Raw genomic sequence first — 259,741 nt, forward strand, 5'->3', positions numbered from 1 at the left:
TTGCTCTTCGTCTATGAGGGCGCCGGTTATCGAGCATCCGAAACGTTTCAAGACTTCTACGTTTGCAGGCTGGGTAGCACTGACTTGTTCTAAATTCATCAATCAAGTACACCCTTTTACTAGCTTTTTAAAGCAACCGACGGAATCCAAAGCCTCGGACCGGCTCATGAAATCTTGTATTAGGAGCAGACCAGTTACCCATGACATAAACAGCTTCGATACCTAACTGTTCATCTAGATGTGCTCATATTACTCCCAGATGTACCTGGCGTTACTAAACAAGGATCTATCAGAACCCTTGTTGGTGAAAAAGGGCAGTTATTCCAAGTAAGAAGTTTGCTATAATAACATGTTAGATAAATGGCACTCAATTTTTGATTTGTTGTTACAATATTTACCTCTTATGTATAAAGTCTTATGAATTTGACGAGTACATGTAAAAGTTATCACTGATCAAATTCCCATTTTATCTTGAGAGCTTGACGCGGAGTTTGACAAGCTCTTTACTCCTGTTATCCCACTTTTTTTTTCTCTTGCTTTCTTTACTTAAACCAACTTTCGCAACTGTATTATTGTATGTACAGCATTATTGAGAAGTAGTACCAATTCCAACGTACACTAAGTACTGTAGCCGCCATACAGCGCCTACTATAAGTGCCATACAGTACCCACTGTAGCTGCCATACAATACTTACCACAGCCGCCGTACAGTAGAGCTTTAAAGACGGGTGCTTGCATTATTAAACGAAAAATCAATCGCAAGATCTCGTGACTATATCACTTGATTCAAGTCAAATGATTGCCAGTAGCATATTTTTTAAAAAAAAACATAAACCATTCAAAAGCTTTTAAATCAAAGGCAGAGGCTACCCGTTTAAAAAGCGAGTCATTGTGTATATTTTTACTCAACTTTTTTGATTACCGAAGCTACTCCAGGAGGCTCATCTGTTAGTTCTTCATGTGAATGTCTATGAATTTCCTTATAAATCCAAATCTAGAAGTTTCCAGACACTTATCTATCCACTGTATGGTGATGAGTATCTCTGCTTTCAAAAGGTGTGTATATTAGTCTATGCCCTAACGCAATCTTAATTTTAACTCATCTTTTGGTCTATAGAGAAAAAGAGTCAATGATGACCCCATTAACCATCATACCTGGACCGAAAATGCCAAAATATTTAATAAGTTTTACACTGAGACCAATGAACTCTTTGAGCGGCAGAAGATTTATGGTGAAGAAAAATAGTCAAACCATTCATCAAAGCAAAATCTTTTTGCTTGGTATGACTGGTGATATTCCTGGAGTGATTGCTCTTATAAATTACAGTGGACTTATGAGTGAATATGGTTGACTACAATTAGTATGTACTAAGACGGTATCAAATTGATTTACAACATCGGCGGCAGATTTTTTATTAGTACAGTCAATTATTATAAAGTTTATAACGAAAATCAAAACAGCAAGTAAAAGTGGACAAGTTTAGTATATTTATTATGTTATATTCACTCAATTGTTCGCCTTAATAGATTTAAGAAAAAGAGAGTATGATAAAATTAGCCACCACACTGAAGAGCAAGAAGAAGACGAGTGTCAGAGTAATGAGGAAGGGGTGGAGGAGGACCAAAAAGAGGTAAGATCTGTACCCATCTACCATTACATCCATAGATAGGTGCTTAAATTCTATTATATCTAGTCTGTTCTCGACTATATTGCTGGAGGTGAAGGCAAAGTCCACATTAAAAATGGCATCAAAAACGTAACCCACTCAATTCTTTAAAAATAATTTGCACGCCCTAAAAAACTTTTTTTTTGGGTAGTATAATGTCAACGCGATATACCATCTATCAGACATCCCTTCCCAGGTGATTAACTGATGTAATACAGCAGGTGGTAACTAAGGTAAATTATGATATAAATCATAGGTGGCATTTGCATATTTTATATTTTAATGTAATCTAACTCAAAACATTTGATTTACTCTTGTCTAGATTTGTATCTTCAAAAAACCATAAGCTCATTTATCGCTTGCTCACCGTCAGTTTTTGATACAGGAAGTCAAAGAAGACCGACATATCATCACGTACGTAGCTTTAAATATGTTGAGAATATATATTGCATCTGACGCGTAAGAAAGAAAATGATTTCAAAAAAAAACGAAAGGATTCAGAACGTAAGATATTGTACAAAAGTATCATATGTAAAAAGTGAAATACCGAACAAAATAAAGCCACTATATCGCTGAAGCGTAAAGGTGGGGGATCTCTATTCCATGACGTCTTTAAAGACGTTTCGGCTAAAAAAGCCAGCCAATCAGAGAAGAAAAAGTCAGAAAACTACACAGTCTTTTGCCATTAATTTCAACTAAATGGTTGGACTCTCATGTGTTCCTTGATTTTTTAAAGCATATTGTCTGTTCCTTTTTCTTCCCTGGGATTAGTACACATCACAAAGCTTATCAATTGAATTCTCTGTCTCGCGGTGTTTCATTGTTTCGCGGTACACAAACCCCGGCGAGGAAAATTTGTCCATATTGAATTTTTTAATTCAATTTTTTTTTTCTCCTTTTCCTTACAAACATATCCCAAAATGACTACTGTTGCCAATGGAGAGAATTTTGTCAAAGTTGTATCATTTGATACGATGACCAATAAGGACTTGCCAAACTATTCATTTACTTTGAGAGGAAAATCACCTGGATTTAAGCGAACAAGACGCTCTCGAACATTTATGGTCGCCACAGATTTAGCAAATTATAGTGAATATGCACTTACTTGGGCTACTGATGTAAAGTTGCATGATACTCTTTGATTATATTATTCTGAATATTAAGATATAATGTAGGAAATAATGGACGAAGGAGATGAACTGATCGTGTTGAGAGTAGTAACTGTGGATATGAATGGTAAACCAAAACTGAAAAAAAAAAAAACTTGTCGGCTAGATTAAATCAAAAGAAATCTAGATAAAAAAGGAAATATGGCAAACCTTTTAGATTTCGAAGCAAAGCAGTCCAGAGAAAAGGCAAGCCAAGTAATGGCAAAGATTATGAAAAACACTGCAGAAGAAAAAAAAGTAAGCATTTAAACTATCCTGCAATTTTACTTTTAGATATTTAAACATTTAATTCCAGATAAGCGTTGTCATCGAATTTGTCATCGGCAAAGTACAGGAAACCATTCAGAATATGATTACCATGTATCAACCATCACTTTTAATTGTTGGCACAAGAGGATTATCCGAATTTAAAGGCATGCTGCTCGGTAGTGTGTCCAAATACTGTCTTCAACATTCACCTGTGCCAGTAGCAGTAGTTAGACCAGAAGACAAGAAAGTGAAGAAATCATCAAAGCAGAGATTAAGCGGTCTAATGAGACTAGGAAGTGGCAATATTCCCACTATGAGCTCATTTAGCAACGTTTCTGAAGATAGTGACGGTCCTAAAGATAGTAGTATGTTTAATAAGCTATCTTTGAAGCAAAGTAAATATCGCTCGAGATCAACATCTCCAGCTCCTCGCTAACACTTTTTAATGCTGCATATCCTCCAAGTTACACACATAAAATAAACATAAACCATTGGTTTAAATTTTGACGTCCTTTCTTCCTCGAGAACCTTTATTTAAAATGATCAAATCAGCCATCCTGTTGTTCACAACTCTGTTCATTGCCTCTGCCGCTGCCAAAAAGACAGAATTTGAACGCCGTATTGTTGCTTTGGGTGATCTCCATGGTGATTTACCCAACACACTTGCGATCCTCAAGTTCTCAAAGCTTATTGATCAGGACCACCATTGGATTGGTGGTGATGCTATCTTTGTCCAAACAGTAAGTTGAATTTTAATACATTGTGTGCTCTACTAACTTGTTTACTACTTCTTTAATCAGGGTGATGTGGTTGATCGCGGAACAGACACCATTGCCTTATATGAGTTAATTCAACAGATGCGTAAAGAAGCGCCATTACAAGGTGGACTGGTCATTCCTTTGCTAGGAAATCATGAAATTATGAATTTAGTTGGTGATTGGCGCTATGTTTATCCTGGAGAGCCAGAGACTTTTGGAGGCGTTGAAGCTCGTAAAAAGGCATTCGAAGCCGACGGGTTTATTGGCGAATATCTAACTCTATTAAATATGACTACGAAAGTGGGTTCCACAGTATTCTGCCATGGTGGAATTACTCCCCATTTTAGCAAATTTGGTATTGATTGGATTAACGACCAAACTCACGATAGCATTATTCCTTACATGAAATCACATGGTCGTAGAGGCGATAAGCATGGCATTTTCGGTAATGAAGGGCCCACATGGTATAGAGGTTATGCGTTAGATGATGAGGATGAAATATGTAGCGTCTTGGATAAAGCTCTAGATATGATGGAGGCTAATCGAATGGTTGTGGGTCATACTGTCCAGCATGATGGAGCTATACATACCCGTTGCGGAGGCAAACTCATTTTAATCGATATTGGTATTTCGAAAGCTTATGGCGGTAGAAAGGGTGCTATAGAAATTCGTGGAAATAAGGTGACTGCATTGTACTCCACTTATAACGAGCTCTTGGACACTCCCCCTGCTTATATTCCCTTACATCAACGTAAAAATAATGGTGGTCAAAAGGTGATACACCAAGAATTATAGACCGCGCCTTTTGATAGAGCTATCCAGGTGCGATTGTAAATTAATAAACATTTGTGATGGATATTTTTTTTTTTGTTAAGTACATCAGAGGTTAATTTATGATTACTCTAGCGCTATACCGCTAGTAGGTGTTTAGATTATTCAAGAGGGTCAATTATCATTCTTTAGCAATTGTGAACATAAGCCTGAAGGTGTTTGAAGATGTATCTATTATCTATAAGTTAGGGCTGAAACATTGTGTGATTAAATAAACAATTAATCATCCTGACATAAACCAGCTCTTGTCTACCCGTCTATATTTCGTTCTTCTTTTTTCCTTTCGAGTTTTTTTTTTTTTTTTTTTTTTTTTTTTTCAACCTGGAGTAGTCATGCCCGTTCAGGGATTTAAATTGCGCTCATTCCAATTGCAAGAACATAATGGCCCTGCATTGCTACAGTCATCGGACTACCGCCAAATTATCCTTACGAGGATTGGCCTTATTGAGCTTTACAATATGAAATCAATCCTCTGCACTACTTTTCATTCGCTGAAGAATTTAAGGGTACTGAATCAGACGCGAATCTTCATTACAGCATCCCTTTTGAATCGTTTGGGAAGCAAAAACCAAAGTAAAAAACCGCACAATGTAGTGTTGACAGCCAGTTCCACCTTCAAAATAGATATCAGTGTTTCATGTGCAATTGTTTGACCCAGCTATTTTTTTTTTTTTTTTTTTTAGAAACGTAACAAAGACAGAATCATGGCAGGACTTTTGAGAGTATTGGAACCGCAGAAGAAAAGATGATTCTGCATTATTTTTTTGGGATGACCCTCATATGTATACTCAAATGGACACTAATTGAATAAAAACTTGACGTTGTACCACAGTGCTCCCTATAGCATTTGCCATATTATAAATACTACTACACAGAGAAAAAAAAGGAAAGTCGTCATAAACATAAATAAATTATCTCTATAAAAAGACAAAAAGTGAGGAATGTGCACGATTTAAGCATTGTGGACAAAATGGCCGTAACAATTTTAAATAAAGCTGCATTAAACCTTGATTAAATAAATGGGGTTTATTTTGCAAAGAAACAATAAACATCATGCACTTCAGTAACCGTATTTGTGTCTTCTGTATTAAGAAAAGGGCAGACAGAATTTCTGGCGAAGGCCATCCTTTGAGCTTTCGGATAAATGATTTTTTTTTTTACTATAGCATTCATACGATATCATCGAAAGTGTTGTGCTTTTTCAGGCATATGTCTGTACCGAATATTACTCAGTCAAAAAGATTTGCACAAAAATAATCAATCAATAGCACAACCGTTTTTCAGTTAATAACCCATCGTCACAGTCAATTAATACTATTCTGAATTGAATACATCTTTATGACAGGAATTGGGTCTTATCAGGGAGCATCTTACGGATTCTAAGCAGCTCAATGCAAATCATGAACAATGAGGGCCTGTCCTTTTGTGGCACAGCCAAGGCTATTTATAGTTTTAACTCCCACTGCAACGTAACACGAGCATTGTTCCTCCATCAAAATCCCAAATGAGGAATAGCTGCTTTACTGCTAACATTTTTACCTTTTTTTTTTTTTTTTTTGTATGGGCTAAAAATACGTTGTTTGTTAGCCTATTTAAGCACTTTTTTATGGGAGGAGAGTTCAATTGATGTGTACATGCTGCCTCGTCAAGGGATCTCTCCCCAAGCGGGTTATTGCAAATCTAAAATGACACCATAAATCGGTGTTTCAATGAGCACATGGCAGTAAGCTTTTGTTTGATTCAGACACGTTTGGTGTATGAGCGAATGGATGAAATTGTTAGGATACCATGTGGGAAAGCAGATCCATAGTTCAATGAAAATATAAACGGGTCTGGTGATAATTAAGGACCATTTTTACAGATCTTTTATTTTAAATATCCGCGCACAGGTGTGGAAAAAACGTGTATTTTTCCCGCACCCCCTAATGTATTTTTAAAACCCTTTCCAGTGACCCAACTTTTTTTTTTCTAATGAGCTCATCCAAGGCTTCTTCTAGTCAAGAAGGCCGAGATTCAAGTCATTATACAACATCCACCGCCAGTAGTCGTTCACGAACAGTACCTCCGATTGACACACAAGTCACGTCGTATGTCGATATCTTAACCACGCCTTCTGGTAAGGACTGGTTAGAAGCCTACGAGTTCCCTACACTCCAACGAGACGAAAAGCAGCACAGACGTACCCTATCTCAAACCAGTCCGAAACAACCCGTCTCTGTACGCAAAACAAAGTCCTTAAAAGATTCTAATCGAACCAAATTACGCTCTCCCCCTCCCCCACCACCACCACCACAAGAGGAATTTTCAACATTGCAACCACTCATGAATAAAATTAAGCGAAAAGTTAGCTTGAATAGTAAGGACACAAGCACAATAAATCCTAGAAGAACAGTTTCTTCTAGTTTATCACCCAAGGAAGTAGAGTATTCGAATACATTGGCAGAATATCAGGGCTATTCTCGTCAGAGTCGACATCGCTCCTTTACGTATTCGCCTCCTCCACCCCTTCCTCGTTCCAGCAGCCTAAAACCAGCCGTGCCCAATAATATCCCACCTGTTCCTCCTGTACCCAGACATCATGTCTCTACCACATTAAAGCAGAGAACCTCGTCCATCAAGAAAAAGAAGAGCGATTCAAGCTATACCAGTAGTCGCTCAAACAGTGCTCACGAAAAACGGCCCGTGTCACCAGAGTATAAATTAAACCTTTCGCAAGACCTCGCACAAATCGAACAGGATATTAAAGCACTGGAAATTCAACGACAGTCATTTATTCTTTCTCAGAGCGAGCCTAAAGCCGTTGGACGCAAAAGAGGAAAGGTGAGTTTCTCTTTTGAAGCAACCGAAAAAAAAAAATAGTATCACTTAACTATAAAATTTGTACATTTATAGACTCTACCGGGTAGTTTGGCTACACCTCCGCCTATACCTATTTTACCTTTACCCCCGATGAAGCTTAACCCATTGTTAATGACTATTCCCAAAAAGAAGACAACAACGCAACCTATTTTGCAGAAATCTATGTCGACAACACAACCCAGTTTACGAAAATCCATGTCAACAACGCCCATGACACACAAGTTAGAAGAAAAACGTATGCCCATTACAAAACGAAAGAGTCATGTTCCTACCCCCACAGTAAAACCTGCCAATGTAAGGCGTACAGCCAGTTATAAGCCTAATTTAGAGGAAGGCAGATCACCCAAGAGCGTGAATACAGCTTTAAAATACTATGGACAGTATCTGTCGGAATATGAACGACAAATAGAGATTCATGATTATACGAGTATTTATTTTGTAGGACCCCATGCGCCTAACAAACATGGCAATTTAATGGATCCTGTTAATTTTGGATTTGATGACGAAAGAGGGGATTACAAGATCATGATGCAGGATCATTTGGCATACAGATACGAGATGGTTGATTTGCTGGGCAGAGGATCGTTTGGGCAGGTTGTAAAATGCTTTGATCATAAGACGGCTACTATGGTAGCGATTAAATTGATCCGTAATAAGAAACGTTTTCATGCGCAAGCCATTACAGAAGTCAGTATTCTCAAGAAACTAGTTGAATGGGATCCTCATGATAAATACAATACTATTCAAATGTCAGATCATTTCTACTTTCGAAATCACCTGTGTATCGCTTTTGAATGCCTATCTATGAACCTGTATGAGTTTATCAAAAGTAACCATTTTCAAGGTTTCAGTCTAAGCTTGATCAAGAAGATGACAATGCAAATATTAGAGTCATTATCTATGTTGGCCGACCATAATGTCATTCATTGTGATTTGAAACCCGAGGTAAACAAACACAATTTTAATCTTTTTTTTTTTTTTTTTTTTTTACTAATTTATCGTCTAGAACATCATGTTGCGTCATCCAGCGAAAAGTTCGATTAAAGTCATTGATTTCGGTAGCAGTTGCTTTGAATCCGAACGAGTGTACACATATATCCAAAGTCGGTTCTATCGTTCACCTGAAGTGATATTGGGATTATCATACCATAAAGCCATTGATATGTGGAGTGTAGGGTGTATTGCTGCTGAGTTATATACGGGACTTCCTTTATTCCCGGGTGAGAATGAGCAGGAACAATTAGCGTGTATTATGGAAACAATGGGATTACCCGATCGACACCTCGTGGAGCGATGCAGCCGACGTAAATTGTTTTTTGGCAAGTGTTAAATAAATAAACTAAAAAATGATGAGTGCTAACTATTTAATATATAGATTCTGGTGGATACCCTCGGCTTGTTGTCAACTCGAAAGGAAAGAAAAGATTGCCTAGCACAAGACCGTTATACCAAGCGTTGAAATGTCATGATATTGTGTTTGTGGACTTTATCCACCGATGTTTACAGTGGGACCCAGCCAAAAGATTGACACCCAAAGAGGCCCTGCACCATGAATTTATTACGGACATGACCAGACAAAGTCCACCCAGCGTAGGCTTTTCAAAATCAATGCAAAGAAACAGTTCAATGCGATAAAACAAGGTTTTGTATCACCGTCGGAATAGCCGGAATTTTTGGGAAGTAATAAAAAAGAAACCTGTGATGCGGTGGTGCGCACAAACAAAAAAAGGGAGGAAAAGATGTATGGATGGGGGAGGAAAACACTTTTTTTTTTTAAATTTTTATTATTCTTGAATATGTATTTAAAAGGACCTATTTTCTTGCCTTTTCCATAGAAACATCCGGAAATAATAATAAAAAAAAAAAAAAACTGTGTATTTATACATCGTAAGTACGTACGTACGTACGTTAACGGATGTGTGTATGCATAATAAAACAAAAAGTTTGGGCTCGTGCCCCCTTCCCTCACTATTATTTTTTTTTTTTTTTTTTTTTTTTTTGACAAGCTTGGGGACCATGGAAATAAGAAAACATGTAACATAACAAATAAGCCATTTTGTCATTAGACGCTTTTGCTAGAGTGTGGGGATCGAAATCACATTATCTCTTTGTACCTCACAGCCCCGGGTCCGGAGAGAGAACCGACCGAAAAAAAAAAAAAAAAAAAAAAAAAAAAGGGGGGAGGGGCGGAAAAAGGGGAAAAAAAAAAAAAGTATTTTCGTTTTCTCTCTCTCTCTCTCTTTCTCTTTCTTTTTCTTCTTTTTCTTTTAATACACAAACCATTATGCCTTTGAATTCACCACCTTCCAGTGATAAACAACACCAACAAAGAATGATGATAGAAAGATGTTCTACTTTAAAAAAGGCGTGTGAACAGTGCAGAAGACGTCGACGTGTCTGTAACTCACAACGTCCTTGTGCTCATTGCACAGAAGAGAATGTGGATTGTGTTTACAGTGTTGTACCTGACCATTCTCGTAGTGTGTTTTCAACTCAAGCGGCAAGAAGACTTTCTTCAGGCTCAGCATGTGAGACTTGCCGCAGAAGAAAAACTAAATGTGATGGTGGCAATCCTTGTAATTTCTGTGCCACCAACAATATTGAATGTGTAAACCATTCGGAAAAGAGACAACAAAAGTCTAACCAAAATACAAAGCAGCCTGTAGAGGCCATGGATAGAATAGAAGATAGACTAAGAAGGATTGAGAGACTCATGACTGCATTCACACCCAGTCCTCTTTCTACTCATCATGAGAGTCATAAGGTCAGACCACACCGTCACTCCGTACAAGGCATCAATGTCTCCAAAGAACAAGTCGACATTAAGCGGCGGGGTAAGTTGACTTTATAAAAAAATCATTGCTGTTACTTATTTTTATGTAGGCTCGCCGTATTCCTCATCTAGCAGATATGGTTCACTGTCTCCACCACCTCCTCCACCACCAACAGCAGCAACAGCAGCAGCCTCAACGCCTGTATCTATCATGCGACCTTCAAATTCTCACACCAGTATAGCCCATTCCATGTTAAACCTATCGATTTCCCCATCCTCATCCTCGTCTTCCTGTACAAACCAAATTCCATTCACATCCACCTCCACACCTTCCCCCACAGGTGTGTGGCCCATCTCACCTCCCCATTCTTCTGGAGCTTCACATCATCTACCTAGTCCACCCAACTCGGCACGCAGCAATAATGAATGGAAAACATCGGGAACAATACCAAGTTTGATGGGTAAGTTTAGTATCTATATACATCACATCATGACTAAAATATCTCTAAATAGATCAACTTTCAAAACGGACATTCGCTACTTCTGCAGTAGATTATACACTGACACATTATCCCATCTATCCATTAACTCCACCTCCAAGTCAATCGCGACAAACATCACCACCTAATACATAAATTATCCTTTTTTTTCTAAAAAAAAAAAAAAAAAAAAAACCTCCTCCCGGACGTCATCTTTTATAATGTTTTAAGAAACAGTCACGTTTTATGCCCTTTTTTTTTCCCTCTCTTTTTTTTTTTTAATAGTGTGAGGCCCCCCCTTTAATTTCTACTTTTTTTTTTAAACATGTCAACCACCTTAAAGACAGTTGCTACAGAGACAGTCAAGAAGAGTTTCACACCCAGCAGAACTTTCTTTCGACTTTCAGAAACAATTCCCAGTATTCAACATGCTCGTGCTGTGTTCAAGACCTTGGGTAGTTATGGTGAAATGGTTGAATATAAAGTCATGAGAGTAAGTTACAAGTAAACGAAAAAAAAAGGGGGGCAGCATAACTGATGATAAAAAGTAGTGCCCAGAGACACTGAAATACTTGCGTTATGGATTTGTGGTGTACAAGAATAAAGACGATGCCAACAAAGCCGTTGCCGATCAGTTTGTCAAGGTTCAATCCGAGTTATTTGATAAACCTGTCGATATCAAGATTGAGAAAGCTGTCAGCAGCAGCACTTTTAAGAATACTAGAAAGAATGATAATTACAACAAGAAACAACGTCAATAAATAAAAAGGAAAAAAAAAATCCCACTCAAAAAAAAAAAAAAAAAAAAATGTCTGTGTGTGTGTGTGTGTGTGTGTGTGTGTGTATATGTATTTGATCGACAGAATTGGGGGGTTTTTAATACACAACATTCATTTCAATCATGAACAAGAGAAAATTAATATCTTCGTCATATGGTACATGAGTTTTATTTAGAAGGAGACCATAGACCCCCTTAGATTGGCTCAAGACGGATTAGGAAAAGATGAAATTTAACATACATGCATGTTTGTACGCTGCATATAAAAGATATTTCCTAACCATGATGATGATGTCTTTTTTTTTTTTTTTTTTTTTTTTTTTTTTTGCAGTATGTAAGTGTCTATAAAAAGAAAGATGATTCACAGTTACAATCACAAAGAAGAAAAAAAAAGAGAATAGAGTGAGAGTGAGATTGAGAGATAAAATACACATTGATAAATGAACTGGGATGAGAACAGAAAAAGGACAGATTTATTACTATAATGGATCATTCCAATCCTAAAAAAGTCGATACACAATAAATAAATGGTTTCATCTCTATTTTTTTTAGCAGGCAAAAGATATGAATGACAGCCAATGATTCCATAAAAAAAACTCACAGACATAAATAATGCAATTCGTTGTAAATATAAATAACTTTCTTCTTTTTGATTAAAAAACTTTTTTTTTTCTTGCTTGTTCCTAAAAAAAATATAAAAATGTTGGCTTGTCCTCAAGATTTATTTTTTAAGCAGGAATCCAATACTGATTTTAATGATAAAAGATCACGACAACACAAAATGAACCAACTACAGCAACAAATGGATCACGTCTCCAATAAGGAAAAAGAAGAGGTTCGTTGCATTTCTCTTTCTCTCTCTTTTCTTTCGTGTTTCTTATTCTTTTTTTTTCATAAATAGCAGCAGGTATGGCCACCAGATGTAGAAGCTGCCTTTATAAAAGCCCTGGAAACCATCCCAAAATTAGGCAGAAGAAAAATACTCGTCAATGGAAAACCGTGTGGTAAAAAAATAAATAAAAATTACAATTATGCCTAATCCATTTTATTAAATTAAATTTTATTTTAGGTCGAAATGAACTAATCTCTGATTTTATTTTCCGTAAAACAACAAAGATACGTACACGAAAGCAAGTCTCTTCTCATATCCAAGTCTTGAAAAATACTCGCAAAGGAGACCCTCACTGTGAGTCACCGCATAATCTTACAAGTAAAAAAATACTAATGCCTTAAAAATCTTAGTCATGCGATTGTTGACAGACTCTGTAGAAGCCGATGAAGGCTACGTATCTACACAGCAGCAGCAACAACAACAACAGCAACAACAACCCATACAGCAGCAACAGATGAGAAAATCAAGCAAACAAAACTTACAGCGTAGACAGCCACAAGCACAAAAGATGAACTCTACGCATTCCTCTGAATCCCTATCATCCGATGAGTCTAGCATGTCTTCTTCTCCTTCACCCGCAGATTATGTATTTGACATGATGTATAGCGAGGGCCAACCTTCGCTCTCTATGCTTGATATCAAAGATCCCTTTTATGAGCCATTCTTTGGCGCCATAAATGATACTGCCATGGGTGGAATGACAACAGGCTCCTTTTCTCTCTCCAATATTGCCAACGCCACCACCACAGACGTGTTACAGCAATTATTTCCCAATGGGCAAGACTCTGTCGAATTGGTAGATCAGCCCACGAGTGAGTATCTCAGCAACAAGGAAAAAAAGCTAAAAAAGACCTATAAGAAATACAACAAGAAAAAGAACAATATTAAAAATTCAAGTTCGTCCATCAATTCTATCTTACAGAACAATTTAATGTCTACAACCCCTAATAATGCTTGGATTGATCCATCCATCTATCCATTATGGCCAAACTATATCTGTCTATACTTAGAATATTCTCTTCCCTATGATCCATCTGTGAGTACATTTGTTTTATATCATTTCAGAGTCTGATCTTTTCTAACACTCTATTTCAGATCACTATACCTCATACATTGGCTAATTTACCCGAGTGCATTCCCAACAGCCTTCCCTCTGTAGATCCTACTGCTGTAGCCAAAGGAAAATGTCCTCTATTACATGAGATTACCAGCACCTTTGCAAGCACTACGCTCTCTGCTAACGTGAAACTCAACCTTAATCTAAATATGACTGATTTCTTCTTTAATAACACGTCCTTTTTTGAGACCCGAGATCGACGTACGATTGAATGTACCACCACCATTTATTCGTTTGGTAATGTTGTCTTGGAATCAAAAGAAGTTCAGCAGGCACTTTGGTTAAATGAAGGCAAATACATGTATAGTTTTGTCTATGTAAATCAATTCTTTGATGCCTTTATGAAGGGCATACGTTCACTTCAGTCGTGGGAAGAAGTCGATATTGCCATTAATAATCTATGCGTGGTTCAGGTAAAATACTAGCGTATAACATTATCAAATAATAAATTAACCCTCCTCTCCCTTAATCCTTCTCCCCCCCCCCCTTTGAATGCAGGTGTTTGAAGATATTGAGTCAAAATTCACAACTACCGAAAACTTGTTACTACAGGATGCTCCACCTTTACTTGTTATGATTTACGAATTCGAAAGAGGTGAAGGTACAATGGAAATGAGTACAGTTGACACTTATTTCCTTCCATCTGATATTTAAGCAAAAAAAAAATTAACTATATATATTAAACTAAGCATCCCTCCCCCTTTATCTTTCTCCACCCATGAATCATTCCCTCCCCTTCTTCCCATTTTTTTTTTTTTTTTTTTTATGTATATGCTCAATAACTAAATACACCCTTACATACAATAAAAAAAAGTTATGACTGTAATCCCAGACTTGGGTAAAGGAAATGTAGGGGTCTTTTTCTTTTTTTATAAAAAAGAGTGGGTGGTACAACTTGTAAACAAATGTGTCATGAGTGTGCACTGTTAGCCGACTACATGCACTCTTTTGAATAGTTACATACACTACATTACGTCGTTTTTCTTGATTTCCTTATTTTTATTTTATTTTTACTCCCTAAATCTCCTCTCTTCTTTATACTTTTTTAATGAGTCAACGTAATTCACTTAAACCAAGCTGCGACTGTGCTATTGACAGAGCACTACACCACGATGAAAACTATATCTTTATCACGGGGGCTCAAAAACAATCAGACTCTCCTTCTGGTAAAAGTTATATTGCCTATCATATCCGTATTGGTGTAAAAAAAAATAAACTTTTTTGTTGTTGTTTATATGTTTTGGAATGCACAAGTCTAACGCTGAATATGTAGGACATTGAAACAAAACGAAGATATAGCGAATTCGAGTCCTTTCGAAAAGCATTGACTTTACTCCATCCTGCCCTCATTGTACCGCCCATACCCGAAAAGCATTCCTTGGGTAATTCTTGTGTAGACATTTCCTTTTTATCAAACTAACATTTCCAGTAAAGTGGACTATGCTGCATTGCAAACAAGAGTCAAGGATGACTTACCCATGGTTGAAAAAAGAAAACGCATGCTTCAAACATTTTTAAATCGAGTTGCCAAGCATCCCGAATTAGGCAAAGATCATGTCTTTCACCGATTCTTGGAAAGTGGCGGCTCTTGGGTAAAAAAAAAAAAAAAAAAAAAAAAAAGATAATTCATAATGAAACGCTCTAAATACTAACAGTCTTACATAGTCGGATGTGCTCCATTCTCCCCCTTTGTCTACCTTACCAAAGAACCCGTTACAGATGGTGCTCAGTAAACAACCCGACCTACAAGCCCACACATTTAACCCGGTTTTATCGAGCAATTTAATTCCTACTCCATCAGCTGCATATCAATTAAAAAATCCGGATCCAAGATTTGAAGAATCTGAGAAATTCACCTTTCGCATTGCTAATTACATGAGTAACAATCTCGATAAAAGTCAGCGCAAAGTCATACGCCGCTTAGGAGGTATTTAATCACTTTCTATTTTATAGTTTGAGAAAATAGGTCCCTGACTTTCATAATGTAGAACTGGCAAACGATTATGCAGAATTAGGCGCCGTCTATAACGGCTTTAGTTTAAACGAGACGGGAAATGTTGCAAATGCCATTGAGAAAGTCGGTCAGGCTGTGGATGCTTCTTACACAGAAACAGGTCACATGGTGACTTCCCTCGAGGGCGAATTTGCTGAGCCAATTCAAGAGCATGCCCAATTTGCTCAAATCATCAAGCAAGTATTGAAATTTCGCCACATGAAGCATGCTCAAGTTGAGCTCATTGAAAACTCTCTCAACCACAAAAAGGATACCTTGGATAACCTTCTCAGAATGGAAAACGAAGCAAAGCGTCTGGAGGAAGCCATGACTAGAGAAAGAACCATTGGAGCAAACGCTGTCAATGTGGATGAGATCAATGGAGAAGAGGAGGAAGAGAATCCATACCGTACTTCCAGTAACAGTAGCAGTAGTACAGTTCGTATCGATCGTCCTGCTAATTGGAGTGGGGGTCCCATGAAGGTCATTAGTGCTGTAGGTCATACCTTGCAGAATATCATTGACGTCAATCCAGAAGCAACCCGTCGTAATCAAATTGGCATGTCTAAGGATGCTATGGGTGTCCTCCAAGAGGCTCTAGATATCACAAAGACCGATTTAACAACCATCTCTACAGAACTCCAATCTGACCTCGACCGTTTCCAGACTGAAAAGATACAAGATATGCGTGATATGCTAATTGCCTATGCCAAAATTCATATTCGTTATTGTCAAAAGGTAATTTGTGTGTGTGTAATAAAAGTATATGTGTGCTCATCTCTTTCTTATAGAATCTTGAATCATGGCAAGAAGCTCGTGCTGAAGTAGAAAAGATACCAATCTAGTTTTTTTTTTTTTTTTGTTCTGTCTAAAAAAAATCATAGCTTTCTCCCTCCCCATCATTCCCATATTCCACCTTCTATAAATAATTTTTCTTTTTTATCTTGCTTTATTTTAAACAGAGTTCCATAATTCTTGGAGATGCTTTTCCAGCGCAAATTCCTTTTCGATCTTATCCACACGTTCAGAACCATAATGAGCAACTAAATCATCCAGGGCATCGTGAACCACGGCTTCGTCTTTTGTCAATAAGATTAAATTATTCAAATTACCCACCTTGTGCTTGTTCCATCGTGTCAGTACTAACATACGATCTTGAGCACAAGAGATCGCACTTTTCCCTCCCCACATTTCATCAAACACATATCCAATCTCTGCCACGTTCAAGGTATCGGTTCTAAATGGAATTGTACGTCGCATCAGTAATAAAATTCCACCCAACAACAAATTTAGTAATCAAACTTACGTGTTACCATAAACAAACTCTTCTTTGGATGCCACATCCTTTTGTAATCGAGCATAGACGCTGTCACGCATCTTGTTGGTGGGCAATTTGTATGCTGAGAATTCCGCTAATTGTGTAACAATGTAAGTAACAAGAGCCATTCCATACATGCTTGCAACAGGACTGAGCACCGGCAATGCTCGCGTTCTAAAATCAGGCACTATACATAATAAGGTTAGGGTTTTAGGTTTTTCTTTTGTCAACCAGTCATTTTACCGTGTTCGCCTACTTGTAATGACTTTTCAGTAGAATAGACAATGGGAATACCACGATCAATACCAAACTTTCTTAATTGTCTACGATACATGCGAGCCAAAGGCTCTGAAAAGGACTCACTGATGTCAGTCATCTGCATCAAAGTAGGATCTGCTTTGGCACCTGCACTCATGGCACTGACAATCTTGATATTATTTTCTTTACAATACTTTGCTAACAAAATCTTGTCCTTGACATTAGACAAGGTATCCACCACATAATCTGGGTTGCCTGCAAGCAAAGTTTGCATATTTTCCATAGTGATACGTGTCTCGATGGGCTCGACTGTGGCGTTGGGTGCTACTTGCGCAATGTAAGTCTTCATGACTGTAGCCTTGGATTTGCCAATATCATTGATTTTAGCCACCGCATGTCTGGATAAGGTCTCTAAACGAATACGTCCAGAATCAACAATACGTACATGCTCAACACCCGATCGAACCAGCATGAGGCATGTCCAAGACCCTATAGCACCAGCACCTAAAATCACAACACGGGCTTGACGAATCTTGTTGACACCATCGATACCGAAAAATGCAATGTTACGTGCCAAAAGTTCAAGCACAAGAGATTCATCCATTTTCTCGGGTACAGGTTCATTTGCTTCTTCATCAATAATGGAAATTAACGTTGGAAGATCAACTGACGTCTTTCTCGAGCTCACCATTCGGGGTCGGGTCAGGCGTTGGTATCCAAGTAAAGCACTGGCAGTTAAGGCTGAGGCTGCAATAGCTGTCAACGTTAATCGTGAAGCTTTAGGGTTTTTCGAGAGGAATTCGGTAACGTTGTGAAGAGCTGACATGTATGCAACGAAAAATAAAAGAAAAACAAAATAAAAAATAAAAAAACCTTTTTGTATTTGGCAGCGGGAGTGACGTGATGTTTAAAACGCCGCGATTTACCTATAAGGATGACAATAAGAAAAAAAAAGCGAAAGCTCATCTTGTCCATTTACACAATGAGTTACAGCAAACGTGACGAAGAAGCCGGTAAAAGCCCATAAGATCTACTTTCTATATTAGTTTATTTCTAAGCTGTGAAAAATAACAAAAAAACAATACAAAAAAAAAAAAAGGCAATGTAGGGTTATTTCGACATGTGGATAAGACTACCGTTTTACAAGAAGCTCGCGTCTTTAATAGCTCACCCATTAATGTTCGAAAATGCAGACTCTTATTAACAAAAATTGTCTACTTGCTTCATACCAGCGAACCTTTTACAGTAAAAGAAGCAACGGACCTCTTTTTCAATGTCATTAAACTTTTTCAATCGAAGGATGTAGGTTTTATCTTTAATCCGTTATTCTTGCTCTAACCAGAAAGTAACACTAGACTTCACTACGTCAAATGATGTACTTGGTGATTAAAGAATTATCAGGCATTGCAGAAGATGTCATCATGGTAACTCAATCACTTATCAAGGACATTCAGTCAAAGCAAGAAACGATTTACAGAGCCAACGCCATCCGTGCCTTATGCTTAATCACTGATGTAACAATACAAACAGGATAAAGGACCCAACACACATGCTAAAAGCAATTCTTTTTTCAAATAGCATTCAATGATTCAAGGTATCGAACGTATTTTAAAAGCAGCCATTGTCGATAAAACACCGTCAGTTTCTTCCGCTGCACTCGTTTCATCCTATCATCTGTGTGATGTCGCCAAAGACATTGTAAAGCGTTGGGCCAACGAAGTTCAAGAAGCGATCCAAACAAAACCAGCCTCCAGTTTTTCAGCTTCGAATTACTTTACAGCGGGACAAAATAGTAATAACCAACAAGTCGTCATTTCTACCAGTAGTATCAATCAATACCACGCCATTAGTTTACTCTATTTGATTAGACAGCATGATCGTATGGCTATTACTAAATTAGTAGCGAATTTCTCGGCTAAATCCGGCGGCGGATTCTTGGGCGGTGGATCTAACACACTTAAGAATCCTTCGGCCATATGTATGTTGATCCGCTTTGCATGTAAAGTCATGCAAGACGACCCTGGGTAAAGTGAAAGAAAGTTTTATTATATATCTGTAATGTTTTAACCTTTTTATTAAAAAAAAATGTAAATAGATCTTCACGTAGAATTTATGAATTATTAGAAGGATTTTTACGACACAAAAGCGACATGGTCAATTTAGAAGCAGCTCGTGCTATTTGTGATATACCCAACATGACACTTAAAGAATTATATCCTGCCGTATCCGTGCTACAACTCTTCCTTTCCTCGCCCAAACCCACTTTACGTTTTGCTGCCATTCGCACCCTCAACCAATTATCGTGTGAAACACCTGCCGCCGTCTCACCTTGCAACCTTGACATTGAAAACTTGATTACTGACCCCAATCGTAGTGTTGCCACATTCGCCATCACCACTTTATTGAAAACCGGTAACGAAGCCTCTGTAGATCGTCTAATGAAACAAATTTCGGGTTTCATGAATGATATCTCGGACGAGTTCAAGGTGATTGTGGTAGACGCTATTCGAGCATTGTGTCTCAAGTTTCCCAACAAACAAGTAGTGATGTTAGCCTTCTTGAGTAACGTGTTGAGAGATGAAGGAGGTTATCCATTCAAGCGGGCAGTAGTTGAGGCCATATTTGATATGGTGCAACACATTCCCGAATGCAAAGAGACAGCCCTCTCCCACCTGTGTGAGTTTATTGAGGATTGTGAGTTCACAAAACTGTCTGTGCGTGTCCTGTACCTCTTGGGTCTGGAGGGACCCAAGACTGCTACACCTACCAAATATATTCGTTATATATATAACCGTGTAATTCTGGAGAATTCCGTCATTCGCGCTGCTGCCGTCAGTGCACTTGCAAAATTTGGTGTATATGGTCATGATGCTGCTGTGAAAAAGTCGGTGCATGTTTTATTAACTCGTTGTCTGGATGATGTGGATGATGAAGTGCGTGATCGTGCTACGCTTTATTTAGCCATGATGAATAACGAGAACCTTGCCAAGAAATACATTGCAGACGGTATTGAAAGATGGGTTATTTTTATCATTCTATCTCTCCCTTCTAACCAATTTCGTTCTTTTTAAATTTGTGTAGATGCTACTTTTGCTCTTTCTACACTGGAGCGTCAATTAGTAGAATATATTCATCAACCCGCTGACAAGGAATTTAATTTAAACTCTGTACCTGTGATTAGTAAATCACAGGAACAGGAAGAACGACGTCGTAAGTATAAGAAGAAATCAGCACATATTTCTAATACTGATAAAAAAAGAATGGCTAAATATAGGCACTCGTGCAAATGATCCATCTACACCATTATTGTCAGTTCCTTCACACACTCCTGCATCAGGACATCCTCATATCTCCAAGATGGATCAGCAGGAAGTGTATGCAGAAAAGCTGTCATCTCATTTCTCTTCATTTGGCCCCCTTTTCAAGAGCTCTAGCCCTATTGCACTGACAGAGAGTGAAACAGAGTATGTGGTGACATGTATTAAACACACCTTTTCCAAGCATCTGGTTTTCCAATTTAATTGTACCAATACGTTAAATGACCAGTTATTAGAAGATGTCCATATGGTTATGCAACCAGAAGAGGACGGTTTTATTCAAGTGGCAGAAGTTGCAGCAGAGAAATTAGAATACGATGTACCGAATATCATTTACGTCGCATTTGAGCAAGAAGATCCTGAAGAGCTTGCCAATGGTAACGTGTATAAAAATGTCACATGTGTACATACATATATATATTCATTTATTTATTTATTGTACTCATAATACTCTCTAGTTACATTCACAAATACCCTCAGATTCTCTGTCAAGGATTGCGATCCCACCACTGGAGAAGCAGATCCTGAAGGATACCAAGATGAATACCAGATTGAGGATATTGAAGTGACTACTAGTGATTACATTCGACCTTGTTACACGTCTCATTTTGAACAGGAATTTGAAGCGATGGTAGAAAATGAGATAGTGGATACCTTTGCTTTAGATAAAGACAAGGCACCAAGTTTAAAAGGTAAAAAGACATCATACAAAAGGTGATGTACATGAATTAATTTGTTTTTTAGCTGCTTGTACATCGATTATTGAATTATTGGGCATGCAAGCTCTGGAAGGTTCAGAGTCTGTTAAAAACAATAATGTCCACACCTTATTATTGTCGGGTACCTTTTTGGATGGTAGTCCAGTTTTAGCTAAATGTAGAATGACATTTAATACCAGTACAGGTGTAGCATTTGAATTAGCTGTTCGAAGTCAGGATGAAAATGTATCGCAAATTGTGCTTTTAGCTATTTCATAAATAAAATTATGACGTTTCTCCCTCTTTTTTCCCAAACACACACAAGGGGTTTTTATACACAAAAATCATTTGATTTTCCCTGATAATCATAAAAAAGGTTTTCCGCTCTTTTTTTTTTTTTTATCTTTTTTCTCTTTTCTTTTTCTCTTTTATAATAATGTCTGTCGCCGCTTTACATACCCCTCATACAAACTCCTTCACTATTGGTGCTTCACATTCGTATTGCTTCTACCAAGAACTGTCAATAAACACTTCGTCATTACGACCTACGAAACAAATTATTCCCTCTATTCCCCGTCAACACTTGTAAGCGTGACTTTTATTATTTGTACATGAATGCATGACCTAACAATAAATTTCTATGTAGCAAAGCGCCAAAGAATTCATCACTGTCACCTATTCGCAAACAGAAAGTAATGCCTAAAAAGGTGGAAGAACCACTTGTGCGTCCTCTCCTCTTTACCACATTTTCTTCACCAGCGGCCTTCAGTTTGAAAAAGAGATCACGCAAAGTAAGCTTTGATGAAAAAGTCGTGGTGGTATGTACCGTATTTGATGAAAGTGATGACGATGATAATGACGATGAAGAGGTAGAAGTACCTGTGATTCGAAGACATTCAACCGGTGAAACTAACCCCAAATCAATACTGATATGGGATGCTAAAACTCAACCTATTTTATCCCAAAAGATCACCAAAACCTTGAAACAGTTTAAGAACAGGCTATTATTTGTCAATTAAGAATAATAGTGTTCACTCTTTAGAATGTAATAAAAAAAAAATTTATTTAAAAATGTCTTCAAAATTTGTGGTCTTCTTAGTTGCAGATTGACCAAAAATATCATCAAATCCATTGGTGTTGCTGGGCAATGGAGCCTTGGAAGTAGAGGGACTGCTAAACAAGGAACTTAATTCGTCCTTCATAGATGCTGTATCAGTATTATTTGTATTATTGGTGGATTCAAACGCGGACAAATCAAAACCATATTTAGAGACGGATTTGGAAGGCTGCGGCGAGGTCTGGGTCGTCTTTTTAGGACTCTTCTTTTCTTCTACCTGAGCTGATGCTGGTGCTGGTGATGCTGATGCTGCAGCTGCAGGGGCAAAGTTTTGTTCCATCGTGTTTAGGTCTGGATACTTGGATTCAATATCACTGATATCCATATGAGAAGAATTGGGTGTTGCCTTCTGTTCGGTTTCCGCTTTAAGTGTATTTATAGTGGGAGAAGGTGCACTTGTGCTGCTCTTATTAAAGCCAGCAAAGGGATCAAATGCTTTTTGTCCAGTGCTGTGACTTGACACTGGTGAATCATTAACCTTGGCAAATAAAGAGGGGCTTTCATTGACCTTGGCAAACAATGATGGACTCTGCCCGTTAACTTTAGCAAACAATCCACCCCCAACAGCAGGTGAAGGGGCGTTGGATAATGAAAATACATTATCCTTTTCCTTCTCCTTTTTCAATTCTTCAATTTCAGTCTTGACCTTAATCGTTTCCTCCTTGGCATTCTCTGCTCGAGTAGAGAAATGTTTAGTCTCTTGTCGATACATTTGTAATTCCTGCACAAGTTCTTCTTTTCGTTTCTTTTCCGCTGCTAATAGTTTTTCGGCTTCTTCTGCTTGTGTCTTCATTTTATTTAGCGTTTCTTTCTGTGTTTCAATCTGTTTTAATAGTTCCTGTACCGCTTGTGATTCTTGGTTGAATTGTTGATGTGCAGTTTGTGCACGGTTGGTTTCAGTAGAAACAGAGGATTGTAACATGGTGGATTGTGATCTTGCTAGGTCTACCTTGTTCTGCCCATATTGTTGTTGTTGTTGCTGCTGAGGAGGAGGAGGTGCAGGGCCAGAAAAGTCGGATAAACCCAACAAGTCTACATTATGCTGTTGTTGGGGAGCATATTGCTGCTGCTGTTGCTGCTGTTGCGAGGGACCAGTAGAAAATGGGTGTTGCTGTGGTGGTTGAATGTTGAATGTAGGCAAGGTATTAGGGAGATCACCACCTTTCACACGTCCGTTGATCATATGCATGGCAATCGCAAATTCCTGTTCTGATAACATACCAGAGGAATCTGTATCAGCCAAATCCCAAATTTTGGCGAGATCAGACTCTGGTAATTTCGAATGTCTGAAGAATACCACTGCATCGGCACCCGATACATAACCCGATTGGTCGGTATCTAATTGCTTGAAAAAAGTTTGGTATTTTTGATACTCGTCAGGCGAGATGGTGACGACTGGAAGAGGTCTGTTTTGAAATACAGGAGATCGTTTGGGGATAGGAGGTGGGCTATTGACATGTAAAGTAGTGTTTCGAACCAATGGTGAGGCACTTGGTCTACCTGTTGCAGATGCATATATATTGGCTGGTAAAGTAGGAGGAAATTGGTTCAATCCCTTCATTGCACGTTCTATATAAAACATGGCAATGATAAATTCTGTTTGATTCAATGACCCTGATTTACGAGTATCCGCTAAATTCCAAATCGTCTGTAATGTTTGAGGAGGCAAATTGGACTGCACAAACGCTGCTCTTGCTCTATCACCTATGATTGTTTATCTCTTTAAAATTACATCTTTCCTTTTACATCATCTATTCACTTTACCACTTAGAATATTATTCTCTGGTCCAAATGAGTTAAATAACCCAATATATTTCTGTCTGTCCTCTGGGCTTATAACATCCATCGATTGTTGTTGCTGTTGCTGTTGCCGTTGTTGATGTGGTGGGGGTGGCATCGGTCTATTGTTGTTGACTGCACCTGTCCCATTGAACTCGGGCAAAGGCACTACCCATCGCACAAATTTTAATACCGAAAGCATGTACATCTTACATCATTCTTCTTTTTTACCTTTGGTTGCTAGGATAGGGTCACCTGTCATCACACCATGCTGAGCACAGGCAATGAGTTTTAATATGGTACAAAATTCTTGTTCGGTCAAAAACCCTTTATTCTCATTATCAGAAGCATTCCAAAACTATTTAAAAAGTATATAAGAAATAGGGAAAAGTAAGACATAACTAGGGTTCTTTACCTGAGTGAGAATGTTTTGTGGAATGTCTGACTTCTTTAAAAAGTCCATGGCTTCGTCATGTAAAACAATGCCTTTATTATCTGCATCTACTTTCTTGAAGAGATCTAAAAACGTATTCTTTTCAATCACACTTAATTGTGATTCCCAATTGGCTACAGTAGTCTTCATTAGCTAGTATTTTTTTATATATACGTTTGAGCTTTCACTCACCATTCGACATGTTGTTAGTAGAAAAAAGATGAAAAAGAAATAAAATAAAAAACTAAAAAATGCAATAAAACACGTTTATGTGAAAAATTACATCACGACTGAGAAACAAATTATGTAAAAATAATGCTGGGTTTTTACTGCTCTTTCGCGATAAACAGTGCGTATTTTCATTTTATTTATTTTTTAGGCGTAATCAATCACCTTCTTTACATAGTAGGTACCAGCAGCAAGAGAAATGACAGATAATGCAATAGGCACAGGCTTTCTGGTCTTGATGGCACGAGGAATCATGGCACCACCCAACAAGGTGGTAGCAGCGATGGCTGTCTCATGACCATAATCCTTGTTTTGTTGAATTAAATAACCGGCAGCTCCGTAAAGGGCTCCAACACCAAGTCCAGCTACTAAAGAAGGAAGCGAACGTGTCTTTGCAAAACCAACAACACCGCTATTATATTATAAGTCTCTTGTTTTTCATTCAGGCTGATATTTTTTCTTTTACCCAACGGCACATAAGCCAGCTAAAGTATAGGTAGGATGATGGGACATTTTTTTCAAGAATAAAAAGAAAGAGAAAATAAAGGTTTTTACCATCCCCCCCTTCAGTTTATAAAGCAGCCCCTCCTCGTAGATTAAAATCGGCCAACCAAAATATTCCATTTTCATTATAAATCGCGGAAAAATATTGCCCGTGTGTCTAAAGTTTAATATGCATTCGCGACCCTTATTAATTCAAAAGTATAAACCTATTAGATTGAATGTAACCAGTAGTTTATTAGCTGCAATTTTTCTTTTCTCATCCAAAAATATAATTAAGTATTTCGGTTTTCGGTTTAGCAGGAGCTGCATTTTTACCCCTTCGTTCTCAAGTTTGGTGGAAAAGAATGAACCTGAAGATCCCAATCACCGCATCGTGTAAATTTTCAAATTTTGGCGGGGATAGATTTCTACATTGATAATTCCCAGGCTTTACTTTCTTGATAATGAAACTTGATGCAGTCCTTAAGTAATGTAGCACTTTTCAATCTCTTTTGGACATCTGGTTCAACAGCTATGGGTTCTCCGTGATGGTCGCGGTATACAAATGGTAAACGTAAAACATAAACGCCATTTGGGCCAAATGACAAGCTTTCTGTGATGCCTAAATCCAGTATGGATGGCTCTTCAGATCCAGGAACATTTATCTAGATAATTTGATTTAATTTTGCCTCGCTATTAAACCAACTTTTATAATTTACCTTAATCTTAGGTTCAATCGATATGGTCAAAGCTTCTTCCGGGGTAACAATGTATAATCGCTGTAACTGTGCTGTTACCTCTACGCTGTTTGTGCTACTAGTGTTATTGGCATATGTACAAGGACACACCACAAAAATTGGCAAATCTTGGTGTACAAAGTAATTACCATGCTCCTTGGGATGGCCTACATGGCCCAACTTGCAAACTCTACCTTCACCACAACTCAAGAATCGATGTCCATGAGGGCATTCATATTCGGCTCCTACATACCCTCGAATGAGACCTTGGATGCGGTCACGCACACGATGATTACGTCTACGGCGTGTATCAAATAATTGTCTGTTGTTGACATTATTCGTGGTGGGCGTTGTAACAACATTGGACACTTTAGTAGAAGGTATAGAAACAGTAGGTAGTTGTGGAGTAGATCCAAGAGCTGGGAACGCTTCCAGTGAAGCCACGACAACAGTAGGCGTATTGTTGCCGTTGGGTTTTGATACAGTCGTATTCTTTCCTAAAACAGGCCATTCAGATGTATCATGATTGACTCTATTGACAGAAGATGAACGTAAAAACGTGTTTTTAATGGCACCTTCGTTCGATGCTTTTGTGTTCATACTCGCACTGTTGTCAATAGAGACAGCATTGTTAATCACTTCCTGCTGACGTAGCTTCAACTCGGTTACTGTTGTGATTGACCAAGGTATAAGGAAATTTGTATTGTTCATAAAACCCTCAACTTTATCCAAACCGACATTGTTTTTGTAAATACTGGAAGGTCCCAAATAAATCAAGGCGGAATCGTTCGGTGGAATTTCATCATATCTTAAAACCAGATGCTGAGATCCGCCAAAAGTTGATTTTTGAATATCCAATGCGGCTCTGTCAGTACCTAAACAGCAATTAAACTTGTTGTAAAATTTGATGTTGGCCTCTTCAATGTCGAATGGATCATCACGGATTTTTTGGGTTCGACCACAGTCGCATGCATGAAAGAAATTAAATCCGCTATTGTGCTTTGTATTGTCAACAGCAATCGATCTGTCGTCCCTTGATGTTTTTTGTGGGGGTGATTCCTTCTCATGTCCAATCTGCATAATTAAATTAAATACAATGAAGATCTATCGTTTTTACATGTTACCTTCAAACGACATGCTTTTCCTGTTAAGCTAACTTGCTCACAACTCTGTCTACCTTGTTTCCAAATTAAATCACATTCACGTTCCAGTCGTACAGCATATTCTTCCATACAAGGCCCTCGAGCAAGCGACCGATACATTCTCATAACATTGTTACGCTTCCAAGTGTGATACTGTTCTGTATAAAAGGGGGGAGAATCTTGAAGATATGCCTCTTTACATTTATCCATCAGATTCATTGAATGACTCTTCGAAAAAACCTTTTCGATTTCAATATTATCCTTGATCTTTTTCCTTAAAATCACTTCAATTTGTTGAATCATTCCTCTTGTACTGGGATGGCTTGTCGTAATTACTTTTTTAAAATCTATACCACCTTCTGTAATTGGCTGGTTAAATATAAAAGAGAGTAATGGAACAACTGCCGAGATAAATTGTATCGCATTGGGTAATGGTGACGGTTTAGGAGGTTCGTTTCCCTTCCGATTATTAAAGTTGTTATTATGCAAGGGATGTCGAGTCAAAGCTGTCTTTGTCCAGATCGTCACAAAATTTCTCAACAATTTATCACTATATTCATTGTACAATGATGTCGATGGATTCTCTGTTGCACTTAGACTACTGAGGTAAGATGAAATGGATGGAGGTGGGTCAAACGAAAACGGTGATTTTGTCTTTTCTTCAATGAATTCCTTAGGTGGAGCTGGTACAATATGGATTATAGGTTGTGAACTGGATGGCAGTAAAAATAACCATTTAACTTCCACGGGCAAGTTGGGTGTATTTCCCTCGGGTTTAACGGGTATCAGGTGTAAAGCACGAAAGATATTCTTGGTTTTCACTTGTAATACGTCTTGCATCCTTTTTATCGCTGCTGGAATAATTGTCGGAAAGTGTATCTAAGATAAACAGTAAGAAGTCTGTTCAGTTCTATATGTTTAGATCGCAAATTACATTAGCCGCTACGAAAACTAGCATAGGAACACCTTTAGCGGGACCCCACCAGCCCAATAAACTTGGATTCATGCGTTCCAGTTCCTTTTTTTCGAAAAGTGCATTTGGTACGGCAATATCCCAATGCTTCCAACAAGATGATTGATATTGAGCTAAATGACTGTACATATTGGCTTTGATTTGATTGAGAGCAACTAATGTCGAGATAAAATCGGATGGTAAGATAGATGGTGGCAATATAGGCTGCATTTTTTTTTCGAATAGTTAGATATGCTTATGGTTTCGCTTCATTGAACACCTAATACTTTACAATAACGAGATGTGAAATGGTCAACATGAATAATAGACCACGCATACATGAAGATTGATGCTTCATCATACTGGCTGAAAGGGACTAGATAATACAGGGATTAATCGTAAGCTTCGTAGGGTTATCGTGTAATCGTTATATACCTGTTCTTCCTTAAGGCTAGCAATGTCAATTTTTGAGTTCATAAAAAGATACACAGTTAAAGCACTATGATCTACATATAACTGGAGTCCTTCTGCAAGCTAATGTTATAGGAAATCAACATAAAGAAAAACGCGTAACTCTATGTATTAAGCCATTACATACCTCCAGAGTATTTTTGAGCAACGTCTAATAATAATGATCAAGATTGGAATAAGAAATTACTTGTCCTCTCGCACATAATGTTTTCAAAAGCTTACCTCATTTCTTGGGGTGAAAGCTTTAGTTCCAACGATGCGATTGGCGAGAATCACGGCTGTATTTGATGAAACCAGAGTTCTTTTCTCTTCGGATACACCATAAAGAGAAACAATCGTTAAGCCTGAATCCTTCAATGGTAAAAGACCTGATTCATCCAATAGTTTTTTGATCTCATCCATTCAAACACTCAGCTATTAGATATTAGGGAAGGAAAAAGTCAATAAAACGGTGTTTTAAAAAATGGGAATTTTAAAGCGTTCTTCCCTTCTGATACCAGATATTTCATTTGGGATAGGTTCAGTAACCATGGAGACCATTTTAATCATGTTCGCTACCTTGTATTGTCATCAGGGTCTAATATATAGCGCTACTTTTTTCGCTTAGTTTCTCGTTTTCTTGCCGACTGAACATATATGAAACCTTATGACAGGAGTTAAGAGGCCTTTACAATGAGATCTGATGTAATCTGTAAGTTTGAACTTTCACTGTGTTTTCAATCTCCCACGTAACACTGGATAATATCTTGCTCTTGATAATACGCACCATGGCTGCATAGAGCAACTTTTTTTTTTACAAAGGAGCAATTGGCATTCATATAAAGCTTATACAAGATAACGAACATTACGTTCTTATTAGAAATATCTGTCAAGTCTTTGAAAACAAATCAACTACCACGTGTAGTAAGTAAGTACTGAAAATTAGCCAAAAGGTTTTCAAAATGCAGCATCTGGATTCTCCTACATAAGTTCTGTGTGGTTATTCCCTAACCCAATAAAGCCTTTTTACTGCGAAAAATACGGTATTTAGATATGGGTAAAAGATAGATTACATGTGCAAGTAAAAAACCTGACGGATCAGATAGGTCATTGGGATCAGATTAATGTGTGTAAACCAAACAAACTGTTAGAGAAACACTAATAACAACTTGTTTACAAGGAAAGGAGAAGCTATATAGCGGATTTAAAAAGTGTTACAAATAATGAAAACTAGGTTGATCTAAAATCAAAGCCTCGAAAAAAAGCTGTATAATGTAACAATATTTACTTATTAAACTGGTACCATCAACTTACAAACCCCTTGAATGGAATGCTCAAATTTTTTACATGCAGGTACGGAAAAATACAACATCGCGAAATTGACCAAAAGAATCCTACGTTTGTCATAAAATACATAATCTAGATGCTTAGAAAAGACGTCATATGATGTCACTAAAACCCATAACCCCAAACAAATATATTTACTAGTACACTATATCTTCAGACTTATAAAGCCTTTCTTTTTTACGGGACACCTGTTCTGAATTCACAATAAAGATCCTGTGTGGGTTTTTGATTGCTGAATTGCATGAAAAATTAAAAGTCCAGAAAAAACTAATCACCGCTTTGAGTCCTTTCGACAACCGCCCTGCTTTTTATAAACCACTTTTTCATTTTATTTCTCCTTTTTCCTTTCTTCTCATACATAATGGAGACAAGTTTAAACAAGAATGCTCATGAGATACTCATTTCAGTGTTGGGAAATGTTGTAGACACGGAACCCAGACAATGTATACCACCTGACGACAAAACAACCATGTTCATTAGTATATTCTTGTGTTTCGGTTTAGTTATTTCCTACTTGCCACAGGTACAGTACAAATAAGATATTAATAAAAAAACACATGTAAATTTATATATGTTTTGTTAGCATTATAGAATTATTGCCAATAAAACAAGCGAAGGATTTAGTGCCTGGTTTTTGTTGCTCGGAGTTGTTTCGGGTACGTCTAGTTTTTTAAACATTATACTATTACAATGGGATGCTGTCATGTGTTGCAAATCGCTTGTAAGTGCTTATAAAAATACAAAGAGAAGAATACCAAAGTCTTATGGAACTTTTGTTATAGACAACAGGTGCTTGTATCGAGGGATTGATGGGTATCGTTCAAATCGGACTTCAATGGGCCTGCTTTTGTTTAGTGTAAAGAACAAACTTTAAATATATTATGCATAATATTAACACATATACACAGTTTCACTCTATTTTTACTTTACTTTCCTGAAAGCAAAAAGCGTGAAATTCATTCACCTACTTTGGTGGTAGACTTACCAAGCAAGTTAGAAACCCCTATTACCAACGAATGGCGAGTTTCTTTGATTGTTGCTGCTACGTGCATAGGTCATCTTGCTATTTCATTCTTTATCTCCGTGATACTTTTAGTGTTTGTGGGAGGACCTGAGCACTGGCAAACAAACTATTGGGCTGCCTTTTTAGGAGTTTTGAGTATGGTCCTTGCTTCACTCCAATATTTGCCTCAAATTTACAAGACATGGAAAAGCAAGGTAAAATAATAAACCAAAAAAAAAAATGGTATGGGGAAGAGCACGAGCTGACAAAATAAAATACGAAACAGACTGTAGGAGCTTTAAGTATACCTATGATGATGTTACAAACTCCCGGTACGGTACTATTCGTGTACTCTTTGGTTGTACGCCCCGGAACCAACTGGACCGCATGGCTCACTTATATGGTTACCGGCATCTTACAAGGCACCCTCTTAACTTTGTGTATCACTTGGCACTTTAGAAATAAGCGACTTGGTATCCGAGATCTTGACACTCCTGCCACAGATGTAGATGCTACGGAAACAACTCGTCTTTTACAATAAAAAACCATTTTTATTTTACTGTATGTTTATATGACTTGGGGGTATCTTTTTCTTCTTTTTTTTTTAAAACACTATCTTCAAAGGCTAATATCCAACGACTTTAGCTTGACGTTATTGACTTTTTTTTTTTTAGCCCATTAAACGTTTAAGGTCAGTTAGTCTTTGACGTAACCCTTCTCTTTCGTTTTCACTTTCAGCGTACTTGATTTTTATCTCGATAATCATGTTTTCCATATAAGCCAGCTGATCTTCAAGAGCAGAATTTCTTTCAACGAGTGCAGCATTTTTAGTGTATAAAATTTCCATTTCTTCCTTTACTCTAGTTTCAACCTCTCCGGGTAAGGTCTCTAAAGCCTTTTTCAAGTCGTTGGATTGTTGATGCAGAGCTTCGTTTTCATCATGTATACGTGCAATATCCATTTTGGCTGTGATCAGCTCTGTAGCTACTTGTGTATGCTCCTTGTTAAGTTCACTATAGTTAGAATCCATTTGTTTTATAGAATCAGCCAGTGCCTTGTTTTGTCGTTTCAGTGCCTCAATAGCTTCTGCTTCATTATTAGCACGTGCTGATTCGACAAGGAAGTCCTTGGCTAATCGATCCAACCGCTTGGATACGATATGTATTTGAAAAGCATCTTTGACAAGTTGATTAGAGTTACTCTGCGAAAAAAAGAAAGGGAAACAATTATGCGTGTTTAGTCTAAATGTAGCCTAAATGTAGCCCAAATAAAAGGGAGAACGTACCTTGTAAACATCGAGTAAATCGTTTTTAAGATAGCTAACCAAATCGTCGAATTCAAGACTAAGGATAGTTGCCTGATTTCGATCTAATAGAGCCAAGGAAAAACGAAGCAATGTTTCGATTCCTTCAGCAAATATCATGTCATAAATGCGAAAGACGGTATCTAGGGGGAATCGATAAGCAAATAAGGTACTGAACCATTGGTATGCATACATGTTGGATCGAACACCATGTGCTTCAAAATGTCTTTGAATATGAGGTAAATTATCCGCCACCAAACCTTCCAATTGGTATAAGCGCTGAGAAATTAAGTCTGATTGAGGTAAAAAGTGTCCTCTGAGATTGTACTTGTTCATTAATTGTACAAGCACACAAAATGCTTCTTCTTCAGGCATCTGTTTGTTTTTTGTTTTTTAGTAAGCGAAATGTAAATAAAATAACAAAGGGGGAACTTACGTTCAAAAGTAAAGGACCTGTGATATGCAACAAACTTTGACTATAGCCTACTTCAGTATCGTACAGCGAATAAGCTTTTACGACGTTAAACAAGGCTTCTTGACCATCCTGAAGCTGAAAATATTCATGGGAAATGAAGGAAGCTCTTGGTAAATCGCGTGCAATTGCCTTTTCATAGACGGATTCTTCTTTTAGTAATTGCATGTATTGTTCTTCGAGTTTCACATTTTTGCTCTTTCCAAATAATTGCCAAATCATACCACGAAGTGAAGGTGGGATTCCTCTTTGAATATGGTACGACAATATTTTAGGTTCTGACTTTGCGACCCCATTAAAGTCCGAAATTACTTTTGACCAAAATTCTAAGAATGAAAAAGGGTTAAAATAAATTAGATTTTTTAAAAAAAAAGCATTTCTTTTACCCCAATCAATGTCCTCTTCTTCTCCTTTACACACTGCTTCGTTATAAACCCTTTCAAACGAAGTTCTAATTTCTTGTGGTGGTCCTGTATCTTCCTTTGGAGTGACAGAGGCATCTTTAGAACCTAATCGAGCTAGTAATAAATCATAGTTGGAAGCACTTGAAACAAATGAATGAATGGAGGACATGGTAGAACGATGACTTTCATGTCTTTTATGCTTTCTCACACTAGTATCATCATCCTCATAATGAGACTGATCTGAGTCTGAATCCTCTTGATCACCTATCAACGAAGTAGATTGTTGTAACTCTTGAATATGATCTCCAATGTCTGCTGTCGCACTGTCTAAATTTACTCGAGGGTTTTGTGTTACAGTTAAAGCACGACGTCGTCTCCCTTGACTGATACCAGTCTCGATCACATCCTTTTCGATTTCATTAGTAGCAATCGTGTCGATGGAATCATGACTACTTTCTGCATCGTCAGAATAATTATCTGCAAGCGAAGAAGAACTCTGTGAACGCACTGTGATAGCTGATCCATGTGTTATAACTGTATCCTTATCCATAATAAAACTATCGCTATTCTTGCTCTCACTCTTTACTACTACTGCTTCTGGTGTATCAATAATGACACTATTATTATCTTCGGTCATCATTCTTTCTAAAATAAAGGAGAGAAGAAAGAGAGAAAATAAAAAAAAGGAAAAAGAAAAAGAAAAAAAAAAGGGAGAGCTGGGTTTTTTTTAACGCACCTCCAAACTTTGGATTAATCCTTAAAGAAATGTTCAAACTTGTGTAACTGCTTTTTTATTCTGCTTTTTTTACTTTAAATTTCTCCATTATTTTAAACCTGTCCAAGAGTCACTAAAAGCTGTGACAGGACAATCAACATCTTGGTGATCCTTTGTATGCAAAACAAAAACAAAAAAAAAAGTGGTTAAAACCTTTTTCGTACCCATCTGCGTACAGGGCCAGGCCGCTCCCACACAGTTTCAATCAATTGCGGGTTCCTAATTTTAATTTGCGCACTCTGACTTTTATTACTTCGCCATTGTTATTTAGAGTCAAGTACCTCCACTACACACAATTGTGTACAATGTAACTTTTGGAAAAGACGACATTTCAAATAGACTCTAATCACAAGCAATCTTTGGTTTCTTAAGTTGTTAAGAGTAAAAAGACCTAGTTCACAAGTGTTTGTGGTTATTAAGTTGGCCATGAAACCATTACCAGCCTATTCATAAACCGTTAAGCAGTATATTCCATACACCAGGCTAAGCCGAATGATTTCCTTGTGCAAAGGTATCTCTCTTAATACTACTACTGACTGTATTCATATGTATCTGGCTACACAACAAAAACGTCAACATACAAGAGGCTTAATTTTGATTATTGTATTTCATCACCTGTTTGGCAGTATTTTTATCGTTTTGCATGTTCTATCATTAAGCACCATCATAACTACCGTCTCCCATGTACCAATCTTGGATAAAGAATTGATACTTAATCTTCAGTCTTGATATTCGTGTATTCTTTTGGAAATCCTGCTAAAAAAAATTTGTCTTACAAAAGACATTTGCTTTTGAAACTAAATGACGAGGTCTCTTGTTATGGCTTCTACTATTCAGACGATTTAACAAGTTTCTATAAAAATGATTTGTATCCGAATCGGTCTAATTTGAAAAAGATGAATAATTCAAAATATCCCTTTCGTGATACAAAGCTTGGTATAGCCACTTCTTGTAATATAACATTGCCAAATCAAAAAAGAATACAAGTCAGTAATCTGTTCTATGAACATTTTAACACGTGCAAGTTAGTTCAAATGAGGTCATTGTAGGGCTTATTTTTGTGTTTCCTCAAAACAATAGTTAATGTTACAGGTAAACACCTACGCTTTCGACAAAGCAGTAGGATCAAAAATTATGATACCCTTTGCATTTTATACAGCTCACTTGCTATCCATACAGCTTATACGCTGTATCGTATTGTGAGATACGATCGGTACTGCAGGAAGAGACGTATTTTTAACTGAATGAGCCTAATTTACGCTTAACAAGCGACTGGGGGCATGTGCTGATAAGGGAATCTAATTACCTCTCTTAATTTAAAATATTAAAAAATGATTACCCCAAGTCCAATCAAGTGGTCTTTTATAGGATTCATGTTGCGTGCTGCTTGAAAACCGTGCAAATAGGATTCTTGATCATATAAGTTTTTTGTAACAATATTCTTCTTTCCACTGTTGCTGTATGTTGGGAATATCCAAGTTACAAAATTTTGACCTCTTCTCAGATCCAACTACTGTTTTCGATCGTTTGCACATCATTATGTAGCCAACTTCCTCTTGGGTAAACTTACTTTCTTTGAAACTCAATTCGAAGCTATCGGGCTAAAAATCAGGTAGCTGATAATGATAATCTTTGATATTGACTCTCCAAAAGCATAACAACTATATTTCAAGTACTGCTGTGTTCGTTTAGAGGGTATTTTTACCAAAAATATAAGCGTTTGAAGCATTATTTAGCTCCATTTGTTTAAAAGCAGCAATTTAAATGATTCATAACTTAGTTTGAAGACTTGGAGTGCAATACACCAGTGAGTCCTCCGCATTATAAAATTTCTGATTTATTCTTAAATTACTTTCAACAGGAAGTGCAAGCACTGGTTTAAATATTAGTCAACTCAAACTTTCAGCGCCGGTGTTTTACACACAATAATATATCATTCTCGTTGTTAAATCAGAGATTTCGGCTTACCCGATTACTTGTACAACTGATGGTGCTGCTACTTTGAGGATCACAGATTTCCTATTGTCCCAGCACGGAACTATCGTGGTCGAGATGTTTTAACAGATCTCTCATGAGCATTTTGATTGTACTACATTTGTATATCTTAATTAGTAGGAGATCAAGCTATCATATCCCATTGATTGATCTCCAGTCTATTATTGTATTAGACGTGTTTGTGTTCTTTATTATACAATTTTGCTCCAACCATTTTGATTTTCAAGTAAAGGTTAAGACACTTCTACAATTATAGAAATTTTAACATTTACACAGACCCTTTTTTAGTTTAATTTGAGAACATTGGCCTGGGTAGACATACTGATTGAGGTCGATGCCTTCCGATGGACTGCTTTGTCAGCCCTACAATGCATGCTCCCGTTATACAGGTAAATCGTCCGTTTATCTAAATACTTTTATAATGATGATAAATATGGAATTTCTTTTGAAAACAGGTTGGACAGTCATAGGGTGTTCATAGTTTTATTTTTATAGTGTACAGCCGGTGTTTATTGAAAAATAAATCAATACGCATCATAGTGGTTATTGCTTTGATTAAACAAACAACACTTTCAAGAATGTATACAAGTACAATTCGAGCATGCGTCAAATGTAAAAGAAAATACCTTACAATATGTGTCAGTGTATAAGTGCTTTTTATAAACATAACTTAACAATAAATGGGACACCATTGAACATCTTTATTTATTCAATCTATTATTATATGTAGTTAGGGCACTACTGCCTTTGGTTGATAGATAAGAATTTGTTGTATACGCGATAGCGTCAGAAGAAAGACGGCTGGAGGTAGTTTGTAAGTAGTATAATTCATGCGGATGAATAAACTGTTTACCACGATTAGGAGTGTATCTAAATTTTTCCAACAAGGATATTTCTGGTAAGATAGGTGCTGGTGGGGATGTAGCAATTGCAGGTCCCTTTTCTTGTGGGCTTTGAGAATCTTTAGACTCGTCGTCGTGAAAATAATCAGCGCCATCGTCGTCATCCTCCTCCGTGTATGAATAATTGGTCGTTGTCGGTGATTCGGAGGCTGTACTGTTGACCGCCAAAGGTGGTATATTGAATAAGGGTGCTGGTAAAGGAAGTGATGTCTTGGAAGCAGTCTTATTTAATGATAATACACAAACAACGTATAATTGTTGTAGACTGCTTGTGTCAAACAAATCGGCCCCAAGTCCACCACCAAGGTATAACTTACAATTCATTTCTTCGTGCGTCTTTTCTTGACCACCTGTCCGAAAATTTAACTTTGTTTTTAATGTTAAAGATCCGTTCGCTATATTTAGTAAGGTCGATAAAGGAGAAGAAAAGAATGCTTCATAAGACGAACGAACTGTCTCTGGTGGTTGTTTCTTCTGTTGGTGCTGAACAGCATTGTCCAATAAACAGCGATGCAATTTTGACATGCTTTGGCAACTCTCTCCTGGGATTAAGAAATCGTAGATGGAGCGATGAGAAAATTCCTGCGGATAGAGCTGAAGGTATTCCAGAGATTCATCAGTCACTCTGGCACAACATAAATCCATGGATAAAAGAACCTAATTTTGATGTCAGCTTTGTTGTTTTGTAAAAATAGTCTTCATCTTACAGTCATTGTATCATTTGAAACTGCGGTAACTTCAGAAGGGAATGTCATGACATGATAGTTTGTCGGTAGTGTTGTTGGTCGAACTTTGTTATTATTACTATCTCGCATCATTTTTGGTCGTCCTCGCTTTTTATGCTGGACATCGTGACAGGTATCTGTCTTATCGGCAGAGACACATCGTTGGCAAGGTCTTGATACTATCAGATTTTATTTAATAAATGGATCCTTATTCAATCAAAGTTGTGCTTACCATCACAAGCTAAATGTGCTTTTTTGCAGTTCACCTTTTAATGGTTATTAGTATGACAGATTACGGCGTGTTTTTTCGTTTTTTCTGTGGTACTTTACGCATGCTGCAGATACATGAACTTTATTATGTCTTTTTCTTTGTTGTTGATCGTTATTAAACAGCGGTAATGTAGGGGGAGTATAATCCATTAAATAATTCTTTAAAAGGACAAAAGAGGAGGAAAAGGGAAAAGGGAAAAACAGGGTTTTGATTTACGTTTACCATTTTTTTTTTTGTGTGAGGGAAAAAAGTTAGGAGATTAAAAAATCTCCTAAACTTCCGGGTCCTCAAGCTCATTTAGGATTAGGGGAAAAAACAATCATGTCAGAATTTAAGAGAGCTTATGACTTTAACCCATCACTTACAGCAGCGTTATATTCTCAATTGTTCAGAACGTCCAGCTGTGTGTGTTACCTGAGCGATTAAGTTGATAAATTATATAAACTCACGCAATTAGCGCACACTTCATTTGTATGCAAGCAAACAGAGGGTCGATAATTGAGTACTTTACAGCATATGTTGTAGTTGTAGAGTATACAATTCCTACCATTCGTATGTAATTCGCTATTTTAAAACGAAATACAACAGTACCTATTTTATTTTTGAGGACACGTCTAATATTACCAAGATAACATACCATTGACCGTACATTTATAATATATGTAGCAATGTCAAATCGCCCAAAACAGCAACAAAATCTCCATAGTTATGTTATGAAAGGATTTACCGATTTGCTCCTAAAACATATGTGACACAACAATGGTGTAACAATTTCACATGATATCATGGGAGCTTTATGAGACTTCGATTAGCTTGAAATTTTTCTGCAAATAATTCAAAACAAGCGATTCGAATTTATTCAAAGAATCTTGCGCTTTTTATTCCAATATTGTTTTTTTAATTTTACACTCTTATGTGTCCAAAAGCCTCTACGAGCAGTTTATGTGTTTGTTAAAAACTAGAGTAAATTTGAGCTTATTTTGTAAAAACCGAACTTAGCATACAATATGAGGAAGCTTGAATTCATAAATGAACATTCGTTAGCGCAATAAAAGCATTTTACATTTAAAAATATAAAAGTGTTAACTCCAAAAATAGCTGTAAGCGACATAAGAGCATTGAAAAAGGCTTATGGTTTAAATCTGCCATATCTATCTAAAAAAGGAAGCATGATTTGTTAAATAAAAAAGTCCTGTGCAATAATGAAGAGAATTCATTTATTTCCATCATAAAAATATTGGCCTATTTGCCAAAAGCTAGGTCTTGTTATTTATAAAGTAAGCTATATATATATAATTATCCTTCTAATAAGATCTCCATATTATCGCATACCTTTTTCTTTTTTTGCTTATTACATAGATAGGGAAATCAATACCGTTGAGGTACAGCGCTTGTGATCGGTTGCAAAATATAGATGAAATTATTATTTTTTTGTCTTGTCAAAAAGGTAGTCTTGTGGATGCACGGCAGATTAATATCATCTGCTTGTGAAACCATTTAGCCACATCCTACAACGACTTCTACATGGAAAGCTACGAAGCACGCATTGGAATTACTTTATTTACAGACTTAAAATACTGAAAGACACTATATTACAGTAAGTAATAGACTTAAACATAGTCTACATATCAATTTAAAATTAGTTTTAAAGTTGTAGTGTTGAGAACTTTAACACGTCGCTCATAAAAAGACCGGTGTATAGTTACGCTTTAAATATAGTTATATTAAATCATACGGTATATCCTAATATTTCACAACACAAATTGAGCTTCATGGTGCAAGCAGTTTTGACCGATATAATTTAGTTAATGAGGAGAAAAATGTCCCCGCCTTCGCTTTCGAGAGAAGTTGTTCTGTATGATAACAAAATTGAAAAAAGACAAGCGATACAGTTGTCACTTTTTTAAAATTTGGTTGTATGAGAAAAACAACCGATATTTAAACTAAGGTTCAGTTGGCTTTGTAAGAACATGGAACGAATGGGTGATTGTATGGCGTAACAATCTCTTGATCTCTATTTAATGTAAGCTCCCGTGAAGTTATTCCTTCATTACAAGTTATACCATATGGATATTAGTTAGAGTAATCAATTACGCCAAGTGATAAGTGAGTATAATTGATTAATACGCTATAATTGTGGACTACAAAACTGTATTACTTTATAAGAAATTCAAGTAATAATGCTTACCGCTAGGTAGTTCAGTTTTTGGGAGGCTTTTGATAATTCTTAAACAAAAAACCGGGACAATGCGTGATTTATGAATGAATTTATTGGCCTATCTGTCCCAGCATGATGTGACAACATTTTTATTAATAATTTGTGAAATTCTCAACATAAATACATAGCTACCACAAATTTGTTTAATGCTCTACCTGGGATGGCTCAAAGTAATTACCAATACAGCCATTTGGTTGACAGTTAACCTAGAAAATAGTGAGCTGGTATCTCTAGAAGAACATACATACATGACAGCCCTAACCGTTTCGCTTTTCTCTTCCCAAGCCGAGATTAAAGTGGCACTGTATAATGATGGAGTTTGTCTGCACCGTCTCCAGATATGCAGCTCCAAAAAACAAATTTTGAGTTTGCCGCACGTTGTTTCTTTGATTCGTTTAAATTTATCTAGTTGAACAGTATATGGTAATTTTTAAATCCTTAATAAAAAACCGCCAATCAACCAAGAACATTTTGAATAAAGTTTTATAACAATGGTCCGACATAATGGCGTAAAATCGACTTTACATGCAACTATAAACGTCGCTATCCACACTACAAATACTAACATATTTAGCCGAAACGTGAGTGAGTTACACCAGTGCCTGGATATGCAATTAAATTGTGTAACAAGCTAATGATAGCAGATTAAATTACCTCGGTAGCGTTTCAATCTTTAGAGAAATGATTGTGAATCTAAAGGAATTAGGAAACATAAACAAAATAAAGACTGATGGCGCCATAAAACTAAAAGGTACCTCGAGATGAGGCATCCGTTGTACAAAAAAAGGGTTACGGTTGATCATTATGTCCAATTCATTAGCGATATATTGGATGTACTTTCTACATTAAAGGTTTTTATTTTTCTGTAAGTAGTATCTTCTTTCATAGTCCTAACCCTGCTTATCTGGTGAGTATACAAAGGGCTTAATGTAGCTGAATACAAAACCCATCATATATAATTGATCTTAAAGACCATTGAAGGAAGCGAAGATGTTCTTATTGACCATTCACAACATCTTATTCAGTATTCTAAATGGATGCCTTCTTAGTGCTTAAAGTAAACTTTTTTTTGTGGTTGCTTCGAATAACAGCATGTTTTTAAAAGGATGCATAATTTAGTTTTAAACATTTAACCAAACCTGCCTTCTTCTTTAGGGTAATTTAACCTCGCACAAATATCTAAAAGTATTCAAAGAAGCGGGTAGTGTTTTAAATCATTCAGTAAACTGAGACTGGAGACACTGTTCGCTTAATTATGCATGTTGCATATATACAAATCAGATACATAAATTACTTAAACGACAGAGTGCTTAAGTTTGAAAAAAAAAATCTCCTTAACCTTTTAATCTCCAACGGTTGTTGATTGGACATTTGGTAAGTAGCTTATAGCCAACCAAACATCATCCGACTGTGTTGTATGCTATTGGTTACCAGAATCAGAAGACAAACGTGCTTCTTGTAACAATGACGTCGGCTGCAATGCGTGAATCAATTTTGACATTGTTGTCGGCTGTTAATAAGTTGGATTTCTCCTTTTTTTCAAAAAGTGTATATCCTTCTTGTCCTTAAATTATTTAGTCGATTTTAAAGTAGATGGGAAAAGAGGGTGGAAGTAGGATTTACGACATCTTTATTGGCAACATCTAGAATTTATTGAGCAATAGTGCATGAAAGTGAGTCAGCAGTCTCATTAATAAGGTGATATTGAGCAAAAGTGAACCAAATATGTGGTATCTTTATTATGTCTAATTTATAATCCTAATGGCTATTGTTTGTTCATAAAAACTTTTAACAGGGATAAGGTGGCGTTTCAGGTAGAGAATCAATAGTTTAGATGTAGCAAGCTCTGACAAAAAGAATAAAGATACATTAAGATTTTATTTGGTTGAAACACGCAGGTTTTATATCTTTTATTTTCTGTAATTAATCGAAGTAGAAAAAGGAGCTACATGATTTGAGACGAATTGGGGAATTTAAAAAGAATGTGGGTGCATTTGCTTGCGGCTAACAAAGCAGAACTTCGGTTCAAGTCCAATCATGACGTATATTTTGTTGCCCCCGTTCCTCCTCCTCCTCCCCCCAAATAAATGAGACTATACCAATTAGGAATATCGCAGTTTCTGTTTATAAAACAGAAAAGTTTTTTAGTTTTATTCCCTCTTTTCTTTTGTAAAAAACTTTCGTAAAAACCTTTTTTTTTTTAAAAAAAATACATAACTTGAAAATGACAGACTGTACATCACTCATCATCCATAATTTGGACAAGAACATCACAGAAGAAATTCTGAGCAATGTATTTGCTTTGATCTCTCCTATAGCGAGTGTCAAGATAACAAGTGATAACAGAAATGTAAGTTACAGAGTCGGGGTTTTTTTACCCAAAAAAAAAGTTATGGTTATAGATTTTACGGTTCAATCAAAATCTTGGTAGATCACAAGATTAGATTGCAGCAAAAATCTAATCATCATGGCACTAGTTGAAATTATCATGCATGCTAATTTTTTTACTCGATGCTTTCTAGAATGGTTTAAATTGTGCCGTTATAGAATTCCATGAATATCAAGCTGCTGAACAAGCATTACATGCTATGGATAAGCGTGTAATATATAATCAGGTAATGATTAAATAAACACAATGAAAAATTCACACACTCACACACTCCTTTTTCCGATCAGGAAATTGCTGTAAACTGGAATAATGAACATAAAGACGATGATATCATTCAGGAAGCTCCATCACAGGTTATTGTTTCTGATTTGGACCCCAAAGTAGATGACGAAATTTTGAGGAATACTTTCAAACAATTCCACATTGCGTATGTGTATAAAACTAATGTAGACAGACTGCATAAACTAATTCTATTAATAGTGACGCACGTGTGATAAATGGCCAAGGAATCGTAACTTTTGATCAAAAATCGCACGCTGAAGAAGCTATTCGTCAAATGGACTCTCAGCCCATCTTATCATCAAATGTACATTGTTATATGGCACCTGACAACAGTGATGCTGTATCTACCAATAGTTCAAGACGCTCATCGTCCGACAGTGATCATGGTATATATTTTTATGTTTAATGTTTTCCACAAGGCCCAATTGCAGTAAAACTAACCTTTATTCATTAAAAAAAAAAGTTGTCCTCTCTAATATGTCCTATGAGGAGATTTTTGCACAAACACCACTTTACAATACATCTGTATATATTTCAAACTTACCAAAACAAGTTATCAAGCAAGATATAATACCACATTTACAGCAATATGGGTTTGTATCGGACATTTATGTTAAAGGATCTAAAGCAACTGTCAAACTGGATACGCACGCAAATGCAGCTACTGCTATATTCGCTTTACAAGGGGTCAATATTGCTGGAAATAATGTTCGTCTAGGTTGGGTCAAGGATAGAGCTCCCCAACGTGTTGATAGCCAAGATAATATGCAAAGATCATATAACGTTTTCTCACCTGGCTACATTACTCCCAGTAAATACGTAAATCTCATTACAAACACATATGACAATCACACAACAATGAGACCTCCTGCACCTACTTCAGATCCTATGGGTGGTGAGCCTGGAGGTGGACTTCATGGCTGGAACCAATACTATCAGCAATATTATAGTGCTGGTCATTTAACCATTTAATTTCCCATTGCATTTGTAATAAAAGTAAATAAACAAAAACTATACCCAACGGAACTTATAGACGATTCTTTGACTTCCATCAGTAACACGAACCGTGAGAAAACTATCAGAAAATATGCAATGGGACTTGACAAAAACTTTTGTTTTGAACGCACCCCCCAATTTGCATACAGCCGCGGACATATATATATATAAATATATATTTTGTAACTGAGTTCAGTTTCTTAGGCTAAAATATGTAATGGGCACATCGGTTCAAGCATCCGGGGTTGTCTTATTGACTTGACAAATATGTAACCAGTAGTTGTTATTTTAGGGCTTCTTTCTTAATGACGCAAGGTGGCAATATATGTAGCCTATCATACCCTCTTTCTCGAGTCACACGGTCACTGAAGTGTGTTGACAAATCGGCAAAAGCCATAATGAATGTCTGCAGAGCTTCTCGTGGAATTACCAGTTAACGGCTCTGTCAAACTATAGTACAAACATGAAATAATTGGTAAAATACACAAACAACTAAAAGTGTTTTGTTTTTAATTGTAAACATTAAATCTTGATTTGGTCAGGATTGGTAAGCATTATGTGACCATTGTTCTAGACTAAATACACTGGCATAACGTGAAACTCCCCATTGTTTAGAACATATTCCATGAATGCAAAGTACAAAGTGTAATTTATTATATAAGGTTTGAGTATATTCAAGAGATTCTAGTTTTCCAAGACAAATCTGAAGCGAGGTAAATTTTTGTTAAAATCTTCAAGTGCTTTGGGTGCTTCCTTCATAGGGTATTTTTGAATCCAGGGCAATACGTTATGTTCAGCAGCAAATTTCAACATGTCTTCAATCTCGGCTGGTGATCCAATAGCAGAACCACAAATGTTTACTTGACTCATTGAAAGCATCATGGGAGGAACTTCAGGGAAATTCCAAGAAGGAAGACTGACATTGATAAAGGTACCGTTAGGCTTGAATAAGGGGATGAATGTCTTCCAAGCAAAATCGTCACTAGCACCAGTACAAAGAATATGTGTCAATTGACCCTTGATACTTTTTAAATCCTCTTCGCTTGATGTGATAACGTAATCATCTGCTCCCAACTCTTTAGCAACATCCTTCTTCTTGTCGTTATGAGACAAGGCAATGACACGTGCTCCCATTGCTTTGGCCCATAAAATACCATAATGACCAAGACCACCAATACCCATAATCTACAAAATACACATGTTAATACTGAGTGTCATGACAACTAGACAACTAATGGTATACATACACCAACAACAGAATCCTTATTGACATTGTGTCTCTTTAAAGGACCATAACTGGTAACACCCGCGCAGAAAAAGGTACATGCGATTTCATTTGTCATGTTATCAGGAATCTTGAAAACAAATCTTGAATCACCTCTCCATCTATCAGCATAACCACCAAAGGATTTATCGCCATTGGGCCAGAAACTGTTATAAGTACCAGTACGAGTTGTACCTTTACATAAATTCTCCCAGCCAGATTTACAGGGACCACACTCATGGCACGATCCAGATTGTGCACCAACACCGATACGATCACCCACTTTGACATTTGTCACTTTCTTGCCAACACGAGTTGCGACACCGGCAATTTCGTGGCCTACGACACTAGGGTAATTTGCTGGTCCCCAGTTGGATTCAAGTGTGTGAACATCAGAACCACAAATACCACAATGGGTGACATCCATATCTACACTATAATCATCTTCTGCGCGAAGTGGCATCTCCTTCCATTCCAAAGACTCGCCTTATGTGATATGTCAATATTGCATTATAATAATTCAATAAGGTGATTCATGTTACCTTTTCCTTCGCAAACCCAGCCGTTGAATGTTTTTGGTCCAGACATTATTTCTATTTTTTCTATGTATTTAAAAGTGATTTCTTTTTTTTTTTTTTTTATGGATAAATCCTTTGTATTTATACTTCAAAAAAAAAAAAAGTAGACTATAAATTCCGGATCAGGTACTTTGATACACAGCCATCTTTTTAATAGATTATTCAGCTTTTTATCCGTCACCCTGCCTGTAACTTGAAGATAACGGCTACGGTATTACGTATACCACCTTCCAAATCAGGCTTTATTTTTCCATATGCTAAATAATTTACCCTTGCCTACTTTTACCCATTTTGTTTGAGCTGACTATGGCATGACAAATATGCTACGTCAGTCGGAGCTTGTGGTTACAATAAAAGTGGAAATAACAAACAACGAAAAAAGTATAGGTTTTTATTTTAATAGAAAAAAAAAATTCAAGTAATTGTGGAAAGGGGTCCAACAAAATCCAGAGGGAAAAAGGTGTAAAAAAAAAAAAAAAAAAAAAAAAAAAGAAAAAAAAGTTCAAAAAACCAATTTTTTTTTTTTTTCTTTCTATATACAAAATGTGTTAGTATTCTTAATTATTCTTTTTACTCAACCGGTGTTGCGGTAGTGGTAGGAGTAGTGATGGTGGTGGGAATTGGAGTAACTACAGTAGGAATTGGAGTTACTGCAGTAGGAGGAGGAGGAGGAGGAGGAGTAGATGCAATCTCCTGTGATTGAGAAGTAACAGATGTGGTATTACTGGGACGGTGTTTCTTGCTAGGTTGTGATGATGGATTGTTCTTGCGCTAGATATACATAATTAGCATATATGTCACAACAATAAACTGTCACTTACATCATCTTGAGGTCTCTTTGGTTTTCTTTCATCTCCAGTTAATTCAAAAGGCAACATAGATCTAGAAAAGAAAAAGGTTGAAAAGGTGTTAGTTCCAATGCACTTGGATATTGCAAAAATTATTGATTTGTATAAAAAAAGACAAATTGTTTATTATGCAGCACCCTTTAAGACTCTGAACGGATATCTTCATCTCATTTTCATCGTATTTATCCCAGGCCTTGACCAATCTAAGAAAATCTTGTAACGGGTGCACGATATTCAGCTTTCTGGTTTCATTGGATCCAGCTACATGTGAAAATAATTATTAGCATATTAATAGTTCGTTAAAGATCATCCTCTTCTTACCAATCTTGGGCAACGTTTCGAGCCCAATATAAAATGTAGTAGAGAATACTCTTACAACATCCTTCTCATTCTCTTCAGTCACTAAACCTTTTTCCTTTAACAGATCCATATGGTTTGTTTCCAAACTACCTTCCTCTACAGTAAATGAGCGCTCTTGTGAATATACACCCTTGGATGCATTGATAACTTCCTCGCTTGTTAAACAGTAGTGAATTTTGTCAATGCCCTTAATGTATGGATGCGCGAGTTTGATCAGTTCAAGTAATTCCAGTTTCAATACGAGTTGACGCAACTTGGCTTCGACCAGACCAGACCAGGTCAATTGGGATTCTGAAGACATGGAAGAAGAAGTGATTTCAAGATAGTTTTTGTAAGAATGGAAAAAATCACTCTTTACAAACAAATCAGCCCATTTTCCCTCACCATCCATCACCTTTTCCACAACATCAATTCCATGCTTAAATTCATTAATCATAATAGCACGGGTTGAATCAGTAACGTTATGGGTTGCGCACATGGATGGATAAGCAGGCGTAATGATGGGCATACGATGACTTCTATCGGCTGGGTACAATTTGGGGTTCCAAACACGTACTTGAAGAGGACCATCCTCTAAAGGGCGAAGTAAGACAGGTTGTGGCCATTTCCATCTATACATGATTGTAAAGAATCTGGCAACAATGGCTGAGGCACAAGCATTGGGATATAACTGACAAATACGTGCGATTAACATGGCCCAAGCAACACCACCTAAAAATCCCATCACGTTGGAATAGATGGATCTACATTTTGCCCATAATTTAATTGTTCTCAATGCAATTCGAAATGTTGCCACGTCAGGAACAAGGCGTAAAATATCGTCAGTGACTCTGGAACCGTTTAAACTACGAACACACCGTTCATCCAAATTCTTTAACACATTATTATCAGCAAGTTCAAGATCGTCGGGTACTCGTGCAATTGATAACCTTGCGCAAATAAAATCGATCTGTAATTCATCTTAGTATCTATCACTGCTTTCAATTAATATACCACACTTACGGGAATACCAGAAAAATGCATCTTGATAACAGGTACATAAGCGTCAGAAACAGCCTATAGAATTATGTTAGTAACAGGTGTAAATCTACTTTATAGAAATACTTTACAGATAACTCGGTAACTTCAGGTCTTGCTTTCAACATATCGTACATGATTGTAAAAAAATGCTCTCTTTCAACATGCTTAGGAAACACACATAGTGTATCAATATCGGCACCTGTCATCAAATAGACACTGTTAATATATACATACATATATAATAATTTATTTGTTATACCTGTGCCATGAACACCAAGTCTGTAACTACCATAGGTAAAGATCTTTCCACCAGCTTCTTTGGCAAGAGTGTCAGGGAAACCTTTAGATTTGCTAACGGTATAAACAAAATCTTTTACCATCTTGTCTAATTTTCCCAAAACAACAACTCTGTATAACGATTAGTTTTCGAATTCCAAATCGCTTTTTCGCATCTGGGAATTTTACCTCTTTTGGGCTTCTTGTTCACTTTCAAACAGACCGAAATCCTTAAGTGTCTGTACGAGGCTTTCTGTTAATTTTAATTCTTTTTCTGTTGGAGGAGCTGAGGAAATGGGTGGTGTGACACCGAATTGACGTGGAGCTTCTTGACTCATTACAATACACGTAGTATATAAAAAGGGGATAAAGAAAATATAAAAAAAAAAAAAAAAAAGAAAAAATCAAGTAATAGGGTGACTGTTTCCAAACACGTTTAAAAATAACTTTTTTTTTTTTTTTGGGCGTAGATATGTGCTAATTTAAGGCTACAGTAAATCACTCACTCAAACTCTTGGTGAAAAATTATATCTCGCTGTCTTTTAAATGAAGGACTTACTGTCTTTTCATAAAGAAGATCTTCTTGCCAGTTTATGTGACTCACTTGCCGAACATTTTCTTCATCTCTTAAGGCTCCACTCCGAACTTCCAAAACATGAGTTATCCCAGAAATTGAAAATTACTTTATATGGCCCTAATGTGATACGAAGCGGTTAACTTTCATTGGTTATCCGAAGCGATTTAGCATAATTTTTTACCAAAGCACGTTTATTTTTTGGAAAAAGCTCTAAATGTCGGATCATAATTTGGACTATTTAACTTACTTAAATCATTTGATTATACTACTTGCATTCATTATAACAGCCAAAGCTGTAGCTATGATATAGAAATTTTAGACTCGTCGTCGAAATCGTACTTCAGAGCTTTTCCACAAGCTCACCCCAAAGACTTCTTATGTGTTACCTTTATGAATAAAGAGAAACTCTTTCGTATGCTTTCTTTGTCAATAGTTCATCATTCAAATTTTTGTAAAGAAAGTCCGAGTAAAAATCCTGGTTAGAACTGTCTAACTAACCCCAAATTAAATGCAAAGATGTCCTTTATTTTATGAAATTTCCTTAATGACCAAGTAGTATTACAACTTAGACACCCTTAAAGTTATATGATTGAACAAGTAGCCAAGTTTCTGTAATTATATATATGGATACGCCTACATTACACTAAGCAGTAGCATAGAGATACAACTTATCTCCAAATTGTTATAAGTAACCTCTTTATTTTATCACTTTTACCTCTGGTCTCTATACTCCAGTGCAAGTTTACTGAGCTTTTCGTAAAAGCTTTGGTTCCACTTGTCTTCTCTTTTAGCCACTTGGTGATATTTGTGTCAATGCACATTCCCAAGTTTTCTTTTGTGCTTCCTAACACACAGACATTGTATACGTCGACAGTCACACGGCATATTAAACTTTTTTTTTTCTTACAAAATCACAATCACCAAATTTATTTCCTTGCGTATTTAAAATGTCAAGATTGCAAGAAACATTACAAGCATTTGAGTCTGCTTCTGATAGTACAATTACCAGAGAATGGAATGCAGACACCTCAGAAATAGTAGACAAGATTTTAGGTAAACGACGACGTGTTAGAGACGCCAGCGAGATTGAGGAGACGCTAGCTTTCATTTCCACAGGCGAACCCATCTTAAGGTACCAGACGCAAGAATGTTTTCTTCCTCAACGTTGAAAGGAAAACTTATTTATATACAGATTAGCCGATATTTCATCCAATGCTGGAACAATAGAAGAGGAAATTTTAAATATTCTAAATGTAGTGACTAAGTTGAATGAGATTTGGTAAAGATCTTCTTAGAGATACAAAATATTTATGAACCTAAAAGAATTATCATGATACAGCAAAAACCCCGAGACAGAATCAAAAGTTCAGGATTTACTGGCTATTATTGATGAGAGTTATACCCGTAGCAGACACCTTTCAAAATATCATGATCAGGTAAATGCATGTATTGCATACTGTCGATATGGTTACTTATTGTCATAGAAATGTCGAGAAATTGAAACATTAACAACCCAATTCACCGAAATAAATACAGCAGCAAATATTCAAAGCATGAGACAGTACGAAGCAGTTAGAGAGGCAGAAGAGGAAGAGGAACAAGAGGTTGCGAAATTACAGGCAGAATTAGATAAACTTAAATCATACAACGGATTGCTTGTAAAACGTGAAAATGATTATAGACGTATCGGACAGGATATCAAGGAAAAAGCATTACAAGGGTCTTTAAATCCAGAATTACCAGACGAAAATGGGCGGGAGAAAATGGAGGAATTAGAACGGGAGAAAGAAGAATTGGTTCGACTCATTGCAAATGATGATGCATTACTAGAAGAGGAGTCAATAATTCCACCCAAATTATCATCTAGTAAAGAGTTGTATAATGAGATCTGTGCTGAAATAGAGGATTTAATAAAGAGTCCTGCTGAGGATGGTTCACGATTAAGCATTCAGGGTCTTACTGATAAACTAGGATCAGTCATGGCCGGAATGAATGAAAGACTGGATAGACTGGTAGCTATAGATGTGAACGAGAAAGAGATGTAAGTATTATGAATTCACATGAAATGTGTGTAAAGCGTATCTTTAAAAATTGATTATTACAGGTCCGTATATAATCAGCTGTTAACATTCTTTCACAACCGAGCCCTGAACCCCGACGATCGCGAAATTGATGTGGATTCTGAAAAGCTTAGTGAAGCATTTCCCCACATCACCAATACTACCGTACCACAATTAATGTTATCAGATACGTCACTCAGGATTACTGCAGTTCTTTTGAAATTATACAACGAAGGTCCTATGACACTGCAGAACCTTGTTACGTATGTCGACGACTTTTCAAGAAACCATGTTGTCTCAAGCGAAACAACACAAACAATTATTTACAGTTTGGTTGCTGCTGATTTGGTTGTAATTGATCGTCGACATAAAGATAGTCTAGTCAAATTAAAATTGTAATCGGCACTTGTAATCCCTTACGTCAGTCCTTTCATTGTAAAGCGATCTGTGTACTATTCATGTTGATTGGTTGATAAAATACGTCACTTTTCTTTTTTGTAACTGAACAAAAGAAAATTTTCCCTTTATTTTTCCTTTTCTTTCCTTCTTTCTTTTCTCTTTATTTTTATGCAAATTGCATAAGTCTTTTTTTATACATCCTTTAACGAATGAATCTCGAAAATTCGCTTTCAGCAATGTCTATTAATGAAACTGAAGATAAAAAGCCTTCACCACGACCAATGCCTCCTCGACCAATGCCACAAAGAATGTCAGGTCGCTCTGTTTTACCACCCATGAGTAGACCCGGTGGTTCACCTTTACCGCCCATGGCAGGCGGAAGTCCTGGTGGTTTAAGTGGAAGTCCTGGAGGTTTGAGAGGAAGACCTGGTATGGGTAGAATGGGAAAACCTGCCTTGAACTTATCTCAGCTTGGTCTCTCACCAAAGCAAGAACAAACCCCATTCGCAAATTTTTCAAAATATGTGTAAGTGTAACCCTTCTTTTTTTGAAAGCCTCATTTTAGTAATCCATTACTCTATAGTGACCCTTCTGGAAAATTAAATTTCGCCGGCAAAGCCATTATTCACGCAGATGGTGTTGATTTCAGTAATGGAAATAGTTTTGCAATTAAAATGGATGACCTGATATTGCAAGAGGAACTTGGAAAGGGGCAGTATGGTACCGTCCAAAAGGTCAAGCATCGTGTTACTAATGTTACAATGGCCATGAAGGAAATTCGTTTGGAATTAGATGAAACTAAGCTGCATCAAATCTTGATGGAGTTGGATATTTTACACAAAAGTTCTGGTGAATTTATTGTTGAATTCTATGGTGCCTTCTTTATCGAGTCGTGTGTTTACTATTGTATGGAATATATGGATGCTGGCTCACTCGATAAATTGTATGGTTCAGGTGTGCCTGAAGAAGTCTTGGCAAAAATAGCCATTTCGGTATTGTTTATGCTTTTTTTATTATTATCAGAAATTATAAATGTTTACCCTTTTCTTATAATTATCAGATGGTGAAAGGTTTAAAGTTTCTCAAGGATGAGCTTTCGATTATTCATAGAGGTATTACGGGCAGACATATATAAACATGAGCATTGTATTAAATATTGTGATTTTAGATGTTAAACCCACAAATGTTCTCGCAAATATCAAGGGACAAGTTAAACTTTGTGATTTTGGCGTGTCAGGCCAGTTAGAGAAATCCTTGGCAAAAACAAATATTGGCTGTCAAAGTTACATGGCAGTAAGTTGTATTAAAAAAATTACATTTGTAATGAAGAATTACTAATACAATCCTATTTTTTTTCAAAGCCTGAACGTATCAGAGCAGCGAATACCTACTCCGTATCATCTGATGTTTGGTCCTTGGGTATATCGCTTGTCGAAATTGGTGTTGGTCGTTATCCTTACAAATATGATAACATGTTTGCACAATTAAAAGCCATTATTGACGACGAACCACCATCATTACCTTCCGATATATTTTCCCCTGAAGCTGTTGATTTTGTAAATTCATGTCTTCAAAAGGAACCACTTAAAAGACCAGCCTATGCCGATTTATTAGAACATCCATTTATTAAAAAGTATGAAAATGTCGATGTTGATATGGCGAAATGGGCTACTGAGGCATTTGAAGCCAGAAAAAACTAACCTGCTGTTTTACATTTAAAAAAAAAATTGAATAATAATAATAAAAAAAAAAAGGAAAAATAAAGGTCTTTGGACCGATTATCAATTAGTACCAGATAAATAGCTACACTCACTTTTGTAAACAAAGAAGTAATTTTAACCTGTATTTTAAAGTAGGTTCCACCATTTTTATTGATGTTTGTATTCATGATGAGGTCAGGTTTAATTTTTGTGATCATTTTTGATAAAATATGAGCACTGATGTCATGTCAGAATTACTGCATATAGACTGTTTATGTCAGTTTGTCTATCAAGAGTTTGCAACAGCACTACATGATGTAGAGAAGTTAATTTTTGTTACGATAAATCAGGGTATGAATGTATCAAATCATCGAACAAGAAAGATTCGATAAAACCCACTCTTTCTCAATGGATGATATAGTGAAAATGGACATTGGGGTCCAATAAATGGACAGAAAAATGAAGTTTCTAAAATGGTGATAGACATCATATATGACAACATTCTCCATCATGAGAGCGATTTATACCCCTAGAAAAAGAGCAAAAGCAAGTTTGAAAGGAGGTACCCAACAACTGTTGTTACCGTTGTTGAATGCTGAATCAACAGAAATGTGGAATTATATTTGAACAAGGAAAAGTTTTCTTTTTGTGGGAGTATGCTAGGGTAAAGATCCAAGCTATTAACATTAAACTGAACATACCTCCTCCAGCAGAACGTACCTGTGTTAAACAGAACAGAGTAATGTAGCATGATCTGGAGAGGGATACAATCTGGCTATTGTTATACCTGATACAAGAGTACACCCTACAGTGCTATTCGTGATAGTATTCAACATTTAACAGTAGTTTCAAGTTTATATTAAAAACAGAAGGTAAAGGATCTCAAATGAATTAGATATTCCTATAACGATGGGCTTTTAAAAAGCTTTCAGACATGTAGAAACTTGAAACATTTAAAATAGCGTCAGCCAATCAAACATTCGAAACGTGTTTATCACGTGACTTTTTTGTTTATTATAGCCATATCAACTGTTTGCTAAACCAGTAAATCATCCAAATGCTTTCTTGGCTCAGTTGGTAGAGCGTTAGTCTCATAATCTGAAGGTCGGCGGTTCGAGCCCGCCAGAGAGCATTTTTTGCGCTTTTTCACAAAATGTAGTGTGCTTAGCGATTGTGTTTGACAGGATAACAAAGCACCATAAAATATGGCTCTTTTGCTTTGTTTTTTTTTTTTCAGAAAAAAAGGTAAAGTTGAGTAAGATTAAGAATTTGATACCAAAACAATCCTTCAAACAGGAGTAGCACACAATTGTCTAACTATTTTATAAATGTATCGACAATGTAATACGAGAATCTATAAATATTAGAGCAGTCAATACGTTAAATAAGATGATGTCTCAGTAAGTTTACGTAAAGAAAGGTTAGGCAATCTGTTAAACTGAATTTATTTATTTTTTTAAGATAATGTTTATCATTCAATCAACGGCTGGTTGAAAAATGTTAAAATATTATTACTGCGAATAGATAACCAATCCAGTAGGCTCATTGTGTAATTAGAAACCGAAGGTCCAAAAACAGCAGTTTGAAACGACACCCCTTGGAACATCTGTTCTGCATCATTTGAAAGTGACGAGTTAATATTTCCAATTGCGCCAGGCAAAATATCACTAGCTACACGTGGTAAGCTCTGATCCCACGCTACGTCTTGCTCAATCATGTTGTAAACTCCTCTAATAACATTTCCCAGTACTTTGTTGTTTACAAGTTCCGTAGTAATATTAATAAGCAAGTTCTCGAATTCTTGTTTAAAATGAGGCACAGCCATCAAAGCAGGTGGTACGGGACGCTTGTAAAACCCAGGGTAATCGGAATAGTTACCACTGAGCATTTTAGAAGCATTATAAAACATGGTACCCATGGTTAAGTCAAAATCCTGGCCACTAAAAACCAAGCGTTGGTGTACAAGGTCATTATAAAGTATATAGTTATTTCCCATTGTCAGATAGCCATCGGTATCAGACAAAATAATTTCAAGAGCCAGACCACGAAGAAAACTCACGACATCAATTTCTTTTTCCCAGAGTGAAACAGTAGAATCATTGTCGAGAGGTATAGTGGGCTGTTCTGAGATAAATTTGCTTACATCCATGATTCTAGTATAATTAGGGGAGCCAGACGAGGGATCTTCTTTTACATCATATTGACCTGCACTATAAAGACTAACATTGCTTCCTAGATAGGATAGTTCAGCGGGACTGTCTAAAGGTTGCATCTCCCCGTCAGGAGAACCTTTAGGTCTTCCATCGCCGTTCTCAAGGGCACCAAATAGTTCTTTTCCACCAAAGATATCTGCCGTGTAAAGTGCACCATGGTCAAAGTTGGCATCTCCATTAGCAAATTCGTTACGTATCCAGGGTGCCTTAAATGCCTCGGCAACACCGAAAAGCCCAATAGCTCGATCATTGATGTATAGACGTGCGTAACTATATTCACTAGAAGGTTGACCAATGGCCTTTGCAACGCCATAGCTCATATAGTCTCTCATGTAAGACGAATCCATAGACATGGATCGTAACTTGATCCGACGATAGCCATACAAATAATCATCAGTAGGCGTTTTAAAAGAATAGGACACCTTAGAAAGACCCCTCGTTGAGTGTCCAGACAGTGCTACTGTGACGTTGGGAAAGTGGACAACGTCGTCAGGACTAAAGGTAAGACATGTACATGATTAAGTCTATTTTTATGACCAAGAAAAAGGAATGAATCTATGAATTTTCTTTTACCTGATATAAGTCATGTTTAAATGTATATCAATGTCAGCTGTCTGGTTTTGATGGATCATATCTACCAGAGACTGATCACCATAAAAATGAATTGTAGGAATTTCATTGTGGATGTGAAGCTTGGATTGAATTCGGTGAATGATGGGGAGTGAAGGAAGAATATCCGGCATTTCTGGCAGATCAAAATAATTCCACGATCTTCCATAGTAATCATTTGGTGTACTTGTTGTCCCGTCGCTAATAGTACGAGTGAAATTTTCGCTTTCCACGATTTGGTTGTTCTCATTTTCAATAATGACATATTTGTAATCGCCATTATTTGGGGCAGGAGCTTCACCAAAATGAAGTAAGCTAGAGTTTGAGTTGGCATTTGTCAATGGGTAAATATGGTTGTTTACAATGACAGCAACTGTTTCGCCATTGGGGACCAACGATATGACTTTGTAAGTGATGTCTGTTGCATGAATTGCTGCAGTAAACACGACTAAGACAATACATACTGCTTTATTAGGTGTTAGTATAAATAATTTTAAGTGATTATCTATTTAGTCTACCAGCTGTCGATCTCATAATTGGTAACAAAGAATGAGTTAAGAATAAAAAAATAATCTCCTTTCTTTTTTCTTTTTTTTTGGAAGGCATCGCCTATTTATGCATAATTTTTTTTGGGACCTCGGGAACTGATATGATTCGCCACAAATGAATATCATATATATATTCTACCTCGGGGTTTCCTATGGAGATATGCAAGAGGTATTATTCTTACCAAACTGATCACAGTACATTCTTAGAGAAGCTAATAGAATGAGTCGCTTGGCTGCAGGTAGTCCTGGCAATTTAATTTTTAAGTTTTGTTTCGCTATTTCTGTCTAAACAAAAATTACCAAACAAGGATATCTGCATCAAATTTGTTCCAAGGTACAGAAAGTAGAAGTGAGGATAAGTCAATAGAAGATGAAATAAAACACTGATAAGATCCTATTGATCATTAAAACGGAGTTACAATCTCTATTAAATTCGTACTTACAAACAATCAAAAAGAAGAGATTGCACAGTTTATGCATATTTGAGGCATTTTTAAAATCTCATGGTAGGCAGCAAATCTTTAATTGTAACAAAGTTAGTATGACAGTATTTATGGTGTTGCTACACAGCGTAGTAAATAAACTCTAGTATAATTGGAGACATATAGCTGTTACGTTGTAATACCTGATCAATAGATCTGTACCGTCGTATCAACTTTAAATCTTTTGTTGTCTCAATGGCCAGTTACATCGGCAGCATATAATGTCTACATTTATTTATAATTTGTAAAGAAGCAATTTTTTATCTAAGTGTTGTATAAAAAAGGTAACTTTTTGTTCGTCTCGTTACATATATTGCCATTGTACGGGCACCGTCGGGTACATCTACAGAAAAGCGTCGAATATGTTATTTTTGAACTATAATCTGAGATCTTGTAGTGTAACAATGTGGAGATTGGATTTTGCACGGATTAAGAAAGTATTATGGGTAAGTTTCTTTTGTATTCATACCCTTTTTTTTAATAGCTTCATCATACCTTATGGTTAGTTTTGGTATGGTTCTGTTTTTGCTTAGACTTCCAGACTAATGTACTTAGATAGCATTACCCCCACAAAATATAAAGTGCCACGATGATAGGTACGTGTTTCACCAGCCGTGGTAACATTTATACTCGTGGCAACTATTCATACTTTATATTTTTCCCGTATTAAACTCCAATTTGTGATAATAACATACTAATTGCATAGATATTCCAAATACAAGCCAATCCTTTTTTTTTTTTTTTTTTTTTTTTTTTTTTTTTTTTTTTTGCCCTGTTCAGCCCGCACGTGCAATAAGTATGTAGCCCCTTCAGCATCATAATGCATTTATGTAACATCCATTAGTAGGCAGGGGTTGCTTCCTTTTAAAAGCCATAATAGAAAAGCTTAAACACATTGTTTATATTGTCATTTGACATTTCATGTGCACAGTCTGTGAGGTAACATTGTACTGCTTTTTTAAAATGTAACACTTGGAATTCGCCTACTGCGATAGTGTATGAATAAAAAAGCGTATAGTTACACCAATACTGTATTGACAGTAACTATCCCGAATTTGTAGAATAATCCATGCTTAGAAGGTAATTATGGGATGTAATACGGTCCACAAGTCAAACAATTCAATTATGCACAACAAAGAGATGCAACTATATGCGCATTATAGTTATCTCTGTGCATTCATAAAGACCATCTAATGGACGAGTGTCCATATTAGACTTGTCGTAAAAGAATCAGATTAAGCTGAGATACGCTCTGGTGAAACCTTTTGAAGCAATTGCAGTTGAATAGAAAGAAAAAAGAAGCGCGTCAAATTAACACAAAAAAAAAAAAACTTGTGGCAAGGACCTGGGGGGTGGGGGGCAGGTGTTTCACCTCACCTAAATCGGAGTTGATGCGTTTTCTTAGAGGGTATCAAAAAAACAATTGAATTTTTTTTTCTTTCTGTCTGATACACCTTCAAAAATTATATATTATTTCGTTAGTTTTTTACTTAATATGGGGCTATGTCATTCTTCGGAAGAAGACAACCATGAGCATCAACGTAGTAATGAAATTGATAAACTCATTGAAAAAGAGAAAAGCAACAGAGAAAAAGAATGCAAGATTTTGTTATTGGGTACATTCATATTAATATTCACATGTATGAGTCATTAAGAAACTGAAGTGTTTACATATAGGGTCTGGTGAATCTGGAAAGTCAACATTGTTAAAGCAGATGAAGATTATCAACCTCAATGGATATTCAGAAGACGAATTATTTACATGGCGAGCAACAGTATATCGTAATGTTGTCGAGTCAGCACAGACAATTATCCAAACCATAGCAGAAGCGGGCATGACCTATGAGAGGCCTGAATTAAACGTAAAAAAACATTTTCCTTATCCATACTGCCTTAACTTACCTGTCCCTTTTAGAACAATGTTGATCGAATATTAGCCTATAGAGTTTCAGGAAACCCAAAGAGTCAATTAAGCCCAGAAATCATTGCCTTAATAAAGCTATTATGGAAAGACCCCTCTGTGATTACATGCTTCACAAAACGAGAGAATGGATTATATCTGATGGACTCGGCACCATAGTAAATAGCAAACTAAATAGATCAAGAGAGAGAGAGAGAGAGAGAGAGAGAGAAAACTAACGAATACCTAGTTTTTTTGATTCACTTGATCGTGTAGGCCAAGCAAATTATTTACCAAATGAACAAGACGTCTTGCGGGCAAGATTAAAGACTACAGGAATTACAGAAATACAGTTTCAATTAGGAAGTTTATTAATACAGTAAGGCAAATCCATATACATCATATTTAACATGTGATTTTAATTCCTTTTTAAGTATGTTTGATGTTGGTGGACAACGCTCAGAACGGAAAAAATGGATCCACTGTTTTGACGCAGTGACATCCATTATTTTCTGTGTAGCATTAAGTGAATATGACCAAGTCCTATTGGAAGAATCAAATCAGGTATTTTTTAGAGTTATTTGCATCTACTACCTTATTAATCATATTTGCTTAGAATCGAATGCTTGAAAGTTTGGCCTTATTTGAGTCTATTGTGAACAGTCGATGGTTTATTCATTCATCTATCATGCTCTTTTTAAACAAGGTGGATATATTTAAAGCAAAGATTGCCGGTGCTCCACTTGAAAATTACTTTCCTGATTACGGAGGGGGAAACGATGCAAATAAAGCTGCTAAATATATCCTATGGCGATTTTTGCAGTGTAACAGAAACAAGCTAAACATCTATCCTCAGTAAGTCGCTCTTAATTTTTCTTTTCTTTCCAGTAATTCTTATTTTTTGATTTATAATTATAATAGTCTTACACAAGCTACTGACACTTCTAATGTAAGTTACTTTTATTCCATTTATGTACATTTAAAAGATATTAAACCCTTTTTCTTTTATAGATTCGATTTGTGTTTGCTGCTGTTAGAGAAACCTTATTACAAAATGCATTAAGGGATTCTGGCATGTTGTAATCATGGGTCCCCTTTTTTTTTTTTGTATATTCTCTATCATCTATCTTTTCTTAATATTTCCTCCCCCTCTTAATGCAAAAACTCCAAAGAAAAAAATGAGAAAAAAGAAAAAAGCATACATTTTAGTCTTTTCTTTTTCTTTTTCATTTTCTTTTCTTTTTACTTAATACAACAAACTGCGTATATATCATCTCAACTCCTTTTTTTTTCAAATTTATACCGTGTTTAATCTACTTCAAAATAATAAATTTAGATGTTTCAATATTTGGGACAGCTGAACTAAAACATCAAAGACAAATCAATCATTGGTAAGTAAAGACAAATACATCAATGACGACCAAAAGACCACAGTATAATGATACGCTTTTTCTTTTCAACCAATTTCTACTATGTACATGGGATCGTCTTTAGTTAAGTTCTAATGGTGACCAAAATTATATTCAAGTTTTCAATGAGCTGGTGTTATATCTGAAGAAAATTTCATTTCTCTTGTGTGGAACAGGAATTTGACCGTTGCTTTGGGTTACAACGTATTTTGCTTGGACTTTAAAAGGCCAGAACGATTATGTCGACCATGTACAACTCTGTTTATCAAGGCCAAATAGAAAAAATTCTAGTCAACTGGTAGTAATCAATCTTTGAAAGAAATAATAATATCTTGTTTGTAGCTACCACTACGTACATCCATCAACACAGAGGGTACGCTTTGAAAAATTACAAACAGATTCTAAAAATAACGCATTACTCGCACTTTAAATTCAGGCCAATGAACAGTCATTTTCGGACTACAGCAAAAAAAGAGGACACTCATAGATATCTGTGTATCATGTTCTAGCAATTTACAGGCTGAAGCAACTCAGACCGGAACTTCCGTTTAAAGAATTTAATTAATAAATGCTATCTCATTTTATAAACAATTATTTGTTACAAAGACGAGTAAACCTGAGTTATTTAATAGATTTGTTAACCAAAGTTCTATTGCTTAATACTCGCTCACAATAGTCGAATTTAGTCACTTTCAATAAGCAGATACTTCACCCACAAATTCATGTGAAAAATTTAAGTAGAAGACGGAGTGTCTATGGCTTTAGTATCCATCTATGCACCGCTGTAAACATGTTGAAGATCGTCTGACCAATTTGGGAAAGGAGTTTACGGCTTTTTTTTTTTATTGAAGCTACGATTGGATAGGTGCTACATACTGTATCTGTGACAAGTTAAATTTATCAAAAGGCTTGTTCGGGGACGGCTAAATAAAATATAACCCCCGAACCAAATAAAAAAAAGTATAAATATTGGTTGTAAAAGCTGCAAATTTTTTTTTTCCTTAACAACGCAAAAATCACCAATTGAAATAAAAAGCATTCGTGTGAGATGGTTACCTCGGTAATTATCGCTGATACATCGAAATCGTCAAACAATTGAAGAGTACCTTTTAACACATGAGATGGGTGCACAGAATGGTTAGGATTGGTCTTCGTATCAACTTATGGCATTATGTGCAATTTCGTGAGTTTCAGCTTTATAAAATCCTTAAAATAAAGAAAATGAAAAAAAAAATTACGGCTAAACGCAATAACCATCTGCGCTGTAATTGCACCTACATTGACTTGAGTGACGTATGGAACTTAAAGCTTTTTAATACTGGCGTACATGTTATAGAGTTGCTATTTCTTCCGACTAGCAAAAGAAGTGAGCATTACGCTATTAAGTATGCCAATAGATTAGAGCATCCCCAGCAGTACCCGATAAAAAACACTAAAGTTCAAGTTCTTTTTTAAATCCAGCAATCCCATGAAAATCTCCGATGCGTCAAGAGTGGCAAAAAGCTTTTCGATAGGCAGGCCTGGAAGTCTGACAGCATTAAAAGATCGATACGATTTATGATGTGTAATATGTGACTTTAATTATTCAAGCAAAAAAAAAAAAAAAAAAAAACCAACTAAAGTGTAATGTTCGTTAAAGTGGAGAAATAGAATAAAGAAAGAAAAGAAAAGAGAAAAGAAAGAAACAATATTTTTGACAGTATTTATAAAAGAGGGAAATGGTAGAATAACAAAGTAATGGCGAAGACTGAAGGCAACAAGAGCAAACCGTGACGCTTACATTTCATGTGGCTCGTTGGTCAAGGAAATAAACAACTTTTTCTTTGTTCAAAGCAATAAATCTTTAACCTGGAATAAAAACCATACTAGATATTTAACTTAGTCCCTGTTTTTCTTTTATTCTTTTTATTTTTCTGTGTAAACCAATACCGTTTGCCACATTCACGTTTAATTGGATGTATTTGCGGTCTTTGCCTGCCAACGACAATTTTTTCTGTGAAAAAAAAAAAACTAATTTCTTCTTACGACTAGACTCTTTCATAACTCTTTCCATGGCATTAGTTGGATTGTTCTGGCAAGTTTCATAAATCAAGGAAAGATCGTCCAACATCGTCTAAATATTTCATTATTAGTGCCTTCAATTCTAATTTTTCCCTTTGAAAGCTTTCGATAGCTACTTAATACTTACTTCCACCATACTCAATCCATCGATCAGCCTTTCTAAATCAGGTAATTGCTTGAGCTTGGAAGGGAAAGAAAAACTGAACTCTTCATCAATGACATAAACGCCACGGGAAGGAAGTCTTACAACATAGACATGAGCGTCCATGCCCATGATTTGCATGATTGGGAACCTCATGCTTCTGATTTCCTTTACAGTGGCAAAAGGAGCTGTCTCCAAAAAACTGTTGAGGTGACATTTGCTTGCCAGGGTCGACCTCAACTTATCACTATACAATTTATTCTTGATGGCCATTTTGCAATCTCTGCTGCCATACCATCGACTACTACTTTTTCATCATTCATGACGAGGACATATAAATCCAGCTTAAATCTGAGGCATTTGGATTTGCATGGAGTGGTGATTGTAACCCCCCTTTTAAATAGACAAAGTATTGGGTCAATAAGGAAATATAACAAGATAATATTAACTGGGTTAAACTTTCTTACCAACGTAATGTCATATTTTACTTATGAGCAAAAAAACCTCAATGATGTGGGCCCAGAATTTGAGCTTGTAATCTTCCTCACTGTAGTTAGAGCGAGCATTTAGTACAAGAGGAACCCTTCATTCAGATAATTGGTATTTGCGGCTGGTTGAAAGGCCAATGCCGCGAAGCTACCATCTGCTGGATAATGGCCGAAAGCCTCTAAGTCAGAATCCATACTGAAAACGATGCTACTGTGTTTTGAATTGTACCAGATGCGTACTAAAAATAAAGCCTCGTGCTTGAAAACCTTTACTTGTGAGATAGGCCTTGTAGCGGAAATGCTGCTTGGCTGTATTTGCGAATGATAATGCTTATACTTCAAAATGATAAATCGCATGCAGACGACATGAAATGGACGGGGTATTGTAAGTAAATCCAATGTCGTTCTGCGTGCATAGACAAACTACAATGGTTTTTGTTAGATTCTATCTCCGCATTTACAATTTACAAATACTGTACATGTAATCATAGATTATTTTGATATTTTTATCTTCTAGATTTCTGGTGCGGTATTTGTAGATGGTATGGATGGTGGCGTTCAGGCTCTTGACAACACAACCAACCACGTGTAGTACAATTGCTTCAGCCAACCTACTGGATACAATCGATGCATTTTTTTTTTAACGAGGGGAGTCTGTCAGTTTTGATCTTTAAACAAGAAAGTATTGCACATAAAACTCGTTAAATCATTCATCATGGTTCTCATTTGCAAAGCAAACGTATTTACCTTTTTGATCTGCTTGATAAGTGTAGGAATATTCATAGACTCTGAATCGAGTGCAAGGAGTGTGAACTTGGCCTTAATTAGTTTTTGAACAGGAGCGGTGAAGTGGCTCAGTTGCAAATTTGTTGGCTGATTTGTTAGGTCCAAGATACAATTTTTGGACAAACTATAATAGAGAAGAGTTATAACATCATAATATTTATGCTAGAGACTATATAAAAACTTACTAGTAAAAGTATCTAGATTTTGCATCCTCGACCTCCATTTCATCTGCAAGATTCAGCAGATTTTCTCCTAATGTACCATCTAAACCAGAAAAACGAACTGTGTCTTTTGATCCGATCTGATGCAGTATGATATTATATGTAAGTAGTCAGTCAATTAATCCAAAAAGTATATTATTCGCGCAATACAAAACATACTTTTTGAGTTTTTTTTGGCTTTGAAGAGCTTTCACCTTCATCAAATATCTGTTACAAATGTTGTTACAAAGAGAATAAAGAATTAGAAAGAGGAGAAACCTTGTTCATAGTAGTTGATCACATACAGTAGCCGCTCAATTTAAGGGTGACAGAAACTTCTGGAAATTACGCCCTTATATCGAAAGCCGCGACTACCTAGGTTAGACGCGACAGACGCAAACTTGTCTATCATTGCTGCGAAAAAAATGTTTGTTATTCGGACATTAAATAAAGTTGATCAAAAACGTGAATACTAACCTCCAAAGAAGGTATTACACCGCTTAAAATAAGGGTCAGAGATATGAAATCTCACCCTCAAATAAAATAGTGCCGAAGGTGTTTTTCATAAATAAACCCTTAAATAGAAAACACCCTTAAATCGAACACCCTTAAATCAAGCACCTCTTCTGATAACCGGATTCTTTGTGATTGCACTTTAGATGCCAGCATAAGATGTGTATCTGCACATTGAGAGAGAGAGCTTAGTTGTTCTTGTGACATTTGATAGCTTGATGAATACTACGAAAAAGATAAACGTAGTGAAGCGTGTCAGCGTTTCTTTAAAAAACGAAAATTATTATTGGCTAACCAACCTTTTTACAATACTTATTATTATCCTTCATACAAAAGATAGTACTATGCATAATTTTTTTTAAAAAAAAAAATGAAAAGAAGAAGAAAAGAACAAAGTGTGTGTGTGAACAGGTTTTATATGTTGACTGATAAACAAGGACTGGTTTACGTCAGGATGATTTAATTGTTTATTTAACTAAAAAAGTGTGTGAACGAATTTATTTATAATATGATAAACAAGAGCTTATGTCAGGACAATTTATATGTTTATTTAGATAATCATTTATAATGTTTCAGCCTTTATCTATGATGGAAACATCTGACAATACCCCCAAGCTTATGGAAAAAGAAATTCCGAACTTAGTAATTGTCTAGTAGCGTTTTAGTAATAGCATTTACCTATAGTTAAGTGTGATGTGGCACGTTAATGAACGTAAGACTTTGTGAAATCAAAAAAAAAAAAAAAACTTGATATTGTCCAACCCGGATTTTGGCCGGACAGGACCGGGGAGTATAAAGTACGTTTGAAAAAAAATACATTAAGTATCAGACAGTCTTTATTTTTTTGTCACAGTGAAACTGTATATATTTTTTTTTTTTTCATATGAGCGATTCAGAATACGAGGAAGAGGTAATTTCTCTCTCTCTTTTTTTTTCTGCTTTGTAACAAGGCCGATATTAAGTTCATGTTAAAGTAGACGACCTATGTCGTATTCGACTTGGGAAGCATAGCCCCTTCAGAATTTATAGACGAAGTTTCTATCAAAAATGGTGGCTGTAGAATCATTGTAAGTAAAACGCCTAAACTCACTTGTCAATCTTATAACTGACCAAAAGAAAATGACAGGGACTGGAAGAAGGAAAACCTTACTTACAATTAGGTGAACTTACATTAGAAGGCACTGTCGATGAAACCATTGGCACTCACCTAATGTTTGAAATGCAAGATAAAGATCCTTCCAAAATCCCGCCTTCTTTAGCCGCTGTCAACCCCAACAAATCTGAGCCAAAGGAGACAAAAAAGACATTGGTATACCAGTGCTCCACTGAGAATGTGGTTACGTTGGAAACTATTACCTTGACACCAAAAGTTGCACAACAACCTAAATCCACTCCAAGTGAAACCTCAATTATTGATGCTATCTGTTAAAGGAGAATGACACTACAATCTTAACAAAGCAATAAAAGATTTTTATAAGATGATGCTTTTCGATCCAGAAATTATAGCTGACATTGAGCATAATTGACCCACAGACTTAAGTGATCTGTGTGACCGATGAATGTAGCTGAAACGGTCAGTGGTATAAAGGGAGATAGAGTACTTTTAGGCGTTCGGGTTGAAGGTGTCAGGTCAATAGGATATGTATTTCGCACGGGTAGCACGGGGTCAATGGTGGCAAACCTTAAAAAATGTTGTGAGATGTCCTGCAGTCACTGATGATTTGTGTTTCCGCTCTGAAATGGCATGTGCTTCACACACTGTCCAGTATGTATATATAGGCTTTATTTTTGCCCCTTTATTTTCTCTTTCTTTTTCCTTTGTAATCTAAGTAAAAAAAAAAGGAAAGAAAAAAGAAAAGAAGGTGAGTCAATGAAATAAGACAAATGGCTCAAGGAAAAAACCGAATTTACTTTGCAATTGCGTCCGTGATTTCCTCGATTCCTGCTCTATTTGCAATTTATGCGTTACAAGACAATCTCATGTTCCTAAGCACCATTTTATTCGCTTTGTCCTTCATTAGCATGGGTCTTTCTACATTTCTGTTCTTGGGCTACAAGACAGTCAAGCACGGTTCCCCCATTGTTTTCACTATGCTGAACAATGTCAGTAAAACACTGGCTCCCATCGCTAATTATTTATCAGGCACCACATTTATAGGCCCACTCTTTTCTATTGTTATTCGCTTCTTCTTTTTCTTGGGATTTATTGTTTTACTCATGAGTGATCAGCTTGTACGAGCCTTGCTAAGATTTGTTGTAGGCAGACACCCGTCCAAACGAAACTACTGTAAGTTTATGATTACTGTTTTTAGATGGATACTAATGAATATATTGTCACGTAGCTATTACGAATGCTATGGATCCACGCATAGAAATGTTCGATGACAGTATCCCGAGAACCAAGCATTTAGAGGACCGAGAATTATTTAAAAAGAGAAAAGAATTACGCATGACAGAGGATGGTGGAGCTGAATCCCGAGAACTCACTTCCTTGTTAAAACGACCCAAGTACTCGGTACCGTTAGCATATACGCTTTCAGTTGCCAGCAGATTGGTATATGAAGATGTTGATGTGATCAAGTATGAGTTGAAGAAGGCTGGATTTGATGTGGATCACACATTTCGTCCTATTGCGTACAAGGTGGGGTAAACATTTTAAACATAAATGTGTGGGGGAAGGGAGGTTACACACGGTTTTATATTAAACTTTTTTATATTAGAACATTTGCGCATTTATTACGGAAAAGGATGATGACATTTTATTGGTGTTCAGAGGGTACAAACAAGATATATTTGTAAAAAAAATATGTAAAAGTAAATAACACCAATTGCATTTAGAACCAATCCTCTTAATATCCAAAACTACTTGACGAACATTACTGTCAGCATGACGGATGTGAAATCACAATGGGGGCCTATGGGAAGAGTGCACAAGGGCTTTTGGAATGCAATGGGAGAGCCCAATAAAAAAAGACCTCAAGCGACCGAAGAAGTCCGAAAAGACACTAACAAACCTGTGTCAAATAGTGCTATTTTAAGGATAGAATTGATTAATACGTCTGTGTACCGAACGATTGTTTCTGCTGTTCAAGGGCTGGGAAAGATTATTAAGTTTGTCACGTTTAATTTATTTCACCATGTCAAGGAGCCTGTTGATAGTAGTTGGATGGGGCCTGATACGGATATTCGATCCAATAGTATGTACGCCTTGGCCGAAGAGCACATCCTTCACTTGATCAAACGAGATCATGATGCGACTCAATCATCCAGAAGAAGATCGGGTTTATCACATGGGAGTACAACTGCACCATCAAATAAAAAAAGAGGCTGTTCATTACGGGTCATTCACTAGGCGGTGCCCTGAGCACAAGTAAGTGCTATATTTGATAATGGTACTTTCAACTAATAGCTATAAATAGTATTTTTGGCAAAGATGTTACAGTCTAAAAGCCCTTTGCTTGAACATTTCTCCGGCTTATACACTTATGGCCAACCCAAGATTGGTGACGCCGAGTTCTCCAAAGTATTTAGCCCTCGCATGACGAGTAAGATTTTCCACCATGTTTATAATAATGATATTGTCCCAAGAACACCCACCATGTGGAAATACTAGTAAGTGACCTCAATTACATTACGTATAACCTTGATTGACATATGATTTTTTCCTCTCTTCCCCAAAAAGTACACCACCTGGAACCCTTGTTTATATTGACTCGGCATTTAATATCACCATCTACCCTCCCAACCCATACACCAATGAACCTGTGCCAGTCAGACATATCTCCTTTTTACATCTTTCGGGTCTTTTAAACCGTTACGTGATCCGTAGGCTGGCTCGCGAGAATAAGATACGGATCCTATTTCGTATTATTTTTCCCTTCTTTTTGAATGATCATTTCCCAAGTGAGTACTCGGAGAGTTTAAGACACGGTACTGTACATTGGGTCATTATGGCTGCTGGGGGTCTAGAGGGTGGTCATGAAGAACAACAACAACCAAAGAAAGGCACACAAAGACGTTATAGTATGGTCGATGTTTCTTAATAAATTATACCCCCCAATATGTACATATCCCTATTGTAATTTATTCTAAAATAAAGTAAAAAAAAAAAAAAAAAAAATCTATTGTGAAAAGTAATGTCCAAGTACGTATTGTGAGATATTTAAACCAAACAAGGAAGCAATAAATAAAGCGATACAAAGTGCGATAGGATATAAGAGTAATTCCGTATGCACCAAGAAGGGTAAGGCTATTAAAAAAAAACAAATTTCTTAGTAAAAGTTTATCTGTGTATACCTATTCTTTCTTTACCATTGAAGCCTAGAAACGTGCCCACCATGTACCAGATTAATGCAATGCAATACATGAGGTTACCCATCAACATGGATATCCAACTATCTTTGAGCAAGAGTGGTAAAAAAAACCATTGTACGACATAGAGGATCATGTACACGGGTAAAAATGAATTACAATGAACGTCAAATGCATATGGCCATTCTACTTTTTGAGCCACTGCATAAGTGTTTATATTCTGCGTAAGAAATTTGTTTGTCATGTACCTGCGTTATTTAACAAGGAAAAAGGTTAACTATATTTTCCTCCTTATATTTTCGCAACTATACCATGTAGCGGTAGATATCAGAGATCCAATGAACAAAAACTCTAAAAAGATCATGGATAAAACGGTCTTGATGGCACCATAGATGCCCAGATCATATGTGACACTCCACACAATCGCACTGACTTTTTTTTTTTATAATAATAGGTTATTGACATAATTCTGACATTTGATTTAAATGTGTCTTACGGGTGATAAACAAGATCAATAACACAAGGAATGCTGGATCATCTCTTGACCATTGGTTCTTCGTTTCTAATAAATATCAAAGAATTAATGCTTCTTTTAGACACTTGTTTTTCAAAATAAGTTCATACGTTTATGATAATAAATATTTCGATATCTGCATGATAAAAATAAAAATAAAAATTAAAAAAGTTGCTTTCCTAAAAAAAAAAAAAAACCTACACTCTTCTCGGTGCTATTAACAAATAACACATTTGCCATATAGCAAACTGCCAGGTAAATAGTTAATGAAGCATTCGAATGTTACGCTTTTTTTTTTTTTTTTTTTTTTTTTTTTTTGATATACCTCAAAGTCCATTTGTGGAAACCGAAATAATCTTCGTAGCAAGGCTGGTCCTTGTTTACCGCGTCTACTTCCTCCATCATACATAGATGACGGGTTATAATTATTAGTAGTTGGTAATATCGACATTGTCAGTGTAAAAAGAAAAAAAAAAAAAAAAAAAAAAGAGAGAGAGGGGGAAAGAAAAACAATATTTTTAGTTTTTTTATTTAGATTTTTTTTTGTTTTGTAGGACTGCTTTCATTTAGATGTAGTAGTACTTGTTAAAGTTCTTTTGACCTTCTAATTGAAGCATACAGGACTCGATGCCAAAGTCCTTGTGATGAAAGTAGTATGGGATCATCGGCATAAATACTTGTGGGCGAGTCTTTCTCTTATTATTTGCTGCGGGTGGAGGGATAGTGGATGGAGGAGTCGTTTCTGCTGCGACATGTAGTTTGGCAGAAGAGATAGGATAATCATTGATCAATAAGCTAGAGAAAGGAGGCAGCCATGGTGTAGGAGTTTTGGGTCCAGAGGATTCTGTTCTGGAGCTCATGCTAGAGATATCCGAAGTAACTTCATTGATTAAACTATACGCGCGTTTTCCTAACACACTGCTAGGAGCTCGTTTGCTCATGGAAGAATCTGACATGCGTTTGTAAAGAACACGGAAGAAAAGGTCAGCAAATTAACACTCCTTATTTATGTAATCCATGCCAATGACAACATTAAGACTGCTTCTTTTTCATTTTTTTTTTTTTATAAATAAATAACAAAAAATGTAACTGAATAATTTCAAGAAAATCAAGGCAATTGTTGTTTTTGACCTTCTTTATAGAATTTCCACTTTTTACTCGATCTCGAGTCACGGATAGAGTTACATGCGTATCAAAAACAGCAGTAACTACAATAAAGTGCCCTTATGAGTAAAGTTTCAAAAGCCTTGCAAACTTGTCCGTTTCGTCTGGGTTAAATTCGGTTTATGTTCAACTTGTGGGTTGTATTTGGCTTTAAAAGACAAGAAATTCTACTAAAAAAAAAAAAAAGAAATGAAGTGCAAAATGCAAGAAAGTGATGATTGTTAATTGGAAAGAAGTTTTAATTGATAAGAAATTAAATTTTGTTTATTTCACACGTATAGTGATCTACAACAAAAAAAGATAAATTTCAGGATTTCAATTCCAGAAAGGCCAGCCATTCCATAAACAGTTGATGTCAATGGCATTTTGTATCGGCTACCATAAACTATGCGATCATCATCGCACTTTTTTATACAACAATCAGTAAAAACGTCATTTTTACAATTGTCTTATTGTTCACATTGATGGAATAAAAAAGGTCTCCGAAATAAATATAAAGTATAATTCTCCCTTTTTTATCTTTCTCTCCTTCTCTCTTTCCTTTCTTACTCTTTTTATTTTTTTTTATTTAGCCCGAATAGAATATTTAATGGGTGCAACCGATAGTAAATTAGCTTTCAGAAAAGGTGTTTTCCGTTTATTTGAAGAAAGAGTAAGTTTTCGCCTCTTTTTTTTGTTATTTTCAAGTAGAAGGTAGCTTTAACTCTTCAATTAGAATGTACCTATAACCGCAGATGACTATTGGACTTTGGTAAAATAATAAAAACTACTACTACAAAAAAAAAAACAGTCTTTGTTTAATGTTGATTAATTCTAGTTTTGGACATTACCTGAATCCGTTGACGATGTATATACTTTGGTCGGTTCTACCGACATTAGAAAAACCAGAGATGGCGCAAGAGAGAATCTCGAGACTTTAATTGATAAGGTAATGATAATGAGATGGAAAATTAAAAATTTAAAACTTACCCCGTTAAAAGGTGATGGACCAAATGGATGCACAATTACACTCTAGTTCAGCACTTCAGATTCCATATCTACTCAACTGTTGTCGCGTATTAACTCGAATTATGCCTTATGTATTTGAAAGTCCAGAGTGCGCAGAGTGGGAAGAAAAGTTCTTTTGGACACCAAGATTAATTGAAAAATCAGATTCATCACCCACTGAAACAGACGGAAAGAAGGCTACACAGTATATAACATTACCACCTAGAGCTGAGGTCCTGATAACCTGTGAGTTTTTCTTTGTGTATTCAGCATTTTGGGCCTTCACTAACTAGACTCCCTAGTAACTTTGCAGGCATTGTTTTTGGCAGGATTTACTTTACCACCCACAATGGGCACAGGAGAATCTCGAGTGAATTATGTGATCTGGGAAACAGGCGTAGGATCCTCTACACCTATCGGATCCTCCAGAGATAATGATATGAACCGAACCGAAGTACTCCGACTCTTAACCGTCTTGCTTTCTCGATCCATGTACACTCCTCCGCCCCAAATATTGGCCAAGGATGACAAATGGCTACAGTACATGGTAAGCAGAACAGAGCGAAAAGTTGTGCTTGCCTTCCTGTGTAGTATGATCAATACTGCATGCAAATTTAATCCTATGGGTTGGACAGCCGTTCCTTATAATCACATCATGTACACCGACCCAAGGGAACAATTGGTAGCTCTTTGTTTGCGTGTCTTGTTGATCGTTCTGGATTATAGATCACCTGATATCATTCATCTTAATGGCTCCAATGAATCAGATGCATTTGCCAAAGTACCATCACAACCTCAAGTGGACACTCGGGATCAGCCCGAAACAATGGAGAACGCCTTCCGATATTATTTGTCAAAGTTACACAGGGCTCAAGATTTTCAATTTTTAATAGATGGCATTTACAGAATATTAAGTAGTCCTATGCAGGTAACCCGAGAAAAAAAAAACTCGCAGTATGTTGCTGATCCTTTTACTAGACTTTGAACAGTTATTTGCCTGGTACTTCCAAAAGAGTCAGATATCATGTAGAAATGATGATGTTGTGTTGGAAGTTATTGGAGATGAATGGGGTAAGTACGGGAATATTCATGGTATAAGAGAGGGTTAATTTATCATGTATAAAGCGATTTAGAAGTTATCTGATGGAAACGGAAAGAGCATTGGACCTCATGATTGTTCTCCTCTTCTATGCCAGTGAAAACAAGCTCGATCCATGTAGGTTGCACATTTCATATACCATCACCTAGTTCTCATCTTCTCCTTTTTTTATAGCGCAAGTGGGACTTGTTCGTATGTGTTCATTTATCCTTCAAACACTCTCTTCAGATAGAACATTTAGTGACAAGCTAAACAAGCAATTTGAAGGTCATGCATCACTTCCAGTTAATATACGATTGCCTAATTTCCAAGGATCCTACGCCAATTATTTGATTTTGGTAAGACACAAATGGATATGAAAAACAACGAAATGCACTTGCTAATGCGATAGAAAATCAGACCATTTTTTCTTTGATCGCAACTTCTCGAGGAACATTATCCACATTGTATCCTGCATTCATCAAGATTATTACAAACATATCGCCCTATCTAAAGAATTTATCTGCATTGACATCAAACAAATTAGTCTCTCTATTCAGCTCCATGTCCGCCCCTGGATTTTTGTTGGCTGATGAATCCAATCACCATTTAATAGAGTATTTACTTGAAGCATTGAACAATACCATACAATTCCAATTTTCCAGTAACTATTTTTTTTGCAAACTTATTCAATACACTAAACGCTAACCTATAATATTAGATAATCCCAATTTAATCTATGCTATACTTCGCAACCACCAAAAATTTCAAAAATTGGCCGAGTTTAGTCTAGATAATGCATTGATCGAGATCGAAAGACTACGTCAGTCAAAAGAAGCAGCTACACACAGATTACCAAGACACTCCATCGACGAAGCAGCAGCGGGTGCTTCACCAGATTCTACAGCTAGTTTACCTTTATCCGAAAAGGCCAAAGGTAAACTACCAGAAGCATCTCTCTCGCGTGTCTCTAGTACATCTAGTATCCCTCCTGCTACCAATTCACCAATGAGACAATCCAGTGTCTCTTCTGTCCTATCTACTACAAGCCTCCTACCTGGTGCTAAGAATGGATTTATTCCCACAGATGACTGGGTAAGTTTGCTCATAACGTCTTTTTATAATGCATTTATAAAAACTAATGCACCCCCGAAAAAAACTATCAGATTTATCAATGGCATTCTCGTCTTCCGCTAGATACAATCTCATCCTTAATACAAGAGTTATTACCCAAGGTTGAATCTGAAAATATGAGTAATGAGCAAATCATTGATTTCTTACGAGGCGTATCTAGTTCGGATATCTTACCACCGGCTCATGCAGTATGTATTCGTAAATTCCTTTGGTGTGATGCACTAGTGATTTGGTTCCGTAGTATGTTATGGGGTCAAACTTATATTTCATCCGTATCTCACTATGGACCCTGGAATAACACATACATCAAGTTATTTCATATCAAGCAACAACAGCCCACTGAACCCATTGCCTCTCCTCGTAACTCCATCAACACACCATAAATCCTTTCCTATCTACTTCCTTTTTCATCTCTTGTAATATATTGTCGCTTCCCACTCTTTCTTTTTTTTTGTTTTTGTTTTTTTTGCTTAAATACATAATCTTTATTATTATTATTATTATTATTATTGCTTAGCCTGTTGTTGGTCGTAAATTTTACGTTCACATTGATCAATAGTAGCCAAATTAGAGCCCATCTTATTCATGGTCTCAATGTATTCATCATGTTCAACGGAATCATAGACAATACCGCCACCCGCTTGTAAGTAAGCCACACCATCTTTAAAAACCATAGTACGAATAGCAATACAAGTATCTAATCCACCCGAGTAATCAAAGTAACCCACTGAACCAGCATAGATACCTCTCTTTTCCTTTTCCAATTCACGAATCAATTTAACTGCTCTAATCTTGGGAGCTCCCGACACAGTACCAGCAGGGAAGATGGCACGGAACGCATCAAATGGAGTTTTATCATCACGTAATTCGCCCGACACATTAGAAACAATGTGCATGACATGAGAATATAACTCGATTTCCATCAATTTATCCACCTTGACTGATTCGGGTTTACAAATACGGTTGATGTCATTACGACCTAAATCAACCAGCATGACATGCTCGGCACGCTCCTTGGGATCGCTTAATAAATCTTTAGCTAAAGCCTTGTCTTCCTCAGGGGTCTTTCCTCGCTTTCGTGTACCGGCAATAGGATGTGTGAAAGCAATGCCATCTTGTACTTTAGTCAACATCTCGGGAGAAGCACCGACAATAGTAAATCCCTTCAAATTCATATAAAACATGTAAGGAGAGGGATTCAAGGACCGCAAGTGACGATACACGTTAAATGGATGAAGGTCGGTAGGACGAGCTAAACGTTGAGAAGGAACGGCTTGGAAGATATCACCTTCCTTGATATGATGCTTCAAGGTACTTACAAAACCCTTATAACCATCTTCACCCACATTAGATACGGCTTCTTTACCTAAAGTAACCGGTCCTTGAGGAACACGAGGGATACGTTCTTCATTTAAGAGTGAAAGTGTGGTTTCAATCTCTTCCGCTGCCTTAGTGTATTCCTTTTCTACTTCAATAGGGTCCGTAGCATCACTACGGAAATGAGACACGACATTGACAATTTGACGCACACGGTCAAAGATGACGAGAGTATCACACATCATGAAAATGGCATCAGGAATACCTAAAGGATCATCAAGGTCGCCTGTAATACTTGGCTCGAAATATTGATAACAGTCAAAACCAATGTAACCCACAGCACCACCTACACACACATTTTCCTTGCTTTGTTAGAAAGTTTATATACGGGAAACCCCTAAAAAGTATATATATAATCTTTTACCAGTAAAACTTGGGAGTCCGGGCACTTTGACATATTTAATATCAGCTAACTCCTTTTGAATGGGGACAAGAGGATCGCCATGAACAGCTTCATCTTTACCCACCTTGATCAACTTGTAAGGATCTATTCTTTTTCTATGTTAATAAACACTATTTTCTTTGGTTTATATACAGAAGCGTACCTGAGCCGATAAATGAGTAACGACTAATGTTTTCGCCTCCTTCCACAGACTCAAACAAGAATGAATAATCGCAACGATCCGCGACTTTCAAGTAGGCTGAAACAGGTGTCAAAAAATCAGCTTCTAATTCAGCATAAATAGGAATGGTGTTTCCTTTGCCAGCAGATACAATAGCTTGGACTTCTTCGAGTGTAGGTTTTAATTTCAAGGACATGATTTGGGATGTTTTAGGAAAGAAAAAGAGAGAGAATTGGGGTTTATCTCTCGTAAAAACTCAGTTCTCATATTTATGCTCCCCTCAACTTCCAACACCCTATCCTCCACAATGACTCATTCCACGTGATGTGCAAATCACCTCTCTATTTTTTTTTCTTGTGTAATCTATCAATTTGACTCTTTCTGACACTTTTGGCTTGAAATCTGTCAAAAAGATTACATTTATATCTTGGCTTTTTATCAGCATGATCGGTCAATTGGATTTAAGGCCGATGGACCACTGAGTTACTAAAACGGAGTGTGTAAAGGTATATGCGTTAAAAAAAAAAATCATTTTTATTCAATGGTGTATCTCCCCACTTCACCAATAAGCTGATATCCAATCTTGGTATACATATTGTTATGGGGATCTTGAGACCCTTTAATAAACAAAGTCGCATACTTGAATTCTTGCAAGAACAATTCTGTACACATGGCCACGCATGCGCCTCCGAATCCTTGGTGCCTATACTTGGGAGGCGTATATACATAAGCTACTGAGCATCCCTCATTCAATGATCTCCGTTTCCATGTCATTGACACTGGTATATTATCCGCAAATAGCAAGTATGCATTTCCACTCTCAATGGTACTACAACACATTTGGTCTATATCCACACCCATCACTCGAACCAAGTCGGGTGATGCGTCATGTAAAAAGCCTTGGGTATATTCCCGTAACACAGAAAAATCATCAGAGGTAGCTTGCTTTAATATCGCTGTCTTCTTGAGAGCTAAAGATCTTGGCGACCATTGTACTTGCTTAATTATGTGACTCCACATCTGGTCCACACATTTTGTGGTGCGATTGGCTTCCTTCATCACTTTTTTTATAACACCGAGCGAAGGTTCGTAAGCAAAGAAGGCTTGAAAGGAAAAGTCAGCGGCCAAAATATCGGAGACAAGCATCTGAACAGCGTCTACATCCTTGCTATAAGAAGTGTAAAGAAAAGAGTCTTGAATAGCGTACAAGGCAAATACCACAGTGTTGGTAGCATCCAAGACAGCGCTATAATAACATGCCCTGTCTTTTGGCAAAGAGCTTAGAAAAACAGAGTTATAAGCTTCCTTTTCCTGCAAGTGAGGTCCTGTCGCTTGTAAAAAATCTGCCCCAGTTTTGTAATGCTCTATAATATATTTAGCCATTTTTTGTTAAACTGAAAATAAGAGTTGTTAAATAAAAAGAAAAAATATTTGTGCTGTTTAAATAATTGTTGCCTTTTGTGAGTCATGACTTTAAATTCTTTTAAAAATCTGTGTCCATATGACTCACCATAAATACAACTCTGCTATCATTATTCTAATAAAAGGACAAAGTATAATCTATTTTTCAGTAAAAAGATAAAGGAAATGGCTGTGATTCAAGGCTTGCATTTATGAACTATAATTCATGCAAGACAGGTAAATGAAACATAATAACAGCCGGTATGATAAGCTATTGCAATTGATTGACAAATAACGCCGCATGGACTTGAAGACGGCCATACTATCATGTTCCAAATATTTTATACACATCACTATTCAGGTAGATATATGGGATGAGGTAGCTATTGACATGAGAGTTTTTCCCTCAAGTTTTGAAGTCCGGATAGAGGGCGGTTTCACCAGCAGTACACTTAAATTGCACGTATCTTTTGGCTGCCCCAAAGTAAAATTGGGCTGTCCCTAAGCTTTCAAATCTTATTGGCTTGACGATGCGCAGCAATATTGAGTCGCCGTTTAAACACATCTGTGACGTGTTATAAATTACATTTTTTTGAGACATTTTTTTTTTGTTTTTATTACTGTTTTTATTCACTATAGTTACAAGTATATTTCTTTTTCGCGTAATATTCAACCTGTCCTGTAACAACCAACTAGCACCCAAGAAAAAAACCACTTACGAAACACAACAGAAAGAATACTTTTTTAAACTCGTTTTTACACAACGACATGGGAATTAAAGGTTTAATCCCTTTATTAAAACCAATCCAAAAGGATATTCACATCAAGGAGTATGCTGGACAAACAGTAGCCGTGGACGGCCATTGCTGGTTGCACCGTGGTTCGTTTGGTTGCGCTTCTCTACTTGCACGAGGCGTGCCTACTAAGGCGTAAGTTCCATATATAAAAAATTATTATGGCGGGTTACTGAATTATCTTTTTGTAGCTACGTGACTTACTTTATGCACATGGTAAACATGTTGCTTTTTAATAGGGTGACTCCCATAATAGTCTTTGACGGTCAACGATTGCCTATCAAAAGCGTTACCAACGAGGCTCGTTCCAAGTAAGTATTCTTTTACAGTACACAGACAGGCTATAAAAATCGGAAATCTAATTTCTGTATGTATAATAATAGGCTCCGTAAAGAAAAACGCGAACTAGGCCTGTCATTGTTTGACAAAAAGCGCGTGGGTGAAGCGGAAAAATGCTTCCAGCAAGCTATCAGCATCACTCCGGCTATGGTAGCCAACGTGATCGAGGTTCGTCTATTACACATTAATCCATAAGAGTCCCTAAAACTAAATTGGTCATTTTTTTAATAGGAACTCGACAAGCTGAATGTTCAGCACATTGTTTCGCCTTACGAGGCTGATCCTCAACTTACCTTCTTGGTGAAGTCCGGGCTTGCAAGTGCTGTTATCACCGAGGACTCTGATTTGTTGGCGTTCGGTGCTTCGCGCGTAATTGTGAAGATGGACCGCTTTGGACAGGGCACACAAGTAGTCCATACCGATATGTTCAGCAATGCGTTGTGCATGCGACATTTCACTCCGGAGACTTTCCGATACGTATGTATTCTTTCCGGTTGCGACTACCTTTCTTCTTTGCCAGGAATCGGGTTAAAGAAGGCACAAGATATCGTAAGACGAGGCCAAAATACTCCACGTATTTTTTTGGCTTTGTTACGAACTCATGCGATGGATGAGGTGGAGGAGTACAAGGAAGAATACCTGAAGGCTGATGCGGCATTCTTATACCAGTTCGTGTTCGATCCTGCCTCCCGCACTTACAAGCGCTTGAATCCTCTTCCAAAGGATATTAAGGTCGATCATTTGGTTGGTTTGGGCGAGTCGCCTCAAAATCGTTCTGTCGATATCCTGAAATCGAACGGAGCCATTCATCTGGACACGGCAGATTATACCAAGGAGAACGATGATGTAAGTAGAACAGTTTAAAGATGACTGGTAGACCTTTTATACTTACCTCTTTTACATGTAGCCTTTTGAAGAGTTGGAGGATTCTGAGTTTAAAGAGCTTGAGTTTGATGAAGCGGTGTTAAAGGATGTTGAAGGTATTTTGGGTAAGGTAGATCCTATCGTGAAGAAGGAGACCAAGCCTGCTCGTCCCACCCGTCCCACTGACGAACAGATTGCGAAAGTCCTCCTTGAGTCAATCAACGGAGACTTTTTTAGCACGCCTCCTGACGAAAAGACAGTTGCAACCTTCCCACCAACTGCACCTCCACCAACAGCCGAAAAAAAGGTTTCTTTATCCAAAGATTCTTTACCACCAGCACCACCGGCTAAAAACAATATGATCAAGGAGACATCGCCACCACCTTCTGTTACTTCTTGTTTCCCTCTCTCTCGCCCTCATTGCCCATTACCACCACCATCACCACCCAGACCAAAGTTCCCTCTTTCTCGTCCGCCTTGTCCCATCCCACCACCATCACCACCGGCACTTAGAATACCAAAGCCCTTCTCTTCTCCTCTTCCCCCACAAGTACCGGTATCATCCTCGCCAACACCGACATCAACATCAACATCATCCTCAACAACAACAACAGCATCAGCACCAACACCAACAACGGCCATTCCTCCAAAAAAGCCGAACCCTTTTGACAAGCACAGGAGCAAATTCACTCCTTATCCCAACCCCCCACCTGCTCAAAAGGCAAGAAAACCCTTGGTCCGGGATGCTTTTAAAAACGGGTTTGTTAACCCATTCGCTGGAATAGAGCCACCGGTATGGGTCTCTAATTACAGAGACCCTTTTGCCAACATGCCGCTTCCTTTCGGACGTGAGGCAAAGCGAAAGCACGAGGACGAGGATAGGGAAAAGGACCCAAAGTCTCAACGTTTGTAAATACCGCTTTTCTTCCTTTTCCCTCTTTCCTCTCTTTTTTCGTTTCCTTTCTCTTTTTTCGTTTTCTTTCTCTTTTTTCTTTTCTTTTCTTTGTATATAGTTTATATTTCTTTAGTTTACGTTGCTTCTTTTTTTTTACATATAATAAAATTCACTTTATGAAGCAACCTTAAATTAGGTTTTGAATTAACTGGGATGGCGTAGACAAGATGGTAACACTTACCTAATTGATGTTGCACAGCATTATAGAATCGAGTATTGGTTACACTGCTTATTAAAATAGATGATGAGATAATATTTATACTGGGCTGAGGAGACTATTAGCTGATGTAAGAAATTTTTTTTTTTTTTTTTTTTGCATGTAAACCATGTGTACGAATTAAGATGTTGCAGTACCATGCTGTTGCCTTTCAAATAATTCGATTCGGGCTTTTTTACGATTGACAATCATGGAAAATGTGGAATATCCATACGTGTGCTATCCTTAGACACCTGGAGGACCAGATTACATTGTACGGCAAGTTCACATCCAATATCAACTGAAAGGAAAAGGGTGTATTCCATTTAGTTTAAAGTATCTCTTTATTAAACCGAGTCAAATTCAAGACAAACTTAAAGTAGGTTTACATATTCTTTGTTGTGTATGCATGTTTGTAAAGCCTTGTGGAAAGTCAGTGCTGTCGTGTAGCAACAAATCCAATTAAATGACGTGACTGTTATTTATTTGTTTTCATATAAATTTAGCTTTGCAAGTTTTTTTTTTTTTTTTTTTTTTTTTTTTTCACACCTACAATATTTCCAGCCAGTTTACCTTATTATTCAATTTTTATTAAACTTCGAAATCAACAGCAGCTGAAATACACCTATTAAGAAATTTTCACTTTACTGAAAAAAGATAACAACAAAATGAAGGGAATTCAACAATTGTCCCCATTGTTAGAAAAAGTTCAAAAACCAATTCACATCAAGGAATTCAGTGGAAAACGCGTGGCCATTGATGGTCATGGCTGGTTGCTCGCCGGAGCGCTCCCTCATGCCTCTGAACTTGCAAGAGGTGTTGAAACAAATGAGTTAGTATAAAAAAAACTTGGTTGACAAAAAAAAAAAAATACTCAATTCTCAAACTTCAATAGTTATGTTACGTTTTTTATTGGCCTTATCACTATGTTACGCCTCAATAATGTTACTCCTGTCGTTGTCTTTAAAGGTCAAACCTTACCCATGAAGCAGAACATGGAAAATGTCAAGACAAAGTAAGTCATATTCTTTTCTTGTTACAAATAACTTTTCTCTAACACCCTCCCTTTTTTTTTGCAAAAAGACAACGTAGGGCATTGATTGAAAGAGGAAACAAATTGTATGAAGAAGGCAAGCTCACCCACGCCAAAAACTGTTACGAAAAGGCGTTTGTTGTAACCCAAACAATGGTTGCAAAGATTATTAGGGTACAGCAACAATATTTTTTCCCTTCTAGATGTTTATATTAAACCAAAACTCTATTTATTTATAGGAGCTTGACCAATTAAAGGTTCAACATGTTGTGGCACCTTACGAAAGCGAGCCTCAACTTGCTTACATGCTGATGGAGAAGCAAGTCGATGTTGTAATCACTGACAAGGCGGATGTGTTGGCGTTTGGAGCCTCCAAAGTGATCTTCAACATGGATCGCCAAGGTCATGGTCAATTTGTTGATCAGTGTCGTCTTTTAAGAACCATGGGTTTAAATGCATACCAATTCAGATACCTATGTATCTTGTCTGGTTCAGACATCCTTTCTGCTTTGCCCGGTGTTAAATTTAAAACAGCCTTTGGTATGGTCAGAAGACATACTACCATTGATGAGGTAAACAAAACGATAGAAAAAAAGCCTCCTTTTTTTTGTTATTTATTTATTAACATGGACTAATACATTTATGGAAAACAGCTTTTAACCTTGGTACAAAAGAGATTTGAGAAACGAATTGCCGACAACTACACCAGACGTTTCAAGCAAGTTAATGATGCACACATGTATCAATTTGTTTACAATATGAACATGAATGTGTATAAGAGAATGAATAATGTGCCTAAGGACATCATTATTGAGGATCCTGGCAAGTCACCGGATTATCTCAACATCCCAATGCTTCGTACGAATAACGCCATTGTGATTGATCCTTTGGATATCATTCGAGATGAAAACAAGGAGAACCTCTGGGTAATTAATTAACCTTATCTTTAGCCCTTTTTCGTATTAACCAACCTTTTTCTTTTATATTTTTAGCCCTGGGATGCCGTTGTATATGCTGTATCCGGACAATACCGAAAGGTGTCCAAGGAACATGGATATACAACCATTCAAAAGATCGAGCCAAAATCCAGTGCAAGATCAATACCATTGGAATTCAAACAATATACCCCAGAATTAAAGAGAAAAAGCTCCTTTACCAACACCAGCAAGACAAAAAGTCGCCGCCTGTAAAGGCTGGTATAATTTTTTTAAGTAATAACTAGTAATAAATAAGCATTTGTAAATATAAAAAAAAGTATAATGATAAAAAAAGATGTTTAAATGTTGTTGTAATCTTAAGGCATTGTTGGAATACCAAAGGCAAAGTGATGTCCAAAAGCTTTTTAGTTGCAAGCTATCATTGATGAAAATGCATCATTTAAACATTGCTAAATTCTACATTATTAAGCGCAGAGGAATAGAGTGGAAATATGTCAAATTATGATATGTCAGCTGGGGGTCATTATGCTACGGCCTTTGACTACTTAACATATGTATGTCCAGTGACTAGACCAATCCTTAAAGTAAACATTTGATTGGACGGATTAAATGTATTAGAGATTCTCACAAGAAGGACTTTATTGCGTTCATCAAAAATAATGGTCAAACAGGACAATTCTGCTTTTGCGAAACTTAGAAGTAACTAACATTGTCTTTTTTATGAGGTTATAAGTCAAAGGACTTATCGAGCTGTCTTTAATACACGCATGCTTCCTTGCTTTGTCTTGTACAACATATAAGCAATCTGTTTACAGTCAAGCATGTGAAGAATTAATGGAATAGCCAGTCCAAAGCATTAGCACAATGATGCATAAATTCACCAAGCGTCCCAAAAGCAATCGTATGAGAAAAGGGCCATGTACCATAACTAGGCTCAAGGTTCATCAAGACGGGCCCTTAAGCCAAATCTCCAAACGACTGCCAACAATTGATCAATGATGATGTTTGATATCGTAACTATTTATGATAATAAAACCAGGTTTTGTCTATTTGAAATAACTGACCACATTCATTTACGCTTATTATTTTAGAAAAAAAGGAGTTGTTATCTATGTAGCTGCATATCATACAAACATACATTACAATAAACCTATCACAGGGAGAAATGACAAGCGGGTTGTTGGTTACGCATTTCACTTATAACTAATGCATTTCCATCGATGACTGTTCGGAAATAAAAAGTCTTAGACAACATTTTGCCTTTTGGTATTTCGACAAGCCATTAAGATTACGACAACATTCAAACATCCTTTTTTATCATGATACCTTTCTTTATATTTACAAAGGCCTTATTTATTATTTATTATTATTATTACTATTTGAAAGAAAAAGATGCCATCTTTTATAAGCGACGACTTTTTGTCTTATTGGTATTGATGAAGGAGCTTTTTCTCTTTGATTCCGGGGTATATGTTTTAAATTCCAATGGTATTGATCTTGCACTGGATTTTGGCTCGATCTTGTGGATGGTTGTATATCCAAGTCCCTTGGACACCTTTTGGTATTGTCCGGATACAGCATCCCAGGGCTAAAAATATAAAAGAAAAAGGTTGGTTAATACGAAAAAGGGCTAAAGATAAGGTTAATTAATTACCCAGAGGTTCTCCTTATTTTCATCTCTGATGACATCCAAGGGATCAATCACAATGGCGTTGTTTGTGCGAAGCATTGGGATATCAAGGTAATCCGGTGTCTTGCCAGGATCTTGGATAGTGATACCATTTGGTACAGCATACATTCGTCTGTAAACGTTCAAGTTCATATTGTATACGAATTGATACATGTGTGCATCGTTAATTTTCTTGAAACGTTTTGTATAGTTGTCTGCAATTCGTTTCTGGTATTTTTTTTGTACTGCGGCCAAAAGCTATTGTACAAGAATGTATTAGTCTATGTAAATAAATAAAAAAATTGTTTTATTTACCTCATCAATAGTACGGTGTCTTCGGACCATACCGAGAGCTGTTTTAAACGCAACACCAGGTAAAGCAGAAAAAGCATCTGAGCCAGACAAGATACAGAGGTGTATGAACTGATATGCATTTAAGCCCACCAATCTTAAAAGACGACATTGATCAACAAATTGGCCATGACCATTGCGATCCATGCCGCGGACCACCTTGGAAGCACCATATGCCAACACCTCGGTCTTGTCCGAAATTACAGCATCGACTTGCTTTTCCATCAGCATGTAAGCAAGTTGAGGCTCGCTTTCGTAAGGTGCCACAACATGTTGAACCTTTAATCGGTCAAGCTCCTATAAATGTATAGAATTTCGGTTAAGATAAACATCTAGAAGGGAACGATTTTTGTTGCTGTACCCTAATAATCTTTGCAACCATTGTTTGGGTTACAACAAACGCCCTTTCATAACATTTTTTGGCGTTGGTGACCTTGCCTTTTTCATACAGATTGTTTCCCCTTTCGATCAACGTCTTTCGTTGCCTTTTTGAAAAAAAGGAGGTGTTAAAGAAAAGCTAGTGTGTAGGTGAGAAAAGAATATGACTTACTTTGTCTTGACATTTTCCATGTGCTGCTTCATGGGTAATGTTTGGCCGTTGAAGACAACGATTGGAGTGACATTGTTGAGGCGTAGCATACTGATGAGACCAATAAAAAACGTAATGTAACTATCGAAGTTTGAGAATTGAGTATTTTTTTTTCGTCAACCAAGTTTTTTTTATACTAACTCATTTGTTTCAACACCTCTTGCAAGTTCAGAGGCATGAGGGAGAGCTCCAGCGAGTAACCAGCCATGACCATCCACAGCCACGCGTTTTCCACTGAGCTCCTTAATATGGATTGGCTTTTGAACCTTTTCCAACAATGGGGACAATGCATGAATTCCCTTCATGTGGTTGATGTTAATCTTTTTTTAGGGTAAATAAAACTTCGATAATAAGTCGTGATTTAGTTGCTATTGGTTTCGTTGTTGAATAAAAGTTTAATAATAAGGTATTCAGACTAAAAATATCGCAGGTGAGAAAAAAACAAAAACCTGCAAAACTTTATTTTTATGTGGAAACAAATAGATGACAGTCACATTATTTCAAGTGGTTTTGGTGCTACACAACAAGCACTGACTTTCCACTCAAGGTTCTACAAAGATGAGAAGTTCTTGTTATGCATATACAACAAAGAATTTTATTACTTGGTTTTTGTCTTACTTTAAATCCGACGTAAAAAGGTTGGTTTGCAATAATCAGTAAAGATCAAATCTTTCTCTGTGGGTGTGAAAGTTAAATAAACACGTAACATACGCATGTCCGAGTATTAGACGTATTTGAGAAACCAAGCATCCAGAGGTATTATACTCAATATTTAATGTCAGATTACCCACGGATGGTATATTTATGGCTGTTCCATATTTTATACGGACCGTCAACTGCAAGTGTCGGAAAAAAAGCAAGTTACCAGAATTATTTGGTTTAGATGCTGATCCATTTGTTCTGAATACTTTCTAGCATTGTTTACCTTAATGGAATGACTACTATTGAGTATATTTACTGTTACAGAGTGTTATGTCGGCTTCCCATAAGCCCATACTTGCTTTGTATGCTGTGCCACATTGTATACCGCCCATAGCTTTCTTAATTTCTAAATAGATAGTCTCATTATTCAGATTAAACGAAGATATTAATGTAAAATGTAGCTATTCTTATGCGTTGTCAGGCATTCGTTTTTTCAGAAAGACTATTTCTTGCAACCGTATTTCGTAGCTTCATCTAATATAACTGTATTTGCAACGTAATCAGCAAAAATTAAACTACTATCCTGGTTTTCTCGAACACCAATAATTAATTATTTTCCAATTGATTATCTTTCCACTGTATGCATACGTAATCTCTGTGTAGCATTTTTAGTAAGGTTCGTAAATACCAATTCTCTCTCCAACATTTGTTTTAATCAAGCCAGTAAATATATTATATTCAAAGCTTTGGTTATAATAATGTAACCTTTTACTTTAAGTGTCTGGAAAAGGAGAGAGAGAGAGAGAAGTAGACGATGTCTCCATTTTGTGTAATAACTTTTTCGAAGTGTTGATAAATTTTGCTATCAAAACGATGTTTGTATGTAATATGTCGCTCTTCCATTTTAAATAAAAAGACGCAACCGATGTAGTTAATTAACTCATATTGACGTAATATCAGTCCTTGCTTATCATTTTTATCAAGTAGTACTCCTTTTTCTTTCTTTCCCACTATTTTTATTTGAAGAGGATATACTGTGTACTATGAAATGGCTAATTTATCAAGAAAACTTTGTAATCTCGAATCCGATTTTATAATCCATTTGAATGGGCTTAAGAAACACTTGGAAAGCCACGAGTTATTAAAGACCTGTTCCACTAATCCTAACTCTGATATCAATTCTAAATAACGTTATCTACTAGTGACTGCTGTGGCATTATTTCCTTAATTCATTTCTAATCATTAAAACGGTATATATATGGCAAACCTTTGCGAGATTTCTCAAGGTCGCCTTAAAGGCCATCTATCAATGTTTAACGACAGGCCGCGTGTTTATCTCTGCATATTTGCGTTTTATAATAATCGCACTGGTATTTGTGCATATATTCAGAGGCAGCTTTATGTTGCATGGGTGTCCTTACGAAGGCTACTTTTTTAACGCCTTTGGGATGGTTAACAGGAGACTTGCAGAATGAACATTGTGCAAACGATGTCGACAGACTTTTTTATTTGTTTAAATAAAAGAACAAATTAGCTTTGGGCTCTTACCTCTTGTAGACAGCCATCAACTTGACATTGATTCTATTCAAGTGAGCAGGTGGTTGCTGGACCCAATAACATTAAAGCAATATCATAATATATTTAAAAGAGCAAATTAAAGCCGGCAGATGTAACTGATATACATACCCCACAAAATGAAGGCGCGCTAAAATGAAATTATTCTTACAAATGCTCAATAGTCGCGTAACGTTAAAGAAGAAAAATGCGTCTACCACATATGGAAAAGTGTAGAGTTTTTGATCGCGTCTCCTGTTTTTGAACGCGTCAATAACGCATAGTATTCGTTACGAGAGCTAAATTAAGTAGCTTGGTTAATTTAGCACGAAACCACCAATGAAACCTTTTGTAATTTTTCACCCTGTTTTCTTTTTAATAGAGATAACTAAGAAAAGGATTGTAGCAATATCCTGACTTTTTTTTTTTTTTTTTTTTTTTTTTTTTTTTTTTTTTAAAAAAAAAAAATCATTTTGTAATAACGCGACACTTTTTGGATGAATATGATAACCACTTATACGGGGTTCCTATTCGGATGATGTACGCCAAGAGAGACGATAAGATGAGGGCCGCTTTTCCGCAGTCAGTTCTGGATGAAAAAGAAGAAAAAAAAAAGCTATTTTGATTCCCAGAGTCTTCTGACATGGATGAGCCCATCCATTCTTTTTTTGTTGTTGTTGCCGTCCAGTCCGATCTGCATTTAGAATGACTAAAAAAGTCAGCCGGTCCTTTCAACTTATGATTATCTCGGGAGAGGGGGGGGGGTAACCACACCTATTCCAAAGGTAAATCCGGTACTTGGCACAGCGCAGTTTTGATCCAAGCGGAGACATGCACTATCTTAATCCTTGATTTCCATGCTGTGGCACTGCCCAAAAGCAAAAGGGAGCGGAGATTTCTTTAGGAAAAAGGGAAGATCTGTTTGTTTTTTTTAATATGAATTATTCGAGGCGTTACGAGATACATTGTCACACATGAATGATGGATTTTATTTCTTGTGAAAAGTGGCAAAAAAAAAAAAAAAAAAAAAAAAAAAAAAGCAACATTTTACTTCTTTTATTCCACACAGTTAATGGGGTTTCAAACCTTAAATAAGTTGGAACAGTGTCAATGGGAAGATGCTTCATAAAAAAAAAGACCCAAGTTACCGGGAAAAGAAAAAAAAAAAAAAGCGCGGTGTGGTACACATCGACATGGAAGAGAGAGATACAACGACACACAGCCACAAATGTATAAAACCTGTTTTTTATTTATTTACGAAATGGAGTGATTAGCGATTTAGCATGTTTGATGATTGGTGCGACATAAAAAAAATGATTTTCTGGAATCTCAACGGCAACAAAAAGTATGGAAAGAGGGGATAAGGGGAGGGGGGATAAAAGGGTATTTTTCGTTGGTTCCAATGAACCCGAGTAAAATATTACAAAAAAGGGTTATTCCGTCGTTCAAGGTGTGGCAAAACTGGGTGGACCCATTTATAGAAAAAGGGTTTTTGGGAAAGAGAGGACTTTATTCATATTTGACAGAAAAGTAGGATTTTTGAGTTTTGTACATAAGGTATGTGTTTGTTTGTGTGGGTCGGTGAGTGGGGTAAACTGTATGTATGTATGTAATAGTAGTAGTAGTAATAATAAAAGGTAGAAAGAAAGAGAGCGTAAAGATGGTATTTTTTTTTTCATAGTAGTGGTAATGGCAATAGAGCAGTGATTCATAACATGTTGAGCTGCTCAGTAATAGCCGCTTTGTCAAAGCCGGCATCCATCAAATTTTTTACAAGTTCGGCCTTGGCTTTGACTCTTTTCGTCAACTCTTTCTCAATGAGCAGTTGGTCTCGCTCCATTCGTTTCTCCCTTAGGAATTTCAACATGTCTTGAGATCGCTTCATTCGCCCGGCTTCTTTTTCACGTGTTACTTGAAGCAGAGACTCGGCCAGTATGTTGTCACGTCTGCTGGAGTCTGTCGCGATGGAATGTATTGATGTAGGTGAAGGTAGGACACGTGGTAATGGTCTAATAATAACGGGTGTTTGTTGTATGGTTTGTGTACAAGGTAATGATTGTGTCGAGTGTGTTGTACTAGCTGAATCGGATGTATTATCAATGATCTGTTGGTCACTGGAACGACGTCTTCGTTTGGATATTGGTGACATGCTCGATTCTTCTTCTTCAAAACCGTATTCTTCTTGTTTGATATAAAATAGCTCGTCTTCTTCACTATGCATAATACTGCTAATCGACATTGGCCAGGCTGAACTTCTACTACTGTTGAACACTTCATTTAATGCATCCCAGTAAGGAAATCTCTTAAGTAGTTCCTCTATTTTTTTTTGGTTGTCATGATGAGTGTTTCACATTAATATAATTTTTTTTTATGGTTACCATGGATGCCTTCTTCACTGGCGCCGGTATCTAAAAGTTTTTTCCCGTCAATTTCTTTCCATTCACGAGCCAGACGGTAATTGCTTTGTAAGGTGGATATTTTAGAAGCAACGTCTTTGGCGAGTCGATGGTAGATGCCGACTTCTCTCATTTGATCGATAATACTTTCGAGTAATGATTTTTTGGGTATTCTTTCACAATCATCACCTTTCCATTTTGCGTAATTTGCTTTTTTTGATAACCAGTTCACAAGTACATCCATGGAAGATGGTCCGCCGTTCACGCCGTCTTTCAACCAGCTTTTATAAGGTTTCTTTCCTTTAGATGTTGTCGAAGTATAGGGTGCCATCATGATCATTATTTTTTTTGTATATGTATATATTCTTTCGTAAAAAAAAAAAAAAAAAAAAAAAAATGAGAGAGAAAAAAAAAAGAAAAAGAGGGAGGAAAAAAAAATTAAATAAATACCTAAAAAAAAAAAAGGTAAAAAAAACAGCACACCAATCATCCGTCGATCTCTTTCAGAAAAAAAAAAAAAAAAAAAGCTATTTCTGCCCTTGATCGGCCTTTCTACTAGTTTTTTTATTGGTTCCTTTTTTTTTATGTGTATAATTTTTTTTACATGTTATTTATGTTCGGGACACGGTTGCAACTAATAATGTTCATCTCTTTAGTGTGTGTCTAATTGCCCTTGTTTAATATTAATTAGGTTTTTTAGGTGATGGCTATATTTAGAAGAACAAACGCTTTTTTACAAATGGCGGAGTCTCTATTTTTTCTGCTGAATTTTTTTTTGTGTCGATCTTTTTTCATAATTCATTTTTTTTTGTTTTATTTAAAAAGGTAAAATAGTCTAGAACAGCCCTTTTTAAAGTTATAGAACGAAAATTCGGCAATTTTTTTTCCTTTTTATATATATCTATACAAAAAAAAAAAAACTAAAAAAAACGAATGATGAATTACTGTATTCCTTTCTCACGCGCTAACCCAAATGAAGTTGCTTTAAAAGCGATTGTGTCTTGTTTACAATCAATGCCCTTTTTCTTATTTATTCCTTTGTGGGCGTAAATTAAAAAAAAAAAAAGTTTACTTTTATGGGATGTTCCTTCATTTATTCACACGTTAAAATTGAAATAGATACACGTTCTTTTTGAACAATGTCAGTTATTCACGCGAATTACTTTTTTCAGCCAATTGTTTGTCCCCCTTCTCTGATCTCAAGATCGACACACAATGACGTCACACACAATGTTAATTTAACATGTAGCAGTAGTTAAAATAAAGAGAGAGAGAGGGCGAGTTGTGAAAGAGAGATTACATGATTTCTTTTACCTTTCTTTCCAGAAACAATAAACAAATGACCCTACCTCAGAAACGACCTTTGGTGGCAGAACAGAAATCGGTAGCACCCGTCTATGAAGCTAACCCGAGTAGTATTAGTCTTGCCTATACCGACACTGCTAGTATCACTTGTCTAAATAGAAGAAGCCCGTTTGAATGCGTCATTTGTTTAGGCACTTTCAAGATTAACATTCCTCATGGCACCGACGGTTGCCACCACAAGCTTTGTAGGGCATGTATCAGACTCTATTTCATAGATGTCTTGAAGGATAAGCATTACGAGACGTTTGACCGTGTGAAATGTCCTACGCTTGGCTGCAAAGAGACTTTTATCACTGATAAAGTTTTGATTAATTTTTATACCAAGGCAGAAATCAAAAGATGGTGGAGCTCAGCTATTACCAATGCTTACATGGACAATAAGGTTTGCCCTAAAAATAGTAAGTAAAGGATAGCTAATCAAGCAACTATTATAGATTCAATGCCCTATGCCTGGCTGTGTTGCTATGTTTGACGTTCATGATTCATTGACAAGACAATGTACGCCTGTTGAATGTTACGAATGTCATCGGGGTTTTTGTGTAGCCTGTCAGAGTCCATGGCATCCTGGTATTTTATCTTTTTTTTTTTTTTCAAATTCCTCCATCTAAAATAGCTTATTTTTTAGGCGAGATAAAAGTGTTTGATGACGAAGCCGAAGTTATCAAAACCCTAAAGAAGGCCGAAAAGAACTTATGGTGTCGCTGTCCTAACTGTTCACGTATTGTTGAGAAAATGGTAACAAAAAGAACAAAAGAACAAAATGTGCATGTATTACGTAATCAACACACCTATTCTTTTTAGAGTGGTTGCTATACCATCAAATGTATTTGTGGCACCTTGTTGTAAGTTTATATTTTTTAACCTAATTTTTTTTTCCTTTTCTGTGTCATCTTATGCCTATTGTCTCCAGTTGCTATCGTTGCGGTGGAAAGTCAAATGATCACACGTGTCTCAATGCCTGTCAGAATCTATCTAACGAACGTTTATCTGCCCTCCGCAGCTCCATGTTTGCAAATCAAAAGAAACCTCGAGTTTAAATAAAAAAATTCTTCTTTGATTAAAACACCGAAAAAAATATAAGGTCTTTTTTCTAAAGAAAAAAAAAATTCTCTTTTCCCTTTTTTTTTTTTTTTTGTTGAATATTTATTCATAAAATGACCAATACAGCAAATAATAATAGTTTGACAACATCAGATCATAAAGTAGAAAAGTTACCCCCACCCTCTGCCTTGTTTGATCCAAATTACTTTTACAACGGTCAAAGTGCAGCCATGATGAATGAACCTGTCTCACCCAATTCAAGACAAGTCTATATCCTCCCTCCTCCCTCTTCATTACCTGGTTACCACTTGCCACCACCACCAACATCAACATCAACAGCAGCTGTGGCATCAACAACATCAGCGGCGACAGGCAGTCCTCCTTCCGCAGCACAAGTAGCTGCTACACCGGCACCCACAGGCTCAACAAATAATGCTTCAACGCCTCCTGCTGCCTACTACTATCACCAACCCACTGAATATCACCCCCAATACTACTATCCTAGTCCTGTAAACACACCCGGATTGAAAAGAGAGTCTTCCAATTCCATCATGAATACGAATACAACAACCAACACTAAAAAGAGATACAAAAAAGCAAACGATGATATTTCGGCTGCCGCTGCTACTTTAGCTTCCTTTGCCTCTTCCAACGACGATGATGATGATGACGAAGTAGTGAAGGATCAAGTCGTAGTCGTATCCAAAAAGAAGAGACCCTACAATAAGAAATTTAAAGATGATGCTAAACAACAAGAAAATCAAGTCTTAGAGGTAACATTTCTAAAAAAAATTTTTTATTAATAATAAACTGAAACTAAACCCAATCAATTTTTTTTATAGGCGGCTAGAATTTTAATGGACATTTCAAGATGCGTAGTGCAACAAGTGCGTGTCGCTCATTAGCAGCTCATGCGTCGCTTAACCTTAAATTCCACACGCACACACACACAAACTCGCACTCACACACACGCACACGCACACTCACACACAACAAAAATAAAAAAATGTAAATATCCTTGGCCCCCTTTTCCCTTAATTGACAAATACTATATTAAAAAATCGGTCCTAAATGGACGGTCATAAAAATAAAAAAATTACAGTAAAGATGGTTTTTTCAGCCAACCTTTTACGCCCATGTTGTTTAACATATCATCTATTATTCTACTTAATTTTGTAAAATAATATGAATACTTGCCTCGTAAATATCCTTTACTCAAAATCATCGGTTTTACAAAAAAAATCAATCGGTCCCAAAGGGCCGACTGTAATATAAAGTATGTCAAAAAAGGTTGTTTTAAAGTAACGTTCTTTAGAAGATATATTAAATACCTTCAAAACTATTTATATGTGTTTTTTTATTCAAAACTTCAGTAAAATGATAGATATAGCTATTAGAGCACATGGCCTTATCATTACACGCACAACGTTTGAATGCTTTTTCGGGATTAAATCGCCGCTTTTCACAAAACTCGCAAGTCTGTCTCTTGCGCTTTAACATGCTACCAAGAGCAACGTAGGCATGTGCTCCCTCAGCATAACTGCTTCAGGTATGCACTGGTTCTGCCTCAGTTGCTTGCACAGAACGTTCCGTATTCTTTACGGTAACAAGTAAAGAGTGTGCAAGTCTGCTTTCAAAGTCGGAATGGAAGAGTCCATCCCGGTTGCACCCCCCAGAACTTAAAGTAACTGAAGGCATTATCTTCCCTAATGCCAAATCCAAGCGACAGGAAACAAATCTCAAGCGGTAGGTTTCTATAATATTATGAAAAGATATTATGCTGTCTCTGCGATTGTTGTTCGCATCGACACTGCCTATAATAATAATAAAAAAGATGTGTTAATTAAGCTGTTCTTTGGATTATATGGCTGCATATTACTCTTATGGCTTTCATTATCATGAAAAGCTTGGGGACGGGTGATTGTAACAATTTATTCGTTGTTTACCTTGTACGCATGTGGTATATTGTATGGCACTGAAGAGCTACAAGATGATACCAAGATCTTGGCTTTCTCAACCTTAAAACATGCAAAGATGTTGTAACCGTTGTGATCCGACTTTTACATGGCGACAGAACTACCATGTTCAGTACTAAGACACTGTATGATATCATTGCGAGGCCTGCCTTGAGGCCAGTACATTTCCTTGGCTACCTGCATGCTTGAATGCAATCCATGGTCCAGCAAAACGCAAGCTATTTCTGGGGAGTCAAACCAGGAATCTCCAATAGTCGTTCTACCTGAAGAACCAAGGCTCGCATAAACGTTTCAGTGTGGCAATCAAGTTTCTATTAGCATCGTCATACTTCTTCTTTACAGGATCACTTATTGTATCAAGTTGGATAATGAATTAAGATGGGGTCGCAGATCTTCTTAGTTCTTGTGTATTTACAGAATTCAGCCGGACCAAGGTGTTTTCTATGGACTGAATGTTTATGTTAACTGGTAGAATGTTCATTCTTCTGGTGACTACTCTTACAAAATTGGCAATACCAGCATTTACGAGCAAGCTTGCCAAATAAGCATATTTTGTTTTTAGCGTATATTGGTAGTCCCGAAAAGGTCTCCTCCATTCAAGCTTCAACATTATTAGTATGGCTTAAGAGAATCGTGTTATTATTTGGGGTAGATACCAGGGCGTAGAAGGCTCACTCGATTAGGTTGGCTGCAAGTACAAAAGCCATTGAGAAAGGTCACTCTATACAAGACGTCAAAAATCATGTCAACTGGAGTCTCATAACAAATACGTTCGAGAAATTCTATTACAAGCCCACAGCACAGACTTCGTTAATTCAATTTTTCACTGGAAAAAAATATCACATTAGGAGACGTAGTGGAACCAACTGATATTGATTTAGGATCGACAAACAAACAATATGTTGGTGAACCGAAGTCGAATAGTCTTAGATACCTACCCAGGTTACCGTTGTTTATTTAGTCCTTGATATATCAAAAGGTCTGTAGTTAGTTTAATTTATTTCTCCCTAGTAAAAAAGACATAATATAAATATTATGCTTAGCGAGAAAGACATAGAGAAGGAAGGGAAATTCAGGGCCCTCGCAAGGACATCAAACTATTTTTTAAAGAACCCGATTAAGGTCTGTTTAAATATAGATTTTTTTTTTTCATGAAATGTTACATTTTTCTAAATGTAATCATTAAAATATAATCGTCCATATAAAGACGATTAAAAAGAGTTTCAATTTTTTGTCAGTGCGAATTGTTTTGTTAACTTTTGGTATCGTTTCTTGTCAACTGAGGCTTTAAGAAGGAGTTTTTTGTCACTCACTTCTTCAAGCGCTGCTATGATTTTGTGGTTTTTTCTTTTTCTTGGAGGCATGTTAAAAATACTATTAGGGGAAATGTTTAGACCTCCGTATTTTTTTTTAAATATACCACTTGATGCCAAGAACCAGCAAGCCAGTCTGATAAGGCTTATTTACAGTCCAATCCCAGCTATTTACAACCTGTCTATCCAGTGAGTTATTAAAAAAAAACCCCAAGAACTCAACTTGGGAGTGGTCACCATCGTATAGCAAAGACTAACTGTAGCTGCAAATATTGCAAGAGTTGTAATGTGTCTTTTTTTTTTCTAAAAAAAAAAAAGAACCAATAATTTAGTGTTTCTTGAAAAAAACCACAAAAGTAATTATATACTAACCTTTTAACTTTCATCCAAAAAAAAAGGGGGTATGTTAAAGTAAAAAAGTCTAAAAAGGTGATTTAATTATAAAAGTGTGTGAACGAGATTTTTGTCATTATGATAGTTGTCTATCAGCGTTTCAGCAGAAGCATGTACTGATAGTAAAGCATATTTTGGGAAAAACAAAAATCGACCATCCTATGAAGTTAAGAAAAAATCAAGATGTTTCGGTATGTCAATCGACGTAAATTTTTTTCTAAGACTTATGAGCAGACTATCATGCGATTTGTTTTATATAAATACGGAGGTCTAGACACTTTCGAAAGTATGTGAGTGAAAAAGCGCGTTAACACTTGTGGCGTCATATCCATACTCCGAATGTTTAAATCACCCCTTATTTTCTTATGACCTTATTATACACAAGACATTTTTAACAATAAAGGTTGAATAGACAATCAGAATAGTCATAGTGATTTTTGCTGTTGCTTAGATTGTTGAGACAAGCGAGAAGCTTGTGATATGACTCTTTGGGAACATTTTCTAGTGTCGTGTCCTGGCTGTCTGCAAGTTCCACAAAGCTCTGTTCTTCTTTCAGCATGCTCGAAAGCGGAGGGATTTCTTCTGTTCATTTCTTCTCGCAGTAACTGTTCTCTTTGCAGTGATTGATCACATAATTTACAAGAGTTTCGTTAGACGTAACTCAGGTTGGGAAGGGGTAGGAGTAGCCAAAACTTCTAAAGCTTCGTCTTCGAGATCTTCGTCGAGATCAGCGTTGAGATCAGCGTTAAGATCATCTACATCATTTTCGCTTTCAATATTTCTTCTAGTTCCAAAGGGGAGGGACCCCTGAAAATCGTCTTCAGAAGGGTAAGAGGTGTTTTAGGTGGATAAAGGCACTGAAACAATAGAAGTTCAGATAAAATTTAAGTGAAATCAAAATTCGCAGTTTCATGGGTGAGGGAGTGAAAATAACAATTCCCCAATTGAAATTTGAAAAGCGGCCGATTATTTCAGTAAAAAGTGACCAATTGACGGTATAAACCCTCCATCACCTATGGCTTTCTAACCGGATAATTATTTTTGACATTTTTGAAAGTCTCCTAAATAAATACCTGCCAACTCAACTATAAAAATGAGAGAGAGAAACGCCCTTCATTTTTCCATTTATCTCCATTCTCCCATTATCTAATCATGCAGCTCTCGTGGTTATCCTATGCCGTGGGTTTGGTGTCCTTGACCTTGGTCAATGCAGCTAATCCGTTGCCTGGAAGTCCATTGATGCATCCTTCCAAAGGTCCCTTAAAGGGCCCTTATGTCGCTCCTACCACACCCAAATATGATTATGCCGAAGTGCTTCACAAGAGTTATCTCTTTTATCATTCTCAAAAATCCGGCGTTTTGCCTTATCAACGTTTGGCTTGGAGATCAGATTCTTGTAAAGTATGTGTGGGTGACTTTGGTGAAGATCTTTCCCGTGGTTGGTATGAAGCCGCCAATACCATGAAGTGGGGTTTGCCCTTGGGTTGGACTGTCACCCAATTAGCCTTTAATATCATGATGTTTGAAGACTCGATGAATTCCGTGGATGAATTAGCCGAAGGTCTTGAACTATTAAAATGGGGTGCAGGTAAATCATTCTTGGTAATACGTATCTGTACCACCGACAACTAACGGAAATTTTTAATCGAAACCTAGATTATATTGTAAATGCCCATTACAATGATACCTATATCGTGGGTCAATTAGGAACTTCTGCCATCGGTCCTATCTCCAAACAAGTAGAATTGGATGTTGATTTCAATTATTGGGGTCCACCGGAAGAATATGAGGAATGGGTACCCACAGGTTTACCTCACAAGGCTTATTATCTCTCACCCGAAAATCCTTCTTCCGAAATCATTGGTGAATACAGTGCTGCTTTAGCTGCTATTTCCATCACTTGGCGTAAACACAATGAGACCTATGCAGATACCTTGATTGATCACGCAAAAAGACTCTATACCTTTGCCACAGATAACCCAGGTAGTTATGTCACTTCAAGACAAAATGCTTTCCAATGGGCTGCTTTCTGGTACCCTTCCACACGTTATGAAGATGAATTGGCTTGGTCTGCTGCCTGGATTTATGCTGCTACCAAGGATCCTTTCTATCTGGAAGAAGCCAAGAGATGGTACTTGTTATCCTCTGATTCATGGACTGAATACTCTTGGGATGAAAAGGGAGGAGGACTTCACGTCTTATTGTACGCCATTACTAAGGATAAAATGTTTTATAATAATGCCATGGACTACTTTAACCAGTTCTTACCGGGAAGCCCTAAACAAATCGTCAAATTCACACCGCGTGGTTTGGCCTATATCGAACATTGGGGTTCAGTCGGTTATTCCGGTAATGTTGCTTTCTTGATGATGGCCTTTGCCAAGTCTATTGGCTATGAAACCGATGAATCCAAAGCCATGACCACGTTTGCTGTGCAGCAAATCAATTACGCCTTGGGTGATTATGGGTACAGTTGGGTTGTGGGTTTCGGTGATAATTACCCTTCCAAACCTTATCACAAGTCATCGTATAACTCTTATATCGATTATCCCATGCGTGGTCAATTCCAAGACAAGGTGGAGGATGATTTCTCTCAGTCCAAGACCAACCAACGTTTCATTCTTTACGGTGCTGTGGAAGGTGGTCCTAATATTGACGATACTTGGTATGATGATCGTTCCAATTATGAATACTCAGAAGTTACCCAAGACTATAATTCTGCTTGGTCAGGTGCTATTGCTGGTTTGATTGACTTTTATGGGGCTGAAAAGTTCGAACCATTCACCGATTGTGATTTGGATTTGGGTTGGTCCCATCCAAACGCATCAGAGCCGCCCGCATGGCCTGAGGATGATTGTTATCATACCTGTAATAAGGGTTGTCCACGTGGTGAGATGAAATCTTCCTATGCTTGGAAATTATTATCGGATCCTCAAGACAAGATACATGAACATTTGGAGGTACTTTACCCAGGCCGTGGACTTGCTAAAGCAGCAGCACTGGATGGTAAAACTGTAGAAGATTTAAAATCCATGGGTGTTGTTGTAGATAATGTTCAACAAGACGGAGATATAAGTGGTGCTTCTGATACTAGTAAACAAACAACAAGTCAAGCCAAACGTACAACATCATCTACTTTAATACTTTCTTTCACTGTTGTCTCTTCTGCTGCTGCTGCTATTTTCGCTTGGGTCTCTTAGAAAAAAAAAACTATATATATCATTCCCCCCCCCCACAAACACACACCCATTGTTCATTATTATTACTATTATTATTAAAGAGGCAAAATGTCTAGTTATTTTCTACCTCGTCTCTTGCGTTGACTTTTATTAATTACAATATGATCCGCCCAGTCATTGGATTCATAGCTCATTTCTTCTTCACGCGAAACCACTTGTTTCGTACCCCAAACTGTACGCGGACCCGAAGGAGCGCTTTCTTCCGCTAGTGTGGGTGTGGATGCCATGGAAGCAGATTCACTAAGAGCCAATGATAGTTGGTCCTCGCTTTCCTGATGAGATAAAGCAGGACGATACATGGAAAAAAATGGATCATTTTCCATCATCTGTCGCTCCGTTTCATGTTCTTTTGCTACATGGAGCTTTTGTTTGGTTTCTGCTTGCTTTCGCTTTTGATCCTCGCGTCTCTCTTTATCCTTTCTCTTTTTTACACGCGATGACAATTCCTCTAATAATCCCAAGATCAGTTTCTTATTGTCCCGTTAACTCTTAATTTTTTTTTTCTTTTTTTTTTAGAAAAAAAAAAAAACTTACGTTGGAAAACTGCCATGGTTTGGGGAGAGACGATTTCTTTTACATTGATCTCCAAAAATGTGACATCACAAGCAAGCGGTAAGTGGCCTAAATATTTACATTTCTTTCTCAAATCCTCTGTCAAGGTGGATTCTTGTACACTGGTTGCCTGTACTTGTAATGTATGCGGGAATTGTTCGTACTCTCCAAACTCGTGTTTCAAAATTCGAATATCCAACGGATGCAAATACACATGCTGACCATCCACAGCCTGATAAAAGTAAAAATCTGTAGCAGGTGCATTCTGATGTGTACGTTGTTGTGTTAATTGAGTTTCTTCATGCGACTGTTCATATGCCTGGGGTGCTTCTTCCGTTCTTTGCATAATCGTAGAAGGTGCCTTTCCGTTCTTTTTCGAATACTTGATCACGGCTTCAAAAATCATGTCCCAGGTTTGAACAGCCAATTGTACCTCGTTTGTCGTAAGTTTCAATTGCTTGATCTTCTGACGCACCATTTGCTCGCTTTTCTCAATGTAGGCAATTTCCTCGGTCGAACCCCATCCTTTAGCATCATCCATCGCATCCTTCAATTCAATACAATCACGTCGGTATTCCGCTTCTAAATAGTCAGGACTGGCCAACATAAATCGGGCAAATTCCATAGCACCCGGTGTAAAATGCCATGGGATGATGGGTGTGTCTGGCTTAATATAGTTGTAGATAACATTAGGAGGTAAAGGCCATGTATCGGATAATGGAAATGCTAAAGTTGTACGGTTGGCACGTTGCATTAATGTCATATCGATACGATCCCCTTCTGTTACACCACAGGCCAAGGAAGCCATACCAACAGTTGCACTACGATGATCTGCTACGGCATAAGGTTTCATGATACGTACAGGCTTTAAATCCGCTTCGTAAATAGAGTCCCAGCAAATGGGACATTTACGCCATAATCGTTTTTGGTTTTCACGGAGTGCAAGGTAGTGTAGTATACAAGGTAGACAATAGATGTGTCCACATTTCGTAACACGCGCTGCATTCGGAGGAGACAAACAAATTGGGCATGATTGACTTTCAGAGGACGAAATGAGCTAAATAAGAACTGCATTAGAAAACTCATCCTTTAACAGCAATTTACAGTGTTTTACCACTTGTTCAATTGTATCCCAATCAAAATTTATATCAGGGTCTGATAACTGATACATGTAATTTCCTGATGCATTTAACATGAATCGAAAACTACGTAAAAAAAATAAGTTTCTATTTCTTTAAAAGAGTTGTGGGCTTACTTTGCATTGATAAATCTCTCCTTGTTAAACGGTTGATAGGAAGTCGCCTTTGATTTACGTAAAACGGGCATGGGCTCTTCTTGTCGTTCGGGAAATGAGAAACTTAACAAATGGTTTAATGAGACACGTCCTTTTTTATCAGTGGATCCATCCAAATTCAACTCATTAAAGCCACGAGCAACTTGATCTACATTCTTGTTTCGTTTTTTCTCTATACACTCATGATCAGTTTACTTTCTTGTTTGTTAATGTATGCTTCTATTGTCTTACGTTGTCGTTTTTTAGGAGGATTAGAATTGGTGCCGGGAGGTACAAAACTGGGCGCCTTGGCATTCATGTTGGTATAAGAATTAGATAAAAACAATTGTTTGGAAATGCATAAAGAAAATATGTGTACAAAAATAAATAAAAAACTATCTCGCTTTCGCTTAATGTTTGCTACTTTAAAGAAGAGCAAACAGGCTAAACAGTTTTTTTCCGCGCCAAAAAAATATTTATGAGAAAACGGAGTGTTAAAACGACTGGTTTAAAAAAAAACGTAACCAGTGATTTGCTTTTCAGTATGCAGAAGTACATCATACCTTTTCCGTATAATGTATCACACTAATTATGTCATTTAGCATCTCTCGTGAAAACCTCAAAATATCAATGATTTCTTTGAAATAAATCAGCTTCCTTTAATGTAATTAAGATTACTATTTCAAAGTACTTTTTAGATGTAATAAGGGTTAGAATTTCTATTCATAATCGCAATAACATCAATTACTAGCTCCAATGATGTTATCACCCCCCCCTAGTATAACTCTTCTCATACTTGGGCAAAAAAAGTGTATAAGATTGTCGTCAACTTTCGGGTCGGATCCAATTGCTGTTGAGCTGTGCGTTACTGATACTACTGTTAAAAGGAGTTGTCTTGCTACACAATCTTGTGGTCTTTTTTTATGCGGGAAGAAACTTTTTTTGTCCTTTAAAGTTCTATTTAAGCATAGTCTAGGATAGAATAAAATACAGTTGGACTTATGAAGGCAGAAGAAACCACTATTTCTATTTGTTTAAAAGATGTAATGTACGCAAAAAGAGCAGTTACATTTTGCTCAAATCGCTACGCAGTCAGTAAAAGCACGAAGAATAGTAATATAAGTATTATTCCTAGCGTATGAGGTTACAATTATGAAGAAAGGCTATTTCTCATGAAGATCCCCTTACTTTGATGTGACTTAATTCACTGAATCGATATAATGTTTCTTTAGAAGTTTCACTAAAATTACTATTTTTATTGTTATATTCGTATCCGAGAAGAGCTATTCTTTATCGATTATCTTCAATTGCCTTAATCCTTTAGCTCCTGTCACAAAAGTCGACTCAATTAAATTTACCCAATAAAATACCTTAGAAATCTTGGTGCACTATTTCAGAAATTCGCATTTCGTCACACTGCTTCAGAATTTCCTATTTTCTCTTCTTTTTTTTTTCCTCTCTTTACTTCAATGTCTAACAAGGTCGCTCATCAAGATAAAAGACATGACCTTAGTTTGACCTTAATATATCAATCGCTTCAAAAACCACACTCCTCAACAAGTGTTGCCTGTCGTCACGATCTACACACGGCTTCGGTCAAACAACTTGATTACACTCTACGAAAAATAAAAAGTTATACGAAGCAAGCGACTTGGCCACCTCGTCGGCTTGTACGTTGCCTTGATTATATTTTCACTCATGGGTTTAAATCGTCACCCGATTTACAAGATCTTGTTCAATTACCATCACTCAAGGCCTGTGTGCGCTGGGTTTTGACTGCAGTAGACGAGGAATCAGAGTTAGGCACCGTGAAATTCATTTGCAACTTGCTTGAAACGCTTGCTACAAAGCTACCTGATTCTCCTTACACAGTAGATATCTTAACCGAAATAAAGGCACGCCATGGTCCCAAACTACTTTTAGACGGGTCTAATCACGCTAACCATGCTGTCCGTACTTATAGTATTAGAGCCTTATCAGCCAAATTACAGTTTTTTGCCAAACATCTGATCACTTTAGACGCCTATGCAATATTATCTCAATCCCTGTTCGACATACCTAATTTATTGCACCTCTTAATGCTGAAGCCGCCTGTATCCGATGCTTCACAAAAGCGAGCAGAGTTAGAACAATGCATCATGACTTGTCGACTGTTAGAATCGATCTTTAAATATGAACAATTAGATCAAATTTCAGAACAACGAAAATCTTTTGCGGATTCCCAAGTCTTTTTCAAACTAGTATTTGTATGGCATCAGGTATGTCATCATGAATACGCTATCTTGATGAATGATCAGGCACCTCTCAAGATCAAAAATGAGCAATGGTTGATTTATTCACTTACGACCATTATCCAAAAATGCACATGTATATCACAAAAGGCTGCTAGTTGTGTAGCTACAGAGGGGCCTCGCTCTCAATGGCAGCCTTACATGACTTTACTTTTACAACGTTGGATTCGTGGCACTTGTTGTTCAATGAATACCGTTGTAATTACACAAGCTACTTTAAACACAGAAAAGAGCATACTGAAAAAGCTTTTGCAAATATCTTTAGATATGGCGCCAATTTTACACCACCACATGTTTTGGCAAGATTATGTAGATCAGACCGTTTGCGATTTAACAAATTTTTTTATGGCCTTCATTTCACAACCCATTTTACCAGAACAAGCCGCCACAATTGGCACCCAATCCACCTTATTGCATACCAACCTCTGTATCGACGTCGAAGAGCGTGGATTTACTGTCACGGGGGAAATGCTAAACACACACCAAGATCTCCTTGTTTTGCTATTCGAATCGTTTATTCAACATGTGCAATTAGCGTCTGTTGAATTCATAAAGTTGATATCAGGCCGCGTTGCTTGGTGCTTAAAATCCATCTTGAACGTACTCTTAAAAGCCAGTCAACTAGAAACCTCGGGACTTCGTACACGTATTTTGAAATTGATCGTGTTTTTTCTGCACTATTATGATGCTATCGATATCCTAGCCACTTCCACCACATCAATCTCTCCCTATGTATGGGGTCCCACCATTGAATTGGCCAAAAATGGATTACTGACAGCCATGTCACTCTCTCTTGACACCGATCTTACAACTCATCAAACCAATGTTATCTACAAAGCTAAACGAGCATTTGTATCTCTCGAAATGATTTCGACCCACCCAAGGGCATGCGAGAGATTGGTGGATTGCAACGTGCTACAGTTGGTTGATATCTCATTAATACCATCAGGAGATATCATGGAAAAGACATCCTCTCTATTGGCTGTGTATGCACTATTTGTTAGATTTATTGCTGCATTATCAAGAAGAACAGCGTTTGTTAGAACTCGGCTAAGAGATGAATGCAATTTGTTTCCAATGATCATGAAGCTGTTACAAGAAGCCATTGAGCATAAGGAGGCAAAAGGGGATGATACGACTATAAGACTAGGCTGGACTCATGTCATATCCAGCTGTTTATTAGTAGTAAGTTCGTTCCAATACGATGATGCTTCTATGAGAATGTGGCTTTCTTGGATTCAAGGGGATCAGAGTGATGACACAGAGATGGCCGACGTAGATTCAACAATGCTACCCGCTTCTAAACCAAGACATGCATCTATTCTGCCTTCCATATTAACCATATTATTTCCTTGGAGATCAAAAGAATTGGATATCAAGGAGGTTTTGAAATCAAGCGATCATTATCAGGTCATTATTTTGGCAGCTCAAGTACTGGACCAGTTATCAGGAATTCCACTATGTGGTCGACAAATGATCATGGATGATACTGCGCTCAGTAATTTATCAAGCCTAATGATTGCACTTACAACAGCAGCTGTGTGCAAGGAAAAGATGCAAATAGATCAAAGTACGATGGTAATGTGCAAAGACAAAATTGAAGGACAAGCGCTAGATGAGTTTACGGAGACGATGATGACGGAGGGAGATAAACCTGCAGTGACGGAAGAATCTCTAAACTATCAATGTGCTGGATACTTGCGTAAAAGCGCGATTCGTATGTTGACTTGTCATGATAATATCCAGTTTACGATCCTCAGCGATGCATTCACCACTTTCTTTTGTTCGATGCTTCAACACCCAGCTACAGGTACCTCCCATGAATATTGGCGTCGAGCGATTTGTGAGGATTTATATGAAAAGAAGTTTTCGGATTTTATGAGTTTGTATAAATTTACAGAGGTATCAGGTGATCATGCCATTAAATTGAATGAATTTACGGCTATTGCTGTAGGTTATTCTACTATTGGGGCGACTACGGCCGAAGAATGGAATTTGGCGCTTGGTGTGTCAATTTTAGAAGGAGGAATAGTAAATAGTAAACATATCTTTGGCATCTTCTGTCAAATGTTAGTGTACGAACTTGAAGAAGAAGAAGAAAAGGTGTCTGATTCATTACTGACGTTAATTACGCCGTTCCGAAGAAATGCAGCTGCACAAGTGATGGAGAGTCTGGCGTTTGAATTCGAGATTATATGGCAAACTGAAACAGACTCGATACGAGATACAGGGTTTTCAGCCAATTGTCTGCAGCTTCAAAACCCTGTTGAAACTGTTTATTTTCGTGCAGATGATTCAAGTGAAGTGATACCAGGTAATCGACAACTTTTGCGGGCTAGGTCACCTATTTTTGAGGCGCTGTTAAGCTCTGACTATGCGGAAGAAAGCCATTTGGCATCGTCACAAGCAATCCTTTTACATGATGTAACGTTTCACGGTTTAAAGTTATTTATATCCATCATTCATCAATTGAACGACGAGTCTTCTGATGTTCTCGATACATCGATTACCCATTGGCCGGATATTGTGGAGCTGCTTCAGATATCGGACAGGTTTGGATCCACACTTGTGAAACAGCGCTGTGAACATTGGGTGTTGGATAGAGTTAAACATTTGCATACAATCACTCCACAAGAAAGGCGTATTTATTTAGAAGGCTTATTATGCCTCTATCGTCAATGTCGGGATCCAATCGAATCAGATGGCGGTATTACATCAAATACGTGGCCGTTTGCTGTCTTGACAAGAGAATCATTAAAAGCCATCAGTCAATACATGACAGAATCATGTCAAACGGAAGAATTTATTAAAATGGTGAACGAGAAAGATTTTGAGGAGCTGGATTCATTTTGTGATGGTTTAGCTTCGTTAATTAAAAAATAAATTTTTTGTTGATTGTCATACAAAATTTTTAAAGTTGTTTTGATATGAAAAAAAAAAGTTATCGGATATAAGGCAAATGATTCTGAGAAGAAGAGTCTTAATAGAAAAAAGGGTTTTCAGGTTATTCGTCTGCAAAAATCACGCTTACTTAAGACATCTTGAGCTTTTTAAAATTGAACTAATTGGAGAACAAGCCTACCAGAATGACATTAAGTTTTATGCAGACATCTGATAATATTAAACACCAACTTTTACAGCAAATATTGGATAAAAATGAAAGAAGAGAAAGTGTCTGTTTTTGAAACAAAGGACAGGCAGGGACTGGTTTATATTAGAAGGAGACGATCAGTTGGATTTGTTTGCGCTTCATACACGTATAAAGCACATTGAAAGAATACTGGGAAAATTCAAATCAGTTTTTCAATGCACATACAAATAACGATGCATTCAGTAGTGATTCTGCAATATGTGTCAATAGTGAAACTCAATTCATTAAAAAAAAAAAGGGATCACGTGGTCCACCTTTTCTGTAAGAATTGAAAGTACATTTACAGAACTATATTCAATACGTGCGTATGGATTCATAGGATTAGATCATTATTCTAAAAAAAGTTTCATAGTGATTAAGCAATAACGCAAATATATTAGGCAAGGCTTACAAACCATAATCGCTGTAGATATTGTGAACAAACGGATGTGCGACCATGGACGAAGGATATAATTTAGCAATTTTGTGTAACTGTAATAGAAGGAGTATAGTTTTTAAGCAGTAAATATTTTATTGCTATCTTCGGTAAGTGGTGCTGCTGTATAAATCCAAAGAAGAGAAAAAGGGAACAGACAGCGCCTGATTCTTTATTGACATTGGTTACGCCATTCCCGAAGAAGCGCAGCTGCATAGGTTAGTGACAAGCTGAAACGAGATATGGGATTTTAAGCAGAATATAAAAATGTATGAATTTATACCGCTCACAATGCTACTTGAAACAGTTTATTTCCGTACAGATGATTATCAGATAGTGAGGGATTATTAAGAGTGTTCTGATTATGCTAAGACGAGCTCTTTTGGCAGCATTCCTAAGTAATTCTTTTATATGTAACGTTTCACGATATAAATTTATTTATATCCGTCATTCCAACAATTGAACAACGAAACGTCTGATGTTCTCGATACATTTGATTACCCATTGACCCGATAATGTGGGGATTTCCTTTCGGATATCATTTAACTTTAGACGTACGCCTATGAAAATAGTTTGGCGGACATTGGGAGCTGGAGAGTAGAATTAAACGATTACGTAAAATCACAAGTTAAACTTTTTGGTTTGGAAGGCTTATTGTCTATAATGGGATCCAAAGTGGTATTACGTCAGATCGAAACAAGAGAGGATTACTTCAAAGGCTCCCTCTGTACATAGAAGCTTGGCAAGCGGACAAGTACATTAAAATGGTGAAAAAAAAAACTGTTGAGGAGCTAGACTCATTTTATGATGTATTGGTCTTATTAATAAAATTTACATTTTGTTGATCGTCGTACATAATTAAGGTTTTTCTTACCATTTATGTAAAAAATATGTCATGAAAAAAAAATTCATCGGATATAAGGCAGAAATCCTAATAGGGGAAACTTCTTGATTCGCAGCAAAATTGTGTTTTCAGGTTTCGGAGTCCTTTTACCCATGAGCTAAACCCAATAGAGAAAAAATAGATTTTCATTGTATATAAGGTTTTTTTTTTATTTTTTTATATTTCTAAAAACTTTCTTTTTACTTTTTATTTTTATTTCAAATAAACATATGCCTGTATCACATTTAGGTTCTATACGAACTTTAATAATTGCCGCAACATCATTTACCACGAGTATCTATGGTCACCCATTAAAAGCATTTCAACAAGAAGTAACGGGAGAAGAGCCTCCTATTGACTACACTTCTGCTGACTTCATCGAAAAAATGACAGTAGTTATGTTGCTTGTTCTTTTAGGTGGTGCTTTTGCCGGTAATAATGAATAGGCTTTATACCGCACTAACAACTACTAACTAAAAAGAATGTCGGGATTTATAGGTCTTACCTTGGGCTTAATGGGAATGGACGAAACTAATCTCCATGTTCTTATTCAATCGGGTACAGAATCCGAAAGAAAGAATGCTACCAAGGTATTGAAATTGTTAGACCGTGGTAAGCATTGGGTTTTGGTTACTTTGCTTTTGTCCAACGTCATTGTGAATGAAACTTTACCAATCATTTTGGACGGTGTGCTTGGCGGTGGTTGGAAGGCCGTTGTCATCTCTACTGCTTTAATTGTTATTTTTGGCGAGTAAGTCATAAAAAAAATTTATAAGTTATGTAACATGTGAAACTAACATTTTTATGTAGAGTGATTCCTCAATCTATCTGTGTCCGTTATGGTTTAGCCATTGGTGCCAAGACCTCCGGTATGGTTCTTGCATTGATGTATATCATGTATCCTATTGCCTATCCTACTGCTTTACTCTTGGATTACTTTTTAGGTGAATCTCACGGTACTATTTATAAGAAAGCAGGTTAGTAAAAAATAAATTTATGTGACAGAATACAGAAAGAGATATAAACACAAAAACAAATCATTTATAGGTCTTAAAACACTTGTTTCGTTACATCAATCTGTCAACTCTTCAGATGTGGACGCACTTACCGAAGATGAAGTTACTATTATTGGGGCTGTTCTTGACTTGAGATCTAAGCCAGTTTCCCAGATTATGACCCCTATTGCTGATGTATTTACACTCTCTACTGAAGATCTCTTGGATGAGGCATTGGTAGATAAGATTTTGATTGCTGGTTATTCTCGTATTCCCGTTCACGCCCCAGGAGATAACCTCAACTTTGTTGGCATGCTTTTAACTAAACGTTTGATCACTTATGACCCTGAAGATGCTCATCCCGTCAAGGATCTTCAAATCAGTACTTTGCCAGAGACAGGTCCCGATACCAGCTGTCTTGACATCTTGAACTTTTTCCAAGAAGGTAAAAGTCACATGGCCTTGATTTCTAAGGAGCCTGGAGCCAATAAGGGTGCTCTTGGTGTAATTACTCTGGAAGATGTGATTGAAGAATTAATTGGTGAAGAAATCATTGATGAAACTGATGTCTATGTTGATGTTCATAACAAGATTAGAGTTGTTCGTCGCCAAGTAGCCAACAGAAGAAATAGTCGTTTAGGCCGTTTATTGACCAAGAAGCGTGTTCCCGGAGCTCGTCAAAACTCCACTAGTTCCCACAAGGTAGTTGAACCTTATTTAAAGCCTGTTTATGGAGCTATTCCTGATGGGTCTGTCTTGTCCACTTCTCCTGATATGCACAATGGCAGAGCTGGTGAACACCAACCTCTTTTAGGTCACGAGTAGACACATACACACACATGTAAATAAATTTGTTGTTTTTTTTTCTTCTTTTTTTCTTTAATAATGATAAATATATATAAATACACAAAAAAAAATCTATAAAGTCTAATCTTGAAGAGGATCATAATGAACAGGACAACCCTTGCCTCGTTGTAGCCAATCTGCTAAGCAACGTTGATGATAGGAACACAAGCAAATCATCCTCGATATTTTATCGCCTAATAGGATTTTAGTGGGAGATGACAAAATACTAAATGTGTTTTTTACCTTGTTCAAATTCATCAAAGCAGATAGGACATTCCTCACCAATCTGACTTGAATCCTGTGATAATTCATATACAATATATCTGGGAGACTGTACAGGCGGACTACCTACATTCAGACATCGCTGCAAATGATTTTCCTGGTCATTTTTAGGCATGCCTAAAAAGGTGTGTCCACACACAGGACAATCAATCATCAAGCTCTGTGAGCTATCACTTCGTCTCATTTGATCTGCAAAAGGTGTGGGTCTTGTGCGTAATCTTCGAGTGTTTGACTCGGAAGATCTTCGGATAGGTTCACGATAGCAAGTATCGCATACACGCTGACTTTGTAAAGCAATGATAGGGTATTGTGATGTGGAAACCATTGGATCCTCAATCAATTCTTCTACTGGTAATCGAATACGATTGGAACTGCATTTATCGCACACAATTTGGCCACATCGACTATAAGATGTAACTATCAGCCCACTTATATGATATAGAAATAAAACAGCAGTGGAAAACATACCGACAATGATGTCTTCTCACTAGGAAATTAAATCGTCGATGACATCGTCTACACTCTGGTGCTTGCCTATCCATTTCCCAAACACGCTGTGATCTTGGTAAAAGTCCCACTGGACTGGTAGTAGTAGGATTTACACTGCTACTGCTTCTACCTCTACTCATCGTTGTTTGTGGTGCTGCTATAGGTGTTAATGGGCCAATCATGTCCTGTTGTTCTTCTACTTGTAACGTTCCTGTATTACTCTCTGTAGGCTCTTCATGTGTTGGTATAAGGTTAAGGTCTTCTAATTGAGTCGAGAGTAAATGTGTGTCCACATGTTCCTCTGTAAGGTCTTCTTCAGATTCTGAATCTCCCGTGTTGTGTAACCTCTCTTCAGGAAGAGATGGCTTTCTCATTAACTCTAGGTTGGGCACCCCTTCTGCGATATCCCCTTCTTCAACCTCAGTGTTATCCACCACTCTATGTTGCTCACTAATGTCTGTCATTTGCACTTTTTGTATATTAAAAAAGAAAAAAAAAAGTAGAGAGATAAAAAAGAAAAAGCTTCAGCTGACAATTCGTTCTGCTTGAAAAAAGTAAATCAAACGTGACCCAAAAATAAAATAAAAAATTGGTTGAAAATGTAGGACAACTGACGAAATGATGCCATCATGGCAGTGCGATTACAGTGAATTCCAATCAGTGATATTATAGCCAATCATGGAATTCATGCCACAAACTCTTATTAAAGTTATGAAAAATCTTGTATCTTTGGAAGGATATCGAGATATGTAATGTACATTTATATAACATCAGCACACCCAGGACCCAGGCCTACCATTACAAAATAAAATAGAAATCATTGCCTGATTGCTACTTCTTTTTCCTCGTTTTCCTCTTTTTACACTTTCCACCTTGCTAACGCATACGTTGAAAACTTGCTTATGACATAGTAAAATGATTTTTTTTTTTTGCCAAAACGACAGGCGGATGACACCCACCCGATTCAAACATGTTTATACAACAATTAAAAAAAAAACCTCTTGTGCATTCCACCAAGAAAACCATGCATATGTACAAAGTATCACGACGGGGTGCCTGACTCTTCTACCAAAGTCTCACTTCAACCCAACTCTTAGCGCTATGCTGAGTTCTTTTACTAAACACAGACATTGGGATAAACACCGACAATCTATTTTGCTATAACAATGGGTTAATGTCTATATCAAAAAACTCTTGGGAGTAGAAAGCAAAGTATATGACATAATGTCAAAGAGCCTTCCAATATGCTCACAATCCTGCATAAATAGAAATATCATCGGTAAAATATCAATTAACATTACTGATTTCGAAAGACAAGGCGGAAATCAATTCTATTGTGATGATGAAAAAGATGTGGAACGTTTTACCCGAAATAACACTTTCCATTTATCTAAAAAGGATGAGTAGGGGAGAATACGGGAATCTTGTAAGTGAGATTTTTGCTCTTGCGGCATGAATTTTTTATCCTGAAAAAAAAAAAATTCCGGCCGTCAATAGAGAAGATAATTCTCTTATGACGATAAGGGATGGAACAAAAGAGAGTGTCGCCATTGATTTTGATTGGCTTAACTGTATCGATGGCAACAGAAAAACAAGGGATGCTTATCGTTTTTGTAGTGTTTGTGTAACTTGCATAAATACTGAAGAAAGAAAAAAAAATTGGTATTTGTGTCTCGCATGATATGACCTTCTGATATCAATGCATTTTTTTCTTTATTAAATTTAATAAAACATCATGTGCATCAAAAAAGAATAGAAATTAATCTATTATATTTCAAGGCGGATTTAGAGGTTGAAATAGCAATGTAGACTATACCTTATTCATGTCTTTTTTTTTTGTTATAATACCCTTGGGGGCGGAGAGAGTAAACCCTGTTTTCTCCAAGCGGTGAAATAAAGGGGGGCGATAGCAAAAAAAAAAGTAAGTTGTATTTTCCCTCCTTGTGCTTCTTTAAAAATCTCTCCGCCTTTGTTTCACGAGATCTTTTTTATTTTTATTTTTATTCTTCTCTTTTTTTTTTTAATATACAAATGTCCAAACCGGTATTAAGAGCGATAAAATGTTTGCTATTGTTTCTATAATCAGTAAAAAACAAAAAGTGCCTCATTCTCTTGGGAAATAAAACTGTTGTCTCATTTTTTTTAAAAAAAAAGCCCACTGATTAAAAGCCCGCCGCGTATCCTGTTTTTCAGGGGAAAGGGCTTTGTTTGAAGCAAGGCAAATGAGTATGGAGGTAAACAAAATAAAAAGGGCAATGTCGCCATGGAAACGGTTGCTTATAAGTATGCGTGTAATTCAAATGTGTCGTCATGAGATCCGTTTCACAAAATAAAAAAAAAATAATGAAGTGATAGTGTGTGGTAAAAAAAGAAAAAAAATTTTCTTTTTTTTTCTTTCTTTCTTTTTTGTTAATATTTTTTTTTTGTATATATAAAACGCCATAACTTTTTTAGCATTTCAATTTAAAAAGAAAAAATAGCACACAATGACCATGGTGAGTCATTCATTCGAACAGGCTAATCTCTTGGATTTAAGACAAGAGAATGAGCAACAAGCAGAGAGGGGCTATGTAGAAGAAGAAGACGAAGAAGAAGAAGAGGAGGAGGAGGAAGAGGAGGAAGAAGAGGTGGATGAAGAGGATATTTATTATTTGCAAGAAAACCTTATACCCTACATGGATGAACAGGTGGATTTTCATCTTGATACAAATAGCAACAATTTCATCCAACCAACAAGCGAAGAGGAATCCAACGATGATTCATTCTATCTAGCAAATAGAACATTCTATACTACTTGCCATAAAATATCGCGTCAAAATAGCCCTTCTTATCGAAAGAGACCTCCTTATACCTTTTTAGAAAACTGGTTGATTCATAGTGTATTTAGTAAGTCTCAACAAATCTTGCTCAGGTTTCCCGTCATCCATCCCAAGGTGATGATGACTGAAGGCGATTTTATTTATACCCCGCATCAAATGGCGAATAATAATCAACAGCAACAACAATCTGACATGTATTATAACGAACAACAGGACGATGATGACTATGATTATTATGACGATGCCTTTGTTATCGGCGATGAAGGCGTTATGGTTATGAGTGCTTCTGCTCCTGACGCTTCTCAGTTTATGGCGGCGGCTGATGAAGATGAGGATGATGACGGAGAACATGAAAATCCGTCACTCGTCATGGATGAAAATATGTGGATGGGTCATAGTAGATACAATTCCAACGGCCTTACTTTACATGTAGTCAATCCAGACAATCAAGAAGAAGAAGAGGAAGATCCTATGTATCATCATAATCCATATAAATCAATCATTAGTCATAATAACTACCAAGGCCAACAACTTCAAATGGTAAAGGAAGAAGATGAGGAAGAGGAGGAAGAGGAAGAGGAGGAAGAGGTCCAAGAAGAAGCAATAGAAGAAGAAGGAGTGGAAAAGAGCAAATTATCCATGTCACCCGAGGTGTTAAACTGGTATCGTTCTGCCGACACCAGACCTGTTTTGGCTCTGGTAGAGCAAGATTGCGGCAGTAGTGGCAGCAGCACCAGTAGCAGCACTAGCAGCAGCAGTAGTACATGTAGTAATGACAGTGGTAGTCAGCGCACAGACTCTAGATCGGTGACAGACGAAGTAGAAAAGAGTGTGACACGTCATTCAAGTGAATCATACCAATCTTTAGCTGATATAATTCAAGAAGAACAATTCCGTGATTATGGCACATTACCAACACACCATAATAGATCAATTGTCACCACCAAGAAGGTCTCGCCACTGATGCAAGTCTCTGTTTGCTTTGTTGACGCTGCTTGGGTGGCCATGGACATTGCTCAAACTTACACAGAAGCCAGCAATGGCAACAAGAGTGTGACTGGATTTATTACATGTTTGTTTAGAATATGGAAAGTTTTGTTTTTAGGTGCAGAAACCATGTTGGGTTGGGGCAATCATCGATTAAAGCCACAAGCAATGGTTTAAAAAAACATGTACCTATTATTATATTTTACAAACTACATTTTATATTATTATTATTATTTCCTCCTCTTTTTTTTCCTTCTTATTACCTATACTTATTATTGTCATTATTACCACCTATACATACACTTTTTATTTTTTTTATATATTTTTTTTCTTTTTTTTAACCATTTTTTTTTTTCCAAAAAACAAAACAAAAAAGCAGCAATAAATTCTCTTTGACCTTTTTGCATGCTGTCACACCCCTTTTTCAAGGTCAGAATCGGGCCATCTTTACTCTAAATAACAAAAAATCATGCCACAATTTTTATTTCCCAAGCGACACGTTATGCAAAATACACTAGACCAAAAATTGCCCCTGACGTATAAATAAATACAATCTTTTGTTTTTTAATGAAAACTTTAATTTTTTCTTTTCTCTTTTTCTTTTATACACAAAAAAACCATACCAATGCTTGCATCAGAAATAAATATACCCGCACCTCCTTCTAAAGTTGATTTTCTTATTGTGGGTGGTGGGCCTGTTGGTTTATTGGCTGCCAATCTTATTGTCCAAGCTGGCTTAACCGTCCGTATTCTTGGTAAGTTTAATACTAAGTAAAATAAATGTGATATTCACCCCAAGTAAATAGATATTGAATACGAACCTAGCCATTGGGGACGTGGTGACTGGATCCATGGTCGCACACTTGAATTGTTAGAAAGAGCAGGTTTAGAAACCGAATTAATAAAAACAGGTGTCAAGGTTGAAAAAATGTCTTCTTACATGAACGGTAAACTTCAAAAGGAGATCCCTTTTGTGCCTGAAGACACCGAATCCAAGCATGAATATCTACTTTGCGTTGGTCAACATATCACCGAATCCAGTCTTCAAAGTCAATTATCCGAGCATGATGTCCAGGTAGAACGTCCTGCTACCGTCGTCAGTATGGACCGTGAGAATGAAGGTGAATACCCTATTACAGCAACAGTCATGCATTTACAAGAAGGTAAAGGATCAGAAGAGGTACAGTGCAAGTATGTTTTGGGTTGTGATGGCGCTCATAGTGATATTCGTCAACAATTGGGCATCACAAATGAAGGTGAAACAAGTGAAACACATGCTGGTGTATTAGATGCTTTAATCAGAACCAACTTCGCTAGTAGAAAAGAAGTTTGGTAAGAAAAAATGTACCCCGGAAACTATAACAAGGGTAACCGACATTCACACACTTCTTATTATAGTATTGTTCAAAGTGATCATGCCAAAACAATCAGTATGTTCCCCCGTGAAAATGGCTTAACCCGTATCTTTGTGCACTTTAACGAAGATGAGCATGAACAAAGAAAAGAACAACACAACAGAAATAAGATTCAAATGGAAGATATTCAACGTGAAGCTAAAAGAGCCTTATTGCCTCATCGTATCGAGTTCTTGGGTATTCTTTATTGGTCCATCTATGTCGTTGGTCAACGTTATGCTTCTAGATTGGATTCCGAAGATAGACGCGTGTTCTTGTGTGGTGATGCTGCTCATTCTCAAAGTCCTACACTTGGCCAGGGTGTCAATACTGGTTTTGGTGACATTTTTAACTTGGTAAGCCTATTTTTATTTATTTATTTTTGGTGTTGGGGTCTACTCTATTGTACAACACAAGGGCTAAAAAAATTAATCTATTTAGATTTGGAAAGTTTGTATGGTTGAAAAGGGTCAGTTAAATCGAAAGTTCTTATCGACATACCATTCCGAAAGATGGGGAGTTGCCCAACAAGTTCTGAGTATTGATAAAACAGCAGCCAAAGCAGCTGCAGGTCATGAAGCTGCTGACTATTGTGATGTGGTAGAAAAGAATCGATTATTCACGGCTGGTTACGGAATCAAATACGAATATAATTCAGAGGATGAGCAATCTCTCATGTGGTTGTCCGGAAATGAGTCAAAAGATTATGTGATGCAACCCGGTATGCGTGCTCCCAACTACAAGGTCTTTGGCTATGTCTCTGGTAAAAAGACTCGTTTGTTTGATGCCGTCGTCAAGAACTCACAAGTGCCCAGCTGGTTGACTTTTACCTTGTTTGTATTAGCCCATGATTTAAGATCCACTCATGATATCGTTTCCAAGTTTTTGAATGAAACTGCAAAAGCAAATACATTATTACCTCCTACAAATGTCGTGGTGGTTACTACAAGTACTGCAGACCAGGTTGCCAATTACAAGAGTTTATTAGATAGCGAACGTGTGGTTATTGATAAATTAAATCAAGCACAATGCCATAGAGCATATCACCGTAAACATGATGCAACCATCAAGAATCATTCCGAAGGTGAACAAGTGCATGTTGTTCTTGTCCGACCTGATGGATACATTGGCACCATCATTCGTGGAGATGATGGGCTTTCGCTCAGTAACAAAGTTTGCCAATATTTTTCAAATATAGTATAGAAATCTTCTTTTTTCTTCCTTGATACATCATAATAAATTTACACACATTTTTAGACTTTAACGTTTTCGTAAAAATAGAACTTCTAGTTGGTGTAACTTTTCTTAATCCCTTCAAGTACACTGGTTCTCACATTTATTTCATTGACAGTCTTTTTTGTACAATTGATCACATAGAAGATTCTCGATGTTGAAGTACTGTATTCGAGACTGCATTAGGATAAATAACTCGAGTACTTGCAGAAACCTGGCTCTTTAACAATATTCCGCGTTCCGCTGTAACGTAGAATGACCTTACTTATTACAGAATAACACAGAGATTTTATCATGGGGTTCTATAAATTTACTGATTTCAAATGATTTATCAGATTCCGATCGATAAATTACGTACCGGGTAAAAATAAAGATTACAAAGCAATGCAATATTTTTACCCAGAATACAGCACTTTTATTACTCTCTCTTATTGGAGGAACACTTTAGGTCAAAGCCCCATTTACTCATAAGAAGAGGTCTCTTGTGTAAGACCCTGTCTGCATAATACTTTACCACCAAGAGCAATTTGATATAGTCAATTTACCATGATTATCAGAACGTATGTACTGAAGCATTCTCTTTACAGAGGTAATAAAAGCGATCCAAGTCGTTGTGGCGAAGGATGCGTATGTGTGTAGCGTCAATACCCGCACAATGAAGTAGGGAAGAGGCTGTATACTGGTAGTGTACGCCACATGCCTAATTCACGTATTTTACTGATCTCGTGTTTCTCGAGATGTTGTCTTATGAAGTGCAAAATTTACATATGTAAACCAATTTGATCTATTATTTGTTACACGTATCATTTTTAGGATACATTGCTTTTCCTCTCTTTTTTATTATAATTCTATAATTTATTGTAACTGAACATAATTTGCGGGGAACTATAGGAAAAACACACGATTAATGGTCCCATCCTTTCATTAACCTCACAACTCTTAAAATACTTACAATGCCTTGTTTACCGTTTAATTTACCTGTCCACCAATCATCCTGGCTATCTGTTTTTTGAACGATGGTTATCAAATCTCCTTCTTGGAAACTTAAATCGCCTTGTTGTTGGCCATCAAATGCATATAATGCTTTTGCAGTGTGTTCTCCAGGCTTTCTGCTAGGTGGAGGAGGGGGTGGAGCTCGTTTTGTAGCTGCTTGACTTGCATAACTGCTGGCGTCCTGTTGTGGTGGTTGATAAGTATTATTATAAGTAGGTTGAGTATTCGTGTAAGCGGGTTGATTATTCGTATAAGCGGGTGCGGTATAAGATGGACTGGCGTTATTACTGTAGCTTGGAGATGCATTATATTGGTTATTATTGTATGCAGCAGGTGTTTTCACATCTGGACTGTACCCATTGTTGTAGTTTGAGGTGGGTGGTGGAGGAGCCGCTGCTGCTGCTACTGGTGGTGGGCCAGGTTGATAGGTAGGAGGAGAGGATGGATTGTATGGTTGTTGCTGGATGGCTAAAGGGGCGCCATAACCACCAATCTGTCGAACTGGGGGAGGTTGTCTTAATGTGCCTGGAGCAGAGATATGAGTGCTTTTGAAGGCAGTACCGCTACGACCAAGGGATCTTGTATTATCCGAACTAGGAGAATACGTTTGAGCGCCCAGGGTATGAAACTTTGCGTTTAAAGCTCTGTATAAAGCATCTGCTTCAGGGGGAGGAGCAATGACACCGCTTAAAAGTTCCTTAGCTGTAACACGTTGACCATAAAACTTTTCGTTGGCGTCACCACGTGTAACTACAACGGAGCCTTCTAATGAGACACCGGCAAATAAACCTCTTGTTTTACTGTAGGAATAAATGGCAGCAATATGCTTTAAACTGGCACTACCGGATGCTTCGGCATTACGGCCAATAGGTCCAGCAGCAACTAGGCACATTTTTTAGTATCTCTCTCACAGTTATCCATTCCTTATTTGAGCCTATTTTTTACCTGATACGTTGCCACCCAAAGTGACATTACCACCTTGACTGAAAGTCTTGACAGCTTCCTTTGTATTTAAAACTAATACGAAATCCGTCAATTCGGCACCTAATACAAATTGTTGTTCAGTCATGTTGTCCCTTTTGCAAAAATTAATATCTATATATACCAATCTGGCCACCTGCACCAATACCACCTGTACCAATACACGATGGCGCACTCCAACCGCCTTCTGGGAGCCTTTTTGAAGAAGAAGAAGAAAAATTTTTTTAGCCCTGTTTTTCTTTCTAGGTGTATATAAATTGCTTACTTTGCCACAACAATACCACTGCCAGCTCTCCCAGAGAATAAAAATCCTGCCTTAAGAACTGTATAAATAGCTAAACCTTGCGCTTTTTCAATGATGCCAGCAGGAATGAGTTTATCCATGCCTGTTCCGGGATCTATAAAAGAAAGAAAATAAGCGAGCTATTTAGGTTTGTACTTTACAAGCTATTAGCTTTTTTTTTCTTTACCAACAAAACTATTGAGAATTCGAGCGGCTTTCTTACATTCGCCTATTAGGAAAAAATAAATAAAGGGTTAATGCCAAGCATTCCCGCGCTGCTGAAAAGGAAGGGGGTTTGCGAGAAGACTTGCCTGCTAAACTAGTAGGAATGGGAGAATTCATGGCTGAAGACATATTGGAAGCGAAACTGTTGAGTTTTTTCATTATATCTGTTGTTAATGGGGGTAAATTGAGTAAAAGAGAAAAAAAAAAAAAGACGGAAGTAATAAAAAAAAAATAGTATTTTATACCTAACCCGTGTGGTATTCCCCCAATTGCACCCATTGGCTGAATGCTGTGCATCCAAATGTAGAAAAACTGTTTGTGCTGCTGTTAGTTACACCAAGCTTTAAAAATGACGTAAAAAAAGGTATACAAAGAGATTGGTTCTCTTTGTGTTTCTATGTGTTCATCGACTTTGCAAATTTAGAAGCTAATTGTCATTACTTTTCTCCGCTCCTCACATGACTAAGAAAATTACTCGAGTATAAAGAAAGCATTTATATAAATCCATGCAACCCGTTAACAAAATTTAAATTAGGGGAACGACAATAAGGCCCCTTGGGACCACTTGTGATATTCTTACTGCAGTTCCTGCTCAAACAATGAAAAGGTTGACAACTTCCAAAGAGAATGATTGCTTATATTTGCTTATCTTCTACAATGGAATCTTTGTAAAAACTACATTCTTTAACTTATTGAGAAGAGCATGAAATGTTTTGACAGTTTAGACATAACGATCGTTTGGACACAAATTTTTGATTGTAGCTATAACAATATTGATTGCATCAAACAAGAGAAAATTCATATGCGGAATTTATTCATAAGCGGTATTAAAATATTTGCTCGCCACTAGGTGAAACACCTTATGAGCAGCCTTCAACAATAATGAAGAAAAAAAATGCTTCATGGATACATTTTATGTCTCTAAATCTACCCTTAATGTGACGTGACAATTATAATTTATGATAGCCTGAGCATTTATTTTTCCATCATCTACCGTTAATAATGACGTTTTTCTGGCACCAGCTTTCGCATGTAATCTAAATTCTTCAAGCACTTTAGAGAAAGAAGAGTATGGTCGTAATATAAGCACTCAGATCCTTGTTCGTTGCTTAACGCTGCAATTAATTTTTGATTGTGGATAAATGGATTATATAAAGGAGCACACGGAGTCTTCAACTAACGCAAATTTATAAAAAACAGTTAATCTGGCCCTTAGTTTTTTATTATATACCTTTATCTATTGAAATAAGAAGCTGCTTAAGGAGTTTAGACTGATGACACAGTTTTCTAAAGAGGACTTTGATCGAGTACTGGTTTAAGCTTGATATTAATCTATACTTTACGCAATTCGGCTCGGCCATATCAACTCTATTCTCAAATCGACTCTACCTACATTGAAACAACTTGCCATCGAAATAAGTAGAAGTTTTTGAATCTTGTGCTTTTCCTCCAACATTAGCCTTATTATGTACAACATTTAGAAGAAACAAGAAAGAGAGAAAATTTATAACTCTCCCACAACCTTATTGGGGTCGTTGATCCAAACAAAGGTAACGTCATGTTTATCAGTTTGTGCAGCATGATAAAAGGTAAGGTCACAGTAAATACATTCCATAGACAACAGCTATCAAAAAGGTTTCGGATTTAATGAGACTATCTACTTCTTTCCACGAGATACAAGAAATTTACATTAAGACAAACATTAAAAAAAATTATTGGGGTTTTTATATCATAAAAAGGTGGAGACTCGCTAGCCAGTTTTAGGATACCAATTTCCGTGTGCACTCGACCGCTTTTTTAGGTTTGATAGCTCTCCAATATCTCAGCAAAAGCCACGAAACCAGCCATCTTCGGGAATCAACCAAAATAGCACATGACAACGAGATATCAAACGAAGCAACCACCCTGGAATGCAAGTGGCGTCGTAAGACTTTAAGTGCAATCACCAATGCATTACCCCCAATGAAGACTTTTTGCAATAATTTTTTTCTTCACTCTATAAACAAACAGACTTCACCTGCCTGTATAGAGAAAGCACAGTGGAATCATGCATAAACTTCTTTAAGTGACGAGTGTTTGTAGCGGACTGTAAAAGCTGGATCATTCTGTGCCGTTTGTTGACTGGTGGTCTTCCATTGATCCCATACATTGTGTCCAATGTAGCGGGTATCACTGTCTTAAGGGAGGTAAATAATTGTATCCAGGTTTTGGAGGCGGGTACTAAGTTAAATCACACAGTCAAGAGACACTCGGAGTACAAAAAATAGGTTATGCAAATCGCTTGGGATAAAGATGCCCTCTTTTTGCATACACAGTTGGCGTGAATCAAGTACTATACACTCTAACTGAGAGTTCCCTATTCATTCTTAGTTTATCTGGATTATTTATTGCCAATTTTTCAAATTTTTGCAACTCAAGCGTCGTTTTGAATACATTATTTGTACCGGTCGGAGATGAATGCTCAAAATGCCACAATACGTGTTTGGAACTACTATTTAAATGCGAATGCACTCTGGATTCTTTACCTAGACATAAATGAAGTTCGAGCTTGAATTCCAAAAAACAATAAATACTTATTCAAATTGCATTTGCTTGAATAAACTTTGCAATTCATACATATCTATCCAGCTATCAAAAGCAACTTTAGAATCATGTCGAATCCTTTAATCTATGTAACAAACAAATCCATAATTATTCTACAGAATGGGTTTTGTGGAAAATGAACTTACGTATGGTTTTAAGTTAGTTTCTACCCTAAAATAATACATGTTCTACCGGGAATAAAGTCAATTAAAAGTGTAATAAGACCTAATAGACAATGATCTTGGTGATATCTTTTTTTACAAACAAGTGGGGGGGGGCACGTTAAAGTCGGTCATTAATAATTCTCGGGCGAGTATACCGTAGCTAATTGACATCATAAGTGATGCAAATCTAAAATTTTCCGGCTTACATCGAGCAGGATTCAGCACGCAAAGGTTCATCCTCCACTAATTGGAGTTGGCCCGTGACTGTTTAGCCCCATATAACTGTAAGTTACCTCAAATAACAAACTTTGCCTTTTCCTTCTTTATAATGGAACCCAAATCTAAGAAATCTCGAGTTTCTAAAGCCTGGTAAAAATAACAAACAAAGTAATCCTTGATGAGAGCAGAACAAGCGGTTTAAAGAAATATTTTAGCGATTTTTGTAGACGAAGAAAAGTTAAATGTACACTTCAAGCTGATGACATATGTTTCAATTGCAAAGCTTACAATGAGAAGTGCGAGTTTACATTCAGGTAGGGCGTTTCATTACTTGTAAAGCCATACCTCTAAATATTTGTACAGCGCAAAGAAGAGAGGACCCCAGAGGTACAATAATCTTGTGTGCCTATTTAAAAAGAGAACACCTTATTAATCTGTCAACAATTAGATATGATACGAACGAATTAGAGGAACGTATTGATCAAATGGAAACAACCATTGAAATAGCAGTTTCAAAAAAAAAGAGCGCACCAATTTTGACGAATCTTTTTGAGGAATATGGTGTCTTGGACCCTAGACAATGGCCATCCGGTGTAGCGTATGATAGTATACACTACTTAGGCGATCTATCGACACTTCAGTTCTTTTCAAATAAAATAGATGAACAAGGCACATTTCAGGGCCACAAGATTAAGAAAATCGGAGGTAATGTTGTTCTGGTCGCAGATCCCGGTGAACCGGGACCTAGCAAAATACCAGTATTTCATTTACCAGAAGACATGCATTCAGGTGAAGATATCCATAAATACATATATACAGTAACTGGGGTGGATAGGTATACTGCAGTTCGACTATTAAAAATGTAAATATAATTTACAAATGTATGAAAAATATGACCAATGTGTACGCTGATACTTGTGTGCAGATATTTCTCTCATATACATCCTATCTTGCCAGTTATCAACAAGACCGAATTTTTGAAACAATATCGTGACAGAGTTGATACATATCCGCCTGGGGAATTGTTAAATGCAATGTTTGGCGCTGCTGCACGGTTTGTCGAATGTGAAAGTTTGGAGCCACATCGAAAAAAGAAATTACCTGCAGATGCAATTTGGGATGTTCCTGTTGGTTGGTCCAACCACTTCTTTGATCAAGCAGAATATATAATTTCGAAATGGTCAAATCTGCAGACTGTAACCAATGTTCAAGCCATTATTATTATTTTAAATCATCGCGGTGATAGAGACTCAAAATCATCTGCTTGCTGGCAATTGGGAGGATACGTAAAGTACTTTTAAATGGTATCACAAGCAAAAACTGAATCTTTGTTCTTTTTTATAGGCTATTCGGTTGGTAATTTTAAGCATAAAAGTTCTTTCGGTACTATCATTAATTTACCATAATCTTTGCAGGCTCATTTACTTGGCCTTCATCGATCGTGTGAAGACTGGGATCTTCCAAAAAAAGAGAAGGAAACTCGTAACCGGGTTTGGTGGGCATTGTACATAACAGATCGATTTCAAACAGCCATTCTTGGACGACCTATCAATCTTCGCGATGAGGTAAAGTATTTGTCGCTTTTCAAGGGTACTTGAAAGATTATTAAATATTCTTGATAACAGGACATTAATGTTCCTTATCCTGACCCTGGCGCAGATATCGAAGAAGTCTTGGACGCATTCGATGCTGATAAAGATCGTATTCTAAATAGCGAAGTTTTTCCTCGCTTTCCTTGTCTAACGGCACCTTACAATTACAAGACAAATTCCAACCGAGAATGGCCTCAAATTTATGAATTGTTTGTGCAGTTTATCAAACTGTCCGAAATTTTGGGTAGGATACTACAAGGACTGCATACACCAAAGGCCAAAAAATTCAGTTCTCAGCATGGAAGTGATGGTTTGGTGACACGACTAGATTATGAATTAACACAATGGAGAAACGAATTCCCAAAAGCTTTAAAAAAAATACAACTGCCCGATTTTAACGAAGATGTAGGCCATTTTGCACCTGTTATTGCATCTATGTTGATGTTTTACTGTAGTAGCTTAATTTTACTCCATCAACCCTTTATTCAAAAAACGAGTCAGTCGAAGTCATCACATACATCACTACAAATTTGTACAAGTGCTGCAATACGAGGTATGCGTATCGCTTGTAGATTGACCGCACGAGATTTCCTCATGTGTCCCTATTCATTTACTTTGTATCCGCTTCGACAATTCGGTCTTATTCACATGTTTAACAGCAAAAACCCCGATCCCAAAGTATCTACCAGTGCGAAACTTTACTTGAAAAAAGGGACAGAATTACTAAGTAGAATAAAAAATATGTCATCTACAGCAGCTAGTTTATATGAACTATTCAAAGACATGTCCGATACACCTGATACTGACATAATTACCGAAGAAATACAATCGGTCGAAAGTGTAAGCCAAGATGGAAGTGATGACAATAGAGGAACTATGGCCTCGATTATGGATGCTATTATGCTTCCTACCAATAATGAACCGACAAAATCTAACGTACAACCGGAAGCATTTTCGTTAAGTCAGTTTGGCTATGATACGACAACAGATACAGGATCTCTGGATTATATTTTACAAAATCTGAACGGATTATCCGGGTTCTCTTCGGAGACTGCTGCCTATGCAGATTTTGCCACACAAGGTCACGACTTATTCAGAAGTGATCCGAATAACGTGTTTTGGGAACTGCCGTCAAGCATGGAGGGTTTAAATCAATGGATCGACACAATGAATGAAACAGGCTGGAAGGTTTTTAACCAGTAATAAATGTTTCTGTTATGGTCGATAAGTTGGTCATACACTGGTTTTTAAAGCTCAAATATCTTACATTTACATTAATAAAGTAGACAGTAATTACACTCATCTTGTATTTTTAATACTGTCGTTTGTTTGATTTGTATAAGTCTTCATCATTCATGTTCCTTCACTATTCCAAGGCCAGTGCATGTAGTCCATCGCGTTACTGTTAAAATTGTATCGCGTATTGAATAAACCCCTAACGCGTTATTTTTTTTTATTTTTTCCACTTCTACAACACTTTTTTTTCTCAAAATATGGCCAGACCAAAGAAGTCAGCTGTAAGTGTAAAAAGAAGAAAAAGAGAAAAAAGAAGTGGCATGTCTTAATGGTTTATTTAGAGCGGGGCGTCTTCTCAAAGACCCCTTCGTACAAAGACTGTTCCTGATATGTTTTCCAGACAAAAAGCAGGTAAATTGGGGAAGAATATTACTTGAACGTACTAAACAATGACTGAAATAACCCGTGATTAGTTGCGAGCAAGAGAAGAATTGAAACCATGGACGTCTCTAGTGCTGAGGAAGATGAATTAAACTCTTCTGACGATAACTCGGATAGCGATTCAGAACTTGGACGAAAGAAAAAGAAAGCTACTGCAAATAGAAGAAAGACAGCCGCTACCACAAGCTCTGCAAGCAATGCTGCTCTTATCACAAGTAGTCAGTTATTAGAACAAGTCGACCAATCTAGCTTGAGCACTCAAACTAGTCTTTATGGTAAGTCCCTGCTACAATTTTTTTCTGCAAATGACTACGTAACTTATGTTTGTTTATAGACAGCGCCATTTTACCTGAAAATGCTATGGACGTAGTTGCTAAAGATTGGATCAAAGACTACAAAAGAAACAAGAAGGCCGCTTTAAAGGACCTCATTAACTTTGTCATTCGTGTAAGCTTTCATTCACGGACTAATCGGATTAAAGTTAAATTAACCTTTTTTTTATCTTCTAACGTTAGAGTTCAGGATGTTCCATTGCAGTTACAGCTGATGCTGTTAATAAAGATGATGGTTCCGTCGAAGCTATTGAAGAGCTTCAAGAAGCATTAAGCAAGCTTCCTCATACAGAATATCCCATTATCTCCAAAACAAAAGAACATAAAGCCCTGAAGGTTAATATGTTGTCCTTATTCCACGAAATTATTGTACAATGTAAATTCGATGCTATTTACGACGGTATTTTGATCGAAACCTTACAAAGTTGGTTGGCTACAATGTCTAGGTAAGAATTATAGACTATTTCTTATTTTTTTGTTGCTGGTGCATGATTTCCTAATTTGTTTATAGTTCTGTTTATCGTCCTTTCCGTCATACAGCCACTCTCGTTGGATTAAAGATCATCAGTGCTTTATGTGATGTCGGAGAGAGTCTTAGAGATGATTTAGCTATTGCTGCCAGACAATTAAGAGCCGAAAAGAAGAAGACCGAAAAATCTAGAAGCAGACAAAAACTGAATGTTATGGAGCAAAAATCCGCCACAACACAAACCAAATGTAATGATACAGAAGAATTCCTAGCCGAATTCTTCAACAGTATCTTTGTTCATCGTATTCGTGATGTTGAATCTGTCATTCGTGCGGAATGTATAAAGGAATTATGCGTTTGGATGCAAAGTTATCAAGCTTATTTTGTAGATAATAATTATATTCGATTCTTGGGTTGGGCTTTTAACGATCAAAGTGCAAGCGTCCGTTCCGAATGTGTCAAGTCCTTACTTCGTCTTTACAAAATCGAAGATATCGCTTCCAAGCTCACTGCTTTTACTCGCCGTTTCACTCCACGTATTGAAGAAATGGCGCTTTATGATGTCGATGTATCCGTTCGTGTAAATACTATTAATTTATGTAGCGCTTTGTTTAAATTGAAGATCGATATTTTGAGTCCTAAAGGTCGTACAGAATTATCCAACATGATTGCTTCAGATGTGCCTCGTGTTCGTAAATCCGCTGCACCTTTTGTCAAGGCAATGCTTGATACAAACGTGATTGAACCTTTGCTTAAACAGGTTACTACCACTTTAACAAAGTCAAAGGGAGGTCGTCGATCTGCAGCTGCCATTGCCGCTGCTGCCGCTGTTCCTATCAATCATACTTGGGTCAGCTTCAAGGGTCTTGCTTCTTTCTTGGTACAGCAAACTGCCGGTATCAACAGTATCGAAACTTCAAGCGATATGCAAGTAGATCTGGAGTCCTTGTCCAGCTCATTACTCGAGAAGCGTAGTATTATGATTACCAATATTGTAGAAGCTCTTTGGGGCCAAATGAATGAATTACAAGATTATTCATCATTATCTGATTATTTGTGTCGTGATCATTCTCAATCTCAACAACAAGATGAAGAGGACGACGATATGGATACTGGATTAAACACCATCGAGGAATGTTACAGATTGTCAGAGGATGAAGAAACCATCTTAATTGATGTTTTCGGTGTTTGTATCCGTACTGCCATCAGTAAGGGTCTTGACAAGAATATGGTCAGCGAAGGAGGTTCAAAGAAGAAGATGGATGATGCTGCTTTGGAGGAAAACAAGAATGAAATTTCTCGTCACTTGGTTCAAGTGTTACCCAAATTATTATCGAAACACTCTGACGACACCAACAGAATGACTCAACTTATCTGTATACCTTCTGTCATGAACCTTAATGTTTATTCAGAATTGCGTGCCGAAACCGAGTACGAAGAGTTATTAGAAACTTTGGTCAAGGTCTATCTTGGTGCTATCCAAACAGATCTTTTAATTAACTGCGCGGACTCTCTTCAACACATGAGCAAGAACGTTAGCATGACTGAATTGAACAATCTTCACTTGGCTACATTAAAGGAGGCAACCGTAAATCAACTTAGAGACGCATGTAGTGGAAAGGATTTGGTCACATGTCGTTACACTCCAGCTCTTATTCATTCCGTTTCTGTAAGCACACTTCGTTTGGCTTGTTTGATCAACTTTACCGACGCAACTACAGCTATGGACGATTCACAAGGCATGAGTATGAATGTCATTGAGTATGTAGGTGCTCTGATAGACCGTGCCGCATTTGGAAATGAGAAAGAAAAAAACATTAGTCAAAATGCGTTGACCATACTTTCTCGTTACATGATGTGGAAATGCAACGCACTATCTGCTTCTTCTACCAGTGATGTGATTCCAATCATTGAGCGTCGTCGTGATTGGACATTCGATAAACTCGTCGAGTTAGTAACAGGTAAAGACGTCAGCCCTCTTCCTGAGGTTCGCATTGCCGCTTTTGGTTACATGGTGGATATATATTGGTTATTCACCAGTGATATGTTTGATGATTATGGATTATCGCGTCTCAAGACGCATTGCCCCAGTGATTTACAAACCGAATGCACCACTTTTGTCGTAGAAAAAATCAAGGCATTCAATGCACTTAAGGATAACGAAACTGAAGAAAAGGAGTTGATCTTGAAACTTGTCTCAAGCTACTCTCGTGGTATTGTTGTTGGTGTATTCGGAATCAACAACACTGCCATTTTATTAGAACAATATGGAACCAGTGGTACTGAAATTGATGAAATTATCCAGGCTTTGGTTACGGAGTTACAAGTTGATCTTATTGCAGATGAAAACACAGCAGACGGTATCTGTAGATCTTATTTGGAGTCGTTAAAAACCGTAAGTTGTATATGGACAAGAAATAAAGATAGAAGGAAAAAAGGCTAATATATTCGGATCTTTACATGTAGTCCTTTAATACAAATGTTGGTGGATCAAGCCGAACCATTGACAGAACATTAAAACTTGCCCGTCTTGAAACACTATCATTAAAACAGGCCAATCGAATTGATGTGGTTCGACAAGTTCCTGCACAGATTGTTTGCGAGCGTATTCATATCGATGGCATCACCTTTGCACTTTCGAAGGCTGCTGAAGCATATCAAAGTAATAAGGATGACGAGAGAGACAATGCCCTCAAGTTCTTTAAGGTCCTTGCTGTCTTTGCAAAGGAGCTTACACGTGCTCGTGACATTGCCAGAATCCATAACCATTTGGAAGATAGTTTACGACAAAATGGATTAGAGGTTGAAGAAGACCAGAAGGAATGGGAATTCTATATGTCCTATGTCAAGACTATGGATTCTTTCTTGAAAAAGAAGGGCCTTCGTTACGGTAAAATTATACCTCATTTAACATACGTTTGTAAAACGACTCACCACTTTTTATCTAAACAGATGCCACGAAAAGAGCCAACAATGCCGAGACTCCCGCACATGAGTTTAACACTGTTTTAATGGAAGAAGATATGGATGATATTGATGAATTAGCTGTAAGAGACAATGGTAAACGTACTTTGTTAGATGCCGATATGGAAATTGATGACGAAGTATCACCAAAGAGAAGACACGTTTAAAGCGAATCGTAGCTACATGTATATAAAAGAAATAAAATGCCTTTTTTTTTTTTTCAATTTTATTGTACACAAACAATGAACAGTTGTTCTAATGACAAAGGGTATTTTTTTTTTTTTTGAAAGGCAAGCTAGACTATTTGATATATTTAAGAAAAGGAACAGTATTTGTTATTACTTTATATGATTTGTCAGCAAATCTGTCAAAGTTTCAACCCACAAGTAAATTGTTCGTCGTTTTTCCACTTCCCTTTTTAATTTTCGCTGGATGCTACTTGTCATTTGATCAACGAAGACCCGCGCCTTAAATCCATAACCACTGTTTCGATAGGAAACTGACATGACGTGAAACAGACAATACCAAGCTTCGATTACATACTCTTCCTTGTTGTCCTTGAGAGGCTTAATGCCAATAGAGACAAGGATATCCAACAGAATAGCAGTACAGTTGGTGACGGAGCAAATCACTTTGATCGCACCTAATTTATAAAGTCTACAACTCCAGTCCAAAATAAACAGCATAAGTTTAATGATTGGTTTCCAGGGTATATTCTCACGTTGCTCAGCCTCAGATAATTTTGAGATCAATCCCGTTAACCCTCCAATATGGCGTGCAAGAAGATTTACCGATCGTTGTTGATCTTCAGCGTCATGGAGAGGAATCCATTGTGAGATGTAAAGCGAAATAAAGACGTAAAAGTGATCATGACCAGGTAATTCGTCTTGGATAGTTTCTGGGTTATCTTTGGAGCGACGACGCATTTCGGCAAAATCTCGAAATAGTTTTTTAAAAAGACCGTCAAAAGGTTTGATTTCTCTTCTGAAAGGGCTAAATTGGCTCCATTGATAATCTTTTTCAAAAAAGACTAATTCAGAATAGTTTTCTTTTAAATTAGCATAATATAATTTTGTGTCAAAATTAGGATTTAAGATAGGCAGTAGTAGTTTGTGATGCAAATATACCGTCTTTTCCGACCCAGATAGACGTCGAAAATTGTTATCCATTATTTCATACACTTTTTTTGCAACGCTTTCCAGGGAATAGGGCTGTATCGCGCTATTCGAAGAAACTTGTTGTTCGTACTTGGCTCTTATAAGGGCTGCAGTTTTAAGATTAAATGCTAAACCACTTCTAACCCATAGTTTTGATCGTTTTGTATTCACACAAATGTCATCCAATGCTCTTTTTCTGGCACGTTCCTGAACTGTACCGGCAGTATTAGGATTAGGATTAGGATAAGGTATGGTATTATTGTTGGGTATTCTTAGTCCTTGTTCCTCCAGCCACTCGGGCGTATAGTACGGTGGTAGCATGTAGACATTATGTGGTGTTTTCTTTGGTTTTCTCTTTTTCTTTTGTGGTTCTGAATTATTCGTTATTTCTGCATTGGATCCAGGTCTTTTTACACAGGCAGAACTGGAGGCTGAAAAGGAAGACTTTGTAGCTGATCTATCAGGCTGAGCAGATACCATGTTAATTTTCTCACCAGGGCGATAAGGTTGTTTAGGCGTTCTGTTGTCACCTGTAGCTTCTGATGGGCGTCTGGGAGCACTTGGATCCGGGTCGGATAATCTACGTGGCGATTGGCGTGTTGTAGAATATGCCGAAGGGATATGTGTACTCTCGCCATAATTATAACGTTGTCTAGGCATTCTGTTGTCTCCATTAGTTTCTGATAGGTGTCTGGGAGCACTTAGATCCAGGTTGGATAATCTACGTGGTAACTGGCGTGTTGTAGAAGACGCTGAAGGGATACGTTTTATACTCTCACCAGGATGATAACGTTGTCCAGGTATTCTATTGTATTCTATAGCTTCTAAAGGACGTCCTGGAACACTTGAATTCGGATCGGATACTCTACGTTGCAATGGACGTGTTGTAGGAGACGCTGATGAGATATGAGCTATGCCGCTTGTACTGGAACTTCTTGGTGTGGTCACGACATTTGAAAAATCATTCCTGGTAAAAGGAACTGTGTTTTTTCCTATACTGACCCCCACGGAATGAGGAATGTTGGTCCTTCTACTTGAAAAGTCATGCTTGTCTTGAGGGACTTTTTCTTTCCCTTTATAACTTGTTACTGAAGGAGAGGGGTTGGCTATTGTATTGAAAAAGTCGTTTCGAGCTTGGAGGGCCTTTTCTTTTTCTTTGCTAGTTCCTACTGAAGGGGGAGGACTAAAGAAGGATGCATTGCTGGTGTAAGCAGTATTCTCTTCTTCCTCATCACTTTCCGAACGAAATGCAGCAAACACATCTTCCGCATCCCTTTGTACACGGTCACTATGAGAGGTTGTAGCTGAAGTAACATGGTGTACTTTTTTCTGTTGTTGCCGTGATAATTTGCGTTGCTGAATTTCTTCGCGAAATTTACTTTCATTTAGCTTGTAGAACGATGCCGGCAGCACATTTTTTAGTGTATGCGCCTTCAAATCTTTGATACTCATTCTTGTTCTTTTTACTTCTGGATACTCAGATTCATCATTAACAATAGGCACTACCATATCCTCTGCTTTTCGTAAATGGCGTCTGTGGGAGTATGTGGGGAAATCAAATACCGCATCTATTTCTTCTTGAGTCATTTCTTGATTATTTCGGGTGGTATTTCGCTCTGTTTCAATGTCTGATTCATCGTCGCTATCGCTTAACAAAATACCCCTTTTATGCAAAGGGGGGCGTTTAAATACAGGCATATCCTCATCCTCATCCTCATCCTCGTCCTCATCCTCATCATCATCATCACCATCATCATTATTGTCAACGTCTTCAAAATTGGTAGAATCTTCATTATCTAAGATAGTCTCATTAGCTTTACCTGAAATATCTGGATCATCTTCATTAATTTTACCTTCATTATTTACAGAATCTTCATTATAATCGTTACCATCATAAATATCATCAATATCCATCATGTCTTGATCATAGTCCATGTCCAATTCTCGGCTATTTGACGCGACATTATCGTTAATGACAATCGGGGTTGTGGTGGATGTTTTCTGGGCCTTTTCTTTTTCGTAAAGATCGAAATTAAAGATTTCTTCCTGAGGGGGCTTTGCCGCTCTAGAAGGTAAAGACAACTTAGGATGTATCTTTTTTCTTCCTTTTTTTTGAAATGTTATCGGCTTTTTCTTCACTGTATCTTTGACTCTACTTGTGTTTGGCAAAGATAAGCCATCAAACGCGTTACTAAGCGAATCGAGTCCTGAACTGTCAGTTCTAGTGAGTGATGCCTGCTTATTTCGCTCTTGTATACGATGGAGATTTTCTATCAGACTATTTTCAAATATTTCTTCCAGATCTTCATATGTAGGTTGAGTTTGAGTCAGCGTGAAATCTTGGTCATCATCGTCATCATTAAGAGACATGATTTGAGTATTACTCAGTTTAGAACTGGATGGTGCTCGACCTAGTAATTGAGCATATCGTGCGCCCTCGAGAGTGTATGGTTTTAATTGAATTTCGCTTCGCTGTCTTGTCGATATACGTCTGGGAGGTAGCATTTCTTTTCTGACAGCGGTGGAAGAAGACGCTGAAATCGATTTGGTTATTGTCGGAATATCGGCATTAGTAATAGCAGTGGTAGTGGTAGTGGTGGAGGAGGAGGATGATTCAGATAATGGAGTAGGAAGACTAGGTGGTGGAGACAGAGAAATTTCACGGCTTTCTGCGGCACTGTCAATTTCTATGATTGGAAGCGGTTGATTGATCTTCAGGTTTCCTACTGCTTGACTCGTAACGATTTCTGGCAGGTCAATATTAACAGTGTTTTTCATAGGTGGCGAACAAATATTCTCTAGCAAATCCGTTATGCCCTCTGGCAAATCAATATCAACACTATAGTCAATGGGTGACAAACATTCATCTTGTGGCAAGTCAATATCAACATTATAATCAATGGGCGACAAACATTCATCTTTTGGTAAGCCAATATCATCATTATAGTCAATGGGCGACAAACATTCATCTTTTGGTAAGTCAATATCAACATTATAGTCAGTGGAAGACAAACATTCATCTTGTGGCAAATTTATATCATCTTTAGCCGTTGAATATTCGTTATTTGGAGGTTTGTGATTCGTATCCAAATGTGAATTATTGATAAATGTGTCATCCTCCAATAGATTGTTTCTAAGGGCCAGCTCAAATTCAGCATCGTCACTAAACAGAGCATCGAAGTCATCAGAACCGACTGAATGGGTGTCTAAATGCGATGCAGGAATGTGGAGCGGATCGTCTGGTAATTTGGAAGACTGATCCATATGAAGATCTGAAACAAAATTCAGCAAAAACAAAAAGAAACACTACGCTAGTTATTGTACCTGTGTTTTTTAAATCAGCCTGGTTATTTCTGAGTATTTGTTGGTCTTTGTGTTGAGAATTCATCGTTTCATTTCCGTTCTTCTCGAAGCCCATGACCTAAAGGGAGGAAAGCTATTTTTTTTTTTTTTTTTTTTTTTTTTGGATAGGGACTGGATATCTAGACTAGACGCGAAGATATGATTTATCAGTCACGCCCATCCATCTGTTTGATGTACATTGATCGACTTCTCAACCCCAATCGCGTATCATCTCTTATAATAACGCGTTTGAGCCGTCATACATACATTTGAAAAAAAAAAGCACTCGTTTATTAAATGTGCATAGACACATACTAAAATTTAGAAAACAAACAAAACTATGCCAAACCGGCATCTTCGGCTGCTTTTCTATCGGCCTCTAATTGAGCAGCCTTGGGGTTCCAGGCCACTGCAGTTTGAGTAAGCAATTCCATTAAATTATCTTGGGCTTGAAGGACTTCAAGCTCTTCTTGTGTTTTACACAACAGCAAACCAGCGTAAGCAAGCGAGTTGATGGAGAAGTCAAACTTCTTACCATCATATTCAACAGTAGCTGTATCTTTGCTACGGGGAATCAACATCATAAATTCGTCTGTCATCAAAAAGTTGTAAGACGTTGTTCTGGGTGTTTCGTTTTCACGTAACTGTTGGAACATGGCATCCAAAATACCGAAAAACATTTGTGCTAAATAGTCTGTCAAATCTTCCTTATCGGTGGCTGCACGGATAATGTTTCCATCAAGCGCCATAATAACATGAACAAATGGGAGTTTGTTGATAGCGTAGATTTGGCCTACAATCGTTTAATATCAGTTTATGCAATTCTTTTCTAGTTTGTGTGTAATTTTACCAATGTGACGGTCGTGGATTTCATCATACAATTTCTTGATGGGTGGTTGAGGCCCACTGTCATTCTTCAAAGAAATTACTTGCACATGCTTATGTGCTTGACTAAATATGAAAATTAAATGGCCTGATAATTATTGGTATTTGCGTATAGTTTACCTTGCACCTGATTGTTCACCACAGTTGAAAAATGCAAGGTTGGGTTGAGAAGAACCTAAATCTTTCAACACTTTAAATGACTCGTATAAATCGTTGGGCATAGGTGGTTCACTTTGTTCTTTGAACTCTATTATCAATATATGTCAGCTTCGATTCCCAGACAGTTTTTTAACTTATATTTTCTATGTAAGCATACCTTTTGTGACTACAAGCAAATGGTTGGGAATAACAGCAAATTTGTTTAAGAGAACAATGTGATCATCGAGCTCCTTGATAACCAACGCAGGATTGGGGTTTAAGAATGGGTCTGTTTTCTCAGCACCTTCTTCTTTCTTGGGCTTTTCATTGAGGGCAGGAACTAAACTAATGGTGAACTTTTTAAAGGGAGCGTCAAAGTTTAGTAGATTAAAATATGACAAGTCTAAAGTAGTCTTACGTTCATGCCATTGCTCTCCTTTTCTACTTGAGTTGTGTCAAACGAGACTAAATCTTTACTCTCCTTTGCTTCGTTGAACTTCTTCTGCACTGTTTGGAGGAAGGCGGACATGATGGTATTTGTTTATGAAAGAAAAACGCGTTCTTTAACAAAGATCGGATACATAAAAGTACCACAGTAAAATCCCGGTCACGGAACATGCGAGAAGGAAAAAATCGCAGTAATAATTATGCATCAAGGAAATTACCAACATCAAAATACCTAAATCAAATTGGAACAATTGACAGTCCAAGATGTCGCCTATGTCACAACTATGTCGACAATTTAGAACATTTCATAGTTCAATGTACAATCAAATCAACAATATGGAACAGAATACTTACAAGTCACTATCCTACATACAATGTAACCAACAGTAATATATTGGAAGCATTATATAATATGGAAACTCCATTCGGTACACAATCTAGTCGAAACATCCCTTTCCTGGTGATTATTTCCACAACAAATTATTATATATGGTACTTTTACTGGCAATTCATCATCCATAACATACCATTTGTAGCTGAAACTATCATCAACAAAAGCAACAGACAAATATCCATCATACTGAATAGAAATTCGATCAACGAATAAGATAAAAATACTATTCTTAACACAACCTAAATTAATCCACGTCCCCAAATTTCTTATCCCCTCAAGCTCATCAAGTCCCACCTCTACGTGTATGTGTGACTATTAAGTTCAATAAAAACTTTAATTTACAAAAAAAAAAAGTAATAATTATGCAAAAAAAATAACTTTATTCAGGTAAAGAGTTGAAAGCTACCAACCAAAGACAGTGTTTAAAAACTTGGTAGCTAATCCATCCATGGATTTTGAACGACGAAGTGGTTTAGATTGCTCCTCTTGTAGGAGATCATTAGAGACGACAAGTCGACGATCATGCGTAGGTAAGCAAGTGATTTCAAGCATATGACACTCAGGTTCGTTTTCTCCTCCCATCGTATAATACCAGGCCTTACCGTCCCCAAAAGAGATCATCACCGGATTTGGTATAGTTGATTGCCGATGGAGCATTAGAATTAGCGAAGGATCATCGGTTATCATGTCAGGCAAATTATTTTCTACGGTTGCTATATTAGGCTTAGTGCCGGTGGCATCATCACCATTATGATGTTTCTGGTTGTGGGTCATGATAAACGAGTAATGATAATCTAATTTCGCTTGATTCGTCATATCAAATGCAGCCCACAGCGCATTAGATGATTCTTCGCTTTCGTCTGTGGTCTGTTTGGGTTCTACGAATGGGCGGTAACACCAAATGTACTGTCTGTTCTGTAGCGCACTGGCCTTTTTGTATAATTTCAATGACGTCTTTCTTGAAAGGCTAGACGGCTTCTTCTCGCCATAATCTAGGGCTTCGCTTAAGGAAGTGTATAAGGGTTGGTCTCGTGTTACTGCCTTTTCCTTGGTATCATCAACAGGCTGACTATCGTTCTTTTGAGGCTTGCTAACTGTTTGTGGTATTGCATAATCTATGCCATCGCCTAAAAGGGCAAAGGACGAAAGGATCTCCTCCATTATGGATCTTTTTCGACGCAGCATCACAAGTGGTGGTGCCGGTGCTGGTAGTGCTGGTGGAACTTGCTGCTGCTGGTCTGGAACAGCCTCCGTCGTTTCTTTAGTTACCTCTGTCTCAATTACAGGTGGAACTTCTTTATCGGGCGATGAAATTACCACTTCTTCTGAAGGTAATGTTTGTGGAAGGATAATATCTGGATGTAATGCTGGCATTGGCATAAATGTTGGGAAGACTGGTTGATGATGATAGTATGATGATAGGAAATGATTGCTATTATTAGGTTGGTTCATAAAATAGGGTTGTATCATGGGTACATTTTGTGGCATGTAAAAGAAATCGTTATTATTTTGAGGAATAAACGTATTTGTGGTGGTAGTGGGACAAGTAGTGCCCAGACTTTGCGGCATACAATAATTGGCTGTCATGGGATTTATCATGGGTCCATTCAAGTTTACAAAACAAGGAGGTTGTGCTCGCCGACTATTATTAGCTTCTTCATTATACATATTTCGGTTTATACTATTATAGTCATAATGCCTTCCTGTGAACGGTGGTGACACGGATCTTACTCCGTCCAATCGATGTGGCCCCTGATAGTATGCGTTTTCATTCATATAATGGTAGCGCTCCTCATCCATTTTAGAGAAACTTCGACTACGGCGATGATTTTTGCGCTTCCTGATGGGTGGACTGTCTATATAGTTATACTGATGGTGATAATCAATATCTCTTGATGGGTAGTAATACTCTTCTTCAGAGCCATAACCATAAGGCTGAGGTCTGTGCGTTTGATATCGTGGATAACTGTACATTTTTTTTTTAAAAAAAATGAAAGTGAAAAAGAAGGAATGAAAAATAAATCGGGATTATTGCCCTTTATATGTCTTACTCACCCAGATCTGGTGGCTGTCATGAGCACATTACTGCGTACCTAATTTCCTTAACGCCACAGAAGACAAAAAAAAAAAGCTAATTGTACATACATGTTTTTCTTTTTTTATTATTTATACGAAAGTATCGCACCTCAATCTCTATACTTATCCAAGAAACTCTTGTGGAATTTTTCAAGACCACCACAGAAATCATCAAAGAGATGCTCCTCAGGAAGGAAAGTGGAACGGAAATGATAGGTTCCGGCCTCTTGACCAAAACCAGAACCAGGGACAACACAGACACCGGTATGATCCAACATGCTTAAAGCATAGAACATATCAGGGGCCATTTTAGCCTCTTTAGCAGCTTCAATAGCCTTGGCAGGAAGGTCAATCTTGGGGAATAAGTACATGGCACCTTCGGCCTCGTTACAGGTAACACCTTCTAATGCATTGAAACAATGGGCAAGCTTAGTAGCTCTACGGGCAAGAGATTGATAAATAGTATCGACTTCAGACTTGTACTGAGCATGAGAAATATCTCCTTCGGCGGGAGGATTTGTCACAAGATCAACCATGATTTGACCGTGGACATTAGGACATAACGAAATGGAAGAGATCTTGTTGATTTGATCCATGATTGCAGGATCGATATTGACGCACTCGAAGTAACCACCACGACGACCACACTCACCAATCATACCCTTTGAGGTAGAGTGGAAGGAGAACAATTCTTGTTCATTAAACTCAGGGCCCATAGATTGCAATACCTTTTTGAAACTGTGGAAAGGACGACGCTCAGGTTGGTAGATGTTTGTTTGGTACACTTCATCAGCCAAGATGACGATACGCTCATCATGACAGAAACGAATGATTTCACGAATGTTTTCTTCAGATAAACATTGGCCAGTAGGGTTACCTGGATTGATAATAACCAAGGCACAGACATTGACGCCGTTGTTACGGGCCTCATCCACAGATTTTTGAAGTTCGGCACGCGATAATCCCCAGTCCTCTTTCTCTTCAAGGTAGTAATGCACAGGAGCAGCATCCACAAGTGAAAGAGTGGCAGAATAAAGAGGGTATTGGGGAATGGGAATCATAATACCAGACTTGGTGTTATGAGTCAACATTTGAATGATCTTTTGAATGCCTTCGGAAGCACCTTGAGTCAAGAAGATATTCTCGGGATCGGCAGCGTATCCATCACGACGTTCAATGAACTTAGCAACATTTTCACGAATGTGAGGCACACCCTTTGAATGAGTATAAGCACCAATGCTTCCAATGTTCTTTAACAAAATTTCAGCACGAGCAATAGCATCTGCAGGGTACAACTTAGATACAAGTTCTCGGTTCTCGGCCTTTAATAACTCGGTGTTTTCACAAAGAGAGGCAACCTATTCCAGCATGTTTAACCTCACTAGGCTTTTCATTAATTTTATTTGATTTCCTTACCTGTCTAAAGAAAGTAATAGGCTTCTGGTTCAATTGTTGAGGGTTACCAATGTTACAGAAAACCACCTTGTCAAAGTTCAACTTGGAAGGATCCTTTTTCAATTGCTAAAGAAAAACATGAATGTTAGCCATTGTCTCCCATTTAGGCTTATAACTATTTTACTTACAGCACTCAAAGCTTCGGCGCGAATGGGCAAAGCACCACGCACAGCATACTCGACACTCTTGACCAAAGGATGCATGGTTTCAACTGTCAAAACCTTACCTACAAAACAGAGTCAAAACGACTGCCAATGTAAAGAGAACGCGAAATCTTACCATGCTTTGTCGATGAAAGTCTAACGCTGCGTTGGTTGACTTGGACACCACATGCCTTTGTTGTACGGAGAAGAGATCTAAGCATTTCAAAAAAAGAAAAAGGGAAAAGGAAAGAGAAAAGGAATCATGAACCTCACGGGTTTTTGTTGGTCGAGAATTTGTGGAGCTCCGGTTTAAAGATACGCGATTTAACTGATTTTCCTTTTGGGGCAATTAAACTTTCTGTACCTTTTTCATCCCAGGGCACTTGACAGGTTTGGTGACAAAGATGACTGGTTTTAGTCTCAAGAGTCATCACATTTAATTTCACATGAAGGCTGGTCTTTTTAAGGGTGACCTTTTAAACAATCCAAACAAATTCATTGCAGAGTGACGCATTATTATGTATATTTCTTGAAACCAATCAGAGCCATTGCTGATTTTATATTTCGAGAAGGGGGAAGGCTTACCCTTCGATAAAACAGGCTTCTAAAGCTTGCTCATCAGCATGTAATCAATAAGTTTTTACACCCTCCTTATGGAGTAGCTGGGACCATATGTATGCTTAACACAGCAATGTCTTTGCATCATCTATTACGTATTAAGTAATTCTTTGTTTATAAAGCATATTGTTTTGTAACGTCGTGTAAAAGAAAAACTAGTTTTAGTTTTTATGTGGAATAATTACCTTTCGGATAAGTGCACACTTCCATGATACCAAAGTGAACCCTTCACGATAATTATTTTGAGTCTTTCAATCGGTCTAGAAAAAAAATAGGGCTTACGCATGCTGAGATGAATACTTACGAGAGCTATTAAAATTTTTTACTGATTTTGGATCAGGTTTCTCACAATTCCATCTAGGGAACTGCGTACCGACGTACAATTCCATCAGGCCAAATAAAACAATTGTTAGGGGCTCTTTTCTTTTCTGATAAGACATTCACTGTCTAAAATTGCTACCAGAAGCTTTGAGGATAAAGTTAATTTACATTACATTGTTTATTAGTGTATTATATTTTATAAAGCTATCAATCACAGTGAGACTTGCCATTGTCTCCTTGGTAGCGGAGCGTACATTAAGTTTTAAAATGTCAAAAACACTCCGAAATGTTGCACAAAAGGTTTGCTGTATAGTAGGACAAGAACAGATCAACAAGCCCATTGTATATAAAGAGTTATATCATATTCAAAGGTCTGATGTATTTACTAATATTATATATATGATACTCCTTGATTGCATTACATCCAAATTGTGCATTTTTATACCGATTTTCATAGCAGCAGCCACGTTTTAAAAGGTGATACTGAATCAGGCGTGTCACTTACATTCAAAGGAGACCCAAATATAAATCCCGGGAAATAGATACGTGCGTTTAGTATGTCCTCGAACCTCATTAGACATTCCTTGAGGCTGTTAAAACCAGTGTCAGAATTGGTGGCTGTGTTCTACTTAAATAAGGGCATGTTGTTAGGCACCGTAGAGCGCTTGTCTCCGTTATTGTCTGCGTTACTTTCCTTATCTGAATCAGATGTAAGATTTTGTGCTTCCAAAATTGTCTTCAATACTGATTGTCTTGATTTCACTTCTTGGTGTAAGCTGTTTACCATATTGATATCTTTATTTTTGGCTGAAGCAGCTACGACAATCTAATAATTAAAGCATTTGTCTCTACTTTAAAATTGTGGAGGACTTCCGTAACATCCATGAAGCTGTCTAGATCCAGATCTGCGAGGGATTTCATATTGGCTGTATCCAGATCCATGTTGCTGGAGTTGATGTTGGTGGTCGTTGTGGCTGAAATCCTGCCTGACGTACTGTCATTGATGTCGTCAGCTGATGTGCTAGCATCGTCAGAGACATCCAAAGAGGTAGTAGTAATAGGTTCAATGACACCACTGTTACTAGAATTTGTACTGGCGGCTCTAGACCGCGTAGCGATGGTAGCGTTGAGCATAGGGTTTTGTCATTGACAAGTGTTTTTTTAAAATTAAAAATTGAGGGAAAAAAAGGGGGGTAATAAACGATAGTTTCAAATTATTATATTCTTCACAAAAAAAAAAGTTCTATCAAACAAGATAGACAGTTTATAAAATAAAGAAAAAGGTAATTGTGAGACTGGGTAAATTGAATATCGTTTTATTATTGAATTAGAGGATGGTTTATATAGAAATTGACATAGTCCTTTCGGTACTCGTCAATTAATAGAGCAGGCTGAGAGAATGATTTATAATGTGAACATGTTGCAGTAAGCATGTGTGGACCATGCGTGCATTGTAAGCTGTGGTATTATTTATAAGTTGTTTTTATCATTTGTTAATGCAGATGCTACGTGTAAACCGCGTGTGCGTGAGGTGACGCAAAATAGCTATTTCGAGTTTCTTCGCTAAAGTAACTCACAAAATAGTGCTTGTATACACTACGTAATATTTGTGTATACAACAGTGTCCACCATGAAAAAAGCCTTCCCTTTTTCTTTCCTTTCCTTTTTTTGTTTTTTATAATGCCTATCATTTCGAAGGAACAAGCTGTGTGTATATTTTACGGCCAAACCTATAACGAGTCTAATGTTGCTGAACTGGCGAAAAGGATCGAAGAAATGAAAGATGTTGATATATGTTATTTGGAAGATCCCACCGAATTTATTTTGGTTTGTCTCTTGTCTATGAAGTCTTATCCTTCAAAATATCGGCGATATGCCACAGTTTTCATCGAAAAGACCAACTTCAAGAAGAAAAATAGAGGGAAAGCGTAGCTTTTTATAATAAGAGGTCTTATGCTTTAATGGAGTCATCATCTTTCTAATTTACGTTCTTATATATTTTACTTTATTTCCTCCAAGCTGATTTTTGTTACCAGTTTTGGTCAATCAAGTTTATTCACAAATAAAACTGCAGTCAAGATAGTCATTTCGTATACAATGGTTTAAACTATGTTTTATGAAGAGAAAAGAGAAAGGTGGGAAAAAAAGTATAGGGGATCAATAATCGATAACATGATAATGGGATTTAAGATAGATGGACTGAATAATCGTAGATAAATCATAAAAATTAGAATCACTTTGATCGCTGGTATGCCCTTCTTCGACAGTTGAAAATCTCCAATTTTTTTGGATCCTGAAGTAATTCGCAGCAATCATAAATGTTAATTGTGTTGTCAAATGGCAAGTGATCGACTATAATTTTGCAGATATTCTTGCTGTTGCTATAAAAAAAAAATTCAGTATTTTACTATCGTGAAACGTGTCTTTACGACATTACCGTAGAAAGGTTTCCAAATCTTTACAATTGGTTGATAAACCCGCATAACCGAGAATAATTAAGCAAATTTTCTTATTTTGGTTGATGTAATTAAGCAAATCTAAAAAGTTGTTAGAATCAAAGATAAATGCATTGAAGACTTTTTTTTACCTTGAGCGTCACCATCGACAGTCAGTTGTTTTAAAATATCTTCATTTCTTATCAAATCCCTTTCTACCATCAATTCATTGGCATTGGCACGAGGGGAAACGAAAATCTTGTCGACCAACGATCTTTCTTTTAATCTACTGGCCATCTGTTGCAATAGCCGAATACGAGATTCATCGTTTTCATTTATTACTCAAATTTATATCAAACCTGGTGAAATAAACAAAACTTGCAGTGCCAGAGATATCCACGCTGTTACGGTAGCTATTACCATAAGGAGTGTCTAGACAAAACAAATAAAGTACTATTGAGAGCTTGCCCTTATTTTTTTATCTTTTTTCTGTTATAGTTACCATGTAAGCCACCAGTAGGAGAGACTTTTTTTGGGGTCTCTTTGGTTCATACCGACTTGACATCTGAACATCAGCCAACATTCGAGATTTTCTTGCATAGCCTACAATGTTGTATTTTTTCTTCTTGAGACTTTTAATAAACAACTGATAGTGAGGCAAGTAATCCAGTACTTTTTTTGCTATATCATCTGAAAATCGGGTTAACAGAGATAAATGATATCCTAAAAATTATTTTACCAATATACTGCTCTTTTGCAACAAACAGTGAGCGTACGCTGACTTTCCCGCTGTCACATTGTCTTCTTTTCGAAGGTACAGCTGCGAAGTTTACTTTATTTACACATAGTGTTCGGAATGAAGAACGAAACTCTCGAGCGAGCTTCGATCGTGTTCCAGTCTAAGCTCGCTCGAATGCGTTTTTTTGCAGCTCGAGCTCGCTCGGAGTTTCTTAAGCTCGGCTCGGTTGCGAATACGATAGCTCGAACTCGCTCGCCCTTTTTATTACACAAAGTGCACGTCAAAGTGATGTTAATTACAGAAAGTTATGATAATAAAATTGTTATTTATTGAAATAGAAGTTGGAAAAAGAAAAAAAAAAACTTTTTTTTCACCAGCCTTAAAACCAAATTCGGATAAATCACAAATTATAATACAGTTAAATTAATTCTGCTACGTCATGTTACTATGATTGCTGTAAAAATTTGGCTTAGTTGGGTTAAGTGCGCAACACTGTATCATTTTCTATGCTAAATGTGTTTGTTGGTTGTACAATTAAATAAAAGTCCAAAGCATTTTAGTTGGAATTATTAAGGCATAAATAAAAAAAAAAATGGTAAAGGGAAGAAAAGATTAAAATCAAGGGGAAATGCCATCTGTAGTCTTTCAAGGACCTTAACTTTAAAGTGACTACTATCGACATTTTAGCCGAGCGAGCTTCGATCGATGCTCGCTCGAACCCAAAAAAAGTGGCGCAAGCTCGAGTACAAAAACTCGGTTCGAGCTTCGTTCGAACTGGCGCAAGATCGGTGCAAGCTCGAAAAGTTCGAACACTATTTACACACCATTTGCCAAAAGAAATAACGGTCCTATTGTCAAATAAATCGGTATATTTCCAAACCATTGAAAGTATGTCGCTGTTGATCAAAGATTTGCATTCATAGACTTCTTCATTCATTGGATCACTGTGCAAGTATGTTATGTTAAGAAATTGAATAACCTGAGCATGACTGACTACAATAAAGAAAAGAAAAAAGATTAGATATCGTGGAGAACTGCCAGCTATCATCTATCATTACCAAATCGAACTTTATTTTCCTCTTGTTGATTATCATCTGTGCGTGAGATTCCTGTTGGATACAAGTGATAGCGAAATGGCCGGCTGTTTATAATTATTATACACGCCAAAATAGGTTCGGTGGGATCTTCCAAATAACATATCTCAACATCTTTCATTTCTTCGATCCTTTTCGTCAGTTCAGCAACATTAGACTCGTTATAGGTTTGGCCGTAAAATATACACACAGCTTGTTCCTTCGAAATGATAGGCATTTTAGAAAACAAAAAAAGTAAAGAAAATAAAAAGGGAAGACAAGGAGAACTCAATTTCAGATAAACTTAAAAATGTTTTCAGATGAACAAAAATATATTTCAGACAGCAGTGAAAAAATGGTTCAGACTAACGTAAAATACATATGTGTATATATATACAAAGAGAATAAAAAAGTTTCCAGACAAAGGCTATCAAAGGATGTATCCTATGGATTTTACAGTTTTCATATCCTGCGTTGACAGTTCATAATGTAATTAAAGGTGTATTTTTATGAGCTCTTTTTACGCAAATCTCAGTTAATATGTTATAACAGCAAAAAAGGGGGAGAAACAAAATTTCAATTACTATAGATGACGTTGACTTAGAGCATTATAATATAACTTGATTTAATTGACAATAAATCAAACAGTGCTTCTTTCACAAAAAAAATATGAGTGACCTCGTATTTACCCAGACACAGAAGATTTTATAAATGCCAAAATAACAGCTAAACTTGCTAAGATGGGAGACGAAACGAGTACCAGCACAATGAATTAACCTGCTGGTGGAAACAGAGGTAAAAATGCACTGTATATGTTCAAGTATATAGCCAAACATAATAACTCATAAAATAAATCAGGCCTAAAGAGAAAAGAAACATTTGAAGCGAAAAAAGAAAAGAGTGTGGCTAAAAGAAACAGGTCCACTGCGTCTTCAAACTCATCGACCCTGATTTGCAAGTCTTGTGATACAAGTGGTCATTCTTCTGCGAGAAGTAAATTGTGCCCTAACCATACCTATACCTTGCAAGAATTGATCGAAAAGGATATTGGTGCTAAATATCAAAGATATACTATCTCTTCCATTAAAGGGATTTTTAAATGAAACAGATGATGATGATGACCGATTACAGAAGGCCGTAAACAAGATCCAGGATCTATCTAGTTTCTTACGGCTTGTTTTGTTTAAAGCTCAAATCTTTGTCAATGACTACATTTTACAATACCCCAATAATTTGTCCAATGAATTTTTTCAGCAAAATTTCTGGTATTTATTGTGTAGAGTGGTTTTTAAACAGCTGTCGATCAGAGACTTTCAGTTAAATTATGCCAATATTCACCACTTGGAAGACGCATGGATGGAGCTTAATAATCTAGAGGGGGTAAACTTAAACGTAGAAAAAGATGGGCTGAAAAATTATGGTCAAGTGCTTGCGACTGCATGTGAAACTACTGCTACGTGTTATAATAACTATTACATTGAGAATTTTCAGAACATTATCTGCAACTACTTCATTTATATAATTTGTAAAGAATTTCCTGTAAGTTACTAGCAGGAAGCACTAACTTACAAGTTATTAACAAACTTAACTTAGGACCTTAAAAAATCTGTCATAAGGAAACTTGTATATGAACATGTTTTAGATCAAGTACTATCATCTGATCCTGTTGCCGTTCTAAATGATGATATCCTCCCACCATTAAGCCAAGAAACAAAAATGGTTTACAGGCATTTATAAACCCTTTAATTGTGGAGCTCAAGAACCGCTTGCCATCGTTCACAATTACAAAGGCAACTCAGAACACTGCCCCTTTTGGTATTTTACCGGCATTAAGACACATTCTATCCAAGTATGAATCAATCATTGCGGAAAATTCTACTTTACAGAAGCATGACTCAGAACCAGGAAGACCTCAAGATACGGTTCAATTTGATGAAAAAAAGAAGAAAGATGATAAAGCAAAGCATTTTGTACTGCCGAGAATATTTGGCCTGTTTCCCAATCCAGGTTTGCAGTGGCGATTTATCAAAATCGATAGTCAAAACGTTACTGGTATATTTCCTGGCTCAAAGTTAAAGAAAGAAAAGGACGAGACTTTATTTAGCTTCACACAAAGGTATTTTTATGATTGTTTTAACTTTGCCAAGCTAAAAATTAGAAGGTACATACGAAAGAAAGAGTATTGAGAACCTTCTTCATATAATATTAATAATAAACATTTTGTCTATTATTATTAGCCTTAAAGATCTGAAGGAGCTGCCTGCAACCAACGGCAAGATGTTTTTGAACGGGATGTACACCGATGGTTATACTTGCCGCTTACTATTCTGTCGTCGTACTGAACCATCTTCGTCAACTAAAAGCATTGCCCTAGAACTCGATGACTTTAACTCTGACGAGGTAAATACTTATTTTAGGCCATGTACTGTTGATCCCGGAAGGAAGGATGTGTTTGTATCCTACCATGGAGACAATGATGTGAGACGTCTTTCTTCAAAAGAATACTACAATATGGGCGGTGTTACGCAAAGACATAAAGAGGAACAAGAACTCAAGAAAAGCTTGGGTATTGATCAAATTGAGACCAATATCCCCTCACCTAAAACCACGTCTCATGATACCTATATACTGTATATTACGTATATTCTCCAACATATTGATACACTTTTTAATTTATACGGGTTTAGAACTACCAATAATAGATGGTGTAATTATATCGCATCACAAAAGAGTATAGAGGACGCCGTTAATATCCTTTTAAACGGATCAACAAAGTATAACAAGAAAAGAAGGAAAACTAAGAAGAAGAGTAAAAAGAGAAGGAGATCTAAAATAGTTGACTCTTTAAAATCTAAACCGAAAATTATCAAAAGGTAAGCGTACTAACAAACCATGATATGACTGTATTTTAAAAATGAAACTTGCATGAAGAGAACATAAAGATAAATTCGAAGAAGGGGATCGTAATAAAATGCCTTTAATCATCTTTGGCGATGGACTTAAGAACAAAAGCCAAACAAAGTTTAAGGGTTTGCGCTCCGGTGTAACGGACAAGCTTTATCGACAATTGAAAAGAGGAGAGAAGCTTGGAGAGTTACTTCTTGTTGATATTAACGATTTTAAAACATCAAAGGTTAGTATATTAATGTATATCAATACCTTCGACTGAAATAATAGTTTTATAGACATGCAATTCTTGTTTTAGTAATGATTTAAAAAACATGAGGTGCGGTACTGACGAAAAATCCTCGCACATCCATCAAATATTGATTTGCAAACGATGCAATATTTTTTGGAATCGTGATGTGATGGCTGCGAAAAATATGCTTGCTATATCTCAATCCATTTGGGATGGCCAAGGCCGACCGACTGTCTTTAAAAGACTAAACGCCACCTCCAATGTGGTTACCTCGTCTCACTCAAGTGAGGAGAAGGTTTAAAGGTTCTACAGGTAAACGACACAGTAGCTTATCAAATTGTCCAAAAACTAAAATTTCGTTTGTCTGAATTCTTATGTAATTTGTCCAAAAAAGGCAAGCTATTATCTGAAAGTAAAGTTTGATTCGTCTGAAAAAAAAATAACATTGTCTGAATTTAAAGTGTGAAAACTGTATTGTGCGCACGAAAGGACAATGAGAGTTTAACTCCGAAAAGGCCGTTTTTTTTATTTTTTTTTATTTGTGGGTTTCAGGCAGGGAAATCTCCAAGGTTAAATTTCCCTTTTCTCTTTGTTTTTGTTTTTTCCCATTTCTTTATTTTAATAAAACACAACAAATGATCGATATACACAAAGAATCTATCTGGACTTCATCAATGGAGACAACAGAAGATCGGTCGATCCCACCCGAATTACTTTTATCTCTTCGACAACACTCTATTTTTCAGCGAGCTAATAACGAGAGCTTTCTTGAAAAGTTGGCTTGCTGTATGCATTTACGTACTTACTCTCCACGTGATGTCATTATTGTCGAAGGCGAACCAGCTAAAGCCATGTTCTTTTTATTAAGAGGTTCAGTCGACGTATGTTCTGCTGATTTTGAACGCATATATGCTACACTGCCTAAAGGGTCTTGCTTTGGTGAAATTGGTATCTTATATTCCATGCCTCGTACTGCAACTGTCATTGCGAGTACCAAATGCATTGTGGCAGCTCTCACCGCTGAGGAAGTACGAACCTTATTACCGCTATATCCCGAAGTTGAGAAAGTGCTTCGTTTTGAAGCAGAAGAACGTTTAGCTTTACTTTTCAAGAGTAAAAGTTTAAACACTCAAGAGAAAATTAGCACAAAACCATTGACAGAACGTAACGTGCAGGATTTCACTAGCACCCGACATTTACTGCAAAAGGTTGGTATATTTTTCACATATCAATACGATGACGGTCCAATGATAAATCACTAAAACTAGCGCACTTTTTTTTTTTCTTATTTGTCTAGATTCCCTATCTACAAAACTGTCCCGAAGAATTTCTGCACTTGACATCACTTAAAGTTGAACCACGTCACTATGCGCCCAACGACTTGATCCTTCATAAAGGAGAACAAGGAAAAGAATTGTTTTTCATAATAAGTGGTACTAAATTGGATATAAAATTGAAATGCAATTTTATACGTATTTACTAACGTATCCAAATTAGGCACGGTTGAAGTTACAAACATTGGCACAGCCACTCCAGATCCTTTGACTCCTATCGAACGCTTAGCCGCAGGTGATTATTTTGGTGATATAGCGGTCCTATTAAATGCACCACGTGCTGCCGATGTCCGAGCTGTTACCGCTGTTGAATTATATGTCCTGAAAAAATCTGACTTCATTGATGTCATTAGTCGTTTTCCTGAATTACAAAAACGTTTTAAAGCAATGGCCGAAAGTTCTTTATGTAATTTAAAGTTGAAGGTAATCTACAATTTACCAATCTAAACAAAATGATACGAGATCGTCTTTTCCTTATCCTAACTGTTTCTCTCTTTTCTTTCTGTATTCAGGCCTCGTTATTAAATAAAGTAGACGCTGATACAGGTATGTTCAGTAAAATTATAAAAAATTGCAGGATAATCCTGCAGTAACAAGTTTTTTGATGATATTGATCACCGTTATCATAGACGTATCTAGTCCCCCATCAGAAAGTTCTCCTGCGATACCAGTCAATATCTCGATAGAAGCAAGTTCAGTATGTAGCACCACAAGTGACCAAGATCCAACCTTATTACCGCCCACCGCAGCAAATGTCCTTAAAAAAGTTGAAACCCGAAGAAGGAGAGGAAGTGTTGCTATCTGGTCAGACCCAGGTTTAGTGGCACTTGCAAACAAGGCCATGAAACCCACCAAAGATGAACCAGAAGAGTCTAAAATGAGAGAGGATCCCATCGTACCTACTTTACCTGTCCAAACGGGCTTTGAGGGAGATGGTCGATTAGTTTCATTTAACGAAGAAATCTTGGGTCTTATTGTAAACAGCATGGATATTGCAACCATCATTCAATTTTCAGCAGTCTCAAAAAAATGTAGAGACTTCATTTTGCGTAACGACAAGATTATGCATTCTGTAGACCTGAGTCATTTCAACAAACATGTCACTGACAGCGCCGCACCAAGTATTGCTGCACTTATTGGAAATCGTGTACGAGAATTGAATTTATCGCAATGCTTTTATATAACAGACGAAGGATTTAAAACGTTGATTGAAAATATGACAAATCTGGAATCAATCGACCTAAACTCATGTTGGCTCTTGACCGACAAGAGTTTAACGTTATTGGCTGCCACTTGTCCTCATCTCACCAAATTGGATCTCTCAAATTGTCGAAAGATCAGTGATATTGGTATTTTCAAACTATTGGATGAAAAGGCGACGCGAGGTTACCCTGAACTATCCGAACTATCGTTGTCTTACTGCAAAAAATTATCAGACATGACCATGAGTCATTTGGCAGAATTCTGCTCCAAAACTTTATCTTCGCTTAATATCCAGAGATGTACTCGGATCACAGATCAAGGCTTTGTTAAATGGGCTGATACTCAATTCCCACAATTAAAAGCATTAAACCTTACAGACTGTAGCTTCCTTACCGATCAAGCTATCTCACATTTAGTATCTGCTGCTCCCAATCTTCACAGTTTATCGCTCAGTTTCTGTTGTGCTTTATCCGATAGTGCGATTGAGGGTCTGATCTCCTTACCTGAACTACAAAATTTGGATGCAAGCTTTTGTGGTGCTGCCGTATCAGATGTGTCCATTCGGGCACTTTTGAACTCTAATTCAGCTGAATCCATGAGCTCACTTAATCTTCGAGGCTGTGTACGTATCACTGACATGTGCATTAATTCTATTTTAGAGTCTAGCAAACTAGAGTTATTAAATATCAGTCAGTGTCCCGGTATAAGCGTAGATGCCAAACAAACTATAAAGAAGTCAGGGGCTGTTCATCACTTAGTTGCATAACCATTACAAAAGAAAAAAAGAAAAAAAAAATCAAATAATGATCGATGTTCGCGTATTGTAAATAGTAATAAATAATTGATAATATTTTTGAAGCATAATAAATCAAGTCATCAGCATATTACATAATATTAAAAAATAAGAATGCCATATTTTCATGATAGTATTCAGTTTAATGGAAAAAGAAAAAGAAAAAGGGATATATGATAATGGAAAAATAATTTACAAATAGCCTACCGCTATTAATATGACTTGACAGAGCCAACTGACTCACGTCTTTCCGCCCTGTCATAACCAAAGCGTGATCTTTGTTGCTTTTGAACAAATTTAGCTGCCTTACTCTCCTTGGTTGGTTTAGATTTGACAAAGGCAGGTACAGAAGGTTGAGAGGATGATTTATCGAATCTTTCCCATAGGAAGATGGTGGTCACCTTGATGGCGTCCATAATGAAAAAAGTTGCAAAGGAAATAGCAAGAATAATAATACTTCGAACCCAACCAATACCAGCAACATTAGGATTGTTTCCAACACCGTATACTGAAAGGAATAATGCCACCAATTGGGTCCCTAAAATTACTATAACAAATACCAAGGATGGTAAGCTCTTCCACCAAAAAGTATTGGTACGTGTGGAGAATATAACAAAATGAGGTGCTATTTAAAAGATTAGACTAAATAAAAACGTAGCATGCTATTGCGCTTACCAGATGACATGTGAAGGTACATGATAGTTGAAAGCTCAGGACCGCTGACACCAAGAATATCACGGAAAATGTAAAAGTGTGCAAATGAAAATCCTGAAAGCGCAATTGCGAGCACACAAGAGAGTACGATCAAAAGTCTGAGTCGCCACATATTTGGACTACTTGAGACACTGACATTATCGACAGCCATGATTAAGGTAGCGGCATCGTTCAAAAGTGAGATCAAAATAAGGAACACAGGTGGCATTTTCCAGTCCTCAGCAAGGGTGATGACAAAAAAGAACAATAAAAAGTGAATAGTGGACGTAATGCGGTACAATGCATATGATTGAAGACGTTGAAAAATAATTCTCGAGATCTTAATACCGTCAATAATAGCGGATAAACCAGGAGCTAATAATACAATATCTGCTGCAGCACGAGCAGCATCAGTCGAACCAGCAACAGCAATACCTACATTGGCTTTTTTCAAAGCAGGGGCGTCGTTTACACCATCGCCAGTCATAGCAACAAAGTAGCCTCTTTGTTGTAAGATCTCAACAACACGGTATTTATGTTCTGAGATATACGTTAATAATATATTAGATGGGAATAATAATAATAATAATAATAACTAACCAGGAACAACGCGAGCAAAACCATCAGAATAAACGCACATGTCAGAGACCTCTTGTTCGGATTTAGAAGAATCGACCAATTCATCCACATCTAGAATATGTTGGCCCATACCGAGTCTACCAGCCACCTCTTTTGCAATAATGCCTTGATCACCAGTGATCATCTTGACTGAAATACCATATTGTTGACACTCGGCAATTGTCTGAGCAGAGTCATCTCTGGGAGGATCAATTAAACTGAGCAAACCAATCAATTCCCATTTTTCAATGCCATTCACAGTACGTGCAATACCCAAAGATCTGAGCCCACGACTGGCAAATTGTTGAACCATGTCCTCTGCTTGTTCATCACCACCCACAAGCTGCATGATCACTTGAGGCGCACCCTTGGCTACTCTGAACGTTTCTTGAGTAGAGGTGTTAAGAACGGTTGCCTGAGCGGTTTTGTCAGAAGAATTGAATGGTTTGAAAGAAATCACTTGGTAACCTTGAACTTTATGACTTCCATCGTTAATGACTTGTGGATGATGAGTTTCGGCGGCTGTACGAACAGCAAATTCGATAGGATCATCGGTCGCGGCCTCTGCAGCGAGGTAAGAGTACAGTAGAATATCATTCTTATCAAACGACCCAGCAAGATAAGGTTCGTCAAATGTAAGCTCGTTTTTGGTAAGTGTTCCTGTTTTATCGCTGCACAAAATGGAAACAGACGCAAATTCTTCGACGGCAGTCAATCTTTTTACAATCACTTGGTGTTTGGCAAGCTGTTTAGCACCAATAGCCATAGTGACTGACATGACAGTGGGAAGACCAACAGGAATACTAAAATAAAAAGTACATATTAATATCATATTTTAACATTTCAATTTTATGTTGACATACGCTGCGATTGTAAGCACCACCATTTCATTGAGAGCCGCCAAGACTTGTTCTCTTGTAATAAATCCAAAGGCCTTTTTTACTTGGACCAATTCATTGATAAAAATAATTGTAACCAGAACGACAGAGAGAACGATAAGAAAATTACCAATGTAGTTGATAACTTTTTGGAATCTTCCCGAGCCAGTGGTGACTGAAATAAGGCTTGCTGTCTTTCCAATAAAGGTATCGGGACCGGTACGTACAACAATAGCTTGCTGCTGGCCTTGTTTAACAATACAGGATGAAAATACAATATTTCCAGGTTTTTTCTTACTGGGCAATGATTCACCGGTAAGGGAACTTTGGTCGATTTGGATATCAGTCTCTATGGCTTCGCCTGAAGCACCAATACCCAATAATCGAGCGTCTGCGGGTACAATGTCACCTAATCTTAAAACAATAATATCGCCAACTACGAGATCAGAGGATCGAACTTCTTTTAACTGACCGTTTCTCCAACATTTACATTGCAAAGCAAGACTGCTTTTTAACGAGTCGATAGAGGATTCTGCACGGGCCTCTTCAACATAACCAATAATCGCATTGATAAGAAGCATACCGGCAATGATCCCAAAATCAAGCCAATCTGCAGTAACAGCGGTAAGAACAAGTGCTAGTATCATTAGATACGAAATCGCACCAGTGACTATAGTAAATCATTAGTATCAACATCATAAACATAAAGAAAGGGGGTAACACTCACAAAACGAAAGAAAATGTAGTAGCTTATTTCTCTTTTTTTCTGTTAATTCGTTTCGGCCAAATCGTGCCATTCTCTCTTGGACTTGTTCGTCATTTAAACCAAATGTAGGTTGTGTTTGAAGAAAAGGTTCAAGATGTGCTGGAACGTCGTCAATAATGTTGCCATGTTGTTTCTCATTGCCAGTTTTAGGTGATGTTGCTGTTAAAGGTACGGCTTCTTCAAAATCATTTGTGTATTGGTTTGTAATATCTTCCTGGTCGGATACTTTCCGAAATCCCATTACTGTGTACTTTTTTTTATATATATTGTTGTTGGGAAGAAGAGAAAAGTGTCCAAAATAACTTTTGATGCTAATTTAAACAAATAACCTTATTAGGATTTTGTGACGTTTCTAATGAGGCTCAGGGCAAATGTTCATTATTCTCGAGCCGCTAAGCCCCGCCTCACCCAAAAATGCTCGTTTTTATGTTGTACACGCATTTGCGTTTGCTAAATTAAAATTTAATTTTATGACTTTCCTGACACTACAGGTAGACATGGTTTATTTTTATAGCCAAAGGGAATGACAGTTGACCATTCGAATTTTCATTTCGCTGTTACTAGTTCCCACTTTTAAAAAAATCTTATCAGCTATCCGACCAAAAAATTTCTTGCGGTTTCAGCTTTCCGTAATATTACCTCATAGTATTAGGAAACTTGTAGATCATTAAATACATTTATAAAATAAACAACCACAAAGCTTCCAAGTGATAATTACAAAATTTGTTTGTAGTATATAAGACAACCTCTCATAATTTGAGATTGTAACAAGTAAACCATTAAAGGGCTTATCTCAACTTTAAAAGAACTTTTGTTGGCTTAGTTAAAAATGTCGCGAAAAAAATATATGGATAAAAACTAATTACATCATAATGATTTGTTGATAGATACAAGGATAAAATACCGCTGGCGACATTAGGCCATATATTAAAGGGCTCTATCAACAATTAGGCTGGAACCAGCCAAAAATACATGTCCATCCAGAAGAATAAAAATCGGGACAGCCATTTTTCTTAGGGACAGACAGAGTGCCCGTAGTCGTGATGTTGGGATTATGATACTTTAATAGACACCTAGAGGTCAATATAGCTTATCGTCTTGAACTAAATACAATCTTATTACAAGCAACATATGTTAAACCAGTATATGTGTTTTTCAGCTTACTTTCAGCTTCTCGTTTGAGCTTTACCTTAATATTTCTGTGTAAGATTAAGATCAAACGAGCTCAAAGGCGAAAGAGTAATGATGGAATTGTCAAAATAAGTACAAATCCTTTAATATACATTTATTCGTAATTGTTACATTGTATATCCTTGTTCCCAGGTCTACAGAACATCCAAATCACAAATCTTACGTTGCGACTAAGTGCACTTTGGCTGTCCCAAAGGAAAAATTGGCTGTCCCCAAGAAAAGCGAATAAAAATTGTGACAAATGTGTTCTTTATACCAGTTTGAGCATTTGATTCCCTCTCGTTCAAAAATAGATATAAGAATAAAAATTTACACCTAATTTTTGTTGAAGTTGGTCTAAGTAGTAGTCCTTTAACTTTAGTTATGATACCACCTGCTTGCGAGTGACAAGGTTATTCATGCTACAAGCGACAACATAATTATATCAATAACTACAACAGTGCATGTTGGGTGTATGGTCATATTCAACATCTGGTATATGTATACAATTTTTGATATATCATCTACAGTGATTGAATTTCCTTTAAAATAGCGCCATGCCATAACACATTTAAAGCTGACTAAGAATAAGACTCTCGGAAAAAATATGAATGTTTTTATTAATTAAATAAACTGAAAGGTAAATATGAACGTCTTTCAAATAGATGAAAGTGTCTAGTAAAGCTGGGTATGGTTATCTGGTGATTGTTCTCCAATTTCCTTGGTGTTGTATGCTTCTGTAGCCATCTTGAGTAAGATTTCATATTCACCGGATTTCTCGCACATGGATTTGAAGACACCCTTACCAGCGTTATTTACTAATAAGTTGTAAGGGGTATCATATTCAGCGACACTTCCTTGATCTAAAACTAACACACGATCATAATCAATAACGGTACGAAGTCTGTGAGCAATACAAAGTAAGGTGGAATTGGTAAACTCTTCACGGATTGTGGTTTGAATCTTGGTATCGGTTTCATAATCTACACTGGCAGTGGCTTCATCCATAATAATAAGTTTACTATTTTTGAGCAAAGCACGAGCGAGACATAATAATTGACGTTGACCTTGAGAGAAATTGTTGCCACCATCACTAACCTGTTGATTTAAACTGGTGATAGAAGATACATGTTTACTTTCTCCAACAGCAGCAGATGAGCTAGGTGTAGAATCACCTGTAGCACTAGGCTTAAAACGATCTGATGACTTGGAAAGATGCGCACGTTCTAAAGACTCCCAAACAGCGCTATCAGAATGTTCCTCGAAAGGATCAATGTTAGAACGGATAGTACCAGAAAACAAGACTGCATCTTGAGGAATAATAGTTAATTGTGAACGAAGATCTTGAATACCAATCGTGGAAATATCGATACCATCAATAGAAATAGAACCACTAGTAGCTTCTAAGAAACGGAAGAAACTTAAAGCCATGGTACTCTTTCCAGAACCTGTTCTACCGACAATACCAATCTTTTCGTGACCTCCAGTTGCGAAAGATACACCGTGCAATACGGGATCGAGTTCGGGAGAATAACTGACAACAAGATCTTTAACTTCAATAGCAGCAGTGGTTGGCCAGGCAGCAGGAGGGCGATGACCTTCAATAGTTGCAGGAGGTTCTTGTTCTAATTCGAGGTACTCTTGAATACGTTCCACGGAGTTAAGATTCATTTCGACTGTGGTATATTGACGAATAAACCAATAAATGTTTTCTAAAAATTGACGAGCATAGAATAGAGAGATACCAGCCATACCAGCATCAATAGAGTTAATGTTGATGATCAAAAAGAAACCAGTGAATAAAATAACAAAGGCACCAGTAAGTTCAATACGAGCGTAGAGCCAACGGTTACTCATCCAAAGGAAGTAGAATGGAGCTACAAATGCATCAATCTTATCGTAAACTTGTCTCATAAATTGTTCTTCAACACCATAAGCTCTGATAGTAGTTACACCGACCAATGATTCCGTAAAGTGAGAGTAGATAGGGGAACGACTGACCGAATTAAGACGCTTCAATTCACGAGAGATACGGAGGTAGAAAATACCAATAAGGAAGTATAAACCACTGATAGCAATAGCAACAACCAAGAAGGGAGGTGTAATTGTAGTAATTACAATAGTAGAAGCAAAAATACCGGTAACACATTCAATCAAGAAACTGGCAGAACGAGCAATTTGCATATCAACAACAGAAACATCTTTACCGAATCTGTTCAATATACGACCAACAGGGGTGGTGTCAAAGAAACGCATAGGTGCGTGCATAATACGATTGACCAAAGAATCAAACAATGTACGAGCACCTCTAATTGAACCCCAATAGACGATAACATTTCTGAGACCATCAAAGAGGATGTATGCAAAACAAATAGCAACATAAATTCCAATATAATAATCAACATTTACAGGAGTTTTTTCTTGAAACACCCAGGATCTGAAAACATTTTGTTTTTGCATAGCAGCACCCAAAGTATCAAACACGCCCATAACAACGGGTACCTTGTTGTTTACAATTAAGTATTGGGGGTTCAAGTCAGCACTAAGAGCAGAGATTGTAGCATTGATGGGTGCAGATTGTTCATAAGAAGCAGCCCAAAGTCTGATCCACCAATTTTCAGCAAAAGTTAACATTCTAGCAAAGATATAAGAGCCAATGACAGCAAGCCAGAAAAACCAACCACCACAAGCAGCCAAATAAGTAAGGTAGACCTTGAACTTAACTTGACCCTTTTCAGAAGCCTCTTCTTGCACAAGTTTAGCAGCCTCGGCCTTATTATCAAGATCAATTTCAGTAGAGCTGTTATCTTGATCATTGGGATCAACAATTTCTTCGATTTCTTCCTCTTCTTCATCATTATCATTTTGGTGTTCAGAACCCAAAAGTTCGTTCAATTGACCGTTGTTCTTCAAGTTCTCAACGCTATCGCAACCAAGTACTTCTCCATGATCCATCTTAATAAAAAACTTAGCGCCGGGAAGACAAAGTCTTACTTGATGTGTAACTAAAATAACAGTACGACCCTTCAAAAGATCACCCATGAAACACTTTTGGTAGATATGCTTGGAAGTATGAGCATCAACAGCACTAAGACAATCATCCAAAAGAACAGTCTTCGCATACGAATAGACGGCACGAGCTAAGGAAACTCTTTGTTTTTGACCACCAGAAAGAGAAATACCCTTTTCACCAATTTCAGTACGATCGCCATCAGGTAAAATAACCAAATCTTTGATCAAAGCACATTGGATTAAAGCCTTCTTGTAACGTTCGGCATCATATGGAAGACCAAACAGAATATTATCACGAATAGAAGCATGTTGAAGGAAAGGTTGTTGAGCGACATAAGCCACCTTATCAATATACAAGTCAGGGAATTCGGAATCAACCTTAGAGAAATTATCGACCGTGAGAACAGTTTTAGATGGTAAATATACACGACCAGAAACAATATCCATTTCTCCCAAGAGAGCTTGAAGGAAACTAGATTTACCACTACCTGTTGGACCACAGATCAAACTGAGTTTACCAGTAGGGAAATCGAATCTTGGGACACTGATTTGGAAAGGTCCAGATGATGCTTGTTCCACGGAGTTTAGAGTTGGGACGTTGGAGGATGACTGGATCAATGCTTCTTCATCTTCTGAAATAGGAAGAGAAATTTTGCCTTCAACAACTTTTTCGGTTTCAATATGCCATTGGAAAACAGATTTTTCGAAACCAACGCGAGACAAAACCACTTGAGGAGATACACCTTCAGGTACTTCAATTGGCTCCAAGTTCAAATTTTCAACTACTTCAGGCTCGTCCAAATACTTGGAAATACGGTTCAAACTAACATAAGCTTCGGTAAAAATGTTTACAGATTCGGGAATAAACATAAGAGGCGTACGTAACATTTCGAAAAGTGTGATACTAACGAAAGCTACACTGGCAGTTAACTCATTACCGGAAACTTTGGTGTACCAAATGAAACTACTGATTGTGACCAGAACAGGAGTAGTCAAGAACAAAATGTTGAGCAAGACATCATAAGTAATAACGCGGATCATCTTTTTAATTTCATCACGACGGGCAGCGAACACCTTCTCTCTCCAGTTATCTTCCCAAGCAAAGTACTTGATCATACGAATACCTTGTAATAACTCATTGATGAGATCGTTACGCTTATCTGTGGCGACCGATTGATCTGCATAGTTTGTATATGTGATTTTGGTAAAGAAAGCAGTGATAGGAAAACACACCACCATGACTACTGCACCAACCAACGCAGCGGAACCCAAAAGATGATAAAGATAAAATAAAGCAACAAAGATTTCAACAGGGGCACTGTAGATCATCTACAGATTTTTTAAGAAAAACAATGGGTTAGTCAACTTTCAAAACTGAATCATATGGGTGAACTTACGAAAATATAACCGGGAAGTTCAGATAATTTATCGGCATCAACACTCATAAGATTGGTAATTTTACCCACATTACTAAATGACTCTTCCTCTTCTTTTTTATCGTCCTTCTTATCATCCTTCTTATCGTCCTTTTTAGCATCATCAGTAGCACTGGCTGCAGCATCAGCAGCATTGGCAGCGGCTTCAGCAGCTTCAGCAGCCTTAGATATCTTACCAGATGCATCCTTTCTTCTCAAGGTCTTGGCAAAAATTTCAGCATCCAACATGATCAAAGTTCTAATATTCCAACGACGACCGGCCCATAATTGAACTGTATTACAGAGAAGCTTGGCAACGCCAACCAAAAACAAACCTAAGGTAAGCAAATAGGCGGTCTGAATAGGTGGACGATCCTCTTTGATTTCAATATACTCCAAAAACTTCTGTTGGAAATAGGGACTAAGATAACCGAGCAAGGTAGCAGAGATGGAGAATATTAACTGAGAATAGATCTCTCGTTTGTTGGTGGTGTAAATGCGGTGTAACACTTTGGCATGGGCAAGGTATTTTTTGGTGTTAACATAATCTTCATAGGTAGTTCTAGCCAAATGTTGAAAGGTCAAGGCGAAAATATTTTCGCGTGTAACGGTATTGTGGAACCCAAAAACAACCATGGGATTCATCTGAAAAGAGATAGGACGAAAATCATTATCTTTACTCGTACTACATGCCACTATTACCACTTACCCATTGAAACGAAGCCCAAGAAAGAATACTTGCAGTGGATTCAGGACTTAATTCTAAACCCTATTTAAATAATCTTTTGTTAAATACCATCCAATTTGAAATGGTTCCTCTCTCCACCAATTAAAACTTACATTACGGTACACTTTTCCATTCTTGATCTCAAAATTTTCATAACTTGCAGCTTGCAAATCTCTAGGGTGAAAAGGTTGAGGAGTTGTACCAGTAACGACAAATAAAATTAAAGCCACGACAACGTAAGATACATTCCAATATTGTATGGTGGGAATAGACAACAAGCGGTAAATAGAATCGGCAAAGAGGAAACAATAGATGAAAGTGAAAACTTGAGTATAATGGCGCTCCTTATACTGATTTTTAGTAGGAGAGGTAAATGAGAGGACCAGCAAAGATGACTATTCGAACAATGGATTAAATTTTCATATCGAATGCAAAATGTATATCTTACGTACCCAGGTAATGCTCAGAACGGCCAAATCTAAAGATTCGTACAATTCATATTGTTCCGAACCGAGGGAATACTGAATAAATTGATATAACCAACCTAGGGTCTCAAACGCAGTGAGGGCTATCAACATAGCACGTCTCTTTGCAATAGACACAGTGATAGAGTCTATCTCGGGAGTAGCTGTATATTTAGATCCAAGTCGCCATCTTTTTAAAATCAGGTGGATTGTGGATAAACCGACAACAACAATAGGTGAAGCAGCGTGCGCGATCCTAAATTCAGATATGTCAATATATAATCACCAAACAAGGGACAGCTCACTATTGTCTTACCTTTTATAATCACTAGGCGTGATTTCGAGCTGTTCCTGAAATATGAATACGGTTAATGATTCTGCTAAGGCTTTTTATTTTTATTTTGGTTCATACCATAATTGTGAAAGTTTTCAAAGAAAATATTTTCTTGAAAACTTATTCAAATATTAAAGAAAAAAATTTTTTTTTTTTCGAAAAATAATTAAAGAAAGGAGAGAAGGACTCGAGAAAGATCTTTTTATTTTATGAATTATGAACTGAAGTAGGACATAAACCTGATTCATCCCAAATTTAGTAATTATTTCCCAAAAGGCAATGCAGTTGCCGTGATAGCCTTGCTGCGGAATTGAACTACTGCGGTTCACCTTTTTTTCTGGGATTTTGAAAAGAAAACAATAAGGTGTAACTTTTTTTTCCTTTTTGATGATGCCCTATTGGAGAAATATTATCTTTTTAAATGCTCGTGTGTTACCAAAGTATTTTTATACTGTTTCTGCATATTGATTTTGATATATTTAGAATATAAGGGACGGATATCATTTGTCCAAAATGGCATACATTTTTATCGCATTGTACGGGTCCAATTCGATTTTGATCAGTTTTCCCGAACGTAAACAGTAAGGAAAGTATAATTGACATTTGTTGTTCGTTTGTTTAAACAGTCCGTATGTGTCACAAACACACAATTATCTTGTTAAATACATCTGGTGTCATGTTCATAGATTTTGATATCCGGTATGTTGTTAACACTGAAAAGAACACATCCTGTCTACAATGCCAGTGTTTTGTTTTTTTGGATGATGTCTAATTACCTTCTTACCGTTCTTAGCATCATGTGGTAACACAATGTTTTGTTTTTGATTAAATGACCCCCAAAGGCTCATTCTGTTAGTCTACAAATTTTGATAAGTTTAACTTCATAAAGTTTGGGGGATCAAAGCGCACAAAAATATAGCATGCTACTCAAGGGCGTACTAACATACAATTGTGATGCTTTTTTAAGAATTAATGTAACCAGGAAAATTTTCTTTACATCCCACAAATTTCCTTGTCTCACCTCTCTTATATGATTTATCAAGATTTTAGAACACATGCGCATGCTTAAACCGAGTATCGAGGAGAGCAAAATATCTTATGACGTGAGAATTTGTCGGAACCAAAAGCTGATAAGAACAAGTATTGATGTCCCAATTTGTCAAAGAGCGACAGCCGGAGAGTTACAACGAAATCCATTTTGTATTGTAGTACGATATTTAAAAATGGGCACATACGAGATAACGAAGAAAAATAACTGCGGTGTAATCCTTCACGCTATTAGTTGACTGTGTTTCATTATACGATGATAATATATATTGTGAAAGCCAAGAAAAAAAAAAAAAAAAAAAGGCGAGCACGCAATATTCGCTATAAAATACGGCTTCTCGTTTTTCAATTAAAGAGTTAAGCGCAACACTTGTGTTTGTCAGGCGAGTAGTCTGTTTTTAGAACGATAATTAATAATCGAATCAGTTGCCTCATTTAGATATAGCTTTTGATTTCCTTTTGGGTGAGTAGTCTATATCCTATTTTTATGTAACTTTATTTTTAGTGACTCAAGGATTCTCAAACTTTAATTTAGCTTAGCAATCTAATTATGAGATCTACATTTTTATTTATTAGTAATTTTTTATGAGACAACTCTTGTGGAAAGACAACTCTTGTGAAAGGCGCCACCAAAGGTATTTGATAAATACTGGTATCGACAACCATCACGTAGTTCCAACCTAACAAGGATATCTTAATCTATCTAATTTACCATCCTCCGCCGTCAAAACCAGCAAATCCCTATTTTAATATCTGTCAGCACCTTTAATCGAAGTAATATAATTTAGTAACCTTACAGCTAATAAAAATATAGGAAAGTATGGTTTTTTCTCAATTTGTGAACACCCTAAAATAACAATCATTAGATCCAAGTTATAATTGATGAATTTACTAAGTCGCGTTACAGTTCCAAGCAGAAGTAAGCCGGCCATCAATACAACTTCCTGCGTCATAGAAATTGTCAGCACCAGATCCATCGAATGCAAATCGGAAGAAGTCAGCTGAGACATCGAAAGTAATTAATTAACTGGGAATCCTGCTTTTTTTTTTGCTCAGCGTTTTGCATACTTAAGATTGTTTTTCTACAAAGATCCAAACTTCCAAACTTCTTTTCAATGAATTTACGGATACCTTCATTTTTTGCTAATTCGTCAAGTCGATCGATGGTGATACAAATAGGACTCAAAATACGCGCAACTTGATTATACTATGACAAAATGTTAGTCTACTTTGATTTTAATGTCTTTTTGTTTAGGCTTAGTTACCTTATCAATAAAGACAAGAGCATTGGGTACATTTTTGTCACCTAAATGGATGACACTGCTACCAATCCACGTTCCTGCTTTCTTTTGTGCCTTAAATAAGGTTCGATGCATTTCTCTCGACACAGCGGGACAAGGCTGTATACGGTGTAAACCTTGGCCGGTCTGCGATAAACGGTACGGATTAGTAGTGGACAGCATATCTTGATCTGCTAAAGTCCAAAGTTTAAACATGTCATTTAAAATTTCACGCCAAAGCTTCAATGTTTGATTGACGTAAATGTATTGAGTTTCGTGGTCATGACTCAAACGATGGCCTTGGGTGCCTGAGGCAATAGAAAGGGAAAATTCCTTGTTATCTCCATCATCAGGGCTGAAGAACTTTTCAAGAGAACGAATCATCTTCTCACAGGGATCACTGTGACATAGATTAATAACATTGAAACAGTATAAAAGTACGGCCAGCTTACCGATTAGCTCTCAAATATGCATTGTTATCTCCAATACTGTATAAACAATGTCTGATTTCATCTACAGAGAGATATTTTGACTGATATTTCCTACTTAATTGTTCAATACTTCTTTCTTTGCGCTTAATCTCTGCTTGAATTTGAGGTCGAGTCTTTCTGTCAGGAATGATTTCCATGGTAGCAAGTAAAACAATATCTTCATGTAATACACTCAGTCCATTTCTCTCTTCCAAAAAGCTGTATACGGTATTAATTGGCACAACACATTCAAATCCGAGCATTTCTTTCACTTCAGGAATCATTGAATCCTATATGGTACAATAAATATCATGTTTTTTGGACAATAAAGATATACGTACAGACAAAAGATACATGAGTTTACCATAGGCAGATCTCATCTTTTCAGGATTCATAATTTTATGTCTACGCCCGATTTCGAAAATGGTCTGGAAAAACTCCTCGTTATCCTCATAACTTCGGTCTGCGAATAACTCTTGGCCACGCTTAAAATCACATCCCAATACGATGCCAGTTAAAATAGCACACAATTCCTTAATTTGATTTACAACGCGTTTGGCTTTACCAGTGCTAGATGCATCGTCAATTTTCTCAGTATATTCGGTAACATTCAGTGCAGCTTCCAGTCTGTGATATGTCAATTAGCAAATTTGATAGATACTAATTTTTAATCATACATACAATCGCAAATATTTTCTCTCTTCGATCTTTAGACGCATTGGAATAAACTTTGCTCTTCTTTCCATAATTTCGCCAATGTTGATTTCAGAAGATTTTGAAGTAGGCAGCTTAAATTCTGGCTTTGCCTAAATTCACCCACTCAAATTAATGCTAATTTTAAAAAGTCGCACAGAGATACTTACAGCATGATCATTACTTTCTAAGGCTTTAGTACTGTCTTCCTTTTCATCCGACTCAACGGCTTGAATAGCAACTGAGTACTTTTTAGTTGTGTGAGAAGCACGCTTTCCAGTTCTATGGATCATTCCTAATATAAATCTTTAGTTTCGTGTTTTCAAGTAAAAACACCTTTTTTTTTTTTTTTTTTTTTTTTTACCATAACACACTTCACAAAAAGGTTCTTTACATTGAATACAAAAGATAACTGCCTAACAACTTTACAGTAAGAATTAAAGTTTCTTTGCTCGTTTCTACTGTACGATTCGACACTGATTCAAAATTACCTCTTGATCCTTGCATTCTACACAAAACCCTTCACCGGCATCTTCATCAGTAGGAACAGGAGTTCCTTCGTACATCAAATCTTCAGTGTCCATAATGGAAACATTATCAGATAAAATGTCTTCCAACTGATACTTCTTTTTTGCATCAATGGGCATTCTATGTAATTATGGATGACTGGAAAAAAAGGTATGTCGCTCGTACTGATACAAGACATTGGACTCCTTATGAGAGGCTCACTTCATTCTCCGTTAAGCTTTTCGGTGGCGGTCAAATTGTCAAGTCACTTTTTTTTTCTTTAATTGAAGTTTTTTTTTTCCATTATTCACAAATAAAGTCTTTTTGTTTTTGTAATTTGATCATGTCACCTAGCAAAATGGAAAAGGTAATTGAGTACCTTTTTGAAAGATATTGACGGTAACTAACTCGCTTGATAGGTTGAAAAGAGAAAGAGAGAGGAAGATGCTCCCATGAAGAAGGAGAAGAAGGAGAAGAAGAGTAAGAAGGAGAAGAAGGAGAAGAAGGAGAAGAAGGAGAAGAAGTCAGAGGAAGTTGCCGAGAAGGTAGAGGAACCTGTTGCCGCTGAGCCCAAGAAGGCTTACGTCAACAAGAATGTGGATATTCTTGCTTCTTACAAGTATAAGCAAGACGATGATCTTTCCGCTCTTCCTCAAAGTACTATCGACGACTTTTATAAGAAGCATACTATCGATGTACAAGGTGACCTTAAGCTTCGTCCTATTCTTGAATTCCGTTATGCCGGTCTTCCTAACAACATGTTGGAAGTTGTCAAGAACTTTGCCAACCCCACCCCTATTCAAGCCGCTACCTGGCCCATTACCCTCTCCGGTCGTGATATTGTTGGTATTGCTGAGACTGGTTCCGGTAAGACTCTTGCTTTCACCATTCCTGGTTTAGTTCATATTGCTGCCAAGTTGAAGCGTGGTAAGACTAGCGGAAAGCCCACTATGTTGGTTGTTTCCCCTACCCGTGAATTAGCCATGCAAAGTGCTGAACAAGCTGAGGCCGCTGGTAAGGCTGTCGGTGTCACCTCCGTCTGTGTTTATGGTGGTGTTGATAAGCAACCCCAACGTAAGGCTTTCCAAAGAGGTGTTGATATCGTTGTTGCTACTCCTGGTCGTTTAATCGATCTTATTAACGAAGGATCTTGTGATTTGACCGAAGTTTCCTTCATGGTTTTGGATGAAGCCGATCGTATGTTGGATGATGGTTTCGAGAATGATATTCGTGCTATCATGGGCTATACTCCCAAGGATCGTCAAACTCTCATGTTCTCTGCTACTTGGCCCGAGAGTGTTCGTAAGCTTGCTAGTGATTTCTTGAACAACCCCATGCGTGTTACTATCGGTTCTCCCGATCTCTCCGCTTCTCAAAATGTTCAACAAATTGTCCAAGTTATCGAAAACCCCAGAGACAAGGAGCGTATTCTTGTTGATTTATTAAAGAAGGTTCACAAGTCTCGTACTAACCGTGTCTTGGTCTTCTGTCTCTATAAGAAAGAAGCTATCCGTATTGAAAGATCTTTGGAATACCATGGTTTCAAGGTTGTTGGTATCCACGGTGATAAAAATCAACAACAACGTACCGAAGCTTTAAGCTGTTTCAAGGATGGTTCATATCCTTTGATGGTTGCCACCGATGTTGCTGCTCGTGGTCTTGATATCCCTGATGTTGAATTTGTCATCAACCTTACTTTCCCTCTTACTATTGAGGCTTATGTCCATCGTATCGGTCGTACTGGTCGTGGTGGTAAGAAGGGTGTCGCTTATACTTTCTTCACACCTGAGGATAAGGCTCATTCTGGTGAGTTGATCAACGTTTTGAAGCAAGCCAAGATGGATGTTCCCGATGAGTTGATGGCTTTCGGTACTACCGTTAAGAAGAAGACACATAGTGCTTATGGTGCCTTCTACAAGGATACCGGTGGAGAACCTAAGAAGGCCACCAAGATTGTTTTCGATTAAAAAAACAATCATTTTTTTACACCTTTTATACTTTATAGATTTTCTTGTTCTATTAATCCCCTTTTGTATCTTTTTTCAACCACATTTTATTTTCCCATATCTATCTGCATGTTTTAATAAAAAAAACTTTCGTATTATACTTGATAAACATAAAAAAAAAGTACTCAACCTCAAAAAAAAAAGAAAAAAAAATGCATCTTGTATATCATTCGTTTGTCCGACTTTGCATTGTGTTAATTGTTCATGATTTCAGAGTACAGCCTGTGGTTGTTTACAATCAAATGTATTTTTATTGGTAGGTAAAGGCAGCGCAGCTGTCTTTCAAAAGTTTATTTAAAATGTATTTTTATTGGTTGACGATTTGTCCAGGAAAAAACGTCGGCGATTCAAGCACATCCAATGGGGCATCTCCTTTTACACCCGAATAAAAAAAGAATGACGTCAGAGTTTTCCTTTGGCTTTTTCATGCGGAATGACCTTACTTGGTAAAGAGATGGGACCGAACAGTGTTGAAACCGCGGCTATAGAAACATTTCTAAGTTTCCTTGTAATTTGCATCGTCTTGAGCTAGCTGTAATACAAATTTCGCGTTAGTATGAACATAAACAGATGTGATAGAGAAAAAAGTTATATCACTTACCAATTAATCAGATAACACCCACTGGACACTGGGGGAACAGCTCCAATAGGCTATACATCATGAAGTAATGCTTTAAAATGATAAAATAAACTGTAAGACTGACTTTTTGCATAGAAAATATATAAAAATTATCATACCTGTGGCAGTGTAAGACACTGTTTGTAACAGAAACCAAATTCTAGACTGCCTTCTTCCTCCGATAGATAAATGTTGTATTGGTACCAACCCCGGCATCAGTAAAAACCTTTTGCCTCCATTAAAAAAACGCTTTTCTTAGGGACAGCCAATTTTTCCTTAGGGACAGCCAAAGTGCACGTAGTCGCAACGTAAGATCTATGGTTTGGATGTTCTGTAGACATGGGAACAAGGATATACAATCAAAAACAATGTAAAAATTACAAATAAATGTACATCAAACGATTTATACTTATTTTGACAATTCTATTATCACTCTTTCGCCTTTCAGCTCGTTTGAATTAAATCTTACGCAGAAATATTAATGTTAAGTCCAAACGAGAAGCTGAAAGTTAGCTTTAAAACACATATATTGGTTTAAACTATGTTAGTTGTGATAAATGTGTATATATTTCAAGTTATTAAGTTTTATTGACCTCTTGATATCTATTAAAGTATCATAATCCCAACATTACGACTACGTGCACCCTGACTGTACCTAAGAAAAATGGCTGTCCCTAAGAAAAATGGCTGTCCCTAAGAAAATTTAAAAAAACCTTTCATGAGGAAAAAATTGGGCAGTACAAAAGGAAAAGATAACCAAAGGTCAGCACGATCAGCTTGAAAGTAAACAACCACATTTTGATATTTGAATAGATCCTTTGTCTACAAAATTAAATAAAATAGATTAAGTATCATTTATACTTGCTTATTTTTACGATACTTCCGTCTTTTTTTTTCCTTTCTTTTGGTAAACAAAGAAATACAGAAAGAAAAAAAAAATCTCAAGAGGCTTTTTTATAAGTTGAAAAATAATAATATATCAAATCAAATGTTGTTAGAGACGTCATTTTGTATAATAAGCGGTTTCGACGACAAGTTGAGAAAAGTAGTTTTTCTACCTTGTGATGGTGGGAACCAGGTTTATGAATTTGATTTGATGTGTATGCTTTACATGGCAATAAAAGAGGTGTTTGTGGATATATCACTATCAGGATCAATTTCAGGTTTTAGGTTTTAAGTTATATTTAGTTTTTGTTTGTAGAAGAAGAAGAAAACTCTCTGTCTTAAGCTTCCAGGTTCTTACTAATGGTATCATATAATTGTAGGATAAAGTAAACATGAGACTGTGAATTTTGACTGAAAATCGAAATATCTTACAGATTAAGTGGGTGATTTCGGCTTGAAATAAAGAAGCTGTTTGAGAATCGAAAACTCTTACAAATTAAGTGAGAGATTGACCGGGAGTAAGTGTCATATGTAAAGTTTTTATTGGACATTTAAGTTTATTTGGGGACCAAAGGCTCATCCGAAAGACCTAAAAATTAGATGGCGTTTGTTCTAACGCGAGAATAAATGTAGTCATCAGCTTCAAAAACCGGTTTAGAAGCTCCATGGTTGCTTTGCCCATCAAAAATCTGTAGCCTGTTCCCCTCTTGTTTTTTTATTTTTGAAGTGTCATATTTTTATGGATATATAAAGAGATATTCTATATTGAAAAAAAAAAAAAGGAACCCGATATCTTAAGCCAAAGTAAATACTCTTGAAATGTAGTAAAGAACACTGTATTGCATCGAAACTGCGAGAACTGATTCTGCTGGTAGAAGTGGTTATGTTATTTCTTCTTTCTCAACTTCTTGTGTAAGTTATGATGTTGTGGTGGACAATCTACAAATGATCACTTGCAGCTGCCCTGACTTCCGCTTTAACAATATCGCATGCAAACACATGTATTTGTTGAAGTGTGATATGTCTTGGTTGTCTGTATTTGAAGGTAAAGATAAATACTATTAAATTCTTTACGGCTTCATTTTTTTTTCTTACTAACCTTAAATCGAATAGTTTCTTTCGACCCCACTTTTTCAACCATTCCCCAGAGCTCGCCTGATAGCTCAGCTCTTCTTACTCCAACTGAACAAGCTCCTCTCACCGCTCCAAGCAATTCTTCAATAGATTTTGACACTCTGCTTTCTAACATTCATAAACTTAAACGCCAGCAATATACTTTGACCGAAACTGAGCTCGAAGAATTAAACAGCTTCAATCACTGGTTTCTCTCTCGTATAAATTCTACAAACATTCTAATTTTACTATACAAAGATAACAAATAATAAACGCGCCCCTTCCCTCTGCCTAAAAATCAAAAGCAAAGCAGCCCTCTACTTTTAAAAACCGCTCCAATGGGTGCTTCGTGCGTCATTGCTGCCACGTCGATAACAAATAAAAGCTTCAGCAATTAAGAAGTGTTACCATGAAGTGACCAGTATTCAGATAGATATAAAAGAATAATAAAACCTTCAGTTCATTGTATAAATAACAATGAATGATATTTATGTATCCTTACTCATACATGATATAACGCGACTTTTTTTTTTTTCCTATCCAACGACTGGTTCCCAATATGGGTTCAACAAAATTTAAAATGTTGAACACATAAATTTTTTCTTTTTTCTTCTTCTTTACTAACTTCTTATCTAATGCAGCAACCTTCACCTGTATCGCAGTCTGCACAAAGGCCTCCCCCAGGACAACAACCCGTCCGCCCTATGGGTTTTAGACCTCAAGGAGTACCAGCTGGTTTCCGTCCTCCCATGCAACCTAGACCGGGATTTCAAGCACCTAATGGAGGCACTCCCCCTCCTCATCCGGGGCTTCCTGGTGGCATCCGTCCAGGTTTTGTACCTAATCAAGCTCGACCTATGATGAGACCCGTAGGTCAGTCACCTATTCAACCACATGCTCGTCCTAGCCTTGGAAGTCCTGTTGTCGCCGCTGCTTCTCCTATTCAACAACACCAGCAACCACAACAAATACACCAACAGCAACAGCAACAACAACAACAACAACAGGAGCCACCAATGTCACCCACAGCACAACACTCCACTGCTGAGCATCATAGAAGAAAGAGAATGTATCCTGAACAAATTACAAAGGCATACTCTGGAGACGTGCCCACTTCGCCTGGATACCCTCCTATACAACAACAACAACAATATGGCTCACCTGCCATGTCAGCACAGCAACCCGTACAACAGCAGTTTGTTTCTCCCATGGGTACACCCGCTGTCGGATCCCCTTACACTCAACCTCAACAACCTTTACAACAACAACAGGCATATGGTCAACAACAACAGCCTGCTTACAACGCGTATAATCAAGATCCTGTTAACCAGATGTCATCTCAATTTGGAAACATGAGTGTGGGTGCTCCTCCTGCCACAGTAAGTTATTTATGTACCATGGCTGTGTTTATTTTTTAACTTTTTTTCTTTTCATCTTGCTCAAAAGGTCACTCCCGCTGTTCCTTTGTTAGGTGCTCGCCCTCAGATTGCAGACATTGGATATTCTGGACCTGCCATTCGTTTACCACCTAACGTAAATATAGAGATGATGGGATGACTTGTCATTATATTGGGATGTAGAACCTAACATCTTGTTCCCTTTTTTTTTGTTATTGTAGATTTCAGTAACCGATTCTCCTAATGTTAATTGCGATCCTTCTTACCAAGCTTCGACCATTAATGCTATCCCCGCAACCGAAGCTTTATTGAAGAAATCAAGATTGCCTTTTGCGCTTGTCTTGGCACCTTATAGAAGTTTGAAGGAAGGGGATGTGAGTGTTTAAGCTTTAATTGTCAAAATTTGTTTTTATTATGCTAACAAAGAAATTATAATTAGGAACCCGTCCCAGTTGTAAAAGATAGCGTAATTGCTAGATGTAGACGTTGTAGAACTTATATCAATCCTTTCGTTACATTTGTAGAAGGTGGTCAACGTTGGAAGTGTAATATGTGTTTCTTGTTGAATGATGTACCCGCAGCATTTGATTATGACAACCAAACACAACAACCTGCCGATCGATGGAAGAGACCCGAATTAAACTATGGTTGTGTTGAATTCGTTGCACCAACTGAATATATGGTGCGCCCTCCTCAAGCCCCCTCCTTTGTTTTTGTGATTGATGTCTCTTATTCTGCCATTCAATCTGGTATGTTGGCAACTGCTGCCCGTACTATTCTTGACTCTCTTGATCGTTTGCCCAATTATGAAAGTCGCACTCGTGTCGGTATTATTACTGTTGATTCTGCTATTCATTTTTACAACTTGAACCCCAGTTTACCTGAGCCTCAAATGTTGATTGTCTCTGATTTAGATGATATCTACTTGCCCCAACCTAATGATTTATTAGCCAATTTAACCGAAAGTATGCAAACTTTGAAAACTTTATTGGAAAAGTTACCCGATATGTTTAAGGACTCCGTTAATGTTAACAACGCTTTGGGTACTGGTCTTCAAGCTGCATTCAAGATGTTATCTCCTGTCGGTGGTAAAATTATTTGCTTGCAATCCACTTTACCCAACACAGGTACCGGTACTTTGAAACCCCGTGAAGATGTTAAACTTCTCGGTACATCTAAGGAATCCACTCTTCTTACCGCTGCTTCTCCCTTCTACAAGTCTTTTGCTGTGGACTGCTCCCGTTCTCAAGTTGCTTGTGACATGATCATCTTTGGTGGTCAGTATTCTGACGTTGCTTCCCTTAGTTGTGTTCCCCATTATACTGGTGGTCAAACATACTACTACCCTGGATTCAATGCTAGTCGTACCGAAGATGCTCTCAAGTTTGCCCACGAGTTCTCTGAATTATTAGCTGAACAAATTGGTTTAGAAGCTGTTATCCGTATCCGTGCTTCTCGTGGTTTGCGTATGAGTGCTTTCCATGGTAACTTCTTCATCCGTTCCTCTGATCTTTTGGCTCTTCCTAATGTGCCTCGTGACCAAAACTATGTCGTTGAGGTTACTATGGAGGATGATCTTAAGGTTCCTACTGTTTGTTTCCAAACTGCTTTATTACACACCTCTTGTACCGGTGAAAGACGTATCCGTGTTATCACTATGTGCTTGCCTGTCAGTAATTCTATTTCTGAATTATATGCCAGCGCTAATCAACAAGCTATTACAGCATATCTCGGAGTCAAAGGTAGAGTTTAATGGGATTGGCATTAGGGTTAGAAAACTAACACTTATATTTCTATTTTTTTTTTAAAAAAAAAGCCGTTGAACGTGCTCTTACTTCGAAGCTCGATGATGCTCGTGATGCCATCGTCAACAAGATCGTTGACATTTTGGGCGTTTATAAGACTCACGTTTTAGGATCAGGTCAAGGATCCACACCTCAATTGACAGCTCCTGACAATCTCAAACTTCTCCCATTGTTTGCTCTTGGTTTGATCAAGCACGATGGTTTGCGTCAAAGCTCTCAAATCCCTACCGATATGAGATCCAATGCTATGAACATGTTAAACACCATGCCTTTACAACTTTTGATTCCCTATCTTTACGCCAATCTTTATTCTTTACATAATATGCCAGCTGATGCTGGAGAAATCACTGAAAATGGTGTTGTATTCCCTCCTGCTTTGAATTTAACTGCCGAGAACTTGGAAGTTCATGGATGTTACCTTTTAGAAAATGGACAAAATATTTACTTGTGGGTTGGACGTAATGTTGTTCCTCAACTTTGTGCTGATCTTTTCGATGTCAAGTCTTATGAAGGATTAAAGGGTGGCAAGGTCACTTTGCCTATTCTCGAAACTCCCCTTAATAGAAAGGTCAATACATTAATCGGCAAACTGAGGGAGATGCGTCGTGGTAATTACTACCCTACACTTTATTTAGTTAAGGAAGATGGCGATCCTTATCTCAGATTATGGTTCTTGGCTCATTTGATTGAAGATCGCACAGATAACATTATGAGTTATCAACAATTTTTACAACATATTAAGGATAGAGTAAGTTTATATCTATGATTACTTTATATTACTGAGGCTAATTGCTGTATACGTTTATAGGTCGGTTCAGCATCATTCTAAAAAAAAAAACTTAAAAAAACTACGAACAAAAAATGGAAGGGGAAATAAAAGAGAAATTCATTTTTATTATTTCCTTTCATAATTATTATATCTTCTTTTGGCCTATTTTTTCTTATTCTTTTTCCCTAAAAATATTAATAAAACATTCTTAAAATATTTCGGTAGGTGTCAATACACAATCTAACGTTTGGTCAGTATCCTCGAGAGGAATCGTCCCTATATCGATTATCTGTTCATTCAAAGAAAGTGCAACTAGTCAAACATGTTAATCCTATTATTCAAGTTCATTTGCATATTGAGCATAGTACCTGTTTTAGGAGGTTTGGTCCCATGTTCATCAGCCCATGCTTTACATTTTCGGATATATCTATCATAGTATCTGTTTCGACGAATGGAAAGTTAGTTTTGTCTTAGTCCTAATAAGTATGATTGCATTACCCTTTTCCATGCCCGATTCTATTATTGTTTTTGTCAAAGGCAACCCCAGGTACCAGTATCAAATCTAATCCAGGTCCATCATTGCTGAGCGCTATCGTATGCATATGAATATATCGTTAATATAACAGTATGCATAATTGAGTTACCGTTCTCCCTGACTTGGTCCAAAGGTGGTTCTGGGATATTCCATTTATTAATAGGAAGTGATTCAAAATCATCGATACTAGTAATCTTTAGCATATCCATATTATTTTTTGTGCAGCGTGGAATAAAACAATTTTTGTCTGATGAAGATTTTTTTTTTTTCTTTTTAGTAAATACGTGAGTCATATGTTGTTATACACATACCAGAATTAAGCAACTGATAGATAATTTTGCTGGTCATGATTTCGCAGGTAGGCATGCTTATGTAAATACTGATATTTTTACTAGACTTGTATTCTTCGAGTTGTTGCAACTTCTCAAACAGTTGATCAGCTATTTTAAAAATTAATTATGGAATGTTCAAGTTTCTGAATTGCTTGACATACATTGCTTTGCCAATTCTGCAGAGGTTAATTTCTCCAAGCGAGAAGCCATGTCTTTACGTAATTGTCTTTTCAAAGATACTACAGCCGTGTTCATAATGTGAATGAGGTACCGGAATAACGCTAAATTCTGTACAAAGCGTTTTGTAAGAATTTAAACCGCGTTTAAGGAATTGCGCCATCTCCGCAGTAAAACAATCATTTACATCTATTCTCTTTCCTTCCTTCTTTACCTCTCTTAGATACGAAAAAAGAAAATGAATGAATACGATAATCCCGAGTTTTTTGAAAAGTATAGCCAAATGGCTCGTTCCAAATTTGGTCTTAGTAAAGCTGGTGAATGGCATGAATTAAAAAAAATGTTGCCGGATTTCAATGACAAAAGGGTTTTAGATATGGGATGTGGTTATGGGTGGCATTGTATTTATGCTGCAGAACATGGTGCAGCCAGTGTACTCGGTGTTGACTCCTCGGTAAAAATGGTCTCAGAAGCTAGGTCAAGAACCGATTCACCTATTATAAAGTATACAGTCGAACGCATAGAAGAAATTGATTATCCCATCGGTTCATTTGATGTTGTCATAAGCTCTTTGGCTTTTCATTACGTAGCTAGTTTTGATGATATCGTCTTGAAGGTGAAGAAGCTTTTGGATGGTGGTGGAGATTTTGTATTCTCAGTAGAAAATCCTATTTTTACATCTTATGGCACAGGTGATTGGTATTATAATGAAAAGGGCGAACCTTTACATTGGCCCGTGGATAACTATTTCTCAGAGGGAATAAGAAAAGCTAATTTCTTGGGGACAGATGTGTTCAAGTATCATAAGACAATGAGCACTTATATCAATACTCTCATCAAGTATGGATTTACGATTACTCAAGTCACCGAACCCCTTCCTCAAGACGACATGATTCAACATATGCCTAATGAACTCCGAAGACCAATGATGCTGCTAATTTCTGCCAAGATATAATACAGCGACATGTAGATGTATGAATTGGCAATAGATAACTAATTTTAAATTTTTATGTATACAAGTTCGTGTCACCGACGAACGATTAATTAAATATACTATTTTTCTGTTGCATAAAAACATTAAGGCTGATTGAATTAATGAATTATTGGCCTGGGTAGTAGTAAGTTTACAAATCGATGTTTTAACTTTATAGTAATGCAAATCTAATAAAGTGAAGCGCATGGGATTAAAATAACTTGTTTTGGCTGCTTATAGAACATGTCATATTTATCATAAAACCATAACTAAAATTTGAAGTGAGAGAGCATAACAAAACTCTTATATCTAGTTAGAAACTTTTATAAAGTATTCAAACTGATGCAGAAAGAAGTGTTACAAAAAATTCAAATGACGTAGACTGCGAAATTGAAATTCCGGGCACATTTTGTAATCCTCATAGAAGTAAAAAATGCTTTTGCTTTTTCCTATTATTCACACAGCAAACACACCATGATTTTGTTAGATTACCACAACGTCATCATCAAGAACACTTTAGATGCCAGACTCAAAGGGTAAGTTCCTGAAGATAAACAACATTTCCATCCCTTCTAACAGAAATATGATAGCGAGAAGGTCGAGCCCGTTGATATGACTGTAGCTGATTTCGATGGTGTTACATATCATATTAGCACACCAGAGTCCAACAATGTCATTCACATCTCTCTTGGCTGGGCTTGTGCTGCTGAACTCTTTGGTCATGGTGCCAAAGAAGTTTTACAACGCGAGTATGGCACCTTACTTTTAGATTCGCCTGAACAAGGTTATGATGTCACTCTTGCCATTGATTTGGAACAATTGCCTGCAGATGCTGGTAAAATGACGAATAGCGCTTATAGATTATTGGCTAATGCTTTATATATTCAGAGGCTAAGGATGAGCTTGTGCGCAAAGTTTCTCTTTTAAAGCGTAATTTGTTGGCTGCTCCTTTTGAAATAGCGTTCCAAGAACAGGAACAATGCGAAAAGGAACAAAAAACTGAAATCAAATCAGAGTTGATGGCCGTTCATTATCGTCAAGAAGAAGCCATCTATGTCAAATCCAACTTTGATCGTATTACAGTTATCTTCAGTACAACTTTTAAGGATGAGACGGACAAGATTTTCGGAAAAGTATTTTTGCAGGTAATATAAATATTCTGTGTGCATGTGCGTGTGTGTATATATATGCCGGAGAGGCTTATATAAACTATTAGGAATTTGTTGATGCTCGTCGTCGTGTACCTGCTTTACAAAATGCCCCTCAAGTCTTGTATTCTATCCGTGAACCTCCATTGGAACTTCGCCATTTAAATTTGAAGGACAGCGACGATGTCAGTTATGTTACATTTGGTAAGTGACAATAGGAATGAAAAAGAAACAGATATCAACCCCAATCAATAGTCTTATTCCCTAACCATTTCACTACTGGTGATGTGCGTGAGGAAACTATTTCTCGTATTCAAATTTTCCGTGATTATCTTCATTATCACATTAAATGTTCAAAGGCATATATGCACACACGTATGAGAGCTCGTGTTCGTGATTTCTTGAAGGTCTTAAACAGAGCTAAACCAGAGATTACAAACGCTGAAAGGAAGACAGCAAGGTAAGTTAATTATCAACATACTTTGATCAATGTGCATTAACCTGTCATTTTTATAGTGGAAGAACTTTCCGTAGATCTTAAAAGCTCTATTTTTTTTTTTTTACATAAAGTTTTCATTTATATTGTAGTGATATTTTTAAGCACCGGGTAGAATTAAAAAAAAAAAAGTCCCCTTGTTTAAACATTTCTTTTCTTCTCCAACACTATAAAAATGTCTGTAAAAAACCTTTTAAAACCAAAGCAAATCACCTTGGCGCTTTTGAAACCAGACATTTGTGCTAATGCAGCATTACCACCAAAGATCAGAAAGGCCATTTTAAACAAAGATTTAGAGATTCTTGAGGAACGTAATGTACTTTGGACCGAAAAGGAAGCAGGACAATTTTATGCAGAACATGAAGGCAAATTTTTCTACCATCGATTATGTGGATATATGACAAGCGGACCCTTTAAAGCCTTGATTTTGTCTTCTCCCAATGCTATTAAAGATTGGCGTGCACTTATTGGTCCTACACATCCTGTTCGGTAAGAAAAGAAGCAAAAAAGTATATATGGGATGCTAATGTACCCACTACTAAAGCGCACGGATCAACCAGCCAGAGACATTGAGAGCACTATATGGACTGACCGATACAAGAAATTCATTTCACGGATCAGGTAATCCATCAAATCTAATGTAAACGGGTTTCCCTTTTATTAAAAAAAAAAACGTCTATTCAGATTCAGATACATCAGCCAAGCAAGAAATTGAGTTCTTTTTCCCAGGTTATTTTAAACCTTGTCAATCTTAATCCAAGATGTTAATAACTATTACAGAGCTAAAACCGTAATAAACACTTACCGGTAAAAATAATTTGAATTCGGCAGGTAACTCATCTTCACTATACAATCTGTCTGTAAAATAAACTCTACGTATTCTGCAATTCGCATGAACAGTAACACGACACGTTTCACTGTAATTTGTACCATATCCTCTCTTAACATAGTCAGCCAGATTAAGCACAATTTGATTCCATCCTGAATCCAGTCGCATTGGCATTGTAGTGATATAAGGTTTAACTCGTGTGGTCATCTAGAAGCAAACTGTCAAATGACAATAGTAACACTATCTGCCTCGATTTACATACCTGATAATTCGATGCTCTAAACCTTTTCTTTTCGTTCTTATCATCCAGAACTTCCACTTCAAAAGAAAAATACTTGTTTAAATTCTTCACTATTAACACCAAAAAAGGAAGTTTTATACCAAGCGTGCGGTTCGCTTGCGCTGGACAGGTTATATATGTATTTGAAAGATTAGTCGAAACAAGTTCAATGACAGTAGAACTTATAAGATCGTCAGCTACTGTTTCTACATGAGCTTCGCCTTCCTCCTGATCGGGTACATGACTAGCCCAAAGCTGTAAAGGTTCATTTCTAAGGCATTTTTAGATTGACCATTTTTTTTTTTTCACGCACTCTTCTCTTTACCCTAGACTGTATAAAATAGAAAGGAAACCTGACTGGGCATCGTTGGTAATCAAGTTGAACATGCACTAATCATTTTGTTTCAATTACCTGAAATGTATTTTTAAACATTATCAAGAAGAAGAAGAATGATCGTTAAAACATTTGGGCCTGACTTTAAATCAGTAAATTTAACTTTCTGGCAAAATCTCGCCTTCTGTCAAACCATCTTCCATATACTTTGTCATATGAAAAGAATAAAGAAGTTCAGTCATTTGTTCAGTTCAAGCTGTCCAAGTTTTTATTACCTGGCTAAACATACTCTCTGTACACTCACTCATCGAAAGAGCACCATTTTGTTTCCTGCTCCCGAATATGACCTATGTGAATATTATTTATCCACATTCATACAGCTACTTCGATACATGACAACACACATCTTCAGAAATAAGTTATAGATGCAGAATTTAAGCTATATTTTTAACTATTATTAACTGTTCATTTGGCCAGATAGTGGAAGCCATACTTTGTACGATTTGACCCAGCCATAGCAACCATATCTTCAACTCGATTCCTATCTACGCTGAAAAAAACTCGCCGTCAAATTGAGTAGAAGTTTTTGGAACTTATGCTTCTCTTCCAAAATTAACCTCATTATGTACAACGTTTAAAAGAAATGAGAAGGAGAGATGTTCATAACTCTCTCACAACCTTATTATGGTCGTTTCAGCCGTATTCATAGGCCGTTGATTCTAAACAAAGATAATGTCATGTTTATCAGTTTTTACAGCACGACAAAAGGGTATGTTCACAATAAATCTTATTCAGAGGCAGAATCCTGCACTCAGAAAGTTGTGGAGTCAATGAGACTATCTTCTCCTTCACATGAAATACCGGACGTTTACATTAAGACAAATATCAAAAGAAGCATTGAGGTTTTTATTATTATAAAAAGGTGGGGACTCGCTAGTCGGTTTCAGTAAATAAAACTGGCCAAATGCAACTGCAAGGAAGTCAGTCTTCTTGTGCACTCGCCCGCTTTTTGTTTTTAAGTCTCGATAGTTCTCAAAAGAAACTCTTGTAAATTACTACAAAGAAGTCGAGACACCGTGTTTTCAATTTGTGATCTTTCCACCCTTTAAAACTTTAATTAATCCCAAACTAATGATCGACTAACCCGACGAGGAACCCGTTTCTTCCAAACTCAGGAGTGTGCGACCGGCAAGTGGAGTTGCTTTGAATCAACAAGGCAACTCCCACTCTTAAGCTAGGGTGCTCGAAATATGCTCTTTACGGTAAAAGTGAGGTTGAATTCACCTTCAACAGCTCATAAAGTATCCCCAGACCGTTAGCTACATATACCGAATGGAGGCGGTGATGTTACCCATAATTAATCGTCAGCGTCCAGTATCCCAGCAAAAGTTGGGAAACCTGGAATTTTCGGAAGTCACCCCTATTGGCACATGATAACAAGATACCTGAACGAAGCGATCACCATAGAGGGCAAGTGGATCCGTGTAACTTCAAGTGCAATCACTAAGAATTTACTCCCAATGAAGACTTTTGGCATGAACAAGAAGAGAAGAAGAAAAAAAAGGCAATAAAAAATTTTCCTCGCTCTATAAACAAACAGATCGACTTCACCTTCTTGTCAGTCTAGAGAAACCACATTGTAATCATGCATAAACTTCTTTAAGTAATGAGTGTCTCTACCAGACTGTAAAAGCTGGATCAAACATTCTGCATCGTTTGTTGACCTGTGGTTACCCCTTAAGCCCATGTATTGTGTTATCCAATATAATTCATATCACATTCTAAACTGATAAACAATTGTATCCAGGTTTTAGAGACAAATGCGTTAAAAGCTAAAGTTAAGACACAAAGCCAATATATACCTAGAGTACAAAAAATAGGTTATGCAAATTGCTTGGGATAAAGAAGCCCCCTTTTTTGTATACACAATTGACGTGAAATCAAAACTACACGCTCTAACTAAGAATTCCCTCTTTGTTTTTAGTATCTATGCTCTTTATTGCCGATTTAATTTTTTTGCAACTCAAGTGTCGTTTTGAATATATTGTTTGTACTAGTTGGGTATGACGTGCAAGTGGGTAAAATGTCAATGGATTGTATTAGGACTAATTCAATAAATAATTTGATATTCTACAAGCTCGAGCTATCCTTCGTCTTTTTGCATTTACAGACAAAAAGAGCACTACATCCTGCAAAAACTATAGTATTTTATGGATCTAGAAGCAGCTAAACTATTTTGTTGCGCCACATTATTGATTTCATGTAATGATCACATTTCATAAAAAAATCACAATTTTATATGACTGTTACGTTTCACACGCGCATTTTTATCGGGTACGCTGTCATACCGAGCACACATTTGATATTATTTAAGAAAATACGTCAGTGGCAACGAAACGTTAACACCGCGTCAGATAATTCGTTACAAGGTCAATCTATTTTTTTTTTTATGTGTAGACAGACTTACGTGTTCTCGATTCTAGATTCATGCAAGAAGGAAGAGAAAAAGCATGAAAAGGTATAGATACATAAAAGGAAAAAATGACTATTCTGGGTTATGGTTGCACGACGTTTTGCAACAATGAGGTGGATTTTATTGGTTTTCCAAGTTGGATGCTGCTCAAACCATCACCTGCCCGGTTATGATGTATTTTGTGTAATAAATTATATGACGAAAATTTTGTGAAAGGGGATATGACGTATATTGATTTTTCTGTATAAAAGCAATTTCATTTTTCAGATTCGTTGTTTATCATCTATACAAACATGTCCAATCCATCTGATATTCCCAATAATCAAATTGCCAACGAGCAACCCAAAGACAAGACTGATCATGCCGCAGAAAAGTCCCATAAAGCTGAAGAACATGCCCATACCGGTACCCACCATGGACATGACTCTCATGTTGCCCCTGTTAATGTCGCTGAAACGCAGGCCCCACTTGGAAATTATAGCATCTTAAGTGGCATTCAGCCATTAAGATAAACAAGAACACTTACTACCATTTTAAGTTTATAAATAAAACTACCAATACTACTTAAAACAGGCTGAAATGTCATAAATTATGTTTAGTTCTTTGAAAGTTGTATTTTGCATGTACCTACATCTAAAAGAGGGTACGTCTTAAAATATAGAAAATTATGAAACTTGTCTGTAACATATATATCCACCACACATCCAGTTTATGATCTACTTTAAAGTTCATTTAGAACTGATACATTGTTTTAATCCATGCTCTCATCTGATCTTCCGGATAACGGTATATTCGAAAAATCCGTACTTACATAGAAGATCCCTTTTTCCACTGAAATATTTCAGTAACTACTTTAAGTGAATATGTTATTTAAGTACAAGTTTCAAGCGCTAATGGGGGTTGTTTCATGCTATATAATCTTATACGTCACATTTTGTTAGACGCTGTACATGTATGGTTGAAAAAGTCAAGCGATTAAGTTTTTAGAAAAGAAAAAAATTTATTTACAGAGGGAATTATATACATTATGGACAGTAACACAACTGAAAAACTGTTGTGATATTACCATTCTTTACGAGTGAATTTTTCATCGTATTTCTGGTTGAAGGCAGCCAATTTTACTTGATCACCCTGTTTGACTTGTTGCCAAGGTTCAGGATTTTGCTTGTGGTTCCAAACAACATCGGGTGCTTTTGCTTGATGGAGGCCGACATAGCCAGCACTGGCGAAGGCGACTCCTAAGATTGCCATGAGTGGAACGATTTCGGGCTCGCGGAGGGATTGCTTGAAGAATTGACTTAATGGAGACATATTTTTGGATATTCGAAGTTGAAAATTAAAATTTGTCGATTCATAACTCTTGGGTATGCTTATATACTCTAAAAATTAGTGCAGGAAATCTCATGCAATTATTTTAATTGGCCTTTTTTTTTATGTTTCATTTTAAGGTGTCGGGCAATTAAAAATAAAGATTAATTGCGGTGATGGTCTATGCATGTTCAAAGTAAGTGAGGATGAAGCGCCGTAAAAGTTTGAGATATACTTATAGATGATTAGATAGCGTAGAAATGTTTGAGGGGGATAGGTCTAGTTTCACGTAATATATTAAACAAGGCTTTTTGCATAAAAATTTCCCATGAAACTGTAGTCCCATCGAGGTAAGTCCACTTACAAGCTTTTTACTGTTAACTGAATTTGGAATTAGATCCGGATACATCTCCATCTGGTTTATTTACACGGTCATAAGATTAAGAACGCTTGTTATTGATAATATTTTATTAGTAATATAGTTTTTAAAGTAAAACTAGTTACAACCAAGGCATCCAAGTACATTCCATTTGTGCCATTTTTTGAGGATTACTTGCTTGAGAAATAAGATCAATCACGTTTTGACTCACAGGTTTATCTGTATTGGTCTTTCAAGTAGTAAAACTTGTTAGTGGCTATAATTAACACTTAAAAATTATATTATACTTACATTTTCACGATCTGTTTTGCAAGATAAGAATTGAGCCTTTGTCATTACTTGAAGCACATTTGTTTGTACTCTGTCGCGGAATTGAACATCTGTAACAGACCGATGATTAGACATATGCCATGTTATTAATTCATCGCGTATGAAAAGACTGAGGTATTGATCTAATTCAAGTTCTGGCTCCGTTAGACTACGAGCAGTAGCCAGTAAACAACTTGTAAATAGACCTTCGATACCCACAGGAGTAATATACTCTTGAATGTTGGGTGTGAATCTAAACGGAACCGATTCTCCGTTACCAAGTAAAGGTGTCGATTGGTTCCATCCTATTTTCCAAAGCACATTAGTTACGAAAAACTTCACAAAAGCTATTCAAACTTACCAGGTAATAATTCAGTCATCCAGATATTACCATTTTTGCGAGAGAGAGTAATCTTATGAGGGGTACGATGGCCAACACTGAACAGATATGACATAAATGTAGCAGTTGCATATTGGGCGATAAATTGTTTACGATGCATCCAGTAATCTGTGTATGAACCAAGGGTACGTAACATATACTATAAGCAGTATTTAGTTAATGTGTCTACATTATTAAATTCCTGTCATACCTTGCTTAAGATGTTAGAAGGAACCAATTTTTTTGCAATTTCTTCATTAATTTCCATGCGAAGATTCAGCAGTTCGGTCTTCAAGTTCATGACCTAAATGGATTATTAGATTTGATTCTCGTGTTCTGTCTTGATGATACTTACATCTGTGTTCTTGCTTACACTATTCTTCAATTTCTCAACAAAGAACGCAAGAGGGTCGTCCTTATGAATATTGGAATTATCACAATGGTCTTCATAGATATCATACAATGTGCAATACGAGGGATCATCCTGAACCATACGGACATTGGGCGCCAAAGGTACAATTGCAGGTAAATGGAAACGAAGATTACGCATACGGCTTTCCTTTTTGCGTTCCAAAACACTATTTAAAATTCGGAACAACTGCATTAATCTTTCTTCACGGCGGAATTGTCGAGCAGCAGGGTTCTGGATTACGAACGGATGAAGACTGCCATCATGTCCTCGGATTGTTAATCTACGGAAGCAATTTCCATAACTGCGGATAACCTCTACTTCAGGTAAGAAACGATCAATGCGTAGAAAGTCGTTAGCATTATCATTAAGCAATAAGTACTGTCCAGGAATTTCTACATCATCGAACTTTTGGTGCTGGAATTCTACCAAGTAGTGACTACATGCTTCGAGTTTCTGTTTACGGGGTCTAGCATCCAGCATAGCCTCAAACTTGTCTCTCCACAACCTCAATTTGGCCACGTATTCTTCCAAATTGAGTTTTGTAGTGGCAAAGTCATGCACAAATGCTGTTTTCATGTGTCCTGGATATAAGCTATCGGCAAATCGAGCAATATTTCCAATAGTTGCATGAGTCAATTGAAGTGTGTCTGTCGGGCTCATTAATCTGGATAGTAATTGCTAATTTTAAAAACAAAACGTCAGTAAAACTATATTTAATGCCATTTAAAACTTACTTGCGCTCCTTCATTATATAAAGCTACAACAAGGCGGTACATATCTTCGTCCGCTTGAGGTTTGAACTTCAACTGTATTTGATCGACCATGGTTTCCATGGATAAAGCAAGCAATGGATATCCAGTCTTTAACATTGCCATTATTTCATCCAAAGGATGCGCTACGGTCCCTGTAGGTGTACCAGGTGTTCCGGCTCCCTTGAAATCAGCCGTAGCAGCAGCCATAACAGCACCAGTTGTCACAGGAGGAGGAGGCTTAGGCTTAGCAGAAGATGCGTCTTCGGAGGATTTGGTATCGACTTCGGTCTTGACATCATCTGTATTATTGAGGTTGATTCCCTTAGGGTTGTTCGTATTCAGATTTCCCTCTATCTTGATGGGTACATCAGTTGCATTTTCATTTTTATCCTGAACCTTAGATTCAGCTCCGTTAATCTTTTCATTTGAGCCAGTATCAATATCCATAGAGTCATCTTTAGCTTCGTTCTTTGCTTTTTCCTCTTTTATATTTTTGTTAGTTAGATAATTTTCATTATGTGTAATATTTTCCTCATTTTTACCAGATGGAACGGCAGGAGTCGAACTATCGCCAGAAATAGTTACAGCGTTATCCGTTTTCTTGGGATCAGCTGTACTGGCAGGATTGATTCGTTTTAACATATCTTCTTTTGCAGTCCGAAGTTGGAAATGTAACGCTTGAGGGTATTGTTTAGCAATGCGAATAAGAATAGCCCGAGCATGTTTCGCTTCTCTTTGCTGTAAACCCATCAAAAGTTGGGGGATAAATGTAATCCAATACCAAACAGGCCATTCACCTTTATAACCTTCAAAAGCACGAGATATAGTGCCAACTTGATCATCCAAACTAAGAAGCCAGAGGACTCGCAAGAGATATTTTCTCGCCTTTGAGTTTTTATAAATTCCAGCAGCCTGTAAGTAGCAACTAACTGCGTTGTTGGCCCAGCTTAAATCGGTTGGCAGTTCTTTGAATCGCCCATCATTGTATCTACCCCATTCTGCCCAGGCTCTTGGTAACGATAAATCAATTTGAACAGCATTTACAAAGGCTTCATTAGCCTCATTACATTGATTGAGCTTTGCAAGAAATTGACCTTTCAATGTGAAAAATTCGGCTTTTTGTTGAAGACTAAAGTACGACAAATTAGTATTGGTAATCACATCTAACCCAGCGGTAAGTTCGCTCGTTTCTTGATAGTAACATTTAGCTTGCTCGCGCAATTTCAAAAATGCTTCGTTAATTTCAATGTTAGGTAATGTATATATTTTTGTCAAGTAATTGAGACAGACTTCATTCAAATGGTGCTTTCTAGCAACATGAGCAAAACGGTTGATAATCCAGGCTGTTTCATGATATCCACGGTAAGCAAATGAGTTAGCACTTTGAGGATTTCCGGGTGTTATTTGATTCGGAAGCATGGGAATTAGAGGTAAGTAAGTGCGGTTGATAGCACTGAATACATGTTGACGCCATGCAACTGTATCACTCCACATATTAATATCGTCCCAGGTATTCGGCAAACGTTCCCGCCATGTACCCAAAATACTGCGAATTTCACTGGATCGCTGTTCGAGGTTTTGAGCATTCGTACTAACTAAACTGTTGAAAATTTGACTTGCTTCATGTAATTCAAGATATTGTTGGAATATGTGTAACAGTGGTAAATGACTCTGGGACACAATATGAGGCAAAGCATACCATTTTTGAAGCGATAATTGTACACCTTCTTCACAAATGCGCGTGAACTCGACGAGGCGGTCATCTGTAGTCTGAGACTTTATCAATGCCAAAAAAGCCTCAAAAGCCTTGAGACGAGGTGTAGGTGTTTCAGATACTTGCACCACATATTGCTCCAATCCTTCACGTTCAGCGGCCCAATCTGACAATCTCCAAGCACAATCCAACAATAGATTGGTGTTGCCGTCATGTTTAGCAAGGTCAGCAAGAATATCCCATTGCTGTAGCTTTTGAGAGCAAGCAACCCAGTGATCTTCCCAAAGATTGTATTCAGATTCAGAAAAAGAGAGTACGCCGTTGCGAGCCTTTAATTGGGCATTTTCAAACATCGTCTGTGCCTCAGACCACATACCATTCTGCTCGCAGGATACAGCCATATTAGTTTCAGCATAAATGCTGCGGCGTCTCCATAGACCATAAAACATGTCATTCTCATCTAGACTAGCATACAAATCAGCTAGAGAGTCCAGAACACGTTCTCGGTTATTTTGTTCTTCTTTTGATGAATCGACGATACGACCGTTCATTGCAGATCGTTGTAAAATTTCAATTGATGTGTGCCAGGCATTGTGTGTCTTACCGAGATATTTGACTAAATGAGGAGGGAGTCGTATCTCATCAGCTGTTTTAGCAATACCTGTTAATAAGGCTTGGATTACGTTTGGGCGTAATTCGGCTTGTTTGTTGTGGTAGTCTTTGGCAAGCAAATTAATCATAACTTTGTCCATGTCACGCTTCTCGGCACTAGATAATACAGACCAGCACATGGGAAAGAGATCAACCCACAGCTTAAGAGCAGCATCATCGTCCAAATATTGAAGATATCGTGCATTAGTAATTGAGTTGTTGATGTCCAATTCTTGTAAATCTTTCAAAAATGCCTGGTGGGTTTGGATAACTTCAGTAAGTTCAATTGGGACATCTATCTCAGTTGGCTCCAACTGTTGGTTACCAATAGATTTAATTGATTTGATTCTAAGTGTATGTGGTGCGGTTGTTTGGGGATTAACTTTGACTGCCCCAAGCAACATATCTAAGGCTTGATGAATCCAGAAAGTATTCGAGAGAGAGTCCCAATTTTGAACACCCATAATATAATTAAGACGAGTATATAAAGTTCGACTAATACTACGATCAAAAACACGCATAAACTGGCTACGGATTTGGGGATTCTCAGATCGTGTACCCATCAAAAATGCTTGTTCGAGGCGAACCGTCAGTTCTGATCGAGCAAAAGAGGGGTTACTGTAAATCTTGAGGACCAAATCAAGAAAATCTTCAGTAAGACGCGCATTATTTCTATTTTCAAGTGTCATCATTTTGACCAAAAGACCAGCTTTCTCTTTAACGGTTGGGAAGGTTTCTGTCTTTCCTAAAGTCCATTCTGTGAGCATGTCTAAAATGGCATGCAATAATTGTACATCTGGCGACTTTTCAATTAGTTGAATTAGACAGGTTAAGAACCAACGACGTTGATCTCCCAAGTGCGATATTCTCTTCTTCAAAAGATTTAAGCCGAGAATCAAGAGATTTACTTGTGAATCATGTCCAGAGGTCGCCACAACAGCAATACTTATGTGTTCTTTGGTAAGTTTTTGCAACACCTTAACAATACCAGGCACAAATGGATCTAGTTGCTCGCTTCTGCTACTGCTTGCAGCCTGCAATAATTTCAATACAGCATAGATGTTATTCATACTAGCCATACCGTCAGTGATTGTAGAGTCAATGAGAGATACAAAAGCAGCGACATCGGGATGCTGAATTTCTTCTCTATTATCTGAGTTTGTTGTTTGTTGAATAGCATGGAAAATATGCGACAAGACAGGCTGAAGAGCGGTATGAATGCGGATATTATCTGACTTGATGCTGGTTTCCAAAAGACGGAAGAGCTGATTCATGTTGACAATAAACCATTCAGAAGGCTTATGTGCAATATCTATATTCAATATCTCCAGTGCACTACATACGCTTGAAATAAGAATTTCGCTCATCTCCTTTACAGTCAAAGTGCGTTCCAAATGGGCAAATTTGACATGTACATCAGGCCAGATTCCAGGATCGAGAAATCTTTTGATAAGGTCTAAAATACGTTGAACAAGTCTTCTTTGGATCAAATCAGAAGGATTGTAGACGCTGCAAGCAAGACGGACGAGATATCCAATAGTGTTTTCCCGCAAAGTTAGGGCGGGTACAAATTCTTTGCCAGACTCTGCTGTAGCAGGAGATCCCTTGACTTCACCGTCCGTACCCTCGGCCTTTGCCCTTTTCTTGGGATTTTCAGGAGTGGCATCAGATGGCCTCTTGGCAGGAGGAGAAAGGCTTTCGTCTTCCTTTACAGGTTGGTTTTTCAAGCGTGTTTGTTCCCACTTGAATATTAATTCTGTTAATTCCACTGTCAATAATTTGTTTTCGGGTGTAGCGTTTTGAAGCAAACCAAGCTTAGGCAAAGCGTTGACGATTTGAGGTAAAAAGTGTTCTCGATAATCGTAAAATAGGTCGGGTTGACGTACTAAGAGCTGGTATACATTAACCATTTGAGAGATACTGTGTGTATCTTCAACAACGACTTTACGAGTCAAACGGACCCAAGTGGGCACCCTTTCAGAGCCAGTAACAGGTACACGTTTAGGAAGTACAGGTGCAATTATATCTAAGCCTTGTTTCACCAAAATACGGGCTTCAGATAAATGAGCACGTAAAAGTGCAGCGTAAATTTGAATGACAATCTTACTGGGTGTATCAAAGGCAGTGATAAATCGAGCTATCAAGACATAAGCGGCTTGTTTACAGGTAGCATCTTCGAGTCGAAGATAATTCCAACCAAATTTGATAATCTCCTTTCTTAAATCAGTTAAAAGTTGAGGCGCATATTGAACAATCATAGCTGTGAGTTGAAGCAGTTCAATACGTAGCGAATCTTCAGCATATTGATCCTCTTCGGCAGGGTCGGAGCCAAGATGAGCCCAAATCTTATTATCCAGTTGCTCCATGATATTTGGGTCCAGGATCTCTGCATAATCACCATCCTTTTGCGTGATCGATACCAACAAAGCGGGGTTAATGAAATGGCGAAGTGTCATCATCCTTAAATAGGACGAAATAGAAGAATCGTTAAATTGCTGAAGGAACTTTTCAATGATAAGACGCTTTCTTTTAGCCGTATAATTCAAAGCGATATCATTTAAGAAGAATTCGCGAAGGTACGAAAGGTCCATAACAGATTCTTGTCCAAAGAGTGCCACAACTTCAAAAATTACCTCAATGTTATCCGGGTTCTCACGAAGATAAGATATAAAAATTTGGGAAATATACAACGATTCATGGGTCACTTGCAAACCTTGATCGTCATCTTTCTTCATTGTTTCAAACCTTGTAGGTGATCTCCACAAGGATAAGAGGGATTCGAGAACATCAGGTTGGCCAACCAACCAGTTTGAATCATAGCCAACAATTTCACGGACAATCAGAACACCTTGATAATGTAAAGCTTGATTATCCGCAACGTTAAACGTCTTTTCAATCAATTCCTTGGGTGACTTGGCTACTTCATCACGAATTTGAACAGCGTTTTCTGTATTAAGGATATCAATAAATAAGCTACTGTGACCAGATTGATCTAGACGTTCGTAAAAATAAGCGACGGTTTCTGCTGGATAACGGTTTAGGTATTTAATCAGATTGGGTCTAAACGGACTAGAAATTGATCTACGCAAATGGGATTCCATTTCAAGAACAACAGTAACAAGATCGTCCAAAAATATATGTGCTGCAGCAGGTAATAAATGGAAGATGTTTAAAATGGCCACAATGATTTTGACCTCGTGATTTTCACTCAACGATCTTCCAGCAGCCTCTTGGAGCACCTTGGGCTCAGCCCATTGTTTTAGATGATCTAACAACTTTTTACCAATTTCAACCTTGAAATAATTCGTCAATAATTCTAACAAACGGGCAAGTCCTTCAAGACCAGCAACACTTAGGGTCTTGTGGTTAGATAATGTAGTCAAAATGGGTCGAAGACCTTGTTGGAGTAGCTCTTTGGGTAATTTATGTTGTTGGGCTAGCACTTGTTTTAATCCGCGATGTGCTGCTTCTACCACTTCGGGTGCCTTGGAATAGAGTGATTTGAAAAATACTTGGATAATGCGAGCACGGGTATGAGATTGACGTTGATTAGAAAAGTCTGTGCATGCCATGGCAGCAGACAAAAGCTTGATACAAACGATGCGAAGGTTCATCAAAGAGGTAGCGTTTTTATATTGAGAGCTACGGCTGACCAGAGCCTGATCTTCAGCATCAGCAAGAGCCAAAGCTTCATGAAGCAATCGAATCAATTCATCATTGAACTCTAAGAAAGGGGGTCTAAGCGTGAGGCAATAAGTAATTGCATCTATATGACCAATTTGCATGGCGAAAGGAAGTGCACGAAGAGGTTTTGCAAAAATAGGAGCAACCAAACGCTCTCTAACGGGAGCCAACAGTTCAGTAACCTCATTTCCAGTAAGATCCGCCAATAATTGAAAAGATGATTGAATTGTTTCACGCACAGCGCTATTTGAGTTGGATAGTTCACTCAAAAGTAAAGCGATCAAATTTTGAAACTTTTGCTGGGCTTCTTGTGATTCATCATTCTCAGGACGATTACATACCTTTAAGACGTGGGATAAAGTTTGTGTTGCTTCAGCAGTATTTACATTGGCCATTTCGGGTGAGGCGTCTTTAAGTACAAACAACAAAGAGCGAATGAAATCGAGCTCATGTTCTTGCATCCATTTAGTTCCCATATCAAGCTGAGAACTGATTATTGAAATTCCTAGACATCCGCCGCGCTTATTAAACCACTCCTGTTTGTAACAACATGATCCAAATTGAGAGGCAAAAACACGAAATATAGGCAATTGCCATGCGTAGTCTTTGCTACCCAAAACCTTGACTGCAGTTTCGAAGCAAAGTTGAATAGACTCCTCGGCACGTTTTCTGAGCTTTGGATCCTCGGAGGAGATGACCTTCACAATAGCGTCTACCAAGATTGTGGTGTTTAAGCTTTGAACAGATAGCCTTTCATCCATCATATCTGACAGAGGCTTGTTTCCGGTTTCTTTTGCTTCAATAGCTTCGCCAATATGTAACAACATGAAATGGCGACATATATTTTCAAACAATGGCCATGCATCATCTGCTATCTCTGTCAAAGTCGAGGCCTTTATGATAGCAACCATCATGGTTCTCAGGGAGTCTTCTTGAGCGACACGTTTTGCGAGATATTTGGTATAGCCATTTCCGGTCAATCGTTTAGGTTTTAAACCAGATTCTTCAAGTGCGTCACCAACTATTGTACTTTCACCCTCGACCGTTGGTTTGTCGTCAATATCCATACTGTCAGTTGTCTCTTCCGGAGATTTAGAATCTGTTTTGGCGTTACTATCGGCAGCTTTACCATCGGCTGTGCTTTCTTCCACGTCGGCATTTTTATGTTGCAAAAGGTGATCTTTAACACGCTGATATAAGGATTGTGCCAAATTGTTGGGGCCTTCTTCTAATTCCAACATCATTACAATATTAGATTTAAGGAACTCAAATGCATGTCTTTTGTAAAATATGTCGACATCACATTTTTCCAATGTATTGCATGCAATTTCCAAACATTTATCCAATGGTAAGTTATGGGGCGTAGTGTTGGCATCGAATAAAATCTCCACAGATGCACCACTTTCAACCTTTTTTTCAAATTCCAAATCTGGTGGACTGTTAAGCATACGTCGATTTCGACCGCCAAGTTTACCCAGAATTCTCATTGCAACATGACTGTGTTGTTGACTATAAGGTAGAGGACGAAGATGGCTCCATAAAGCATCCATCAATTCTTTCATGACTGGTGCCATAATTTGATCGAGAAATTCGGGGTTCAAATTGTCGTTACATAATTCCATTGTTCTTAATCCTTGTGTAACCAAGTCATGATCGGCTTGTAGGGCAATCACCAAAGGCCTCATCAAATAAGGTAAATATGGAAGCAAAGTACTCAAACGAACAGGCACTGCCAGACATAATTCAACAAAAAGATTTCTCATTTCTGTACGGTGTGCTAAAGTTAACAAAGAATTCAAATTTTCGAGCAAGACCTGCAGTAAAGGGGAGACTTCCTTGTACAACAGTTCATAACGTCCACCACCAATGCTCTTGAAAAGTGCGCGTAATAACAAGAAATAGTTCGCTGGTTCTTTTGCTTTGGCCGATAACTTAAAACAGGAAGTGACAAGATTACCAAGATAAGGTTGTAGGATGGATTCGTTCGCATCAGGGAAGAGATTCACAGCCATAAAAGCAAGACGAAACAAATGAAGCATGACAGCAGAATAATGCATATCATCATCACCTAAATGGTCAACGCGATCAATCAAGAAACGAAAAAGAATGCCGGCAAACCCTTGTGATGAAATTTCGTTGACCAGAAAGTATTGAGCAACATGTACTAATGATGTGTTGATAAGCATACGATCATAAAAGAAATTCATTTGGGAAACAAAGATTTCTTGAAATACGGATGGATCCAGGAATGTAAAGACTATAGCAAACATGTCCAATATCTCTTTTTCGGCCGCCACCTGGCTACCAATCTTGAGTGATAAGTCATTGGATCCGATTGAAGTTTCTTTGACTTCGTCAGTGTTCACTTTTTCGTTTGGTAAGCATCCATCAGGCCCGTAATTATCAATATTGTAGTATTCGAAGCATTTTAAGCCTTCTCTAAATAATCTTATGAATACATCCATATCATCATCGGAAAATGCTCGGGCAAATTGCATGTATATTTGTGGATTTACTTCTGTGGTTGGTGGCGGATTACAATGGCGTAAACCGATAAATAATGGTTTCAATCCTATCGCCAAGTTTTTGAAAAGGAATCGACCATCCTTGATACCATCTTGAGGATCCAATGTGAATGAGGTCGTGTGTATCGATCTTGCTTTGTCAAAGTCAAAGTCATCGACTATTTTATCAGTTTCCATCTCATTTTTATCTACATTTTTGTTGTTCTTTTTGATATGTTGCTTTAAACATGATTTGAATTGGATGTTTAATGCAGAGAATTTGGATGCAAAGGCATCCAAAATACGCATTAGTAAATCACGCCCTTCTTTTTTGTTTGGTATTTTAATAATACAATCGATCAAGTTGAGTAAGAGTTTTCCGCACATTGTCTGTATACTGGGTGCAAGTGTAGCGTCATGGAGATTACGTGAATAAATGTATACAGTACGATAGAGCTGAGCAGGGGATAATTCGGATCGAATATGGTGAACAAGATCTGCCAACATGCTATAGGCTAATGGTCTACACATTTACCTAATCAGCCTTTCCCCATTGAAAAAGTTTAATTAAAACAAACCTTAATGTGTCATGAGATGTCACTCCAGCACCAATGAGTACTTTCTCATTCAACAATAAATCAATTTTAGGAACAAAAGAAGATCTGAAATCGGTTGAGAGGATATGCCTTGTTGCTACTAAAAGCTCTTTTCTGGTGGCTGTAGATTCTGGTGGACACTCTCGTAAGAGTCGTAATACAAAATCCGGAATCTGATTTTGAAATGGTCGTAAAGCGTTTGCATAACTACGCAAAATATAAGCGAGAAATGACATTGTCTTGACTTGTGCGATGATGAAGTCATTATATACAGATCGGTTACGGATTTCTGGACTAACACCTACAAACACTTCGCCACGAGCTTGTGCAGCAGCAGCAGCCTCGGCCTGAGGTTTAGCTTGCAAACTTAAAGTCTAGAGATTATATGAAATTAATTTTGATTAAATAACTTAACAAATTGAGTCTGTACCTGAAAAATCAGTGGTACGAATTTCATGATATTTTCAGTCCCGTATCTGCGATGAGATTGAAACAGCAAAACAACAATGATAGGACATTCTGTCAAGACCTTGAAACTGTACATGCTTTTCGGTAAAGGTTTAGAAGGTGATTCGGGTAATTCGGCAGCAGCAGGTGAATTAGGTCTCGGTGATGTGGCTAATAATGGATTAAGGCCAGGCTAAAAAACAAAACTGTCAATGGACGTTGTTTTTTCTTTTTGTGCTTCTTACGGTTGCAGATCCAATCGGAGTGCTTGGAGCATCGAATACATCTTTTACTGTTTGTTCCATGTTTCTGAATATTTCCTGCACTGTATCCAAAAATGGTTGTACCTGATCTTCAAGGGAATGTCGAAATGTTCTGTGTAAATCAATAATGATTTTAACGCATACAACAGCATTATCTTCATTTTCCACTTTCAAAAGATGCATCAACATTCGACACAGATCTGGCGCATATTCTTTTAATGTTTCTGTTTGCGGTAGTCGATAAATGATTTCTAATATGATGTTGCGAAGTTTCTATCACTATTCGATTAATCCACATTATCATTATTTTGACACTTTTACTCTGCCGTATACTTACTTGCTCAGGCACGTTGCTTTGGAAAACTGGATTTCCATTTTGTAAAATATCGACAAATACAGGTATTAAAGTTGCCAAGAAACGAGAATATTCCAGTGTTTGAAATACTTCAACTTGATCTCTAAGTTCATTGGCGATAGTTACTTTTAATTGAGGTGCTACAGAAGAACGGGATTAGCTTCCAGCACATGATGAACAAAAGTCTGTTATTTTATTGTACCCAAGTTTGGATCGCTAAGTCTGTGTGCGTACACTTGGAGTGTAGTCATTCGTTACGTGTTAAAGAAAAATACAGAAATGAAAATGAAATTTCGAAAGTTCAACCAGGAAAAGAGGCCGCTCTCCTGGAAATTTAGACATCACGTGATAAGACTGCTAACCAACTTTTTCAGTCACAATTGATCGTCCATGAAGTTCGTCAGTTTAGTGATAAACACACGTTTGTGTAGATGTTTACAGCCAAATAGCCATTAGATGCTATGTTTTTATATGCGAAAGAATATTTAATAAATAATGTTCTTTCTTTTTATCTATGTTCATTATTTATCTGTCATTATTAATGAATTGTATCTCGAATAAATCTGTTTTACTTTTAGCTCTCTTACTCTCTATTGTTTGGTCCTCGTAACGTCGTCTTTCTGAAATACCCATACACTTTTGTATCACTGCTTTGTACATTTATAAGATTATTTTTAAATAAATGATTATGAGTTTAACTAACTTTATTTCCAAATGATGTAACTCTATATGTCAAGCTTATAACTTTCGGGTTCACTTTCAGAAATCGTGGTAGACTGTAACTATATTGATTTTGTGTAAGTCATCAGAGGATGTCATTTAAATAATACTTGATCCGGTTTATTACAAGACAGTTATCCGATAGATAACATCAATTATATCGTCAAATTTTCCATGGGCATTAAAGTTATCTTTTAAAGCTGAATTTGATCTTTGAAGTAGCAAGAACATCATTTTTGCATAAATCGTAATCGTCTTATTGCCTTTTGAATAATCTCGTGTTATTTGACATACTATTTCGTATAAATCGAAAAACTTATTATATAACTGTCGATGGGTGAACATAAAAGCTCGTGTCTAAACTGCTCTGTCGAAATTTAGAAACTGTCTGTCCGTCCCAAAGGTGACGGCTTAAATCGTATATGAACATCGTCCATACCGGCTTTGACTTCCGATATACGAATCAATTATCACCATCATTGGGTGCATAAATTGAAAATTAGACCTGTTAGTGAACCTTTTTCTCATCCGAATTAAACGATCTGGATCGGCAAGATAGTTCTAGAATTATTGAACTATTTTTTCAACGGCTCACAAATATTATGAACGTTATTTTTTTGAGTCTTCCATTTCTGTATGTGTAACTGTCGCGTACATCATATTAGTATCTAGCTCAATATAAAGATAAATCTCGTAGTTAAGAATGTAGTATCTCCTGATGGAACTGGCAACAGCATAGTCATCGTGACGTACTACTTCGCAAGGAACGTTTTAATTTGGTCATTTTGAACATTTTTTGCTTCTGCTAATAAGTTAGTATCTAGGGATTTGAATAATTTTTATCGTGTAATACGAATCACCCCTTAAAGCCACTTAACCAGCAATATAATGCACTCCCAAATTTTTATACAACCCCCCAATTTAAAACATGGTAAATTTGCGACCCCCAACGCCTAAATACGGTTTTGTATTACTGGTACCCCCAATGTACGTTGTATTCTATTATTAGTATTTTAAAGCTGAGGCAATTTCCATGTCGCGAATATTGTATTTTAAAAATCAATTGAATTCAGATGGTTGTTGTGGTTTAACTCTGATTTTTTTTTAAAAAAAATGTGTGATAATTGGAGAGAGGAGATTAATAAAAGATGATATCAATAAGGAAAAATAAAATATGATATCTCTTTGTCGACTTACTATCCCCCAACTCAGAAATAACATTGTAACATGTCTTTGCGTTTTCCTAAAAAGGGAAAATTATAAACATTGTCAATTGAGGGGTACGGAAGCCACTGCAAAAACTAACTGACGCGGCCACTTACATAAACAATAAGGTTTTTGCGTGCAGGAAATAATGGCTGAACCCCTTCTTTGACTTTAAGCGGACTCCTTTTTTCATCGATATCGAAAATAAAAGCCCATTTTACGATTTGACAAGGTATAACAAGATTTGGCACTGCGGACCCCCCATCCCCCACATCTATTAATATTGTGGGCCGTAGCTGCTAACATCGCTTTTCAATTGCTTCATCTCGATCTTGAAAGCTGACTGAATCAACCCAAAACTAATCCCCCAATGCGCTGATATTATATACCCCCATTTAGACATTATAGTCTTGCTGGATGTATACAACTTGTAATTAACGTTCTGTTAATCAATCGACTTTGGTCTGCTTAAAAACCGATAATGATCTACCGATTCTGGTCTCTGTCTAAAGACATGATGTTGATGCTAAAGTCTGACTTGTCGATAACATATCGTCCATCATTGACAAATAACTTAATATTGTATATAACGTATATTAAATGTGCTACTACAATTGTATTATTTACTATAAACAACATGTTTAATTGATAGCGTTGTCAAAAAAAGTGTCAAATAAATCATAGCAGAGACTCTTAATACTTGGAAAAACATCTCCCACCATCTAAGCATCCCCCACCATCTCTCCCCCCATCCCCCAAGAAAGTTTTCTGAGGCGCCCCCAAGAACCCCCCCCCCAAAAAAATAAATAGCCCTATATGTATAATTGTTTTTTAGGCAGGAGACCTGCCTTATTTTCCATCATCATCATCAATATCATACAAAAGTTAAAGTCTGATTATCAGTGAAGCAATCCCAACAGACTCGTATCTTTAAAGCAAGAGTTATTACAAAGAAAGCGCTATCCAGCCATACGGAAATTATTTTAAAGTTGTATTGCAAATCTACAGAAATCGGCAAACACAAAAAGGAAAACAATAAAAAAAAAAAGGGTGGATCTTCAAGGGATGTAGGGGTAAAATCCAAATTCATATAAATAGGCAGCATCTTTTTCCCAAAAAAATAAAAATTATTTCTCAAACATCTTTAAATAACTTTTTTTGCCTACTTCTTATGATTAGTCAAATCCAGCACATTATTAATACCATATTTTCTATTTTATTTATCACTATATATTTCCCCATGACATTATCAATTAAATCATCAACAGTGTTTCCTTGTTCATATACTACCACAATGAGCCAATCTAAAATTGTTACACCAATTGCATCAAAACCCATTACTATTCCTGCAGAGTTGACACCAGCACAAAAGGAAGCTGCGCTTCCTTTTCTTACACAGGAACCACCAAAAATTAAATCATCTAAATCAAAGTCTTTAAGCCGTTTCTTTAAGAAACTTGCCACTAAATCACCTAAAACATGTACCAAATCAACAGAAGCTCAAACCCAATATAAGCTCACATTCGTTCCTGTTGTTAAAAAGAGCGAAACCGTCTTAGAATCTAAAGCTGGAGTCACTGAAATTGTCTGGTACGATAACAGTGAAATCACCTCTAATGCTATCGAATTAGCCCAGCGTATCTGGGAAGAAGATAACACAGTCTACAAAAGCTTGGATTCAATCGTTGAATGGATCGGTAACGGTAAAGAAGAAAGTAACTCAATTCTTCAATCGTATATGTCTCATTTCGACTTCAAAGGCTTGAAACTCGAACAAGCTTTCCGTACCTTGTGCTCCAAGCTTTACCTTAAAGGTGAAACACAACAAATTGATCGTGTCTTGCTTCAATTCTCTGCTCGCTATTTTGAGTGTAACCCTCAAAGCATCTTTGGGTCCATTGGTAAATATTTTAAAATGGCTGATCTTTTATTCTCATTTTATTAACCTGATCTTTTTTAGATGTTGTACATGCCATTGTTTATTCTCTCTTGCTCTTGAACACTGATCTTCATGTTGCCCAAGGTGACTACAAAAAGATGTCTCAATCTGCATTCATCAAGAACACAATGAGTGCTATCACTATCCAAGATAACATGCTCTCTTCTGAAGCTTGGATTCCTCTTCAACGTACTAATAGCAACACCAGTACCTCTACTCAATCTTCCAGTGCCTCCAAGTATTGGGAAATCGAGGTCAAAAACATGCTCAAGCAAATGTACAGTAGCATTCGTTGTAGTCAAATTACCGACCCTTCTTCTCCTGTCACTACTGTTCGTCACAACAGTGTTGGTGCTACCTTTAGACGCAGTGTTGGCTCTATCATCAAGAAGAAAGTTGTTCGTGATGATGAGTCTATCAAGTCTGTTAAATCAGCTGTCTCTTCTATCATGCACTATCAAGCTGTTGCTTCTCATCTCCAAAGCACTGATCTTCCTGTCTCATATACTAGCAACGCACCTTACTACAAGGAGGGTATGGTTGCTCGCAAGCATCTTTTAGAGTCTAAGACCCAAAAGGCCAAGCATCGTGACTGGAAAGAATGTTTCATGGTTATTGAACGTAGCCAGCTCCGTATGTATAAGCTTGATACTACCGCTACTTCTGAGTCTGTCACTCTTGGTGGAGGTAATTGGATGGCTCATGCTCAGCTCATGGGTGCTATTGATCTCAAGCATGCTCTTGCTAGTGCTCTTCCTTCTGGTTACAGCCGCCAGCGTCAACATGCTTTCACTCTTCAAGAATCCAATGGTGCAGTCCATGTATTCCAAGTTGGATCCGATGAACAAGTTGAAGAATGGATTTCTACCTGCAACTATTGGGCTGCTCGTGAGAGCAAAGAGCCTTTGATTGGTGGTGTTGGATCCATGGAATATGGTTGGGTCAACTGTTTAGAAACCAATGTCTCATGTGCCATGGTCTATGAATGGCAATCACCTGCTGCTCCTATCTCCAGCAGCATGTTGGAAGAATCTGCTCAAGTCCAAGCTCTTTACAAACATGTTCAAGACTTGACCAATCAATTGGATCAACACCATGATATCAAGTCCAAGATGGAATCTCACTTTACTGGTTCTAGATTCAATGCTATTGCCATGAACAACTGGGAAAGCAAATCTCTTTACCTCTTGAGTGAAATCATCAAGTATCAAAACTATTGTAATTCTATTGAAAAGTCACTCGCTTTGCAAGCCAGTATCATGGCTTAAATTTGTATATATATGTATCCACTGTAATTATCTCACTTGTAAAATAAAAAATTAAAAGCTTTTTTCTGTATCATATAAACTCTTTGTCTTTTTCAATTTTTATCTTTCTCGTATTGTTCTGAATCAACACAACACTGCTTATGTTTAATAAGGAGTATCCTTGTATGTATGCAAATCGGGCTTCCATTTGTTTATAAAGCCACGACAAAGGAGTATGAGAAAATGTAATAAAAAGGGATTTCTGCATTGCGTTCAAGTAACGATCGAAAGGCAGAGTCCAGAAATTAGATGATGATCACGCATAATAAATTTTGCTAGTGTATCACTGGCAGCTAATCGATTATGATAATAGATAAGGTTGTTAATAATTAATGGTCTTAGAAGGAAAGAAGGATCATATGTACTATTAAATGGAATTAGTCTTATTATGGATAAATTATAACCTACTTTTGGTAACTAGCTCAACGTCATGTCCAATTTTAACAACAACCCAAAAAGATAAACGATTGCTTGAACTGAGTAGCAAGAGAATCTGTTATATAAATTTTAACGATGCCTTTATTTTTCTCTATTATCTGATTATATTTTGAAAAACATTGAACTATGTTATATCTTATGGACCATTTTTGTTGATGTTTTGCTGCCGAAATAAAAAAAAAAAAAAGCCAGAATCACCAATTGAAATATTCTTTCTGTGATAGATTTATTTCTCGCAACAAAAAGCCACAGATCGACAAGCTTATGAAGTCGATTGGAAATTTTTAACGGTTGAAAATAAAATTAATGCACCCAATCCTGGAATTAAGAAGTGTGGTGTGACATTTTCAGTACAACATTGGGTGAGTGTTTATCTGAATTTGTCAACGTCTTGAAAGCCGGTTTATCTTTCGTTTTAAACAAATAAAGCTTATACATGTAATAGTAATACATATTTATACAACTTTATTTTTAAGGTGTGAAATCAGGTCAAAAATTATTCCATAATGCAAAACCTTGCATGTTTTTTTGTCACTTTTCGTTAGATGCTGTTCGTAATCTATTAATTTGGAACTGTGATATATTTTCTAGATGTGTGTTTTATCCATGGGTTTATAAAAATACGTTCTTGTAACTACGTATATTTAACCCTTCTATTTTTGTCATCTTATTCTCTTTCTTTCCACAAGTGTTAGCTGAAAGAAACGTTCTTACATATAACTAACTCATAAGAAAAAACATCTGGTAGGTATATATAATTATACGATATCACGCTACCCAAACTCATGCAGAAGGAGTTATGCGGTTTGATAATTATATAATAGACCCTAGTATATCGGTAACTTCACATCAAAGAGATCAAAATTTGATAATACAAATCTCGAGTACGATAGTCAAATCAACAATCCATTATTTGACATAAGTTTATGACGACAGCTCAATCGGACGGGGAAGGTGTGACTGTAATATTCTGAACGTTAACAAACATAACCCCAAACTTTTGCAATATGCTCCAATTCATCACAATTACAAATAAACAAAACTTCATTACAAAAATTTAATAATACAAAACACTTAATTTTCTTTTTATTGAGACTACAAAAATATTGATGCTGGTAAAGGGTAATTGAAGCCAGCTCACATATTTTTTAGTTTTTTTTTCGATAGGGTAAATTATTTGTACATGCCGTTGATAATGGCAGCGGTACGTGCTCTGCTTTGCTTTACTTGTAAAAGAACAGCAGATACAGATTGACTGATAGGCTTGCTAGCTGGACGTACTTGTTGATGTTCCATATAAGAGTAACGAGGTGGTGTAGCTGGTCCGGCATCGAAATCTCCTGATTGGGTTGAATCTGTTGAGATAGAACTTCCAATGCTATGAGAAGGAGACATCAATTGTTGTGTATTGACAAAAGGTCGCTTTTCCTTGGATCTCGATGACATGATTTCTTCCTCGCGTACAGTTTCGGGCTTTGGATTGCTGTACTTTCGAACACGGGTTGATAGGACAGGCAACAAAGAGTGTCTTTCCTCATTATTAGGTACAGAGAAGGATCTGGGACGACGTGGTGGTGTTACCTTCACATTAACCTGTTCATCATAGCTGCCATGATAGGAATCCCTCTTATTAATATTTAATGTGGGATGCTTATCGGATGGATTCTCATGGGAAGGCTCGTCAAGGTTAAAAGAGACCCTTCGAGTACGACTAGATCCAGCTTGATTTTGTCCGGTATCCCTGGGCGTGGCTTCTGAAGGATGCTTGGTTAAATCATTCATACGGTTGGATGTAAGCGTACGATCACGAAGAGATAATTTTCGAGTAACAGTTATCCCAGCTTGGTGATGCTTAGTATCATTGGGTACATATTTTTCAGCATCCCTAGTATTGGTAGATGTTGCTGTTGTTGTAAGTCTACCACGGGTTGAATAGCGACGAGTTTCAATAGGTTCTGCATCCTTAGTAGCTTCATTTGGTACAAATGAGTTGCGATTTGATTGGCTTTGGTAGGTATTGGTCCTAGCTGGCTCTAATCGAATGGATGTAGCTCGGGATCTTGTGATTTCTGCATTTTTGGTATCAGTATTCTCAGTTGAAAGACGTCGTTGACAGTAGCGACTACTGATGGTGGAGATATCTCGAGTTGGTAATTTTGGCTTACGTGTTTCTGTGGTGGTCGGATAACGTAAATCAGGACGCTTTTGTTCTAATTTAGGCTTGATATCGATTGCCTTTTCAATTGAGAGACGTCGTTGAGAATATCGACTTGTTACAGTAGAGAGATCTCGTGGCTTTGGGTGTGTTGCTGTGGTTGTAGATTGACGAGGCTCGTAACGCTTTGTTTCAACCTTTGGTTTGGTATCAGTATGATCCGTGGAGAGACGTCGTTGTGAATATCGACTGGTGATGGTCTTACTGTTATCCTCATTAGAAGATCGTCTTTGAGTATATCGAGAAGCAGCAGTACTTGATTCTGCAACAGTGTTCTGGATTTGATTTTTAGAAGTGTTTTCAGCAGAAAGACGTCGTTGTGAATATCGGGATGATGCAGTAACATCTTTGCGTTGAATATGGTGAGTTTCTGCTGCGGAATCTTGAGTTTTGGTGCTGTAACGACTAAGGAGAGAATCAAGTGGCGGTGTGACGCTGCTAGATTCTTCTACAGATGCTCTTCTGAGGGTAGATGGAAGCCTCTGTGAATATCTGCTTACGATAGTTTTGGCCTCTGATGAGCGTTTTTGAGCAGTGATGGTCTCTGGAAGAGAAGAAATTTGTACGCTACGACGTGCGGAAGGTACATCAATGTGACGCTGCATTTCGTTTGTGGAGATGTTATCCTTTTTATCGGATTTAGCTGGTTTGGAAGCCAATTCAAGTAATAAAGAGCCTCGATACGGAGGACATGCCTCTTTGAGCTCATCAACTGGGCTTGGAGCGATATACTCAGGAGAGCTTCTGGTGTTATTAACACTTAATAATGGAGAGAGCCTAATTATAAAAAAATAAAAAGAGTTGATATTTACGTAATAGTGTGAGAATATTTTTATTCTACCTTGTTACCAAAGCGTCTTTTTTGTAACGATGATTACTTTGTGGGGAAGGAGTCAAATAATCGGGTCGTAACATGACTTCATTGACGCCGTATGGGCCCATAAAATCCCTAAGGTCACTCTTTACCAAGTCAACCTCTGAGCTGTCTGATCAATTAAAGGATTTGATTTAATAAAAAGGTAATTTATATGGGATGTATTTTTTTTTTTTTTACCATCAATAAGTTTATTATAATGGGCAAGACTATCAGCCACAGAAGGAGAGGGTGACAGAGAAACTCTTGTTCTCAATAAAGGCTCATTGTCGACGCGTGGTGAGTAGGTTGAGTGTTGTTTCCAAGTATTTTGCTCCATTGCTTTGTACATGGGGTCTTCTCGACTGGTGGCCGACAATGGCGTTACAAGTGATCGTCTTAAACTTTGGACTGCATTATCGTCATAGTTTTTAAAACTTAATCGAAATGTTCTGTCGTGCTCATTACTATGCAGACTGTAACTAACAGAAGCTGCTTCTTCTTCAGCCAAGGCTGTCTCCAAGTCAATATAATCGTTTTGGTTGTATGCGAAGTAAGAGTTATCTGCGATAGACATTTTTTTTTTTTGAAGTGGAGAAAGAAAATAAAAAAGGAGGGGAAAGAAATTTTTTTGGAATTTTATTATTGCCAAATAAAAAAATGAGTTACACCGGGATAGCCTTTGTTTCATATATATAAAAAATTGGGACAGTAATACATGCACATGAATTAAAAGCCATGCACATTTGACAGTTTTCTTTGTATTGTTATTGTTTTTATGATATCAGTATTTGTTGTCCCTTGTGACCCCCTTTTCCCCATATTACTTTATTGTTCGTAGTTATTATTAGATCAGGTTTTGCTCGTGCACTGGCCTTTCATCCCTTTAAATTGGGTTAAACAGTTTTACCGAGCTTATAAAATAGTGAAGTAACAGCTGATACACTAATAAATGAATTCTATACATTAGTTTTTTCAAAAATTCAATCTTCCGTGGTATACTCACAACTTACAGACTATGTTATACGGGTAGAGAGCAGAAAGATGTACTCTAACTATTTTTACGATCACTTTTTTTTTTAATTATACCGCTTTAATTCGTACAACCTAGTCATGGTGCACCTTCCATCATAAGTGTTACAAGAAAACTTACTACATCAAGCCTAATGTTATTTTGCACAACCCCCCATATAGAACAAAGTAAGCCCCATCCAAATACAAATGCAGTCCGTAGTTATCAGCAGATATCGGGACTTAGACTTTTTTTTTTTTTTTTTACAATTACCATTGTCGCGAGGAAATGTAACAAAAAAATAACTCTTTGACCAGGTCCACAAAAGTGCTTGATAGTATGGCGAGATGATGTCATACTTTTCTCTTGTACACTTTAATGCAGGTTCATTCATCGATATACCATTTGCCTATGGGTGATCTTCAATTTAAAGGCCTTGCATAAGAATGAGCCTGACTGAAAATCTGAGAATTGGATTGTCATTTGTTTATATCACGTCGAATGTATTCGTAACTTTATGCAATCGTTAAATGTATCGTTACTTTTGTATACCTGTATGTCTCGGAACCACTATGGAAACACTTGTAACTGCAAGCCTCCGTTCACTATGAGAGTTAGGTAAAACTAAGCAGTGGTTTACCAAATAATAGAGATAAAACGTAAAATTGCATGACCTTTTTCTCGCCGTCTTTTTGCAGATTCGTCCTTAAAGATATCGACATTTCTCCTTGGTATTAACAGAGGAAAACAAGAAATGTTTAGTCTATATTTATAATAAAATGTGACGTGATTCCATGGTAACACGGAAAGTATGAAAAGATGTGCAGATCAAATTTACCAATAAAACAACGGGAGCTGAAAGTCCAAGCTTCTTGTTCCAAACTTGTTGAATTAAGAACAGAAAATAGTTGTTACTATACACTCGAACCCATTGGAAACGTTTGACCAAGTTATCACGGACAGCAAGCAACACGCGCTCCTAAGGGAGAATATAATAATAACACGCCGCACGCATAATTCATGAGATCAAGTGTCATCAAAACTGTTCATAAAAAAGAGGGTTGTATATGCTTAAGTGTAACGTGATTTTTGTAAAAATAAAAGGGGTGTGTGTGATCTAGCTATAGATTGACATATGATAAAAACAAAAACAGTATGCATTTTTGTATAGGCATGTGTTTATATATACTCTCAGAAGTGTGAGAGAAGATAAGTAGATTTGGTATATATACAGGGATTACAATGTTAGAAACGATGGATGAGGTGCTTAATAGATGATCTGATGTTTTTTTTTCTGTTGGTCTTCTTCATCCTGAATAATAACTAGTTTTAGCAAACTTTATAAATACGAGGAACAGGAGAATCGAATAAATTGCTATTCACTTAAAAAGATACTTCTAACGACAATCAACCAAGCATTGAAGATCAAACATTTGCGACCTTAACTACTAGTAAAATCAAATAATCTTAATTTAAAAAAGAAACCGCTTTTCTTAGCGACAGCTGTTCCTAAGAGACCCGAAAAGAAAACATTTCTTTCTCTCTTTTTAATGAACGCAGTAGACCATCTCGATTTGGTCAACTCCTATCAGTTTTAATATTTGGTCCGGTCTCTTTATACCAGGGTTATAAATGTCGTGGGGCCCTTCCCGGATATAACCCATTTTTGAAGAATGCTAATATATAAAACGTAGATCCCTCGTGCAGAAATATAAATACCAAGGGAGTAATAATAATAACTGAATGAAAGTTAGTTCTCCCATTTGTAATTAATGTAAATGCATATACTTAAAATAAAGGGGGGAGGGTGAGCTGTCAATGATTGTCTTTGAATGAATGACAAAATAATTATGCATTTCTACTTCTTATTGTAGACAATGAAATTTACTATGAGTGCATCCATCAGATTTATTGTCGCGCCCCATTGTGTGTATGGCGATCATTTAAAAAGATCGACATTTTCATTGTGTGGAAAGAATAAGTGTTTAATATACACTATTTGAATGAATTACGGTTTACTTCTGCGCATAATTGACACTGTAATATCTTTTAACTGACAAAGCGCATGATGTTATCTCATACAATGCCTTTACTATCAATCGAACAACTGTTTTTACAACGTCTAATAATTTAATAACTTCACAATATATTTATCAAATAGTGATACATTGTATCCATTCATATAATGTGCTCGATGTCCTGTTAGCCATATGATCTTTGATACAAATTACAGTAGTTTTTTCTTTATGTATCATAAAATAAAGTCTTTTCCCGATTTTTATTCTCCATGATGATTTACTGTCTCTCATATCTTAAACAATAAGAAAAACAATTTTTACCTTTTGCACCAATTTAAATTGAATAGAAGACCAATTCTAGATTTGAACAAAACCAATCCAAACTTTGAGGACTAAAAGCTAAGTCCTTTCAACAAGTGTCTACACCTTACCTGCTTAATACAAGAAAATATTGCCACCAATGACCATTGCGTGAGGTTTCGGTGTACTGTATATGATACAGAAGGCACAATCGTGGATGAAATAAGCATGTCTTCTGAAAATTTACAAGGTAAGTATTTTTTTACGTTCCCGTGCAAAAAACCAGACGTGCAGTTGATTAAGTCTGTATTTCATCTAAGCGTTAGTCTTAGCGACAGTACCGATCAATCAACCACAGATCAACTATCTGTTGGCACAAACAATGCTGACATGGAAAATACCTCAGCTGTAAATACCCACCATATAACCAACTGAGACAGCCACCTCAGGAACTCCCATCATTTTATCAATTGGCTTCCTCAGCCTTTATGTCTGCAAGAGTAAAACTTTCACCGCTTGGTCTCCTTGCTCGCCCGTTGGCCATTAAGCCCAAACATGGGTTACTTGCCCAGCTCCAACATGGATTGGTTTATCGCCTTATGCCCGCTTTGACTACTTGATTTGGAATCCCATCTATTCCTTAATCTAAATTCAATGTGATACATGTGGTTGTAGGAATCACCAAGAATTTATAGAGGCTGTGGCATGATGGCTTTAGAGCTTAACTTGGAGTGCTCCACTCAAAGGCACCTTATTCTGGAAATAGACATTGTTTTTTTTAAGTGTTCAAAAATCTCAAACACACGCTACATGTCGAATAGAAACAGTCTGTAGCAGACGCATTGGTTTGATCGTGCAAGAGCTGATTAATACAACGCATAAAAAAGTAAAGCACTATTGACTTTAAGAAAAGCAATCCGGATCCATCATAACAAGACTAATCCTTAAACCAGGTAGGAATTTATCTGATGTTTACGAAGCATTTTAATGCGATGTAAAGAACTGTATAAGATAAGTTGTGGACAATTACAAATTGAAAGTAATCTGTCGCATAAATTCTTGTTGTATACACAGCCAATTTCCTTTCTAAGGCCAGGAATAAATTAATTGTACAATGTCAATCTGATACTAATAAAAAAAAAATAAGCCTTTTTCTTATAGCGACTTGGAAAATAATGATAATGGCATTTATAAAGGCGATAGAAGCTAAACGCAATGTAAATCAGGTTAAGCTTTACCAAGTCCATCAAATCAAGTTTAAAGGCCCCCAAAAAAGTTGAAGTCACACTTTCCAAAAGGGACAAAATTCTGTTTTTGGCTTGTAAAAAAAAGAGAGTGCTTTACTTTTTTTTTTTTTTTTTTACATACAATGGCAACCTTTAAATATTGTTTAGACTGGTACATTACATCAATAAACACAGGTTGCGTGCGTGCGTGCGTGTGCACGCGCGCATGCGACGACGACGACAAACAAAACAAAGATATTAAACAAGACATGTGATTTTGTAGTAATAACTTGTTATACCCAAAAGAAGATAAATCGAGAAGAAAGTTGATGTTTGCATGTAGAAATTGTCAATATGAAGAAGAAGCCGAGAATGTCTGTGTGTATAGACACGAAATCGTACATGCACCTTCGTATGACATGATGAATCTGTTTTAGTTTCTCTGATTTTTTAACCATTTTTTTTTTTTTCAAAAGTGAACAGACCATGATGTTGGCTGATTTGAGTACTGATCCTACTCTTGTAAGTTGCCTCACAATAATGTATTTATAATTCAGAAAATTAACTCTTACTTCGCGTAAAGCCTCGTGCCAATGTTACTTGTGCAAAATGTGGCAATCCCGAAGCTGTTTTCTTCCAATCTTCTTCCAGACGCCCTGATGCAAAAATGACACTTTATTACGTATGTGGTAACCGAGGCTGTGGTCACCGTTGGGACGAAGCAGACGAGAGTAAAAAGTAATGCATTTCTGCACTTTAAAAAATTAAAAATAAAAAATAATGACCGGCCCTCTTGGATTTAAAAAAAAACATACCCCACACATATTTTTTTGCTTTCTTTCCTTGTATTATTTTTTATTATTATTATTAAAATGCAAACTGCATTACGTTCAACACCCATGACTTTGCGTCACTTGAGCCGATCGGCTCTTAATCTCGGTCGTCATGCTACCAGACAACTTTCCGTCCAGGCACCTTGTGCTTTAAATATGGTTGCTAACAAGCAATTCAAGTAAGCCTTCCCTTTATTTATTTTCCCTTAAAACAAGGCCACTGACCCTTGCCTTTATTCTTCTTTTATAGATCTAACCAATGGATGCAAACACGATTCTACGGTAAATGATAAATTTCCTTTATCCTGTTCTCACTTGAAAAAAAGGGAGATTTTTTATTCTAATTTTGCATTATTTTTATGAAATATTTAGCTGACAAGATCGTCCAAGTACCTCAAATGGCTGAATCCATCTCTGAAGGAACATTGAAACAATGGGTTAAAAGTAAGAGTGGGATATACGTTGATGATTTAAAAAAAAACATGTACTAAGGATCGTCATTGATAGACGTGGGCGATTACGTGAAACAAGATGATGAGGTAGCCACAATTGAAACTGATAAGATTGATGTCACTGTCAATTCTCCTGCATCAGGTACCATTGTCGAAATCTACGCCCAAGAAGAAGACAATGTCTCTGTCGGTGCTGATTTCTTCAAGTTGGAACTCGGTGAACCTAAAGAAGGTAAGCGGCATTCTCATTTTGGAACTTTACTCAGTATTTAACTTTTCATACATCTGAATAGGTTCCGCTCCTGCTCCCAAGAAGGAAGAAGCTAAGCCTGTTGAGGAAGAGAAAAAGGAAGAAAAGGTTGAGGAAAAGAAGGTAGAGAAGAAGGAAGAGAAGGCTGCCCCCAAGCCCGCCGCCGCTGCTCCTGCTCCTGCTGCTGCTGCCGCCCCCAAGGCTTCTCAAGCACCTGTTGCCGAAGAGGTTGCCTTTGGTAAGCGTACCGAAAGTCGCGTCAAGATGAACCGTATGCGTCTTCGTATTGCTGAACGTCTTAAGCAATCTCAAGATACTGCTGCCTCTTTAACCACTTTCAATGAAGTCGATATGACCAACTTGATGGCCCTTCGTTCTGAATACAAGGATGCTGTCATCAAGAAGCACAATGTCAAGTTTGGCTTCATGTCTGCCTTTGTCAAGGCCTCTGCTTGTGCTTTGACCGAGTTCCCCGCTGTCAATGCCTCCATTGATGGTGCTGAGATTGTCTATCATGACTTTGTCGATTTAAGTGTCGCTGTTTCCACCCCCAAGGGTTTGGTTACTCCCGTCCTTCGTAATGTCGAAGATATGGGTTTATTAAAGATTGAGCAAAGTGTTGCTGCTCTTGGTAAAAAGGTACAAAGCAAGAAAAGAGTCTTTTATATCCCTTGTCACTAAAAAAAAAAAAAAAAAAAAATAGGCTCGTGATAACAAGATCACTATTGAGGATATGGCTGGTGGTACTTTCACCATTTCCAACGGTGGTGTGTTTGGCTCTTTAATGGGTACACCCATCATTAACTTGCCTCAAACTGCTATTCTCGGTATGCACGGTATTAAGGAAAGAGTGGTTGCTGTGAACGGCAAGGTTGAAATCCGTCCCATGATGTACATTGCTTTGACCTATGATCATCGTTTAGTGGATGGTCGTGAGGCTGTTCAATTCTTGGTTAGAATTAAGGAATTGGTTGAAGATCCCAGAAGATTACTTCTTGATGTATAGAAAAAAACAAAAAAAAAAGTTAAAATAAAAAGGAATCTCTTTGTGTGTGTTTTTTTTATTTATTTTACATGGCTTTTATTTTATTTTTTTCTCTTTCTTTGTGATTTATTTATATATGAATTATTTAATATCTACTGCTTTGCATACTTCTCTTCTTTTGTCTTTGTGCTTCAGCTTGTTGAATGTGTTTAAAGCCATTGATTAAATCATCTACTTGAGGGTATGATACATCACGTAAACGGTATCCATCGGGTAAAACACGCACCACCCAACGCATGGGAGGACCACGCAAACTCAGCTTGAAGCCCAAATCAAAGTAACCCGGCTTCTCACTTTGACAGAACCCATAAGCAGACATTTTAGGATTCGCCTGTGTCAACGCAGTCAAATGTCGATTTAAGGCATCAATACCTCCCGCCTGATATTTAGGATGTGCCATCAATTCATCCACTTTACGAGCAATCGCTTCTATATAGGTGACAATCAATTCATCGAAATCTTCAAATGTCTGGTTACCAATCTTGAGACGTGTGTGACCATGTACATCATTCTTGTTCTTGATCTCAACCACATCCACATGTTGATAGACATCTTCATCCACTTTCCAAGTGATGGCAACATGATCATAACCATGTGAAGAGGGTCGAATCACAAGATCGCCTCGTTGACGTGTAGACAAATAATCTTCAGCTTCACGATGGTTAAAGGGTCTGAACAAGGGATGTTTGATCACTCGCTTGGATTTAGACTGCTTACGACGACTGGCGCGATGCTGTTCATATTCTTGGGTTTCTGCTACACGATCATAATAAGGGTCCTCTGCCAATCGACGTAATTGGTAATCCGAGCCAGGTTTTGTATCTGATGCTTTACACGACAAATCTACCATGAATTTCTCTCGATCGATACGAAGCACTTTACAGTTGATGGTTTGGCCCACCTGCAACACGTCACTGACATTCATGATACGATCATCCGAGGCGTTATCTACATAGATCATACCTTCCAGACCCGAATCAAGAACACAGTTGGCAATCTTTCCGCGTACAGCCACCACCATGGCAGGAATAATAAACCCTTCACTCAGACTTTGACGTGTTTCACCCGTCACCATAATAAAAGTCTCTTCAGAAGTAGGACGATTGTAACGATGACGACGATCATGATAGGGACCTTGTAATTCCAATTTAATATGTTCCAAGATTTGTCTTTTGGGTGCATTGTACTGTTTACGCAAGACAACGGCATAATCATCCAGGATCAAATCATTAAGTTTATCGGGGTATTCTTTAATTACTCGTGTCACGACGGCTACCTTGGAGTCATAATCATCCATTTCATCTTCATCAATCTCTAATGCATCGGCAGCCATTTTACGAGCAAGGTCATAATCTTGAGGATGGATACGTGTATCATCCAAGATATCAGCACCGTCGATATCACGAATACGTAAATAACTAGCACAGTTCATGAATGTATTGGCAGGAGTTAATTTACGAAGCACAAGAGCAGTACGACTTTCAAGTTCTCCTGTAGCTTCAATTTTCTTGAGGATACTTTGAGACTTACGAGGACCGAAACCGCAGACATATTGAAGCGCGTTGGCCAGATAGGGACTTTGAATGGCAGCATTCATATCGAAACCTAAATCATTCACTACACTAATCAAGGCACGTTCTAAAAAGAAATAAAGTGTATCTTCTGGTACGAGATATTGTAAATCATGATGATGGATGGCTAATAAATCACGACCGAGACCAACATATTCCAAGACGGGACTTTGTAAGCGACGTGCAAGCGAGATACAATAACGCATGGTTTCTGAATGCTCTGCAAATTCTTCTTGTGCACGACGAGAGTTCTTGTAAAGACGAGAGGCTTCATCATCCACAACCACCATATCCATGCGAGAAATCCCATTGTGTTCATTGGATTGGTTGATCTCACTCAACATGGTTTGCATATGTTTAATCACACGACGAGTATCTGCATTGTAACCAGCCACACCGAGCACATTTGCCTTTTTGGATTTAATGAAATCAGCCATTTCCTTCCAATGGCGTTCATCCTTCAGGTTGGGCACTTCCATCTGATCCAAGACTTTACCACGTTGGTTTACAAAAACGGCCACGATAGGATCCTTATTTGTACCACTACCTGATGATACAGTGACAACACGAGGTAAGGGACTCTTGAATTGAGATTCAGGGCCACGGAAGGGGCCAACATTAATCTTGTTATAAAGGTTGGTAAAGGAGGCTTGACAAATCGACTCCTGAGCTTCCACGCGCAATTTTTCTCGTACATATTTAGACATTAATGGCATCAAGTGTTCCTTTAATGCTTGCTCGATAATCTCTTTACGTTGATCGTTCCATTGTTGCACTGAGTCACTGAAGCCATCCGAGATATAGAATTCAGCAATACGATTGAACCAGGCAGGGTAATCAGCAATACTGATGGTAATAGTCAACAGATTGTCAGACTCACCCTTGAGAATATGTAAGAATTGACCATCTGTAAAAGCACTGATGGGTTTCTCGTTCAAGAATTTGAAGGGACGCATCACATGCAATTCATCAATGGCATGATAACCCTTTTCGGTAGGTTTGACAGTAACAGTGGCATACAATTCCCAGTCTTTACGCATGGCTTTTCTGACTTGAGGATCAAATGCCATTTCTTGAGCAAGGACAGATCGTACTGCCTTCAACACCTTGGTGATATCGGGGAAGCTGGCATCGACATACATATCAGCCTCTACCACAGGATCGACGGTTGAATCTTCAGGGAAATGACGACGATTGCCTTCCATATAATTGGCACCGAATTGTTTAGCGGTGATACCGAATCTGGGTAAAAAGTCGTGCATTCTTGTCTTTTGACTTAATTCGAATAATGATTTGTTCATGGGACGTTTAGGACCCTTTGTTTGTTGTTGCATAATATTGATCTTTTCCGAGAAATTCAAATTGATGTAATCTGTCAAATCCGAAATTTCCTCCACCTTTTCAACACGTGACATCATGGTATCAACATATTCGTCATGGATATAACATTTGGTGATAAATTCCTGTAAGGCTTGACGACGATCAATGAAACTATGGTATTTGAAATCCAAATCGTAAATCTCCCAAAGATCTTTCTCTGTCAAGATTTCCTTGCTGATGCCTGTGGCACGATCTACCTCCGTAAAGAAATCACGACGATGATCCTTGATGTGAGGCACTTCCAAGAATTCACGTGTAAAGAAACTCACGACATAGGACACGGCTGTGGTGAATGCATCGCTAGCTAATTCTTGACCTCGATTACGTGCCATGATACGTGCAATCCATGCACCTTCTTCTTGTACCTGATCATTACTGGCCTGTTCAAATACTTTTTTGGTGCCTTCGTAACGCATCTGCAAACGTTCGGGGACGTCACGTAAACGAATCTCTTCATCCTCTTCTGTCATCATACGTTCAGCAAGTTCACTAGGTTCGAAAATATCAGCCAGTTGAGGTTCGCGTTCTCTTGTCTTTTCCGTCTCCTGTATTGTCATTTTAACACGATGTGATTTATTTTAAAATATATCGATTTTTTTCTTTTTTCTTTTCTTTTTCTCTTTACCTCGTCTTCATATTGAGCCCACTCATATTCACCACCGTCACCAAAAATATCATACATATCAACAAGAACATCTTCACTGATGCCTTCGGGCAAGATATCCATCATTTCTTTACTGGCCTTTCCTCTACCACGACGAGCATCTTCATAACGAGGTTGAGCTCTTTCACCCAAAACCTCGTTTAAATCATCGTCCTCGTCATCTTCATCTGCAATGAAATCGCCCATATCATCATAGGCGTCACGTTGACGGTATCTTGCTCTGCCATCGTCGTATTCTTCAGCATAGTCCTCACGACGACGGTGGTGGTGTTGGTCATTTCGGGCAGGTGAAGCGTGTGATTCCACATGGTCCACTTGATCGTCATCATCGTCAGAAAAAATATTGTCAATGCCTTTTTGTTCCTCACGCGAAATCTCTTCACGACCACGCTTAAGACGTTTTAATTTAGGCTAGCAACGTATATTAGTATTTAAATTGAGTGTTAGAGAAAATAAGTAGTGTACTCACGCCAGAAGTGCGACTTAATTTGATACCGGTATTTTCTTCCAATAAGTCTAAATCTTCCTCGTCCAAATCCTCGTCGTCTATTTGAAATGAGTTGGGGTTAATATGGAAGCGGCTAAAAGGGGTTATAGTGTGTGTGTGGGGAAACTTTACAATCTTCCACCTTCTTTCTCTTTTTACGACGTACAGCTACTCCGTCTGAAGTGTCAGAATCCTCGTCGTCTACAATGAAGCCTTCCGCCACCTATGTTTTTTTTTAAGAAAATAAGGAAACATGCATGGAGATTAGTTTCTTTAAAAAAATGGGCGTACTTTTCTAGCTTCTTCTTCATCCTCATCTTCTTCCTCTTCATCGTCGTCATCGTCACTGCCAAGTCCAGAGTTTTTACGGTTATACCCAATCTCTTCTCCTTCTTCATCAGAGTTTTGCGTCACGCTATTATCTTCGTCTTGATCTCCATACAAGTTGGAATCTTCGTCGTCGCTTTTAGACATTGTTTTACGAGGTAAAAGAAGTGAATGCTAAAAAAAACACGAGACTATGCCAGAAAAATTAAACAAAAAAAAATCCTCAATTTAAAAAAGACCGACGTCAACAATTGTAACAAAGTCACGCACTTTATATATATATATATATAAATGTGTGTGTAGATCCATGGATCATCCGTGTTTAATTGGACCTCCTCCTCTTCGTCAGTGCTTAACAATACCCAATCTGATCATCAGAAGGGAGAATATTTTTTCTTTCACTGCAATTTGTGAATGCATGGATAATCTTAGCCTAAATGGAATCCCAACATAAAAGTCATACCATCTGTGTTTATGCTCCCCCCAATGATTTTATCTCTAAAATTAAAAGCCGCTTCTGTTTCCGAGAAATATACAGCTAGCCGCTGCTGTCCGCTATTTGAAACCATCTGTATGTGTGTGTGTGTGTAAATAATGGAATTGGGCAAGTTCATCTCGTTTGTTTACGTGACACCATGCCCTTAACAACAATGCTGCTTTTAAAAGACGCTAAATGTATCATTCGACGGGTAGAAACGCTTTGGATGATCCTTTGATTTAAAGAGTTTGTGAAAAGGAAGAGTCTTCTTTTTTAATATAAAACCCTTTTCTATCTGCTCACCCGTGATACATCAGCAATAGAGATTAGAGAGAAAAGCGCGGGTAAAATAAAAAAGCAAATCATTTGACAAAGGAACATATAAAAAATAATCCCATTGTGAAAAAAAATAAAAAAAATAAAAGCTTCAGCCACTCCATGAATGTCTAATCTGAAACGCTAAATAAAGTTACACATGGGCTCTTTTTTTTTTATTTATAAAGGCCAACAAAGCTGGTCAAGATGCATGTAGAGATGCGTAAAATATACACATATTGTGTATGTACATATTAAAATGATGCTCTTTTAACCCCCCTCTCTCCCCCAATTTTATAGCAAGAATGAATAAATTAGTGAAGAGGCGTAAACCAAAAAAAAAAAAAAAAAAAAAAAAAAAAAAAAAAAAAAAAAAAAAAAACTGTTCACACCCTTGTGGCACATTGAACAAGTAAGGTAACAATGACACGCTACTATGCAAGGCTCAGAAGACACTTATCAAAGGTTAACTGATAAGGTGCATAAACACAACAATACCAAGGAAAAAATGATCACGCCCATTTGGGCTTAAACTTTGTTTATCAATTAATCTATATTTAAAGAAAAAAAAGAGAGAGAGAGCAGCCAAAAAAAGATTTATTTTATAAGTATCTCCAGAGAAGGGAGTATAGAGGGTATATGTATAATTATGTATATTATGTATTAAGGCCATTCAGGCTTTGTAGGGTGAAAAAGAAAAGATTTCAGCCATTTTTGATGAGAGGTATCGGGGGTTAGGATATACGCTTTAGAATAGAAATAATAGGGGATATTAAACGGCGCAACGTGGTGTTAGGCTTAATCGAACGGTTCTTTGTGGTTGATCAAATATTAAGGATTCTAATTCCTTGGCCTTGGGAGATTCTTCTTCGTCAAATTGACTCGAGAAATCCATCGAACGTGAAGAAGAGGAAGATAACAGTGAGGAAGATGAAGATCCTCTGCGTTTCCATAGAAACGCCAAGGATGAAACAGAGACCACTTGACGCCTCTGTTGTTGCTGTTGTTGTTGATGATGATGATGGTGGTCTTCGTCGATAGAATGTGACATTCGACGTGCTTTGCTGTAGGTCGCTGTGGTATTTAAAAAGAGTTTTTCTTCTTGACTCAAGTAAGGAATATGGATTTCAGAATTCATTTTTTTATAAAAAAGAAAGATAAAAAAAAAAGAAAAAAAAAAAAGAAAAGAAACCTTGTCCTTTTTATATCAGAAAATGCGCATTGGGCGCGTCCGCGTGATTAAGGTTTTTCCGCAATGACGAAACCTGTGTTTTCCCCCCTTTTTATCCCACTTTCTTTTCTACTTTCTTGTTGTCTCGTATCTTTGTAACACAACTCTGAACAGAAACACATGAGCAAGTCATTCTGTCGTTTGTGGGGGGTGGAGGAAAGTGAAAGGGAGTACTTTTTTTTCGTTTTCTTATTTTCATTATTTTAAACAGATTTTTTTATTTTTTTTTTATTTTACATTTTTTGCCAATTTAACCCTAGATTAATAAGTAGGCTATCCTGACAATAAAGATGGCCCTATTATGCATCCAATAAATGGTCCCTTGCTTCTTTGTTGAGTTCATGAGTAGCCACTTTTTGAGGAGCCCTTTTTTTCATTTATCTACGTGCACACTGACAACTAGAGTAACAAAAAGTACCGCTGCCTAAAATAATATTCATTTGATCTTAATATCCATGTTCAAAAAAAAAGGGAACAGAAACTTACCGAAATTCCGTATGCAATCTGCATTGGTTCGACTAATAAACAAGATGAAAATGAGATTACAAACACACACACACACACATGACTGTTATTAAATATTTTATATTTTTTTTTTACCAGTTGCAGTTATTATTATTTCCTCCATAGTTGCCATAGTTACGTCTACGCGTGGTCAACCCCGAAGCAAGACCGATGATCAAGCCAATGAGAATACAGCAACAAATGGCCGAACATAGTCGACGCTTTAGACCCAATTTACGGTTCTGTGGAGGTGCATAAAACTGTGTGAATTTTTGTCCCATATTATTTGCTGGAGGAGGTGGTCCCGGTGGTGGAGCATAACCTCCCTCAGGTGGTGGGGGAGGCTGGTAATAAGTTTGTCCGGGTAATTCTGATTGTCCATTTTGATACGCAGGTGGTGGTGCTTGTGTCTTCATGTTGTTCTCCATCATTTTATTTTATTTTAATTTATTAGGATAACAAACAGTGGTGAACAAAAATAAAAAAAAAAGATTCAACTGGTTTTTATCCCGAAACAAGAAACAATATTTTATAAGACATATACGAGTATGATATCACGATTATTCATTATTTATTGAAAGTAGTCTAAAACAAATGGCAAAATCATGACTTCATCACTAAACCGAGGATAAAAGGACCTCCTCATTTTAACTAGCGTCATTCTTGTCCCCGTCATGATGAGAGAGAGAAAATGTATTCTATCATAAACGCAGTGCCATTGACTACCCAGAAAAAAAAAGTGACATGAAAAAAAATAAAAAAAAAGTGACCCTTCACCTTATTTTGATTCACAGCAGCTACGATTAGTGCTGCAGAAAATTTCAATCATTTTTGTGAAAGGGTGTGGTTTTTTGAAACCAGTGTTACACCAGGGTTGACCTATTGTATTTTTTTTTTTTTTTTTTTTTTTTGTGTGATTGCTGAGTTCAGCCCAGCAAGTGGGCTGGATTCATCATAAGGCTAAGCCCATTTTATCAGTGCATTCAGATGAAAATGGAACAAGCCTCACCTCTCATATATAATAGAGGTCAATTGTAATGATCGACCTATTATGATTGTAAATTTGAAAGGGGATCGACCCCGCTTTTGGGGAAAACATGGTGGGACTGTTTAAATTAAAGGAACATGTAGGCCGTTGCGGGCAAGTAAAAAAAAAATTTTTACAAAGGGGATAAAAAGGGCAGTTTTTCGTGAGTGTTTGTAGGTTTCTCATTCACATTTTATGGTAAGTTTAGAAATCCAATTCTATTTTTTTTGGGTATTTGGTTTTTGGGAAAAATACAAAGATGATCTAGGCATTTGACTTTAGGTTTCCTTCGGGATCCATTGACGACAAACATCTAGCTACCTTAATCAAACCTCTGACATATTTTTCTTAAAAACTAAATCAAACCAAACTATAAACATATTCTTATTGTAATATTTTATTAATCCTTCATTTTTCTCTTTACAGATACCATAAAAACTGAATACAAAGGCTTTTTTTCTCTTTTTTTAATAAAAATAAAAATATTTTGTCCAATACATTTCGCGTTCCTTGATTTTTAAATGTTTGTCCTGTGGCTTATTCAGGCACAGCTACGAAATAAGGCTGATAAGTATGCTCAGTGTCGTGTAAAATTATGTGTTTGGCACTGATAACCTCTCCCGATTCCCTAATTGTTTATATAATTACGATTTAGCCTGTCTTAATGTCTAAAGACACAGCGACAATACAATACAACATCCACTCTGATTAGATGTAATAATTAACTGAGAAGTTGTGTAAATGAGATCTTATTAGTGCATCCACAGAGGCGCTATAAAAATTTCTATTTTGGACTGCTTTCTTCGCTTTCAATTTCGAAACCATTAGTTTTCCCACACTGGCAGTCCTATATTAAATATCCTTTTTTACTTCCAAATAAAATAAAATGGATTTTTTACTTCCTGAACAACTAATCGAATTCAAAAATTAAGTAGTTTTTTGTTGAATCAGTCACCCTCATACTCCTATCAATCATAACGGAAATAACAACAACAACAAAAAGGGTTTAGGTTCCATCCCGGTTCCGAATTTTGAAACAGAATGGAAAGAAACTTTATTTGAACAACCAAAGTTCTATCTTGGGGTTCCAAATATGGAAAATCATATATTTCAGCAACTCCGTTGTGGATGCCCTAACACATATAAGTTGACCAATACTCTGACCCTTCATCATTGTTAAGAAATTGTTATAAGCTATATTTATTTGAAGATTCCTTGTGATGTTTAACACTTGAAAAATAATGAGATAATGAGATAAAGGTATAATTTCATTTAGAATGAAAATAGACTAAAAGGGAACCCTGTTGCTATGAAATAATTTATCCTTTTCATACTGCACAACTGTGGAAATCGATAAAGATCTCTGAATAAAAACAAGAAATTTATCAAACTTGCAAAAGAAACTAGGGCCTCAAAGATCTCTTAGGGACAGCCCGAGTGCGCTTAGTTGTAATCTCTGATTATGATACCTTAACTGACATTAAAAGATCAATATAAGTTATCGTCTTGAACCAGATACAAATTTATCACAACCAACATATGGTAAACCTGTCTGTGTGTTTTATGGTTTACTTTCAGCTCCTCATTTGGACTTGACCCTAATATTTCAGCGTAAGATTAAGATCGAACAAGCCCAAGGGCGAAAGAGTGATAACAGAATTGCCAAAATAAGTATAAATCGTTCAATATACTTTTAGTCGTAACTATTCCAATGTTTTTGATTGCACATTCTTGTTTCCATGTCAAAACACAGATCTTAGACTGCGACTAAACGTGCACCTTGGCTGTACCGCAGAAAAGCGTTGGTTTGTATAAATAATATTCGGATGTAATGATCCCATACAGAGAAGCCATAATGCGGTGTCGATGACAATAACATTCATTTTTAAAATGTGTATGTTTTGTAGTACAATATTCAGGGGAAATTGTATTTTCCAATAGATATAGCCGTGGCACCTAAATGTGGTTGATGTGACATTTTATGCCTTCATCTTTTGATGTTATTATTTATATGTATATCTTAATACTGTATGTGGAATGGTATAGTATAAAGCCTGTTTATAAAGTAAATGATCAGTATTAAATATAAAGTATTAATAAGAATTATACTTGGGATTACCAAATGGAAAAAATATATGTAGCTTCGGTCATGACAACTACTCTCCTAGGTTTTAATAATGAGCCAATCTTGCTGATTTTAGTATACATCTACACCTTGTCTCCGGTTTTGTGTTATATAAATACTACATACTCGTTAGAATTGATGTTAGGTAACATTGTCCCATATCAGTGGATCGGGAACACAAGTATTATGATAAACACTTACTGAATGGTACACTTGCTTATAAGATTTCGTGTAACATTTTCCGTGAAAAGATGAGCACTTGATTCCAAGTACATACAATTGGCAGGAAGATCCCGATAATTATTTTTAATCGTTTATTCATTGAAGAAATTATTTTATTGTCTTTGTAAGGGGTAAACAAGGTCTCAAATATAGAAAGCCTTATCGATTTTTGTATGTTTGGTTGTAAAAAGTAGTTATCCATTAATTCATACACTATTTCTATTATACACCACCTATCAGTCGTATAATTATATGATTATATCAGCTTAGTCCTCCATGAATCGTACCAAAATAGGTCACTTGATTTAAAGCGATATGCATGCTCTGTTGTGTAAGTAATACGTTGCCTTTTATGTTATAACTGAAGTGATATTTAGTTTGTAAAAGGACCTCCAAATTTCTCTTTATATACGATAAACTCTCCAGCTTAAACCAAGAAAAAAACATTTCTTATTATGCTTTTTAATACTTAAGCATATACAATATATTACTAAATTATCACGATGTAAACGAAAGTAAGTGTATCTATTCATACAGTGAATTTAAAAATAACAAAAAATAGGGAATATTTGAACAGTGAAAAGAGAATAGCTAAGTACAAAATTACAGAAAATTATGAAATTGATTAATTAATCACTATATAAAGTAGTCCAAAAGATTAATTTTAACCTTTTTTTTTTCTTGTTAAATATCTTCTTGTTAAACACCTCCATTCAATTCTTCTTTCTTTTACTCCAGGCTTTCTGACCAATATGCCTCCAAACAGACAAAGGATTATTAACCTGAATCTTATTGAAACAAAGAAGAGAAACAAACAGAGACGTCTGGAAGCAGGAGTGACAGCAACTGAATTAGCAATAGCCGCTGCAGTACTAGAAAAAGAAGGTATATTGGGAAGTCTATTGTCTACTTCAATTATTTTTTTCTTATAACTTTTATTTTTTCTTTATTTATATAAGAAAAAATCGTTGCAAACGTTGTGGGCATCTAGGCCATAAAGATGCCAGGAGTCGTGCGTGTCCTATGAATAAGAATCACGATCCTACTGTAGCAGGTATGTAATTAATCACTATTAACGTTTGACTTTTTTTAAAAACATTACTTAATAATAGAAAAGAGAAAACGGAATGATGTTACTAGTGAAGAGGGACTTCTCACCAAAAAAATTGATATCGCTTTGACAAATACTGAAACAGAGGCTTCAAGTTCAACTGGTATGGCGCCTTTTTCCAAATCTACAGGTCGCTCAACCACGGTTACTATCAGAAACATTTTGGACAAAAATCTGGCTTTAGCAAAACAAGCTCAGATACTCAATTCAAGGACTTTTCTCACCAATGATGACGCTGAAGGAATACCTGCTAAATAATGCTTCAGACCTGATATGAGGCCGTCCATTAAGCTATGGAAACTGTTTAATCTTATATTTATGTACAGCTTTACCCGCAAGTAATAGACGTAGTTCATTTGAGGATGCTGCTGCTCAAGGTTCAGAGAAAAACTGGAAGCCCGATAAGACTATTTGATGTAGGCGATTTAACCGATGGAAATGAAGGATCAACACACGCTTATAGTCAGATATTCGATTTTGATTCTATCAGGGTTGATCTTAATTAGTAAGTGAATACACGACTTTTTCTTTATATAAGTTGTACTAACCTTTTTTTTTTTCAGTCATTTAAGACGTATATTTACGAACATGGTCCGTACAGACGGTTACGGAATCGACTATATCATGGCTCGGTCAATCCCTCCCACTGCTGGTCTTCCTACCATTCTTGCTTTCTATGACGATCGGTTTACCGCCTTCAGGCTTTTGAACTATATTGGAAGACAAAGAGCCGATGCAGAAATGGCCAGCATCTTTATTACTGGTGGAAAGAAGTATTTAAAGCGGGAGGTTAATCAAAAAGGGAGAGACCCGAAAAGAAAAACATCCGTAGCAAGAGCAAGACGACAGGTGAATGAAGAGCAAGAAAGACAAAAAGGAAAGAAAAATTCTACCAAGAGAAGACCACTCCCTTTTGAAAATGACGATGAGAGAATACCTTTGGTCGCTTTGGGTGATGCTGTGTTTCCCTCAATCATGAAAGGAACGATTCCTGGGTTGGCACGACGTTTAATCAAAGTTTTAAAAAAGGCTGAACGGGAAGGATTGCTGGTGACTGTTCCTGTCACTGAATTTAGAACCTCGAAGACATGTTCCAACTGCTCGGGTAATGACACTGAATATATTCAGATTGATGGTGTTCGTTTGTTCGGCGTGTTACAGTGCCTAAATCACTTATGTAACACCTTATGGCAAAGAGACATCAATGCTTTAAGAAACATGCATCATATCTCCGAGACCTTCATTACCACACATGAGATCCCAATCATGTTCCAAAGATCATAACAACAACCCTCATTATAATCCGAATATTAAAAATTCGTCGACGTTTACATCGTAAGTTAGCTTTTATGAAACTGCCTTTTCATTTTTCTTATGTGTAACAATTTTTTTTTAGGTTTGTTGCTACCTTTTTAAACCTCTGAAATATTTTTCTTAAAGATCAAATCAAACCAAAATATAAACATATTCTTATTGTAATATTTTATTAATCCTTCATTTTTCTTTTTACAGATACCATAAAAACTGAATGCAAAGGCTTTTTTTTCTCTTTTTTCAATAAAAATATATATATTTTGTCCAATACATTTCGTGTTCCTTAATTTTTTACATGATTGCCCTGTGGCTTATTCAGGCACAAAGCACTTCACACCTACATTAAAAAATATTTTATCATTTTCATCTCCGTCTTGGGCTAACTTAAGGTACCTTAATTTTGTGTACTGCCTAAATGTACGTAAAACAGGAAATAAAACACAAATTAACAATCGAAAAATTAAGTCGTCACAAAGATATTTCTGTTACTGCCCGGGCACACTTTGAGGTTTGAGCTCTTTCTCTCATTTTTTTACAGTACACTTATAATGGCACCTATCAAACGTAAAGCACCTACACGTACCAAACGTAAACCCTCTACAGTTAAAATACCTACAGGGAAGAAAAATAGATCAGATTTGGGTTTTGCCCATCAAGACATCGCATTGCTGAATAGTATGCGACAAGAGCTGGTGGACGCTGCAGACAAAGAAGAAGCTGCCGCTTTTGCGATGCTTGACGATCTTTACAAGTATGCGGCCATTCGCAAGACTGTTGCTGTGCAAGAAGATGGCTGTAGTGGCGGTGACGAGCATTTCGATGACCAATGGAACGACAACTATAAAGAATCGTTTCAGTTCCAACAACCGATTCCTGTCAGTGAATCTGAGACTGCGATTGAGGTTGAAGCTGCCACCAACACGTCTGTAACCAACAGCCCTGTCATTATCAAAGATACCACCACTATGCAGAACGAGCATCGGTTGAAAAAATGAAAGCTTTTTACTGCTTGGAAGGACTTGATGAAGTACTTGCCAACAGCTTACCTGGCTTTTTTGAGCAGTAATGACAACTTGCCCAACAAGATAGCTGTTGGTCCCGGCTTCAGTAATTCTTGTGAGTGTTCCCATGAGTTTATTAAATTGGTGAAGATCATTTTCTTTTTTGTTTCGGGTAAGTGAAGTCTTTATTCAATATTCGTCATACTTATGCAAAGTTGGTTATAGGAATCAAAGAAAACGAAGTATTTGCGTACTGCTCCTTGTGCAAGACATTGCCTATTGCTTTGGTAGAGGTAGGAATGTTTCCTTTCTCGCCTATTAAACCATCCGGAGCAGTACATTTCAGTCTCTGTGATCTTTTCATTAAGCTTAGAAACATCTTTGCTGGTTCTGCTGGGAAGATTGCAGAGTTCTATAAGGACTGGGCTGTCGGAACCGAGAAGGTACGATTATAAACAGTTGTGTGTTACATTTTCTAAACCCTCATATAGAGTAGTCTCTCGGCTGAAGGATGCTCCAACAGTATCCTTATGTACAACAAGATGATTGAGTTGTCTGAACAGCAGGTTATAGGGGAAGTCTCCACATCATGTCCTGCCTGTCCTGAGGTTTGCAAAACAAAAAGAGAGAAAAAAAAAAACAAAAAACCCCATTATTAACTTTGAATTTTTGACTTACTCATCAGGTTAGTTCAGTAAATGCCAACGACAAGCAGTTCGTGATCATGGATGGAAACTTCCGTTTAAAGAATACCAAATCGTTGGCTCAGGATAACGAACTATCCAAGATCTCTGGTCTTAGTGGGTATAAGACCATGTGGATGGATCAATTCCTGATCAAACGGTTTGACAAGTCTGAGCAGGTAACTAATAACCATGGGATATCATCGTTCGATGCATCAATTTGTATTTAATTTTTTTTTCATATAGTCCAGTAAGGCCACAAAGAGCATTGCCAATAACACCACCGCCACCACCACCAAGAATATTACTGCCAAGGAGACCCCCGCCGTCAAGGGCCTGCCCGTCAAGGCCACGGTGGGAGAGCCACGTACGTTTCAAGCCCTGGTGCACCAGAACCGCACCTCGGCTATCTATCCTGTTCGAGGTATCTTTGGCAGTGGCTGTGCAAGACACGATACTGTCACCCTAAAATAAATCAGCGATCAAAATGTTTTTTTTGATCGATATTGGCGATATCGCTCAAAAAATCGAAAATATCGATATCTCCGATATTTTTGATTTTTTGATCGCTGATCGCAAAGCCAAATTTTTAAATCTCTATAAAAACAACTTATACATAAATAAATAGATGTAGCAATACCATGTTAATAGATAAACGTAATTTTTTAAAGAAAAAAAATGTTTATGGGGATGATAGCCAGGGTAAGAAAAAGACAACTTCAGATTACGTAAGTAAAATGAGAAAACGGGACATGTGACTGTGGGTTTTAATGATTTTATATTTTATTCTCAGCGGAAAACAATGTTTCCAACACTTCCGGCAGTACTACTCATATCGACTTTAAAAGCGTCACCAGTCTTTATAACATATTTGTTATTGGAGCCGTCAACCGCATTCACCAATCCGACAGCAGACAAAAGATCCTCGGCATCAAAGACCACAAATTTTTTTTGCTCAGCCTCATCGTAAGGTTTCACGCGCGGGATAGCCTTTGAGTATGGTGAGACGTCATGATTCTTCATAAGTTCACCAAAAACGAAGTTCGAGCCCGGAGCACCTTCTTGATATGTAAAGTCAAAAAAGAACAAGACTTTACAAACGTACCAGTTTTCGACAGGCCGGAACATCCTAATTACAATAAGTCAGTACACAATAATTTTGATTTGCAAACATCAACTTACCGATTTTTATGAATTGCAGTAAACATAACAAACTCACCACCACGCGAACTTGCTGCGTTCTTCGATTTGCACAAATCAGATATGTATATTTGATTGTTTGTCCAGAGTTTTTGAGAAATGTTGACAAATTGGTGCTGATGGAACGAAGTTATAACAGCCGAAGTATTACCAGTCAGACGAATCAAAAATTGAGAGAGTGCTTTAAGCCAGTCTCTTGCCAGGTAGCCGCCAATGGTATGATTGTGCTTTTCTTTTGCTTGCTTTACAACCTGGCCCAGCTTTACAGTATTTACCCGCCAGTGAAAGGGTGACCACAGCTGAGGCAACAATGGATCGTTGGACGGGTGGGGCAAGAAGTTGTTAACTTTATCCTTCTTCAAATCATAGGCGGAACTATCGATTATACCATCGGATTGCAAAAAAGAGAACATTTCACGAGTTTCCATGACATTACCGGCGTTGACACCAGGATTCAAAGATGAACGGATTCGCTTCTTGTATATGCCAATAGACCTTTCCAATGATCTTGCAGAATAACACCTTAACGGTCTACCAGAGAAATGAAAAATTAGTACAAAAGGGAAGTCTAATAACTATGATGACAATCGATAACTAACCCCATTCGTTTTATCATGTATGGTATATGGTTCAGTTGGTGCATGTTCGATCTGAATACGGTTCTGGAGATAGAGCTGCTATCAAGACAGGTATCGAGGTAATCAAACCAAGTCTTAAAGCATCTATCATAAGCAAATATAATGTTCAAGTAAATATCACTACATAAATTACAACTCAACAATGAATATTTACCTTTCAATTTCCTTCACTTCAGATTCGGATATCGACCATTGCAAACTCAATTGAATACCACGAGACAGGGCAATAAATCCTGTGGTTGCTTCTCTGGCGTGAAAGAGTGGGGCAACAATCGTAGGAATCACATGCACCAACCAGGCGATCCAGTCCACCGAACGATAAATAGATCTAACATTATCCAGATTGACACCAGCAAACGAACCACTGAAATCCGCAGGAATTGCACGAAGGGAGTCATCCATGGCGGTTTTGATGCGAGTAAAATCAGCAGTCTCGAGAGCAAACGGGTACGTGTCTTCGTTACCATCAAACTTGAACCGAGTGTTGAGCTTTGGTGAAAGCATGTCGAAGCAAAGCTTGCTGACATTCGAAAACATATGTAGCTCGTCACACATGAAAAAGTCGATGGAGAGGAAGGTACTCAACTGACCAAAGGGAGAAGCACTTTTAATACCATAGTTGTGGTTGGGACAAGAAGGCTAATAAAGGTAAATCAATTAAAATATGTAAAAAAGGCTACACAAGTTAATACTTACTGCGTCTTTCTCAAGTAATAAAGAAGCTTTGGTTCTGATAGCCGAGTCTCTGCCAAAGAAGTACATACCACCTTTTCCTCCGTCAACTGGGTGACCGCCTTTAACTAAATTTAGAAGGGTCATTTTGTTAGTGTCCACGGTCATAGCTTAGTAAACTGACGACTTACCAATACAAAATCTACATCCCCACCAGTTGGTATGACCACTAAACATCAACAACCGCTGGTTGATCTCTATACCATCTGCAATGACACCCAAATTGAAAATTCTAGCCGACGTGACATGAACACCATTCTTGCGAACAACAACAGGTTCACGACTCAAACGATCAAGGCTTTCAATAATTGGACGCAGATACGAGTCAAAGTCTTTCTTAGTGTCACCAAAAAGAATTGCAACTTGAAAAGTATATTCATCGGTGTATCTGCAAACGGTGTTATTACGACGTAAAAAGATTGGATGTATTGTATATAGAGCCAAAATTTACCTGATAGACGGATCAATGCTAGCAATTATAACGTGTACCATCACCATACTTTTTCTTGATACCTTCGAAGTGAACCCATCAACACATAGAACGATGGCTAAATCGTGCTGACCAGTGAAGAGACCTTTAGATTTCATTTCTTTATACGCGGCTCCAGAAAAAAAATCGGTATATGGATCATCGTCTGTCATGGAATCGATTACGTTTCGGTATTTTTCGACTTCATCACGAAACTCGTCACAAGCTAGCATACGACTTAAATGTTCACCAATATCAATCATTTTTACCACAGATTCTTTATGTCTAACAGCGTTACAGTGAGGACAAGCGGTTTTATCGGCATCATCGACAGGATCAAAGAGATAACACCCCTTTCGGGAACAGATTTCATGGCTTTGACTGAAAGAAAGTGGAAGTTTCTTCTTGATCAACGAACGACACTCCTTCAATGCGAGTACTTTTTTCTTTTTATCAAGGCCTAAAAGGTAAACTAAATTAGTAAATAATGATACTTTGTAAATACAAATCATTAACATACTGTTGTTTTGGTTCAAAGTGTTCTCAAAAAATTTCTTCATAACGCGCACAGCTTCTATGGTCATGTTTCTACTAAATGTAAGATAGTTGAACATAATACTACTCAGCTCGCTGGTGCTAAATACGTTAATGGGGACAATGATATCCTTGATGTTGTCCTGTATTGTTACATTATGATCAAGTGACAATGGTTCTAAAAGTGAAAATAATACATCCGGTAAGTTGTCATGATGTCAACAACTCGAGCATCCTTAGTTACCTTCGAAGTTCTCTTCGTCCGTGGATTCATACAAATCCTCGTCTACTTCACCGTCTACAACAAAGCCATCATCAGAGGATTCATCTTCAGCATCTACGTCTTGTATGGACATTTGTCCAATTAAGGGAAGAGCGATTTGGTTATCGAGGTCAGCCATATCAACATCATCGTAAAAATCCATTTCTTCGTCATAGTCAAAAGGTGTACGGTTGGTTATTATAGCAGTTGGGAAGCCAGTAGATACTGAAGAGGATACAGCAAAAACAGAAGTGTCAGTTGGGCCAGGTACAATGGAGGCAGCAGTAACGGCCAAGGGTTCATATGTGCCTCTTAAAAGACGTTGGTTAGCGCCGTTTCGAGAAGCTCTAAGGTTCTTGGGTTTTTGAATTTTGGGGTAAACCATTTTGAAAGTTTTTTAAAATTTCGTTTTTGGTAAGTTGGGAACCGATTTTTGCGTGTAGTTTTATACATGTTGCTACATCTTATTTACAGCTTATTAATAGTCACTGACCGTTCTTAGAACCAATTGGAATTACTCGTGAAGTTATCTTATAATTATTAATAGAGAGGATATAGTAATTCTGTGTAGACTATGGATACCTTTCAAAACCACTAGAAATCGTTGTTTGGGGACTTCAAGCTTGATCTATTGTTAGATTTTCGTGTAACGAGGTTATTAAGCGAAATTTTTTTTAATTCTGTACCGTGATTGGTGCAAATAAGTTGAACCACTTACATCAAGGTAAATGACAATGAAAAAAAAAATGTATCTTTAAAACATCTATATAAGATCCAATACTTACACCTATTTTCTCATTTACATCGATTTTTCACTCTATTTATCACAATGAACGGTACCCAAAACTCAAATTCTCGAGACGAAGTCATTGAAAAACTCGTTAATGCCATTTACGATATGCAAAGAAAGCTTGATGCGATGCCTGCCACAATGAAAGAATATATCTACCTGCCAGTTGGTCAACACTGTGAATGCTGCAGCAAGGTTAAGAAAGTGGTCAAATCCAATGGTACTTCTGCAATTACTTCTCGATCTGGATATATCACTGGTACGTTTTTATTTTATTTTACTTTGTAAGACGAATTAAGTTAATAATTGCCCTATCTTTTCAGCAAGAAATTCCGCTGCTCAACAAATGTACGAAACCGTGGTCAAGGCTGTCGCCTATTACAAGGAGCATGTTATACCCAATGGTATTCACACCTCTTGCAATTCTCTCGGTGTAAGATCCATCACCGTATGTACTTATACAAAGAAAACCGTCATAGACAAGGTTGCTGCGTACTGGAGATCTTTGGTAGGTACCTATACTGAGGATCAAGCTAAAGAAAGGGCGACAGCAGCTTACAACAATGTCTTCACCATTTGCCAACATTTCTTGAAAGCATTGTACCAAGAACGATTTGGAAAGAATGGTGTCATTTGGAGGGGGATTCCTGCCAACGAGCAGAATGAAGTATTGTATATGTTCGAAAGAATTGCATACTTTTGGAACAAGCGCTCTGGCTTGAACGTTGGTACACCCCTCGAGGCATATCCTGGAGACCTTATCTCTGTCATTGACGCCGAGAACCCAATGCTACCCATGCACCTCGCCGATAAAAACTGGATATCCAAAAATATGATCCAGATAATGTTGAGGAACTCAGCAAGAGTAAGTAAAGTTTAGATATCAAATTAAGAATTTTTAACATTAACATAAACCTCAACTCTAGCCAGATGACATTGCTCATGATACCTCGGGTTCATTTTTGACTGGCCTGGAAAACCTTGGTGTCAATTCGGGTACTGAAGAGAGGTACGAAGACTTGGATATGGGCCTGTTTGAAAATTTATTTTCGATCCCTGATAACAGACCTATTGCACCATCGTCTTCTTCCGCTTTGGTACAAAATCCTGTTTTGACCTCTCTTCCTCCCTCTGAGATGCCTCCTCTCTCTGACTCGCCTCCTCCTCCCACCTCTGACTCTCCTCCTCCCACCTCTGCACCTGCCCTCTCCACCCCAAGTACTACCCGTCCAAAAGGTAAAAGAAAGGCTGATGAAATAGCATCTGGGACCAATAGTCGACCCTCAAGGGCTTTCCAAAAATAGAATTGAGCCTGAATTTTTTTTTTTTTCTTATTTAAACTCTGATTTTTTTATTATTTTTTTCTTTTTTCTTTCTATTTCTTTCAAATAAAAACTCAACTTAAGGTTTGTATATGTGTATAGTTTGTGAATATATGATTTATCATAACCATTTGTTTACAAATGAAGATATAGTTATGTGACTAAACATTAAACGTGCTGACACTCTCCAAACGGATTAAACCAAGACTCTTTGCTTTAAAAGTAAATTTACTTACTCTTTTTATATGTATTAACACATTTGTATAGCTGAAGCCATCTCTACTTTCACCGCTTGTGAAAAGGTAAATATCTCGACTTTGGTTTATGTGTTTATTATTAGTTAACCCAAATTCCTAAAGCTAGCTACCATCGCTGTTTATTTGAGGCTCGTACATCCCACGGTTTTGTAAAGGTACACATTGCTAAACTTGATAATTTATTCTCTTATTAACGTAAACCATCTTTATGCAGGTAAGTGAATACTGCTGCTCTTCCGAGGTCTTCGTATGGTCACTATCGTAGTTCCTCTCATTATGTCTGTCTCTGGTCATATTTTACTGGTCATTTTCTATATTTGAAGAGGTCTATCATGATCAGACTCGACGTTATTTAGTTTTTTTTTATAAATAAATTTTTTTTTTTCCAATATATACAAACGTATCAATTTTAAGCCTGTATCCTGATTTAGCAGGGGTGTAAAAGTAATATTATATCGGTTATCGATTACCCCATTTTTTTTACCCCATCCAACGATATTTTTTTGTTTTTTTGATTTATGGATCGATATCGTCAATCGCGATATTTTGGAAAGTTTGATCGATATTGCCAATAACGATATTTTAGAAAGTTTGATCGATATTGCCAATCGCGATATTTTGGAAAATTTGATCGATATTGCCAATCGCGATATTTTGGAAAAATTTATCGATATCGCCAATCGCGATATTTTTAAAAAAAAGATCGTTATTTCCGCTCTAATTTGTTTGCGATATTTTTCAATTTTTGATCGCTGATTTATTTTAGGGTGTGTGTTCCAACTTGCAGACATGGACGCCGGGGAAGGGTAACATTCGCTTTTCTCTGTTTTTTTAACAAATCGATATTTATTAATATATTATAGGTTTAAGTATCCATTGGCTGCTATAGCCTCTGTGGAGAACCAGATTGGTATAAAGATTCCTTTACATGCCATGTGTGACATTGTATGCAAACTGGAGCCATCTATCAAGGTATGTTATATCAAAAATTGACAATTATCATATCACTAATTTATAAGTTTTAGCTGAACCTCCCCGGAATCGCCGGCTCTGACCGTTTGGGTTTGTCTGTCTTCCATGCCTACGCCCATGTAATGCACTGTCAGGTCAAGTACAATCCGAGGTACATCGCACACTTTGGGTTGACTGACGGTGAAGGCATGGAAAGACTTTGGTCTTATCTGGCCAAATACATTACCATTGTCGCAGCCAATAATAATACGGTTTGCTGTTACACAGGATTGGATCTTATAAATACTCTTGAGTTTTGTCTTCACCTAAATTTGGGATTTATCTTGTAATTGATACTAAGTAGTATTTCCTACGCTTTTTGTTGCTGTTTGTTGTCCATTGTAATTATAAAATCACTACATCTTCTTACATAAACCCGTCGTAAACTCTTTACTCTTTTACATCTAAGAACTATATTCTTTTCTCATCTCTGACTGTATTATTATCGATTTACATTTATTTGCTTTACCCATATATTTTATCGTCTAAGATCACTTCATAAATATTCTTGAAAATAACTTTCATCTATGGGGTGCTGATCCTGGGATGGTCAATATTTTTACGGCTTCCGATGGTCAGGGCGATGCTCGACATCAATTAAGAAAGTACTCGACAACCGAATATTACATTAGCGCAGGGTTTTTTTAAAACGAACAATCAAATATTGGAATTGAAAAACAATGATGTCGGCTTTCTGGAAGCAGAACGAAGTATTGCCAGTTCCAAGACAGCAAATTTAGCCGTGTACAATCTTTATATTCGGTCCGTTCTTGATGGTGTTCGTTTGTTCGGCGTGTTATAGTGCCTAAATCACTTATGTAACACCTTATGGCAAAGAGACATCAATGCATCAAGAAACATGCATCATATCTCCGAGACTTTCATTACCACACAAGAGATTCCAATCATGTTCCGAAGATAATAACAATAACCTTCATTATAATCCGAATATTATAAATTCGTCGACGTTTACATTGTAAGTTAGCTTTTATAAAACTGCCTTTTAATTTTTCTTATGTGTAACAATTCTTTTTTTAGGTTTGTAGCTACCTATTAAATTTTTTCTGAAATATTTTTCTTAAAGATCAAACCAAACCAGAATATAAACAAATTCTTTTAGTAATATTTTATTAGTCCTTCATTTTCTCTTTGCAGATACCATAAAAACTGAATACGAAGGCTTTTTTTTGCTCTTTTTTAAAAATAATTTGTTCCTTAATTTTTTTTTTTTTACATGTTTGTCCTGTGGCTTATTCAGGCACAATTACGAAACAATGCCAGATAACTATCCTCGCATGTTTTTTTTAGATCCATTCTTCATCTTTTTTTATTCTTTTCTCTATATATATTCATAAAATGGCTGCTGCACTTGTAGATAACCTCATCTTGCATTATCACGATGTAGTGATTCGACAGTCTGTAAGTCTTTTTGTACTGATAGTCACATGTTAAAATAACATTGCTCGTATCAGGATTTAAATACACTAGCGCCTGGAGAATGGTTAAACGATACGATGCTTGAATTCCACATGGAGTTTTTGGAACGCACGTTTGTACCCAAGGATGCTCACTATCTGTTTCTGCGACCAGGCATCGTACAACTCATCACCTTTGCAGAAGGTAAGCAAAAAATAAAAGAAAATAAAAAGAATGGAGGTGTTAATACGTTGAGTAAGGGGATGTCATGAACTTGGTGCCGGCACTGCCCAAGGACATGGATGGATATGAGGCGATCTTTATTCCGGTAAATGACGGAGATCCAGCGCAAGCCAATAGTGGTACTCATTGGTCATTGCTGGTGTATGTGCGTGCTGTCAATTCATTTTACTATTATGACACGCTAAGGTTTAATAACCTACGAAATGCAGAAATCACGTGCAAGCGTATGCAACCGTTGCTACGTTTAGACAAGTCGTCGCAATTTATACCCGCCACCACTCCACAGCAAGACAACGGATCTGACTGCGGTGGTGAGTAGTAAAAGTAGTGGTAGATGGTATCATATTGTTTTACTAACTACAAGATAGTGTCTGTGATTGCCATCATTGACTATATACTGCATCAGCTACTAAAGAGCCGAGAAAAAAGTGTGGTTCAATATAGCAAGATTATGATTCTGGATAAGAAGAGCTTGAGTACGCCCAAGCAAGTACGAGACAATGTGAATGGAATGATCAAACGACTTCAGTTGCGATTTCCATCAAACAAAGTCATATAGAAACTCCTACTAGCCAATGAAAGTGAAAAAAAATTATTATTAGGGGAAAGCGCGCTGCAAATTTTTTTTTTTTTTCCAACCAAAATAAATTTTTTTTATTTCTTGCTCTTTCTTTTTTCTCCCTCTTTTTTTTTTGGAATAGGTGCGTACCCCTACTATTTTTTTTATTTACAATCTCTTGTTTTCTCTTTCTCTTCTTTTTTTGTGGGATACGGTACATTTTCTTATCAGCTTCGAACATGACTCTACTCGACATTACATTTTTAAAAAAAAAACATCTCTGAAAAAAAAAGGACGGGTGGCTTGTACAGTCTGACTTTTTTTTTTTTTTTTTTTTTTTAAATGTAAAAAATAAGGAACCCCTCCCCCCTTTGAATATAAAAGAGAAAGAGAAAGAAACAAAAGAAATGTGGTTTTCGCGTGACAGCTTCAACTAATGCTTGTTTTTATGTTGTAATAGCTATATTAAAAAATGAACGCTGATAAACTCGCCAAGCTCCAATCTCAAGTCCGTATCGGTGGTAAGGGTACTCCCCGTCGTAAGGTCAAGAAGGCCGTTAACAAGGCTGGTTCCGGTGATGACCGTAAGCTCTCTGCTGCCCTTACCAAGTTGAACGTTCAACCCATTGCTGGTGTTGATGAAGTCAACATGTTCAAGGATGACGGTAAGGTTATCCACTTCAACAACCCCCGTGGTAAGTAACAATCTGTTTGAGAGAGAGAAAGAAAGAGAGAGAGAGCGTGTGTGTATGTGGGTGTAATATGACGAGACTAATACTTTCCATAGTCTCTGCTGCCGCCAATGCCAACACCTTTGCCATTCACGGTCGTTCCACTGAGAAGGAATTAGCTGAGCTCATTCCCGGAATCTTGAACCAATTGGGTCCTGACTCCATGGCTGCTCTTAAGAAGCTCGCCGAGTCTTTCCAACAAGCTCAAGGTGAAGGTGCCGCTGCTGCCGGTGCTGACGATGATGAGATCCCCGACTTGGTTGAGTCTTTCGATAAGGCTGAGATTGAGGAGAAGAAGGAAGAGGCTTCCGCCTAAGTTCCTCCAATTTTTCAACTTGTATAAATTCTCTTTTTTTTTTGTCCAAAAAAATAAATACATTTTCTATACACACGCACACTATTCAATGCCTTTTTATATTTATTTTTTTAATGCAAAGTGTAAAAACAAAAAATAAAGGGCCCTGTCAAATAACAATAAAACTGGCTTTAAAAAATAGAGTGTAACAACATTTACCTAGCAACAACATTTACCTAACAACAACAACAACAACAACGTGTTAAACAACACGCATTTGTGCAATGCACTGACCTGCGAGTACAAATGACAGAGAAACGCGAACTAAAGTGAAATTAATTATACAAAAAGTTTATCGAATCTCGAGAACACAGTGCTTATTCTTTTTTTTTTTTTTTTATATATATGTAATTTTACGCGGGTACACAAGTAAAATGTTTAATATAAAAATTTGCACTTTTTCGAAAAAAAACTTTTTTTTTTTTTTTATTATTACTTCTTTATCTCTTTCCTATCCTTAAAAAACAATGAAGGCTGTTTTCATCATTCTTGCTCTCTGCATCTCGTTTGTATTTGCCCAATCCACCGTTCCTTTCTATATCACCCACCCTCTCCAAGGTGATAGCTTCAAGGCCGGTAGCACGTAAGTTTATCTCCTTTATTACAATAATTCTATCTTTTTCTAAACGCAAATCGCATTTATTTAGTGTCACTATTGGTATTTAAAAAAATCATATCATTACAAACATGCAATGGCATATTCACTAACTTTTTTTATTTATTTAATTGCTAAAACATAGAATGGAAAAATGGTGTCGCTGGTTCTACCAAGGTAGCTTTGCTTACTGGTGTTAACGCTGCTTCCATGTCCAGCACTGGTGTTACATTCAACGTTGAAGGTTCTGCTGAAGAGTACGACTGGAAAGTAAGTCCAACTAAGAAAACAAAAAAAAAGTCGTGCTTCTTGCCTATAATTGGCATTTTTAAATGTTACGCTAAAAATATATAATCTACTCTTCTTCTTCTTTTATCCAGGTCCCCACTGACCTTCCTCAAAATGCTACCTTCTCCTTGCAAATCAGTTATGTTGATCCTACCACTAAGGCTGCGTAAGTAATTTTATTTTATTTTTATGAGCATAGTAGAATGTATTACTTACTCTATAAAAAAAATAGCGCTACTTCCTACTCTGCTGCATTCACTCTCACTGGTACCACTGGTGATATTGTCACCCAATCCTTTGTCTCTGTGATCGCTACTGCTGTTTCCTCTGTCCCTCCCAAGAGCAGTATTATTGCTACTGCCCTCTCTTCTATCCCCGCTTCTGCTTCTGCCTCTGTCACTCGTGTCACCCCCAGTGCTTCTATCAGCAAGGCACCTTCCTCCACTGCCTCTGCTTCTGTCACTCCTGCTCCTACCAGCGCTGCCGGTGTCACTTTCAAGGCATCTGCTATGGTTATCGGTGCCGTTGCCATGGTTGCCACCGCCCTTATTCTTTAAATTACACACTCACACACATTTAATTTTTTAATACATAATCTCTTTTTTTTTGAAAAAAAAAAAAAAAAAAAAAAAAATTATATGTAAGGGGAGGGTATAATGTTTTTATTTCTTTAGAAGAGGCCATCTTTTCTAAATAATTGCATGTATTGATAACTCGTGTGAGCCGTGGTAAACTCACGATTGCTGAGACCCACGGATTCATAGTTATAATCGTATTCACATGACAATTGTGCGGTAGGAGGTACAATAGATTCCACAAATTCCTTGAACAATTCATTTGCATTATTAGGTGTGGAACATGGATGATAATCAATCTAATGTGTGTGTGAATAAAAAAAATACACACACAAGTTAGCATAAGCAAATAGATCACAACTATTCTCTCTTTTTTTTTTACCTCCAATAACAGGCCCTTGTAGGTCGAGCCAATCAAGATATTGGCAACGCGCAAGGTGAAATCACCAATTTCATAACTGGTACCTTCAATGGTCACACTCTGTCTTAATTGCCACAAATTCTTCAATCGCGAAAGAATGAGTTCCATTTCCTTCTCGGCTTCGACTACAACACTGTCATCGACCATACAATAGACATGACCAGGTTGTTGTGCCAAAGACACTTGACACAATAACTTGCTGTCTTTTAAAGCAACCGTCTGTTTACGATGGTTGTCGCGAAAGACCTTGAACGAAAGTGACCATGGTCCCGTGTTCTTTCCATGTAACGTCTTGGTTACATGTTCAGCAATCAAGGTGAAATCACGCATACCCGTTGCATTCTTCCAACGCACAAGACTTTTGGAAGTGACGTCTGTTAGTTTACATCTAGTTTTTCAATACCCCTTATTTATTTATTTTTTACCAAGTAACTCCCATATCGTCGAGATATATATATATATATATATAAAATGCAGAAAAAACAAAGAGAGAAAGATTGATTTCTCCCCCGCTCACATATACACACACACACACTCAAGCACGCACAGACGTGAGCGTAAATGTGGCTTAGCTCTGTCCTTTTCTTTTCTTTTTAAATAAGAAAACCATGGTAGGGTGGGGGATCACGCATGAAATTAAAGAAAGTGTCCTCTACGTGTTTGAGGCAATAGGAGAGGGTGCGGGATTACATTGTACGATTCCCATTTTGTACTGTTTTCAAGAGGGTGGGGAAAAATGTTGTAAAAAAAAAATGTTGTAATTTTCGGGAATTGGTTTAACCGGATTTGATTAAGCCACTCAATGATTTAGCTGATTTTTAATAAACATGTCAAAAAAGTAACGTTTTAAAACACTATTCCCTTTCAACAACGTTGTTGAGACTTCCCCTGTACTTTTCTCGGCAAGATGCACAAAAGTTTGTCGATGTCGACTTTAACATTGGGTGGGCAATGAAAGCTATCAACTCTTATTTTCCCAACAAAAATAAAAAAAAAGTTGCTTTGAAGGATGGCGATCATGTTAACGTTCATCGAGTTTTGTTAAGAAATACCAAGGATCGATTATGTGTACCAATAATGCTTGTGCTTTGTACAAAAAGTAACTAAGACCTCCTGTCTATCCGAGTGTACGATGGGTCATAAAGTGAATGGATCTGGGATAATAGAACACCTCCACTCTGCTTAGGTACAAAAACATCTGACTAACGATCAGCATTAATTTTCCTCGTTCGTATTAAAAAATCTCCAAGTAAATTCAAATCATCGCATCAGACATGAACAAAGCCCGGTAAATTATTAAAAGATGCCGTGACACAGTTTATGTCTGTTGCATAAAAGACTTGTAGACATTTTCTTTCTTTCTTTTTCTTTTTAAAATATATATTATAATCAATAACAAATTCACTTTGCATTAAATTCATGCATTTTGTAAGGTACAAGCCTGTGTGATCGGTTTTCCTACGATTTTCGGTTAAACAAGTCTCCGGGAAATTACAATATTTTTTTTTACAACATTTTTCCCCATCCTGTATTCCAAGTAGGTCACTGACAGAGAAAATTGAAACCCAGGGGTGTAAAATAAAAGATGAGATTTAATGTGAGACCCGCAAACAGTGAGAAAAAAAAAAAAATTTAGAGATCTTTTTTTTTAACTCAAAATAACATCATGGGAAACGCATTTTCGAGATCTTCCAACGATCAAAGTAAGGGCAACAAGAGAGCTTTAGATCCTGAGGAGACTCAAGGTCGACAAAAGAAGGCACGTTTTGATAATGAACCTGCCGTCATCATCAAGGAAAGTGAGGTCGGTATTGGTGCTTTTGTCAATCCTGCTCTTAAGGGTTTCCATAGCATCCTGAAGTACAGGTAAAAATGAGCGACAAAAATAAAAAAATAAAAATAGAGAGAGAGAGAAAATATTAAAAACAAAAAATTATGACTTGCTTAAATTTTTAAATATATTTTTTTTTTAAATAGAGCTGAAGATTTCCTTGTGAATGAAGTGGATATGGAGGGCAATATCGTCCACCTTACATCATTAGAAGCACCCAACACACAAACCAAGGTATAAAGTAACAAGTAGGGGCGTCATCGAAACAAAAACTAAAAAGTATGGATACAAAAAAAAAAAATGTAGGAGGTCAAATTGGATTACTATAAACCTGCAGTCTTTGATAAAGAGGTTGCCAAAATTCTCACCAAGGAATTCGCTAAAGAGTTACGTTCTTTCCTCAATAACCCTCAAAACGCCGATGCTGTCATCAAGACTCCCGTAAAGTATTCATGTACGCATAAACGAGTTCAATCTTTTCTAAAAAAAAAAAACATTGTGTTCTATCTAGACCGACAAGGATCAACGTATGCTTTTTTATCAACTCGTTGAACAACATTTGGAAACAAAAATCAATTGTCGTGGTAAAGAAGGTCAACTTGTCGTCAGATGGCCTTCTTCTGTCTACAACGATGGTAAAGTAACTTTTTTTTCCCATCATTTTTACAGAGCGATGGACTTATAGGGACATTTATTTTTTTAGAATTTATTGATTGGAAGGCATTGGGTGGTGAATATTTACAAGCCAACATGTGCAAGATTGGTGTCGATACCATGAACGCCATCAATATTATCTCTAGCAAAGCTGCGTAAGTAAAATGTTCGATCTTTGATAAATATGTGACACTGATAAAGATGGATCTAGTGTGCACACCAAACATTTCGGTTATGCAGGTACCAAGGATTCCCGTGCCATCACTACCCAAACACTTACCATGAAGAGTGTCAAGCCTGGACGTATTGTCATGGCCCAAGAAGAGTTAAAGAAGGCTGGTATCTATGTCGGTGATTTCAAGTAAGTGACAATGGGAGATATATATATATACAAAAAAGGAGAGAGAGAGAGAGACTCACACCAAGTAAAAAGGTTCGTACCTAATGGTTTGACCTTGGGCGACCTTGGTGGAAACCATTTCACCATTGTGCTTCGTAACGTCAAGGATGCTACTGAAGAGGATTTACAAGCGTCTTTAGTTTCTTTAAAGAACAATGGATTCTTGAATTACTTTGGTATGCAACGATTTGGTACAAGCAGTGTCTTGACACATACGGTTGGTTGTGCCATCATGAAGAAGGATTTCGAGCGCGCTTCTGATTTAATTCTTGATCCCCGTGAAGGAGGTAACATCTTATTCTTCTCCCTCTATCTTTGAATGATTGAACAACTCACACTGTAGATATAATGTTATAGATCGTGAGGACTTTGATACAGCTAGAAAACTTTGGAAAGATACCCATGACCCTGAAGCAGCACTTGAAATATTCCCCAAGAGAGCCTACTCTGAACGTAAACTTCTTAACTTTTATGTCAGAAACCCCGAATCTCATGCCAAAGCCATTAAGAGTGTAAGTGTAACAAACATAGAAATGAATTGTGACGGGTCGGGTAAGTTCTAACCTACCGGTTTTTATTATAAAATAGTTGCCCAAGAACATGTTGTCCTTGTATTCTCATGCTTACCAATCTTACATTTGGAACCGCGTTGTTACGGAACGTTCTCGACTCTTTGGTAACGATAAGCCTTTAGTGGGTGATCTCGTTTTGGTCAGTGGTAAAAGTAAAGCAAAGACACCCGATAACCGCAAGTTCAATAACTCTGGTCGACGTGATCCTCTCAACGTAAGTCCATTTTTTTTTTATGTATATATAAAACCCATTGAATCGAATGTACATTTTATATATATAGAAAAAGATTCCCAAGGTGCTTACAGAAGAGGATTTAGAAAACTACACTATTGCCGATGTCGTTTATCCTTTACCTGGCAGACAAACTGTTTATCCCGAGAACGAAATCAAGGGACTCTATGAAAAGTTTATGGGTAAAAGAAGAGTATTAAAAGAAAACGTGTGTGTGTGATTTCTAATGATTTTTCTTTTTTTAAAAAAAAAGCTGAGGACGGTATTTCCATGGAAAAGAGAGCTGGTCATTTCGAAGGATTGAGCGGTGATTACAGAACCATGTTATCCAAGCCTGATCATATGGATTGGTCTTTTATCCGTTATAACGATCCCACTGAACAACTCTGTAACACAGACATTGATAGAATTGAAGGTGTTCCCGAGCCCGTCGGCATTGAAGGTAAAAAAAAAAAAAAAAAAATTAAAAAAAAATATACCCTCTTTATATATTTATCTCTCTTTTTTTTTTTTTTTTAATTGGTAGATGGTGAATATTTAGCCTTGAAGGTGGAATTCACACTTGGTACCTCTCAATACGCTACTATGGCTTTACGAGAAATCATGAGAGCTGAAACTTCTGCTCAAGCTCAATCAGGTATCCTTCATCATTAAAAATGAGTCATGTAGGAAATATAAAATAATAATAATAAAAAAATAAAGATAAGATAACAATCAAAGAGGATCTTCTGCATTAAAAAAAAAAAAAAAAAAGCTATCTTTAAAAGCATCACGCCATTAATATTTTACAACTGTGCCCTACTTCCACAATTACATCTTTTTCTCACGAAAGATGGATAAATATATATATCTATTTTTTGGAATTTAGATATGGAACTGAGATTTAAAAAGAAAGTCAATTATACCTGTATATTTTTGTTCCAAAAGAAGTAGTATTTCTCTAAATGCTCTTATCTTCATATAAAAATAACCCAAAAAAAAAAAGATATAGATATTTCTCTCTTTTCTTCTTCTTTAAGGTTTCCTTATAACAAAACATTAAAAAAAAATGTCCAACGTCTATCTTAAGCATGCTCGTTACGGTAAGGATCTCGTACGTATTATGAGAGTCTACAAGGAAGGAAGTGTTCAACATTGTACCGAACTTACTGTAAGTGTATATAAAGTGAAATAAAGTTTAGAGGATGGAACTAAACCCCATTCTCTGTGTATAGGTTCGACTCTTGTTGGAAGGTGATATCGAAACTTCCTACACCAAGGCCGATAACTCTGTGATTGTTGCCACAGGTAATTTACACATATACAGAAATAAGGAAGGGGGGAAGCCCAGTCTAAATTGACATTTTTTGTACCTCTATAAGATACTTGCAAGAACACTGTAAATATTCTTGCTAAGCGTAGTGAGAATGTTGATAACATTGAAGTGTTTGCTCAAGAGATTACTAGCCACATGTTAAAACAATATAGTCATATCTCTGGTGCTTTTGTGGATATTATCAAGCACAAGTGGACTCGTCTTTTGGTGGATGGTAAGCCTCACCCTCATTCATTTGTACGTGATGGAGAAGATGTTCAAACCACCAGTGTTCAACATTATCGTGCCGGTGATCAAATTAACATCACTTCTGGTCTGGATAAGCTTCTTGTCCTCAAGACCACTGGATCTGCTTTCCATGGTTTTTACAAGGATGAATACACTACTTTGGTCCCTACCTGGGATCGTATCTTCTCTACCGCTGTTGATGCCAAATGGACTTTTACTTCCAAGTCCGCTGAGACGCTTCGTCATGTGGATTTCAAGGCGATTCATGCGGGTGTCCGACAAATCACATGCGACACTTTTGCCAAAGATGATTCTGCCTCTGTTCAAGCTACACTTTATTTGATGCAACAACAAATTTTGGCAAAATACCCTCAAGTCGCTGAAGTTTCTTATTCTTTGCCCAATAAGCATTATGTTGGTATTGATTTGAGCAAGTTTGATATTGATAACACTGGCAAGAATGCTGCTGTCTACCATCCTCAAGCTGATCCCTCTGGTAAGTTTTTTTTTTTTTTTTTTTTTTTACATTGTAGTGCGAGGGAAAAATGATGAAATATAATAATAACCCCTCCTCATTCTCTTTTTAGGTCTGATCACTGCTGTTGCTGCACGTAAGGAGTCCAAGTTGTAAAGAGAGAGAGGGCGAGAGAGAATAAAGTTTTTTTTTGGGTTGATCCTGCAAAAGCGACCCATTGGCTTGGGACAGTTTATGTTGTCCCAATAGTATATATCCCATAAGTAAATAAAATAAAAAAAAACATTCACCAGCCACAGGTTGAAGCTGAATTTAGTTTTACCCGTTTCCCGTTGTTTAAAATAAATCGAGCAGGGTTGGATTATATATTGTTCGGTAAAGAATGTTACAGAAACAATAACAACAACCGTGATATTTAAAACTGGGTTTTTGTCTGATTTATATGGTACGATTTTTTTTTTTTTTTTTTTTTTTTTTTTTTGGTTATCTAGTTTTTTTTTTGGTTTACTCTGATTAAAAGAAGCTACTTTTTTTTTAGTTGTTGTAATCAACATTGAACAGGTTTAAAATATATATTTGTCATCCATTAAAAAAAATGCCCGGCTCATGAATAATACAAAAAAAGGACAACAATCATTACAGTGACACAGCATCTGTGCTTTTCTAACTTTAATCATCTGTTTGGAAATAATAAAATCGGCTCATTCTCCTTCAAAAAGTGAGGGTTGCACAACAAAGTGTCTAGAAAAAAAAAAGGATGATAAAGAGAGTGTATAAAGATATGAAACACAACTATTATACATTACTTTTTTTTTCAGGTACCACTGTTACATGATGGATCGATTTAATACTCGAGTTTTTAATATCACAGAATGTTTCGGAGATTTGCACAGACTTTTTTCCCCCTTTCCCAAATCTCTTATTAAATTGTTTGCATTATGTGTCATGCCATTTTTGTGGTTATTCCAAGGGGATTTTTTGGGCGCACTTTTTCCTTTTTGTTCAGATGATCCAAACTGGTTTTTTTTTTAACATGTATTGGCTGAACTTATTACACGTTTGAGGATATAGGGGGAGAATACAAAATCAAAAGAGGAACGATGGCCTGAATTTAGATTGAGTCATTCATTGTATTCCCGTCTGTCATTTTAACAATATTTATATAGTGAAATTAAAATAAAAGGGTTTTACTATTAAAAAAAAAAGATGAGTGTGTACATCTGTCAAATTACGATAGGTATCGGCTTGCTTAGAAAGTGGTTTATCGTCAGAATTGGGTTGTTATGCATATAAAAAGAGAGAGAAAGACAGTCGGATCGGGCAAATAGGGGTTAATTAGAGAGGGGGGAAAGGTGACTCAAAAATGAAATCGTCATTTTCCCACAATAAAATCAAAAGATTCATCACAGATTATCACATTTCGAGCCAATCAGATAATCTAATATTGCAAATTTGAAAATATCTCAGACCATTTCAACAAATTATTACTCATTTATTGCTGAGTTTTGAAAGTACCGTATGACTAATGTTGAGTTTTTTTTTTCTTTTCGGTATATAAAGGAGAACGCATAAACCTTCTTCTTTTTCATTATTCTCTTTTACACATACAAAAAAATAAAAATGGATCTTTCTTGGTGTATCATGTGCGACCGTCATTGTATTGACAATAATGTAAATATTATATCTCATTCTAGTTACTTGTAATCAAGGAAAACTAACATATATTTTCCATTGTAGCTTTACTGTTCCGAATCCTGTCGCTTCCAAGACAACACTGGTCATCATCACGACAGTAAGCCCAAAAGCATTCAACCCGAATTGAACATGTTCAAATCACCTTCGCTTGTTTCACCCCCTTCTTCACCTATTCTTGCACCCTTTCTGTACTCTTTCCAACCTTCGTATGATCGTCGTCGATCCACCTCTGCTGCCAGTATGCAACATGCTACCACCTCTACTTGTACCAACTACCAATACTTTCCTTACCAATGCACACCTAGTTCTCCTTCAGCATCCTCACTCTTTGATGATGATACGTAACTAGTTCAATCCCAAAATACCTTGACCTGAAATCACTCTTTTGCTGCTTGTAATACCTTTCTCCTCTTTTTTTTTGCATGGCCCTGTGTCACATACTGACCTAACCCAAAAACACCCAAAAAAAAAAAACAAAAAAAACTGACACTTTGCCCGTCTCCGAAAAGGCATTTCCCTTATTATTTTATTATATATACATATATTATACATAGATTTTATTCACTCTCTATTTTTTTTCCTACTGCATCCTATCTCTACCTCCCCCCCCCAAAAAAAAGCATTTCAATTTCCCCAAAAATTATCATTCAATAAATTTATTAAAAATAATCAGTTAATAATCTTATATTTTTTAACGTATGATCTCGTCACTTGTCTCTTTTATGGGGTCTTGTTAAAAGCTTGTCAAAATACTTATTCGGGGCATATGGAGAAGGACGGACTCTTGGTCCAAACTTTGTTTTTTTTTTTCAAACTACTCCCATCTACAGAAACGGAGGAAAAAAAAGCGCAACAACATACCGGAACCTAGACCCGTTCTCCCCGGAGGTCAAACAAAACGGAAGAGCCCCCACCCCAACATCATTTGTCAAACTTGTTAATGACTCAAAACTAAAAGCCCTCTTTTTAAAATAAGCCCCATGCGAAAGCTGCCCTTTCCCGGCGGTAACAGCGGCGACAGTAGTAGCAACGGCGGTTTTCGGCTCAAAATGTTATGTGTGCGGTTCAAAATTACCGAAAATGATGAGTATTGACATCATTCATTGAGTTGTCAACTTACAGCGCTATTTCCATTTAGCCCAAGGTCCCCGATTACCTTTTAGTGCCAGGACGCGTCCTTAAACATAATAAATACAAACATTACATCGCTATGACCCCTCCCCTTCTTCCAACCTTATACATTTGTGCATTTTTCAAAAAAAAGTTCCCCAAACAAAAAAAAAAACAAAAAACCCAACTAGATGGATAAACAAAACGGAGACACGGATTTTTAATAAATACGTCAAAAAGTGCCCTGATCGTTTGTATTCAAAATGAACTAAATATTTACAATTACATAATTACCCGGTTGTTATGACAACCAGCCCGTAGGAAAATAGAAGAAGGTTTTGTCGTCACTACCCAACTTTTTGACAACACTTTCTCTCTCTCAAAAAAATAAAATAAATCATATGTATTCTTATTCTAAAGTTAGAATTTTCTTTCAAAAGTGATCAACTCAAGACACATCATTAACATACTGATGGCGAAAAAAAAGGGGGAGGGGGAGGACTAACTAGTCTATAAAAAAAGAATCAATCCATGCAAATGTTTGCGGCGTAGATAAGAGCCACACATGCACTTCAAAAAAAAAGCATCGGAATTAGGTATGAAATAAGAAGGGCGGGTAACACGGACACTATGATCAGGAACGAGCATACCATAGTTAAGCGTAAATCCTCTTTATTATTGTTTGCCAAGGCCATATCGCTAACCCCATTTCAAGGGACCGTTTTTTTTTTTTTTTTTTTTAGACTCTTTACAAATCTTCCATTTCGAAAAAAAAATACGCCATTCTATCCATAAATAACGTATTACCTTGATCGTTTGGCTTATACATTTAAAAAGCGTAGAAATGTAGGAATTAGAAAAAAAACACTCGATGACTAATACTTAAAGGAAATTTCATCTTTTTGGTTCCATACGTTTAAAAGGAATGCGCGTATTTTTTTTTTTAAAAAAAAAAAAACTGCGCTGAATAAGCTAAGCATGTTATTACGAAAAAGTTTATTTATTTAATTTACAGACCTTTAGTGATAAACTATTCGTCTCTTTTTCTAAAGATGGCGTTATTTACTTATGCTGCTAGTTGTCTTTTTTTTTTTTTTTTTTCAAATTCGCTATCGCATATCAATGCATTATTTTTAAGAGTATTCCCATGAATTTTTGAGTTTTATTTTCAAAAAGACAAAGATGGCTAACCGAATAGTCTGTACTTTTTTATTATGCCACGGCGCATGAATCTACTTTGCATTTCCAGTCAGACCATAATTACGGCTGGGGTAAAGTCTTTTTTTTTTTTTTTTTTTTTTTTTTATAATAACACGCCTACAAAAACAAATCGTGTATGGCATTGAATCAGAATAAACTACGCTTTGAGTATCAGAAACTATGGGTGTATATCTGCTAACGTTTTTATTTTGCGGAATATGTATGTTATAGATATACTATCAAATGTAACTGCTCAGACGCACTCGTGACTACCAAGTAGTTCAAAAAACCGTCTGAGATGAAAGGATAACCAAATCAAATCAAGGACCCACTAGTTTCATGGTAAACTTTAAGGATTTGTACCTTGACAAAATGCGATTCATACCCTCACCAGACATCTTTCATGTTCTGGTTATTTGGATATAATAGAGAGCCAAAGTGTTTTAAACAGCTATTGTGACTTGCTCAGATCGCTCACTGAAATGTTTGAGCCTTTTCTCTCCTTTTTTTTTTTTTTTTGCCCCTTTATTTTTGCATTTTTTTTTTTTTTTTCCATACAAAAGAATGGAAGCACCTCAATGTAGAAAACGACAAAGACGATCAGGCCTCAAAACAAAACACGAAATCAAAAAGAACTTTGCAACAAGTTTATTTTCAAAAGAGTTGGTACTGCATGTGTTCAGTTTCTTATCTTTCAAAGACTTAATACAATGTGCCGCAGTGAGTACGGATTGGCGTAGAATAGCCAACGATGAAATGGTAAAATGATTAATTTTTTAAAATTTTTTATTTCCTTCTACTCCCAAGTACATATAACTCACAACTCTTTTTCATTATAGCTTTGGAAACCATTGTTCAATCGTCATTTTAGGGATCCACTTTTATTAGAAGATAGAAAGACAAAGTTTCAGTATCACCGACGGTCCTCTGTGACACGACAAGGAGGAAGCTGGAAAGCGAAATATAGAATACACCATAATTGGCTACGAGGCCAATGCTACATCAACGATCTGTCACATACAATGGAAAACACAGACAATTTCCACCAAATACAAGTGCTGCATGATACCATCTTTCTAGTCGGGGATAGCACGAGTTCCGGGATCGACGTTTGGAAATATGTAGAAAATGGATCTGTCCATGTGCATCAGGTACAATCCACAGAGAATACCGATGGATTTATTAGCTTTTTAAAGTTGGTGGAGGGACCTATAAACCGTTTAATAGCTGGCTATTCAAATGGTGGGTTTACCCTTTGGGAGATATCCGGGACCAACTTGAGGGAAATTACAAATTACAATCCATCGAGTCAACATGACAAGGTAACGTCCGTTGGCATGGAGTATCCCATGATACTTGTCTGCACAGAAAGTATGAAACTATCTGTATTTCATGTCACTCCATCGCTTTCATTGGAGCTGATACATCGTTTACAAAGTCCTATGGATTGGTCTCCCGTTGCTATAGAGATTCAGAAACACGAGTCGAAAAGAAAGACTGGTCTATGGAAAGTGATTGTCTGCTTTGGGTTATCCGGTGGAGGATTTACGTCGTCTATTGGTGTACAGGTAACATAAACAGATACCGATATTACAAATATGTGTTTATATAACTCATTTTTTTTTTTTTTTTACTTGCAGGAATTCATCTTGTCTACAAGTGCAGTTATTTCATCCAAACATGGATTTGCTCTTGATTTTGAGTCTGTTTATCCATCCCTAAATACAGTCTCCGAAAAAATTACATCCATGGCTTATGCTCCACCCCATTTAATTACGGCGCATCCAAACAACACGATGAAGCAATACTTTATTCGGGTTAATGATCATACACTCGACATTGCTTTTAAAAGGACACTATACGGACATACATTTAAAGTGGATGCCCTGGCTATCGACCCGTCCAGACGAACCTTGGTAAGCGGAGATAAATCAGGCCTTAAAATCTGGGATTTGGCCAAAAAGGGGGAATGTCAAGTGACTCTCAACAATCATGTTCATCAATCAAGCATGGATGAGTTGCCTGATTTCTCAATCAAGAATCTGGGGTTTGATGAAGACAAAATTTACGCTGTCGTTCATTCCATAGATAGATCATTTGTTCGCTTATGGTCGTTTAATTCGATGAAATTGTAAATAGTAAAACCTAATGATAATAAAAAAAAAAGTTTCTGTGTTTAGTGTACTCTTTTGAAGCTTTAACTGACAACAAACAGATGCGCAAAAAAAAAAAAAAATCACGTGCCCCGGAGTGAACAATTGAATCTCCGAAATCTTTCTCTCGCGCCGGGCGGGCGGGCTTCCTACCTATGGGTTAAATAACCAAAGCGATTCTTTAACGTATCATCCTCTTTTTCGTGATTGCCAAAGGTATATATTAGGAATATTTGAACAATGAGAGAGTAGATAGATCATGGCAGCAGCACCGTTTGATGACAGATGGATGGATAACGCCATTTTATGCATCCCATGCGTGAAAGGAAAAAAAAAAAGTTAAAGTGATAAAAGAGAGAGAGGTGGAGGAGGACGTATTGAACAACCGATGTATTAGGATATCAACCCATCCATCCGTTCACAACCTTTATAATATATCCTCCCTTCCCCCACTCCAACTCGATATTATTTTTTATTTATATTTTGCAATCAAATCAGGCCTGCATCATCCAACAATCGAAACCAGGCAGTAAGAAAAAAAAATCCACAACTTTTTTTTTTTTTTTGATGAACTCGGGTTTCAATTCCAAACCTTTCAATGAACGATTTTTAGATTTCAACATCATTTCCCTCCCGCAACTCCAATCAATGTTTACACCCCAATGAAAAAAAAAAAGTAATGGAAAGCCTAGACAATGGAAACCAGGTTTACGACTACACTGGTCTCAGTACATGTTTATGCATGGAATAATGGAACACCAAAAATGAGGATTCGTTTTTTTTTTTTTGTATATGCTTGCTGTCATTGAAAGGAATACAGCCATCTCTTTTCTATACTCTTCTCTATTGTTCAAAAGTAGTGTTTATAGTGTACGGCCACTAATTATTTCTGTTTACAGCTAAAATGCCCCACGCACCTAGAAACAGCTTCATTGCTCCTGGCGTTACTCGCTTCTCTCGCTCTGCTGCCTACGCCAAGAAGGCCGCTTACAAGCGCAAGCACGTCACTGTTGCTGCTGCCCCTAAGGCTGCTGCCACTGACAAGACTGTTGAAGTTAAGGGTGGTAAGAACGGTGCCAAGCGTACTGTCCCCGCTCAAAAGGCTTCTCGTTTCTACCCCGCTGAGGATGTTCCCCAACCTAAGCTCGGTCGTAAGACTGCCAAGAAGACTGGTCTCCGTTCCACCATCACTGCTGGTACCGTTGTCATTCTCCTCGCTGGTCGTTACCGTGGAAAGCGTGTCGTTGTCTTGAAGCAACTCGATTCTGGTCTCCTCCTCGTTTCCGGTCCTTTCAAGATCAACGGTGTCCCCTTGAGACGTGTCAACCAAGCCTACGTCATCGCCACCTCCACCAAGCTCGACCTCTCTGCTGTCAAGGTAACTTGGTTTTTATAATTTTTTGATGTAAGATGTGTACTAATTTAATCTATTTTTTTATTTCATTCTATCAGATTGATGAGAAGATCAACGATGCCTACTTCAAGAAGGCTGCCAAGACTGATAAGGCTTTCCTCGAAGGTGAGTCCAAGAAGGCTGCTTTCCCTGCTTCCAAGGCTGCTGACCAAAAGGTTGTCGATAAGGCTCTCCTCGAAGTTGTTGCCAAGACTCCTTTCCTCCGTCAATATCTTGTCTCTACTTTCTCTCTTCAAAAGGGTCAATTCCCTCACGCCATGAAGTTCTAAATTAATTTTTTTTTTAATTTTTAAAAGAAAACTCCCTCCCTCAAATTGAAATAAAAAACGATAATTTTTTTTTGTCATGATAACAGCGTAATTTACTTGTTTTTGTAATTTGGTTCTTATAAGTATAATGGTATGAGCTCTTACTACTTTTCAGGAGGGTCAATTTCAGTCACACTGGCTGATACTAAAGATATTGCTTCACTTTTCATGCCATGATGGGGTGATACGTTTTGTCAATTTTTTTGTATCGTTCGTGTGACATGGTACAATGTCAAAGATTTAAACCTACCGTTGCAAATAAGATCCCAAAAGCTGAAGATCGAGGTGGAACTTTCGACAATGCGGTAAAGACGAACTGTTTATTTACGAAACGAAGGCAATTTCGAAAAAAAAAAGAAGGCCAAACTTCTATACAGTTTTGGGTATGTCTGCTAAAAGCAATGAATATTGCCATCAAGATTCGCTAGCATAGGAATAGAGGCGATTTCATACATAACATAAAACCCTTCAGCAAGCAAATTTGTCACATACACAGCGATATAGAAACCATATTTGTCAATGTTATCACCTATTGTTACGACTTCACTTATAATATGCATACTTAGGACACCTTGATTTTCTTTGGAGTAAGGCTATCCATGACTGGAATATCGCCCCAAAACATAAGTATACCTTGAAATGATATACTTGTTTATCACAAATATTTATAACTCTGCCAATGATTGAATTCATTAAGAGAGCTACACTCGTATTTTGGAGAAAACAGGTACTGGGAACAAGTTAAGATTGCATATGTGACTGGAGAATGGATCTAATACGCGAGTTTAAATAACGGACTCAGTGATCCGAAGGGGATCCCTCTTACCTTTTTTTTTTTAAAAAAACAATTACAATGGCTAAACAACTGCATACCATTCCAGGCTATAGGCGTGCCCGTGGTATAAACTGGTCTACAGGCGAAGACGCTCAATTGTGCGAATCCTGGTCAGCCACGTGTGAAAAGGCCTTTATGGGTAATGACCAAAGAAGTCGCGAATTCTGGAGCGTCGTGGAGGAGGATTTCAATGAAAACTATGTAAAAAACTACCAACTCCCAATTATAGAAAGGGCCGATGGGTCTCATAAGTTGCGATTCGGTGTTATCGCAAAGTCTGTCAATAAGTTCTGTAAGTATTACCACACTTGTTTGTACGACTCCTCTACTGGTGAAAAGAACCTCATTGACGCGGTATGTCATATCATTCAAAAACGTAATTACTCAACTTATGTGTGATAACTGATATCGTATATATTACATAAAAAAAGCTCAATAAAGCCATGAAAATGTATAAGGATGAAGAAGGAAAGGATAGTAAAGGTTTCATGTTCTTGCATTGCTGGAAGATCCTCGAGAAAAGCTATGGGTGGTTGAATCGTCCTGGAGTAGTTAAGATGAAACAAAGTGAAAGAAGAGTAGCCAGAATAATTCCAAACGAATCAGATGATGATGAATACCCAGCGGTACATCCTGCGGAAATTACGTCAATTGGGGAACGTCCTGCACAACCTAAAATGGTTGAAATACGTCCTGCACAACCTACAGTGGCCGAGGAACGTCCTGCGGAATCTAGGATGGTTGAGGAACGTCCTGCAGAACCTATAGTGGTTGATGAACGACCTACAGAACCTAATGTGATTGAGGAACGTCCTACAGAAGCCATAGTGGTTGATGAACTTCCTATGGGAGGTAATATAATTGAGGAAAGTAAATGTGATGAGAAACTCGACTTGGCGACAATACTCCAGGAATTTGTTGCGTCGAATGAAAAGAAAATAAAGCTGGCTGAGGAGAAAATGAGGTGGAAGCGAGACAGAGAAATCTTGATGACAGATCCTTCTACCATCACCTTTAAACGATATCGTACGTATATTGAAAAGAAACAAGATGACATTATGGATCGTATGTTGGAGGAGGATTTAGTGGAGGAAGATAACCGTCGACAATCGTTTTATACACCGCCCGTGTCCACACATGACACTGATTCAATTGAAAATGATGATGGACCTGCATGGCGAACTTCTTTGAACAACTCTATCGGTGCTCTGAAAGATGAGTTGGAAGATAAGAAAGCTGATATTGCTAAAGCCGAACAAAAATTAGGTATAATGAAGCAACTGTTGTGATTTTCCGAACCCCTATTCGTATTTTTATATTCCAAGTTGCATGGTACTATGTCTAGGCCGATTTTTACAATTGTTTCACTGAAATAAAAAGATACACCTAACATAAATACCCAGACCTACAGCCATGGTATGGTTCATCATGTATTCATATAAACATATGTCTCACATTCTATCAGTAAAATTAAATAAAATGAAAACCCTCATCTCAAAGCAGTAGAGACGTGCCTATTCAGGATTTATACACTACATTTCATTCAATACTCCGCCAAGCATTTTTCTGAATGCTTAAAAGATAAAGCACTATACTGCGGCAGATTGTCAGTATTGGGTGTAAATGACTTAATCCGGAAAAAGATCGAGTTTTAAAGTTTAAAGAAGATAGGTAGATGTTCCTCATTGGATAAATGTTGACTGTCCGTATGAGAGATGATTGGTGTCATTTCAACTTGCGGTCAGGTTCAATATCTGAATACAGGTTGTGTATTGTGAAAACTAGTCCAAAAAAGCGGGTTAAAAAATACATGTCCATAGCGGGAAACTGATTCTACATATTTTACCTCTAACAACGGATTCGGGTGCACTTCATGTGGTCATTGCTCACTGATACGTAGTACATACAATAATTATGACCTATTTCATATTACTCTTTTTAGAATATGCTTAAATGAAGGGCAGTAACCAGGATTAAAAAAAGGCTCAAATGACATCATTTATACGATTTTTGAGGCCCTTTAACTTTTCAGGTGGGAAAAAAAAGCCCGACAAGCAGCAACTTCAATAGAAGTTTATTTTTATTTTTATTTTTCCTTTTCTCTTGTTAACTATTCTTTTTATTTTCCTTTTCATAAAACTAAAATATGAAGATCTTTGCTTTATCGGCCATTGTAGCCACTGTTTTCGCAACCATTTCTGAAGCTGCAGTCTCCAGGTAAACATAAACATTAGCAAATTTCTCGGGTTCTTTTTTTGTTTTGTTTGCATAAACATATAAAAAAAAGTTCCCGTAGAAACGCAATGCAGGGTTATTAACAAAGGTCTTTTAGAATTGCCATCAAGAAGGCTAATGAAGCACCTTCAGAGAAACTTAACCGTTATGCTCAAACCGGTGAATATATGGCACAAAAGTATTTTGGCTCTTCTCGTCAACAATCTGAAAAGGGCGTTTTACCATTCCATGTTAAACCTGATGGCAGTGTCGAGCATGGTGTCCCCATTTCAAATTATATGAATGCTCAGGTAAATATTTATATGTTACACACATACAAATTTCATAAGCTTGTCAAAAATATTAACCTCCCCCATGACCCCAACGTAGTATTATGGTGATATTGAAATCGGTACTCCTCCTCAAACTTTCTCCGTTGTGTTTGATACTGGTTCTTCCAACCTTTGGGTTCCTTCTACTCACTGTAACTCTATTGCTTGTTTCATGCATCGTCGTTATGATTCTGCTCAATCAGAGACCTTTAAAGAAAACGGAACCGAATTCGCCATCCAATATGGTACTGGTTCTTTGGAAGGATTCATTAGCCAAGATACACTCCGTGTGGGCGGCATCAAAATCGAGGATCAAGGTTTTGCTGAATCTGTAAAGGAACCCGGATTCACCTTTGCATTAGCTCGTTTTGATGGTATCTTTGGCCTTGGTTATGATACCATTTCCGTAAAGCACACTGTACCCCCTTTCTACCATATGGTAAACAATGACTTGGTTGATGAACAATTATTCTCATTCTGGTTGAATGATGTCAACAAGGGTGGCGAAGAAGAAGGTGGTGAGCTTGTATTTGGTGGTGTTGATGAAGATCATTTCAAGGGAAACCTTACTTGGGCTCCTATCAGAAGAAAGGGTTATTGGGAAATTGATCTTGAGAACATTAAGTTTGGTGGTGAATATATCGATTTAGATCCCGTCGGTGCTGCTATCGATACTGGATCTTCTCTTATTGTCGCTCCTAGCACAGTTGCTGATTTAATCAATCATGAAATCGGTGCTGTCAAGAACTGGGCTGGTCAATGGACCCTCGATTGTTCTCTTGTACCTAACCTTCCTGAATTCTGTTTCGTATTTGCTGGTAAGGATTTCTGTTTAGCTGGTGAGGACTATGTGCTCAAGGTCCAAGACCAATGTATCTCTGGATTTATGGGTATGGATATCCCCGAACCTGCTGGTCCTCTTTGGATTGTTGGTGATGTATTCCTTCGTAAATTCTATAGTGTATATGATCTCGGAAATAACAGAGTCGGTCTTGCTGAATCTAAGTAAAAATTTAATATATATAAAAACAAACCCACCCCAAAAAAAACCCCCCCTCTGCCAATTAAATAATAAATAATTATATGTATCTTGCTTTATTATACTACAACAACTGCTACAATTATACTAATAGCTAAGGCTGCGAAGTAACGAGGGGTTTGGGCAGTATTACCCATGGATTTAGTGCTGCTTTGTCCAGTGTTCTTGGGTTTTACGGTATCTAATGTCTTACTTGCCTCTGATAATGCACTATAAACAGAACCCTGGACTCCGGAAGGAAGCTGAGATACCTTGGCGGATGCCATTGAAATATACGACTGGAGACCAGATGGATTCTTCATGAGACTACTAACAGCAGAGGCGTACTCTGTAGGAATAGCTGGAATAGCGACGCCACTAAGACTAAGACTTGGAATGGAAGTAGGAACTACAAACGTTTAAATGAGTTAATAAATCACAATAAAGCTAATTTTAGGCGTTACATACGACTTTGATCTTGTGCTGAAACTGTATAAGCGATAGCAGCAACAGAAGCAATAATAAGACTAGATTTAACCATGTTGATATATGTTTTTTTATGAATAAGAGGATAAAGAAAAAGAAAAAGATAAAATGGTCGATCTCCCTGCTTTTTATTTGTTATTTGTACATGATCCATATTCAGGAGACAACATTGTGCAACAAATAAATTTATCCAACAAATTAGTTTTTTTTTTTTGCTTGGTACAAGCGATCATGAAAGGGCCAATTAAATCTATATTGAAATCGATTTTGGGTAGATCCCCTTTTTATTTATTCATTACCACAAAATAAATTAAGTACAAAATAAAAATCTATAATGTAATAGTAGCTAAAGGTACCTTTTTTTTTTACACTAATACCTTCCAAAATATTTTGCAGGTACGTCACATCACCTTCGCAATGCGATGTTTTCTTTGGATTTTAATTTAAAGTATGAGAGTCAGATAAACCAGTGATAAAATTAAAAAGCACCTCCACAAATTTTTAGGAGAACAAAAGGACAAAAAAAAAGACCTTTTGTAGTGGAACTAGATACTTTTTTTTGTGCATCAAATCGAAAGTACATGCATGAGGGCTTGTATGTTCACTGTACATCATATTGTGATTTGTAGCTGTACTACTGTTGAAAAGCAATCTAATACAATATGGAAATATCAGGGAAAAGGAACCATACAAATTAAAGACGCTCTATTAAATCTTTAATTATCAGGGTTGATTAAATCGTCAACTACAGTAATTAATTTTGGACAAATGCAAAGAAACAAAGCAAAAAAAAAAAAAAAAAAAAAAAAAAAAAAAAAAAAAAAAAAAAAAAAAAAAAAAAAAAAAAAAAGGTTCAGAGCCATAAAAAAAAAAACTTTGTAATATATAAAGATGCTTGGATAGTTGTTTCACTAAACTTTTTGAATTTAGGAAAAATGAGACTCCTGTACTGACCAATTTCGAAGTGTTGGGATAGAATCGAACACAATCTTAATTTTTGACTAAATACACATCGTTTTGGTCAAAGTACAACTTGGAGATTCAAATTTGTGTAATACCATGACTTTTAGTTTTCCTGAAAAATAACACGAATGCTGCTTTAATAAACTATTCTGTTTAGAATTCTATTAAAGTCTTTTCAAATACAAATTGTATTCATCCGAATTCAAAGTACAGTAGTAAAACTAATTGATCTACTCAAATAATATTCCCAAAAACAGGTTTTTGACGCCATTTCTTTTTTTCTCGTCAATAAAGCAACTTAATCAGAAGTAAATGATTTGCTGGGTTTAGTGTAAGCTGTTGTAGTAACTTTGTCGTTGCAGCTATAATTCCAAGGAGACACATCTTTTAACCGAATTTGGAAATACAACCAAAAGAACTTTTCATCGCTGTCTTTTAAATGACAACAGTACTGTTTAAACTATGAATGAGATTAGTAAGTTGATATTAATGTGAGACTTTCTGCTAGCAAAGTAACCACATAAATTGTAACAGGAGTTAGATTGGTCACACTTTATTCTCTTTTTAAAAGAACAGGTAACGTTTTACAGAAAGAACAGCGACGAGTTGCTCACGTTATTAAAGACACAGACAATACTTTGTCGTGTGGGTTGTCTCACGTGGTGCTTCCTTATATTAAGTCACAGTAAAGCGCAAAGAGAACACAAACGAAACCCCTGAATGTAATTTAAGCGGGTAATGCATGTCTCACACGCACACTTCGATGTACTGCTTTGAAAGGGCATATAACGAGACACATGACAAAATATGATTAAATTTCACATTATTTTGTATTGATGTTATCAACGTTTGAATATTAAGATCCGAAACATCGCCTACCACTAGTACTCGTGGCAAGCTCTATTTATTATACAAAGGTATCATTATTTATGTATGGTAAAAATTTCTACGATCTCATCTAATTATGAGATCAAGGTTTGTAAATGAAAAAAAAATGGGTACTAAATAAAGGAAATATAATAAAAAGGAGAAAAAGGTGTTCAGCTGAAATCTATAATTCGGCTGTGGTCACAACAACACCATTAACATCTGTCTTTTCTTCTGAAGGAGAACTTAAAGTCTCATTGTACCATCTGGTGCAAATCGATCGCACAGCCGAGTCAACATCCCAATGGAAGCATGGATATCGATCAGTGGGAGTGTAGTAATTAGGTCTTAGACTACGGCAATCTGCATGAACATCTGTGGGAATGGTATTATCCATATCTGTAGTATTAGCAGTTCCGGATGTTTCCAAATCGTAAATGAAGTTGCCGGTGGATTCGAGCCCAGACTTATTGTTAACCACCATATGCTTAAGCGGAAACTTATCGTTTGTAGGAGGGTGATGATTACCAGCAGAGGCCAGAGAGACTAATGAATTGTTACCAGAACTCAAAGACGAAGACATACCACATCTATCACTTTGTTCATACGACCCGAAACCTGCATTTAGTAAGGAACCACGGACACTTTGACCTTGAAGTCCCGTGAAATGCCATTCGACCGAACAACCAGCATATCGATCCAAAGTTTCTCTTACAGTAATTAAGTTTTGTAAAGCAGTTGAGTCTACTCTGCACACAGCTGCAAAATCTAGAACAATTGCTTCTAGAACCGGAAGTTTGATAGCATTGAAATTTTCGGTATGGGGACTTTGGCTCCACGATTTTTCACTGTCACTTTTGTTCATATATTCTATGTTACCACATCGCGTTTTTTGTTTGATGAGATGCGTAATTGCTTCTGATATATGCTCGGCGTTCGGATAAAGTATGGAATCACAAAGACGCAATACCACTAAGCCTGACGGTAACTCAGTAATATAATTTTGGAAATTAGGGTCGACTTCATCTACATACAAATAATGTTTGTTTGTATCTGTGGCAGCGTCGGTAGTGGTTTTGTTGCCTAATTTATCCAAAAACATTTGTTTGGTTGTTTCATCGGCATTTTTATCAAGGGAGATTCTAGCTAAACTTTGGATGGGAGGCCGAGCAAATCTGTAGAGCATTATAAGCATAGAAAGACCTACAGCAGCATAGATACCCATTTGAACATCGACAAAAATAGTGACAACAACTGCAGAAACCCAGACAATAAACTCGGCCGTACTCGCGCGCCATAACTCTTTCAAGTATTTACTTCCAGATACCAAGTCAGATACTGCATGGATAACTACAGCGGCAAGGACTGCATCAGGTATATAATAAAAGGCAGGTGTGAGAGCATATAAGGCTAGGACAACCACCGCACCGGAAAAGACACCAGCAATTGGTGTTCTTGAACCGGATCTTGCCATAATAGCTGTACGACTGAAGGCACCTGTAGCCGGATAACCTCTATTTCAAAGAGAAAAGAAAAGTTAAAAGCATGAACATGATGTAATATTATTTTTACTTACCCAAAGAATGCACCCACGACATTTGTTACACCGATAGCTAAAATCTCTTGATCTGCATCAATTTGATAATCATAAATCCTTCCAAAGGACTTTGCGACCGTGATATGTTCCAGAATTAGAATAATCACAATGGAAGGAAGCACACCGCCAGCTTCTTGAAGAATGTCAAAATGAAGACGAGGAACGGCCATGTGATCAAAACCTGGAGGTACAGATTGGATGACCGAAATAGGACTTACTTCCTTTCCCATGTTGATCAAGAATGAAATGAATGTACCTAAAATAACAATAAGGCCGTTTCGCATGATACCGAATAAGAAAACTGATTTTTGTAAGACAGGTGAGCGGCATGTAAACCGAGCACAAATAAACTTTACGCCGTACAGAAAAACAAGCGAGGATAAGCCAAAGGCAACATCAAGATGAGTTTGTGGTAATTTTTTAAGAATATTCCCGAATATAAGGTAAGGTGGAGCATGTGTGGTTACATCAGGGAGTCCGAAAAGTTTAGGCCATTGACTGAGAACAATTGTGATAGCAGACCCTGTCATATATCCGGCAATGGCGGGCTCTTTATAAGTTTTTAATTAAGGTTTTTGTTTAGTCTCAATCCAAATATTTCTCTCCACAAAAGGAAGAATATAAAGTTCATTGCTATTTTACCTGGTATAAAATCTACTAACATACCTAGTCTTAACAGACTAATGATAATGCTAATTATTCCAGCAAAAAGACCGAGAGTAACTGCAACTTCAGAGGGTGTGATTGTAGGATTGACTTTGATAACGGAATTAACAACGGTACTTACAAGCAACGATACCGTAGCTGTTATTTTTTTTTTTAAAAAAAAAGAATATGAATATTTGACTAAGGAATGCGCGAGAATTTATCTTACATATAGGACCGATACTTATGTCTTTGGATGTACCAAAGAAACAGTAAAGAGTAACACCGACAAAAGAAGTACTGTTAAATAGTTAGATCAGGTTATAAGTAAGTAAGCCGTTACAATACGTACTATAAACCATATTGAGGATCCAAATTAGCAATTTTGGCGTAAGCCATGCTTTGAGGTACAATCACTATCCCAACTGTTACACCAGCAATGACATCTTGTACGAGCCACTAATAAATATAAATGTTAAGTCATAATGCATCGGTCATTATAGAATGCATGGTGATATGCTTACACTGAGATTGTATCTATGGATCCACTGAAGAATTGGAAATATACTTGCAAAGTAATTTTTGAAAAACTTGG

At 37.1% G+C, this 259,741-nt stretch overlaps 93 protein-coding genes and 1 non-coding gene across 94 annotated transcripts in view; 52 read left to right on the forward strand and 42 right to left on the reverse strand.

Moving 5' to 3' along the window:
• Positions 1-4: 4 nt before the first annotated feature.
• EV154DRAFT_389250 (uncharacterized protein) lies at positions 5-238 on the reverse strand (the record flags this gene model as incomplete). The annotated part of the gene is given in 2 exon segments (XM_051595092.1): positions 5-119; positions 138-238. Coding segments are annotated over 2 exon segments (216 nt in total), but the record flags the coding sequence as incomplete, so codon positions are not given.
• A 964-nt stretch (positions 239-1,202) lies between these two features.
• EV154DRAFT_561985 (uncharacterized protein) lies at positions 1,203-1,875 on the forward strand (the record flags this gene model as incomplete). The annotated part of the gene is made up of 4 exons (XM_051605707.1): positions 1,203-1,347; positions 1,528-1,631; positions 1,695-1,757; positions 1,819-1,875. 4 exons carry the CDS (start codon positions 1,203-1,205, stop codon positions 1,873-1,875), a joined length of 369 nt encoding a protein of 122 aa, XP_051459109.1.
• A 696-nt stretch (positions 1,876-2,571) lies between these two features.
• EV154DRAFT_503821 (uncharacterized protein) lies at positions 2,572-3,602 on the forward strand. The gene is made up of 4 exons (XM_051600960.1): positions 2,572-2,785; positions 2,843-2,903; positions 2,964-3,073; positions 3,132-3,602. Exons 1-4 carry the CDS (start codon positions 2,588-2,590, stop codon positions 3,519-3,521), a joined length of 759 nt encoding a protein of 252 aa, XP_051459110.1. The 5' UTR covers positions 2,572-2,587; the 3' UTR covers positions 3,522-3,602.
• A 1-nt stretch (position 3,603) lies between these two features.
• EV154DRAFT_440847 (Metallo-dependent phosphatase-like protein) lies at positions 3,604-4,716 on the forward strand. Its single transcript, XM_051596939.1, has 2 exons — positions 3,604-3,825; positions 3,886-4,716. Exons 1-2 carry the CDS (start codon positions 3,625-3,627, stop codon positions 4,636-4,638), a joined length of 954 nt encoding a protein of 317 aa, XP_051459111.1. The 5' UTR covers positions 3,604-3,624; the 3' UTR covers positions 4,639-4,716.
• A 3,291-nt stretch (positions 4,717-8,007) lies between these two features.
• On the forward strand, positions 8,008-9,168 carry EV154DRAFT_537329 (kinase-like domain-containing protein; the record flags this gene model as incomplete). Its single annotated transcript, XM_051604201.1, has 3 exons — positions 8,008-8,478; positions 8,540-8,852; positions 8,909-9,168. 3 exons carry the CDS (start codon positions 8,008-8,010, stop codon positions 9,166-9,168), a joined length of 1,044 nt encoding a protein of 347 aa, XP_051459112.1.
• A 589-nt stretch (positions 9,169-9,757) lies between these two features.
• On the forward strand, positions 9,758-10,980 carry EV154DRAFT_503831 (uncharacterized protein). Its single transcript, XM_051600961.1, has 3 exons — positions 9,758-10,367; positions 10,417-10,767; positions 10,820-10,980. Exons 1-3 carry the CDS (start codon positions 9,818-9,820, stop codon positions 10,939-10,941), a joined length of 1,023 nt encoding a protein of 340 aa, XP_051459113.1. The 5' UTR covers positions 9,758-9,817; the 3' UTR covers positions 10,942-10,980.
• A 2-nt stretch (positions 10,981-10,982) lies between these two features.
• Positions 10,983-11,621, forward strand: EV154DRAFT_503839 (uncharacterized protein). The gene is made up of 2 exons (XM_051600962.1): positions 10,983-11,278; positions 11,337-11,621. Exons 1-2 carry the CDS (start codon positions 11,111-11,113, stop codon positions 11,544-11,546), a joined length of 378 nt encoding a protein of 125 aa, XP_051459114.1. The 5' UTR covers positions 10,983-11,110; the 3' UTR covers positions 11,547-11,621.
• Positions 11,622-12,344: 723 nt separating this feature from the next.
• On the forward strand, positions 12,345-14,226 carry EV154DRAFT_537331 (TEA/ATTS domain family-domain-containing protein; the record flags this gene model as incomplete). Its single annotated transcript, XM_051604202.1, has 6 exons — positions 12,345-12,398; positions 12,465-12,567; positions 12,633-12,749; positions 12,806-13,491; positions 13,551-13,985; positions 14,071-14,226. 6 exons carry the CDS (start codon positions 12,345-12,347, stop codon positions 14,224-14,226), a joined length of 1,551 nt encoding a protein of 516 aa, XP_051459115.1.
• Positions 14,227-14,588: 362 nt separating this feature from the next.
• EV154DRAFT_503844 (uncharacterized protein) lies at positions 14,589-16,487 on the forward strand. The gene is made up of 6 exons (XM_051600963.1): positions 14,589-14,773; positions 14,846-14,954; positions 15,007-15,164; positions 15,238-15,499; positions 15,561-16,303; positions 16,357-16,487. Exons 1-6 carry the CDS (start codon positions 14,621-14,623, stop codon positions 16,408-16,410), a joined length of 1,479 nt encoding a protein of 492 aa, XP_051459116.1. The 5' UTR covers positions 14,589-14,620; the 3' UTR covers positions 16,411-16,487.
• A 380-nt stretch (positions 16,488-16,867) lies between these two features.
• EV154DRAFT_537333 (uncharacterized protein) lies at positions 16,868-17,967 on the reverse strand (the record flags this gene model as incomplete). Its single annotated transcript, XM_051604203.1, has 2 exons — positions 16,868-17,070; positions 17,127-17,967. The coding sequence occupies 2 exons, from the start codon at positions 17,965-17,967 to the stop codon at positions 16,868-16,870; spliced, it is 1,044 nt and encodes a 347-aa protein (XP_051459117.1).
• A 139-nt stretch (positions 17,968-18,106) lies between these two features.
• On the forward strand, positions 18,107-21,484 carry EV154DRAFT_503849 (adaptin N terminal region-domain-containing protein). Its single transcript, XM_051600964.1, has 9 exons — positions 18,107-18,154; positions 18,241-18,443; positions 18,497-18,655; positions 18,720-19,165; positions 19,237-20,147; positions 20,223-20,351; positions 20,416-20,835; positions 20,917-21,150; positions 21,203-21,484. Exons 1-9 carry the CDS (start codon positions 18,124-18,126, stop codon positions 21,433-21,435), a joined length of 2,766 nt encoding a protein of 921 aa, XP_051459118.1. The 5' UTR covers positions 18,107-18,123; the 3' UTR covers positions 21,436-21,484.
• A 712-nt stretch (positions 21,485-22,196) lies between these two features.
• Positions 22,197-24,713, reverse strand: EV154DRAFT_181786 (uncharacterized protein). The gene is made up of 4 exons (XM_051594246.1): positions 24,468-24,713; positions 24,284-24,410; positions 24,038-24,220; positions 22,197-23,977 (listed from the first exon to the last, which is right to left on the reverse strand). The coding sequence occupies exons 1-4, from the start codon at positions 24,633-24,635 to the stop codon at positions 22,218-22,220; spliced, it is 2,238 nt and encodes a 745-aa protein (XP_051459119.1). The 5' UTR covers positions 24,636-24,713; the 3' UTR covers positions 22,197-22,217.
• Positions 24,714-24,860: 147 nt separating this feature from the next.
• Positions 24,861-25,226, reverse strand: EV154DRAFT_561995 (transmembrane proteins 14C-domain-containing protein; the record flags this gene model as incomplete). Its single annotated transcript, XM_051605708.1, has 2 exons — positions 24,861-25,125; positions 25,180-25,226. The coding sequence occupies 2 exons, from the start codon at positions 25,224-25,226 to the stop codon at positions 24,861-24,863; spliced, it is 312 nt and encodes a 103-aa protein (XP_051459120.1).
• A 398-nt stretch (positions 25,227-25,624) lies between these two features.
• Positions 25,625-28,177, reverse strand: EV154DRAFT_537337 (uncharacterized protein; the record flags this gene model as incomplete). The annotated part of the gene is made up of 4 exons (XM_051604204.1): positions 25,625-25,861; positions 25,916-27,007; positions 27,058-27,954; positions 28,010-28,177. 4 exons carry the CDS (start codon positions 28,175-28,177, stop codon positions 25,625-25,627), a joined length of 2,394 nt encoding a protein of 797 aa, XP_051459121.1.
• Positions 28,178-30,254: 2,077 nt separating this feature from the next.
• On the forward strand, positions 30,255-31,391 carry EV154DRAFT_503861 (uncharacterized protein). Its single transcript, XM_051600965.1, has 5 exons — positions 30,255-30,275; positions 30,342-30,545; positions 30,607-30,680; positions 30,733-31,042; positions 31,114-31,391. Exons 2-5 carry the CDS (start codon positions 30,528-30,530, stop codon positions 31,366-31,368), a joined length of 657 nt encoding a protein of 218 aa, XP_051459122.1. The 5' UTR covers positions 30,255-30,275; positions 30,342-30,527; the 3' UTR covers positions 31,369-31,391.
• Positions 31,358-33,727, reverse strand: EV154DRAFT_440876 (rab-GTPase-TBC domain-containing protein). Its single transcript, XM_051596940.1, has 4 exons — positions 32,989-33,727; positions 32,567-32,928; positions 32,113-32,505; positions 31,358-32,028 (listed from the first exon to the last, which is right to left on the reverse strand). The coding sequence occupies exons 1-4, from the start codon at positions 33,644-33,646 to the stop codon at positions 31,498-31,500; spliced, it is 1,944 nt and encodes a 647-aa protein (XP_051459123.1). The 5' UTR covers positions 33,647-33,727; the 3' UTR covers positions 31,358-31,497.
• A 2,378-nt stretch (positions 33,728-36,105) lies between these two features.
• Positions 36,106-37,913, reverse strand: EV154DRAFT_181908 (uncharacterized protein). Its single transcript, XM_051594247.1, has 4 exons — positions 37,734-37,913; positions 37,636-37,669; positions 37,386-37,582; positions 36,106-37,335 (listed from the first exon to the last, which is right to left on the reverse strand). The coding sequence occupies exons 1-4, from the start codon at positions 37,821-37,823 to the stop codon at positions 36,478-36,480; spliced, it is 1,179 nt and encodes a 392-aa protein (XP_051459124.1). The 5' UTR covers positions 37,824-37,913; the 3' UTR covers positions 36,106-36,477.
• Positions 37,914-42,064: 4,151 nt separating this feature from the next.
• EV154DRAFT_503875 (uncharacterized protein) lies at positions 42,065-43,710 on the forward strand. Its single transcript, XM_051600966.1, has 5 exons — positions 42,065-42,242; positions 42,415-42,507; positions 42,569-42,708; positions 42,762-42,949; positions 43,027-43,710. The coding sequence occupies exons 1-5, from the start codon at positions 42,117-42,119 to the stop codon at positions 43,533-43,535; spliced, it is 1,056 nt and encodes a 351-aa protein (XP_051459125.1). The 5' UTR covers positions 42,065-42,116; the 3' UTR covers positions 43,536-43,710.
• A 63-nt stretch (positions 43,711-43,773) lies between these two features.
• EV154DRAFT_503876 (chaperonin 10-like protein) lies at positions 43,774-45,775 on the reverse strand. Its single transcript, XM_051600967.1, has 4 exons — positions 45,366-45,775; positions 44,807-45,309; positions 44,166-44,744; positions 43,774-44,035 (listed from the first exon to the last, which is right to left on the reverse strand). Exons 1-3 carry the CDS (start codon positions 45,409-45,411, stop codon positions 44,244-44,246), a joined length of 1,050 nt encoding a protein of 349 aa, XP_051459126.1. The 5' UTR covers positions 45,412-45,775; the 3' UTR covers positions 43,774-44,035; positions 44,166-44,243.
• Positions 45,776-45,984: 209 nt separating this feature from the next.
• On the reverse strand, positions 45,985-48,308 carry EV154DRAFT_503879 (Poly(A) polymerase central domain-containing protein). The gene is made up of 7 exons (XM_051600968.1): positions 48,095-48,308; positions 47,889-48,037; positions 47,719-47,828; positions 47,612-47,665; positions 46,571-47,558; positions 46,223-46,510; positions 45,985-46,172 (listed from the first exon to the last, which is right to left on the reverse strand). The coding sequence occupies exons 1-6, from the start codon at positions 48,241-48,243 to the stop codon at positions 46,311-46,313; spliced, it is 1,650 nt and encodes a 549-aa protein (XP_051459127.1). The 5' UTR covers positions 48,244-48,308; the 3' UTR covers positions 45,985-46,172; positions 46,223-46,310.
• Positions 48,309-49,822: 1,514 nt separating this feature from the next.
• EV154DRAFT_181995 (uncharacterized protein) lies at positions 49,823-51,056 on the forward strand. The gene is made up of 2 exons (XM_051594248.1): positions 49,823-50,523; positions 50,587-51,056. Exons 1-2 carry the CDS (start codon positions 50,036-50,038, stop codon positions 50,939-50,941), a joined length of 843 nt encoding a protein of 280 aa, XP_051459128.1. The 5' UTR covers positions 49,823-50,035; the 3' UTR covers positions 50,942-51,056.
• Positions 51,057-51,276: 220 nt separating this feature from the next.
• EV154DRAFT_418096 (kinase-like domain-containing protein) lies at positions 51,277-52,641 on the forward strand (the record flags this gene model as incomplete). Its single annotated transcript, XM_051595824.1, has 5 exons — positions 51,277-51,467; positions 51,525-51,933; positions 52,002-52,053; positions 52,110-52,234; positions 52,303-52,641. The coding sequence occupies 5 exons, from the start codon at positions 51,277-51,279 to the stop codon at positions 52,639-52,641; spliced, it is 1,116 nt and encodes a 371-aa protein (XP_051459129.1).
• Positions 52,642-53,700: 1,059 nt separating this feature from the next.
• Positions 53,701-53,773, forward strand: EV154DRAFT_t48. Its single transcript has one exon. It is a non-coding gene; the product is annotated as a tRNA-Met (tRNA).
• A 319-nt stretch (positions 53,774-54,092) lies between these two features.
• EV154DRAFT_550444 (coth protein-domain-containing protein) lies at positions 54,093-56,212 on the reverse strand (the record flags this gene model as incomplete). The annotated part of the gene is made up of 3 exons (XM_051604925.1): positions 54,093-55,349; positions 55,428-55,911; positions 56,194-56,212. The coding sequence occupies 3 exons, from the start codon at positions 56,210-56,212 to the stop codon at positions 54,113-54,115; spliced, it is 1,740 nt and encodes a 579-aa protein (XP_051459130.1). The 3' UTR covers positions 54,093-54,112.
• A 1,350-nt stretch (positions 56,213-57,562) lies between these two features.
• Positions 57,563-59,476, forward strand: EV154DRAFT_479985 (putative guanine nucleotide-binding protein alpha-3 subunit; the record flags this gene model as incomplete). The annotated part of the gene is made up of 9 exons (XM_051598302.1): positions 57,563-57,573; positions 57,976-58,133; positions 58,171-58,355; positions 58,409-58,572; positions 58,644-58,772; positions 58,828-58,957; positions 59,010-59,248; positions 59,315-59,342; positions 59,405-59,476. The coding sequence occupies 9 exons, from the start codon at positions 57,563-57,565 to the stop codon at positions 59,474-59,476; spliced, it is 1,116 nt and encodes a 371-aa protein (XP_051459131.1).
• A 2,153-nt stretch (positions 59,477-61,629) lies between these two features.
• On the reverse strand, positions 61,630-62,649 carry EV154DRAFT_601379 (uncharacterized protein; the record flags this gene model as incomplete). Its single annotated transcript, XM_051607226.1, has 5 exons — positions 62,473-62,649; positions 61,991-62,398; positions 61,828-61,915; positions 61,732-61,776; positions 61,630-61,667 (listed from the first exon to the last, which is right to left on the reverse strand). Exons 2-5 carry the CDS (start codon positions 62,276-62,278, stop codon positions 61,630-61,632), a joined length of 459 nt encoding a protein of 152 aa, XP_051459132.1. The 5' UTR covers positions 62,279-62,398; positions 62,473-62,649.
• Positions 62,483-63,547, reverse strand: EV154DRAFT_418113 (uncharacterized protein; the record flags this gene model as incomplete). The annotated part of the gene is made up of 3 exons (XM_051595825.1): positions 62,483-62,588; positions 63,170-63,403; positions 63,465-63,547. Coding segments are annotated over 3 exons (423 nt in total), but the record flags the coding sequence as incomplete, so codon positions are not given.
• Positions 63,548-64,824: 1,277 nt separating this feature from the next.
• Positions 64,825-65,607, forward strand: EV154DRAFT_503910 (uncharacterized protein). The gene is made up of 3 exons (XM_051600969.1): positions 64,825-64,902; positions 64,970-65,059; positions 65,119-65,607. The coding sequence occupies exons 1-3, from the start codon at positions 64,876-64,878 to the stop codon at positions 65,419-65,421; spliced, it is 420 nt and encodes a 139-aa protein (XP_051459134.1). The 5' UTR covers positions 64,825-64,875; the 3' UTR covers positions 65,422-65,607.
• Positions 65,608-65,814: 207 nt separating this feature from the next.
• EV154DRAFT_503912 (uncharacterized protein) lies at positions 65,815-68,171 on the forward strand. Its single transcript, XM_051600970.1, has 6 exons — positions 65,815-66,279; positions 66,335-66,633; positions 66,713-66,768; positions 66,831-67,288; positions 67,412-67,604; positions 67,675-68,171. Exons 1-6 carry the CDS (start codon positions 65,877-65,879, stop codon positions 68,033-68,035), a joined length of 1,770 nt encoding a protein of 589 aa, XP_051459135.1. The 5' UTR covers positions 65,815-65,876; the 3' UTR covers positions 68,036-68,171.
• EV154DRAFT_503915 (UNC-50) lies at positions 68,045-69,297 on the reverse strand. Its single transcript, XM_051600971.1, has 7 exons — positions 69,143-69,297; positions 69,019-69,065; positions 68,928-68,953; positions 68,800-68,865; positions 68,615-68,735; positions 68,304-68,551; positions 68,045-68,241 (listed from the first exon to the last, which is right to left on the reverse strand). Exons 1-7 carry the CDS (start codon positions 69,266-69,268, stop codon positions 68,114-68,116), a joined length of 762 nt encoding a protein of 253 aa, XP_051459136.1. The 5' UTR covers positions 69,269-69,297; the 3' UTR covers positions 68,045-68,113.
• Positions 69,298-70,501: 1,204 nt separating this feature from the next.
• Positions 70,502-73,618, forward strand: EV154DRAFT_503922 (high-temperature-induced dauer-formation protein-domain-containing protein). The gene is made up of 11 exons (XM_051600972.1): positions 70,502-70,633; positions 70,697-70,732; positions 70,799-70,909; positions 70,962-71,214; positions 71,271-71,896; positions 71,947-72,039; positions 72,094-72,184; positions 72,242-72,405; positions 72,467-72,710; positions 72,768-73,141; positions 73,213-73,618. The coding sequence occupies exons 1-11, from the start codon at positions 70,571-70,573 to the stop codon at positions 73,561-73,563; spliced, it is 2,406 nt and encodes an 801-aa protein (XP_051459137.1). The 5' UTR covers positions 70,502-70,570; the 3' UTR covers positions 73,564-73,618.
• Positions 73,619-73,686: 68 nt separating this feature from the next.
• EV154DRAFT_462049 (anthranilate synthase component I) lies at positions 73,687-75,397 on the reverse strand (the record flags this gene model as incomplete). The annotated part of the gene is made up of 3 exons (XM_051597574.1): positions 75,103-75,397; positions 74,922-75,044; positions 73,687-74,843 (listed from the first exon to the last, which is right to left on the reverse strand). Exons 1-3 carry the CDS (start codon positions 75,314-75,316, stop codon positions 73,687-73,689), a joined length of 1,494 nt encoding a protein of 497 aa, XP_051459138.1. The 5' UTR covers positions 75,317-75,397.
• A 235-nt stretch (positions 75,398-75,632) lies between these two features.
• Positions 75,633-76,541, reverse strand: EV154DRAFT_550454 (uncharacterized protein). Its single transcript, XM_051604926.1, has one exon. The coding sequence runs from the start codon at positions 76,501-76,503 to the stop codon at positions 75,655-75,657; it is 849 nt and encodes a 282-aa protein (XP_051459139.1). The 5' UTR covers positions 76,504-76,541; the 3' UTR covers positions 75,633-75,654.
• A 748-nt stretch (positions 76,542-77,289) lies between these two features.
• On the forward strand, positions 77,290-78,518 carry EV154DRAFT_418002 (PIN domain-like protein; the record flags this gene model as incomplete). Its single annotated transcript, XM_051595821.1, has 4 exons — positions 77,290-77,450; positions 77,507-77,626; positions 77,699-77,822; positions 77,886-78,518. 4 exons carry the CDS (start codon positions 77,290-77,292, stop codon positions 78,516-78,518), a joined length of 1,038 nt encoding a protein of 345 aa, XP_051459140.1.
• Positions 78,519-80,222: 1,704 nt separating this feature from the next.
• Positions 80,223-81,973, forward strand: EV154DRAFT_503927 (PIN domain-like protein). The gene is made up of 6 exons (XM_051600973.1): positions 80,223-80,501; positions 80,565-80,684; positions 80,753-80,876; positions 80,942-81,274; positions 81,356-81,628; positions 81,695-81,973. Exons 1-6 carry the CDS (start codon positions 80,338-80,340, stop codon positions 81,890-81,892), a joined length of 1,212 nt encoding a protein of 403 aa, XP_051459141.1. The 5' UTR covers positions 80,223-80,337; the 3' UTR covers positions 81,893-81,973.
• Positions 81,974-82,976: 1,003 nt separating this feature from the next.
• On the reverse strand, positions 82,977-84,673 carry EV154DRAFT_440913 (PIN domain-like protein). The gene is made up of 6 exons (XM_051596942.1): positions 84,391-84,673; positions 84,211-84,330; positions 84,022-84,145; positions 83,625-83,957; positions 83,295-83,567; positions 82,977-83,228 (listed from the first exon to the last, which is right to left on the reverse strand). Exons 1-6 carry the CDS (start codon positions 84,552-84,554, stop codon positions 83,043-83,045), a joined length of 1,200 nt encoding a protein of 399 aa, XP_051459142.1. The 5' UTR covers positions 84,555-84,673; the 3' UTR covers positions 82,977-83,042.
• Positions 84,674-87,663: 2,990 nt separating this feature from the next.
• Positions 87,664-89,252, reverse strand: EV154DRAFT_503929 (uncharacterized protein). The gene is made up of 2 exons (XM_051600974.1): positions 88,825-89,252; positions 87,664-88,762 (listed from the first exon to the last, which is right to left on the reverse strand). The coding sequence occupies exons 1-2, from the start codon at positions 89,179-89,181 to the stop codon at positions 88,154-88,156; spliced, it is 966 nt and encodes a 321-aa protein (XP_051459143.1). The 5' UTR covers positions 89,182-89,252; the 3' UTR covers positions 87,664-88,153.
• Positions 89,253-90,180: 928 nt separating this feature from the next.
• EV154DRAFT_601391 (uncharacterized protein) lies at positions 90,181-91,243 on the forward strand (the record flags this gene model as incomplete). Its single annotated transcript, XM_051607227.1, has 5 exons — positions 90,181-90,588; positions 90,641-90,773; positions 90,832-90,941; positions 91,008-91,048; positions 91,117-91,243. The coding sequence occupies 5 exons, from the start codon at positions 90,181-90,183 to the stop codon at positions 91,241-91,243; spliced, it is 819 nt and encodes a 272-aa protein (XP_051459144.1).
• An 83-nt stretch (positions 91,244-91,326) lies between these two features.
• On the forward strand, positions 91,327-92,557 carry EV154DRAFT_503932 (uncharacterized protein). The gene is made up of 2 exons (XM_051600975.1): positions 91,327-92,020; positions 92,090-92,557. The coding sequence occupies exons 1-2, from the start codon at positions 91,361-91,363 to the stop codon at positions 92,150-92,152; spliced, it is 723 nt and encodes a 240-aa protein (XP_051459145.1). The 5' UTR covers positions 91,327-91,360; the 3' UTR covers positions 92,153-92,557.
• Positions 92,558-92,792: 235 nt separating this feature from the next.
• EV154DRAFT_480001 (uncharacterized protein) lies at positions 92,793-93,360 on the reverse strand (the record flags this gene model as incomplete). The annotated part of the gene is made up of 2 exons (XM_051598303.1): positions 92,793-93,057; positions 93,194-93,360. 2 exons carry the CDS (start codon positions 93,358-93,360, stop codon positions 92,793-92,795), a joined length of 432 nt encoding a protein of 143 aa, XP_051459146.1.
• Positions 93,361-95,784: 2,424 nt separating this feature from the next.
• Positions 95,785-98,129, forward strand: EV154DRAFT_585598 (Six-hairpin glycosidase-like protein; the record flags this gene model as incomplete). Its single annotated transcript, XM_051606765.1, has 2 exons — positions 95,785-96,517; positions 96,586-98,129. Exons 1-2 carry the CDS (start codon positions 96,082-96,084, stop codon positions 98,127-98,129), a joined length of 1,980 nt encoding a protein of 659 aa, XP_051459147.1. The 5' UTR covers positions 95,785-96,081.
• Positions 98,130-98,224: 95 nt separating this feature from the next.
• EV154DRAFT_418037 (uncharacterized protein) lies at positions 98,225-99,915 on the reverse strand (the record flags this gene model as incomplete). The annotated part of the gene is made up of 3 exons (XM_051595822.1): positions 98,225-98,616; positions 98,703-99,777; positions 99,835-99,915. 3 exons carry the CDS (start codon positions 99,913-99,915, stop codon positions 98,225-98,227), a joined length of 1,548 nt encoding a protein of 515 aa, XP_051459148.1.
• A 1,513-nt stretch (positions 99,916-101,428) lies between these two features.
• On the forward strand, positions 101,429-105,181 carry EV154DRAFT_503939 (uncharacterized protein). Its single transcript, XM_051600976.1, has one exon. It carries the CDS (start codon positions 101,463-101,465, stop codon positions 105,165-105,167), a length of 3,705 nt encoding a protein of 1,234 aa, XP_051459149.1. The 5' UTR covers positions 101,429-101,462; the 3' UTR covers positions 105,168-105,181.
• A 1,713-nt stretch (positions 105,182-106,894) lies between these two features.
• Positions 106,895-108,598, forward strand: EV154DRAFT_503940 (putative hemolysin). The gene is made up of 4 exons (XM_051600977.1): positions 106,895-107,165; positions 107,232-107,484; positions 107,544-107,710; positions 107,781-108,598. Exons 1-4 carry the CDS (start codon positions 106,964-106,966, stop codon positions 108,551-108,553), a joined length of 1,395 nt encoding a protein of 464 aa, XP_051459150.1. The 5' UTR covers positions 106,895-106,963; the 3' UTR covers positions 108,554-108,598.
• EV154DRAFT_503943 (FYVE zinc finger-domain-containing protein) lies at positions 108,543-110,122 on the reverse strand. The gene is made up of 3 exons (XM_051600978.1): positions 109,325-110,122; positions 108,818-109,260; positions 108,543-108,768 (listed from the first exon to the last, which is right to left on the reverse strand). The coding sequence occupies exons 1-3, from the start codon at positions 109,807-109,809 to the stop codon at positions 108,656-108,658; spliced, it is 1,041 nt and encodes a 346-aa protein (XP_051459151.1). The 5' UTR covers positions 109,810-110,122; the 3' UTR covers positions 108,543-108,655.
• A 1,425-nt stretch (positions 110,123-111,547) lies between these two features.
• Positions 111,548-113,709, forward strand: EV154DRAFT_182495 (uncharacterized protein). Its single transcript, XM_051594249.1, has 2 exons — positions 111,548-111,706; positions 111,800-113,709. The coding sequence occupies exon 2, from the start codon at positions 111,832-111,834 to the stop codon at positions 113,326-113,328; it is 1,497 nt and encodes a 498-aa protein (XP_051459152.1). The 5' UTR covers positions 111,548-111,706; positions 111,800-111,831; the 3' UTR covers positions 113,329-113,709.
• A 30-nt stretch (positions 113,710-113,739) lies between these two features.
• Positions 113,740-115,807, forward strand: EV154DRAFT_543112 (FAD binding domain-containing protein). The gene is made up of 4 exons (XM_051604547.1): positions 113,740-113,906; positions 113,958-114,483; positions 114,550-114,901; positions 114,987-115,807. Exons 1-4 carry the CDS (start codon positions 113,777-113,779, stop codon positions 115,746-115,748), a joined length of 1,770 nt encoding a protein of 589 aa, XP_051459153.1. The 5' UTR covers positions 113,740-113,776; the 3' UTR covers positions 115,749-115,807.
• A 362-nt stretch (positions 115,808-116,169) lies between these two features.
• Positions 116,170-118,469, reverse strand: EV154DRAFT_503953 (uncharacterized protein). Its single transcript, XM_051600979.1, has 7 exons — positions 118,347-118,469; positions 118,223-118,264; positions 118,018-118,150; positions 117,877-117,947; positions 117,717-117,815; positions 116,731-117,653; positions 116,170-116,663 (listed from the first exon to the last, which is right to left on the reverse strand). The coding sequence occupies exons 1-7, from the start codon at positions 118,417-118,419 to the stop codon at positions 116,634-116,636; spliced, it is 1,371 nt and encodes a 456-aa protein (XP_051459154.1). The 5' UTR covers positions 118,420-118,469; the 3' UTR covers positions 116,170-116,633.
• Positions 118,470-121,711: 3,242 nt separating this feature from the next.
• On the forward strand, positions 121,712-124,021 carry EV154DRAFT_418117 (fungal-specific transcription factor domain-containing protein; the record flags this gene model as incomplete). The annotated part of the gene is made up of 4 exons (XM_051595826.1): positions 121,712-122,088; positions 122,152-122,512; positions 122,642-122,791; positions 122,852-124,021. The coding sequence occupies 4 exons, from the start codon at positions 121,712-121,714 to the stop codon at positions 124,019-124,021; spliced, it is 2,058 nt and encodes a 685-aa protein (XP_051459155.1).
• Positions 124,022-124,270: 249 nt separating this feature from the next.
• Positions 124,271-128,484, forward strand: EV154DRAFT_503962 (uncharacterized protein). The gene is made up of 8 exons (XM_051600980.1): positions 124,271-124,335; positions 124,396-124,465; positions 124,528-124,770; positions 124,830-124,942; positions 125,011-125,273; positions 125,339-127,691; positions 127,763-128,186; positions 128,249-128,484. Exons 1-8 carry the CDS (start codon positions 124,312-124,314, stop codon positions 128,425-128,427), a joined length of 3,669 nt encoding a protein of 1,222 aa, XP_051459156.1. The 5' UTR covers positions 124,271-124,311; the 3' UTR covers positions 128,428-128,484.
• EV154DRAFT_601403 (uncharacterized protein) lies at positions 128,465-132,848 on the reverse strand. The gene is made up of 3 exons (XM_051607228.1): positions 132,742-132,848; positions 131,271-132,689; positions 128,465-131,213 (listed from the first exon to the last, which is right to left on the reverse strand). The coding sequence occupies exons 1-3, from the start codon at positions 132,833-132,835 to the stop codon at positions 128,599-128,601; spliced, it is 4,128 nt and encodes a 1,375-aa protein (XP_051459157.1). The 5' UTR covers positions 132,836-132,848; the 3' UTR covers positions 128,465-128,598.
• A 179-nt stretch (positions 132,849-133,027) lies between these two features.
• On the reverse strand, positions 133,028-134,317 carry EV154DRAFT_503964 (ATP adenylyltransferase-domain-containing protein). The gene is made up of 5 exons (XM_051600981.1): positions 134,201-134,317; positions 133,961-134,138; positions 133,765-133,891; positions 133,610-133,710; positions 133,028-133,552 (listed from the first exon to the last, which is right to left on the reverse strand). The coding sequence occupies exons 1-5, from the start codon at positions 134,309-134,311 to the stop codon at positions 133,098-133,100; spliced, it is 972 nt and encodes a 323-aa protein (XP_051459158.1). The 5' UTR covers positions 134,312-134,317; the 3' UTR covers positions 133,028-133,097.
• Positions 134,318-134,980: 663 nt separating this feature from the next.
• On the reverse strand, positions 134,981-136,679 carry EV154DRAFT_503965 (uncharacterized protein). Its single transcript, XM_051600982.1, has one exon. It carries the CDS (start codon positions 136,595-136,597, stop codon positions 135,026-135,028), a length of 1,572 nt encoding a protein of 523 aa, XP_051459159.1. The 5' UTR covers positions 136,598-136,679; the 3' UTR covers positions 134,981-135,025.
• Positions 136,680-136,809: 130 nt separating this feature from the next.
• On the reverse strand, positions 136,810-138,357 carry EV154DRAFT_537358 (pyridoxal phosphate-dependent transferase; the record flags this gene model as incomplete). The annotated part of the gene is made up of 3 exons (XM_051604205.1): positions 136,810-138,057; positions 138,116-138,220; positions 138,283-138,357. 3 exons carry the CDS (start codon positions 138,355-138,357, stop codon positions 136,810-136,812), a joined length of 1,428 nt encoding a protein of 475 aa, XP_051459160.1.
• A 2,987-nt stretch (positions 138,358-141,344) lies between these two features.
• EV154DRAFT_182755 (uncharacterized protein) lies at positions 141,345-142,135 on the reverse strand. Its single transcript, XM_051594250.1, has 3 exons — positions 141,824-142,135; positions 141,674-141,773; positions 141,345-141,617 (listed from the first exon to the last, which is right to left on the reverse strand). The coding sequence occupies exons 1-3, from the start codon at positions 141,966-141,968 to the stop codon at positions 141,470-141,472; spliced, it is 393 nt and encodes a 130-aa protein (XP_051459161.1). The 5' UTR covers positions 141,969-142,135; the 3' UTR covers positions 141,345-141,469.
• A 3,607-nt stretch (positions 142,136-145,742) lies between these two features.
• On the forward strand, positions 145,743-146,442 carry EV154DRAFT_585618 (uncharacterized protein; the record flags this gene model as incomplete). Its single annotated transcript, XM_051606766.1, has 2 exons — positions 145,743-146,356; positions 146,415-146,442. Coding segments are annotated over exons 1-2 (624 nt in total), but the record flags the coding sequence as incomplete, so codon positions are not given.
• Positions 146,443-147,196: 754 nt separating this feature from the next.
• On the forward strand, positions 147,197-150,053 carry EV154DRAFT_503977 (uncharacterized protein). The gene is made up of 5 exons (XM_051600983.1): positions 147,197-147,830; positions 147,920-148,055; positions 148,120-148,379; positions 148,469-148,502; positions 148,586-150,053. The coding sequence occupies exons 1-5, from the start codon at positions 147,258-147,260 to the stop codon at positions 149,923-149,925; spliced, it is 2,343 nt and encodes a 780-aa protein (XP_051459163.1). The 5' UTR covers positions 147,197-147,257; the 3' UTR covers positions 149,926-150,053.
• Positions 150,054-150,061: 8 nt separating this feature from the next.
• EV154DRAFT_462095 (plasma-membrane proton-efflux P-type ATPase) lies at positions 150,062-153,182 on the reverse strand. Its single transcript, XM_051597575.1, has 5 exons — positions 152,869-153,182; positions 152,127-152,811; positions 151,246-152,066; positions 150,628-151,185; positions 150,062-150,577 (listed from the first exon to the last, which is right to left on the reverse strand). The coding sequence occupies exons 1-5, from the start codon at positions 153,146-153,148 to the stop codon at positions 150,165-150,167; spliced, it is 2,757 nt and encodes a 918-aa protein (XP_051459164.1). The 5' UTR covers positions 153,149-153,182; the 3' UTR covers positions 150,062-150,164.
• Positions 153,183-154,671: 1,489 nt separating this feature from the next.
• On the reverse strand, positions 154,672-160,219 carry EV154DRAFT_503979 (uncharacterized protein). Its single transcript, XM_051600984.1, has 7 exons — positions 160,108-160,219; positions 160,012-160,046; positions 159,684-159,951; positions 159,345-159,626; positions 159,214-159,273; positions 158,487-159,149; positions 154,672-158,418 (listed from the first exon to the last, which is right to left on the reverse strand). Exons 1-7 carry the CDS (start codon positions 160,108-160,110, stop codon positions 154,753-154,755), a joined length of 4,977 nt encoding a protein of 1,658 aa, XP_051459165.1. The 5' UTR covers positions 160,111-160,219; the 3' UTR covers positions 154,672-154,752.
• Positions 160,220-161,784: 1,565 nt separating this feature from the next.
• On the reverse strand, positions 161,785-163,812 carry EV154DRAFT_418223 (uncharacterized protein; the record flags this gene model as incomplete). Its single annotated transcript, XM_051595827.1, has 9 exons — positions 161,785-161,817; positions 161,874-161,923; positions 161,982-162,077; positions 162,145-162,283; positions 162,342-162,756; positions 162,809-163,116; positions 163,168-163,453; positions 163,508-163,632; positions 163,690-163,812. 9 exons carry the CDS (start codon positions 163,810-163,812, stop codon positions 161,785-161,787), a joined length of 1,575 nt encoding a protein of 524 aa, XP_051459166.1.
• A 715-nt stretch (positions 163,813-164,527) lies between these two features.
• On the forward strand, positions 164,528-166,153 carry EV154DRAFT_503986 (P-loop containing nucleoside triphosphate hydrolase protein). The gene has a single exon (XM_051600985.1). The coding sequence runs from the start codon at positions 164,785-164,787 to the stop codon at positions 165,991-165,993; it is 1,209 nt and encodes a 402-aa protein (XP_051459167.1). The 5' UTR covers positions 164,528-164,784; the 3' UTR covers positions 165,994-166,153.
• A 3,120-nt stretch (positions 166,154-169,273) lies between these two features.
• EV154DRAFT_550480 (uncharacterized protein) lies at positions 169,274-172,838 on the forward strand. Its single transcript, XM_051604927.1, has 6 exons — positions 169,274-170,028; positions 170,096-170,182; positions 170,268-170,420; positions 170,486-171,788; positions 171,863-172,599; positions 172,660-172,838. The coding sequence occupies exons 1-6, from the start codon at positions 169,285-169,287 to the stop codon at positions 172,678-172,680; spliced, it is 3,045 nt and encodes a 1,014-aa protein (XP_051459168.1). The 5' UTR covers positions 169,274-169,284; the 3' UTR covers positions 172,681-172,838.
• A 276-nt stretch (positions 172,839-173,114) lies between these two features.
• EV154DRAFT_537363 (5-formyltetrahydrofolate cyclo-ligase) lies at positions 173,115-173,742 on the reverse strand (the record flags this gene model as incomplete). The annotated part of the gene is made up of 4 exons (XM_051604206.1): positions 173,115-173,209; positions 173,265-173,402; positions 173,467-173,522; positions 173,645-173,742. 4 exons carry the CDS (start codon positions 173,740-173,742, stop codon positions 173,115-173,117), a joined length of 387 nt encoding a protein of 128 aa, XP_051459169.1.
• Positions 173,596-174,857, forward strand: EV154DRAFT_182900 (methylase). The gene is made up of 2 exons (XM_051594252.1): positions 173,596-173,754; positions 173,816-174,857. Exon 2 carries the CDS (start codon positions 173,903-173,905, stop codon positions 174,617-174,619), a length of 717 nt encoding a protein of 238 aa, XP_051459170.1. The 5' UTR covers positions 173,596-173,754; positions 173,816-173,902; the 3' UTR covers positions 174,620-174,857.
• A 233-nt stretch (positions 174,858-175,090) lies between these two features.
• EV154DRAFT_503999 (Arp2/3 complex, 34 kd subunit p34-Arc-domain-containing protein) lies at positions 175,091-176,439 on the forward strand. The gene is made up of 6 exons (XM_051600986.1): positions 175,091-175,173; positions 175,228-175,472; positions 175,526-175,782; positions 175,854-175,989; positions 176,041-176,245; positions 176,302-176,439. The coding sequence occupies exons 1-6, from the start codon at positions 175,112-175,114 to the stop codon at positions 176,324-176,326; spliced, it is 930 nt and encodes a 309-aa protein (XP_051459171.1). The 5' UTR covers positions 175,091-175,111; the 3' UTR covers positions 176,327-176,439.
• A 17-nt stretch (positions 176,440-176,456) lies between these two features.
• EV154DRAFT_562048 (non-metastatic cells 6, protein expressed in) lies at positions 176,457-176,925 on the forward strand (the record flags this gene model as incomplete). Its single annotated transcript, XM_051605709.1, has 2 exons — positions 176,457-176,770; positions 176,826-176,925. 2 exons carry the CDS (start codon positions 176,457-176,459, stop codon positions 176,923-176,925), a joined length of 414 nt encoding a protein of 137 aa, XP_051459172.1.
• Positions 176,926-177,032: 107 nt separating this feature from the next.
• On the reverse strand, positions 177,033-177,777 carry EV154DRAFT_418079 (Cilia/flagella-associated protein 20/WDR90/C3orf67; the record flags this gene model as incomplete). Its single annotated transcript, XM_051595823.1, has 3 exons — positions 177,033-177,317; positions 177,373-177,661; positions 177,716-177,777. 3 exons carry the CDS (start codon positions 177,775-177,777, stop codon positions 177,033-177,035), a joined length of 636 nt encoding a protein of 211 aa, XP_051459173.1.
• Positions 177,778-180,305: 2,528 nt separating this feature from the next.
• EV154DRAFT_601421 (uncharacterized protein) lies at positions 180,306-180,786 on the forward strand (the record flags this gene model as incomplete). Its single annotated transcript, XM_051607229.1, has 2 exons — positions 180,306-180,380; positions 180,449-180,786. 2 exons carry the CDS (start codon positions 180,306-180,308, stop codon positions 180,707-180,709), a joined length of 336 nt encoding a protein of 111 aa, XP_051459174.1. The 3' UTR covers positions 180,710-180,786.
• Positions 180,787-181,203: 417 nt separating this feature from the next.
• EV154DRAFT_504006 (uncharacterized protein) lies at positions 181,204-181,520 on the reverse strand. The gene has a single exon (XM_051600987.1). The coding sequence runs from the start codon at positions 181,506-181,508 to the stop codon at positions 181,260-181,262; it is 249 nt and encodes an 82-aa protein (XP_051459175.1). The 5' UTR covers positions 181,509-181,520; the 3' UTR covers positions 181,204-181,259.
• Positions 181,521-181,947: 427 nt separating this feature from the next.
• Positions 181,948-194,215, reverse strand: EV154DRAFT_440981 (uncharacterized protein). Its single transcript, XM_051596943.1, has 12 exons — positions 194,153-194,215; positions 193,933-194,090; positions 193,578-193,868; positions 193,316-193,525; positions 192,868-193,259; positions 184,279-192,812; positions 183,719-184,218; positions 182,928-183,662; positions 182,784-182,876; positions 182,555-182,732; positions 182,176-182,498; positions 181,948-182,113 (listed from the first exon to the last, which is right to left on the reverse strand). Exons 1-12 carry the CDS (start codon positions 194,199-194,201, stop codon positions 182,006-182,008), a joined length of 11,571 nt encoding a protein of 3,856 aa, XP_051459176.1. The 5' UTR covers positions 194,202-194,215; the 3' UTR covers positions 181,948-182,005.
• Positions 194,216-197,170: 2,955 nt separating this feature from the next.
• On the forward strand, positions 197,171-199,083 carry EV154DRAFT_562052 (uncharacterized protein; the record flags this gene model as incomplete). Its single annotated transcript, XM_051605710.1, has 2 exons — positions 197,171-197,777; positions 197,837-199,083. The coding sequence occupies 2 exons, from the start codon at positions 197,171-197,173 to the stop codon at positions 199,081-199,083; spliced, it is 1,854 nt and encodes a 617-aa protein (XP_051459177.1).
• Positions 199,084-200,616: 1,533 nt separating this feature from the next.
• On the reverse strand, positions 200,617-202,808 carry EV154DRAFT_183041 (uncharacterized protein). The gene has a single exon (XM_051594253.1). The coding sequence runs from the start codon at positions 202,378-202,380 to the stop codon at positions 200,734-200,736; it is 1,647 nt and encodes a 548-aa protein (XP_051459178.1). The 5' UTR covers positions 202,381-202,808; the 3' UTR covers positions 200,617-200,733.
• Positions 202,809-206,186: 3,378 nt separating this feature from the next.
• EV154DRAFT_480031 (uncharacterized protein) lies at positions 206,187-206,792 on the forward strand (the record flags this gene model as incomplete). Its single annotated transcript, XM_051598304.1, has 4 exons — positions 206,187-206,208; positions 206,245-206,366; positions 206,399-206,545; positions 206,634-206,792. 4 exons carry the CDS (start codon positions 206,187-206,189, stop codon positions 206,790-206,792), a joined length of 450 nt encoding a protein of 149 aa, XP_051459179.1.
• Positions 206,793-207,223: 431 nt separating this feature from the next.
• On the forward strand, positions 207,224-207,998 carry EV154DRAFT_504017 (putative DNA-directed RNA polymerase II 15.1 kDa polypeptide). The gene is made up of 4 exons (XM_051600988.1): positions 207,224-207,356; positions 207,468-207,596; positions 207,661-207,706; positions 207,768-207,998. The coding sequence occupies exons 1-4, from the start codon at positions 207,328-207,330 to the stop codon at positions 207,924-207,926; spliced, it is 363 nt and encodes a 120-aa protein (XP_051459180.1). The 5' UTR covers positions 207,224-207,327; the 3' UTR covers positions 207,927-207,998.
• On the forward strand, positions 207,934-209,787 carry EV154DRAFT_504019 (dihydrolipoyllysine-residue succinyltransferase E2 component). The gene is made up of 6 exons (XM_051600989.1): positions 207,934-208,196; positions 208,268-208,299; positions 208,390-208,461; positions 208,525-208,701; positions 208,763-209,358; positions 209,423-209,787. Exons 1-6 carry the CDS (start codon positions 208,057-208,059, stop codon positions 209,723-209,725), a joined length of 1,320 nt encoding a protein of 439 aa, XP_051459181.1. The 5' UTR covers positions 207,934-208,056; the 3' UTR covers positions 209,726-209,787.
• EV154DRAFT_462134 (SH2 domain-containing protein) lies at positions 209,762-214,378 on the reverse strand. The gene is made up of 5 exons (XM_051597576.1): positions 214,158-214,378; positions 213,999-214,089; positions 213,849-213,925; positions 213,341-213,790; positions 209,762-213,260 (listed from the first exon to the last, which is right to left on the reverse strand). Exons 1-5 carry the CDS (start codon positions 214,338-214,340, stop codon positions 209,850-209,852), a joined length of 4,212 nt encoding a protein of 1,403 aa, XP_051459182.1. The 5' UTR covers positions 214,341-214,378; the 3' UTR covers positions 209,762-209,849.
• A 954-nt stretch (positions 214,379-215,332) lies between these two features.
• Positions 215,333-216,109, reverse strand: EV154DRAFT_440995 (uncharacterized protein). The gene is made up of 2 exons (XM_051596944.1): positions 215,974-216,109; positions 215,333-215,853 (listed from the first exon to the last, which is right to left on the reverse strand). Exon 2 carries the CDS (start codon positions 215,657-215,659, stop codon positions 215,453-215,455), a length of 207 nt encoding a protein of 68 aa, XP_051459184.1. The 5' UTR covers positions 215,660-215,853; positions 215,974-216,109; the 3' UTR covers positions 215,333-215,452.
• On the reverse strand, positions 215,333-216,522 carry EV154DRAFT_504023 (uncharacterized protein). Its single transcript, XM_051600990.1, has one exon. It carries the CDS (start codon positions 216,122-216,124, stop codon positions 215,759-215,761), a length of 366 nt encoding a protein of 121 aa, XP_051459183.1. The 5' UTR covers positions 216,125-216,522; the 3' UTR covers positions 215,333-215,758.
• EV154DRAFT_504024 (uncharacterized protein) lies at positions 216,370-217,442 on the reverse strand. Its single transcript, XM_051600991.1, has one exon. It carries the CDS (start codon positions 217,150-217,152, stop codon positions 216,814-216,816), a length of 339 nt encoding a protein of 112 aa, XP_051459185.1. The 5' UTR covers positions 217,153-217,442; the 3' UTR covers positions 216,370-216,813.
• A 5,603-nt stretch (positions 217,443-223,045) lies between these two features.
• EV154DRAFT_504027 (uncharacterized protein) lies at positions 223,046-224,239 on the reverse strand. The gene is made up of 4 exons (XM_051600992.1): positions 224,207-224,239; positions 224,013-224,129; positions 223,747-223,964; positions 223,046-223,693 (listed from the first exon to the last, which is right to left on the reverse strand). The coding sequence occupies exons 3-4, from the start codon at positions 223,860-223,862 to the stop codon at positions 223,153-223,155; spliced, it is 657 nt and encodes a 218-aa protein (XP_051459186.1). The 5' UTR covers positions 223,863-223,964; positions 224,013-224,129; positions 224,207-224,239; the 3' UTR covers positions 223,046-223,152.
• On the forward strand, positions 224,017-224,873 carry EV154DRAFT_504028 (uncharacterized protein). The gene is made up of 3 exons (XM_051600993.1): positions 224,017-224,129; positions 224,207-224,383; positions 224,451-224,873. Exons 1-3 carry the CDS (start codon positions 224,052-224,054, stop codon positions 224,676-224,678), a joined length of 483 nt encoding a protein of 160 aa, XP_051459187.1. The 5' UTR covers positions 224,017-224,051; the 3' UTR covers positions 224,679-224,873.
• Positions 224,874-232,769: 7,896 nt separating this feature from the next.
• On the forward strand, positions 232,770-233,647 carry EV154DRAFT_462138 (uncharacterized protein). The gene is made up of 4 exons (XM_051597577.1): positions 232,770-232,838; positions 232,892-233,039; positions 233,096-233,389; positions 233,447-233,647. The coding sequence occupies exons 1-4, from the start codon at positions 232,776-232,778 to the stop codon at positions 233,635-233,637; spliced, it is 696 nt and encodes a 231-aa protein (XP_051459188.1). The 5' UTR covers positions 232,770-232,775; the 3' UTR covers positions 233,638-233,647.
• Positions 233,648-233,758: 111 nt separating this feature from the next.
• EV154DRAFT_462139 (NAC domain-containing protein) lies at positions 233,759-234,767 on the forward strand. The gene is made up of 2 exons (XM_051597578.1): positions 233,759-234,332; positions 234,425-234,767. The coding sequence occupies exons 1-2, from the start codon at positions 234,110-234,112 to the stop codon at positions 234,682-234,684; spliced, it is 483 nt and encodes a 160-aa protein (XP_051459189.1). The 5' UTR covers positions 233,759-234,109; the 3' UTR covers positions 234,685-234,767.
• A 402-nt stretch (positions 234,768-235,169) lies between these two features.
• On the forward strand, positions 235,170-236,240 carry EV154DRAFT_504066 (uncharacterized protein). The gene is made up of 5 exons (XM_051600994.1): positions 235,170-235,306; positions 235,371-235,381; positions 235,464-235,588; positions 235,699-235,772; positions 235,839-236,240. The coding sequence occupies exons 1-5, from the start codon at positions 235,191-235,193 to the stop codon at positions 236,161-236,163; spliced, it is 651 nt and encodes a 216-aa protein (XP_051459190.1). The 5' UTR covers positions 235,170-235,190; the 3' UTR covers positions 236,164-236,240.
• A 7-nt stretch (positions 236,241-236,247) lies between these two features.
• On the reverse strand, positions 236,248-237,407 carry EV154DRAFT_504068 (mediator complex, subunit Med20). Its single transcript, XM_051600995.1, has 3 exons — positions 237,028-237,407; positions 236,564-236,960; positions 236,248-236,480 (listed from the first exon to the last, which is right to left on the reverse strand). Exons 1-3 carry the CDS (start codon positions 237,039-237,041, stop codon positions 236,277-236,279), a joined length of 615 nt encoding a protein of 204 aa, XP_051459191.1. The 5' UTR covers positions 237,042-237,407; the 3' UTR covers positions 236,248-236,276.
• An 861-nt stretch (positions 237,408-238,268) lies between these two features.
• Positions 238,269-240,945, forward strand: EV154DRAFT_562067 (pseudouridine synthase; the record flags this gene model as incomplete). The annotated part of the gene is made up of 12 exons (XM_051605711.1): positions 238,269-238,468; positions 238,580-238,667; positions 238,740-238,874; positions 238,945-239,068; positions 239,137-239,242; positions 239,299-239,448; positions 239,521-239,774; positions 239,845-239,999; positions 240,076-240,273; positions 240,341-240,473; positions 240,545-240,733; positions 240,818-240,945. The coding sequence occupies 12 exons, from the start codon at positions 238,269-238,271 to the stop codon at positions 240,943-240,945; spliced, it is 1,860 nt and encodes a 619-aa protein (XP_051459192.1).
• A 254-nt stretch (positions 240,946-241,199) lies between these two features.
• EV154DRAFT_504082 (urate oxidase) lies at positions 241,200-242,633 on the forward strand. Its single transcript, XM_051600996.1, has 4 exons — positions 241,200-241,441; positions 241,506-241,578; positions 241,653-242,330; positions 242,422-242,633. Exons 1-4 carry the CDS (start codon positions 241,340-241,342, stop codon positions 242,463-242,465), a joined length of 897 nt encoding a protein of 298 aa, XP_051459193.1. The 5' UTR covers positions 241,200-241,339; the 3' UTR covers positions 242,466-242,633.
• A 1,226-nt stretch (positions 242,634-243,859) lies between these two features.
• EV154DRAFT_504087 (uncharacterized protein) lies at positions 243,860-244,701 on the forward strand. The gene is made up of 2 exons (XM_051600997.1): positions 243,860-243,980; positions 244,047-244,701. Exons 1-2 carry the CDS (start codon positions 243,930-243,932, stop codon positions 244,347-244,349), a joined length of 354 nt encoding a protein of 117 aa, XP_051459194.1. The 5' UTR covers positions 243,860-243,929; the 3' UTR covers positions 244,350-244,701.
• Positions 244,702-246,494: 1,793 nt separating this feature from the next.
• On the forward strand, positions 246,495-248,449 carry EV154DRAFT_537372 (uncharacterized protein; the record flags this gene model as incomplete). The annotated part of the gene is made up of 5 exons (XM_051604207.1): positions 246,495-246,514; positions 246,899-247,073; positions 247,154-247,326; positions 247,501-247,882; positions 247,955-248,449. The coding sequence occupies 5 exons, from the start codon at positions 246,495-246,497 to the stop codon at positions 248,447-248,449; spliced, it is 1,245 nt and encodes a 414-aa protein (XP_051459195.1).
• Positions 248,450-249,371: 922 nt separating this feature from the next.
• EV154DRAFT_537373 (ribosomal protein L6e-domain-containing protein) lies at positions 249,372-250,150 on the forward strand (the record flags this gene model as incomplete). The annotated part of the gene is made up of 2 exons (XM_051604208.1): positions 249,372-249,845; positions 249,920-250,150. 2 exons carry the CDS (start codon positions 249,372-249,374, stop codon positions 250,148-250,150), a joined length of 705 nt encoding a protein of 234 aa, XP_051459196.1.
• An 877-nt stretch (positions 250,151-251,027) lies between these two features.
• Positions 251,028-252,478, forward strand: EV154DRAFT_504094 (uncharacterized protein). The gene has a single exon (XM_051600998.1). The coding sequence runs from the start codon at positions 251,468-251,470 to the stop codon at positions 252,311-252,313; it is 846 nt and encodes a 281-aa protein (XP_051459197.1). The 5' UTR covers positions 251,028-251,467; the 3' UTR covers positions 252,314-252,478.
• Positions 252,479-253,092: 614 nt separating this feature from the next.
• On the forward strand, positions 253,093-254,677 carry EV154DRAFT_550502 (endopeptidase). The gene is made up of 3 exons (XM_051604928.1): positions 253,093-253,241; positions 253,357-253,549; positions 253,629-254,677. The coding sequence occupies exons 1-3, from the start codon at positions 253,171-253,173 to the stop codon at positions 254,577-254,579; spliced, it is 1,215 nt and encodes a 404-aa protein (XP_051459198.1). The 5' UTR covers positions 253,093-253,170; the 3' UTR covers positions 254,580-254,677.
• Positions 254,640-255,158, reverse strand: EV154DRAFT_504096 (uncharacterized protein; the record flags this gene model as incomplete). The annotated part of the gene is made up of 2 exons (XM_051600999.1): positions 255,057-255,158; positions 254,640-254,997 (listed from the first exon to the last, which is right to left on the reverse strand). Coding segments are annotated over exons 1-2 (397 nt in total), but the record flags the coding sequence as incomplete, so codon positions are not given.
• A 1,881-nt stretch (positions 255,159-257,039) lies between these two features.
• The window catches only part of EV154DRAFT_585643 (sulfate transporter family-domain-containing protein), a gene marked incomplete at its 5' end in the record, with an annotated part of 2,784 nt that continues 82 nt past the window's right edge, over positions 257,040-259,741 (reverse strand). Inside the window, 6 exons of the mRNA XM_051606767.1 lie at positions 257,040-258,418; positions 258,481-259,051; positions 259,144-259,305; positions 259,376-259,446; positions 259,499-259,605; positions 259,671-259,741. The exon at positions 259,671-259,741 is cut by the window's right edge and continues 82 nt beyond it. Coding sequence (XP_051459200.1) covers positions 257,089-258,418; positions 258,481-259,051; positions 259,144-259,305; positions 259,376-259,446; positions 259,499-259,605; positions 259,671-259,741 — 2,312 coding nt within the window. The 3' untranslated portion in view covers positions 257,040-257,088. The remainder of the gene's footprint in view (positions 258,419-258,480; positions 259,052-259,143; positions 259,306-259,375; positions 259,447-259,498; positions 259,606-259,670) is intronic.

The sequence above is a fragment of the Mucor mucedo genome (genome assembly GCF_025094135.1).
Source record: "Mucor mucedo strain NRRL 3635 chromosome Unknown EV154scaffold_31, whole genome shotgun sequence".
In the NCBI taxonomy this organism is placed as follows: Eukaryota; Fungi; Mucoromycota; class Mucoromycetes; order Mucorales; family Mucoraceae; genus Mucor; species Mucor mucedo.

Coding starts and splice junctions, on each gene's coding strand:
- EV154DRAFT_503821 (XM_051600960.1), top strand. CDS start 2,588: ATGACTACTGTTGCCAATGGAGAGAATTTTGTCAAAGTTGTATCATTT. Junction 2,786..2,842: donor CACTTACTTGGGCTACTGAT/GTAAAGTTGCAT, acceptor GATATAATGTAG/GAAATAATGGACGAAGGAGA. Junction 3,074..3,131: donor ACACTGCAGAAGAAAAAAAA/GTAAGCATTTAA, acceptor ATTTAATTCCAG/ATAAGCGTTGTCATCGAATT.
- EV154DRAFT_440847 (XM_051596939.1), top strand. CDS start 3,625: ATGATCAAATCAGCCATCCTGTTGTTCACAACTCTGTTCATTGCCTCT. Junction 3,826..3,885: donor ATGCTATCTTTGTCCAAACA/GTAAGTTGAATT, acceptor TTCTTTAATCAG/GGTGATGTGGTTGATCGCGG.
- EV154DRAFT_503831 (XM_051600961.1), top strand. CDS start 9,818: ATGCCTTTGAATTCACCACCTTCCAGTGATAAACAACACCAACAAAGA. Junction 10,368..10,416: donor AGTCGACATTAAGCGGCGGG/GTAAGTTGACTT, acceptor ATTTTTATGTAG/GCTCGCCGTATTCCTCATCT. Junction 10,768..10,819: donor AACAATACCAAGTTTGATGG/GTAAGTTTAGTA, acceptor ATCTCTAAATAG/ATCAACTTTCAAAACGGACA.
- EV154DRAFT_503839 (XM_051600962.1), top strand. CDS start 11,111: ATGTCAACCACCTTAAAGACAGTTGCTACAGAGACAGTCAAGAAGAGT. Junction 11,279..11,336: donor TTGAATATAAAGTCATGAGA/GTAAGTTACAAG, acceptor GATAAAAAGTAG/TGCCCAGAGACACTGAAATA.
- EV154DRAFT_503844 (XM_051600963.1), top strand. CDS start 14,621: ATGAGTCAACGTAATTCACTTAAACCAAGCTGCGACTGTGCTATTGAC. Junction 14,955..15,006: donor ACCCGAAAAGCATTCCTTGG/GTAATTCTTGTG, acceptor TTTCCAGTAAAG/TGGACTATGCTGCATTGCAA. Junction 15,500..15,560: donor AGTCATACGCCGCTTAGGAG/GTATTTAATCAC, acceptor TTCATAATGTAG/AACTGGCAAACGATTATGCA.
- EV154DRAFT_503849 (XM_051600964.1), top strand. CDS start 18,124: ATGAGTTACAGCAAACGTGACGAAGAAGCCG. Junction 18,155..18,240: donor CAAACGTGACGAAGAAGCCG/GTAAAAGCCCAT, acceptor AAAAAAAAAAAG/GCAATGTAGGGTTATTTCGA. Junction 21,151..21,202: donor CAAGGCACCAAGTTTAAAAG/GTAAAAAGACAT, acceptor TTTGTTTTTTAG/CTGCTTGTACATCGATTATT.
- EV154DRAFT_181786 (XM_051594246.1), bottom strand. CDS start 24,635: ATGAAGACTACTGTAGCCAATTGGGAATCACAATTAAGTGTGATTGAA. Junction 24,411..24,467: donor CACAAAACATTCTCACTCAG/GTAAAGAACCCT, acceptor CTTTTTAAATAG/TTTTGGAATGCTTCTGATAA. Junction 23,978..24,037: donor AGAGAATAATATTCTAAGTG/GTAAAGTGAATA, acceptor AAACAATCATAG/GTGATAGAGCAAGAGCAGCG.
- EV154DRAFT_503861 (XM_051600965.1), top strand. Junction 30,681..30,732: donor TGGGCCTGCTTTTGTTTAGT/GTAAAGAACAAA, acceptor ACATATACACAG/TTTCACTCTATTTTTACTTT. Junction 31,043..31,113: donor ACAAGACATGGAAAAGCAAG/GTAAAATAATAA, acceptor AATACGAAACAG/ACTGTAGGAGCTTTAAGTAT.
- EV154DRAFT_440876 (XM_051596940.1), bottom strand. CDS start 33,646: ATGATGACCGAAGATAATAATAGTGTCATTATTGATACACCAGAAGCA. Junction 32,506..32,566: donor CAGGTCCTTTACTTTTGAAC/GTAAGTTCCCCC, acceptor AAAAACAAACAG/ATGCCTGAAGAAGAAGCATT. Junction 32,029..32,112: donor ATTTACTCGATGTTTACAAG/GTACGTTCTCCC, acceptor TTTTTTTCGCAG/AGTAACTCTAATCAACTTGT.
- EV154DRAFT_181908 (XM_051594247.1), bottom strand. CDS start 37,823: ATGGATTATACTCCCCCTACATTACCGCTGTTTAATAACGATCAACAA. Junction 37,670..37,733: donor TTCATGTATCTGCAGCATGC/GTAAAGTACCAC, acceptor AACCATTAAAAG/GTGAACTGCAAAAAAGCACA. Junction 37,336..37,385: donor TTTCAAATGATACAATGACT/GTAAGATGAAGA, acceptor CATCAAAATTAG/GTTCTTTTATCCATGGATTT.
- EV154DRAFT_503875 (XM_051600966.1), top strand. CDS start 42,117: ATGACAGACTGTACATCACTCATCATCCATAATTTGGACAAGAACATC. Junction 42,508..42,568: donor AGCGTGTAATATATAATCAG/GTAATGATTAAA, acceptor TTTTCCGATCAG/GAAATTGCTGTAAACTGGAA. Junction 42,950..43,026: donor ATCGTCCGACAGTGATCATG/GTATATATTTTT, acceptor TAAAAAAAAAAG/TTGTCCTCTCTAATATGTCC.
- EV154DRAFT_503876 (XM_051600967.1), bottom strand. CDS start 45,411: ATGTCTGGACCAAAAACATTCAACGGCTGGGTTTGCGAAGGAAAAG. Junction 45,310..45,365: donor CTGGGTTTGCGAAGGAAAAG/GTAACATGAATC, acceptor ATATCACATAAG/GCGAGTCTTTGGAATGGAAG. Junction 44,745..44,806: donor ATAAGGATTCTGTTGTTGGT/GTATGTATACCA, acceptor TGTATTTTGTAG/ATTATGGGTATTGGTGGTCT.
- EV154DRAFT_503879 (XM_051600968.1), bottom strand. CDS start 48,243: ATGAGTCAAGAAGCTCCACGTCAATTCGGTGTCACACCACCCATTTCC. Junction 47,666..47,718: donor CTGAAGTTACCGAGTTATCT/GTAAAGTATTTC, acceptor ATAATTCTATAG/GCTGTTTCTGACGCTTATGT. Junction 46,511..46,570: donor CGAAACGTTGCCCAAGATTG/GTAAGAAGAGGA, acceptor TTTCACATGTAG/CTGGATCCAATGAAACCAGA.
- EV154DRAFT_181995 (XM_051594248.1), top strand. CDS start 50,036: ATGAGACAGTACGAAGCAGTTAGAGAGGCAGAAGAGGAAGAGGAACAA. Junction 50,524..50,586: donor GATGTGAACGAGAAAGAGAT/GTAAGTATTATG, acceptor TGATTATTACAG/GTCCGTATATAATCAGCTGT.
- EV154DRAFT_503910 (XM_051600969.1), top strand. CDS start 64,876: ATGAGCGATTCAGAATACGAGGAAGAG. Junction 64,903..64,969: donor ATTCAGAATACGAGGAAGAG/GTAATTTCTCTC, acceptor ATGTTAAAGTAG/ACGACCTATGTCGTATTCGA. Junction 65,060..65,118: donor ATGGTGGCTGTAGAATCATT/GTAAGTAAAACG, acceptor AGAAAATGACAG/GGACTGGAAGAAGGAAAACC.
- EV154DRAFT_503912 (XM_051600970.1), top strand. CDS start 65,877: ATGGCTCAAGGAAAAAACCGAATTTACTTTGCAATTGCGTCCGTGATT. Junction 66,769..66,830: donor ATTTTATTGGTGTTCAGAGG/GTACAAACAAGA, acceptor AATTGCATTTAG/AACCAATCCTCTTAATATCC. Junction 67,605..67,674: donor CCCACCATGTGGAAATACTA/GTAAGTGACCTC, acceptor TTCCCCAAAAAG/TACACCACCTGGAACCCTTG.
- EV154DRAFT_503915 (XM_051600971.1), bottom strand. CDS start 69,268: ATGTCGATATTACCAACTACTAATAATTATAACCCGTCATCTATGTAT. Junction 68,954..69,018: donor TTAATAGCACCGAGAAGAGT/GTAGGTTTTTTT, acceptor TTTATCATGCAG/ATATCGAAATATTTATTATC. Junction 68,552..68,614: donor CTGATATCTACCGCTACATG/GTATAGTTGCGA, acceptor TAAATAACGCAG/GTACATGACAAACAAATTTC.
- EV154DRAFT_503922 (XM_051600972.1), top strand. CDS start 70,571: ATGGGTGCAACCGATAGTAAATTAGCTTTCAGAAAAGGTGTTTTCCGT. Junction 70,634..70,696: donor TCCGTTTATTTGAAGAAAGA/GTAAGTTTTCGC, acceptor CTCTTCAATTAG/AATGTACCTATAACCGCAGA. Junction 71,897..71,946: donor TATTAAGTAGTCCTATGCAG/GTAACCCGAGAA, acceptor TCCTTTTACTAG/ACTTTGAACAGTTATTTGCC.
- EV154DRAFT_550454 (XM_051604926.1), bottom strand. CDS start 76,503: ATGGCTAAATATATTATAGAGCATTACAAAACTGGGGCAGATTTTTTA.
- EV154DRAFT_503927 (XM_051600973.1), top strand. CDS start 80,338: ATGAAGGGAATTCAACAATTGTCCCCATTGTTAGAAAAAGTTCAAAAA. Junction 80,877..80,941: donor TGGTTGCAAAGATTATTAGG/GTACAGCAACAA, acceptor ATTTATTTATAG/GAGCTTGACCAATTAAAGGT. Junction 81,629..81,694: donor AAAACAAGGAGAACCTCTGG/GTAATTAATTAA, acceptor TTATATTTTTAG/CCCTGGGATGCCGTTGTATA.
- EV154DRAFT_440913 (XM_051596942.1), bottom strand. CDS start 84,554: ATGAAGGGAATTCATGCATTGTCCCCATTGTTGGAAAAGGTTCAAAAG. Junction 84,146..84,210: donor ATGGAAAATGTCAAGACAAA/GTAAGTCATATT, acceptor TTTTTCAAAAAG/GCAACGAAAGACGTTGATCG. Junction 83,229..83,294: donor AAAATAAGGAGAACCTCTGG/GTAATTAATTAA, acceptor TTATATTTTTAG/CCCTGGGATGCTGTATCCGG.
- EV154DRAFT_503929 (XM_051600974.1), bottom strand. CDS start 89,181: ATGATCATGATGGCACCCTATACTTCGACAACATCTAAAGGAAAGAAA. Junction 88,763..88,824: donor CCAGTGAAGAAGGCATCCAT/GGTAACCATAAA, acceptor CAAAAAAAAATA/GAGGAACTACTTAAGAGATT.
- EV154DRAFT_503932 (XM_051600975.1), top strand. CDS start 91,361: ATGACCAATACAGCAAATAATAATAGTTTGACAACATCAGATCATAAA. Junction 92,021..92,089: donor AAGAAAATCAAGTCTTAGAG/GTAACATTTCTA, acceptor TTTTTTTTATAG/GCGGCTAGAATTTTAATGGA.
- EV154DRAFT_503939 (XM_051600976.1), top strand. CDS start 101,463: ATGTCTAACAAGGTCGCTCATCAAGATAAAAGACATGACCTTAGTTTG.
- EV154DRAFT_503940 (XM_051600977.1), top strand. CDS start 106,964: ATGCCTGTATCACATTTAGGTTCTATACGAACTTTAATAATTGCCGCA. Junction 107,485..107,543: donor TTAATTGTTATTTTTGGCGA/GTAAGTCATAAA, acceptor ATTTTTATGTAG/AGTGATTCCTCAATCTATCT. Junction 107,711..107,780: donor TACTATTTATAAGAAAGCAG/GTTAGTAAAAAA, acceptor AATCATTTATAG/GTCTTAAAACACTTGTTTCG.
- EV154DRAFT_503943 (XM_051600978.1), bottom strand. CDS start 109,809: ATGACAGACATTAGTGAGCAACATAGAGTGGTGGATAACACTGAGGTT. Junction 109,261..109,324: donor GTGAGAAGACATCATTGTCG/GTATGTTTTCCA, acceptor TACATCTTATAG/TCGATGTGGCCAAATTGTGT. Junction 108,769..108,817: donor CTTTGATGAATTTGAACAAG/GTAAAAAACACA, acceptor AAATCCTATTAG/GCGATAAAATATCGAGGATG.
- EV154DRAFT_182495 (XM_051594249.1), top strand. CDS start 111,832: ATGACCATGGTGAGTCATTCATTCGAACAGGCTAATCTCTTGGATTTA.
- EV154DRAFT_543112 (XM_051604547.1), top strand. CDS start 113,777: ATGCTTGCATCAGAAATAAATATACCCGCACCTCCTTCTAAAGTTGAT. Junction 113,907..113,957: donor CTTAACCGTCCGTATTCTTG/GTAAGTTTAATA, acceptor CCAAGTAAATAG/ATATTGAATACGAACCTAGC. Junction 114,902..114,986: donor TTGGTGACATTTTTAACTTG/GTAAGCCTATTT, acceptor TAATCTATTTAG/ATTTGGAAAGTTTGTATGGT.
- EV154DRAFT_503953 (XM_051600979.1), bottom strand. CDS start 118,419: ATGAAAAAACTCAACAGTTTCGCTTCCAATATGTCTTCAGCCATGAAT. Junction 117,654..117,716: donor TTTGGGTGGCAACGTATCAG/GTAAAAAATAGG, acceptor AAATGTGCCTAG/TTGCTGCTGGACCTATTGGC. Junction 116,664..116,730: donor TAAACGGTAAACAAGGCATT/GTAAGTATTTTA, acceptor TTTTTCCTATAG/TTCCCCGCAAATTATGTTCA.
- EV154DRAFT_503962 (XM_051600980.1), top strand. CDS start 124,312: ATGGCCAGACCAAAGAAGTCAGCT. Junction 124,336..124,395: donor CCAGACCAAAGAAGTCAGCT/GTAAGTGTAAAA, acceptor TGGTTTATTTAG/AGCGGGGCGTCTTCTCAAAG. Junction 124,771..124,829: donor CACTCAAACTAGTCTTTATG/GTAAGTCCCTGC, acceptor GTTTGTTTATAG/ACAGCGCCATTTTACCTGAA.
- EV154DRAFT_601403 (XM_051607228.1), bottom strand. CDS start 132,835: ATGGGCTTCGAGAAGAACGGAAATGAAACGATGAATTCTCAACACAAA. Junction 132,690..132,741: donor GGCTGATTTAAAAAACACAG/GTACAATAACTA, acceptor ATTTTGTTTCAG/ATCTTCATATGGATCAGTCT. Junction 131,214..131,270: donor AGATTCTGTAAATAATGAAG/GTAAAATTAATG, acceptor AGACTATCTTAG/ATAATGAAGATTCTACCAAT.
- EV154DRAFT_503964 (XM_051600981.1), bottom strand. CDS start 134,311: ATGTCCGCCTTCCTCCAAACAGTGCAGAAGAAGTTCAACGAAGCAAAG. Junction 134,139..134,200: donor AGGAGAGCAATGGCATGAAC/GTAAGACTACTT, acceptor CCCTTTAAAAAG/TTCACCATTAGTTTAGTTCC. Junction 133,711..133,764: donor GGTGAACAATCAGGTGCAAG/GTAAACTATACG, acceptor TTTCATATTTAG/TCAAGCACATAAGCATGTGC.
- EV154DRAFT_503965 (XM_051600982.1), bottom strand. CDS start 136,597: ATGTACAGTTATCCACGATATCAAACGCACAGACCTCAGCCTTATGGT.
- EV154DRAFT_182755 (XM_051594250.1), bottom strand. CDS start 141,968: ATGGCCAGTAGATTAAAAGAAAGATCGTTGGTCGACAAGATTTTCGTT. Junction 141,774..141,823: donor TGTCGATGGTGACGCTCAAG/GTAAAAAAAAGT, acceptor ACAACTTTTTAG/ATTTGCTTAATTACATCAAC. Junction 141,618..141,673: donor GATTTGGAAACCTTTCTACG/GTAATGTCGTAA, acceptor TTTTTTTTATAG/CAACAGCAAGAATATCTGCA.
- EV154DRAFT_503977 (XM_051600983.1), top strand. CDS start 147,258: ATGATCGATATACACAAAGAATCTATCTGGACTTCATCAATGGAGACA. Junction 147,831..147,919: donor CCCGACATTTACTGCAAAAG/GTTGGTATATTT, acceptor TTATTTGTCTAG/ATTCCCTATCTACAAAACTG. Junction 148,503..148,585: donor TAAAGTAGACGCTGATACAG/GTATGTTCAGTA, acceptor CCGTTATCATAG/ACGTATCTAGTCCCCCATCA.
- EV154DRAFT_462095 (XM_051597575.1), bottom strand. CDS start 153,148: ATGGGATTTCGGAAAGTATCCGACCAGGAAGATATTACAAACCAATAC. Junction 152,067..152,126: donor GTGGTGCTTACAATCGCAGC/GTATGTCAACAT, acceptor TTTTTATTTTAG/TATTCCTGTTGGTCTTCCCA. Junction 151,186..151,245: donor TTTTGCTCGCGTTGTTCCTG/GTTAGTTATTAT, acceptor CGTATATCTCAG/AACATAAATACCGTGTTGTT.
- EV154DRAFT_503979 (XM_051600984.1), bottom strand. Junction 159,274..159,344: donor ATGGAAAAGTGTACCGTAAT/GTAAGTTTTAAT, acceptor TTATTTAAATAG/GGTTTAGAATTAAGTCCTGA. Junction 158,419..158,486: donor AACTTCCCGGTTATATTTTC/GTAAGTTCACCC, acceptor AAAAATCTGTAG/ATGATCTACAGTGCCCCTGT.
- EV154DRAFT_503986 (XM_051600985.1), top strand. CDS start 164,785: ATGTTGGAAGTTGTCAAGAACTTTGCCAACCCCACCCCTATTCAAGCC.
- EV154DRAFT_550480 (XM_051604927.1), top strand. CDS start 169,285: ATGCAGCAACCTTCACCTGTATCGCAGTCTGCACAAAGGCCTCCCCCA. Junction 170,183..170,267: donor CCATTCGTTTACCACCTAAC/GTAAATATAGAG, acceptor TTGTTATTGTAG/ATTTCAGTAACCGATTCTCC. Junction 172,600..172,659: donor TACAACATATTAAGGATAGA/GTAAGTTTATAT, acceptor ATACGTTTATAG/GTCGGTTCAGCATCATTCTA.
- EV154DRAFT_182900 (XM_051594252.1), top strand. CDS start 173,903: ATGAATGAATACGATAATCCCGAGTTTTTTGAAAAGTATAGCCAAATG.
- EV154DRAFT_503999 (XM_051600986.1), top strand. CDS start 175,112: ATGATTTTGTTAGATTACCACAACGTCATCATCAAGAACACTTTAGAT. Junction 175,473..175,525: donor ACAATTGCCTGCAGATGCTG/GTAAAATGACGA, acceptor TTATATATTCAG/AGGCTAAGGATGAGCTTGTG. Junction 175,783..175,853: donor TCGGAAAAGTATTTTTGCAG/GTAATATAAATA, acceptor ATAAACTATTAG/GAATTTGTTGATGCTCGTCG.
- EV154DRAFT_504006 (XM_051600987.1), bottom strand. CDS start 181,508: ATGTCTCCATTAAGTCAATTCTTCAAGCAATCCCTCCGCGAGCCCGAA.
- EV154DRAFT_440981 (XM_051596943.1), bottom strand. CDS start 194,201: ATGACTACACTCCAAGTGTACGCACACAGACTTAGCGATCCAAACTTG. Junction 184,219..184,278: donor GACTCCTGCCGTTCCATCTG/GTAAAAATGAGG, acceptor AAAATATAAAAG/AGGAAAAAGCAAAGAACGAA. Junction 182,114..182,175: donor GCAAAACAGATCGTGAAAAT/GTAAGTATAATA, acceptor ACTACTTGAAAG/ACCAATACAGATAAACCTGT.
- EV154DRAFT_183041 (XM_051594253.1), bottom strand. CDS start 202,380: ATGCAGCGTCACATTGATGTACCTTCCGCACGTCGTAGCGTACAAATT.
- EV154DRAFT_504017 (XM_051600988.1), top strand. CDS start 207,328: ATGGCAACCTTTAAATATTGTTTAGACTG. Junction 207,597..207,660: donor GAAATCGTACATGCACCTTC/GTATGACATGAT, acceptor TTTTTTCAAAAG/TGAACAGACCATGATGTTGG. Junction 207,707..207,767: donor TGAGTACTGATCCTACTCTT/GTAAGTTGCCTC, acceptor CTTCGCGTAAAG/CCTCGTGCCAATGTTACTTG.
- EV154DRAFT_504019 (XM_051600989.1), top strand. CDS start 208,057: ATGCAAACTGCATTACGTTCAACACCCATGACTTTGCGTCACTTGAGC. Junction 208,702..208,762: donor ACTCGGTGAACCTAAAGAAG/GTAAGCGGCATT, acceptor ACATCTGAATAG/GTTCCGCTCCTGCTCCCAAG. Junction 209,359..209,422: donor TTGCTGCTCTTGGTAAAAAG/GTACAAAGCAAG, acceptor AAAAAAAAATAG/GCTCGTGATAACAAGATCAC.
- EV154DRAFT_462134 (XM_051597576.1), bottom strand. CDS start 214,340: ATGTCTAAAAGCGACGACGAAGATTCCAACTTGTATGGAGATCAAGAC. Junction 214,090..214,157: donor ATGAAGAAGAAGCTAGAAAA/GTACGCCCATTT, acceptor AAAAAAACATAG/GTGGCGGAAGGCTTCATTGT. Junction 213,791..213,848: donor AATTAAGTCGCACTTCTGGC/GTGAGTACACTA, acceptor ATACGTTGCTAG/CCTAAATTAAAACGTCTTAA.
- EV154DRAFT_440995 (XM_051596944.1), bottom strand. CDS start 215,659: ATGGCCTTAATACATAATATACATAATTATACATATACCCTCTATACT.
- EV154DRAFT_504023 (XM_051600990.1), bottom strand. CDS start 216,124: ATGAATTCTGAAATCCATATTCCTTACTTGAGTCAAGAAGAAAAACTC.
- EV154DRAFT_504024 (XM_051600991.1), bottom strand. CDS start 217,152: ATGATGGAGAACAACATGAAGACACAAGCACCACCACCTGCGTATCAA.
- EV154DRAFT_504027 (XM_051600992.1), bottom strand. CDS start 223,862: ATGTACTGCTCCGGATGGTTTAATAGGCGAGAAAGGAAACATTCCTAC. Junction 223,694..223,746: donor TACTTCGTTTTCTTTGATTC/CTATAACCAACT, acceptor GACTTCACTTAC/CCGAAACAAAAAAGAAAATG.
- EV154DRAFT_504028 (XM_051600993.1), top strand. CDS start 224,052: ATGTACAACAAGATGATTGAGTTGTCTGAACAGCAGGTTATAGGGGAA. Junction 224,130..224,206: donor CATGTCCTGCCTGTCCTGAG/GTTTGCAAAACA, acceptor CTTACTCATCAG/GTTAGTTCAGTAAATGCCAA. Junction 224,384..224,450: donor GGTTTGACAAGTCTGAGCAG/GTAACTAATAAC, acceptor TTTTTCATATAG/TCCAGTAAGGCCACAAAGAG.
- EV154DRAFT_462138 (XM_051597577.1), top strand. CDS start 232,776: ATGGCTGCTGCACTTGTAGATAACCTCATCTTGCATTATCACGATGTA. Junction 233,040..233,095: donor ACTCATCACCTTTGCAGAAG/GTAAGCAAAAAA, acceptor ACGTTGAGTAAG/GGGATGTCATGAACTTGGTG. Junction 233,390..233,446: donor CAACGGATCTGACTGCGGTG/GTGAGTAGTAAA, acceptor ACTACAAGATAG/TGTCTGTGATTGCCATCATT.
- EV154DRAFT_462139 (XM_051597578.1), top strand. CDS start 234,110: ATGAACGCTGATAAACTCGCCAAGCTCCAATCTCAAGTCCGTATCGGT. Junction 234,333..234,424: donor CCACTTCAACAACCCCCGTG/GTAAGTAACAAT, acceptor TACTTTCCATAG/TCTCTGCTGCCGCCAATGCC.
- EV154DRAFT_504066 (XM_051600994.1), top strand. CDS start 235,191: ATGAAGGCTGTTTTCATCATTCTTGCTCTCTGCATCTCGTTTGTATTT. Junction 235,589..235,698: donor CTGAAGAGTACGACTGGAAA/GTAAGTCCAACT, acceptor TCTTTTATCCAG/GTCCCCACTGACCTTCCTCA. Junction 235,773..235,838: donor GATCCTACCACTAAGGCTGC/GTAAGTAATTTT, acceptor TAAAAAAAATAG/CGCTACTTCCTACTCTGCTG.
- EV154DRAFT_504068 (XM_051600995.1), bottom strand. Junction 236,481..236,563: donor ACAAGGGCCTGTTATTGGAG/GTAAAAAAAAAA, acceptor CACACACATTAG/ATTGATTATCATCCATGTTC.
- EV154DRAFT_504082 (XM_051600996.1), top strand. CDS start 241,340: ATGTCCAACGTCTATCTTAAGCATGCTCGTTACGGTAAGGATCTCGTA. Junction 241,442..241,505: donor AACATTGTACCGAACTTACT/GTAAGTGTATAT, acceptor CTCTGTGTATAG/GTTCGACTCTTGTTGGAAGG. Junction 242,331..242,421: donor TCCTCAAGCTGATCCCTCTG/GTAAGTTTTTTT, acceptor TTCTCTTTTTAG/GTCTGATCACTGCTGTTGCT.
- EV154DRAFT_504087 (XM_051600997.1), top strand. CDS start 243,930: ATGGATCTTTCTTGGTGTATCATGTGCGACCGTCATTGTATTGACAAT. Junction 243,981..244,046: donor GTCATTGTATTGACAATAAT/GTAAATATTATA, acceptor TTTCCATTGTAG/CTTTACTGTTCCGAATCCTG.
- EV154DRAFT_504094 (XM_051600998.1), top strand. CDS start 251,468: ATGAAAATGTATAAGGATGAAGAAGGAAAGGATAGTAAAGGTTTCATG.
- EV154DRAFT_550502 (XM_051604928.1), top strand. CDS start 253,171: ATGAAGATCTTTGCTTTATCGGCCATTGTAGCCACTGTTTTCGCAACC. Junction 253,242..253,356: donor TCTGAAGCTGCAGTCTCCAG/GTAAACATAAAC, acceptor AAGGTCTTTTAG/AATTGCCATCAAGAAGGCTA. Junction 253,550..253,628: donor CAAATTATATGAATGCTCAG/GTAAATATTTAT, acceptor ACCCCAACGTAG/TATTATGGTGATATTGAAAT.